Source organism: Pipistrellus kuhlii, unplaced genomic scaffold (assembly GCF_014108245.1).
Source record: "Pipistrellus kuhlii isolate mPipKuh1 unplaced genomic scaffold, mPipKuh1.p scaffold_m20_p_5, whole genome shotgun sequence".
Lineage (NCBI taxonomy): Eukaryota > Metazoa > Chordata > Mammalia > Chiroptera > Vespertilionidae > Pipistrellus > Pipistrellus kuhlii.
In genome coordinates this window covers 27,060,866-27,349,223 of record NW_023425551.1, presented here as the reverse complement: position 1 = coordinate 27,349,223, position 288,358 = coordinate 27,060,866, and the positions used below count along the sequence as shown (strand labels likewise).

General features: G+C 36.1%; 1 long non-coding RNA gene across 1 annotated transcript; it reads right to left on the bottom strand.

The window, feature by feature from the left end:
* Window positions 1-188,562: 188,562 nt before the first annotated feature.
* On the bottom strand, window positions 188,563-189,599 carry LOC123651396. Its single transcript, XR_006740077.1, has 2 exons — window positions 189,478-189,599; window positions 188,563-188,592 (listed from the first exon to the last, which is right to left on the bottom strand). It is a non-coding gene; the product is annotated as an uncharacterized LOC123651396 (long non-coding RNA).
* Window positions 189,600-288,358: the final 98,759 nt, after the last annotated feature.

Genomic DNA, 288,358 nt, shown 5'->3' with positions numbered 1-288,358 from the left:
TTTTGAAGAAGTGGCATTAGAAGAACTTTAAGTTTAAAAAAATTTGACTCTCAAAAGAAATTTCAATCATTGTACTGTTGACATTTGGCTCTGTTGACTAATGAGTTTGCTGACCACTGCCCTGAGCACATGAAAAGCCTGCTCCCTCCCCACTGGCCACAGACTCTTCATAAATATATTTTTTATGACACTGAGCCTTGAATCCGTTGTGTGTTACTCTGGTCCAACTCTGAACCTTTCGCAAGGGAGAATAAACTAAATTCTATTTGGAATGATCAGGAATGACAAACCAGTGAAAGATAAGACATTCTAAAATGAATAAGAATTTAATGGAGTTTAAGACATCACTTTCTAACTTGCCTCATTCTCATCTCCTCAAACTCTTTCTCTTTACTGTATTTAACTGAGTTTAATAATGCTTCATGTTCATCTGATTGATGACATTTTAAATTTATCTGGGTCCAGCTGGTTGAGCATTGATCTATAAACCAGGAGGTCCCCATTGGATTCCCAGTCAGGGCACTTGAGGGGTCGATCCCCAGTAGGGAGAGTGCAGGATGCAACTGATCAATGATTCTCTCTCACCTATAAAATGAGAGGGTGGGATAGATATACTCTGTGGTTCTTTCAGTCTTTAAACTTCTGTAAAACATTACATGCAGGGTGGAGCAAAAGTAGGTTTACAGTTGTAAGAGAAACACAGTTTATTCTTGTATTATTATTTATTATTAATAATTATTGTATTATTTTCATTATTGTATTATTTTCCATATGAATAACAGTAAATCTATTTTTGTTCTGCCGTGTATTAATGTTCTTGGAGGAGGTTACCTCAATTTGTTTTGTTTAATGTATTTGGATTTAAGTCTTCTCAAACTTAATATATAACTTGGTATATTTGCACATTATTCTGAGTTAAGAGCTTTGGAAATAGCCTCATCAGATAGTTGAACCTATGATCCTTGTTTTCCTGTTTATGTTATTGGTCTCATGGGTCCAGACATATTTTGTTTATTATCAATGATGACAGTACCATTTTTAATCATTTCTGTTTTCATGCAGTTACTTCAAGGATATACTCTGGAGCCAACCTGTCTTTGGCTTGCTGCTTTATACACCATCTGGAAACTTTAGCTGGTAAGAATTTTAACACTCACTATTTAGAAATAAGTGCTCATTTATGCTACACAATGACCACCAATAACAAGGAAATATTCTTATCACACATTCTCCTCTAAGAAGGAGAAAGGACACTTCTATACAGCCATATATGTTCTTTTATCCAAAGCCTTTTTTCTAGAGACAACACATTATATTTCTGATAATAATGAATAATGTTTTTTAATGATTCCTGCAATTTCACAGCTGAAAAGTTTATTTTGAATGTGGAAAAGTAATTCATTAGCAACAATGAAAAGTATAATTTTTTAACTTGGCTAGGTGATGACAGGAAAAGAAAAAAAGAATAAATTGCTACCATATATAAACCCTCTGATTAAAAATATTAAAGTGACATGTGCATGTAAAGTGATTAAAGGTTCTCTAATCAGTGCTTAAATTTGCTTTCAGAAACTGCCCCTTGCTAGCAGTGTAATGTTGAACAGTTAGCTTACCACCTATAAAATATGGGTGGCTAAAGGGACTCTCATGAGAATTGAGTTATTTGACTCCAAAGCCTTTAACACAATCCTAGCACTTTGGAGACTAAATATTACCTATTATTGTTGTAGCTGGGATGACTTATGCTGACAATAATTAATGAGGTTGCTACCAAGCCATATATTAATATACTAGTAGACTTGTGCACAAATCCCTGCGCCAGTAGGTTGCTGCTACTCTCCTGTAGCTCTCTGCCTTCTGCTTGCTTGCTGACCTGCCCCCTCCTATGGCTCTCTGCTGCCCACTTGTAGTTTGCTGCTCCACCCTCCTGCAGATCCGTGATCTGGCCATTATGCAGTCCCTCATTACTCCATCCTTAGGTGGTCGGTTGCTAAGCCTCATGGCATAACAAATAATTAGCATATTTCTCTCTTATTCTCATAGTGACTGTCACAGTGCTTGTGTTCAAGTAACCCTTATTCTACTTAACAAAGTGAAAGAGTACTGCTACTGGCAATTTGGAAATGCCAAAGAGAAAGCATCAAGTGTATGTAAAATGTCAGAAAAGCATAGGGGACATAGGTTTTGGCTTCAGAGGTTTCATGCATCTACTGGGAGTCTTGGAACATATACCCCTCTTTTCTGCACCCCACCCTCCCCCTGGTGGATAACAGGGCACTCCTTTCTCAAAACTCCTGATCAAACAAGGGGAAAGTGCACTTTCTAACTTCTTGTTATATCTGGACACTTCGTTATATTCCTACCTCACTGGCTCAGGACAGCCCTCAAGTGCACATACTGAGCCAGAGGTTCAACTTTTAAATCATGCCCTTCCTTGCTTAAATTGCTGGAATTGTGGTTCATGCCTGCTTTTCAGTTATATCAAAAGTCGAGCCTTTGCCTTTGAGATTTGATACTGTCTCCAGGGGCTTACTGTTGGGTAACAAGAAGACTGTGTTCATGCTTAGAAACTTCAGGGATCAATCCAGAGTGTTTATTGAGGTTTTTAGATGATTTCTACACAGTTCAATGTTTGCTTTATGCAGTTCAGGAGTGTGCTATTATAAAACACTCTACGAATTGCTGCTTAAATGTACATTATTATCCAAGGGTTTATTTCATTTGGTCATATTCTCAGATCTGCACTGGAGCGCAGTAAGAAGTAGTTAAGTCATTTCTCTTCAAATCACCAAGAAAAATATGAACTCTCAAGAAGATTTTCTGAAGGAACTCATTATCAGTGCTTGAGATTATACTTAAAGTTTTTTTGTTTCACTAACTTCACTTAAGCCGTAACTTTAAAATATATTCAAAATCATTTTGAAGTACTTCCTGATATGTCTATGAAAAAGAATCAAAACATGACAAAAATAACCAATAAGCAAACCACAAATATATTTGTGATAATTACATCTGAGAGAAGTATTCTAAAATGCGTGGCCCAGTTGGTTGGACGTTGTTTTGTGTAGGGAAGGGTTGCTAATTTGTTTCTGGTCAGGGCAAATGCCTAGGCCGTGGGCTTGAACCCTGGTAGGGGGTGTCTATGAGGCAGTCAACTGATATTTCTTGCTATCTCACTCTCTTTCTCTCTCTCTAAAAGGATCAATACAAATATATTTTTTATATCTCTCTCTCTAAAAGGATCAATACAAATATATTTTTTATAAAGTCTGATTGGCACTCTCAGTCTTTCTGTGTTACAAAGAACAAGGTGATAAATCCAAGAGTATACTATATGATTACTTGAAGTCATACATGTTAATTGGAAATAAATTAAATTCAAATAATATACACATAGCCAATGTATATGCAGAATGATTTCATTTTGGTAAATAATATTTAATATTTTTTCTTACTAACTTGTAAGCTCAATGAAGATAGAAATTTTTATCTAATGTATTAAATGATGTATCTTCAGTACACAGAGCAGTTCCTGGCACATAGTAGGTGCTCAATCAATGCCATGTTTTGTTTTGTTTTAAAGAAGAAATTATTGTATTCGAGGTCCATGACAGTTTGCTTCTTGCTGTTTCCTTTTTAAAAAAAAAAAAATACTCAGCCAAGGACATATTTTTATTGATTTTTAGAGACAGAAGAAGGTAGAGAGCACACACACACACACACACACACATCAATATGGGAAACATTTATCCATTGCCTCCCTTCATGCCCTGACACGGGGATTGAACTCGCAACCTAGATTATGTGCCCTGGCCAGGAATTAAACCCAACACCTTTTGGTGTACAGAACAATGCTCCAACCAATAAAAGATCCTGGCCAGGGCTTGCTGTTTCTTGATGTGTGTTTTCTGACAGTCTACAGCAGGTGCTCCATAAATGGCAGCCACTCCAGAGTCTACCCACAGGTATACACAGCACAATACAGGCTTCCAAATGGCAGTTGACTGGTTAAGGCTCATGAAACTTTGCCATATTTTATAGGGTTCATATTTTTTAAAAATCCATTTTTCTTTCCAAGGCGATAATGCATCTAACTGATAAAATAAGTTACTGTGACAAGAATAAGCCCAGGCTTACTGAAGAATCAAGTAAAATATTATTTGCCAATTCTCAGGCACTATTTCACCAGAATAGTATTGAAGAAAAATTGTTCTATCGTATAAGAATTTTCATTGTGTTTATCAATAGAACCTCTTTCTGAGAGATGTGTTAGAAGCCCTTCATTTTAATCTTTGGTCAGAGGTTACAGATTTTATTTCAGAATTTGAACAAATACATTTTTATATTGAGAAAGCAACTATTATTTTTATATATAAGTAAATATGTTGCTTCTGATATCCAATTAATGTAAAATGATAACTCCTGCCTTTAAATATTTAGAGAAAATATACCCAAAGTATATATTATGGGTCCTTAAATTTTTTTCTCTCTGAAAAAAATTATAAAAATATTTCACTTCATAACCTATATTTATTATTTTTATGTCAGACTGATATCTATGTTTTTAGATACACTGAAAGTCTTTGCCATGTGCATGCTGCTCGATTGTATCTCTCCATATATAAATGTTTTTATTTTTATATTTCTATTTCTGTAGAATCTCTCAAATTCATATTTTTAAAATCTATTCCACTTATTTTTTACCTAGTTCATACCATGCTTCCTTATTTTTTTTAGAAACCTCCTGCCTCATCTTCATTTTTATTCTCTGTCTAGAACTGTAGACATCATTTCTCACAGGGATTTTCATGCTTCAACACTCCACACACCCATTCTTCTTCTATGTTAATCTTTTCTACATTACAACCAGAGTGACCTTTTAAAACAGTAAATTACATCTTGTTAGTTCCTGGTTTATTTCTTTTCCGTGAATTCCCTTTGCATGGAGATTGAAATCCAGACTCCTCAGAAAGGCTTGGATGATTAGGAAGATGAGTCTCTGCCTACTTGGAATGTATGTCACTTCCCTGTGTTCCAGCTTAGACTTTACAACAAGCCTGGCAACACCTATTCTATATAATAAAAGCCCGGTGACTGAATGGCAGAATGACCAGAATGACCATTTAACCAGACACTCAATGCAGGAGCTGCCCCCTGGTGGTCAGTGCATGGTGCTCCCACAGCGGGAGCAGCTGCTCAGAGGGCAGGTCCACAGCCACTCAGTTGACTGGGATGAGTGGAGCTCCCACAGCAGTCTGATCCCCTCAGGCCATCCCCCAATAGTACTTGAACCACAGCACTAAAAGCTGGCAGTTACTAAGCAACCACTTGTGGCAGGCGAAGGCCACACACTCTCCATGGAATCTCAGATAATCCCAGAACCCACCTCATAGGGTTGATCTAAGGGTTTCTATGCACAGCTTTCAGAATGGAATGAGATTATCAGCTTTTAAATAGTTGAGGGAAAACACACACTGCTCTTTTTTTCATTCTCTTAATTCTTCCTTCTTGTGAGAAAAGGAACAACTGGCTCCCACGGCCCCACCCTGAGGGCTGTGCTGAGAGCTCCCAGTCCCTTAGCTCCAAGTGAATCTGCCTTCCAATGGCCTTTCTACCTAATTCCACTGCCTGAGCATTTAACCCGTATCACTGACTAGGCACCTGCTGTGTCCTAGGTGGTGCCCAGGTGCTCACAGAGCAGCAGGGAGCCAGCCATCCTGCACTATGGAGTGTGTGTTCTGCCAGGAAAAGATGGGGTACATGGAGGAAATGGCCTTAGACAGAGGTGAGGTATAGCCATTAGAGGGCATGGGCACCATGAAAACATGGGAATGAAGCCACATAAGGGCTCCGCGAGGGAGAGGCGAAGGGATGGCCTCGAGGGAAACTGGACAGATGGAGGAGAGCCAGGCAGACGTCTGGAGAAGGGCATTGGGCAGAGGAGACAGCCCACGGAGGAGCAGCAGGATAAGCAAGAGGCCAAGTGGAAGGGGGTCAAGGCTGATCAGAGGACACATCCTGCAGGGATTGAGGGCCTGTGAGAACCTGGAATCCCCTTAGTGTAGGTGGAGGCACCAGGGCTGTAGGTGAGGACCCGCTGGCTTCTGTGTCAGGAGCAGACTGAGGGGGAAGAGGAAGCAGGGAGATAGCAAGAGGCAACAGCACCCTCCCCTAGGGCGATGAGGAGACAGTGGAAACTGTGGCAGCCAAGGTAGCAGCTTTGGGGCGTGAATCCCGGTGGGCAACTAACAGGGCAGTTGGACATCCCTCAAGGGGTCCCAGATTGGAGAGGGTACAGGCTGGGCTGAGGGACACCCCACCCCTACCCCATGCACAAAGTTCTTGCATTAAGCCTCTAGTACTGTAATAATGCCCCTCTCATTTATTTATTACTAGAGGCCCAGTACATGAAAATTTTTGCACTTGGCAGGGGGTCCCTCAGCCTGTCCTGCACCCTTACACATTGCAGGACCCCTTGGGTAGAGTCCCTAGGCCTGGCCTGAGATCAGTTCCTATTGGGGCTTTCCTTCCTCTGGCTAAAGGCAATTGGCTCCACCCCTGCCACTGCCACTGCCACTGCTTGACACCTGTGCAGCATTTTCCCCCTTTAGATTTTGAAGAAAAAAATCTGATGTGAATTTATAAGAATAGTAGAGAAGAAATGGTCCTTTGTAATTAAAATAAATTATTTTTAGGTATAGTTTTGGTAACTGTTCAAGATTGACAGTTTACCTGCAAACTCAGTCAAATTGGAGCAGCTTATACCCTTACCTGCTCTTACCAGCACAGTGATAATAATGACAGTTGACATTTATTGAGCATTTACAATGTGTGACTACTCTGCCTGGTACTTTACATCAAGCCATCCTCACAGCACATGAGTGAATTATACTCCTGCTACTGGTGGACTCTCTCTGCATGTGACAGTTATGGGGTGTGATGGCTGGGCTGGCCTGAGGCTTCCGCTTTTTTGCTGTGTGGTGGCGCCAGCCTGGCAGGGGGCCATCTGCCTACCTGATCACCCTTAACTGCTGGTCTGCCTATCTAATCACCTCTAACCACTCTGCCTGCCTACCTGATAACCCTAACTGCTGGCCTGCCTACTGATTGCCCTACCCACTTGCATGCATGCATACCTGATCCCCCTAACTGCAGGTCTCCTACTGATCACTCCTACCTGCTTGCTTGGGGGTGGGACCAGCCTGGTGAGGAGTCATAGTGGTTCTGGTCTCTGCTCATCCTGGTGATTATGCTTATGGTGGCTGACCTTTTATTATATAGGATAATTGAGTAATTGTTTGGTTACATCAAGCATGTCAAACTCAAAGGCTAACACAGGCTAAATAAACAAGGTTTAATTTTATGTGGGCTACAAAAAAACAAAACAAAACACACACACACACACAAAAGCTTCAATTTTCATAGAAACATAGATTTAGTTCCATGGAAACGTTCTGAATATAAAGGGCTAAATAAATGAGTAATCCTATATAATAAAAGCCCAGCAAACAAAACTGTGGTAGTAGGGGTGATCAGGCAGGCAAGCAGTTAGGGGAGGTCAGGAGGCAGGCAAAGTGGTTAGGAGCAATCAGGCAGGCAGAGGCAGTTAGGGGCAATCATCAGGTAGGTAGAGTGCTTAAGGGCTATCAGGTAGGCAGAGGTGGCTAGAGGAGATCAGGCAGGCAGAGGCAGTTTGGGGCAATCAGGCAGGCAAGTGGTTATGGGCGATCAGGCAGGCAGGTGAGAAGTTAGGGGCCAGTGGCAGTCAGACATCCCCCAAGGGGCCCCAGATTTCGAGAGGGTGCAGGCTGGGCTGAGGAACCCTCCCACATGCATGAATTTTGGGCACCAGGCCTTTAGTTATTAACATAAAATAATAAAACATTTTAATACAAATTAATATTTTTCCTATACATTAATGTACCAGACACTGAATAACTGTACATGTTATTAAGTATAATGCAAACACACCTATTTTTCTTGTTCTCTGAAAGCAAAATATTTTCTGTTGTGCATACCAAACAAGTCAGACTAATGATGTGGCAATTGGCTGCTAAATATTTGCTGCTAGTATTAGTGAAGAGAAATAGTGCACCTGCACATAAGGAGGAGATATAATGCAATATGATTATAGTAATCGGTCATTAGCAAATGTTATAGTTCATTATTAATAATTATGTATAACAGGATACTGTAAAAATCAAGTTATGAAATTTTTATTAAAACATTTCTTTCATACCTTTAGGTTTGCTGGGCTGCAAAAATATCCGTTGTGGGCCACATGCAGCCCATGTGCTGTGAGTTTGACATGGTTGGTTATATTAGTGAAATGCTACCATTACCTAGACAACTGTATCGCATTGAGAATATTTTCTTATGTGTTATTTGGACTAAATTATTAAATTAGAAATGCAACATATTCATTCTCAGAGCCCTCACTTCTTCCATCTTTACTTTTATATCTATTTAATATTGCAGACTCTAACCAATGGATATTTACAAAATATGAATTAAGTGCTGAAATTTTAAAAAATGAGGTGGTAACATTTTTATAAATGGGCATTTACAAAATGTAAAGTACTGAAATTTTTGTGTCATCGAAATGTATGTTTTTCATGTTGATAAGAAAATAGGAAACATATAAAAGTGGAGGTAATGAACTGAACTGGTTGAATGCCTTGAAATTTACAAAAAATATAACTGCAAAGTAACTTAGAGGCATTTTAGTTTCAAATCTTTTTGTTTTCAGGTTTGGAAACAAACATAGAAAGATGAAGTGGTTAGTGAAATAGTTCAGTATGCTTTCTTCTCCTGTTGAATTAGTAACATTTATCTGGACAATAGCTGAAGTTTAACTAGGACCATATTGTACTCAGAAAACTTTGCTCTTACCAGTAACACTCGTTTTGAGAACACAGGAGTTATTCTTAGGGAGTGGCGTGCCCAGGGTTTTCTTTGTTTCTTTTCTTTATTTTCCTCTTTTTTGTTTTGTTTAAAAATATTGGTTTTCCAATGTGTGTCATATACAGGCTATCTATATCTTTACATAGCTGCAGTCTTATTTTGAGGTCTTTTTAAAATGCTTTCTTTCATGCACATGTCTGCTATAACTAGTACTTGAGGCTGTATCCATAGTATTTATCATCATAAATCTGAGAAATAAGGAAATCCAATGAAATCACAAATATTTGAGATGTATTTTAAAAAGGAGCCGTGAAGTGGTCACAGAAAGTTATGGTTCACATCCAGGAAACAAATTGTTTCAGACAGAAAACATTAGCAATGGAAAGCACTAGAGAACACAGATGGAAGCTATGGGCTCAGGGAATAGCACTGAATACCTGACTCCATTACTAACTAGAGACATAACATTACACACATCACGTCAAGTAACTGGGTCTCAGTTTTCTCACCTCCTCAAAGAACAGATTGAATGGGAAAGTCTCTACAGTCCCTCCTCTAAAATTCTGTTTTTCAGGTCCTAAGTTTTCTCTTTTGAAAATGTATATACTGGATAGAACTTGGATGTAAACTAATAGTTTTCAGGCTACTGGAGAGAGTTCCAAACAAGAGGAACCCAAAGAGGCCCACACCAAGACACATCATAATTAAAATGTCAAAGAGAGAATCTTAAAAGCAAGAAAAAGCAGTTAGTTACCTTCAAGGGAGTATCCATATGACTGTCAGCTGAATTCTCAACAGAAATTTTGCAGTCCAGAAGGAAATGGCAAGAAATATTCAGTGATGAATAGCAAGTATCTACAACCAAGATGATTCTTCCCAGCAAAGGTATCATTTAGAATTGAAAGTCAGATACAGAGCTTCACAGACAAGAAAAAAACTAAAGGATTTCATCACCACCAAACTATCGATAGTATACATGAAATGTTGAAGGTTATTCTTTAAGAAGAGGAAGAGGAAGAAGATGATGAACAATAAAATAGCAATAGATACATATCTATCAACAATTGAATCTAAAAATCAAAATAAATGAACAAAGAATTTAATTTAAAAAATCAACCAAAAAATAAAAACACCTGATGAATAAAATAGAACCAGAGGCATGGAAACTTGGAATAGACCAAGGAATCTTAGAGGAAAGGAGTTTAGGGGGGTAGGAAGAGATTAGCCAGATATCTTATATGCATATACTAGTATGTATTACCTATGGACAATAGGGTGGCAAAGGCCTGGGGCAGGTGGGAATCAGGTGGAGGGGAGCAATGGGAGGGAAAAAAGGTGACATTGATAATACTCTCAACAATAAAGATTTTAAAAATAAAATAAAACTTCCCAGAATCACTATACTCTCCAAATGCCTTCACTTACATTTATGGAAATGGACTGTCTTTTGAATTAAATTTATTCACAAACATGGAAGGGACTGATAGAGAAACCTAACTATATATTTGAGCATATGAAAAGTCACCAAACAAAGCAAGCCAGTATATGGACACCACAAGATATAGCAAGATATAGGATGTAAATCTCCTCTAAAGTATTGCCAATGCAGTCTTAGAAATAAGATAGTTTTTATTTTATATATATATATATATATATATATATATATATATATATATATATATATATCAATACTTATAGGTTGATATATGCCTACAGTTAAAAAATTATGTGATACTATACACACACCCACACACACGTGCATACACTAGAGGCGATACACAAAATTTGTGCAAGAGTTGACCTTCCTTCCCCTGGCTGCTGGCACCAGCTTCCCTCTGGCACCTGGGACCCAGGCTTCCCTTTAAGCCCCAGCTTGATCCAGAAGGTCATCCAGTCTAATTAGCACATTATGGTTTTAATATATATATATATATTTGAACCTGGTATTTGTTACCATTTTCCGTTAATTGAAAAGGTAGTAAAAAAGACTTAACACTCCAAAGAGAAATGATAAAAGAGAACACAGTGATAACCAAGTTATGAATAACTGAACTCTGATGACTATTAATTTTACTAAGAAACAAGAACTTAAGAAAATAACATTAAATTGAAGCAAATTAATGCAAGTGGCAAGAGAGACAATTTGTCCTGTAGACTTTTGCAAAACATTTGTGAAAACCTTCTGCAATGTTAGCTAACATTATTACATTGTATTGAATATTGATTATTTTAGAGAAAAATACCAGCCCAGAGTTATGGATGTAATATTCTACATGAAAATAAGGCTATACATTACAAAGCAATCTGTTTATGCTGCTGATTTAATGATCTCCATCGTTATTCATCCTCTTATACTAGAGGCAATGCAGACTCTTCTGAACCCTGAACCACATTCAATGTGAAGTTGAGTATTATATTTATGGCTGATTGGGAAAAATAACTCCAAATCTTACCTACACTAAATAGACTTTGAGTATTCTAAAAAAAAAAAAAAAAAAAAGGTCTGCAGTTTTTACACTCTTATCTTTTGTCAGTTTTTACCAGTACTGGGTATTGGAGAACAAAACAAATTGTTACAATAAGGCACTCAGAGACAACATGGGCAACTTTAATATGTTCCTATTGTGTATGGTTTACCAAGTGACTTCATTTAGACAAGTTAACACTAATAAAAGCACATCACGCATTATGACTCTAAGTTTATTCAATGAGTTAATATTTTGACTGATGTCATTTTATATATGTATAATTCAAGAAATTAAAGCAAAAATTGAGAGGATTATAAAATATTTAGTAATTAAGTGATTAATGAACAAAGTCCATAGGTGTTCCACAGACAAAAATGTTGGGAAAATATAGGTAGGGAAAATGTTGTGTTTATAACAACAGAAAACAGGTCAAGTGATCAGAAATAAAGGAAAACAGGTCAAGTGATCAGAAATAAAGGAAAATAAAAGATTGAGTGTGAGAGGAAAGTAGTATTTAAACCAGTGGGAAGACTGGCTGGGTGGTTAAGTTGGTTGAAGCATCCTCCCGAACACCAAAAAGAGATTTTGGGTTTGAGTCCTGGTCAGAGCACAAACCCAAGTTGTGCGTTTGATCCCATGTAGGGGCATATGTGAGAGGAAACCTATCAATGTTTCTCTCTCACATTAATATTCTTCTCTCTCTCTCTGTTTCTCTCTCTCTCTCTCTCTCTCTCTCTCTCTTTTCCTCCCTTCCCCATCCTCTGTCTCTAAAATCAATAAACATATCTTCTGGTGAGGATTAAAAACATAGTGGAGGAAAGGTGCAGCATTCAACAATTGGTCAAACTCTTTAGGGTGGGGCAAAACTCCATTTTTGGTTAAACACCAAAATTAAATAATAAGTAGAACAAAGACTAATGTTAAAAAATAAAGAACCATCTACAACTAGATGAAAATAATAAGTGAATTTTGTTTTAATAATATAAGGCAGCAAAGACCATTTAAGTAAGCTACTTTTAAAAAGCCATAAAGATTAATATGTTTGATCATTATATATTTTCTAAGGGGGAAAATATCACAAACAATGCCAAGAAACAAATATCAAAGGTGAAGAAATATGTTTACAAACATAGTATATTAGATCAATATATTTTGTAAATCTTATATTCATTAAGAAATATATGTATAGCTCAATATAAAAATGGGCTAAGGGCATACAGAATAAGTGTGCAGCATTTATTTATATGTTTGTTTTCAATAAATAATATTCCCAGGGATCAAAATCTAATGATACATAATGCAAAACATTGAATATTTATTCCTATCCTTGTGCCCATTTCCATATGATACCCCTAACCCCTGGTAGGTACGACTAGTATTAGTCTTTATTTTGTTTCTTTTTAAATATTTCTGTTGATTTCAGAGAGGAAAGGAGAGGGAGAGAGAGATAGAAACATCAATGATGAGAGAGAATCATTGATTGGCTGTCTCCTGCATGGTCCCCACTGGGGATTAAGCCCTCAACCCAGGCATATACTCTGACCTGGAATTGAGAAATCAAACCATGACCACCTGATTTATAGGTCAACATTTAACCACTGAGCCACACCAGCTGAGTCTCATACTTGTATTAGTCTTTAAAATGTATCTGTTCACTGTTTATTCATATAGACAGAGAAATGCAAATATATAGTTTTATTTCACTTCATCTTACACAAAATGTAGCAATTTCCATTTTACTCCACCACACTTTCTCTTTTTTCATGTAAAAATATAATGTGGAGCTTTCCCTTTTTTACATAGAGAGCCTCTCATTCTCTAGAAATCTGTACATATTCCACTATAATATAATTTACTCAATGACTTCCATATAGAAGGCCTTTTGACATATGTTCAATATTTTGCTATTATAAATAGGAATGCTATGAAGAATGATGTACATAGATCATTTTCTATGTTTATCTGTAAGACATATTCCCCAAAGTGAATTTCCTGAGTCAAAGAGTAAATGTAATTGCAATTTTGAAAGATACTGTCAAATTTTCCTTCATTAGAGGTTGAACTATTGCACACCCCTGCCAGTAATGTTTGAAAGTAGCACTTTTCTCAAAGCCCTGCAAATAGTGTTGTCAAATGATTAGTGTTTTGACAGTCTGGATAGATTATATGTATATATATTATATCTTGGTATAATTCTTTTTAGTGTGAATGAGATTAAATGTCTTTCAGTATCATTTTTTTTTTCTTTTGGGTATATATGAATAGTTTTGTATTTGTTGTGTTTGTTTTGCTTTTGCATTTTTCTTGGGCTTGCACATAATTTCAATTTCTCTGTGGTTAAAGATTCAAACTTTTTTTCTATGGCTTCTGGAAATTTTTAAATAGTTCCTGAGAGATGTTTAGAAAGCCACAAAATAATCCCCTTTTTATGCCCTGGAAGAGAGGAGGGGAGGAAGGGAGAGAGAGAGAGAGAAACATCCACGTGAAAGAGACACCAATCAGTTGCATCCCATAAGTACCCAAACCAAACCAGGGACAGGGACACAACCTGCAATCTAGGTATATGCCCTTTCTCTAACCACTATGCTCTAACCGCTTATAAACCCTGGCCAGGGCAATATAAATATACTAGAGGCCCAATACACAAAATTCATGCATGGAGGGGTGTGTGTCCCTCAGCCCAGCCTGCACCCTCTCCAATCTGGGACATCTTGAGAGATGTCCAGCTGCCCATTTAGGTCCAATCCTAGTAGGATCAGGCTTAAAACGGGTAGCCCGAAATCCCTCTCACAATCCAGGACGGCTGGCTCTCAAATGCTTGTTTTCCTGCCTTCCTGATTGAACCCTAACTATTACTTCTGCCTGCCAGCCTGATCACCACTAACTGCCCTCCTCTGCTGGCTTGGTCACCCCTAACTATTCACCCCTGCAGGCCTGGTCCTTCCCAACTGTTCTCCCTTGCAGACCTGGGTCTCCCCAAACTGCCTTTCCCTGCAGGTCTGGTCACTTCCCACTTTCCTCCTCTGACAGCTTGGTCACCCCTAACTTCCCTCCCTGCAGGCATCGTTCCTCCTAACTGCTCTCCCCTGCTGGCCATCTTGTGGCAGCCATCTGTGTCCACATGGGGGTAGCCATCTTTGACCATATGGGGGCAGCCATCTTGTGTGTTGGAGTGATGGTCATTTTGCATATTATTCTTTTATTGGATAGGTGGATAGTGCACGGGTGTGTGCCAGCTGGTTTGTCCTGAAGGGTGTCCTGGATCAGGGTGGAGGTTCCCTTGGGGCATGGGGTGGCCTGGACGAGGTGGGGCCTGTGGTGGTTTGCAGGCTGGCCACACCACTCCCCCCTGCCACCCAGTGATCCAAGTGGAGGCTTTGGGATCTGGGATTTATTTATCTTCTATAATTGAAACTTTGTAGCTTTGAGCAGAGGCCTGGGCCAGCTAGAGTGTGCAGGAAGCTTGGCGTCCTCCATTGCCAGGGAAACCCAAGCCTCCTTCTTACTCCATGGCCACAGGCATCTTAGTTGGGTTAATTTGCATAATTTCTCCTGATTGGATGGTGCATGTGGCTTGTGGGTGTAGCTGAGGTATGGTTAATTTGCATATTACTCTTTTATTAGAAAGGATATGCTTTTAAACATACAATGTATACAGTGTTATGAATATAAATGATTAATCATGTATCTGTCTAAACACATCCACCCTTTTATATACATATATGCATATATAATACATATTTGTTGCCATATATATTTTAAAGCAGGGGTCCTCAAACTTTTTAAAGTGGGGGCCAGATCACAGTCCCTCAGAGAGCTGGAGGGCCGGACTATATGAACTACTAATTCCTACTGTAACACCTCGGCTGCGCTCACTGCCCAAAAAACCTGGCTGGTCGGATCAGACTCCTCTGCGGGCCACATGTGGCCCGCGGGCCGTAGTTTGAAGACGCCTGTTTTAAAGTATATTATATATATGAAGTATCCTATATAATAAAAGCCTAATATGCAAATAGACCAAACTGCAGAATGACTGGCAGAACAACTGGTTGCTATGATGTGCACTGACCACCAGAGGGCAGAAGCTCAATGCAGGTGTTGCTCCCAGCCTGTAGGCCCCAGGCCAGCCAACCAAGGCAGGTGCCCAGATAAGTTGCTGGTTGCCCCACAGATTGGCCCTAATTGCCAGCCAGGCCCTGGGACTCTACACATGCACACATTTCATGCACTGGGCCTCTAGTTATATATTGCTGTAAATGTGAAGACACTATAACACATCAAAGAAACTGATGCTTACCTCTGAGAAGAGAATTGCAGAATTAGGCTTTGCATAGGACAGGAGTATACCTTTTTAAAATTAAACTTTTAATTTTAAAATTGCTTTATATTTACTGAAAAAATTGCTAAGCTAATATAAGAAGTCCCATATATTCTACAATCAGTATTTTTATTACTAACATATTTCATTAGTATAGCATATTATTCAAAATTAATGAACCAATATTGATGCATCATTATTAACTAGAGTCCATACTTCATTCTAAGCTATTTTTCCTTCCCAATGCTCTTTTTTTTGTCCTAAACTCCCATTCAGGATAACACAATACATTTAGTTGTCATGCCGCCTCAGGCTCCTCTGGACTGCAGGAATTTCTCAGCTTTTCCTCAACACTGACAACTTTGAGAAATAATGGTCTTGTAGGATAACTCTTTACTAGAGCTTGTCTGATGGTTGTCCTATGACTAGACTGGGATTTGGGCTTTTATTCTCATGCTATCATATCCTATTATGCCAAGGGTACATGCTATCAGCATGACTGTCACTATTGTATTAACCTTGATCACTTGGCAGAAATGATGTTTGTCATGTTTCTTTACTGTAAATTTATTATACCCACAACCCTTTATACTGAGGTTTTGGAAATGTTACTATTATATGTTCAGCCTACACATAAGGAATGGAGAGTTATGGTCCACTTCTTGAGAGTGGAGTAAACATATAAATTATTTGGGATGTTTGTGCACAGGAGATTTCCCTAACTCCCCAGTTATTTATTTATTCAGTCACTCACTTATGCCTGTATGGAATCACAGATATTTATACTTTGGATTATAATTTAATACTATTTAGTTTTTTCACTGCAAAAATTGTTTCAGCTTTGGACATTGGGAACTCATTTAGTTGGTTCCTGTGCCACATTAACATTATTAGTCAAAGTGGTTTAATTTATATTTCTTTTTTTTTTATTTTTTAGCTCTTGCTTGCTTTCTGTCTCTACACAGTGCAAAAGGCTAATCTTGTTTATTTTCCACCCTAGTACTAGAGTCAGCTATTTCTCCAAGGACTCCTGATTTCTTCTAATGGGGAATGGTGTAAAAAACAGTATCTGGTTATACTCCTAGGGCCTCTTATTAGACAAGACTATATATATATATATACTAATCCATGTATAAATACATACCTATACATAGTTCTATGTGTACACATTCAAATCTATATTAAGTTAAATTGAATTTTTAATTTTTATGGATGTCTCCAAATGTTAACTCATTATAACATAGTCTCCACCCCTTGCTTATCTGTAATTTGCCACTCCAGCAACGAGAAATCATATTATGATCACCCATTATGCATTTTCTTAATTATTCATTGAAGATATGCATGGATAGCACTCTTAGTATTGTTAATCCATAACCGCATGATAATCAACTATATCAATTAGAGTTCAGTTATTATGCAGCTGTTTTTCCTTTTATCTTATAGACTCAACTCATTTCCAAACTAAACAGGTGAGCACAGTTCCTTCTTCCATCATCTTAGTATTATGCTACTCTGACTTTTGCAGGTCCATATAAAATCTAGAATTAGTTTGTTGACTTTCACAAAATCACTTGATAGGATTTTGAACAGAAACATACTTTTAAGTGTATATAATTTTGCAATTTTATGTTTTTTCCTGAGCATATATTTCTCTAAATCAATTAACAACAAAAAAATCTATTCAAGGAGATCATGCCTTTGTGCCATTCTCAGTTTTAAAAAATTGGACACTATTTTATATTATATTTAATTAGCTAAATGTTCCTCTCTCGAAATAAAATAGATAACTTAGAAATAAAAAAGAAAAATAACTTCCATTAAATAATGTAATAACTTAAATTTAATTCAAATTCTAAATTAATATTTGCCTATTTGTGTATTGTGTCCTTGTCATAGGTATAGAAATATATAAGCATAAAATTCATAATCCCTAATCTATATAAAATGATAATCTAAAGAAGGAATAATAAAAACACAGGCCATGACAACCCAAATTTAAAAAGAATAGGGATCTCCATCTTTTTTATCTCTTGATTATCAGAATCTGTCTTTCCCCAGCACACATTTCCTGAATGGCATATGATATGAAAATTCCAGATTTTCCTTAAACATTTTTCTTCTAACAAGGTACAGCTTTGTATATTCCATTTTCTATTATTTTAAGAAAATAGCATTTCAACATGATTTTAAAAAATATATGCAGTCACTTCATAAATTTTAATTGCTATTTTCTATACCAAATGTGTCAAAACATGACTAGTTTTCATCACATAGTATGACATAAACGATATTGAAACAGAAAGGCCTTATATTCAAAACAGGTTTGAATAGCACTGATAAGCTTATTGATTAAAGAGGAAGGCGGTTTCTGATACGTGGGGTAAATTAGGAAATTCATGATTTGGATATTAGAAAGAAGGTCTTAGGTATATAAAGCATGGTAAATATTAGAAAACCCCAAGAGATATATAAAGAGAAAAGTGACTTCAATAGTAATATATAAGACCAACAATTGTTGCTTTTCAGCTTTGCATTGAAACACCATTCTGAATTTAAGGAGCTAACTCATTGTATAAGATGTGGCCAGAGGCATAATTTTCCATATTGAAAGCCCAAGGCACTGAATATTTTCTCTCAGGTGACTACTGAGATATAGGATACAGGTACATAAATCAAGTTTCTATGCTTCTATCTGGGGCTTTGAATCTGAGGAAATTAGCCAAAGACACAAGGCCATTAGACACACGAATTGAGATGACAGCAGTGGTGAGGATGCGGTGGAAGCATTGGATATAGAGGAGTGTTTGATATTGCTGTCATCAATACTGTATTAGACAGAATATTCTTGGCCATAACTTTTGGATACTTTCTCTGCTGACTAAACTCCTTTGTCCCTACCAGTTATGCAAGCTTGGTTCTCTAGTCTTCCTTAAAGTTTGTGAATCTTGAAATATCATTTCAACACTTTAATTTCTGCTTTTATAGTTGATTTCTATTTCTTCCAATTAGAAACTGAGTGGCACAAAGAGCAATGTTTAAATACTGAAAAGGGAGGATAAGAAAATCATTAAAAAATCACTTCTGAGGATGTACAACAATACTTGCTAGTCTCTCGATTAATAACTGTATATCTACCCAAAAGATCAAAGCGCACAGTTCATTGCTCCATCATTTGAAGTGTATCCTGCTCAATAGTATCTGTATTTGAAATATGAGGTTAGAGGAAAAGTCAAGTATGACAATAAGATTGACTTTAGGGAGAGGAAAGAACTTGAGTTTGCAATAAAGGAAGTTAGATAATTGACAGAAACAATGCTTTACAGAAAAATCAATATAGAATTTCAGTTGCAAGAATGGAAAAGTATAGATAGCTTCTACTGCTTTTGGAAAAGTTTCCAAATGCAATTAAAGGAGAAGCAGAAACATTTTTTGAAGCTTGTTGTTTTTGAAGTTAAAAGTGTAAGGAAATGAGGATTCTTATGTGATTAAGCACAAATGCATCCTAATATCTATGATAGAAAAAAGGCAATTCATTCCTTGTTTGACTTTCTTAATTGTGTGATTATGCGAAGTTGATGCCCATTCTTATTTTGTTCCTGTCTCCTTCTCTATCCTTATTAGGATCAGGCCTAAAAGGGCAGTAGGATATCTCTCTCACAATCCAGAACTGCTGGCTCCCAACTGCTCAGTTGCCTGACAGGCTTATCACCCCCTAACCACTATCCTGCCAGCCTGATAGACATCTAACTACTCCACTAGCAGGCCTGGTCCCTCCCAACTGCCCTTTTCTGCTGGCCCAGTCACCCCTAACTGCCCTAGCCTGCAAGCCTGATTGCCCTCAACTGCCCTCCATTGTAGACCTGGTCCCTCCCAACTCTCCTCCCCTGCTGACCTGATCGTTCCCAACTGCCCTCTCCTGCAGGCCTTGTCCCTCTAAACTGCCCTCCCTGCAGGCCTGGTAACCCCTAACTGCTCTCCACTGCAGGCTCGGTTGCACAACTGCCCAACCCCTCTGGCCCAGTAACCCCTAACTGTCCTCTGTGAAGGCCTGGTCACCCCCAACTGCCCTCCCTTTATGGCCTAAGTCCCCCCCACCTCCTCTCCCCTGCAGGCATGGGTCCCCCCCAACTGCCCCTCCCTGTAGGCCTGCTCACCCCTAACTGTCCTCCCTTGCAGTTCCAGTCACCCTGAACTTCCCTCCCCTGCTAGCCATCTTGTGGTGGCCATCTTGTGTCCACATGGGGGCAGCCATCTTGTGTGTTGGAGTGATGGTCTATTTGCATATTACTCTTTTATTAGATAGGATCCCAAGAGGCAAAGTAAGGGCGTGGTCAAGATGTTTACATCAATAACATACACCTGAACTCCAGTAAGCTTTGTTTTAGCAGCACTTGCTGCACCTCCTGCAGCCCACATCACACAGCCACCTGGGGCCACATGTTTGGAACATTAGATCAAGCTTACAACCATAGCCTTTGGCTATAATTGTGCTGGGAGGGCTTTGCTCTCCAAGCTGGGACCTGCATGTGGCTTTGCCACAAGAGGACCATGTCCTTTCATGAGTCAGGAGCTTGAACCTGTGCAAATGCTATAGCTGCTCTCCACAAAAAATATATTCTTGGATGAGGACTTATATATATATATATATATATATATATATATATATATATATATATATATATATTCTATAAAGTGTCTTAAATTCTTTGCTCTCTTTTTTTCTTTTTTTGGCTTGGATTGTTTATCTTCTTTTAGATTGGAAAGTATTTTCTAAAATCTTTGCTTTAATAGTAATTCAAAAAATTTCTTCCTGTTTGTGATTTATTAATTTTATTTCCTTGTGATGTATTTTGATTAACATACATACATACTGTACTTGTATGTATTAGTTCTATCCTTTATAATTTACAAATTTTGTTTCTGTTTAAAAAAGTTCTTCCTTCCATATCAAAAAATATTTTCACGTATTTTTTCTAAATATCTTACAATTTTTAAAATGAATTCAATCTATATGGAGTGGATTTCTTATGTGGTGTACTTAATTGTCCATGTTTAATTTTTAACATTAAAAAACGATCTTACCATCCTTAAAAACTCCCCATTTTTCTACTGACCTGCAATACTAGCTAAGTTAAAAATAAATTTGGCTTATGTGTGGTCTATTTCTAGGTTCAATGGTATGTTCAAATGAACTATTTTTCTATACTTATACTCATACCTTAACCGATTCAATAGAGCTTTATTTTTTATGTATATAAGGCAAATTGTACCACTTTTTCTCTTGAGATGTGCTTGGTTATTATTGGCCCAAACTCACTCAGATTAATTGTAGAAATAACTTTGATCAGGTTTCATAAAATGTAAAAACTACCTAGGGCCAGAGAGTAAATAGTTTAGTTTTCACAGGTCATATGGTCTCTTATCACTGCTTAACTCAGCTATTGTAGTGAAAAGCAGTAACACACAATGCATAAGTAAGTACTTATTTGTGTTCTTAGACATATTTAAAGCTTTATTTACAAACACAGGTGGAGGAATGAGTTTCATCTGACGGTTGTGGTTTGCCAACCTGTCCTACCTATGGCATTACCACATGGGCTTGAATCCCTAAACAACATGTTACCTAGTGTTGCCTTTTTCTTCTTTTTCACTTTATATAAATGTAATCTTAATATGTTTAATCTTCCGGGATTTATAGTTCTGAGCACTGGTTTTTTCCCCCCCAGCTTTATCATTATGCATTTTTTTCTAAACATGATTCTCAATATACTAAATGGAACACAAAATGCATTTTCCTAAGTATTGACCAGACTCCAAAGTTTTAGGGGATCCCAGTATACTGGATGGGATTCTTTTGGATAAAACAGAGAACTATGAATGAATTTCTTAGAAATCAAATGCCTTATGTAGAAAAACATATGGGAGGAATCAGATATGATTCCAGGGCACAGACATGACCCTTTCACATTGGTGAAACCACTAGGTGCTGCTTTGCAAGACACACTCAGAAGAAAGGATGCTTGCCTTCTGCCTAACAGACCATAAAATCCTTATTATATCCCTTAGCACAGATAGTTTCTCAAGTGACTGTGTCCTTGGGAGATTGCCAAATAAAAGACTAAGCCTCTATAGCGAAAGGCAGTCATCAGTATCAAGACTTATTTTATCCCCTTGAAACATGGTTCAGATGATGGTTGATCACCTCCTCTCACCTTTGAGTCAAGACCTTCTCCTACTAGTTCTATTTTATGTATTGTACTTACCCTGTCTCCATATCAGAACTTTCTCTTCACCAGCCTCATCTGCTTTTGGCTCATCTTGGTAAATGTTGTCAAATGTTTTCAATTTCCATGCCCATCTGACCAGGGTCCCAGAATATTTTTTTTTCTAATTTCATTTAGGTTGAATATGTACCACCATGAGCCAAAATTAGTGGTTGGAAAAAGAGTTATAAGTTTAAATCTGGAACCAGACAATGTATTTTGTGTGTTGGCAGCAACTCACTGCATCTTTATATTGACTCCTTCTGCATTTTTCCTTATGTGGTACAAACCAATATAACTTCAGTTTATTGTAGTTTATTTAATTTTACTCTACTCAACCTAAGACTTGAGTGATAATATTGTGCTAGTTACAAATTCTCTTTAAAGATGACATAATCCTATATAATTAAGAGCTAATATGCTAACAGCTGTCATGCCATCACAACCAATCAGCAGGAGGCTGTGTGTGCAGTGAGGGTGGCCACGCAAAGAGGTAGAAGGCAGGGTGCCTCCTCCAATGATTTCAATCACACGCTGGGCCTCTAATGTTACGTAACTGTCTCATTGATCAACTCCAAGTTTCAGTGAACATACAGAGACAAAAGTTAGCTCACAGTTGTTTGTTTGGAAAATATGCAGTGACTAATAAATAAAAATACTAGAATAAACTCTGTGTTTTGTATACTCACAACTGTAAACCTACTTCTGCACCACCCTATATTTGTTTGACTATCATTGAGCATTCTCTTCTGACAGAAGAACCTAAATTAAAAGATTATAGGACACCACCTTTGGAAATTGCTTCTCAGAAACGTTTGCATCTTCCTGTATCACCTTTCTCTGAACCCAATTATTTTTCACCACCACTCGACTCTGTGTGGCTTATTATGCTAATATGTTACAGTTATCATAATGCATGAAATTCTGATTGGGAATTATTTGTATTTCTTCCCTTTTCAATAAACTCTACTTTCCTCCTTTTCTGACAATACGTTTCTTACTTAAGAGTGACAACAAGGATAAACTACTTGAATTCTCATCTCAATGTAGTTGGAAAGCATTTTCAATTGCCAAGTAAAAGCAGAACTCTTATCTACACTAAATTGAATCTTGACTTCTTTTCACAATCCCTTTACCCTCTGTCATTGTGTGTAAGATCAAGTCTTTTCAATTTACGTAAAATGGCTGACTAGGCTAAATGCAGTGAGTATGAGTGGGTGCTCCCAAGGGACTTGTGCTGTCCAATGTATCTAAATGAATTGAATCTAGAAATGATCTACTGCCACATTTGGCACCCTTCTCTTTCAGATAGCAACAAAGTACACATTGGGGCATCCTGTAGCATGCACCATTAAAAAAATAAGCTTGCAGAAATAAGACATCTTTATAGATTGAGAAGTATTTAAAATATTAAGTTTTTTGCTTTCGTTTCTTAAATTGGCTGTAGTATGTGCTTTTGGACTTTCAAACACTTTTTAAAGATTTTAGAATTGATGTTCTCTATTTAATTTTGTGGCTATAGGTTTGTCTGCATCTATGTTTTCCCCTATTTCCCTGTCTTTGTCTCTCTCCCATACACACACACACACGCACACACACTACACAAATATTCATACATAATTGGAGTGATCATACTGAATCTTTTAAATATCATGTTTAAACCACTGTTACAAAGGTTTAAGTCAAGTTTCTTTTGGTTGGGGATTGCACTACTGCATACATTTAAAATAATACTATGTTCACAGATGAGATGAATGAAAATTGGCAAAAAGTTGCTAATCATCATAAGGCCTTTGTTCTTGACTATATTTAAGCTCCATTCAATTTCTTTAGCATTTTGCTAATCTCAGATAATGTTATTTAAGATCTGTATGTGTGTCTTAGATAGTTATTGAATAGAAAAGAGTTGGGAAAACTGTAATAAAGTGCTAATTATTAACAATGGCCTAACCAAGTCTTCCCTCTCACCCTATACCCATGCCTATGCATAGGACTCCCTGGGGTTTTCTATTGCTGTATGCTATTACAGCAGGTCCTTCGGTCAATTTGAAGTGCAATGATTGATCAAGAATACATGGATAGGTCTGAATCCCCTTAAATGGTATGTAAAATGCTGTCTTCATGCTTATATTAATGGCCCCAGGAACTACTTTTGTCAAATTCAGGAAACTATTTGTGATCCAAAGGAAGATAAAGAGCCAGTTTGGCAGAGAGGAAAACTGAAGCACCCAGCCCTCCATAGACCTATGCTTCCTTGAAAATGCCTGTTTTTCCTTAGAACTCATGAATTTTTTGCCTTCTAATTAATAATATCTCTGTCTTTATCTAACATAATTATGCTTTTAACTACAGCCTGAAAGTGCTGGGGCAAACCTTTGTTATTTATCTAAATTGAGTGAATAATTTCTATTAGCTTCTGAATCCTTTTAACGAATGGGCTGATGTTGGCCTCTTCCCGGCCTGTCACTGCCCTGCTGACCTGTGAGAGATCACTGAGTTTTTCATTGTGCTCCTGGACTCCTCAATGTATGGAATGAGTTTCTGGCTTTTTTAATGTCTATTTTTGTGAATATATTACTTTCTATTATTTCTTTTCCCCCACTCCCAGTTAATGTGATTAAGAAAATATCTAGCTAACTCACAGAAATAAAAAAGGAAGTAATTCCTTAGAAGTCTGGAGTCATTTTCTCTGACAAGGTTACCCTTTGAAGGATACTTAACAAATTATAGGCATGTCATGGAGAAAATAATAATCAGTATGTCATGCAGTTCACTTCCAAATCACTTTACATCATCATCTCATCTTAGACAATGACCACACATGTGTCAACACAGAGTTGCATAATACACTGTTTATGAACTGAAGGAACAGGCTGTCTAGAAAGACAAATGGGTATGAAACCAATGATGCTACTGTGCCATAGTTAACAGTCTATTCTTTTTTTAAGTCCTATATTTTTAATTTATTGGGGTGCTATTGATTAATATAGTTATGCAGGTTCCAAGTGTACAATTCTATGATATACCACCTAAATATTGCATTGTGTGCTCACCACCCAAAGTCAAATCTGTTCTGCGGTGTAATGGTGAGCACACTGTATGCCAACGGTCCACTCTTAGTTTTTCCTGGTTCTTACCTTAGCCTCAGTGGTAGTAGTTTTTTGTTTTATTTCATCTATTCAGAGTGACTCCCTTTTGAGATGACTTTTTCACTCCTCTATACCTACGGTGGAAGGACCCTAGCCAAAAAATGAAATATGGAATCTGTGATCTCTTCTTTCTACTTTGACAAGTTGGACCAAGGTTGGACGGCTTAGCTGAGTCAAGGAGATTTTTCTCTTGCAAGATGTTGTATCTACAAGATTCAGAAAGGGCTGCGAGTGGCTACTTATGACCGACATAGGATATATAAATTTGGAAACAATAGTACATATATTTTTGGTCCAATGAGTAGAGAAAGCCAGGCACAGAGAGAGACTGGAGCATATACATGACGTAGGAGAGCTGAGGAAGAAAGTTCTGATGGATTTTTTATCTGCACTGTTTATTTTCACTGCAAAACGCAGGAAAACCCTGGTATCATGTAACTCTGCCTCTGTCCTTGTGACAACAGGCAAGAAACTTAATTTTTTTTTGTGCCTCAGTCTCCTCATCTTTAAATAGAAATGATAGTAATAGTATATTACTCAATAGTAATAAACATATTACTATGAAATTATATCATGCCAATAGTAATTCTATGGGAGTATTGCAAAGATTAAATGAACTAATACACAGCCAATCTTGGCACCTACAATAAGCATTTGTGTCCTTGGATTTTATGAGATAACTTCATCTCTTATTTTCTTGAGTTAGATTCTGTTATATAAATCTCTAAAATGTCCCCTTATATAGAAATAAGTTGATCTTTATATTGGTGTTTTTACTTTAATAGGCTGCATGGGAGGTAACTGAGGCTGATGGAAAAATTAACCTTGACAAAATACTTTTCTGAGTTTCATTTTTTGTTGTTGTTACTTGTAGGGATAACTATGGTCTGAGGCTGTTTTAAATGATTTATAGCATCTGTCACCTAACATATTGTGAATAGCATTTATTATTATGATATTACATTTGTTATTTCTATAGATTTATTCTTAATTCATTTATTATTAGCTAGTTAATTTATTTGATGATCTAAATTGTGAGTTATTTCAATTAGAAATTGAGGCAGGGTTTTGTGTTTGGAGCTTTTGAGCTAGTAATTTTACATTTTAAAAGTAAGTACTACAATTAAAGAATTAAGCAATTTTATCCATTATAGTTATTAAATATCTCATTTTTCCACATTTTCCAAAATGACAGTTAAAGTAGGACTTAATATTAAGCATTCAATCATGTCCTCTCAGTCCCTAATCTTAATACATTTCTACTTCAATAATATTTGATTTGATAAGCTAGTAATTGTTCTTTAAAATCTAAAATTTTATACTTCTTTGAGAAGAGAATTAAGAAACTATAGTAATCAAATAGGCACTTAAAAAGTAGTTTCCATTTTCTCTACATTTCCTAGCTTTTTTACTTTCCACTTTTATTTTTCATACCACTGTTATACTTCTGGTTGCATACTATTTACATTCAGGATTGCATTGTTTTATTACATACTAAATCATCACCTTAATTAGCATATATTAAAGTATAATTTTAGCAATTATTAATAATATAATAAAATGATTCATGAAGTTTTTATGTACAATAAATCTAAATGGCCCAATTTTATAAAGGCCCTGATAGCCACAAGCAGAAATCAATGCTCCCAAGGACTTTTGCATAAAGTCCCAAAAGTAGATATGCTATAATGTTCAAGCATAAATGGCAACAAACAAAAGCTTCTTCAATATTACTAAATATACTGATTAAGTATAAATGAGGCATTTGAAAACCAAATGAAAATTGTTGTATATTTAGTAAAATAAAGAATAGGAAAGCCTATAGTCTGCTATTAAAACTGTACTCAAAGAAAATATATAATTTAAATTTATTATTTAAAACAAAGGCAAAAAGAAATTCTTATATTAATAAATTAGAAAATTAATTTATAGTAAAGAGAGAAGAAAAATAAGCCAAAATTAATTAATTTTAAAACACAATACAGTAAAAGATTTAAAAACATAATGCCTGTACTTTTAAAAGTCCAATACCAGTTAGAGAATTATTTATAGTAGTCTTTCTAAAAAAAAATAAATTAATTTTTAAAAATGAAATAATGAAAGTTGGAAAATGAATCCAGTCACCATAACTAAATGATCCTATCCTCATTGCGTAGAGCATATTTATTATACATAGAATTTAAAATTTTAATTTATGTAATGCTTCTGTTATTTTTAACTAGAGGCCCAGTGCATAAAATTCATGCACAGGATGGGGAGGAGGACGCAGTCTAGCCTTCACCCTCTTGCAATCTGGGACCCCTTGGGTTCAACTGCCAGTTTAGGCCCTGTGGGATCCCTGCAGGATTGGGCCTAAAATGACAGTTGGAAATCCCTCTCACAGTCCGGGACCACTGGCTCCTAACCATTCACCTACCTGCCTGCCTGATCGCCCCTAACTGCCTCTGCTTCAGCTCCTGCTTCCATGGCTTCATCTGAAAGGACATCTGGAATGATGTCCAGAAGGTCGTTTGGCTGTCTGGTCTAATTAGCATATTATGCTTTTATTATTATAGATGAGAAATCACAGTAATTTTTATCATTATTTACTCTGAGCACGGAGTCTTTTTTTCTGACTGTTGTGAATATTGGTACAGTATTATTTCTTTATCTTTTCAGCAGTTTAATTATGTTGTGATAGCTCTAGCTATTGTTTACTTTGAATTTATCTTGTTTGCAATTTCCTGATTTTTGTGAATTTGTAAGTTAATATTTATTACCAAATTTTTATAAATCTGGTCTTTGTTCTTTCACATGATTTTTTTTCTGCTTCATTTTTACTCTATTTTTAGGATATCTATTAACATATGTATTAGACCTGAGAAGACTTTCTCAATTGACAGAACAAGGAAATATATATGTGTGTACTTACCCATGTATATATTCATAGCTATAGTTGCTTCTATAAATAATAATCTGCATATTGTTGTGCTTTGAAGATAATGCATTTTAATCAACATCAAGGCAAGACTCTTCACCAGCAAAAACATTAAGACTCACTGAAGGCTCAGATAATGGTCAGCATTTCTTTAGCAATAACGTATTTTTAATGAAGGTATATACATTGTTTTTATAGACATGGTACTATTATACACTTAATAGACTACATTATAGTGTAAACATAATTTTATATCACTGAGATGTCAAAAATCTAGCTTTATTTTGATATTCACTTTATTGAATATCAAATATCAAATGTGGTCTGGAAACTAACCCACAATATCTCTAAATTATGACTTGATACACTGCAATTTGTTTACCCATTTATCCACTGGTGGGCATTTGGGCTGTTACAGTATCAACACTGTGCTTTCATTTTAAAAAATGTAACAGTTAAAATCTCACTGCAGAGACTCTATATCTTTTCCTCTCAGGTAACCATTAGAAACATGTGCCAGTAAATGAGCCAGATTTCTACGTAATAGCCAAACTTAATAAATCAGTGAGTTTTAATGGTGGTTTCAGGATTATTGCCCATTGATAACTTATTCTGATAAGCCAATGAGCATTTATTTAATTAGTCCTCACCTGAAGATATGTTTTTAATGTTGTTTAGAGAAAGAGAGAGAGAGAAACATTGATGTGAAAAAGATACATAGATAGGTTGCCTCCTGTACATGCCCGACTGGGGATGGAACCCAACCCAGGTATATACCCTGATGGGGAATCAATCTTGCAATATTTTGGTGCTTTGAAGATGATGCAGTCTACTGAGCCACCTGGCTGGGGCTAGATGAGCATTTTTAAAAACTACTTGTCTCCATTGACCACATATATCTTTTCCATTCTTTAATGTCATCAAACTATATTTCTTTTCCTCAGCTTATCATCCCTTTCCCTTGCCTTAGATAACAATCATTGATCAGATTTTGTGAGTCCCTCAATTGTGCCAGACATTACAAAGAAGCTTGAGAATCACTATTAAACCTGTAATTTTACAATCTATCTTTGAAAATGCAGGAAACTTTTACTTTTGCAGAAATAAATGTATCGATTTATCTGCTCAGAATTTAGTGTTGTTTTATAAAGCATTTTAGCTTGGGCAAGATGAGAACATAGCTTCAATGGTTTGTTGTCACTATATCAGCTTGAAGCCAGTATAAAACCACTATCTCCCTTTGATGTATATTTGTTCTATAGGAGTTAAATGGTAATAAAATAAAAGAGAGGGAGAGAAAAATGTTGTGAAAGTGGTAACATATTTTTGGGAGAAGGAATGGTTGTTTTTATTATATTCGGAGTATAATAGAGAAGCCATCTAATCTGTTTGTTTATTATGCCTGGTATACTTTAAGCTTGTGATGATAACACTGACATGAACAATGTTCAATAAAACTTTACAGATTTTACATTTTGTTCTCACCCTCAAATGTTTCAAATTTTGCAATAGCAAACTATATTTTTCTATTAAAATGTTTTTGCCAAAAAGTTTTTCTTTATTTTTTTTAATATATTTTATTGACTTTAGAGAAGAAGGGAGAGGGAAAAATAGAAACATCATTGATGACAGAGAATTATCAATGAGCAGCCTCCTTTAGGCCCTTTACTGGGGAGTAAGCCTGCAACACAGGCATGTGCCCTTGACCAGAATTGAACCCAGGACCCTTCAGTCTGCAGGCTGATGCTTTATCCACTGAGCCAAACCAGCTAGGGCCTAAAAAGTTTTGCTTTTGCTTTTCGTTTTCTTTCTTTCTTTTTTTTTTTTTTTTTTTTTTTTTGAACGTGAAATTTTCTTCTAAATATTTTGAAGATATGGCATCAAAGTAAATGATCTGGAACTTACTGAGGCAGTATATATAGTCCTTATCATTTATAGACTACAGTATCTTTCTAAAAGCCACACTTTTAACAATTAAGTTAAAACACTCTTTAACTATCCATTGTAGCAAACACATTTGAAGGTAATTGAAATGACATGCTGGTCAGATGGAAAGAAACGTATTTGACAAAAGGCAACACTTGTCATTCTAAATGTAAAATCATTTTCAATTCAGATTTTATAAGAAATTTAAAAGAGTCTTAGGTCACTTACTACTTTTTCTATAATATTTAGTATAATTTACATACAAATGGGTACCTAAAAGAGACATTTATTTATTTTCTATTAATTTAATAATCCTAATAAAATTGGGATTTACCAAGGGAAATGGCTTTTTTAGTAAGAGATATATTAACAATTGCTCGCAATTATCTTCTTAACATTCAAGGACTATTTTTGAAAGTGGTGTTTTTGTTTTTGTTTTTTTTGTTGTTTTTTTTTTGCAAAGACTTCTTCAAATTTCTGACTGAATAGCCTCTACTTTACAGACAAGATGAATGTCATCAGAAGGCTAAATGCCTAATGTTACCTCTACTGCTCTGTTAATCTCACCCACCATTTTCTCCTTTGCTGATAAAACAAAGGCACCTCTTTCCTAACTGTTTTGCAACCTGAGCCCTAGCACCTCTCTGAACTACTAATTATTTTTCTTATCTCATGTGGATATTCAACTCATTTATTTTTTAAAACATCTTTAAATATGATAAAATATTTCTTATTTGAGCATTTTTAAAGATAAAAGGAATAGTAAAAGCAATGAATACAACATCCTTCGAACCACTGCTTGATCTTACCCTATCTTTTCAGTCAACTTTTTGTATGAGATCTGCATTTAATTACTGCATTTTGCCATCTATCACTGAATCCATCTCTCATACCATTCTAAGCTGATCCATGACCAGATATTGTTAGGTCTAATAAACACTTTTTATCAGTCTTATGAAAAATTTCAAAAGCATTTGATATTGTTTCCTTGTCCTTTATATCTAACCCTCTATTAACCTGGTTTACTTGATATAATACTATCTTAACATTTCATTAATTCTTTCAAAAAATTATTGATTTAAGACAGGAAGGGAGAAGGAGAGAGAAACATCCATAATGAAAGGGAATCATGGATATGCTGCCTCCTGTATGATATTTCCTTAATTCTTTAGGTGTATCTTTTCTGTCTCTTCCATAGGCTCATCCTCCACCAAGTCATTAATGTGGAAGTTCTTTACACATTTTTCTTAGGGTTTCTCTCTTTTCACTCTATATGTTATTCCTATGTCATTGCACTTGTACCTATGGTTTAATTTTTTTACCTTCATAAAACAGTTCTTTATATGCAGACCATACCTCTCCTCTGAGCACCAGACCCAGGTATCCAATTGCCTATATGATAGTTCTAATGGATGTTTAACTCATTATTCTATCCTTAGATTAATTAAAATCAATTTTTTTAGAGTTGAACATTATGGTCTTTCCCCCTTGGTTCTGACTATGATCTCCCATCAAGGAATCATTCTCAATACCTCTCTCCCCACTTCCACCTCTGTGCATTATACAAAGTCCTATTGATGTCCTCCAGTGAATCCATCTATCTGCATCTGCAGAACCATAATTATGACTCAAATTAATTTGCTCTCACACAAAAGAAAGCAATAACCCTCTAACTTTATTCTCTGAACCATCTCATGCCACCCTCACTGGGATCTCCATAGCTAACCAGAGTATTTTTCCAAAATGTAAGGTTGGTCATATAATGCATATGCTTAAAAGAATTTTGAGAGTAAAAAGAGAACCAAATCCTTCACATGGTTTAAACCTCTTCATACTTCTACAGTGTTAACTTCACAACAGACTTTTGACTAGACTAGCTTACATCATAGTTTCCAGAATGCAGCTATATTCCTTTACAACACAAACTGATACCCCTGTTACTTCTCATAACCTTTGTTTTTACCTGGTTATTTCCAGCATTTCCCTGGAGCACAGCTCAGCTAGATCATCTTCAAATATCCTCACTTTTCCTATTCTCACCGACTAAGTCAATTTTCTTTATTGTAAGTATGGAGAATACTTATTAGCTCTTATTCAAAATGTTTATTACACCTATAGTTTTAAATGCAAATATTTGATTCTTTTATTAACATCTGTCTTCCCTCCTAGACTTTCAACTCCATAAGAACAGGTTCTGTGTCTCTTTGTGTTCATCATAGAAGCCCCAGTATTAGGATGATGCCCAGCCCTTAGTAGGCACTCAAGGAATAGTCACTAGATGACAACATTAATGAATGAATTATGGGTATTATACTAAGGAGAATAAAAACTATGGATATGGAGAAGTAATCTTTTTATACCTGTTGACAGAAAGTCAAAAATAACACTTAAAAACTCTAAAATTGTGATAGTGTATCACTATTTGATTTTGTTAAAACTAAATCTAAAACAATAGTACCATTTAACTGTAAGGTGTTAAAAAAGTGATATATGATGAAGACAGAGTGGGTAAACTTCCAAGAAAGACAATGAAAATGATGAATGTGTTAAAGGAATTGATTCATGTGGGAAGAATAATAATGACCAACTCCACATTGAATTTGAAATATTATAGTATTCCACATAGATTGTGGCAGTGCTTGTTTTCTGAATTCTAAGTCTTCACTCTTCCTATTTTAAATGTGATACTTTTAATCAAATTAGGTTGCTTTTTTCCAAATTAAGTAATTATAATTTACAAGCATGGCCCAGAGGTAGTTTAAAAGAAAAATGATAACTGTCTGTAATTATTGGAAGCATACAAGCATCAATTGAGGACAGAGTGTTAGATATAAGGCTTATTTTCTCCTAGGATTAATAAGATAAAATTAGGCTTGGGAAATTTCAATCAAGCATTAAATTCTTTTCCAAAATATTGGTTTTCTATGATGAGTAAATGCTCATAATATCCATTATGTGACAATTTAATAAAATCGTAGAACTGGAGTGGTGTTTTAGATGAGACCTCAAATCAGAAAATAATGAAAATTTAGAAATATAGTGCTGTTAATAATCTCTTACTTTCAACTATGAGTTTCATATAATTTTTAAACTTCTGTTAATTATAAATATTCACTGTATTTTAAGTTAAATTTGATTCTATCATTTTAACTTTTTTGCTATGAAAGTTAGTGACAAAAATAAAATTTACTTCATTTCATAGAACAAAACAAACAAAAAGCTGTGTTTATTAGGAGAGATGTATGATCTTGGGTGAAGACCCAAATGTTTCATTAATATTTTAACATTTTAATTTTTGTGTTCACATTCTTTTTCTCTCTGTCAGATTTAATTCACAGTCTCGTTGTTTTCCCTGCATAATGATAAGAATAGAATTACTCTGAAACCTATAGATGAATAAATATATAATGGAGAGAATTGACATTTTTTGCTTTCTTCTTGGACACTAGACTATATTTCTCACATTTGTAGCTCAGTGCAGTCATGTGACAGTCACACCCGAGGATTGTGACAGGAATATGTGCAGCTTCCACCTCACTTTGTAAGTGGAAATAGGGAGCTCTTTCCTTTCCCACAGGCAAGAATGACATGACTCCCGTGGCCTTGGAAGCGCTCAGTGAACATGGCAGAGCTGCCCTCCTGGACCTACACCATCCCATGGATCAGAGCTGTCCAACGACACTGAGCACTTATTTCCTAATGTTCTGTGATTGAGGAATGGACTGGGTATTTTGATAGAACAGTTAAATATTGTACCCTAATTAATACTTATATAGGTAGAACAAACAAAAAAAATATGTTTGAAATATTGATTGTATATCAATAGTTACTATTTAGCTCTCGTCGTTTTGGCTGAGTGGATAGAGCATGTGGACCAAAAGGTCCCGAGTTTGATTCCAGTCAAGGCCATGTACTTTGGTTGCAGGCTCCTCTCCAGCCAGAGCCCAGGTCCAGGCTCCTGTAGGAGGCAACCAATTGATGCATTTCTCTCACATCAGTGTTTCTCTCTCTCTGTCTCTCTCTTTTACACCCTCCCTGAAAATCAATGGAAAATTATACTTGAGGATTAACAACAACAAAAATTTGTTATTATTTGAAAAGAAAATGAAGTTATCCCAAAGCATAGTTACATTTGGGCTTGAGGTGAGCACCAGCAGGTTGTGACAAATTTACGAGAATTCTGGGATGGTCTCTGTTTTTGCTGACTTTCCAAACGTCACACCACTTCGGTGTGTGTCTTTGCTGCCTTTGGGAATTAAATAGCTGTAAATGAAATAAAGACGTCACTTGAAATTTGAAGTCTTTAAGCTGGATTTTGTGATAAGAACTCTCTAATCTTATGTAAATATAAATTAATTCTCCTGCAGCAGCAGCCTGTGCTTAAGATCAGGGATAGTACTCTTTTTGGAGCAAACATACTAAAAACAGTGAGTTATAAGATCATGTCTTATGCAGGGTTATTAAATGTGCTGACCTCAGTAGCTTCACCAGAGGTTTACTGTATCTATTTAACTCTCATTTACCTTGAAGGAGAGAGATGTTAAATGTTCTTTTGTCTGTGTTGAATGCTTCCTTGGTGCCATTTTGTGGTATTTGCAGGCCTCTCTGACATTATCAAACAGATTGACATTTTAAATATTTGCAGTGCTCAGTGGGTACTAATTCAGCAAGGGTGAACCACACGCTTCTTTCTCTGTGACACAGCAAGTGATGTGTGTCTGGTTAATCACAGCAGCTGCAAGGAGATCAAAAGGCTCTGTTGTTCAAGTCCTAAATCTGGTGTCACAGCAGAAACACCTGGAGGGTCCTTGGAGGAAAAAAGCTAAGTAGGGAAGAACCTTCGGAGGCCACTGGCTTACCTGAACCCATTAACCCAGCTCAGCGGGAAAGTTTCTCCTAGCATGTGATGTTTCCATATTTCTAGCACATTTTTTAAAATCAGTCATCTCAATAATTTGTGGGCTTTTCAGCAATTTTTGATTTTATTTTATACTCTAAATTGAAGTTTTAAATTCTATATTTTGTCAGAGTTGAGAATTCATATTTGAAAAAGATGAAAAAATATACATAATTTTACATTTTTACTTTCACAAATTCTGGGCACTTGATCGAAAAAAAAAAATTTTAGAGAGGAGGAAATACTACTACCATTAACTTTTTAGCTGTTGAGTTTTCATACCAATATATTATTTACATATCCTACATTGAAACATCAGAGAATAGAATGAGTCTTTACAATTTTATCTTAAGTCCTTTTTTAATACACAGCACAAACTTTATACATAACCCCCAGTATTTTTAAATGGTCCATTAAGTATCCATTTGTAATTTAGGTTAACTTGAATATTTTCAGCCCTCAGCTTCCTGAAAGCAAGGAAGTGTTTGCATTAAAATCTGTGCACAAATTCTTCTGGCTTACCCCAGTTACATATCTACCGCCTATAACTAAGCATTGCTACCTTCCATCCTAGTCTTCCAGAAGAGGTTTAGGGTATTGCATCAAATCAATGCAAATGCATTAGTATAGAAAACATTACAGGCCAGAGTCCTGTACTTTAACTTGCTGTATCTTTAAACTATCCAATATATTTAAGACATTAGTAGGACCTAAAGCTTAAAAATGTGTTTAAATATAAACTGAGAAAATCAATATGCATTTACAGTCCAGCTGTATAATAGAGTCATTGGATAATAGAGAAGACAATTCAGTCACTTTTGTTCTAGAACTGTAATAAGGATATATGTAGTGTCCCCAAAAAGGTATACAAACACGTTAACTAATTATGAAGACAGTGTTTATTAAAATACATATCATTTTCAAAATGGAGCTATGAGCTATTACAGTGTGTATACATTTTGGGGGGAGACACCATGTATATAAATTGACATCTATATAGTTGATTGCTTTCTGTATTCCTACCTAGAGTCCATCATGTTTGAGTACTTCAGAAAAGGGTAATTCTACATCTGAACCTGAACATCGTTAGATCTAAGGTTAGAAAACTATTTATATTAACATCAAAAACTACATCATTCCATTTATATTTTCAAAGTACCTAGTATATATTGAGTTCAACACATTTTGTTGAACAAATAAATATTTATTAAATGATAACTGTTTGAAAGAAACAGTTTGTTGAATGCTAGGTTTATATTGATACAACGTCTAAACAAAATAAATAGATAAAGACCACCTAAGGTGGATTAAAAACTCTCCACATTAACAGAAGTACCAAGGCAACTTTGAGTTTAAATAATTGCACATGATAAAATGTGTCATTCTCTGCTTGAGCATGGCCATTTGCAGCGTAATTCAAAGCAAGTCTGCTATCCCTCAGAGAAGACACAGCACTTGATCTACTTTTTCATGATATATTACCTTTCAGAAGCTTTTCTTTCATGTAAGTAATCACTTATAGGACAGAAAGAATATCTTATGCAGGAAGAAAAAAAGAAATTAGGTAAAAACTCATGCTATAGAAAGAAATAGAAACCTCCAGTGACAAAGAATTGATAAAATAAAATACCTATTGGAGGAGTAGAAAAAGATTATAAGAAAAAAAATGTTCTTTGTTTATTCTAAAATATTTTCTTAAGAAGACCATTAGAGAGAATATTGATCATTTTCCTACTGCTATACTATTTTTAAATTACAAAATGCAACAATTCTCTAGTGAAAATGATAAAAGAAATTTAAAAACATTTTTTCAGACAGTGTGGACATGTACTAAGTACTGAAAGTCCAATCATTTATGCATTTAGAAATAGAACAGTAAAAGGATGGTATGACTATATTCCATGCCAAATATAAAGTATTATACAGCATTATTTTCCTCACATTCGTACTACTGCCAATTTATATAAGGTTGAGAAAATGACATAGTATTAAGGTTAAGAAGTCTCCATACTAGTAAATTAAATTTCCCCATGGACCACGGAAAAATGGGATGGCATCATTTCAACACTTGTAATTTTTCAGAACTCAATGTTAACTTGAATTGGACTAAAATATCTGAAAACTGATGGTTGCTCTGATATTCAGAAAATTGTGTTCATTTTTCTGTATTTTTTATGTCTAGTGAAAGTCTTCACAGGTATCACATATTCTTTCATAGTTTCTAATCTTGTATAGATAAAAAGACAAGAGAGCAATCAAACATTAGAGGATATTGTATGGTGCAAATAATTTTCCAATGTTAGAATTGTGCTGAGGGGCTCTTAATAACTTAGGTACCTTTCTGAGCTGAGATTCATCAGCTGAGGTTTATTCTGTTCTCCATACCCTAACCTATAATTATTGTCCTTATCCTTAAGTTTCGTATCCACTATACACATTATATTACATATGTCATCTTGGGATACTCAGAGCATATTTCTTTCTACTGTAAATATAGTATGGCCCTTCAAACTACAATTTAGGACATGCAGAGTTTGTTTTAATTTCTTGAGATGAGATTTGTACTTTCCTGAGCTTCAATTAGTAAAAGGCTATTATTTTTATTATTTCAGTGTCTTGGTTCATGACAATACTTTACCTTTTTCACTACCTCCTCAAATTTTTAGAGCTAATAATTAATAATATTATAATTTAGGTGAAACTAAAGAAATTACTTCTCTGTTGCTCATATAGATGTCTACTCCTTAGAAACTTCTCAGAAATCATTGTTTTTCACTGATATAGAAACTGAACGTCAATTTGTAATATTTTAAGCTACCTTTTCTCAGAAAATCATACAGAATTTTTCTTTGTTATGTCTGCAAAAGAAACTCCAGTCAACAGATTTTTTCCCATCTTCTCCCAAATGGCTATAATATTTTCAGATGAATTTGCTGATTAATGATTATTAAAAAAATTCCATTACAACTCATTATGCATACTTATTCAACTTAAGTGCAAAATATTTCATTATATCTAACTTTGGGAAAATTGAAATATATTATATACTGTCACTTAGGAATCAGGCAATTCATTGCATCTCCCTGAAAATGTATAATATGTGGGCCAAAAGCAATTGAGGAAATAGCAACAAAATCATTTTTGTCAAACCAGAGGATGTGGGGAGAAATTTTTTGCTACCTTCTGCCCTTAGGTCCTTCAATAAGCAATAAAGACACAGGGGACCACTGAAAAGGTAGCAATTAACTTCATCTCAGGGAGTCTGTGAGTGCTATGCGGAAAGTAACGCAGTTCATCTAAATCTTGATGGATAAACAGAAACTTCTTGGGTAGAGAGGAAGGATGTGTAAAACAGAGAGAAAAACAGTTTCCAGCACTAAGAATCTTGGAACACCATTTGATCTTTTCATGATCAATAAGTGAGATAACAAATGAATAAACATAAAATTGTAAGATATTTGTGTGCTATGTTTCATACTTTACATTCATTTTTATGCATATTACACATTACTTAAAAAATCCTTGAAAAAAAGATACATGGGAGATAAAAGATCTGATGAGCACTATAAATGTGTAACAGCAGCAGCAGTGGCAAAGAGGGAGCAAGTGAAAATCAAGGGTACTGTTTAGAAAGAGATTCCACAAAACATATCAGTAGATATCCATGAAATTTACCTGCTCATTGATGACTGAATCAATATACCCATACACAAAAGCTTTTAAAATTAGGATCAGTATATTTATCTCATGAAATTGGTTTTTCATTTGAGAAATTCTAATACCTATTATAATTTATTTTAGTAAAATATGCATACACATATATATTTATATAAATCTTAGATAATATCGATGCCACAAAAAATATTTTAAACAAAATATATCTATAATATTGTGCTTTCACCATATTCCAGAGTCTTTAATTAAGCCTGCTAAAGTACTTAAGTGCAATATATTTTATAGAAATAATTACAGTGAAAAGATTATAAATTATTTATGCATTAAAGTTAACATAAATTGAGTATCAGTAATCAAGGAGACTGTATAGAGTATGGAATCAACTTTTGGAAGAATTTGAGAAAGATAGGTATCAAATTTTGAGTGTTTTGTAGAATTCACTAGTGAGGCCATCTAGTCTTGGACTTTTATATTTTGGAAGATTTTTGATAGTTGTTTCAATTTCCTCCACCAAAATAAGTGAGACAGAAAAAGTTAAGAACTACATGATTTCACTCATATGTGGGATATAAAATTGAAGATGACAAATAATAAAAAAGAAGAAAAACAAATAAATACACATTGACACAAACAACAGTATGATGGTTCCTGTGTGTGTGTGTGGGGGGGGGGGTAGTAAATGGTAGAGGGAGTCAAATATATGTTGACGGAAGAAGATTTGACTTTGAGATGGACACATAATGCAATATGACAGGTAATGTATCATACAGTTGTACACTTGAAACATATAATTGTATTCACCATTGTCACCCCAATAAGTTTAATTAAAATAAAATAAAATCTCAAAAAGGGAAACACACACAAATACAGACACACACCAGAATCATGCAAAACTTCCATTCAGAAACCTAATTATAAAGGGAATGAGAAAAAATGGTACCAAAGACTGGCAACAATAAATGAAAAAACCTCTCATTTTAGCTTTACTTATTCAAATTGCTCATGAAGTTATGCATAAGCTTTAAATAAAACAACACATTTTTCATTGACTCACTCTCGCATTCACTGTTATTGCAGGGCATAAAGACCTCTATAATGTGCTTTTATTAATTTCTGGATGGCCCAGGAATTGTACCTCCTGTACTTACACCTGAAACCTGTCATTTTATCCATCAAATTTATATATATATATATAATATATATATATATATATATATATATATATATATATTTTCTATTTAGTTTTACCATTTTTCTTTATGATAAGTGCCAATGAAATGCTACTGCTTAGTTGTAATATATCACACAACTTGTATTAAAAGATTTATTCATTTTCTATCCCAGACCTCATGGTCCTTCGCAGACTCATGGGCTGTGCCAGCATGGCCAAGGGTGACCCTGAGTGGGGGCAGTGAAGGATTGCGAAAAGACAGACAAGAGAATGAAAGCTGGTCTCAGTGGGTGGGACACTGCTTCTCTGTGAAACAGCAACTGTGACCACCAGCCGTGTCTTTATTTTATAGCCAGATTTCCACAAGGCAAAGTAAGGGCATGGTCGATATGTTTACAACATTCTCGTGGGTTTCAGTCCCACTCAATTACAAGCACCTGATCAAGCTTTGTTTACTTGCAGCCTATATCACTTAGGCACGTGGGACTACATGTTTGGACCATAGGTTCAAGCTTACAACTACAGCTGTTGGCTATAATTGTGCTTGGAAGGCTCTGCCCTCCAAGCTAGGACTTGCATGTAGCCACAAAAGGACTGTGCCCTCTCATTAGTCTGAGGCTTGGACCTGTCCAAACACTGTGGCCGCTCTCCACAGGCTCAGACAGAGCACCTGGTGAGGTGGGCTGGAGATTATTTTGATGCTCTTCTGCGCCTGCAATCATGCTGCCCCTCATGAAACTACCGCTTAGGTGAGCCTGAGAGAAGATAGTCTCGAGGGAATCCTGTCACTCACTCATATGCCAGCAGGAGGGAGCACGTCACCCGTTCACGGATGTGCTCCAGCTCTGAATCACAGCACAGGATGGCAACCAGAGTAGAAGCTCAGCAACATCAGCTTGGCACTTACAGATACTGTGCTAGATGTCTTTGCTCTTGGAATGAATCTCCTCCTTCACCACGTAACACTGCTTCCCCCTTAAATAAACTAAAGCTTAGAATAATCTTGCTCAAAGTCTCATAAAAATAAAGTGTGGAAGAGTAATTAGAGCCCAGATTTACGCCCCCCCCCCCCCCAAAAAAAGCCCATGTCTTTCAGTTATAATAGTTTCCTGATGCTCAAATCTTGGAATTATAGACCCCCACGGGAAAGCTTTATATGCAAAACAGTTAAATTTTACAAATTGGACTTCTTTAGGCAAAGAGAAATGTAAGTAATGTGTCCTTTGTTTCTAACAGAACTAGAGCAGCTAGATCTCTGAGCTGAACCTGATTTAAAGGTTGGTTTGGTGCTACTCAGGGAACAGGTGTGGTCTGGCACATAGCAGTCGCTTTCTGTTTGATAAAGTGATTGTGTTAAATGCATTAATGTACTGAGATGAATAGGTTAGGACATGAACAGTCAAAAGGAGAAAATGCTTTTTTGTTTGTTTTCCACATTTAATTTGGAAATTTCCTAGGTTTGTTGCATTGAATCAACATGAGGTGATACAGATATGCAAGTTTTATTTTTTCTAAGATTAGCCTTTATCATGCTCTGAAAAAAATCTCCCTTTCCTACCCCTAATGGCATCTTAGGGAGAACCATAACTTTGTAATCACTTTCAGGTAAAAAAGTATATATTCAGTTCTGTTAAGTTATACATTCTCATTTAATATCTTCCTTGCCCCGGAGACCATGCCTGATTCTGCATTTCAGGTTTCTCATCATAATTCAGGTTTCCTGGCTATCTCTTTATTAATATGTTTTCAGTTTGCTGATAGGAATGTCCTCTCCACAAGTAATTGTTATGTGCTAGGGTTGTTTTTACCCAATTAAATAAAGTAGTTTGGCTTCTCAAGGAGAGTATGCAGAAAATGTCGATCAATACATAGTTGTAGTTACCGAGAGAGAAGGTCAGAAAAATCAGATTTTCCATAAACATCCCTTTCATATTATCAGAGCTCTCTGTGCATCAGGAGGAAATTAGGCATGTTTTGTAATATAATTAGATACTTATACACAGACAATATTTTCTTTACTTTCCAATAAAAATATTTTTATCTTTAAAAATGTAAAATTTTCAAAGAAACCTATGACTATCAGGAGAAGTTGAAGCATACCCTCCCTCCCCCATCTCTGATTCCAGCTTTCATTTTAAAGGTCCTTGCTCAGCCAAGTAATTTCCATCAGTGTTTTGGCTTTTCATTGTATAAACTTAATTTCTACAATGTTCCCTAATAATAGGAGCAAATGAAGTTCCAAATATATCTATTATAGTTATGCATTTTATCAATGTATTGAGATATGAAAGGAGGTGGTTCCTCATCCAGTTTCAATGGAATTGTGTGTACAGATCTGGCCAGATACTTTTTTCGGCATGGAGAGCGCAGTGATTTCATTACTGTGGTCTCACATTCACTTTCTGTTCAAAAGTCTCAAAACAAGCAAGAGTCAACAAATAACACCCAGTAAATACAGTACCACCCAATAGCTAGTTAGACAGGCAGTGAGGACGAAACTGTTACACTCTACCTAATCTAGACTTTCATAAAGTAGCTAAGAGAAAAGAAAACAAAACTGTGTTCATTGTCCCACCTGATTCTCACCTCTAAGTTGCCCCATCTGCCCCCAAACATTCTACAGTAGTTGTTAGTTAAATACAAGACATTGACTCTATTCAAATAGTACTTAATCTCTATTCACAGAGGCTAGAAGTAAAAAACAAAACACCAACAACAATCATCCATATCAGTGATCAGGGCAGAAGATAGCTATTGAACCAGCAAGGCTGTTTAAAGGAGGAGAATGAGTTGCCAGCTACTTCACAAGTCACATACAACTGCAAAATCACACTACAATTCTTCTCTGCCTGAGGAAACACTGGGTCATAGAGGGTTTATGTTTGTTAATGTATTATATTTTAAGACAATATAAACCATTCAATATCAATTCTTTTCCTTTAGAAACATGATTTAAAGGTAGCAAAAATTATTGACTATCAATAAAAAGAAAGTAATAAAAGAATTCTCGCCAAAACCCGTTTAGATCAGTAAATAGAGCATCAGCCTGCGGACATGAAAGGTCCCAGGTTTGATTCTAGTCAAGGGCATGTACCTTTGCTGCGGCACATCCTCAGTAGGGGGTGTGCAGGAGGCAGCTGATCTATGTTTCTAGTTCTCTATTCCTCTCCCTTCCTCTCTGTAAAAAAAAAAAATCAATAAAATATATATTTCTTTTTAAAGAAAAGAATGCTCATAATTATTTGTGGGCAATTAATACTTTTAATGAAATTTGTCTCTGTTTAAGGACAAATTCATTATTTTTTTTGTTTCTAAGTTTGTAAATGGTGAATATTAATTTTTTTTATATAAAGCTAATTTGTGGGAATAAAATGTAGCTCAAATTCAAGATGAAACATACTAATTTTAAAAATCTTCCTTAAAGTTCTTTTGTGTCATGAAAATTTTTTATTATGCAAATAATCTTCCTTACATCTTATCCTTTTCAACTTTTCTTAAAGCAACATATTTATAATTCAGCAACTGTTTTTTTTTTAAACCAACACATTAGCTCATACATTTCCTTAACTCATTTCAACACAAAAAAAATACAGACAATACAATAACATAACGCAAACTGCTTTTTCTCCCTTAGTGTATTATTGCCTTTCTTTCTTGAATGCATGAGTGCTATTACAAAACTGGGGGCATTCTATTTCTGCGGCCCTGTGAACCTCTGAAAATCACCTGCAGGGCTATGGCTTTAGCACAGCCATTTCGTAATGGAACAGTTCAACCAGACAAACAAAGGAGAAGAAATTTGAAGAAAATGGGAGAAAGCCCTCCTGACAACATGGACCTGTGCCCATATGCAGAAATGATAGACAGTCACTCTGGCGCCTGGACAATTCAGACACTGCAGCCTTGCCTCCCTGGCTGCTTCTCTCTCAAGTCCACATATAACACAAGAAAGGAAGTCATTCAGGTGGCAAATCACTCTTCCTGGAAAGAAGGCTTCGGTTTGATCAGTATACAAATGATGTTTAAGGATTGACACATTTTTTTATAGGGAGGTTGTTTTTGTTTGTTTTTTATGTTTAACTGACAGAGACTGACTCCTGTGGTTGTAGGACATATGTTATTGTCTACATCTGACAGCTCAGGAATTATCTCTATTCCCTCAAGTTAGCTTAGTAGAAACTTCCCAGGGAAGTTATGAATTTTCCATAGACAGAATTTTCTATTGACTTTAGAAAATCCAATCATTTTAATTTTTTTTCCTGCAGAGATTGCTGAGGTCTCTCCATATGGTTTTTATAAAGAAGAGATCCATCAAGCACGAGTAATGGATATCCCCTAAGCCAGCTGCCAACAATAGACTTTCCTGACATGAAAATGTATAGTGAGTTATTGAGCTCAATAATTTTAAACATTCGCCCACAAGTTTAAAATTTTTTGAAAATATTCAAATAAACAATTTTTAAATTATATAATCTTACTTTCTAATGACGGTTATGAAATTCTTTTTTGTAGTTATGTATACAAACACATAAAAATATAGGTATTATTAATAATACTTTTTTTTTCATAAACTATAGGTGAGATTTCTGTATTCCTGAATGAGAAAAGCAATAAAGGATAAAATATTTCTAGGGACATAAAGACTGTTGTTTTTAAAACTGTCTCAACAGTTTAAATAAAAATTTGTGATCCGAGAAACATAATGATAGAACCATAATCATCTCAAACTCATTTTCGCAGTTCCCTCAACAGAGGGTTGCAATTTCATGTAGATATGGAAATTAGTGTTGGCCAGAGGCCTGGAAGGGCACACCAGAAAAGGTTACACTGAGAACTATTAAACGTGCTAATAAAATCTCATAGCCAATCTCCTAGAGCAAATAATCTTTTCCTAGTATTCTGTACTTGCTTACTTGAGTATTCACATAACCCATTCAGTATATTTAGGGGAATTTGTCCATTTCTGTGAAAAAAAATAAAATGTATTTAGAGCCTATTATAATGCATATAAATGTTCTTATGACTTCTTATAATTCAATCTACTTGCACATTGTTTAAATATTATACTTATAGGATAATCTCCCAGCATACTCAGGGAAAAATACAGCTGCATCTGTTCAGATCGTCGAAATAGCCTTTTGTAGCAACCTCTGATTCTCCGCATAGACTTTCTATCAGTGCTTCATTGGATTAGAACTCCCCATGAGTCTCCTATTGCTTTAGAATGAGATCCATGCTCCACAACACAGACTGAGATGGTAGGCATTCCAGACTCTGATTTAGTCTTCAGCTTCATTTCACGCCATAAACCACTCATTCTCTCATAATCTACATTTCTCCTGCTCCAGATTTGTTGAACTTTTTTCAGTTCCTATTCTTTTCTTTTCTAGACTTCGTGTCTAAATAAACAAGTGAAGACTGGATAAGATCCATAAAGGCAGTATGTGTGATGGTTAAAAACATGGTGCAAGCCCTAGCTGGTTTGGCTTAGTGGGTAGAGCACCGGGCCTGTGGACTGAAGGGTCCCAGGTTCAATTCCAGTCAAGGGCACAGGCCTGGGTTGCAGGCTGGATTCCCAGTAGGAAGTGTGCTAATCAATAATTCTCATCACTGATGTTTCTATCTCATTCTCCCTCTTTCACTGATGTTTCTCTTTCTCCCTCTCTCTTCCTGAGAGCAATATTAAAAAAAACAAAAACAAAAAAACCATGGTGCAAGAGCCAGAATGTCGGGGTCTTGTGTCCCCTCACTCTGCATTTCAATGTTACATAAACAAACTGCACTTTTCTTATGTGCAGATATGGAAACAATAACATAGTTCTACTGTTTTGTAAAGCACTGAGAATAGTGGTTAGTACACAGCAAGTGGTCAGTAATTGTGAGCTCTTGTTATAAAGAACATGTCTTGAAGGAGGACAAACAGAAGTTCTTGCTTGTACTTAGATGAGGCAGAAAGGAGTGTGTTATTGTCTAATGCAGCACTGATAGGATCAGCACACATTTGCAATGTTATGGGAAATGCTGGAGTTTCTCTCCTGCTTAATGCACTCATAGAAATTAGAGAAGAAATTAAAGTGATTCTAATCCCAAGGCTCATCAACTGGATCATTTGGAATAAACTGTTAATATCAATGTTCTGCAGTTGGTAGGGGAAGACCATTTTAAGATGAGCCTAAGGGTAATCAGATCTTTTGGAAAGGAAGAAATGTAAAGGTCAGTTGTACTTTTCCACTTCCCAGTGTTCTTTTCTGTCAAACATGCACATCCACAGTGCTGCCAATAGAACAACCTTCACAAGTACTAGCTGTTTAATACCTACTTTTATCTTTCTTATGTACACATTATTCCAAGCTCACGTCGGAGTCAGCCTTCACAGTAAGAGCTAATCTCATTTCCTCATACCTGTCATTGGATCATGTTAAATATCTCTCTAAGAATAATTACCTCACTGCTAAATTTCTTAGGCCTTCCTGGATACAAAAAAGGAATGAGTTTATCTTCTCAAAAAGTGTCTTCTAGAATAGATATTTTTATATTCTGTAGAAGAGTATCCATATTATTTTTATGTAACTTAATCATCAAATCATTTCCAATATAACATTTGTGATATTTAACTTGTTTGTGTCCAAGTTAACATCATGTGGACTTTGAAAATATGGTGTCATCTCAAAACTTCCTTCAAACTTTTATTATTTCACTCCTTCTATAACTACATATTTTAAAATTTTTAGTTTCCTCTCTCTCTCTGACAAGCTAACTTCAATATCCTGAGTTGCATGTGACTGACTTGATTAATGTGCTTGTGAATTCTTAATAAGGGATGTGTGCATATTCATAGTGCTGTTTATTAATTCATGAGGCAGCTGCGAAAAGGCAGTTCATGAGGAGAGGCATCGGCTCCTCCCACAGAAGCCTCTTGGCAGTGATCTGGCTTTTCCCTGCTGGGTCATAGATCCTGGCCCCAGCATCCCAAACCGAGGGCCCTTTATCTGTCCTGGGAAAGGAGCTCTTTTGCCAGCAGGAGGCCCGAGGGGTAGGAGGTTCAGATCAGAAACCCCCAATGTGTGGAGGATGAAATATAAAACTTAATGAGACTAGTAGAGTCCACAGCTCATTTCAATTATTTTTAATTGTTTTCAGATGCTGCCCTGCATGCTTCATTTAGTTCCGCAATAAACAGAGCATGCATGATGCTGGTGGATCTCATTGGAGAGCCTGAAGAAACATCCCACAGGAAATGAAAAATAATAAGAGGGTTGCATGTATTGGAGCACGTATTAGACAGATGATATGGGAAGCACAGGGGTGAGAAGAACCAGTGTCTGTGCCTCATCAACTTGGAGATTCACAGGAATCACACTTTTAAGTTCTTATCATCACTTCTGAAATTAAAAATACCTTAATAAAAAAGCCAGCAAGGGTTACAGTGGATTCTTCTGCTCAAGTAGATGGAAAGTTACCCATAACCTCTTCTGAGAAGGTAACTTTCTCTTCATACACACACTTCCTGACACAGTTTAGAGAATTGTGAGATGTTGAAATATGCAAAGTTGCAGAATCCCAGTTAATAATCTGAGAAATCTTATTATACCAAAAGTATCTTCTGACACCTTGATCTGAAATGTGAGTAGATATTTATAAATTTCTTAGAAATGTATGTTAATTGAAAACTCCTGAAAGTTTACTGAACATCATTAGAGAGTATGTCATTCAAGAAAATTAAAATATTTGATTTTAATTACTATAATATTTTATCATTTGGATTAGAAGATTGTAGGACTTAAATGGGGTTAAGGCTTACTTGGGTATTTACGGATGTATGTGAGAGTATATTATTTCTTTAAAATTTTTTAGATAATTTTGATGTTTTGCCATGTTTGACATCCTCTGACTCATGGATTTGTATATTTAAAAGATGTACAAATGTCCCCTCCTCATTCCCCACATACAGCAAAGCATGATATATGTGTGTGTGGGGGGGAATGGGTAAATTGAGAGCATACGAGAGAGTTAGAAGTAATATATTAAAGATAGTAAAAATATAAAATTGACCATGAACTCTGCTCTCCGAGGGCACTGCTGTTCTAATGTCCATACAAACCTGATGGCAGGTATAAATGGCAGCCTATGCAGATGCTCTAGGGGGGCAATGAATGGAAATCCCACTACCTGTCCCCTGAAGACTGTGGCTTGGGAGTGGGGATCTCCTTTGAAACCCACACTACCTTTATTTCCTGATATTTGTATTTTTTGTTACTTTATGTCATAATAATAAAAGTATTATATGGTAAGTAATGATTGAAAGTATAAATGTGAAAACAAATGACCTATAATCTCACATTTCAGAAGTGATTATCTATATTTGGCCTAGATTCTTCCATTTTGCCCTCTGGATATATATTATACTGTTTTGGGTAGATATTTCAAATTTTCTCATTAATATTATGTAGTTAACAATTACATGTCACTGATTACAATTCTAACATAATTTTAATATTTCATAATTTTTCATTCAAATTATGTTTCATGACATTTACTGAGGACCTATTGCGATTCTTAATAATACTTGCTTTTTATAATCATTTGATAAATGGCATTCTATAAGAAGGTCACATACACACCTATGATAATTCTCATTAGAAAAAAAACTACAAGAAAAAAATAACCAGGTTGAATGAGGACATTATTAAAGCTCTTAGGAGACTTTTCACTTTCTCTTCAGCCATATTTTTTATTATACATTTTAAATATTTTAATGAATTCTATATCAAAATGATTCCATTGTTGTCTTAATTTTCATCTATTTTATTACCAATGAGGATGAATAATCTGGAAATTGTAAATTCGTGGCCTTTTTGTTGGTTTATTAGTGCTTGCTCAGCTTTTAGAACGGCGGACAGCAAACTGCTGTTCACGAGCCACATGTGGCTCTTTTGCCCCTTGAGTGTGGCTTTTCCACAAAATACCATGGCCTGGGCGAGTCTATTTTGAAGAAGTGGCATTAGAAGAAGTTTAAGTTTAAAAAATTTGGCTCTCAAAAGAAATTTCAATTGTTGTACTGTTGATATTGAGTTTGCCAACCACTGTTTTAGAAGATCCTTTTATACATTATATTAACCAAGTATTTGTCATATTGGCAGCCCATATGTTCCTAGTTATTTTTAATTGCCTAAACTTATACTATTTTTTGCATTTAAATGATTTTATTTTATATTTCCAAGTTTAATGATGTGTACACATATAACTTCTATCATTCTTTGTAAGCTTACAAAAACATTTTTGAAATATAAGATCCATAAAAATTAACCTTTAATTTTTCTATTTTGTGTGATTACATTCTTTCTTTATTTAAGTGACCCCAATTTATTTTTGGTGTTGTATTAGCTGCAAACCAGCTAACTTCATTTTCCCCAAATATTTAATTTATGGGATAGTTCTTTAGTTTTTAGATTTCTTTAGTTACATACATTTATGAAGTACGTTTATACATAGGAAGTGTTTGACCTAATTCTTTACTTTTGTCAAGTTATCAAATTTTTAAAAGTAGTTCCGACTTACACATTTAAAAATAGCTTACAGAAAATTTATCCTCTAATTTGTCCTTTTTAAAATGAAGTTTTCTTCAAAATTCAAGTATACTTTTAATTTTCTGTAACATTTTATTCTTATTTTGTTTTCTTTCGCCACTGTGTTCTTGAATCATTCATTTTTTAAATGCTCCTAAGATATTTAGCCATTTAATAAATTTATTTAAATTTATTACTATCTGTGATATGCTTGAATTCTATCATTATGTTATAGGCAAATTTTCTAGTTATTTTTTAACTTCCTTGCTCACTATTTTGTTTTCTGATTTTCAGACTATATTTTGTTTATTATTATTATAGTCAAGATAACATAATATTTATTTTTTCACCATGGAAGGATAAAAGGCTTACTCAATATTTTTATGCTTCTTTCATTTCATCTACTATTATTTACTTTACTGCTGCATAATCATTACTTTAATGATCAGATTCTCTCTTTTTTAATAAGAACTTCTGGATTATTAACAAAGCATCAATACCCCAAAAGAAATAAGCATATTCTGCAGAAACATACAATTAATGAAAATAAATTGATACTAATTGTTCAAAAATATCAATTACAAATTCAATGTTTAAAAAACAGTATATAAATGTTGTCTGTTAAATTAAAAATAATTATTTTAAATTAAAAGAATTGCCTTCAAAAAGAAGAAGAATTCATTTTGACATATATTTTCATGTACTCTGCTAATGAGTGTTCTTATTAAAAGCCCTTAAAATATTCCTCTAGTTTGACCCAAAAATTTTACTTCTAGGAATTTCTCCAAATAAAAATAATGGCATCCATATTTGTAAAGAATATTGTTGTCATTATGCTATACACCTGAAAATAATACAAAATAACACTAAATGTAAACTGTAATTGAAAAAAGAAACATACCAAATGAATTAAAACAGAATATCTAACTATCTAACAATAATAGCTCTACTAATCAAGGACTAGTGTGTCATTCATCATAAATTTTCCTTAACTTGATTTTTAAATATTCCATTAAAATATTATTTAACTTGATTGCTTAATATTTTGACATCCCCTTAAATTATTTCCCTGAGACAAGTGCCCTGCTTCCTTTATTCTGGCCCAGCCTTAACAGATCAGTAAACAGATAACAGTAACAAATCAAGATGTCTGCTAATTGTATATCCAGCTGAAAAACTGAGTCTCAAATCTGAACCTGTGTCCTTCCATTGATAATATATTCCAAGATCCCATAAGTAGCTCACTTCCTCCAGAATTAGGTCTGTATCTGGAGATGACTCTCCCTGTGGCATGTCTCTCTGAAGCTGAGAGTGGCTCTCCTCCCTGAATCCCTACCATATGCCTGTTACATGAGCACCATTACCATGCTGACTGTGCTGTTGATGGGTTGCCTCTATAATGTCCACACTAAGACTCTCACTCACTGTTTCACTTTCTCTCTACTGTACACAAGCCCTCCTGATTTTGGATCTATCTGTCCTCAGAGCCTGCACCTACTTCACTGGCCATCTCTATGCTCTTTTTCAAAACTCTGAGGTGAGTTGATTTCCAAACGGTGAAGGTTTTCAGGGCAAGGAGAGGGAGGACTCAATGATATTAACAAGCAGATATATTTTGGAGTAATCTTCAGGGAATATGATAGGGAAGAGATGCATAAAATATTTGGCAAGAAGAATTGAGATCTTATTAATTCCAGGTGGCATCAATTTGTGATAGACCCATCACTCATTTTGTCCATCAATCCACAGCAGTGACATACTAAAAATAGTGTTTAGTTGAATACATCACTACCATCTCATTATTCCATGTTTAATAACTTTTACCTCAAACAAAATTTAAGTCACCTGAATACAGAAGTTATATAATCATAGTTATTGCTTTCAAGTGTTCTATGACACTTTGTAACTGCATATTGTATATATACAAATACTTCATTAATAGTGACTTTTCACAAAAGTCTAATGATGTTCTTCATTTTGAATCTTATCATGTTAGTCATCATGAAGAGATATGTGTTTAAATCTCTGGCACTAATGCATAATGTCTAATGATATTTCCAAAAGTTCAAGACAACCATTCCCCAAAATAATGTAGCAGTACTTTAAAGTGATACATTCCCAGTTAATAAAAAGAGTTTTGTATTTTAAAATAGTTACTAGCTATGTAGGAGAGAGAATGTAGCACTGCCTAAAAAGCTTATAAATTATTAATGTGGTATTTATAACAAAGAGCAATTATAACACACCAGGAGGCACTCAAGTTACTTTAAAGATTATGCATTATATTGTGAAATATCTGTTAAGTAATTACAGAACATTGGTATCTATGTGCAAATTTCTATTATTTGGATGGCTTGTGGAATAGTTACTAATGCTCCCCAATCACCTAAACACATTTACATTAAGCTGTACAGTTGTATATTTTGATTATGGAATGTTCACTAAAAGTAAATATAATACTTTAATATAATAGAAAATGCTTACAGTCTGACAAACACCTTGAAATCTGTGTGCTTTAAATGGCTTCTGAAGTACTGAAAGGGTAAATAAGCATTTTGAGGGTGGTGGATTTAAAACACACAATAGTCTTAGAATCCATTTTTATTTTAAAAATAAGTTATCGTTGTACCAATTATAAGGCAATGAAATAAAAGATTTTTGAAATACCTCTGCCCCTATTCCACCTTTGATATTTCCTGGAACCATTTTTCTAAGTGTATATAGACATCCCTGCTGTAATCAGGTAAGAGAAGAACCACTCCTGTGGGAGGGTTATCTCAGGCTGGAGTCCCATCCTTGAGCTCCGCCCAGCCCCTCCCCAGCCAGAGCATTTCTGGAGCTGATACCCTGGCCCAGGCTCCATGGAATACTGCTGGTTCCCCATGATGTCCTTTTGTTCAATGCCATTACAACATTGATCAGGTGCTTGGCAACCTAACTGCTCTTTATGTCAGTTACCTGATGGTAAAATTGGTTTTGTTATATTAATACATTGTGTATGCTGTATACATTTATTAGGCTCTCAATTCCAATAATTACAGGCTGTTGTTGTTCCTTGTGATTAAGCCCCCCGCTTAACGCCACAGACAACCTAACTGAAGATTTGCTATAACCTAGAATCCTCCATTTTGAATGATGTGCAATTTGTGAATTCTTATAACAACTTTGCATGGCCTTACTGGAGAGAACCCTGTCAAGAAAAGCATTGATTCTGAAATATGAAGATGTTGTTATCAAATAGTGGCTTATTTTTAAGGATTCCTTAGTAACAAAGTTTCCTTGGTAACATGATCACTAGTTTTAAAGTAATAGGACTTTTGCTGCCATACCTTCAGGATCCCATCTACCTTCACCATGAATTGGAAACTGAAATCTTATTTAAGGTCTGTGTCATTAACCTGGAGAGGACTCTTCACAAAAGAATAAATGTTTCTACCCTATAACTCTGAATTTTCTTATTCTTAGCAACCCAACAGTAGTTGCCATTTTCATAAGCTGTGCATCCTTAATGGGTCTCATTTTGGTTTATTGATGAGAAGTTGCTAAGAGCAGTGCATTTGCTTATCACCAGGGAGTTCCTATTCCACTGGTCTTGTGCTGCCTGCATTTGGGAGGGTGATATGCCTAAACTGTTAAAAGTAGAAGTTGAAATTAGCCAAATGTGTTAAGAGAAGTGTCAGGACAGCAGTTACTTTCCTTAGTTTTATTTTTAAGGAAGATGGTGCCAATTTTCATGGTCTGGATGTGACCAACTATTTTTAAATTATCATCATCATCATACATGCCCCACTTAATAAGAACAGCAAAATAATATTTTAGCTATGAGAATTTTCTTATGTATTATGTTGAAGACTGAATACCTGTGAATAAACTACCATATTTTTCGGACCATAAGACGCACTTTTTTCCCCCCAGAAGTGGGGGGAAAAAGTCCCTGCATCTTATGGTCCAAATATAGCCTACACATATACTTAAAAAAAAAAGTTTTTTTACTTGCCCGGCTCTGTGTGGTCTCTGTGTGCTTGCCCGGCTCTAAAATGGTTCTAAATGCTGCTGTTTACTTTACAGGGTTGATTACATGTGTTTATGACTGTGATGTTGGGTTTTAATGCACATAAAATATTTTAGGACACTATTTGTTTCAGAATCTTTTTTTCTTCATTTCCCTTCTCTAAAAACTGGTGCGTCTTATGGTCCGAAAAATACGGTATTATGTAACCTATTAAACATTGATATTTTTCCGTTCTAATTTAATATTCACATAAATTCATAGATACATAGGAATTTGTAATAATATATTGGAGGTTAGCAAAACACCTTTTAAATAAAATATCTAAGGTTCTGGGAGGAGAAGCTTTAAGAAACTTCCAATAAATTCCAAGTGTTTTTAAAAAGAAAAATCACTTTTAAACAAGAGATGTTTCTAGCCACAGAAATGCTTAGAGTTTAAATCTTAAGCCAAATGTAGCTTTCTTTGGAAGAAATAAAACACAGCCTAAAAGAAGAAATCTAGCTGGAGGAGCATGAGAAATGTTGAGGCAACAATAACCACAAGTGCTCTGGCATGTAACAAGCCCTTAATAGATCTCTGATCGAGTCATTGATTAAAGAGGTGCTGACCACCTGCATCAATTTTGAAGGCTGATTAGGCACCTGTTAATAAAGAGGTGTGGAGAGGAGGAGAAGGAGGTAGGGAATGGCAGGAGATGGCCCTTCCATGCAGTGAGCAGGATAAGCAAAGGCTCAGAGGTATGAGAGAAGCTGACATCTGGGGCAGGCATAACCCTCAGTGTGACGAGAATAGGTTTTCCAGAAGGAAGTGATGAGAAGTGACAAGCTTTCCTTCTCATGCCAGGGTTAGGTGTCTATCGTGAAGGCAATGCTTAGTTATTGAAAGATTATAGGCAGGGAAGTCATATATCAATTTTTATCTTAGGAAGATTATAATGATAAAAAGGATCGACAAGAAAGCAGAGATGGAGGAAAATAAAACATTAACAATCAAAATCTGATGCCAATTACTATTTTCCCAATCACTATGCCCAGCAAACAAAATTATCCTTCTTTAGAAACTGGAATAGATAAGACTTAATTACTTATGGTTTCTTATAATTTTATTTTCATGTTATTAGTTGATCTCCTTATGACACACTGAGCTTCATGATGAAGAAGATATCTATCTTACTTTTTCTCTTGAGCCAGTGCCCGAATCCCACAAAGTTATTGCCACTTGATGCTTCTTTGCTTGTGGTCTGGAACACTAAGGTTCTGGGGTAACTTAGAAGAACCAAGATAAGTCTGGCTCACAGTATCTTTGAAAATAATTATCATCCTTTAACACCAAATAAACTGCTAATTTATTTTATTTTTAAATATATTTTTATTTATTTCAGAGAAGAAGGAAAAGAGAGGAAAAAAAAACATCAATGCTGAGAGAGAATAATTGGTCAGCTGCCTCTAGCACACCCCACACTGGGGATTGAGCCCACAACCCAGGAAAGTGCCCTGATTGTGAATTGAACCTTGGCCTCCTGGTTCAGAGAACTAGATTCCACCAGTGGGCACACCAGGTAGGCCAAAGAAACTGTTCAATAAAGGGGTCCACCTAGTTCTAAAAATCATATTCTAACCTTGTTTACAAAGCCACTTTCATCTGGTAAACCTCTAGTATCTTGTGACATTCCAATGAGTACTTTAGGCTCTGTATCTCATCTCTTTGTTCCATATTAATAAAGGATTTCCAGAAGGCAAAGAATGCCTTACTTGTGTGTGCTTTTGTATCTATGCCCACACTCAACAGGAATATAACTGGCCCCTAGCAAAGAAGTATCCAGCTGAGAACAAAATGCACTCAGTGAGCAGAGACATTTCCCTTGAAGGCATATGGAAGGGAGTGGCTTTAGATCCTCAAACTGACCAACCAGGAAGCCCAGATGGTTCTTTCAATGATACTTTCATAACAGTGAAGCTCCCACTAAGGTATTTTAGGAAAATAATAACATAAATGAAAAAGTAAGCAGATAAAGTAAGATTTCTCTTTGAAATGCTTTAAAGGCATTCACTTATGGAGACACAGAAAGCACATACTGATAGTCAATAACAGAACTCAAATCAGTAAGGAAGAAAAAAGATTTATCCACTATGACATAGCCATGCTGCATCATTGTCATGAAGGCAATATAGATCACTTTTCCCTCAGCATTAACAATATTATTCAATAGATGAATTATGAAATTTTATATAAACTTTAAATATTACTTAGGTAAAATGTAAATGTTGTTTCCCTGCCCCTGCCCCTCACCTTCATATAATTATGAACTATATTTTTATGATAGGGGAGTTTAAAAATATTCCTGCAATAACAGATGAATATTCAATACAATTTGTGAATGTGTTACATTAATAGCAGTTAAAACAAGGACCTGATTAATGTGGCTTAGGAACCTCAGACAATATTGAGCTTCTTGCTGATTACAATCTGTGATACTTTCTTTCTGTGCAGATATCGATTTGATAGATAAAGTGGGGGTAATTTTTCTTTTGGAATGGTGACATTAATGGCCATTGAATGCTCACTGACAACAGTAGTCAACCATCTTTGTTGGAACTCCAGTAGTTATTTCAGTTATTTTCTTTCCTTCTCTCTTGTTACCTACTTCCCCCTCCTCTTCCTTATGCCTCCAGCCTTTCAAGAATGATGGAAAACCTATAGGAAGGTAAGCCAGGATTCCAGCTTTCTTTGAAAGGCAAGATTAATTTTAAGAACAACAGGGAGATAAGACACCTTTGTTGTGTCCTATCACATTAAAACCTTGGTTAAGTCTGCCTTTGCAGTTGTTTTCTCCATTGTTTGGAACTGTGTTCTTATTCAAATCATTTCTCTACTTTTCTCCAGGTCGCACACCAGGTTTCATGATGTCATCCTCAACAGTATTTAATATGAGTTTAGCTCTCAGTGTTTTCTTGGAAAAAGGATTCCCTAAAGACAAGGGTAAGCAGGATAGAGATGCATACCCCTCCTCCAGCTTCTTACTCTGCAGTGAGACATATCAGGGCATCTGTTAAATAAGGCATTTCAGTGAAGAGACTGTATTTCCCATGAGTTTCCCATCTTACAGGGAAAGTATAAGAAATCATTCCTGTCATTAGAAGAATAAACAATCTGCCAGGAAGCTTGGATAGGGGTTTCAGCCTTTTACAGGAAACATAGAAATGTTAGTTGCTCAGCCAGTTAGACATTTGAGTCCAAATATGCTGTGGCCATCCCCATCAGGAGAACATTCCAGTTCTTTGAAAACCTGAACCTTATCTCTCATTGAGAGGAGAGGTTACCAGGTAGCCCAATATATATTTTTAAAATGTATTTTTATTGATTTCACAGAGGAAGGGAGAGAGAATGAGAGATAGAAACATCAATGATGAGAGAGAATCATTGATTGACTACATCCTACATGCCCCCTACTGAGGATTGATTGAGCCAGCAATCTGGGCATGTGTCCTGACCAGGAATCAAACCTTGGTCTCATGGTTCATAGGTAGACACTCAACCACTGAGCCACATAGGCCAGGCCAGGTAGCCCAATATTTAAGCAATCCATAATGAGTACCTAAGGCTATTTTCAGACAATTTTACTCTAACATCCTTATATAAGAAAATAAGAACAGGAAATTTATGTATAATAAATCACAAGTATATAGATATTAGAGGCCTAATGCACAAAATATGTGCAAGAGTAGGTCTTCCTTCCCTTGGCTGCTGTCACCAGCTCCCTCTGGTACCCTGGACCTAGGCTTCCCTCTGGCCGCCAGCAGGAACCCTGGACCAGGCTTCTCTCACAGCCCAGGCATCATCTGGAAGGTCATCCAGAAGGATGGCTGGTCTAATTAGCATATTATGCTTTTATTATTATAGATGATATAGCTATAATACATATGTTTATCATGTATAATATGTGTATGTTATGTGTGTGCATATGGATATCATAAGGATAATGTGTGTGTAAATATTTCTGTATGCCTTGTGTGAATGTGCACTTGTGTGTATAACCTGCCAATGGGAAGTTTGCTGAAAAATTTTTTATCTGGGCAATTTATTAAAGGCCTTATGTGATAGTAGATGTGATGTCAACTCAGGAATCAAATGTGCCCAAATGCTCACACTGCCTCTAACGTTGAGACCTGGGGAGTTGTTTTTTTTTCCTGAGTCTCAATTTGATGACAAGTTAATGATAATCACAACTTCTGTGCAGAGTAGTTTGAAGTTTCAAGACAGAATCTGTAAAGCACTTAGTATAATATTTTGTACAGTAGACACTGACAGGCTAAGTTATTATTTAAACATATCTCAAGAGATTGTTAATTCAACAGACAATTAGTTTCACTCAGTCATTTAGTCAAAAATCATTTACTATAACCTATAGTATTGCATGTTTCTATAGGTTACAGAGGTTTCTGTAGGCTCTGTAGGTTTCACACAGGTATGAAAAGGCCACTGTGCTTACCCTCTAGGTAAGGTACCATGACAAAGCAAGGCATACCTTTATAACAGGTAAAAAGTGTGTAAGATACTGATGAAATCTATCAGTATCAGTGTTTTTTATTTTGTTTTCTTTTTCTTTTTTAATAGTGCAGAGAATCAAAGTGGAGATAGTCTTCCCTTGAATAGTCCAGGGCTAAGTTAGAAGTCCTTATTCTCAGCATAGAGTCTTTAGGAGGTGAACAGTGGCAAGAGTGGAATGCTAGTTTGGAGATCTGTACCTGGAAAAGCATGTGAATAAGAAGGGAGCTTGGGCTTTTGTGTGTGTGGAAACATATCATTTAGAAGAGAGGCCTTTTTCCCCCTCTTTATCAGACAGAGTTAGTGGCTCAACTGGCTTAGTGTTTTGAAGGTAAGAAAGGATCTTCCCAGGGAAGCACTGGTTAAATTTTGGGAGGCCTGTAAGAAGGGGAAAACAATATTTCATTTCCTAGTTGAAAATATGTTCAATCATTGTCTGCTTGGGGGTGGCACCACTTGAGTTTTGAGTTAACTGTTTTATGAAATCAGATTGAGAACATAATTTCAAAAATAGAGTGTACAACTCAGGGAGAAAAAGAAGGATTTGAAACAGCACAATATAAGCATGAATTAGAATAAGCATATATTTTAAAAAGTAAAACAACAGTATCTTGAAAGTCCAGTGAATTCAACCTGCTCAGTGTAACAGTTATATTTTCAGCACCCAGAAGTATAGAATGGAGACATAGGAAGTGTTGCCTTGGAATCATGCTGTTGAGGAAGGCCTTCTAGGGTAGTTAATACCAATCCTAAATTTTAAAACCACGAGCAGAAATTGTACAATCAAATCTGGCTTGGGAGAATTTTATAAATTGTTTTAAGGAAAGAATGACCTAAACACTGAGGCAAGAAACAGAATATGACAAATTGCATTGTGTATTTCACTATATTTATTATTCATGATATGTTTTCTGTTCATTCCAGTAAAGGCAGATAAGAAATATTAAGCTATTTCTCACCCACCCATAAACAAGACAGACTTATTTTCTCCCACATGGGATAAAGCACTTAGTAGTTATCTTTTCATTGCTGTTGAAGAAAAGTACAGTAATGTTACTCCAATCTTTTTTTATAATAGGAAGGCCATTGTATAGCTATCCAATTGGAATGGAGAGTTAGGACACTTGTCAAAGTGTTTTATTTATACTGCTTTTATTTAGATTGTATAATGATTTTTGTGGGGATTAGAGAGGTGTTCTTGTATAGGACACCAGTAGAAATAGGGAAGTAAATAACCCAGCAGCCATCTATTTGCTGCTGACATTGGGAATAAGTTCTATGTTTATCTTTATATTATTTTTTAAATATATTGTGTATGAGCCCAATGGGAGTCATTACTCTGTATCTGTAAATATGTGATTAGTTAAATGGAAAGAAGCAATGATAAATGAGTATGTTTGCTACAGAAAAAAAATCTACTTTGAAAAATTATTCTAGTTTTTCAGAAATGTTATTTAATAAAATATTGAAATGGAGAAAGAAAGAAGGGAGGAAATAAAACATTCAATGAAATTTCTCGATTCTAAGTCAAATTAAATTGAATTGGAATATTTCACAGTAACCTCTACCTTTGTTAAAGTAATATAGTAAAGCTGTTTTTTGAATGAGACATAAAAATATTTTATAATTTTGAATAAAGGTTCAGGGTAGGAAACCACATTATCCATACAGCTGCCATGTTCAAAACCAGTTATATTTCTCTAAAGAGGATGATTCCACCAAGAGTTCCTGCATTTTAAGTTGACAAATTTCTAATCATCAAGGTGCTCTCGAAAGGAACTACTTAAAAATAATAATAGTGTAAGAATCTGAAAAAATTTAGTTGCTTCTTTCCCAATTATATTAATGGTATGGAAATAGGTCTACACTTTTGAGAACAAAGATATTTATCTGCCCAACCAAGAGATTGCCAAAGAAAGGTAAAATAGTGTTTCTATTGCATTTTTATGAAAGAAAAGTAATTCTTCAATATATATTAGGATGTTCTTATTTCTGTTAAAAATTCAACCAGCTCAGAATGTTAAAAGTATTTCTAGGATTCTGCAATCACCTCCATTACTAAAGCAATTGGGGGGGAAAATATTTACCATTTCTCCTGCATGTGTATTTCTATTTTTCTGATTAAAATACAATGGTAAATTGTAATTTTACTATTTAGAATTATTTATTTAATTTGAGTACACTTACTTTCTTGTTTTCCTCTAACATAAACTGAACCTTAAATGCTAGTAATAGATACTGCAAATATTCCTTTTTACTAGTGAACAGATACACATATGACTCAGTAAATAATTGAGTTCATACATTATTTTTGGATACTTAAATTGAAAAATTAAAATAGAGAAATAGGTGATTGATATATTTCTATTGAATTTACTCTTTAGTATTTAACACAATATAAAAAGGACATTTAAACAGATAATTCATGATTTACTAAAAAATCTATACTAATGTGCTTGGGCTTTTTTTTTTTTTTTTTTTTTTTTAAAGAAAGGATTGAGAGAGAGAGAAAGAGAGAGAGAGAGAGAGAATATACCACTGGGTTCTTAGTCTTAAAGGCTTTTATCTGGAAGTCTCAGAAGAGGATTTCTATGAAATAGTCATTGACTTTTCAGGTGTGTCTCTTCAGGGTCATGGTCTCCACTGATTGGTCAGTGCCAGAGTGGGGGACCATTAGTCATAGAGCTGGTCCTGATGTCAGCCATGGTCTTGCCCCTCCTGGCATTGCTGCATTTCAGGGCTGGCCTGAAACACAGCTGAGGCCTAGATGTTATATCTCTCAGGCTTAATGCTTAAGGGAGTGGTTGTATGAGAGTCCTTTGAGGACTCTCCACCCCTTTGTTTCTCTCCTAAGGGAATCTACCACATGACTAGTGACATGCAGGGAAGGGGGCGTGGTGGAGGGAGGGGTCAGGGGAAGGTCTGAACTGAATGACCAGTGAAATAAAAGATCAGGGATTTAAACTCTATGCTATATGCTAGGGGAGGAAAGGTCACCATGGTACAAGATTCCATGCCAGTTTTGGCCATTTCTAGGCACCTGGTGCTTTCCACCCTAGTGACCTTCTGTAACCTGGCCTATCATCCCTACTCTGCTTGTGTTCGTCTACTATAGAGGGGACAGGGAGTGGATTCCAATTAAAGATGAGAGACCATCAGCAAGTTATTGCAATAGTTTGAAGTCAGGAGACTGCACTAGAATAAAAGCTGTGGGAATAATAATAAAGAATAGTGTAGAAACATGCAAAGATAAAACAACCATCATCAATAGGAGTTGAAGCTTGACTGTTGCATGGGTGTAAGTGACAGGGAGGAATGAAAGACTATGCTGAAGGTTTCCAGCTTGAGTGACTTGAAATGAGATATTCAGGGAGCATTCTTGGGAATGCTCATGGGAATTAGCACAGCTATTAGGAATACCCATGCTCATTCTCCAAGAATCATTATAGTCATTGGAACTATCCCTTTGAAGACACAGAAACAGGTTTAAAACTGGTAGATGAAGGCAGACCATGGTTTAAAAAAATAACTATGTACTTATTGAAGCATAATTAACTCCCAAGTAAAGCATAGGAAATCTGGTATTTGAGGTGGTAAGTTGTGAGAAAAAAAAAAAAAAAAAAAAGGAATAAACAGATACTATGAAAAGACTTTTCCTTTTGATAGGAAAAAAAAATCAAGTAAAATCCAAAAATGTGTTAAACTTTTATCTTTGGAAGGCTTCCACCAGCCTATGCACTTATATCTCACATGCAAATCAAGTTCAGAGCTTAGAGACCCCAATGAGATTTTTTTGAGAGGCTTCTGAATACTACTCCTAGTTTCTGTCCATTCACTGCTGCTTTACTATCAGAAATTCTGTATTTGATCAGTCAAGCATGGACAGAAGAAAAATCCAGCCTTCCTACAGTACCAGTTATTAAATGGGAAAAGTATTTGGAAGCTTAAGATGAGAAATGTAACACTTTAGTCATTTAAACTTCAACCTATTTTCACTGTTGTAAATGTGTTAACCTCATGCAGATGCAAATGATATTCTGAATTACATGGCATTGCAGTGTGCATTATTTCTAGCAAGGCATGTGGTCTTGATCCCTGCACGGATGTGCATTTGTGAAACGTAATGCGGGTACACCTGCTTTTAGTTTAGAATTCATGCCCGACTTACATGAAGAAAAAATTTGAGTAAGTGGAGGAACAAATAAAATAAGTGGGAAACAGAAGCACATTCACACATTCAAATAGATATCAGAGCCATAGAGATGTAACTATTGCCATTCATCCGATATGACTGAACCACCCCAAGAAGCAACATGAAGACACAACATGAGTACCAGAGGGTTTTGGGCTGTATCCTGAGGAGGAGTTTAGAAATGGCACTCCTTTTTCTGATCTTCTAGTAGAACTAATTCTGAGATAACCTAAGAAATAATCATCCTGGGAAGCAAAGATAACAAGTCAATTACAAGAGATTTCTGAGAACTTTGGAATACGCATTTAAGGTTTTGTTTATTATTGCTGTTCCTCATGAATAAAAGTAAAACAAATAATTCGTTAATTTTTATTTTTAAAAATATATTTTCATTGACTTCAGAGAGGAAGGGAGATGGATAGAGAGAGAGAAACATCAATGATGAGAGAGAATATCACCAATTGGTCCTGATGAGGAATCAAACTGTGACCTCCTGGTTCCTATGTTGATGCTCAACCACTGAGCTACGCCAGTTGGGCAAAGAAATCCATTTACATAATTCGTCCTTAACAATAGTTAGTTTTACCCTTTGCAACAACATGGTTGGACCCGGAGAACATTTAGCTAAGTGAAATAAGCCAGTCAGAAAAAGACAAATACCATATGATTTCACTCAAGTGAAATTTAATGAAGAAACTGAACTGCCACACAAAATAGAGACAGACTCATAGATAGAGATCGGGCAGACAGCTCTGGTAGGGGGAAGATCTGGGGGGCAGGTAGAAAGATTGAGAGAGAAAAAAGGGAAGAAAAAAAAAGAGAGAGAACCTATGGAGATGGATAATAATAGTGTGGTGATTGTGGGAGGGCAGGGGGAAGGTGAAAAGGGAATAGAGGGGATAAATGATGTGAAAAATAAAATAAAATCACTAATAATCTACAGTAATAAAAGGGTAATATGCAAATTGGTCAGGACGTCTTCACAGTAATGACCAAACAGCAGGCTGCATTGGGTGACCAGGTTGGTGGGGGGAAGGGGGGGGGCAGTGAGGGTGACCAGATCGGCAGGAGGGAGCATGAGGGGCTACTAGGCTGGCAGGGGGGTGGTTGGGGGTGACCAGGCCAGCAGAGGAGGCAGCTAGGGGTAATCAGGCAGGCAGGCAGGTCAGTAGGTAGGAGCCAGTGGTCCTGAATTGTGAGAGGGATGTCCCACTGCTGGTTTTAGCCTGATCCTGGATCAGGCCTAAATCAGCAGTTGGATATACCCTGAGGGGTTCTGGACTGGAGAAGAGGTAGGCTGGGGTGAGGAGCCTCCTCCCCCCCACACCTCATGCATGAATTTCATGCACCGGGCCTCTGGTAAAAGCATACTATGCTAATTAGACTGACCATCCTTCCAGATGACCTTCTGGATGAAGTCAGAGCTGTGAGGGATGCTCGGGTCCCAGGTGCCAGAGGAGAGCTGGTGTTAGCAGCTGGGGGAAAGAAGGCCTACTCTTGCACGAATTTTGTGCATCGGACCTCTAGTAAAATAATAAAGAATGGTTAGGAAAGTGTAATTTTAACAAGGTGGTTATAAGATTTTGGTTTGGAAGAGAGGTAAGTGATTCCATATTGAGGAGGTATGGAAGAATATGCTCTAACTAGAGAGATCCTTCTTGGTAATGATAAAGATCTAGTTACTAGATATTTGAACATCAGAAATATAAAACATTAGGAGACACAGTCAGAGAGTGATGTTTCAGAGTAGGCCATCCTTACAAAATTTCAAGTGATGATGAAAGTGACCTCAAATGGCTGGTACAGAGGTCAGGGTTACTGAAAAGTTGAAGATACTGAGGCCAGAGTAAAAGGAATAATCAAAGAGAGAAAGAATAGTCGAAGAAACTATACCAAATAATCAAAGAAAGAAAAACGTACATTGCGTATTTCTTATGAACAGCACCAAGAAATTTCTCATGTTATTTTTAGTGCTGAGAGACAAAAGTTATATAACTAATTTATTTTCCTAAACTTTTGATTAATTTCCTGACTGGAGGCTATCGGAAGGAAAATTGACAATTTTAGAATTAGAGGTAAAGGTCAACCATATATCAAATGTCACTTCTAAGACAAGAAATAGAGTCTTGACAGTACAATAGATTCAAAGATACCAACTTTTATCCTCTGCTTAACTATAGATTTCCACAAAAACCCCTCCACCCAAGAAAATAATTCTTAGCTACAATCATTATTTGAAATAAGCAAACAGAAATAGATCCTTCTGGAAAATGTTAAAGCTGTCCTACAATTCAATAGAAAGTGCATACACACACACACACACACACACACAACTTCAGGTATTTTTGGACTTACTTTAGATATCAAAAAACTAGTATACATTTCACACAGATAAATCTGAATAATTCATAGGAATATAAGATAATATTGATGCCTTTATCAAATTATAGTCTAAAGGGAGATGCCAGGGATATGTATACTTGCTATAAATAAATCTAACATTTACAAAATCCTTTATACAAATAATAAATTAAAACAAGGTTCATTATTTGTTTCATAAAATACTCATTATAGTGGTTCCTTAAATGTCAAGTTTCTTCATTAAGTTTTAATAATTGAATAACTTTTGCAGAGCTCAATTATTTTGTAAATCAAATATCAATGCATGTTAACAAAGCAAATTTAATGAAAATTAAATTGACAGAATAAAATAAAGTTTTTTCAAATAAATAAGAACTTAGTAACTAGAGAGGCAGAAATACTAAAAAAAAAAAAAAAAAAAAAAAAAAAAAAAAAAAAAAAAAAAAAAATTCCACACATTGAAAAAGTAATATAAGCTTGGGGATCTGGAACCAACATAAAGATTCTCAATATGAAAACTGGTAGTAGAAATATAATTGATAAAAAATATAAATAATTATTACTGAAATATATAATATATTCTGGGATATTAATATATATTCACTTAAAACATACTACTTACATTACATTTAATATGCATGTTAAATAATGAAATGCTGTGTTTAAAAGTGTATTTATAATGTTTTCTAAGGATAATACAGAGAAATAATAAAAGCAAGCAAATATGTTATTCTGAGTCTTCAGTATGTGTGAAAAAAGTTAGAGGGAAAGGAAAAATATGATGGTTAAAAAGAAAAACTTCCTCTTTTTTTTCAATTTGATATAGGCATTCTAAGACAATGTTTTATTATTTTTAAAAAAATGTATATTTTATTGATCTCTTACAGAGAGGAAGGGAGAGAGACAGAGAGTTAGAAACGTCAACGAGAGAGAAACATCGACCAGTTGCCTCCTGCATACCCCCCACCAGTGATGTGCCCGCAACCAAGGTACATGCCCTTGACCGGAATCGAACCCGGACCCTTCAGTCCGCAGACCAACGCTTTACCACTGAGCCAAAACCGGTTTCGGCACTAAGATGATGTTTTAGTTAGATGAAATTGTTAAAGTCTATTTAAGAGTGGAAGATGAGGGAGCCGTTAAACTCTCTCAAGGGTCTGCAGGTCCTACGAACACAGCTCTGACAGCCTCTGCTTTATTCAATGTAATGAAAAAAAATGTGTTCCTTCAGATCAGTTGTTGGAGATTGGAGGCATACAAAACACATTTGGTATGCAGATTAATTTTGCTGGGCCTACAGAGATTTTAACTTGTGTAAACATTTAAAAATAAGAACATTTTATATGACAACAACATTTCTGGTTTCCTTTGAAAAAGCAGAATGTTCAGCAACATCGAGAAGTGAGTAGCAACTGGCCCCTTTTCACCTGGGCCCTGTACTCATTTTTTTTTTTTTCAATCCTTTTCCTTATCTTCCTTACATATATACTTATACCTTCCATGCCAGTCACTATTTTGGCACCTGGAAGTATTTGATTTTGAGGTGCTCTGATCAGAATGTGGGTTCTGAATACCAAGCAATTTCTGCAAATCTTATCTTTTACCAATATGCATAACAAATATACCAACATGTAAAATAGAAGTGTAAGAAGTCATAAAGCCCAGAATATAAAAGTTTAAATGCTGTTTTGTTTGTGCCTGTGAGAATACAGAATACGGATAGAAAAATGTAAATGCATGTGCCTATATCAAACGAGTAGAAGTATATATGACAAAATTAAATAGTCAATAAGAAGAATGAGAGAATGTAAGGGGAAGAACTATATAAAATGATCAATTGATTGTGGAAATACATTTCATTCTCCTTTCATTATTTCACATTTCAACATCCAATTCAATTAATTCGGTAATGAGAATCTTTTTCATTTTCTTATTCTCTTGTCTTCAATTAATAAATACAGTAAATGAATGAGAAGTAAAATTCAAGATAAATTTTCTATAGAGAACAATTAAGTCCAAAGGAAAATTTATGGGTAGAATTTAAAAAGTATATTATATTTTCAAAAAAATGATGACCAAAATTATCCTATCTAATAAAAGGGTAATATGCTAATTGGCTGTCACTCTAACACACAACATGACCTCCCTCAGGTGGTCAGAGATGGCCATCCCCATGTAGACACAAGATGGCCACCACAAGATAACCAGCAGGGGAGGGCAGTTGGAAGGAACCAGGCTGCCAGGGGAGGGAAGTTAGAGGACCAGGCCTGCAGGGGAGGGCAGTTGTGGGTGACCATGCCTGCAGGGGAGGGCAATTAGGAGCAATTGGGCTGGCAAAGGAACAGTTAGGCATTGATCAGGCTGGCAGGAGAGTGGTTAGGGGGTGATTAGGCTGGCAGGCAGAAGCGGTTAGGGGCAATCATGCAGGCTGGCAGGCAAGCAGTTGGGAGCCAGCAGTCCTAGATTGTGAGAGGGATGTTCTACTGCCCATTTAGGCCTGATTCCAGTGGGCAGTCAGACATCCTTTGAGGGATCCCAGATTGGAGAGGGTGCACACTGAGCTGAGGGACACCTATACACCCTCCTATGCATGAATTTTGTGCACCAGGCCTCTAGTTGTATTATATTTTGTATAATTTATTTTATAATTGTGGGTAAGTATTATTCACTTACTATTGTTCAATGGGCACATAGTTTCAGTTTTGTAGGATGAAGAGTTCTGAAAATGGGTGTTACTGATAGTTAAATAATAATTTGAATGTATTTAAGATTGCTATACTAAGAACTGTATACTTTGAATGGTTAAAATAGTAAAGTTTATGTTGCATATATTTCACCATAAAAGAAGTAAAAATATATGTTAAACCCGGTTGGAGAATTCTATGGAATCACAAATAAAATAAAGTACTATCTTCTTATTTTTCCATTAAAATTATAAAAGCAAGACGAAAGAATGTGACAAAAATTCAGGACTTTCCTCACAAAGGTTAATTGAGAAAATGGAGGGGAAATAATTTAAAAGTACAAGGTTTATACAAAAATAAAGTCCTTTGTACTGACTGACACTAATTGATATGCTTGCTGTCTCTTAGGTCAACTTTCATGAAGTTATTTAATTGCTCTATCTCAGTTTCCTTCTACTGTCTGTCCAGGAGAGTTAGTAAGGACAGAAATGGTTGTCACTCTCAGGCTTGGAAATTTTCTCTCCACCAGTGAGGCCATGTTTTTTTGTTTATAACTATCAGACCAGTGTTGGTTAAGATGGGCCATGTGATTGACCATTCTGTCTGGTATTATGATATATCACTCTGAGCTACACATTTTATTTTTTAACTAGTGGCCCCGTGCACAAAATTCGTGCACATTAAAAGGGAATTAGAGGAAATATTTTAATATTGCTATTTGCTCTTTCTCCATAATAGAAGTGCCAGAGATGAAAGAAAATTGGTAAAATGTATATGAAAATCTTCCTCATGTCAGAGTCTAGGGCACATGTGTCAAACACAAGGCCCGCGGGCCAAATCCGTCCCGCCAGGCCTTGCAATGTGGCCCACACCGCACTGTCATCACTGCACTCCGCTGCGTTTCCATCACAATGACAGTTTATGACTGTTCAGTAAACCATTCGGCCCGCAATTTAGGCTGGATTTTAGATTTTGGCCCCTTCTCTGATTGAGTTCGACACCCCTAGTCTAGGGCATGCCACGGGACCCAGAGTCAATTTCCTGCCCACCCATATGCACCTCAAAATTATATAAGACCCAGACCCGGCCAGTCCCACCCTGTCAAGCCCTGCTGGGTAGGGGGAGCAGCTTCAGGTCCCCCGTCAAGCTCTGCTGAGTTGGGGATGCAGCCACGAGACCCCTGTTAAGCCCCACTGGGCGGGGGTGCACAGGCTCAGGTCCCCCAGTGTACCCTCAGGTCCCCTGGTCCAGCGCCAGGCTGGGGGCACACCCTGAAGTCCCCTGGCCCAGCACCAGGACAGGGGGCATGGCCTGAGGTCCTTGTCAAGCCCCACAAGGCAGGGGGGCGCAAACCTAGGTCCCCTGGCCGAATGCTACACAGCCTCAGTTCTCTGCTGAATGCTCATTATGGGAATGCTGCCTTTGCTATGGGCACAGCCATCTTGTGTTATGGGAACTCTCTGCTGTAGCGTAGCCATATTGTGAGGGATGAGGGTCAATTTGTATATTACCTCTTTATTATTTAGGATTATTATATAGGATGGAAATAAAACTAGAGTAACAGATTCTTGCCTTTATTTTGCCTCCAACTTTAGTGACCCCAGCTCATTTTATTTTTCATCGTCAGACATGATGTTGGAATTTCCCACATCTCGTCTATATTCAGGTCCTCTCAAAAATTGAGGAAAATAGTCTTACTATTAACTGTTCATAGCTGTTTTGGTGTGCTTACTATGGACTAGTCTTATTTTTCATATCTTTATGTTTTCTTCTTTAAAAATTTTTGGATGTTCCAGGAAGTAGGTAGAGCATGGTTTAATAAGTTTCTTCTTGTAAATCAACATTATTACTAAACTCAACTGGGTTTATTCTAAGTATGTTTGATCTGAAAAGCCCAGATGTTCAGGTAGGTGAGCTGAACTTCAGTTTACTGATAGGAACTTCGTTCTCCATGACTGTAGATCCAAACTGACTAACCTCCATTCTCAGGGTTTATCTGAACTGTCCTGTCTGCTCTCTGTAAGAAACTTTTGGTTATTGGCAAAAGGTGGTGGGATACCTAAATCCCCTATTTAATGCTTGAAATTTGAACATACGTTAAAATTCGGAATGTTCACTCTTAGGTGAAGAAGAGTTCCTTAAAACATAGATGCTCTCTTAATAAGAATTCTACACGATAGTCTTTGATTCACATTTTTATGAATGTTTTGGTCTCACTTGTAGCTTTGTTCAAATATTCAGATATTACTTCAATTCTTCATCAAAGCCTTGATCATTTGAATTTCTTATGAGTTCTGTAGAGACTTTCAAAGTCATCTCTGAAAATCTTGCAATGTATATCCTTACAATTCTAGTTTTCACATTTTGAACATAAAGATAGCAAGCATTGCAGTGTTGGAGGTGTAGAATACAAATATGAAATTGCCTGCTGCTAGATGACATAATTGCTAGATACAGTGAAAGGGCAATAATCACTTTTTAAGCCTGCATAGTTATTTCTTTATGTTACTACAACCTTAATTCACATGTAGTATTCTTCAGATGCATTATAGGTATCCCTTCCTTACTTCTATTCCTTACCAGCAGTTCATTTTGCAAATTTGCCACCATTGCCATGGCTTTCTAATTCTTATCTTCTTCACAGTTTAAGGATGATTTCCTGAGCTTATTGCAGGCAGTTTTCATTTTATGTATGAAATTATAAATTTATGCAATGTTTTTAAATATTGTTTTCCACACTGTTTGCGGTAACTCGGTTGGTTGGGCATTGACCCATGCCTTTAGGTGTTGTTAGTTCAATTCTAGGTCAGGGTGGTTGGATCAATCTGTGCAGAAGGCAGATCGATGCTCCTCTCACATCAGTGCTTTTCTCTCTTTCCCTTTCCCTTCCTCACTCCCTAAAACTCAGTTTTTAAAAAAAAATACCTTTTTCTCTTGCAGCCTGCATTTTGTGCCTCTGTTAGTCTTCTCTAAAATTCTTTCCATTTCTTAATTAGGATATTGGAATTTGCTGAGCCAACCATACTTGCTCCAGAGTGACATTCTGAAGAAATCCAGGTGCTACAGACCTGTTAGAAACTGTCACTCGTATCCGGCTAATCATGGTCTCAGTTTGATTAACTGTTTGCCTTTGTCTGCTGCCCCCAGTGATGTGCTGTCAGTTCTCTCATCTCAATGGCATCTGCAATCTCGTGGAAATGAAACTGCAGCGTAATTACTTCACACTGAACAGAGAAATAAAATCATCCTTTCAAAAGCTGTGTAGGTGTAAATGGGGTCCTGTATGTGAGGAAATGACTGCCAAGTTTTTATTCACTAAGTAGTTCTCATTTTCTTTCAGACCATAACAGTATATGAAAATAGCTGGAATTTATAAAGTATCTTTTATCTAAGTTTCACAGTGCACTTAGAGACTATTCTGTGTGCTATTAAGCTAACACATTTCCAGAACAAGTCTACCTAATTGTGCATATTTTAAGAAATAAATAAATAAGGTAAGCACGAGGACATTAACTTTCAGGATGAAGTTCTCAAACAATTAAATGTTAAAAAGTTGGTCAACTGAAATTGTGTAGTAGATTCAGGAATGATAGGATCTTACTATTATTTTTTTAATCTTAATTTGTCCAGAAACCCTATCTCTGAAATAACCGTAATATAGAGTGAATCCCTAGTATTGATAAATTTCCTGTCATGCTTCCAAATAATCTATTAATGAATTATTAGTCAGCTGCAAATAATTTAGTCCAAACTGCATTTAGTTTTGAATATTTGCATCTGTGATATATTCTTCCAACTTTGCTTAATTATAGTGATCATTCTAACAACAACAACAACAAAATGAACATGGAGCTATGAAATCCAAATGGCTTTTGGCAAATGATTGTTCTGTGCCAGATGTTGAATACTGCAGAATAAAATATACAAAAATGTTTAACATCAATTCTACAATAAGGTATATACGGAAATAAATTGGAATACCATTGGAACAAATATTATTTGTTTTCAAAGTTATTTTTCTGCAGAAAATCATTTTTAGGTAACAAAAGCTTCAAAAATTTATCTATCATTCATAATTCAGGATGGCCTAGTTAAAAAGAGTTATGGGCTTTGAAACTAACTTGCTTTGTATTTCAATTCAGTTCAAAGCATCTACTTCAAATAAGGTAAAATTTTAGCAACATGTCCCTTAGTCTCCAAAAAATGTTTGACATAACTAATGAAGAAATGTTGTTAAACTTATTTTTATCACATACAAGATAGAGCAAATTCACTGCTCACTCATTTGCAACCACACACACACACACACACACACATATATATGTGTATTTATATATATTTTGTTCTTAAAGACTACTGAAAATAGAGTAGAATAATTTCTCATGTATAATTCTGAAAATATTCTTAATAATAAATTTGAGTTCTAAATAGATTTTAAAATAAAAAGATATAAAAAACACTAAAAATAAGACATCTGTGGGCATATTTAGATTTATACTCACTTAAATTTTTTTGTCTTTTAATTTGTTCCTCATTTTTTATTTCATTATATCTACAATTCTCTTATATTTCTCAAAGGTGTAAAAATATCAAAAGACCCAATGGAGCATGATTTATTTTGAGTTATTTTCATCCTGTATTTTAAATTTTAAACCCTATGATCACATTTCTTCTTTTAAAAGATTTGAATAATCTCTGAGTATAACATGTACCAAACAATTTGGGTTGCCGCTATGAATCTTGAAAATCCTATATCCAGAGTTATTTCATCTGGCATAAAACTATGTTTGCATAGGTGAGTAACCAACTATGGCCTGATACAGCCAGTCATGTAATTTGGAATAGAATTTGAGTCCTCCGTTTTTATAAAAATAAAAACAATCTTATTTGAAAATGAAAATCACAGCTCATTTGTGTGACCATTTCACCATAAAATAAAATTGCATTTTCCCCCAGAAAGGCTAGGAAACCTGAGAAAGGGTTGTTGTTTCATCGAAGAATATCAATTGAATATTATAAAAGAAAATAGTAACTATTTCCTTAGGTAATATTAGCAAACCAATGAAACTAGAAAAATTGCTCTCCTGGTAAAATTAAAATTTAGTTATAATATTTTGAAGTTATAAATATATTAAATAAGGGTAAATATGCATTATATAGTTCACCTAAAAAATAAAATCTATAAATCATAAGAAGCACTTAACATAATCATTCATCATATAAAGTGTATAGCTATATTTTTTACAAAAATAAAGAAATAGCTTTATAAGATAAACATGTGAGTATCAAAGTGACAATAATTTATGATGGCTTCTTTCAATCAGTGTTTGTTGTTATGGTGTAGAAATGTTCATTATGGATAAATGACAAGTTTTCCCATAGGCTTTTATTTGGTCCTTTACACTGAGTGACCCACATGTGTTTCCAGAGATTGTCTTAGAGCTAGAGTTTGTGGCTATGGAACAGACTAAGTTAACTGGACCTGCATGGTTGCATGGTGAGGGACACTTGGGATTGCTAACTTTGCTCTTGTCAGCTGCCTGCTAAGACTGAAATAACAGACCACAGAGATCTAAGCCTCGGGCAAGCCCCTGGGGCAGGTTTGACTGCTTGTGACCAAAGCCACTGAGAGAACTCCAGATAAAATTGCAAAAAAAGACTTGTAAACTATATTTGTAGCTAGAAGGAGAAATGCTTTGGTTAAAAGTAGATGTTATAATGCTTCTAACTATTTGGGAAGAAGCTGGCTATACAATTCCTCTTTTGCTTGCTTTTATCATCTTTATTAAGGAAAATGATGATCTGCAGACCAGAAAGATAAGAACCAGCATACCAGCATGGCTCAGAGAAAATATACTGTATAAGGTGTGGCAATTGTACCAAAAGTCACTAACCCAGGGTCAGCGTTACCAGGTGGTGATGCTGCTTGACCTCGGACTCCCCAGCAGTCTTTCATGCCTAATGGGACGATCGTGAATTAATTTGGTCAGTCATTCATTTACTCATTCATTCCACAAATATTAAGCTTACCTTCTGTAGGTTGGAGGCAATTGTGTTAAGGAACAGCTGTATTAGTGATCCTCTCAGAAAATTATGGATGTTTTAGAAAGTTCCAAGAGGAAGGAATAATCAATCTAAGACCTGCAGAGGTCATTTTCTTGTTTTGATCACTTCACACTGTCCTCAAATATCCATCTAGCTCCTTTCTCATGCTTTCTTCAAATACTATTTTCTCTGCCTCAGATGCCCTTTCTGTCTTCTGCTTAGAAAACCCATAATTATATTTCAGGAACCAACAGAAATAACACATACCCTGTGAAGCTCTCTCTCCTCACTCAGTTGCTTGAAAAAGAAAGAACTTGAGGGATTACTGTGCTCTATCTAGCCTTTCTAGTCACATTTCATAAATGTCATTTTAATAGCATTTTTCATATTACTGATTTTATTTATTTTTCCTTCTCTTGCCCTGTATAATCTATGAGCTATATGAAGGAAGAAATTACATATAGATGTTTGTTACTATTTACCTTGTTTGGTAAAACTTTTCTGTAGATTGTAAGATATCCAAATATTTCCATATTGCAAATAATTTAGGCTTGGTAGGCCTTACAATCTTTGTTGCAACTACGACCTCTACCACTGAAGCATGAAAATAGGCATGAGATGTAGTTTGCTGACACCCATATTTACATGTTCTTTCCTAAATATGGGTAGCTAGAAACCATATGTTAGATATTGTATTCAAAACAAATGCTTATTATAATAATTTTAAGTTTTCTCAAAAGTACAATCTGCCTCCAGTGTTGAAACATTTAAATAGTTAATAAGAGATAATGCAACACTATTTTTGATCACTATAAAACATGTCATTCAGAATATGGTGTACAGACTGATAAAAGCAATCCATATTGGTTATCTTCTTCCTTTAGGTAGGCATTTATGCATAACACATGGACACAAATAATAATGTGGTAAAGCTCTAGGGGGATAATGTCAGTGCAGGGTAGAGGAGATCAATTGGGGGACGGGGGGGGGACATCTGTAATACTTTCAAAAATAAGATAAGTTCTAAAAAATGAAAAGAATGTTTGAAATGTTGGGTGAATGTCTTGGCTAAGAATCAAAACATTTGGGTCCTGGTGCTAGAATCGTTACTAATTATGAGAATCTGGGTCAATGTCTCTCATCTAGCCCTACTAAATACATCAACAGGTCAAGAAAATTCTAACTGGGAATGCACTAAGAATTCTTAGATGAGAGAGAAGACAACATTATCCTAATATATAAAAACCCAGGGTCCGTATCATCCAAAATGACCAAAGGGTCAACCAACCAGAACTCAGTTCTGCAGTTAGTGCTATGTTGCTGTGGTGACCCAGCACTAACTGCCAAGGGGGCTGTGGATCTGACCCAGAGAGAGGGCTGGACAGAGAGACAGGGTCTGATTGTATCTATTGATCAGCCATCGCCTCTCTCTTTCTCTCTGGGCTTTGCCAGCAACTGCGCCTCTCTTTCTCTCTGGGCCTCAGCAGGGGCTGCTGATCTGCCCCACTTCTCTAATTAGGCCTGGAAATAGGCCCAGAAACACTGACTGGCATAGAAACTGACTAATCAGAACCAAATTGGCTGGCATGGGAGGGAAGTTGGGGGTAAGATCAGGCTGGCAGGGAAGGACAGTTAGGGGTGATCAAGCAGGCAGCGGCAGTTAGAAGTGATCAGGCCGGCAGGGGAGAGCAGTTGGGACAAGATTAGGCTGACAGGGGAGAGCAATTGGAGGCAAGATCAGGACAGCAGGAGGGTGCCATTGAGGGTGAGATCAGGCCGGCAGAGAAGGGTAGTTGGGGATGATCAGTAAAGCAGAGGCAGTTGGGGGTGAGATCAGGCTGGCAGGGGCAGTTAAGGGTAATGAGGCAGGTAATGAGGGAGAGGGGTTAGGGGCAATCAGGCAGACATGCAGGTGAGTGGTTAGGAGCCAGCAGTCCCAGATTGTGAGAGGGATGTCCCACTGAAGAGTGTGCAGGCTGGGCTGAGGGAACACTCCCCTCTCTGTGCATGAATTTCTCTGTGCATGAATTTGGAATAAAAGCAACTGCATATGTTCTTGAAAGCAGTGTTCTCAACTTAGAGGCAACAGTCTTCAGAAGAAAAAAACAGAAAAACCTAACCAAACAATACCCAGAAAAATAAGATTGGAATTACTGTATTAGCAAAGAAGACTCCTCTGACCTTCCACAGGGAATACTAACTCATTCTCCATTGAGGGTTGGGAGGTCACAGTTAGCAAGTCCTGGAGCAACTGGCAGAAAACAAAAAATGAACTAACAGAAAACTGCTGGAAATAGAGATTGAATGAAATAGCAAGCATCTCAGCCACATCAGAAAATCTCACTGGTGAAAATGAAAATGCCTTTAGAATCAGATGGAGTTAAACAATGGTTTCCAAATTTTAAAACCATGGTTTTCTGTGGGCTAGGTATTTGTTTCCATGCAAAACTGTTTGTTTGGTTTTTTTTGTTTGTTTGTTTTGTTTTGTTTTGTGTGTGTGTGTGTGTGTGTTTTAAATAAATTTTATTGATTTTTTTACAGAGAGGAAGGGAGAGAGGGAGAGAGAGCTAGAAACATCAACCAGCTGCCTCCTGCACACCCCCCACTGGGGATGTGCTCACAACCAATGTACATGGCCTTGACTGGAATCGAACCTGGGACCTTTTAGTCTGCAGACCGACACTCTATCCACTGAGCCAAACCAGTTTCAGCCAAAACTGGTTATTTTTATCTCTGGGGGGAAAAAAGAAAAAGGATGTATTTCATTGTAGGAGAGTGTGGAGTTTGTAAGGAATCTCAAGTAAATAAACATAAAAATGGGTTTGAGGTTAATGAATTTGTGGTAGGAATAAAAGAACATTTGCAGCTGATATTAAAAGGCTGGGAGGTCACCTCTTGCTATAGAGTCCTTACCTTGTCACCTCATATAATGATTTAATGAGTGCCACACATCTGAGATTATTTGTACAATTTAGAAGAATGCTCATCCACAGTAGATGATAAAAATCCTACAATATCCTTAGTTCTTAGTTCTTCCCTCCTATAACTGATATTCTATAAAATAATGATATTTTTATTTTTATTTTTTTTAGAAAAATGGAAACTTGTCTGTTTTGCACAAGTTAGAATGAATACATTGTATAATATTTTTTAACTTTCCTGGGAGGTACAATAAATTTATTTATTTATTTATTTATTTTACATTTTTTTAAATTAAATTATTATCTGTGTACATATTAGGAATTATATTTTTAAATATTGTTTCCTATTTAGTTTTAAACCAGAAACAAGAAATGCTAGCTCCTGGTTTTTATTTTTTTTAATTATATTTAAAATTTTTGTTTATTTATTTATTTATTTTAATTAATTAAAAAGGAAACATACTGTTGAGTATTTAATTGCCTAGTTGCCAAAGTTGTTGCATTCTGGTAGTTCTATACTGTCAGCACAACAGTTTCATAACGTGTATCAATGTTATGTGACAAGATACCCTAATGTCCTAGTGCTAAACTTCAATTGTGTTTATCACCAGAAACTCATATAGTTATAATCATTTTTAAAATGATCCTTAAAGAAAATCACCCAGGCTGGCTCCATCCCCCAGTAGGGACTCCCCACTCTGATCCAGGGCCCTTTCAGGGCCGGCCAGCAGGCCCTCACCTTTGCACTAGGCCTCTATCCTGTATTCAAAATGACCCTAATGGCAGAACAACCAAAATGATCACTAGGCCCGTCACTATGAGGTGAACTGACCACTTCTTGATCCCTTCTCAAAGCCCTCAGGCACCGATCATCCTATGGTGAACGGGAAAATGGGGGTGGGTGGCGGCAGGGGTGGGGCCAACTGCAGGCATCTATGAAGATGGCCCTTATCACAGGCCAGACCTAGGGACTGTACCTGCGCAGGAATTTTTTGCGACAGGCCTCTAGTCTATATATATAAAAGCCTAAGTGACCAGAACAACTGGAATGAATGGTTGCTGTGATGTGCACTGGCCACCAGGGGGCAGAAGCTTCTCTCTGGTGGTCAGTGCACTCCCACCGCCAACCTCCCCTGGCTGACCAATCTCCCAAGGTCCAACTCTCTCCCCCCCCAATCTGGCCAGCCTCCCACACCCCCTCCCCCTGACCAGCAGGCCCTGATCACCCAATTGAGGCTGGCCCCCAGTCTGGGATGGGAAATCAGGGGTGGGTGGCAGTGGACATGGCTCCTTACCCAAGGGGCTGAGAGCTGGCTCCCTCCTTGGGATTGGTGGCCAACCTCCCATGCCCTGTCCCTCTTCCCGGCTGGCAGACCCCAATCAGCCCATCACCTGCTCACCATGGTGGCAGCCTGGCAGCAAGGGAAAGAGGAGGGAGAGGAGGCAGGGAACCGCACAATAGTAGGGCACCAAGGATGGTGGTGTTGACTTCAAGCATCTGTTCCTTCCGCACCCAGAGACCACTGCCTCCTCTCTGGCCTGGTCCTGATCAGCCTGACCCCAATTGGCCCTGATTGCCGGCCAGGCCTAGGGACCCCACCCATGAACAAATTTTGTGCACTAGACCTCTACTTCATTATATTTTTACAAGTGTACTCTGGGAGTTTTTAGACAACTTAAATGAAATATATACACTAGGCATCATAATAATTGGAATAAATCTGTGCCTTTAAAGATGGTACTTACAGGAAAGGATGCTATTTGCCATTGTAACAATAATACTATTTCTATATTTATAGTCTGGAACAAAAATGCTGTTTGTTTCTTTTAGTGTTCAAAATGTATAATAAAATAAAAAAATAATAAAAAAATTGGTCTTTCTTATATGTTACCTCTTAGCATATATTATACATATATTTATCTTAGAAAGGAATTTCTCCTTATTCTGTTCTAGAGTTAATGCTAATATGTATTCTTTTAGAAGGATATACAAAAACAAACATGGAGGTAGTAATACAAAAGCAATTCCAATAACCTGCAAGATAATATTGCAGAAAGAAAAAAAAAATCCTGATACTCTGAGAACTTATTAATACTCAAGTTTGCTCTTGAAGATGCTCAGGTAAGACATAGGTCTGGTCCTGTGTTCTGAGACCTAATATCCTCAGATTTCATAGAGATCTGCACATAATAATTCTTAGAGATGAAAGTCTTTCCATTGAAAGGTTCTTGCTGCTTATTTCCAATCTGACACACATTTAATTAACCTCAAAATTTGCTCAAAACATTTCATGACCCACCTCACAAACAAAACTCTATTGGTAGCTTATTCAGAAAATTTCTAAGTTAATGAAGAAGAGATGAGTGGTATTCATAGTATGTTTGTTGTTTTCTCTGGTACAATAGTATTATTTATTTTAACTAATAAATAAAAATTATTTCTGAGATCAGAAAATGACATTTTTATCTCACTGGTCTACTCTCCTTTCTCTAACTCATCAAAATAGCAACATGATAGTGAGAGGGCAGGGCGGGGTGAGGATGAGCTCCCGACTCCGCCCCACAGGGTGGAGTTATCCCTAGCCCTCACCCAACCAATCAGGGTTAGCCGAGGCAGTGACATCACCACCGACCAGAGTAAAACCCCTGGACTGGGAGAAGTTCGTGCTCTCTTCCGCCATGCTGCCGGCGTGGGTGGGAGGGGCCCATGCTAGCATGGAGAAGGCTCTTTTGTTTATTGCATCGGACTCGGCTCCCTGGTGGTCTTGGGGATCACGAAGTCTGGGCATAACAAAAGAAAAAAGGCGTTAACACCAATTAGAAACTATGAATGATACTCTGCCAGATGCTGGGAAATGTTGCCCTAACAAAGAATGGAGCTGCAAGATGACCAACAGCCTCCTCACACCTAATTGGAAGCAGTTTTTTCTAATATTACCAGTGGCAATTAGGAAAGAATTTCTCTATTGACCATTTGATTAAAGATAGAAGTGCGAGTTTGCCCTCCACTGACTCAGTGTGACAATTGAGAACAGTAATGGAAGTGGAGTTGAAAAATTAAATTGTGCTGTCAAACCATTTATTTCTCTATAATCTAGCCCCTTAGCCAAAGGAAGCTGCCAGGAGTAAATGTCACAGGAGAAGGCCAGGCAGGCAGAGAACATGATGAAGAGAAAGGAAGGAAATCACTTAGCCGTGAGCCATGCTGACACCTGAGTGCTGTACTTTGGAAGACACTTCCTCACTAGGTTAAAAAAAAAAAAAAAAAAAAAAAAAAAAAAAAAAAAAAAAAAAAAAAAAAGATAGATTTGGTAAGAGGCATCAGGTCGAAATCAACACTGCAGATTACTGGAGTTCTATCTCTCTTCTTTCCACCCCCTGTTTTTTCTCAAACATATATCTAGCACCTTTCACAGATGAGCAGCAATGTGAAAGAAATCAACAGAGAAGCTATGCTTAGAAATAGTTCCCCCCACCCCCCAAGTAAGACAAGAGGGAAGAACAAAGACACAGGAAATGCATACTTCACAAGAGGAATTACCTAAGGGTACCATGGAAAAAAGTAGATAATTATTTTGTCAGAGAATCAAAGAAGTTGGCAACAATATATTTCCAGAAACAGGCTCAAAGAAGAAATTTTAAGTCATAGAAGATAAATAGTACAATGCCAAAAATCAGAAAAGGAATATAAAAAGATAAATAAAGCCACTGTCAAAATGAAAGGCACATTAGAAGCAACAAAAAATACTGGGCATAGATGGCAAAGTGAGATGAAATACAAATGCATTAATTTCCTCATTTTCTCAAATAAGTAACTGATTATATGAGATGAAGAAGGAATACATGGTATAAAATAATTACTCCAACATTAAAATGCTTTTCACAATATTTTTCTTACCCTAATTAAGCTAATGAATTCCTTAATTCAACTTCTATTTTAATACCATTCAATTTAAGTAAATAATATTTCAAGCTTTTGATTAAAAATTTTATGCAGGGGCTTCAAGTTTCTTACATATAAAGACCTTGGAAATCACTGCTCCCATCTTTACAGTAAGAAACAACTTGCCCTGGCTAGTGGCTCAGTTGGTTGGATCATCATTCCCTACACCCAAAGGTTACAGGGTTACAGGTTCAATTCCCAGTAAGAACATATACCCAGGTTGCAGGTTCCATCCCTAATTACCTCACCTGCTGTAGAGGCAACCAATCTCTCTCTCTCTCTCTCTCTCTCTCTCTCTCTCTCTCTCTCTCTCTCTCTCTCTCTCTTATTCTCTCATTCTCAATCAATAAAAAAATTATTCTTGGGTGCTAAACACCTCCACAAATGAAAAATCAGTGACTTCCCTTGGTCCCTTTGTGAATCAGTCCTAGTCTCCTTAACAAAGGGCCACTTTGCCACAGCACAATTCAGAAACCTATCCAGCAGGTGGAAATAATTATTTCCCAGTCTAGCATTCCTTTCCAGTCTAGCTCTTTCAGCCTTTCTCACCTAAGAGGCTAGGAAATAGTCAATGGAGAACAGGCCTTCAGGGAAGTAGATTAGGAGGACCGAAGCCAAAGTAGGCAACAAAGAGGAAACATTACATCAATGGAGGTCAATCTGAAACACCTGTGAAGGCCACAGCCCCAATATACAGGCCAAATGAAAGACTTGACTGGAAGATCATAGAATGCCCCCTTCCTGCACCTCCACACTAAGGAAGCTCCAGGATAACAATAGGGAACCTGCCTGCAGGACTGTGAGCTATAAAGTACAATTTCTCCCTGAGCAGCAGGACCAGAGAAAGGAAGCCCTGCAGCTAACAGTGGAGAAATAAACAAGGACACTAGAGGGATTTTAATTCTTCACCCATAGTTACAGTAAACATTAAATACAGCACACTCTCAGCAACATAAATTGTCATAATAAAGGCTTATTTCCCTCAGTTCCTCTTTCCCAATACAGCAAGCCTTTTGACTTTCAACCAACTTTACAAAGCTTGGTGAAAGGCAACAGAAGACGCAGTCTGAGGAATAGGTGTAAGATGCACTCATGTTCTTTTAAGGAAAGGGCATCTTAATAAATGTCAGACAAGCACTGTTCCCAATATGCAGGCACAAATAAACCATCACCATATTTTATCTTTGTGGTTTTTATTAAATACCCAAATTTTATGTAAATAGAAGAAATCTGGATACTCATCATAAAGTTAGGATAGAGAAATATATATTTGAGTCATTAGAATATAGGAACTGAATACAACCTTGAAACAGATGAGATTACAGAGAGACAAAAGGCACTAGTAGAAATCATTAAGAAGTGAACAGAGTCTTGGGCTTTCGAGTAATAATAATTCACAAAGAAAACCAATATGATATAGAAAGAGAATGAGAAGAAGCTTAAAGGCCGAGGTGTATTGTTTTTGTTGTGGTTTTATTAAATAACTCACTTAACTTTTTACAGTTCAGTAGAGCTTACCAAGAATGCTGTAGTTAAATGTGCAACCTTCTACCTGGCTCCTATTTTATACAACTCCACCAAACCCCAGCAGAATAGCACTGAGGCGAAATGCAGTCATTCTACTCATCCAGGCACAGGGAACTTTTCATTCTCAATGACGTTTGCCCTGTGAGATCCCACTTACCAGTAATCACAGACAAGGACGTGTTAATGAAAATCAATATATTTTGCATTACTCATTTAGTTACTTATAACACCATGAGAATTATAATTAGTAAAAAAGATGAGGTTCTACATTCATCTCAGTAACATTCTATGAATATAAAAAACGTTACTATGGGAAATAGATGTCAGAATTAGAATTAACATTTCAGAAAGGACAAGTTCTTTAAGAGAGACTGAAGGGGATTAAATTGAAGCATCTTAAAGTTTATCAGGAAAAGCCATCCAAGGTAAAGGGCTAGAAAATGATAGGATGGTGATAAAAACCTGTGTATCTATTCCTTAGGACAAGATTAAACTAAAGATATGAAAATTGAGTGGGTAGTTCAATGTGAAAGATTCAATTTGTGGACAATCCTGAGAAGCCTACATACTGTCAATCGCACCTGCTGTAAACTAGTGAAAGCCCAGAAAATCAAGTTAAAATTAAGAAAGAAGGTGTTTTACCTTTATATCACACCATATCTGAAACTGGCATTCAAAAATGAGTCTTTCTCACATGTAGTAATAGAATGGGGCTAGTAATGACTAGGGAGCACCAATAAGTGGTCTAGCTATCTCATTTGACCAATAATGGGACACAGGGCAATCATTTTCCTCCTGTTGTCCAAGCCAGCCACCCCTCAACCACACCAGTCAACAACCTCCTTTTTCCTTTCCATGCCTGCACACGTGGGACTTCCACCCCCAGCAAAGTGATTGAGAATACTCTGTGCAAATTCACAATGGAAACTAAAGAAAGTTACACAAGGACTTGACATTTAAAGAAAAGAACATGTCATAATGAAATGGCTGCCTAGGAAGCAGCTGGTTATGTAGTGATTTCTATGATTATGAGTTTCAATAAACATAGTCTCATTTTTCAACATTAAATACCTGTGGATCTCAAGACTTGGCAATTATGTTGACAAGAAGTATGCCTTTGTACTTTCTTTGTGAACACTTCAATAGTACTTTATTTTCAGTAAGTACTTTTTCTTTGAATTTTTCTTTCTATTGATTCTATTAAAATAACTAACATATCACTGGTATCAATTTTTTGAGGCATAGCATGTGCACAAGAAAGTGCACAGATCTTAGGTGTACAAACTGATAATTATTTGTGCATGTATAATTATTTGTGCATGTATAAATATATATACTAAGTGGCCAGATTATTATAATCTCTGAACGCATATAATAATATGGCCACTCAGTGTGTGGTGTGTGTGTGTGTGTGTGTGTGTGTGTGTGTGAGTGTGAGTGTGTAAGTGTGTATATAACATGCTTGGTACATGAATTTGTGGATGGGTGGGGTCTGGCCAGCCTGACCAGGGGGAGGGGACATGGGCCTCCTGGTCAAACTCCTGGTTGAGGGGACACTTTGCATATTAGCCTTTTATTATATAGGATGTACACTGAGTGGCCAGATTATTATGCATTCAGAGATCATAATAATTTGGCCACTCAGATTATATAGATAGGCATACCTCATTTTTTATAAATTAAGATTTGTGGCACCCCTGAAACAAGCCAGTCTTTCTTCTTACAGCATTTGCTCACCTTGTGTCTCTCTGTCACATTTGCTAATTCTTGAAATATATCAAACTTTTTCATTATTACTATACTTGTTATAATAATCTGTGACCTTTGATGTCACTATTGTCATGAGAAGGGCATGAACTGTGTCTATACAAGACAGTGAACTTAATAAATATTGTATATGTTCTGACTGCTCCACCTGTGGGTCACTCCTCATCATTCTCTCTTTTCTCTTGAGCCTCCCTATTATCTGAGACACAACAATATTAAAATTCGGTCAATAAATAACTCTACAATAGCCAATAAGTGTTCAAGTGAACGGAAGAGTCATGGGCTTCTCACTTGAAATAAAAAGCTGAAAATGATTAACTTAGTGAGACTAGAAGGTGTTCGAGCTCAAAAGAAAGGCATAGAATATTTAGACATGATTCTATGATTCGTCAACCTGTGCTAAAGAGCCATTCCTAATATTGACATTAGTTTGGATATGCCTGGAATGTTGAAAATTCATATTGCTACCATATTAACCAAACCAAAGTAATCATTGGCTTTCTTCTCTCTAGTCTTCCAAATATTTATGACCATACTTTAATGAATGCTATTTTAACTTTGCTTAAAGTGTACTTCTTAAAGTATGGCATGAGTTATTTCACATAATGTTACACACGTAAAGCTGCTGAGAAATGCTTGAACAAATAAATAGTGGAATAAAAGCAATATTATTGATAATATTAAATTATAACATTCAGAATGATATAGTCTGGTTCCTTATAATAAACATGTAAGCAAACATTTTATAAGTAAAATATCTGACAGAGATTATGACAGTAAACAGGCAAGAATTTGCCAAGCACTTCCTAAATTGTAGTGTACTTCACACAAAACATAGAAACATATCTTTAAGACTGTACATTCTGTGCTCAAGTTGTCAAAAGTGAATAATACTTGTAATTTCAAGTGACACAATATGGATAAGAGACAGATGAAGTTAATGTAATATTTGAGTTTAAGTGATGATTTAAAAGTATCCTCCACTGGTCTGTTAAAAAAAAAAAAAGTACTGGGAATGAGGAATAAAATTGAGTGATTTGAAAGACTCTACATTTCTTTTCCTCTGGCTAGCATGTGATGGAGGTGCCTGATGACTGGCGAAATACCCACAAGGCAGGCAGCAGAGAATGGACCAAAAAGTAAAAGCTATATGCTATTAGCACACTGGGCAGTTGAGAGCTGATGATTCTTCGAGTATGAAAAATGCAAGGTAAATGCTAAAGATCACTATTTAATATCTCACTGTTTGTCCCAACTGATCCGTTTTGCTGGAGCTGATTCACAGTGACTTATTCAATTTATATCATTGTAAACTAAGCTATTCTGAAACTCTACCAAATTTTAACACATATCCTGCTTCATTAAAATTTTATTTTTGTAATCAAAAGTTTTCTTTTCTGTTTTTTTAATGTAAAGTCTTGCCAAGAAATGCCTCACATTTTTTAGAGCTGTTAATATACATATTATTTGGGAGAAATTGCTATTTTTTAAATAGCTTAAAAAGATATTTGTGCTGTGAAAGAGATGTTCATGGCTCTACTGAAACCTGCCTCTGGAGCAACCTTTGTATTACAAAAGGCAGGAGGAGAACTCCCCCAGATCATTACCCAAAGGAGCCTGGCCATTCTCTAAGATGTCAACAGATCACAACAGCCAGAGCTCTTTAGAGCTGTTTGCCCATTACCCCGTTACTCCATAGAGGGATGGTAACTGCATCATAGATTGCAGCTTAACTCTATTTTCCACAACATGATCGTTTATAAAATTACAGTCCATGCTATAGCATTCTGTTTGATGTATACCCAGCCCGAGGCATGAAACCTGCTTTCTTCCAGGAGAAAATTATGCTTTCTTGAATAGAAAGAGTGGATGACATCCATAAAATATATAACTCAGATTCCTTCCCCCTCCTCCACATTCTTTATTTCTTACAAAAACATGAAGAATGAGCAGATTGCTGCTTCTGGTTTTGGTAAATGTGAAAGGTTTACTCTCTCAGTTGATTTGTTGGATGCATATGCTTCTAAACTTCATGCGATAGCTGGTGTTTGTCTAAAAGTTGGTTACATTTAAAGCTAGAGGAGAAAATTAATAAATCCAAACTTTGTTAGTTGTTCTCCATTTGGTGTCCCTGCATCTTTTATGAAATACTTAATCATTTTTTATGAGTTCTACTTAGTGAATAATGATGTTTAAAACTGACCTTGGTAGATCACAGGTTAATTAAATTTCCATTTACCCAAATGTAAGAAATGTTCCCTCTGAACAAAATGAGGAGAAGGATGCAGATAAGCTATTTTTAAAAGTTTGTCAATAGATATTATGGGAACACAGTGAAACATTTCCTTCAAGCAGAACATTAGGAAAGTAACAATAAAATGGCATAAATTAGATAAGACCCGAGAGTACAGATTACCTCATATTTTAATAGTCAATTCCATTTCGATGTGATGGTTTTATGAAACAGTAAAATATTTTAGACATTCTTGTTTATTGTTAAAAGTCTAATTGTGGTGGAATAAAATGCAGTGGATGGAAGAGAATGACATATTTTCCTATATTAAGCCGGCCCATAGCTCATAGTTATTTTCCTCTAGATTGCCATTCTGCATAAGTACAGATAGCTATTTTAAAAAGAAATAAGAGATTTTCATGTGAATTACATCAATAAAGTGGTAGTGCCGCTCAAGTTTCTGAGAAGCTTTCATCTTTGTTCTTATATCTTCTGATTTTGGCTGCAATACTACAGGGGAGGCATCAATACAAGTAATAAGGTGACCCAGGTTTCCATTTGAATAAATGGGTTGAGACCTTGTTGGGTAGTGCCCATGATAATGCTTTCAGTGGGAAAAACAATCTGTCCTAAGCCCAGGCTATTCAGTTATAACTGTCACACTAGAACTTTTGCTTTGGGTATTATCCACACAATGGCAAAACAAATCTAGTGAGTATAATTCAAAAAGCCTAGCAAATATTCTGAATGTTTACCTACTCATTGCTACAAATAGGACTGATTACACTTTTGAGTGAACTGAATGGTGATGTTTGTGTCTTTAAAAAAAAAAAAAAAATATATATATATATATATATATATATATATATATATATATATAGATAGATAGATATAGATATAGATATATATAGATATATATAGTCTAATTGATTTCAGAGAGGAAGAATTAAGGTTAGGTTTAGGAAGGTGAGAGATATAGATACTACATCAATGACTCCCACTGGGGATAGAGCCCACAACCTGGGCATGTTCCCTGATTAGGAATTGAACCATGACCTCCTGGTTCATAGGTCAATGCTCAACCACTGAGCCACTGCAGCCAGGCCATGTTTGAGTCTTATAAGCTCAGCTTCCAGTGAACACTGAGCAAACATTCTGCCTGGGAAAAAAGCAGCCAGGCTGGAAGGGAAATGCATAGAAATGTTACCACTGGGAGTTGGTTGCAAGGAAGTATTCTGGGCTTACATTGTGAGAAGAAAGAAATATGTTGCAGACTAGGAATTATTATAAGATATATGAAACCTGCAGTAAATATCATAGAATTATCTTAATATATATTTTATTTGGTAGATTATAATCTTTTTTTTTTCCTTCTTAAAAATGATCATGTTGTATAAGGAGAATGGTGGAAGATCTACCTGTTTTTATTTCTCAAGAAATGCATCTTAAAGTTGTTCTGTTCTATTATCCTTTAACAGCAGAAATCACGCCATTTATTTAGTCATACAAAGGAAGATGGGTAAGCTTTAGGTGTCATTAGAACCTTATCTTCTGTGGTGAGACTTATTTTATGTTGATACTTAAAATTTTATATTTCCTTCTAAAGAAAATGATTCACATTTATGAAATAGAGTTTTTAACTATATTTTAAAATATATATTGGGTTTAAAATAATCTACACTAATAAAAGAGAAATATGGAAATTGACCATACCTCCACAACACCCATCAGCCAATCAGGAGTGTGTATGCAAATTAAACCAACAAATATGGTGGGGTAATTTGCGTACACAGGCACAGAGCATCTGTGTGGGGCTGGAAACCTGCTATGAGGGGAATGATTGGGGATGGAGGAATCTATAGGAGCAGTACTCTACTGGGAGGACTTGACGGCTCCCAGGTGGCCAGGAGCAAAGCTTGGGGCAGGGAGGCCTATTCTTACATGAATCTTCATGCTACAGACCTCTAGTAATATTAATAAAATAGTTACAAGTAACTGGCTGATTTAATCATTTGGGGTGATAAATGAAAATATAGTTAAGCATTTTATTTTTGTTATTTGTGTATTTTTTAAAATTAAAAGCTAGCAAAAGACATATAAAGCATCAGTATTTCCATTTCGCATATCTTATGCATGAATACATATTAGAAAATGACTTTGTTAGCCTATGTTGGAATTGTATTCCTGCAAAGGACAGTAACATGTTTCACTTAATTTTATATTAATCATTCTAGCATAAAGAGCACAAAACTATGAGCTAGCAAAGTAGTTTCATGACAATAACCAATAACTTAAGTAACCTGATCTAAAAATCCAATTTAAAAATCTGGGAGCATATTTATAAACTATGCAAACAGACAGTAGAATTTATTGAGACAGTCTTATACTTGGAGACCTGCCATGTTCCAAGTAGATGGGCTATATGACTGGAAATGGAAATATTGAACAAAGATCTTAAAGAGGCTAAATATTTTCATCAATATGGTACTTTACTAGACATTCAGCCTTTATAAAACAAATACCATTTCATGTACCAGTCATCATCAGGGGCCCAGGTTTGTCTGTTGTGCTGCTGCTGCTGCAATCCTTTCCATTCAAAAACCCCAGTTAAAGCACACATTTAAAAAAAGTGGATAGAAACAGGGGGATTCCTACCCCTGATTTCAAATCTGTTCTTTCTTGATGTGGCATGTGAATTATGTGGAAAGTTTGGCTGTTGTAAAACCAGGTGGTTCAATAAAACACATAAATTGGTGCAAGCCAGAGTGTATTTTGCTGATGCTATGCTTTTTAAAGCAAAGTTGGAATTATAGTCTTATAAACTAATAAAATCTGGGCTCAGAGCTGCTAATGTATTTCTGTGTGATTTCAGTAAAGACAGTTTTGTTTTTTTTTATGATATACCATAGCTGATAGCATTTTTCTCTAATAAAGAAAAACACTAGAGAAAACCATCATGGCAATTTAAGAAAAAAAAATATATATATATATATTTAAGTCTACCTATATAAGTTTTGTTCATAAGATTCTGATTTTTTTTTTAAAGAACAGTTATAGTTACTTAAGTTGAAGAGAAAATATTTTCCTTTGTGCCTCCTATAGTTGTTGAGGAAATCAATATCTTCTAAGCTAATGGGCACTACTTTAGCTGGCAAAAGCCTTAGCTCAATAAGAGAAAGAACCTACTAAGTTCGTCACAACATAGATGAGTAATATTTTACACATATTGTTTTCTAAAATAATCTATAATAATAAAAGTGTAATATGCAAATCAACTGAACCACTGAAAAGCAAAAGACCTTCTGGATGACCACAATACGACATGCACTGGCACCAGGCCAAGGCAGGTGTGATGTGATGGGTTTGGGGCCCAGCCATTGCCTCATGATACCCTGCAGAGGGAGGCCCAGGCCACCAATCAGCAGGATGTGGCGGGTGGGTGGGTCCCTATTTTTGCAGGGTGCTATTGATGGCCCCAAAGAGGAAGAACCAGGCTACCCTACAGCAGTGCTACAGTGGGTGGGCAGGGCCCACCTCTTTGGGGTGATCAATCATGGGGCCCCTGGACTGTGAGAGGGTGAAGGCAGGGCTGAGGGACACCCTCCCACTGACTGCACGCATTTTATGCACCAAGCCTCTACTATTTTATAAATATAAATATAAATATAAATATCTTAATTCTGATCAGTGTTTTATTTGTTGCATATTACAATTTCAGATATAACTATTTTTTTTAGTGAAAAAGCTATCAACTACAAAATAAATTTTATTTAAGGATAACAAAAAACCTTTAAATATTTTGAAGCTGAAGGTCCTAATAAAATATTTACATACGAGATATGGAAAGAGAGAGATGACTCTCTCCTACAGAAATGTACAGGACTTATTTTTCAAGAAGTACTTAGAAAGAGGCCCCTGACTGCCCCCTGTGGCTCAGTGATTGAGCACTGACTTATGATCCAGGAGGTCCTAGTTCCCAGTGAGGGCACATGCCAGGCTTGTAGACTCGATCTTTAGTAGGGCGCATGCAAAAAGTAGCTGATGAATGTTTTCTCATCATGGATGTTTCTATCTCCCTCTCCCTCTTCCTTCTTCTCTGAAATCAATACCTATATATTTTTAAAACACAGGTCCCTTACACAATAGATGCCATGAAGAGAATGAAATATACTGAAATGCAGTTATACTTGTAATTAGCAAGAGTTCTGCAAGGACAAAAAGCAGAAAGCTGATATTCCTCCAACAGGACTGGAATAGATTCTTTTTAGCAGCTTCTTGCATAAAGAATAAAAAGAATGCCTAAATATGAATATGAAAGTAGACTTAGATTGCAACATCTGTCTTTTCTACCTCCAGCACTGTCTCTCCAACTTATTATACTTTAATCCAGAGCTAGAAACCAGCAAGGGTGTGCACTACCTCGGTAATATTGTGATTAAACAAGAGAGGAAGGACTGAGAAAAAGTGAAAATCATATGCATATAAGAAATTACAAGAAAGGTTATAAAAACAAAATTAACTAATGAAGTCAAGGTTATACTAGTATTCAACAGAAGACTGTTTACAGGCTTTTATTTAATGAACAAGTATAAAAATTTGGTGCCTATAACTATGGAAGAAGGCACAGCTTAAATGTTCTATACATGTGACAAGCAAGCTCTGATAAAAACTTGCAGGTATGCAATATGTCTTTATATGAACTGAAACATATAGACTACAATAAAAATACTTTTTCAGTTTAAAACAAAATTGTAAACAATATAGCATTGTATTTATTATAGAGATTTCTTCTTTTCTAAAAGAAAAAGACAACACTATCTGAATGCTCTTTAGAATAACATTGTCATAGTTAACATTCTTTCTGATACGTCACCAAAAATGTTAATCACAAAAATAACCCTGTCTGGCTAAACCCACTACACAGTTGAACCATTGTCCCCTTATCCAGTAGAATCTTTTGTTAAAGGTGGACAGCTTCCAAGAAGTCCAACACACCATGATGGGGAGGGCAGAGAAATAAGAAATCAGGAAGTAAAATGCAACCATATTGGTATTGAGAGTTGTGAATGTCTGAGATTTTACTCTACTTGTAAACTAATAAATTAGCTTGCCATAGTCTTGTGGGTGCTGACAGAAAACATGAGATGCCTGGGTCAGAGGCCAAACAATTTTAATTACTACCCAAAGCAAAAGCAAGATCCAGGGTACCATTTTCTTTTGCCGGATCTCTGACTCCAATTCACACAGGAAGAAGTGAATAAGGCAGATGATGCCTATATATTCAACATGTTGGGCTACCAAAGAGGAATTGTTAGCTTAGTTTTGGGAACCTGAATCTTTTATAAAGGGCAGTAAGAATGTCTGACTTTGCTCTTAAGGGAGATATGTCCTGTATCTTCCAAGAATGTGTCCTATAGAAACATCTTTGAAAATAAAGTACAGAACAAAAAGTTTCTTTCTTTGCAAGATGTGCAGAAGAAACACATTGGGCAGACTTATGGAGAATTGTCTTTTAGCTGGAAGATACTGATAAATGTTATTTTAAAAAGTGTAAGCAATGAGTGTGGTCAGAGGAGAGTATTTTACATTTTAAAAAGAGTAGCCAGGAAAGGCCTCAATGACAACATTTCAGATGTGGCTTGAAGAGAATGAGGAGTGTAAAGAAACACAGGCTATTGTGGCAGGCTGGCACGGCCATGGCATACTCACACTCACATTGGGCATCTTATGTGCCGTGCCAGCTCAGCCAGGTTCGGTGAGCTTGAGTGGGGATGGTGAAGTATTGAGAAAAGACAGAGAAGAGAATGAAAGCTGGGTCTCTGCAGGACGCTGCTCTCTCTGATGGAGAGAGACAGCACCACAGACTACAAGCCGTGTCTTTATTTTATAGCCAGATACCAGAAGGCAAAGTAAGGGTGTGGTCAAGATGCTTACAACATTCTCTTGAGTTTTGATCCTATTCAATTACATCTACCTGAACTCTACCAAGCCCACCTCACTCAGGCATGTGGGACTAGTGTTCGGACCACAGGTTCAAGCTTTAAAATACAGCTGTTGGCTATAATTGTGCTGGGAGGGCTCTGCCCTCCAAGCTGGGACTTGCACGTGGCCACCAGAGGACTGTGCCCTCTCATTAGTCTGAGACTTGAACCTGTCCAAACACTGTGGCTGCTCTCCACAGAAAAAACAGGTTATAAAGACTTATCTTTAACTTATCTTCTTAGTCTAATAATCATATTAAGATGACCTTCCTTTTCTGTTTTACCAGAATATCTTTAACAGTTTTGTTTCAACTATTTTTAAATAAATTGTGATGTAAAAGTTTATACATGTGAAACTAAATAAATATTATTATTTTAAAAATACTAACATGGAAAACTAGAAAAACATGATTAAAATAATATAGAATTATTAAAAGGTAAATAGAAAAGGTCAAATTTTAAGCTGAATGCATGTACCCCTTTACCAAACTCTCTCCCTATTTTCCCACCCCTCATACCTGTGTTTCTTATTTCTATAAGTTTGAATTTTTTCTTCTTTTGTTTTTAGATTCCACACTTAAAACGATAATGTGCAGAATGTATGTATCTATTATTTCACTTGGTATAATGACATCAAACTTTATCCATATTGTTCCAAATGGCAGAACTTCCTTAGTTTTCACTATTAAATAATAAGCTATATATATATATATATATATATATATATATATATATATATATCTCCATTCATCCATTGTTCCTGTATCTTAGCTATAGTGCATAATGTGCAATAAACAAGGAGGAAAGATATAACTTTGAGATCTCTTTAGATTTTTTTCTTTGGATATATACCCAGAAGTTAGATTGTCCAATTGTATGGAAGTTCTGTATTAAATATTTTGAGATGCCTCCATATTATTTTCAATTGTCAATGCACCAATTTACATTTATATCAATAATGCAGAGGGATTCCTTTTACTCCACAGTCACCAGAATTGCTATCTCTTGTCTTTTTTATAACAGCCATTCTAACAGGTGTAAGGTGATATCTTACAGTGGTTTTCATTTGTGATTCCCTGAGAACTGGTGATGTTGAGCATATTTTTATGCACCTTCTGGCCACAAACATGTCTTCCTTGAGAAAATGTGCACTCAATTTCTCTGTCCATTTTTTAAAATGGATTGTTTATGTTTTGCTATTGAATTGTATGAGTTCTTTATACATCTTGGATACTAACCCCTGTCAGATATATGGTTCACAAATATTTTCTTCCACTCAGTAGGTTGCCTTTTCATTTTATTTATTATTTCCTTTGCTGTGCAGGATATTGTTAGTTTGATATAGTACCACCTGCTTATTTTTCCTTTTGTTGCCTTGCTTGTGGTGTCAAATTTAAAATATATTATTTTCAAAGCCAATGTCAAGGAACCTAGTTCTATGCTTTCTTCTAGAAGTTTTATATTTTCAGGTATTACATTCAAGACATTAATCCATTTGAGGGAATTTTTGTAAAACTGTATTTTGTAAATAGAAAGCACGGTCAATTTTTAAAATCTCCAACTAACTTTTGGAGTAATGTAAGCATTGCTATGATTTTTTTTTTTTTCAAAATCAGACATCGATATTAGAACTCAAGTTTAGGTAAACATTAGCAATGTTCTCCCCTAATTGGACATCTAAATATATAAAAGCCTAATATGCAAATAGACTGAACAATGGAACAAATAAGTAGTCACTATGATATGTGCACTGACCACCAGGGGACATGTACAGAAAATGGCAGACATCAGCAGCAGGCAGCAGAGCACAGAAACAAGGTGGGGATTGGTCGTGGTGGGATGGTGGAGATGAGCAGGGTGCCAGACCAAGGCAGGGCACTGGTCGCTGTTATTGGGGCAAGTCTCTGGTAGTCATGAAAATTCTTTGCTCCCATGCGCCATGGTCCCACTGGGTGCTTGTACTTGATGCTCGCACCAGCCCTGCTCGCACCCATTGCCAGAGCCAGAGCCACCACTTGCACTACTGCTGGTGCCAGGCACTGGCCCCGATCACTTGGTGCCAGCAGCTGGGGCAAGGGGTGGCTTCCAGCCCCACTAGTATCTGCTGCTGGTGCTAACCCCAATTGCTCCATGCTGTCAGCAGATGTGGCAGGGTCAGCACCATCAGCATGTGGGGGTGGCAGTGGTGGGAGTGGGACTGCCAGCAGAGAGGGGACCAGAGGAAATGGTGGGAGGGACCAGGAGGAGGCATGGAGGATGGGCAGAGACCTGCCCCTGTGCCCATAGCAATTCCTTTCCAAGTGCATGAATTTGTGCACTGGGCCCTCATATAATAATAGATGACTTTAAAATGACAAAATATCTAATTTAGGAAGTTATCCTATATAATAAAAGGATAATATGCAAATAGACTGAATGGCACAAAACAACCAATCAAAACATGATATGCTAATTATATGCTAAGGCTGCTCACTGTGATGTGCACTGACCACAAGGGGCAAACAGTAAACTAGTTGACCAGTGGGTATGATATACACTGACCATCAGGGGGAAGATGCATCAACTGGTAGGTTACCTTGCTGCTGGGGTCCAACCGGACACATCCTGGAACTCTGCTATGGTCCCTCCTCGGCCTGATCGTGCACCAGTAGAGTCCCTCAGCCTGGCCTGCACCCTCTTGTAATCTGGAACCCCTCAGGGATGTCTGAGAGCTGGTTTCAGCCCAATCCCACACACCACTCCCCTTGGGCAAGTGCCAAATGCAGGGCTCGTGGCTGTCAAGCACTCTCCTGATAGGGACTGATTGGGTGGGAGCCCATGGCAGGCACAGTGGGGCCAGGATGAGTGGAAGCAGCAAGTAGGAGCTGCAGGTAGTGTTGAAATGCAGGTTTTGGCCCAATTCCTATAGGCCATCCAGTGGGACCCAAACCATGCATGAATTTGTGCACTGGGCCTCTAGTAACATATAAAAGAGGACTAATGTTTTGAAGTCTTATTAACTTACCATAGGGTTATGCATTAAAAAATAAAAAAATAAAACTTTTAAAAATTAGAATTAGGAAATGTAAAATGAGATATTAGCAATTGAAATTCAGAAATATTTTCAAAGGTTGAGAGACACAGTTGAGTTGAACTCCCTCTAGGAATACAAAGATACCTCAACATAAGAAATTCTAAGCCATATTTCACTTCATTAATAATCCAAAGGGGAATTATCATAAGGTTATCATAATAGTTGCTGAAAAGTAATTAAACAGATTTTAAGATTTTTAAAAGCATGTGAAAATTAGTATTAGACCTGAAACTACTTATTTGGTGGAAAATCTGGACTTAAAAGTGCTATGAATCTATTTATAGTTTTTGTATATCTCTCAGCTTGAATATTCATACTTTTGGTGCACAGATTTGTGTTTTGATAATTATATGTGCCAAGGACCCAACTGGAATTAAATATGTATTGCATTTACTTTCTGAAATATGAATGTTTCTCTATTGCAAAACACATCTTAATTAGCAGATTTGTGGTTAAGAGGTTTTCGTCTTATCATGATGATGAAATTTAAAAATTGTTTTTGAAATTGCATCATAATGTACATTAAAATGAAAATGGAAAATCAATTAATTTTAACTAATTAGCATAGCATTGTAAACATGTACAAGTCAGAATATAATCATATCTACTATTCAAGAAGACTCTGTCATGGCTTCTCCAAATCACTACCTCTGTCCAATGCCAACATACCTTTGTGTTGTCAGTTTGGTAATTTATAACTGAAGACAGACTACGTACATGTAATATTTGGCAACTGGCTTATTTTTTTCAACATTACACTTGCAAAATTCATCATTGTTATTGTATATAGTTAGACTTCATTGTCTTTGCTGAATAATAGCTCTGTATGATTACATCACATGTATTTATTACAGTGGTGCCTCACACAACGAACTTAATTTGTTCCAGGAGCAAGTTTGTTATGCGAAAAGTTTGTTATGTGAAATGCGTTTTCCCATAACAATACATGTTAAAAAAAATAATTCGTTCTGTAGCATAAAATATGCTAAGATGACATAAAAAAAGATAAAATTTTTGTTATTATTTTTATTTAGATACATCTAAAAACATAATTTAAAAAAAAAACACACATTTTTTTAATTTTAAGACAGACTAAGTAGAGTCTACTGAATCTTGCACATCTTCATCCATTTTCTGCTTTTTGGCCGATGGTTTCATGAAAAACCTGTCCAAAGTCATTTGTTTTTCTCTTTTCTCCAACATCTGCCGGAAATAACGGACAAGAGTATCGGAGTAAAGATCGTTGATCCTGTTTGCTTCAGCTGAATCTGGATAGTGGGCATTGGTAAACTCCTGAACTGCTTTCCATTTGACCAGGATGTTCTTGATGTCAGCAGTTGGGATTGGTTGATTGTTTGATTGTTGCTCCTCGTTATCAGATGACGCTTCCCTTTGAGCATTGTCCTGTTGCTGGACCAGAAGTGCTTGGAGCTCTTCAGTTGTCAGCTCTTCTTCGTGTTCCTCAATAAGCTCCTCTACATCCTCTTCCTCTACCTCTAATTCCAACCTTTGGGCCACTGTGATGATGTCCTTCACCACTTCTGTGTCATCAACTACTGCTTCTTCCTGGGTCCACGAAAGCACAAGCATCTTCCAAGCAGAAATGAGGGTCCTTTGTGACACTTCTTCCCAGGCCTTCTGTATAAGTCGTATTGCCATAAGGACATCAAATTTCTCCTTCCAAAACTTTCGGACAGTCATATTGTCTCCACCAAACTCGCATTCTTCAAACACCTTATTAAAGAGGGCTCTAGTGTAGAGTTTTTTAAAGTTCGCAATAACTTGCTGATCCATTGGCTGAAGAATGGATGTGGTGTTTGGTGGCAAATACTGTACTGCACCTTGATAAAAGGATAATTTTCCTGCAATATTTCCTCTAGGTCTTTTGGGTGAGAAGGGGCATTGTCAAGTATCAGAAGGGCTTTGAGCGGCAGTTCTTTTTCCAGCAAGGATTTCTTCACGGCAGGAGCAAAGGTTTCCAGAATCCATTCGTTGAAGATACAGTAACTTGGGTCACCCAGGCTTTTTGATTGGACTTCCAATGGACGGGCAGTTTGGACTTAATAACGTTATTTTTCTTGAAAATTCTTGGATTTTCAGAGTGATAAACCAATAGAGGTTTGATCTTGAGGTCTCCGCTGGCATTAGATGAAAACATAAGGGTAAGTCTGTCCTTCATGGCTTTGTGTCCTGGCAATTTCTTCTCCTCTTTTGTAATGAAGGTTCTGCTCGGCATTCTTTTCCAGAAAAGACCCGTTTCATCGGCATTGAACACTTGTTGTGGGCAGTATCCTTCATCCTTAATACATTTTTGAAAGTTAATAGAGAACTTTTCTGCTTCTTTCTTGTCAGCACTGCCAGCCTCACCATGCATAGTATCGCTGTGGATTCCACACCTTTTCTTAAATCTAAAAAACCACCCCTGCTAGCTTTGAATTCTTCTTCATTATCTTGATTGCTGCTACTTCCAGGGACGTTTTTCTTTAGATCGTCATAAATTCTCTTGGCTTTGTGACAGATAATATCTTGGGTTGTTACGTCACCTTTCACCTGCCTGTCCTTAATCCAAATCGCTAATAGCCTCTCCATTTCCTCGTGGATTGAAGACCTATGTTTTTCATGAAATAATTTTGATACTCCTTTGGCTACTTTGGCTGATTTGATTGCATTCTTATTTGTCAAAGTGGTGAAAATGGTGGTCTTGCTGAGGCCAAACTCTTTGACGAGGTCACACTGTTTTACCCCACATTCACTCCTTCTAATTATTTCCTGTTTCATTTCAACAGAAATCACCTTCCTGCTTTTTTTAGAAGCCATGATATAAAAAAAATATTGAGTTTAACTTAAAAGGACGACTGCCGTGTACGTGCGTGATTTAATTCGTAATGAAGAACGATTGCCGCGATACGTGCTTAAGGTAAGCGCAGTGCCTGCGCGGAAGGATGCAATACATCGGCAGCGATCATGGAAGCTCGGGCGAAGCGGTCATGGAAGCTCGGGCGACTTCGTTGTGTGAAACGAAGTTCGTTGTATGAATCATGAAATGAAGTTCGTTGTGTGCAGCGTTCGCTGTGCGAGGCGTTCTTTATGCGAGGCACCACTGTATTCTGCTATGGGCTTTTGCTTTGTTTCCAGTGAAACTGGCAGATTTTATAAAATAAACATGTTTTGTTTAATAATAAGGAAAAAGTGTCAGGCTATTGTATTGACCTCATGGCAGATACTTTTAAGTAAAACAGAGTGTGGTGTTGATCTCCCCCAAGTGTCCATATAACACGTAACACCGGAATCAGGTCTTATTTATGATAAACTGTCATAAAAACCTTAGCTCTAAACACACAAATAAGCGAATTAAAATTTACTAACAATAGTTGCTATGCTTTTTCTTTGCTTATACCTGAGCAAACTAAAAGAATAAGGAAAGGGAAGGTTAAATTAGTTTAATCTTCTTTATTTCACAATTGCTGATAAAAATAATTCTATCTAGTAAAGAGGAAATATAGTAATTGACTGCCCCGCCATCAAAGATGGTGGCACCCACAGCCACAAGATGGCGGTGCCCAGTTCCCTCAGCCTGCCTACAGTGTCCTCTATTCCCCTCAGCCCCCCAGCTGCCCAGGGCCGCCTGAGGCTCAGGTAACCAGAGCTGGCCAAGGCTTGCGCTGCTGGAAGTGGCAGCAGCAGCAGTAGTATGATGGGTCATCACCTTCTGCTGACCACCTGGTTATCTCCTGCCTATGAGGGCTCCTGGACTGTGAGAGAGGGCAGGCTGGGCTGAAGGACACCCCCCTCCCCCGACTCCAGTGTATGAATTTTCATTTACCAAACCTCCATTAAATATTTGTATTTTGCATTGCATATGTATAATTCCAATATGTCAAGTCCACATATTTTATATTTTATTCCTTTTAATTCTTATGTGTTTTTACCCCTAGACTTAATCCCTATCTATGACAATATTCATGACCTCCCACCCTCATTCATTTCCCTCAGTACTCCCAACATGACAGTGGCCTTTGTTTCTAATACCCCTGGAAGAAATTTAGGGTCTAGAACCCAGCTCCCAATGGAGAAGGCAAAGAGGTGTAGAAGCCAAGTGCACACTGGGCCAGGAGCGGATGATTCACCCCTTTCTCTGAATTCCACATATACACTTGATCTTCTGCAGATAGATAATAGATAGATAGATAGATAGATAGATAGATAGATAAATGATAGACAGACAGATAGATGATAGAGAGATGATAGATGATAGGTAGACAGACAGGCAGATAATGAACTGAACTTTCTGAAAGCTTATGAATAACTTAGAATATTTTAGAGGGTGCTATTGTCTGTTTATTTCTATCTGAACTAAAGACAAAGGAACTATTGTCTATTTCAGGAACTATTTCTGATAAATAATTAAGAACTAACAAAGAAATAACTAATGATACAAGTAGATCATAAAGTAAAATATTTAATGGAATATGGACTTTGTTATATGTTCCTAAAACTATTAAGAAATATTTTCTTTTCCCATCTTAATAAGCAGTTTTTTTATTTTAACATATACACATTTCAGTTATTTCATGCAATTGTTATATTGACCAAGTAATTTGATTATATATGTATGAATGTGCTGTACAAATGCTACTTTTGTGTCATTAATGCTTTATGCTTGTTCTAATAGAAGGTATCATTTTCAGTCCTTCAATTTCCTTGTAAATTTTAGAAATGTATAATGCCAAGGCCTGCCCGATCTTGAAAAATAATTAAAATATATAATTATTAAACTAAGCACTAATGGAGCCTTTTATTTAAGCTATTCTTCGGTAATAACGAAAATATTCCGATTGGTAGGAAAGAAAACCTCATGCCATGCCATACTAATTTATGCTTAATTAACTATTTATGTAAAGTGTAGCCTGATACAAAGAATACTCAGCAAGCACGATCAAAGTAAATATCAATAAAAACAGCTGATGCCTGTTTTTAATGATTTTTCCATTTGCCCAGGAGATTCAAGCTTTTGAAGCTCATGAAAAGGACAGCTTTTCTCCTAGAAAGAAACTCAATGTTTTTTTATCTTCTTGTGAGTTGAACACATTTATTAAATTGAAGCATTTTCTTTCATTTTTCCTTAGATATGTTTTGATTGGTATTTATAAAGCACTGGAGGCCAGGTACATGAAAATTTGTACACTGGAGGGGGGTTCCTCAGCCTGGACTGTCCCTATAACAATCTGGGAGCCCTCAGGGGATGTCCTACTGATGGCTTAGGCCTGCTCCCCACAGCTGATCAGGGGAAGGCAATGTCCTCATCATGCCTCTGCTCCTGCCACTGCCAGCCATATGGCTGCCTGAGCCTTCACCCTCACAGACACTGTGGTTTGCCTGAATCTTGGGCCCACCATCAGAGGCTTTCCTGAGTTTCAGGCCAACTTTGAGCAGTGGCAGCCACCATCCACGGCTTGTCTTAGCCTCAGGCAGCTGCCGTGGCTTTGTCCAGAAGGGCACAGTGTCAAGTCCCTGTCCATCCGCGTGTGCCATTCTGAGCACACAGCCCCATCCAACCACGCGCACCTGCCATACATGTAGCCTCCTGCTGGTCGGTCATTATGGCGTGACTATAATTAGCATATTAGCTCTTTATTATTTAGGATAGATATAATGTATTAACAGGACATTTGAATTCTCAGAAAAGATGATGTTTCATATCTATAATTTGGAGAGAATTGGAATAAAATTTTCATATAGCAAAAATAAGCATTTTTACATTGCTAGGTATTCTTTCCAGGTTTATGTTTTGTTTTGTTTTTAATTAAAAAAATAGTCAATATCAGTTAATAGGCCTAAATTAGCATAAAAATACTATGATCCCAAAATAATTTTGATTAGGCAAAGTTAATGAGGTTCTTGTAATATTTGTTGTTTAAGACAAAAATTATATACTTATGTTAATTTCAGAAATTCTCAATGAGAATCTTTGTCAAGATGGAAATCTTCAAATAAAATAGGTAAGTTTAAATGAAGAAGTTGACTTTTACAATGCATCCACAAGAAGTATTCTAGTTATGGTTGGGACAATTTTTAGAAGAGTCATTTCACAATCCATTTGTTTAAACAGAACAGTATAAGAAGTATTCTATAAGTACTACCTGTGTTTCCTTTGCTTGTGTAGTGGAAGAAAGAACAAAGCAAATGTTGAGTTGATTTATCCAGGGTAGATGTTGTGAAATTTTTAAAAAATGCAAAAGACTTGACATGGGGTAGAAAACACACAATACAATATACAGATCATATGGAATTATGTACCTGAAATCTATATAATTTCTTTTTTTAAATATATTTTATTGATTTTCCACAGAGAGGAAGGGAGAGGGATAGAGAGCTATAATAGAAACATCGATGAGAGAGAAATATTGACCATCTGCCTTCTACACACCCATACTGGGGATGTGCCTGCAACCAATGTACATGCCCTTGACCATAATCGAACCTGGGACCTTTCAGTCCACAGACGGACACTCTATCCACTGAGCCAAGCCAGTTTTGGCATGAAATCTATATAATTTCATTAACCAATGTCACCCCCAATAAATTCAATAAAAATAAATTTGAAAAAACATGCAAACATGCAAAATACAAGGTAATATTTTTATTAATATCTCAGAGACAGAAGATCACATTTAATAAATAAAATATAAACAAACATGACATGTGGAAAAAAGAAAGAATAATGGTAACTGTGCAGGGTACTGAACTGGGTATCTTTCAGATTACTGAGCACAGATGGTGATAATGACTTTTTAAAAAATTAATTTACAGATATTGACTGTTATCTATGTGGAAGATTTTATATACTGAGAAGACAAGTGAATAAAATTTAAACATTCTCAAAGTGGAGAAAGATATTATGAAACCATACTTTCATATGAGAATACTGTACTTACAAAGTATGACTTTTACTACGCAAGAAAATCACAGGTAATTAAGAAAGCATAAGGTAAAAATAAAATAATTTAGGTTGGAGGTGTTGCATTGGGGTGGAGGAGGGGAAAAGGGCAACTGGAAACATTTATCCATCAGTAAAAACTACAATAGTAGAGGTTTGTGGCTTTTAAAAAAATACCTTTTGTAATTGATTTCAGGGAGGAAGGGGGAGGAAGAGAGAGATAGAAACATCAATGATGAGAAAGAATCATTGATTGGCTGCCTCCTGCACATCCTACTTTGAGATGGAGCCCGAAACCTGGGCATGTGCCCTGACAGGGAATTAAAACGTGACCTCCTGGTTCATAGGTCAATGCTCAACTACTGAGCCCCGCCAGCTGGGCAAGGGTACAGGTTTCCACAGAATCATTGGGCTTGAGTAAAAATGCTTTGAGGCAGGAAACATGGCCTATGCAAAGATCTGATGAAATCTCACCATAATGGTTTGCATTAATGAAGGGAAAGTGATTCTGAGTGAGGTCAGAGTGGTGGGAAAGAACCAATACAGATTTTGAATTTTATTCTGAGTGCAATTTCAGTATTTGAAGAGTCCTTTTTGATTCATTGTTCAGTTTTAAAGATCACTGGGCAGTATCTTGAGAACTGTCTGGGGAAGAAGTTAAGATATGCTTAAAATGCTCTTACAAACTTCATTGGCCCTAAAAAATAATTTCTAGAATATTCTTCTTCTGAAAATGAATCTATAATCAAATTGTATCCTTACAAAATTTCTATGGATTCCCCTGTGTATATCAATCCATCCTATCGTGTCATCCATTAAATATAATAATATATATTTTTATTTTATTATAATTATGTGTGTATGTAGGTATTATAGAATTCTGAACACATTCTTTATTTCTCCTTTTGTCACATTTGCACTAAGCTTAAATCTACTGAGTGCCTTATTGAGGCTATTCATTGATTTTGACATTGAGCAATAATTTGTACATTTGTCTCAATTGTATTTCTATTAATAAAAATGGGTGTTTTGTTGTTTTTTTAATAAAATAGACCAAAATGTACTATAACTAAAATATTGCAAAATCTAAACTGCATTACGGAGATGACAACCTGACAAAGGTGTGAAGGATATCATGAAAATGCTTGAAGTATTTGTTAACGGGATACAAAATACTAATATAGAAAAATATATGTAAATATAGAGAATATATATGTAGTTTAGGGTTGACTATGTTTACAATATACATTGTATAACAGTACAGCTAGGGCAGATAAGGAATGTCTTATCTCTGTACATATTCTTTATTTACCTGTTACCCCCATCCTTACCCCACACAAGGTTATCTATATCATATATTGAGCTCTTAATACATGTTTTACACTACTTATATGCATGTAGTTTTAAATTGTGTCACATTAGTTAATTTAAAAAAAATAGTTATTTAATGCCAAAATATTGGTCATGAATAAATATAATCACTGTAAATTGTGCTAATTCATCCTTTTTTTGGGGGGTTTATGAATTGAGGATTAAAGTTTTAAAGCATGATGTACAAATATATATAAACATGTAAATTAGCTATTTCATTTTCAACTAACACTTCAGAAAAAAACAACAACAGAGCTTAGACATATAACACTGTAAATAACACCACTAAAGGGTGTTAAATCACTCAAGATGTATGGAAAGGTTGCTGCTTTTAATTAACTTGATTTAATTTGGAGCTCTGTTGTCTATTTAAATTTCAAAAAAAAAATTAGCAATACAATTGTCCCTTGAACAACATGGGCTTGTGTGGGTCCACTAATGTGTGGATTGTTTTTCCATAAATGCTATAAATGTATTTTCTTTATCTAATGATTTTCTTAATAACATTTTCTAGCTTACTTTATTATAAGAATATGGTATATAATATCTGTGACATAAAAATATCAATTTACTGTTAACATTATCAGTAAGGCTTCTGATTAACAGTAAGCTATTAGTAGTTAGGTTTGGGGAGAGTCAAAGGTACTCATGGATTATTGACTGTGTCAGGGGTCAGCATCTCTAACCCCCAGGTTTTTCAAGATTCAACTGTGTCATTCCATTTAATTAAGCAAACTCATCTTTAAAGATGATTTGTACATTATCAGTCAATTTTCAGTGACTGAGTTATTATTAGCATAATCTCAATTGGTAGATACTTGCAAATAAATAGTGTGATTAATCTTGTTTCCATATCTAATTGAAGTTTTTGTTGAAAAGCAGTTCTCAAACTTTGTTTCAAGGATCTCTTAAGATGCTTAAAATGTATTGAGGACTCAAAAAAGTTTTGTTTATACAAGTTATATATATTGATATTTGGCACATTAGAGATAAAAAACTAAACACACACACATATATATGTATACATATATATATATATATATGTGTATATATGTATATATATAATCTCATTAATTCATTTAATATTTTAAAATGATAAGACTATAAATATACATAAACATAAATATACTAGTTTTAAAAAAATAACACTTTCAAAAATAGTGAGAAGAGAGACATTGTTTACATTTTTCAAATACTCTTTAATGTCTGAATTAATACAAGAGAAGCTGAATCTCCATTGGTCTATATGTCTGTTCATATAGAGAATCCAGAAATTGACCCAAACCACTATGCTCAATTAATATTTGATAAAGGAGGCAAGGACACAGAATGGAGTCAAGACAGTCTCTTCAATAAATGGTGTTGGGAAAATTGGTCATATACATGCAAAAAAGTGAAAGTAGACCACTAATTTACACCATACACAAAAATAAACTCAAAATGAATAAAGGAGTTAAACGTAAAATGAGAAACCATAAAAATATTAGAGGAATCCACAGACACAAAATCTCAGACATATACTAAGCATTGTTGAAAGTATTACATATGTCCCCCTTTTCCCCCCTTAACACTTCCTAGCCTTCACCAACCTTTCACCCAGGCCTTCTGTGTTACAAAAATATTCTTTTTTCCCCTTTATTGATTAAGGTATTACATATGTGTCCTTATCTCCTCACTGCTTCGATAGAGCTCCTAAGTCAATGGAAACTAAAGAGAAAATAAACAAATGGGACTACATCAAAATAAAAAGCTTTTTCACAACAAAAGAAACCATCAACAAAACAACAAGAAAGCTCAGTGCATGGGAGGACATAGTTGCCAATGTTGTCTCCAATAAGGGTTTAACCTCCAAAATGTACAGGAAATGCGGGCCAAGAGGCACATGAAAACATGCTCAGTCACTAATCATCTGAGAGATGCAAATCCAAATGACAATGAGGTACCATCTCCCACCTGTCAGAATGGCTATCATCTACAAATCAACAAATGACAAGTGCCAGCGAGAATGCGGAGAAAAAGGAACCCTCTTGCACTGCTGGTAGGAATGCAGACTGGTGCAGCTGCTGTGGAGAACAGTATGGAGTTTCCTCCAAAAACAAAAAATGGAACTCCCATTTGACCCAGCAATCCTACTTTTAGGACTGTATCGCAAGGAACTAGAAACACCAATCAGAAAGGATATATGCACCCTTATGTTCATAGCAGCACAATTTACCATAGCTAAGATTTGGAAACAGCCTAAGTGCCCATCAGTGGATTAGAAAAATGTGATTCATCTACACAATGGAATACTATGCTGCAGTAAAAAAGAAGGAATTCTTAACATTTGCAACAGCATGGATAGAACTGGAGAGCATTATGTTAAGCAAAATAAGCCAGTCAGAGAAAGATAAATCACATGATCTAACTCATTTGTGTAATATAATGAGCAACATAAGCTGATGAACAAAAACAGATCCAGACACAGAGAAGCATCCATCTGTCAAACCTTAGAGGGAAGGTATGGGAGGTTGGGGGTAACAGGGAAAGGTCAACCAAAGGTCTTGTATGCATGCATATAATCCTCAGCAATAGACACAGACACCATGGTGGTGAGGGCATGAGTTGGGGGTAGGGGAAATGGGAAGATAAAGACATATATGTAATACCTTAGTCAATAAAGGGAAAAAAAGGAATATTTTTGTAACACAGCAATAATGTGGTGAAAGCCTTGGGTGGAAGGTGGGTGCACGCTAGAAAGGGTTAATGGGGAAAAAGGGGGGGGGGCATATGCAGTACTTTCAACAATAAAGATTTTTCTTTAAAAAGAAAAAAAAGGGAAGCTGAGTCACGTATCAATTTTTGCAGTCACACATGTCGTTGTGAGATATTGTGTTGTGTGCAGAGGCAACCTAACCTCACACACATACATAGTTAGGAGGAAAAAGGAGTATGCCAATAGGTTTTTTAGATAATTGCTGATATTGTTCTTAGTTACTACACCAAAACTTGACAACTTATGTAGAAACTGAAACCACACAAAAAGATTTTTCCGCTCTTCACAATAAAATCCACTACTGTGCCATGCACTATGAAAGGACCATTTATCCATTCATGACTGCATAACACAGTCCAGTGATCATTTGGAAAATACCAGTTCACTTATTTATGCAAACCTTTTAAGTTTTGACACCTTTTATTATTCAATATCAATATCAACTTGAATCAATTTCGAGAAAATATTTGTCGAATGCTTTAATCTGAATAACCATTGTTTGTCAGTTGCTCTTTCAAGTAAACATAGTGGTTCAAGAGAAAGGCAAAGAGTTCAAAACTCCAATAATTGTACAAGTGCTTTTCTAGAGATAAAACCTTGGTCTTTGTCATGCAGCAGAAGTACTATTTGTGTACGACTTGTTTTCCCAAACTGATCTTTGTCTGTGAGACTTAGTAAAATTAAAGGTAGACATGTCATAAAAATGAATACTTAAAGAAAAAATACACACATACAAAAATAGTGAATACTTTTTACTACTTCACTAAGGACTCTCTTAAGTGTGACTAGCTTTTGTTTTTCTTGTGAGTGGCAGTGAGGAAGACTACAGTAATTATGTGTGTAGTGGGTACCAGGGTTATGGCATCAGCATTTTACTCAACATTGTTTTTGTACCATCAGCCAACACAGTGACAAAGGTAAATGATATTTTAGTATTCTTATTAAACTAGTCCTTAAATCTTAGATTTCTTGAAAGGATATCAAGGATCCTTATGTCCTTGCAAACTACACTTAAAGCATAGTAGATATAGAGGAAAAGGCAATGTCAATATTTTTGAAGAAAAAGGAACACCTCAAAAGCACATTGACTACTGAGAACTAAGATGAGGAATGTAGCCCAAAGAGGAAAACACATTGTTTAAGTGTAGAAAAATGAGATGTGCTGCCTTGTCAACACAGGGAGAGCTCCACAGTCATTCTCCCTGGTAAACCCTATGCCATCTCTACCATTCCTATAGTGCCGTGCTAGTTGTAATTCGTAGGAAGATTGCATCACCAATAAAACCATCCAGAGGCAGAGCAAAACATATGCTTTCTCTGGTAAATTCCTCCTATATTTAACTTTTTGTTTTTCTTTTTCATAAATAAGAGATTCTCTTAGTTGTCACACAGACATATTTCAAAGACTAAATAATGAAATACGTGTTCTCTAATGCTTATTGTGTTCCTGTCAAAATGCATTATCTTAGTGCCTATCATCCTATGACTCTGACTTAAGAAAACACATTTAGACAACTTGCAAATGCTTATTAGTTCAACCTTGATCTGACATCACTTTGCTCCAAGGAAAGGGTCTTCTAACATGCAAATGAGGCTGATTTAAATTGTAATGAACCCAAAACATATAAGCTGGAGTACCCTTAAGGAGCTTGGTTAAGGTAGGAAATTAATCTAGATTTAGCAATAAAGAGACTCAGACTTTACTATCACTTGAACTCACGTAAAGATGGTTTATTTCCTTCCAAAGGGTTCATTAGGTCCAAGCATTTGTCATTTGTGTTAGCATTTGTCCTCCTTGGGAGAAGGAAAAACAGTCACCTAATTATCCAACTCATACGCAGTGTTATTTAGTTCACTAAGCCCACATACAAACAGAAATGTGCCTCAAATGTTCCAGTTAACATTCATTTACCTCCTCATTTATTAATTTGAAGTTGGCAGTAGAGAAAATTAAGAAATTAATATGAAAATAAATAACAAATAAAATGGAGACAATGCTTCCATTTCCTTTTGAATTTTAATTTGACTTTTTGAATCAATAATACATTCACATAATTTAAAATTCAAAAGATGTGTAAGTATATTCAGACAAAATCTCCCATCCAATCCTGTCCTAAGCCATGTACTTCAACCAAGAAGCAAACACTATTGCAGTGGATTAGAGAAATGCATTTTTGACATTTCCCTGTTGGCGTTTTTAAAATGCCACATGTATGAGAAGAGAGATTTTGCTAATCTTCAAAATTACAAGTACCATATATTTTCCAAATTGATGAAATATTATACTCCAACAAATTGGGTGTTTAAAAACAGTGCTTTTTCTTAATATTTGTTTATAAAATAAAAGTTTAATTAATAAACTTTTTAAGAACATATTTATCAATTACAAATTCAAATTAAAAAAGAAATTGGAACGTCAATTGTGTAAGACTAAAAATATATTGCTGTGACTTATGGTTTATTAAAATACAAATATTTCTATAAAATATTTAGATTTCATTTTAGAAAATGGTAAAAGCAGCCAAATCACATGTAGCTTTGTAACATACTTCTTTATGGTTACATTTTCCTGTTTCACTGTCAGCTATTTGCAAATTTTACAAGAAAAAGCATTTCAAACTTTGTAGAAAGTAAAAATCAAATGCTACTGTGAAGAAATAAATGACTACTAGTGAACAAATACTTAATACTGTTTAACCTATTGACTGTGAAAAATGCATTGAAAATCATTTAAAGCCCTTTTTTAAATTTCATGCAAAAATTACGTTATACTAACCACAAAGCAAGAGAAATTAGACTCTCTAACTCTGATCTACCTGTTTGTGAGAGAAAATGCACACATATGTAGATTTTGAATTTTTTTTTCAAATTGAATAAGCATTTAACAACCAATAAATAATGTACTGTTTTTTTTGTGTGTGTATGTATGTGTGTGTATATATATATATATATATATATATATATATATATATATATATATATTTACTTAGGGAAACAGAATATTTATATTGTTCTTTTATAGATGCAGCAAGGAAATTGAAAGTGAAATCAGGAGAAACAACTTAAGTTGTAAATTCTATTCTATACTTTCTTGCTTCTTGCCTTAATGAAAAATAAGTTTATGTCATTTTCCTAGTTATGGATGCCTATATACATGACAACTATTAATCCAAATCCTCCCATCTTGTTATCATTCACCACACATGCCTTAGGAGAAGAAGCAGAAGAAGAAAGAAGGGAGAGGAGGGAGGAGAGGGTAGAAGAGAAAGGGTAGGGCAAAGTGAGAAGGGGAAGGGGAAAGGAAGAGGAGAAGAGAAAGGTTGAGAGAGTTAGTTAGGAGGAAGAGGAAGAGAAGAAGAAGAAAAAAAGCCAATTTATGGTCTGCACATATTTATTTGTAAAAAACAAAACAAAACAAAAAACCTAAATAAAAATTAGTCATATAATGAGAAAATACAGTTACTCAATGAATATTGCTTCTGAAGTTATGAGACCTTTACATTGAGCTATTATGCCAGTTTTTTTCCTCTTTTCATGAAAAAGCTTTGAAAAAATTATAAATAATTTAATAAAATTTTTGTCTCCTGTGACTATAAATTTTTATTTACACAGAAAATCAAATATTCTGAAAATGCACCCTGACTTTCCTACAACAGTGGAGGGGAGAGTTTTAAAACTAATTTTATAAACCGTTTTTTTCAAAGCAGCTTTTTTTCTGTTAAATAAAACAACCATCTTTGTACATGAAGACATTGGATTGAAATGATAACCATTTTATTTCTATATGCCAATGTACTTATGTAAATATCTTATTTCATTTGTTTTCTTGTTAATCCATTTACCTATTGGGTTAATGTTGTATCTGTAATTGTTTCCATTTAATACATCAGTTTTTCTGAATACTCCATTCCCTTTTTAAGTCATTCTAATTCAAGCTCATGATGAACATGATATTAAAGTGTTATTTTACATTTGTAAAAATATTTTCAAATTTCAGTATTTTTGGTTTGGTAAAATACACCAATTTTCAAAATAAAACTAATTTAATAATTATTGACCTCAACAATTTCTTTCACTATGGGCATCCGCAGACTGTGGAGTTTCTAACTGCTCTAAATAACAAGGCATCGTTCTAAGGGTGATTCAAAGATCTAGTTCAAATTATAAAAATTGAAGAGTTTAGACAGTAAAGAAGAATATATCTCTATGAATATAGATGCTTGTGCTGGCTGCCCCAGCCACAGAGTAGGAATCTTTGATTAAATACCAGTTATCTCTTTGTCCCCTAAACTGAGAGCAGACAATGGCCAGACTACATGCAAAGCGCTGGCATCATTGTGAATTTTGATGTGACCCACCCAATATTTCAGTTTTAACATAAAAGGTATCTGTGTATAATGTTTCACAAGGAGGCTAGCCACACAAATCTGGACAGAATCACTGAAACCATATATGTACCTTTGTTGCATTGAGTATTACCCTCCTTAGGAGTAAAATTGTGTTTGCTGTTCTGCAACAAAAACTGTTATTTTAAGAACAGTTATAACAGAGGCTGATTTTTGTTTTCACTTGAAATCTTATTCTCCTCTGTGCACTTGAGAAATACATGCAATAACAACAAACCTTTGCTATTTTGGCTGGATAACAACATCACTATTACTAGCCTTGCCATCAAAGTCAGCACCAAGATTGCCTAACATATGCCAAGCATTGAATTAGATAATGTAACTGTGAAATATAATTTTATCATCACAAAAAAAAAAATTAAAGGGTAATATTGTCCCAAGTTTACAGACAGAGTAATTGATTTTTTAGCTGACGTATCTGTCAGCCCCTACATAAGGACTATTCACAGAGCAGTGGGGAAGGGCTAGAGGAACTAATAAGGGATGAAGAAACGTCATATCCCATATCAAAGCGAAAAGGGAGGGAATAGTGTTTTCTGAACCCTGTGAGCTCTGGAACCTGTGAAGCAGAAACACCCACACCAGTAGGAGATGTGACTGATGGGAAAAAGCTCCTGCCGTGAGAGTAGGCAGGAGCAGAGGAAACAAATACCAATGTTGGCCTTCTTTTATTCTCCAGGCTCCATCTTGTCCCTCCCATTGGCCAACCCCAACTGGAGCCCAGAGAGCAGGCCTGGTGCTGCAGCCCAGGGAGCCTGACTCCAGGAGCACAGAGAGAGTGGGAAGGAGGCAAACAGAATTACCCTCAGAGCTGTGTCCATTACCTGGAAGGAAGTGGCAGAGCTGGTATGTAGGCAAAATTTCCTTCTTCCTCCAAAAGCAACACTCTTAACCACCATATACTACACTTAAAGGCTCATTGGATTAGAGACTGAGATAGGATGATCTAACAAGAAATTAAAAGTAACATGAGAAAACCAGAGCGAAAAGTACCTTTCTGTTTTCTCCTTCTACGAAGTAGGGGCATTTATTATATTTAAAATTCCTTTTATCGGCGAAAACTACAATGCCCACAGCAACGGTGATTAGATTGGTCAGTGTCTCCTATGCTATCCACTGTATGTTTCCTTATGCAGATTAACTTTAGATTTCTTAAATGAAGAAATCATCTCAGCTGCAAGGGCCTTACAAGAAAGACCTGTTAATTCACACTTGCTGAGTAGAACAGCTGATACCATATGGACCCTGGAGGGAAGTGTGCGATTCACGGGAATTCTGTGTGAACTGCCCACAATGCTTGACAGCTTAAATGCTTAGTTTTTATATATAAATTGGCCCCAATGTGTTTTTATATCTCTGAAGTTCTTTATTTTTCTTTATAAATCTCCATATAGTTATGTTTTATGTTTTACTAAATCTGAAACACAAACAATATCCCTTTATTCAAAATTCTTTCTATATATATTAAATACAAACTTCCAATTATATTATTCTCAACAAAATATATTCTTTATAAATTGAGCAAAATTTATTCATTCAATTAATGTTAATTGACCAACTACTGTGGGCCCAGTGGTCTTCTAAGCACACTAGCAATCTAGTAGTTAATAAATCAATCATAAATTGTTGTCCCCATTATAAGGGGAAATAGATAATAAGATGCATAAATAAAATATATAGTACATTACATTGTGATAAATGCTAAGAGACAAGACCAAAGGGACCCAAAGAAAGAAGAGGGGTTAAGAGTGTCAGGGGTAGGTTATTATCACCTTTTCTAACCCGCCCTTTTTTAAGTTAAATTTTATTTTTAAATTGCAGTTTACATTCAATGTTATTTTGTATTAGTTTCAAATGTACAGCACAGTGGTTAGACAATCATATACTACACGAAGTGTTCCGCTGATATTTCCAGCACCCACCTGGCACCATGTGTAGTCATTAGTCTTATTGACTACATTCCCTATGGCTGCCAGCTGAAAGCTTACAGCCAAATCTGCTCCACAGATGTGTTGCTTGGGCTACAAAGCACTTTGTTTTGTTTTGTATTCAGCCAACATTAAAAAAAAAAAACAAAAAAAAACTTGTACTTTGCATCCTCATGACTATTTTATAACTACCAATTGCACTTTCTAATCCCTTCACCTTTTTATGTCCTTTGTCAGATATTTAGAACTGAAGTCATGATGAATATAAAGCCATATGCTCACTTTTCTCCTGAGAAACTCTCTTGTTCTTTTACTTATTTTTTTTAGATAAGTCAATTTGGGAATATTTTTAATGCCACTATGATATTTTAAATGTGTATATTGTAGAAAGAATCCACAGAGTTAATTAGTAGAGAGGAGCTAACATTTTTTTTCTAATTAGAATATTATAAATGACATCTAGCATTGAGTTTAAAGTATCGTTTTTTAGAATTAGAGTTTAAAATTTTATTTTAGCATCAATGTTTGTATTGTATTTCTTATTTTATTTATTTTTGGCATAATTGATATACCCTCAAATATATCAGAGACAAATAATGAGTATGCTATTAATGAAATAAGTTAAAACTTTACTCAGGATTTATATGAATAATTTTAGATAATTGAAAATAAAAATGAAAGAATACTCCTCTTCCAAAACATATTGGCAAACCCATATCACATGTTTAAAACATAATATACTGCTTTTTAATAAAATATCTTGAAATATTATAAAACCAATGTCTCTAATGGATCTCGGTATAATGTCTAAGAGCAAATAATTATTTATAAAAAGATTAATGTTTGAACCTAACTTTTGATGCCACCTGAGTGACTCTGGGTAAACAAAATAATATTCCCAAGTCTATTTGGTCATAGTAAAATAAAAGTAACAGTACCTGACCAAAATGGGATTAAATTAGATGGGGCATGTACATTACTAAACACAAGTTTTGTTTTTATTAAGTATCCAATGAGGGTGAGTTCTCATTGTAATTCTTTGGATTGGTGAAGGATGTAGCAATTTACTAATACTTTTCACAATATTACCTGCAAAGAAGATGTAATTTTAAAATAAGCCTTCCCCTTTGCCCCACGCACAATATAAACTCTGTATCAGTCATATTTAGATTTATAGGCAGAAAGAAGACCTTTGAGAAATACATTTCTCAAGGGCTTTATGTAAAAGTGTATAAAATCTAAATTTTAAATAATTTTAGCATTTCTTCTCTGGGAGAAGAAATATAAATCTTATAAGAAAACAAACTTTTGTTTTTAGCCAGTGCTCAAAAAGAATCACATCCAAATAAAAGTGCCAAGTACAGTAGTTATGTGCAATTAAGTTTCAAGAAACCTAGAATAAAATGATTCATCTGAGTGCAATATAATCTCTGTGCCTCACATAGTACGCCTAAATAAATTCAGTGCCAGCCAGCCAAAGAGTGCATATATTGCAAAGGAGAATCAACATCTAAGAAAGAACTGGGAGAGAAAACACTGCATAGCTCTTGGCTTAGGGACAGGACCCAAGAAGGTAGCAACAGGGAGTCAGCCTATAATAGGGTATCAGGACCGTGGCATCTGTGAGTGTGTCCACAGGAGACTGAGCAGAGAACAGCTGGATTAGATGGTGAAGAAGGGGAGCTGGTGGCTCTGTGAGGTCATTAAGTGGGGTCTCTAGGACTGCCTGCAGAATGGAATCCTTTTTGGAATTTGAGTTCTAGGTGCTTTGGGTCCTTACCTAGAAATTTCTACTCCACTTCCCATCACCTTCTGCTCACATACCTCTGAAGAAGAATCAGACAGCAAAGATATAAGAGAGGCCAAACTGGTTTGGCTCAGTGGATCGAGCATTGGCCTGTGGACTGAAAGGTCCTAGGTTCAATTTCGGTAAAGGGCATGCACCTTGGTTGCAGGCACATCCTCAGTAGGGGGTGTGCAGGAGGCTGCTGATTGATGATTCTCTCTCATCCAGGTTTCTAACACTCTATCCTTCTCCCTTCCTTCTGTAAAAAAATCAATAAAATATATATTTTTAAAAAGATGTAAGAGAGCTGTTCAGAAGTACTATTGTACAAAGAATTTTATTTGTTTGTACTGCAATTGAAATCTTATAAAGGCCTCTGACACCTGTTTTAAGATAAATCTGCAGTTACTTCTATAACAACAATAACTAATATATGACCTTTTAATTAAGAAGTTTCAAAAAATTGGTAACATATACAGCATACGGTTGCTAGTAATGTGGAAAAAAAAGAGTTCTATGATTATTTTGAGGCAATGAAATATTTAACTAGAGGTAAGATTTCTGCTCTTGAGTTAGAGAGAAAAGGGACTTGGGGAATGCACAAGAAAAGCTGAACACATATCCTATATAATAAAAGATAATATGCAAATCACCCGAATGGTGAAGGACCAGTTACTATGATGCACACTGACCACCAGGGGGCAAACACTCAACACAGGGGCTAGCCCCTGGTGGTCAGTGCTCTCCCACGGGGGGAGCACCACTCAGCCAGAAGCCCTGGCGAGCGCAGTGGTGGTGGCAGGATCCTCTTCTGCCTCCATAGCAGCACTAAGGATGTCCAACTGCTCGCTTCCCCTGAGGGCTCCTGGACTGCGAGAGGGTGCAGGCGGGGTTGAGGGATTCCCCCTGAGTGCACAAATCTTGTGCACCAGGCCTCTAGTATGTGTATAATCCAAGTTATTGTATTACCCAAAATGCCAAAATTACTTCTCTGATGAACTTTCTATAAATACATGGACAATAATTTCAGGCTGTTCACGGATAAACAAAAAAATAATAATAAATATTTGTTATGGAAGAGCAAATCTAGACAGGATTTAATGTGTAGAAAAATTAGCATTCACTTTAGGTTAAAGATGAAATACATTAAATGCATCAGAAAGGGTATATTTTGAAACTTAGAATTTAGCGCTTAGTAATTATAAAAGTTTATTTACCATATCCTCTTTTTACTAGATATTGAGGGACATACATTTTTTTTTAATTCTTTATTGTTTAAAGTATTTCATAAGTCTCCTTTTCCCCCCATTGATCTCTCCCCATAGCCACTCCCACCATCCAGCAAATGCCCTCACCCCCCTCCTGTCTGTGTCCATTGCTTATGCTTATATGCATGTACACAAGTCCTTTGGTTGATCTCTTACTCCCCATTCCTACCACCACCCCTCCTTCTCTCTGACGTTGGATGATCTGTTTGATGCTTCTATGACTCTGGCTCTTTTTTTGTTCATCAGTTTATGTTGTTCATTATATTCCACAAATAAGCGAGATCATATGATATTTATGTTTCTCTGACTGGCTTATGTCACTTAGCATATGCTTTCTAGTTCCATCCATGCTGTTGCAAATTGTAAGGGTTCCTTCTTTTTTACAGCAGCATAGTATTCCATTGCGTAAATGTACCACAGTTTTCTAATCCACTCATCTGCTGATGGGCACTTAGGCTGTTTCCAAATCTTAGCTATTGTAAATTGTGCTGCTATGAACATAGGGGTGCATATATCCTTTCTGATTGGTATTTCTGATTTCTTTGGATATAGTCCTAGAAGTGGGATCACTGGGTCAAATGGGAGTTCCACTTTTAGTTTTTGGAGGAAACTCCATACTATTCTCCACAGTGGCTGCACCAGTCTGCATTCCCACCAGCAGTGCAAGAGGGTTCCTTTTTCTCAGCATTCTCGCTGGCACTTGTCTTTTGTTGATTTGTTGATGATAGCCATTCTGACAGGTGTGAGATGATATCTCATTGTTGTTTGGATTTGCATCTCTCAGATGATTAGTGACTTTGAGCATGTTTTCGTATGTCTCTTGGCCTTCTGTATGTCCTCTTTTGAAAAATGTCTATTTAGGCTCTTTGCCCATTTTTTGATTGGGTTGTTTATCTTCCTTTTATTAAGTTGTATGAGTTCCCTGTAAATTTTGGAGTTTAAACTCTAAGCATGGATTACATTGGCAACTATGTTCTCCCATGCAGTGGGCTTTCTTGTTTTGTTGATCATTCATTTTGCTGTGCAGAAACTTTCTATTTTGAGGTAGTGAGAGAGAGACTTTTTATTCAGTATGATACTTCTGCTCCCTAGCATAGCACAGTTGAGGAAATATTTGGCCTGTATTATAACTGGCTTGTCAGTAGATAGAAGCAATTTATACAATGCCACCAAGCTGCTAGTTATTTTCCTGGCTTATCCACTAGACAAAAAACTATTACAGTAGTTCCAGAGCAGACTCTCACCAGCCTCCACAATCTTGAGCTTTTCTCTTGGTGCTGAGTACCTCCTGCCTATGAATATGTTTCATCAAAACAAAACACACAAACAAACAACTAGAGAGAGGGTCAATGTAACAAGGGATTGATCAATCACCAAACCTTACCAATGGGTATGTTTTAGAAGAAACATAAACATCCATTTTATCATCCTCATCATTCAAGATGCAATATAACACCATGAGATTACAGACTAGGCTTTGGAGTCAAACCATTAGAGTTGAGATTTTGGTTCTGTCATTTACTAACCCTGTGACCTAAAGCAAATTACTTAACTACTCTATGCCTCAGTTTCCTTATTTGTAAAGTCGGTAAAACTATTGAACATATCTCAAGGTCTTGATATGGAAATGAAGTTAAAATTTTTAGAATAAGTTTAATACTTTAATTTGAAAGTTTCTTTTTAAATGGTATCTAAAAATCTGGAAAAATAATCCTGCATTATAAATGGAGACAGTGCATATATAATGGTTACTGTCTTTTTTTATGTTTAGCAGGAGTCAATTCATATATATTTTAGTTGAAGTTGGTTTAGACTGGCTTAAAAGAACTGATTGTTAAATTTTCAGTTTCATAAGCCAATTGATATTATATTGGTAGCAGCCTGTTATTGGACATGGTGGATTTTATACCACCAAAATCAGAAACTGGCCAATAAAAGCCACAGATCAGCCCCTTCTTCAGAGAACTGGTTATGTGAAAAATTACCAGCACATCACTGGCTATTTTGGTGTTTTATATTTCTTCCTTTCAACAAATATTTGATGAATACCTTGTATGTCCCACATGCTTCAGATGGATGGATGAACAAGACAAACATATGTAATGACTAAAGATAGCAAAAAATCCTTTGTTGTTTAAAATAGAGAACAGTTGGGGTGACCAGGCCTGCAGGGGAAGGTAATGGGGGGGGGGGCAAGGCCTGCAGGGGAGGGCTGTTGGTGGGGACCAGGGCTGGCAGGGTCGCAGTTAGGCATCAATCAGGCTGGCAGGGGAGTGGTTAGGTGGTGATCAGGATGGCAAGCAGAAACGGTTAGGGACAATTAGGCAGGCTGACATGTGAGCAATTGGGAGCCAGCAGTCCTGGATTGTGAGAGGGATATCTGACTGACCGTTTAAGCCTGATCCTACTGGGATTGGGCCTAAACAGGCAGTCGGCCATCCCTTGAGGGATCTCAAATTGGAGAAAGTGCATGTTGGGATGAGGGACAAATCATCCTCTCCCCCCACCGTATACAAATTTTGTGCACCGGGCCTCTAGTTATTAAAAATAGCTAAAGCTAAGGAGTATTGCCAGTCACAGTTCAAATAACAATCCTATTAGGATAGTGTTTTTAAAAATAATCAATGTTTATAAGAGATTATTGGTAATCCAAAGGTTAAATAATTTACTGAAAAGGTGTCACACCATGTCACATAAGACAAGTTAATAATTTCTAAATAGAATATGCAGTGTGGTATAATGCTTTTTACTTAAGGTACAAAGTTATAAGGCTTGAAAGTCACTAGTTTCAAACTTGGGGACTATATGTTGTGGCAGGAGGGAAGGAGGCAGGGAAGAAATGAATCAAGAATCATTAGCAAGCATTTATGATTGCCAATGGCCGCGTATGAATTTACCTTTTTGTAAAATATATATTTCTGTTGATTTTAGAGAGAGAAAGGGAGAGAGAGATAGGAACATCAATGATGAGAGAGAATTATTGATTGCCTTTCTCCTGTGCCCCCGGCTGGGGAAAAGCCCACAACCCCGGGCAGGTGCCCTTGACCAGAATCAAACCTGGGACCCTCAGTCAGCAGGCTGACACTCTATCCACTGAGCCAAACTGGCTAGGGCTGAATTTACTTTTTTAATACTATATATCTTCTCATGTGCTCTTCTGCTGCACAAGGCCATAAACTCTCATTTTTTCTTAAAGCAAACAAATAAGCAAAATAAAACATCCCATTTTTTTTTTTTATCTTTTAAGCCATATTTCCTTCATTTCAACTGGAATATTTTTTCTTTAAACAATACTTTTCAAATACTGGCCATTTTTTTCAAGGTCTTTATGGTGTGATAACCACTCCAGGTGGCCTCCTTTCCTTAGACGGAAGCTCTGTGAGCTGCATCCCTTCCTGTCCTATGGTGTCTGCTAAATAAGAGAGGATTCTTCTCACTGCCAGCTATCGCTGTTTCCCAAACCAAGCCCCTTGTTAACTTTAACATCTGCAAGAAGAAGAACATAATATATTGTATTTTTGTCTCTCAGAGCAGACTTTAGTAAATTAAAGCCAAAGATACATTTTCTAGCAATTAGAGCTGACCAGCAGTGAAAATGCTAAACTCCTTTGCACCCAAATTATATTAGAAAGAACGAGATTTCTATCTACCATTGACATTTTTTTAAAAAATGACTCCAGATGATCTCTGAAATCCCTTACAACTTCAAAATCATGTGACCACTTGACCTTTCATAGATATAGTTGAGGAAAGCAACTTTAAACTAGTTTGAAACTTCTATTAAAATGTGTGTATCATTTTTTTTTACATAAAACTGGAGCAAGGGTTAAGAGTTAGGCAATTTGGGAAACATTCATAAAGGCTCAATTAAAAGTAAACAGAAAGCTAAAAGACTATAAAAAGGGGGGGGGAGCCAATTAGATGCTTTAAAACTATTTTGACAGCAAACATATTATTTTTAAATTTACCATAATGTTTTATACTATTGAGTAATTGTAGTCCAAATGGCATTACAGGAATTCAGTAACAGAATACAAATACATGTGAGTACTAGTAAGTGGAAATATCTCATTTTGATTAGCCCATTTTGGATGCTGTATGTTTTTCTTCTTTAATTTTAATTTTTACAATTTAAAAACAAAAACATGTTTATTTTTGACACCTACTAAAATTGAATTAGTAACTCTTAATCATTGAAGACATTATTAGGAGAAAAGTAGAAATATATTCTGTAACATTCAACATGGGTTTAAAATACATATACAAGTAAATCTGTAGAAATACTAAATAAGGTGTTTCATTATGAAACTCCTGAATTTTTTAACTTTTGAAACATAATCATGTGAAGTGGAATTAATTTTAGAAATTAGAGAATTTAATTAACTATCAGATGTGTCAGAGACATCAGACATTGCCGTTCACTCCACAGCTGATGTCACTGAGACTCACAGCACTGGCTTACGCATTTTTCATATGGTGAGTTATTTCCCACTTGAACCTCAAGTCAAAGGAGCTTGGGCTTATCTATTTACATCCCCTTAATTAGAAATTACTATGTGCAGAGTAAATAATGAGTTGAATAAATATCAACCAATCGATGAATATGTGAAAGAATAAGAAATTATGTAATTTGACTGACAACCCACATTCTCTGCCCAGTGTTGGTGCTGCCATAGTTTTTTGTATCACTAAGATTATTGTTGTTATTTGTTTTTAGGAATGAATAAAATTAACACTGCGTGTTTTTTTTTTAATCTTTACAATTTACTAATGAATATAATCTTATGAATATTATAAACATGAAAAGATATGTCTTTTGACATGAAAATAGGCTGAAAATATTACTTAATAAAGAAAAGCAACAGCTGTTTCACATAAAACATTTTAACCTTTGGTAAAGAACAGAAATATTGATATTCACTTATATGCAAAGCATTTTATACATACTTTTTTCATAGTGGCATTATTTAACTTGAACAACTTCACTGTATTAAAACAATAAAAATGAATTTCACCTACCTAATTTTAATAGTTTTAAACAACCCAAAATCTAACAATTGGTCAATATAACTAACTTGGATATTGTAGTCAATCCATTATTAGAGGAACAAATTTCCCACCCTTCATTTATAAGTACTTTAGTGTTTAGTAGTCTAAATTGGCATTTTTTTACATACATTTAGTAATTTTCACTTACAGTTATTAAAGATGCAGAATTTTGCTTTGTATGTTTACAAGGTAGTCATAACATTTTGCCTTATAGAAAAGAAAGATTTATAATGTTTGCCTTTGCAGAACAATGATGAAATAAAATATGAAGGCCTAAAGTAGTAAGAGGCAAACTATGAAGTACATACAGATGGCCAAAGACAAGACACTATTGAACTGAATTATTAGTGCAGCAACTGTAAACGTGAACTGCTTGGCTTGCATTTTGCCAAGAACATGATTACAGATGCCATGGGGTTCTTTATAGCTCACTAGGTAATCTTAGCTGCCTTCTATTTGAAAAGTTGTATTCCTGTTAAGAGAAAGAAAAGTCCACTAGCCACTTACACCCTGTAAGAACTCTGTAACCAAACACCATTGCTAGCTGTCTTCTGCATCTCCTGGGGTCCCAAGAAAATACACACTAGCAATTGTGGGCACGTATTGGTTAGGCGCCTCTTCTGTCTGTGTGCCTGTGTGTCTTAGCTAGTCTTCCTCTTTGAGAGTGTTCATTACTTTCTTATAATGGCATTGCTTTTGTTGAATAGTCAGTCTATGACTGTGAGCAATCCATTTCTGCACGCCTTCTTGCTGAAAGCTTATGTTTCTTTTTGTGCCCCAAAATCTTTATCCCTATCATCTTCTTCATATCACTGACACTAGTGGATCTAAAATGCAAAAATAAATACCTTATAAATCAACTTTTAACCCATTGTCCTCTCCCAAATGAATTTTTATTTATTTTAGATAAACTTGAAGGGGGGAAAGAGGGAGATGAGAGAGAGAGGGAGAGGGAGGGAAGAAAGGAGGAAAAGAGAGAGAGCGAGAGAGCGAGAGAAAGAGAGAAAGAGAGAAAGAGAGAGAGAGAGAGGTTTTTCCACCCATCTATCTATGCATTCACTGGTTGATTTCTGTATATGCCCTGACCAGGAACCTTAGTGCATGAGAACAATACTCTAAACATGTGGCCAGGACCTGATTCAGTTTGAACTTATAATAACTAATACTTTTAGAGTTTCAGTAAGAACCCAAGAGGAGACTATATACTAAACATAGTCTACATTCAAATTTATATTTGCTACAACACATAATTATCATCTGTGTACATATTAAGCTCTTTATAAAGTTAACACTCCTGGAGATTTATACTGTAACTCACTAATGATGAAAAAGCAGATGATGTTTTGATCGTTGTCAAAGAAAAATATGTTAGTAAGAAAAAAAAAACATAAAAAATATTACAGTTCAGTTCAAAGCATTTTTAACAATAAAATCATGTTTTCCACCAGGTTCATTCTGTTTCAACATTTGGTATAACTTACACTGAAAATATCTCTGTTGAAGCTGTTCCCTCTAGAGCTATTTTAGTGCATTGATCTCCTAATTTTCTTTTCAGACTGAATGCTGATTAATGACAGGAAACCTGCCATTACAATGGATTGGAAAGAAATGCATTGTGGGAATCCAGTTCAGCTATTGAGGACATTTCACTGCTTTTAGGGCAGAGCTTGTCAAAGTGCAATCCATTCTAAAGCATCCAGGCTGGAAATATCTCTTCCTTGTTTATGGATCAGGCCACGTACTTTTACTGATTCATAATGGAGCTACAGCCCTTTTATTCTGACAGTTTTAAATACAGAAAAGAAAAAGAAAAATGCTGTATGAGAATCTCCATCATCCATCATAAACAGCTTCATGAAGATCTGCCATTTACAGGTTCTCATTAAGAGTCATCACAAGTCTGTCAGGAAAAGCATAACTTTCCCCTGGTCATAACAAAATGTGTTTCAAGGAAGAGGAAGCAAATGATACTTAGAAATAAAACCTTGGCAAGCTATTTTTAAGTAAAACTAAATTTTTATAAAACCCTCATCTTAATTCTCCAGAATGCACAAAGATGTCTTGATTTGCTTAGTTAAAAAAAAAATTAAACCAGGATCACCTATACATTTTCACATACTTTCTACAAAATTCCAACAGCACATTGATTAGAATGTATAAGATCTCTTGAGAGAACGAGTGTTTTTTTCATTACAGTCCATAAGCCCAACTCTAGTGAGAGACAACACACATTAATAGCTTTATCAAAAAAAGGAGAAATACCATTTAGAGATGCAAAACACCATTTTGAGGTTTTCCAGGTACCAGAATGGTAGTTTTTCTTACCACTGAATATTCATGACACCTCATAAAACTAATGATAAACATAAAAATTGATGTGAACGTTTGACTAATCTGCTCTTATTTGTTTGGAAGAGCTGTTGTAATTGCCTGGTTTGTAAATTAAACATCTGCTATGGGAATAAACAAAAACATAACTGAGCATATTCAAATAAATTGAATTCACTTTGGTTCTATAAATTTTATTATATGGGCTCATCAATTTTATTACACCTGAGCACAGCATTGCCACCAAAGTCAATGCATTTTTAGGTGTTCTATTGGTAAGAATAAATACTTCCCCCTGCCCCCTAATAAAATGCATATCGTATTAGTTCCTTTTTTTAAGGAGTGTTTTCAATAGCAGAACTCAAGGGATTGAAGCTACTCGCCATATTGAATATGAGCTGGAGTTCCACTATGAAGATCCTTAAGGGTGCAGCAGACCATTAAAAAAAATCTCTATATCACAGCAGCACATGTCAAACAAGATATTCACTTCACTTTAGTGAAATTAATCTGTCTGATGATGGGCACAGCCATGTTTTTCTAGTTTCTAAGCCATAAAGATGAAACATACAGCAGAACAACTCACCAGATCAAGGGCCACAATGAAAGAGAAAAGTGGGTTTGCTAAAATGTGGGTGCACACCTTTGATATAATTATATATAAGTAATTATACATATTTATGTAGTTAATTCCTTCATGCTACAGATCTATTACAATGATTCACATCAGTAATTCAATTTCCTATTGAGATTATCAAAGCAAAAAAAGAATTTCAAACAATAGACAAAGAATGGATGGAAATAATACTTTGCTGTTGCAGGTAATAAAGATAATATTAAGATGGCTGCCCGAGAAGGAAAGTGATGTAAGGTAGCATAAGACAAAATATGTAATGACTCAGAAAACCCTCACGTGTGATATGTGTAAGGCACATTCCACATTATTCTTACAAGTGTGAGATGTGAATGACAACAAAAGGCATATTGGGTGATGATCCACTTAAACTTCTGCATGATGATGATAGTAGTTGCTGACACAGATTTCATTTTTAAAACAAAAGCAAAATTTCTAGGTAGCCAGGGATCCCAGAACTCCACATTTCTTTTCTTTGTGCTGACTTAGAGGTTTGATACCAATGTCCCTGACAAGGTAGGTCTTTTTGGCCCTTCATTCTCCCCCACCTACCCTCGAGGAAGAAAGCATTCCATCATTGCTCAATCAGGAACTTTGTAGGTCTATGGTGGCCTATGGGAACTTGAAAGGGAGAGATGCTCAGGACTGGGATTTGTCAGGAACTTCAATCGCTAAGCATATTTCACTAAGGACTTCTCATTTCTAGGCCTCTCGTATAAATTGAGATTTTTAGACAAGTAGAAATAATAGGATTCTTTTAATCAAGGTGTCCCAGCCAGTGATTTAGGACTGACCGACCCAGTCATTTGAAACTTAGGTATGAGAGAGATCATCACCCAGATTTATGCAGAAAAACAAAATCAAAGACAATCTATGACTCATGCAAGGACAGTGTCTTATTAGATCAAGGTTGATTGTATAGTTAAGTGTTCTCTACTCAGACCACATTTTAAAATCCCTATCACACCCAGCTGGAGAGGACATGCAAGTAATACCAACTCCGACTTTCAAACTGCTCAAGAGGCTTTGATTTAAAAGCAACAATAACCTCAGAAAGGAAATTCATCTTGTTTTAGTCCACTAGACATGCTTTTAAAAGTATCTGAAATAGTTATTGCTTAATTTTATGCTTCATGGTGGTAGTAGCAATTAGGAGCAAGCAGTTTTCATTGTAATGGATGGGGGGAAAAATAAACTTTCAAATTCTTACAGTGTTTTTAGTAGACTTCAGCCTCCCAAACACAGTTAAGTGTCATTCTTACAAATGTATTTTGAGAGATAGAAAATATAAAAGTGTTACCTCCCATTGCCAAAAAAAAAAGTTGTTTGATGTCAATATCATAGGTAACAAATAAGACATATTAGAAGATGCATTGTCTTTTATACATTAACTAAAATCCATTTATTTTAAAATAAGTCATTTAATAATGCATTTATAGAATATTTTTTGAATTTTTAAAACTTGAATACATGTCAAAGTTTAGATTTGCATTTTGTATGGACTTGAATATAGCATAAGTTCCTATGTTTTTATAAGGTGCTGTAATAATTGCACTATTTTATTCTTTGGAGAAAATAGAATGCAGAGGAAAATGGATGAAATAGGAGGGTAGGACCAGGTTCTCTGAAGTGATAAATAAGGCACCAAGGCCTAAAGGAGTGGGAGGGGATAATGGGTAAATGGGCAGGGATGAAGACTATTTCATGAGAAGAAATAGCAAATGCAAAGTTGCTACTGGGATAGAAGCATGAGGCCAGCGTGGCTCTAACATAAAGTCAAGGAGAGAGAGTAAGGGTTGATGCAATGACACTGGTAGGTTCAAATCACTGAGGGGACAAGGGTGGGATGTGGAAGCATAGCATAAATCTGAAAGTAAAGGACTGGGAAAAGGTCTGAGAAAATGAGTTTTGAGGTCCCAGGTATATAATTATCTCACAAAGGTCCCACTCCCAAATAAAATCATACTGGAAGTTAAGGCTTCAAAATATAAATTTGGGGTCAGGAGGAATAAGCATTCAGCCCACAGCCCCATTCCTATATTAATCACAAATGGATATTCAATATTGGAATAAAGTTTCATAATTTATATTATCAATTCGTTTTCTTCGGATGTGACTATTTAAAGATAAAAAATATGTTTTCAATGGATCATTTTCTAGAATGATAACTCTAAACTATCAAGCTGATTATCAAGCATCATGGAAGCATGAAAGAAAAATCAACAATTTTATAATGGTGAAGTCTCTAATTATAAATAAAAGGTCATAATTTAATTATATCTCTTAGTTCTCTTATAGTTTGAAGACTAGGATACATGTTTAGGTCATGCTTAAGGCTCTTTTTCCAGCATAAACTAACTTCTCTGCGAACAAAAATGTATTGAGGAAGGAGCAGCACACCAGCCATGACCAGTTTGTCACTATACCAACATCGATTGCTGCTCAGTCACATCATTAATTAAATGGAGCAGTCTCCAGGAAGTCAATGAAAACTCTATTCTTTTCAACAAGGAAGACAGGTTCAAGTTCTAAGTGAAGAATCATTTTAATCCTTTAAATTAAAAACAAAAATACTCAAAACTTTCTTTGTCTTTGGGAAAATGGTGTTTCCATTGATTAGTGGCTGCTAACACTCCCCCCCCCCCCACCTTTTTAATACCTCTGGAGATGTATGAATAGCGGTCCTCTAAAAAGGTACCTTCCAAAAGGGGAACAAGGAAGGAACATGGTATGCAATTCTTCTCTAAGTGATTATAACAAAGAATGTTCAACACTTGCACACTAGCAGAAGCTTCCCCACCCCCTTGGATCATTGCATTTCAAGTTGAAAAATGTTGTGATCCCACATTAAACTGTAACCCCAAAGAAAGCAAAAGCAGTATTTTCACTGTGTTATTTTGGCTGGGAAAGACAGGTAGAGTTCTAATTATCAGGCCAATGAAAGTAAAATTCAGTATGCCATGTATTATACTTTGATAAAAAGATAGAAAGCATGCTAGTAGCCAACAAGTATTAGATGCAAAATAGAGAAATCAATCAAAACAAGCCATAAAAACATGGTGTGCTGAAAGTCTCTACCTCTAAAATTGAACTTTAAAATAGAATGTGCATGCGTTACACAATGATCAATTCAATTCATAGCAAATGCCATCACCTGAATGCACAATTATAAGTATCAGCTTCCATCAGGCCCGAGTTTTCTGGTTTTGGTGCTTTCTAAAAGTGCAGTAGAAATAGCTTTTTGTTTAAGTTGAAGGGATTTGTAGAAAACGTACCTTTTGCAATAGTATTAGCATTCTCTATCAAGCCATTAAAAAATGATTTAGGATTTCTGTTTCTTGGAAATATATAGAGTTGAGGGAAGATACCCCCCCACCACTTAACTCTTAGCTAGCCTCATAATGGATGCCTTAATCGTTAGAAAACCCATTTAAAATCTTTTACTTGCAAGTTCCTGAAAATAGCCATGGTTCTATACTGAAAACCTTCCTAGGAAGCCTTTACTTTATGTCAAGAAAATAATAAATAATGCCCTTATGCTATTTTGTATAGGTAAGCTAGAGGCTAAGATAGAATTAAGTTCAATTTTTTTTTTCTTTCCTGAGGTAAGAGTGTAGAAACTACATTGACATTATTATCTTGTACAATTTGCAACCCTATTCATTGCAGTCACTTGGAGAGTGTCTTAGCAAACTAAAGGTCATTTAGGTTTAAATGAAAGTAGACAAAATAAAAACTGAAATGAAAAATTACCTATTTTTTTTATAGTGACAATGTTTTTAAGGATATACTTTATTATCAACAATTGTGTTGCCCCCGGATAAAATGACTTTGCAAAAACAAGCGTTTCTGCCCTGTCCACACCCTCCAGGCCTCACTATTGCTGCCCATTTGTTGCTGTCACAGTTGTGTCTACCTTGTCCCATGTGGGCACAGCCTTTCCTAGCAGGGCCACTACTGTCACCCGTTGTCCTCTCACTTGGAGCTCTTGTGCATCCTTGGTCCTTCAATCCCAGACCTATTCTATGAGACGCCACTGCCATGAATTCTTTAGTAATAGCTGAAGAATTAACAAAAAATACATAATGACATAAAAAATCATCATCATTTATTTTTTCCATGAAATCCCCATGCCAATGTCCTTTAACCTTCACAAATTATGAAATATTTTATTTTACATGGTTTTGGCTAAACTTGAAAAATGGATTTCTGCTTACAAATGATTATTAACCAGCTGATAATCAACACTTTTTCAGACTATTCTTATTTTGATCATATGTGGGTCACCCTTAAGCCCGTTTGGGCAGTTTCCTTATCTAAATCCTCTGCTAGGGTTGCTGTGCTTAATTAATCCTACCCCCTTTACCCCAGCTATAGAAATACAGGTTCCATGCAGAATGGAACATCCTGAATGCAGGCTAGTTAAGTTGGTATCGTACCTCTGTCTCTTATTAACTGTATGAACAATCCATCTTCTCATGTGGAAAATGTGACTTAGATGACTCAACCTTTAGAGTTGTTTTGAGGATTCAGTGATTTAATACACTTAAAATATTAATAATTGAAGTAATGCCAGACCTATGTTAAATATGTCATACCAATTAGCACAAAAACTCTATTGTAAAATGAGGCCAAACACCGTACAAAGTAGGAGATAAGTCACAGTGCTAGCCCTGGGAAAGCAATGGTGATGTGGTACAGAGAAGGCTGACATGAGCTGGCAATATAAAAAGATGAAGCTAAGAATGTGGTCATAAGTGATAGTCTGAGAACACAGCTTATGAAACCCATGAGTGTGTCAATTAACATGGATTTCAGACTGCAGCAGGTTTAGGAATATATTTTTTTAATTCCCTATGAGAGTATCTAAACTAATTGCATTTGAGAACTAGCCTCATCAATAAAAGTGAGAAGAAATAAGAAAGGAGGCTCAGCAAGGCAAAGTTTGGTAGTGAGCTTTATTTAAAAATTTTTAAAGCTACAAGGGGATTCTAGACAGTGAACGAGAGCAGAGCAATGTGCAACAGATATATTGCAATAGGCAAGATCAAAGGCAGACAGGTAGTGAATGGGCCTTTTCTCAATACATTTTATCCTGGGGCAATGAGATGCCCTTATTTGGTTGGATTTTGAAGAATTATATTAGTCTGGTTTGACATGATAAAAGTATTAAAAGTAAGTAAATGTAAGTAAAATTACATGAAAAACATGACAACAGAATCCTATCCAAAGCTGAGAGAAGAAACCAGTAATAGCTGCCATGTAAGCAGACAAGCATGTTACCATGTGAGATGATGGAGCTGTCAGGGATGGATGAGGGCAGGTTTCCTGGCGAGGGAGAGGAAGAGAAAGCACACTCAGGAGAGATGGCAAGTGTTTCAAGGTGTACTGTGCAAAAAAAAAAATAAATAAATAAAAAAATTAGGAACAATGATTTTCCTGGCTAGAAATTTAGAAAGGTATCAAGTTCCAGTCAAGGGACCTGACCACAGCACAAACTGCCTGGCATCTATAGCCACAGGACTGGAGCCCTACAGTGGCTTGGCATCACACCCAGCACTCCATAGCTTCTGTGAGTTTTGTAATTGACTCAGGCTGATCTAACTGATCCATGGTTTTGCTTTTGCAGTGGGATAAGTGAGATGCTCCTATGCTGAAAGAAGTCTATATTTTAGTTTCTTACATATTAGGAGGAGGCAAGATTTGTGTAATTGTACTCAAACTGCTGCACACATTTTACAAGAAGTGGGTAGTGGAATAATTAAGCATGTATGGCAGGATTTTTAGAGCAACAATTAAAAATCAGTGTAAAAAGATACAGCCATAACAATGATTAGACATTTAATTTAGGATGTTCACATGATGAGTCTGTTAATGCTGTCCAGATGATGTTGAAGCAACAGCAAATAAATATTAATGCACTAATTTTAATTCAGAAGCTTCTGTACATGAGATCTTTTAAATGTTTAATGTTTCCCAGTGAAGAAAAATATGAACAAAACTTAAAATGAGAATCTATCAGCTAAAAGTTTTTGAGGTATTTCTTATTGCCTTAATTCTTGAAAATATTCAAAGTATAGGATACAATTCAAAATTATTTGGCATACAAGAAACAGAAAACTGACTCATTTTCAACAAAAAAATAAATACATAATGGAAACTATACTTAAGAAGATGTAATATTGTCCATTGTTACATGTGTATATATTATTGCATAAACACAAGATTATGATTTTTTAAAATATATTTTATTGATTTTTTTATAGAGAGGAAGAGAGAGGAATAGAGAGAAACATCAATGAGAGATAATCATCGATCAGCTGCCTCTTACACACCCCCTACTGGGGATATGCCCTTGACCGGAATCAAACCTGGGACCTTTCAGTCCAGAGGCCAATGCTCTATCCACTGAGCCGAACCGGTTTCGTCAAGATTATGATTTTTTTGGTAAACAATTTTGAAACATGTCTAAAAGTATTAATAGTTAATAGGAAGTCATTATACCACAAGCAGTTTAGAAAGTAGTCATTAAATTGAGATACATACTACTAATCAATTTTTATAGTGTCTGTCACCAAGAGTATAGCAGTAGTTGCCTGGTTGGGTGGAGGTGGGGTAACTGCAAAGTGGTGTGATAGATGTTTTGAGGGTAATGAAAGTGTTTTATGTTTGGATTGTGGGGGTAGTTAGATAAGCATATACATTTATCAATATTCATTTATCTGGGCACTTATTTTTGGCTTATTAAAAATGTGAAGCAAGTCCATTAACTTATTATATTCATACAAAATCAAGTAATCATAGTCCATAGTTCTTGGTCAAAATGCAACTTTATTTATATTTACATTAGAAGAAAAATACAAAAGAAATGGACTATTTTTCCAAATTAGGGAATTAATTTGGAAACAGGACTGTTCTGTAAGAACTTTGATGAGAACACTTTTTTCTTAAGAAGACAACTTAACAAGTGACACTCAGAAAAGAGAATAAAAGGACAAGGGATAAAATTACAGATATTTCCTGATAACGAACCACACCACAAATTGGGTATAAAATGTAGACTTCAGAAAGACAATACAGGTAGCTGAGAAAATGAAACAGAGTAATGATTCAGAGAGATCATAAAGAGTTGCAGGTTCAGCTTTGCATCTTGGCTTTCAGCAAACAGAGTGCCAAATAGATTGTAATGATTTCAACATCACTTTTCTGAGTTTTTCTCGGGTTAAATGTGATAGTGTGCTTTTAAATTAGTGAGCTAATTGGATGCTTCAGTGTTTTCACTTTTTTCCTCTTTTATTCCCAATTAAATAGCTATAGTTAAATTCATTTAAGATCTTTGCTTTTATAAAAAGTTTATTTGAACTTTTAAAATAAATAAAAATATCCAATTGAATTTATAGAGTTGGGCCCTGTAAATTGATTATGCTTATTATATTTATTTGATAAATATGTATGAACAATGCTCTATATGTGACTTTACTAGATACTGGAGAACATGGGAAATAAATACAGATATATTTACTGATTTTTCATATAGAAAAGTAGAGCTGGGAAAAAATACTAGTACCATAGTAGGATCAAGTAGAATTAATTATCAAATAAATTATCTAGTTGGTAAGAAGGTCAATGAAAGATAAGAATATCCTAATTTAAAGCTACCAAAACAAAATGAAGCTTGAGTTTGACTCAGAGATAGTATGGCAAATACAGAATAGAATTACATTGCAATTTCTGTTTTAACTTCCCCAAGGACAAACAAAAAATGTTCTGTAACATGTTTTTGCCATAACTACCAATTAAGGACTTAAACCAAGTTTGCATTTTATGACAATATTTATTTTTGTTTTTAAATTTGAAAAAGGACATTTTCAAAAGAAAATGCCCTCACAAAACCCCCCCCCCCCGCAAGAAAATACAAAAAACAAAAAAACCTCAAACTATTATATGTCCCCCCTAAAACTGCTCTCATGAAATATCAGATTCAATAAGCTACTGGGAAGAGAAACAGATTTGTATGCATGAGTTCACACTTCATTGGCTCCTTTCCCATAGAAAATACAACCCAAATGTATCCTATGACTATCAACATTATAAGTTAAATGCAAAATTATTTCTTTGCTACCATTTAATTACCTTATATTATCTATGTAAAGGGAGACTTAAAGTGAATCTAAAGGATTGTTAAAATACAATGTATTAGGTAATATGGAGTGTTAGGCTTGAGTGGACTAATCCACTTGGAAAGAAGTAGCACTATTGATACATTTAGAACAAGTAGCTTTGTAAGGTCTTACAGCCTTAATACCTAAATTTCTCTTAGCTTATTGGCAGCCTACCAACAAAATAATTGTAATAGGAATTTTAGTAATTATACATATATTTCCATTCAGAATTATTGGACTCATGATAATAAGCACTAGTCTATCTCATTGTCTTTAGGTATCATCCCAGAACAATTAGCAGGTATAGGCATTTCCCTTATAATGCCTTTAAAAGTATTCATTTACAAAAAATATTCTGCAAAATTATGCACTAAAAATGATAGGATTAATTAAAGAACAAAGATTAGAAGCAAATCACTTCATAAAAGACATAAAACTTTATAATCAAATCTTATGTACATATACATACATATATAAATACATACATATATTTATATATTTATATATATTAGAGGCCCACTCTTGTATATCTATGTGATATCCTATCTAATAAAAGAGTAATATGCAGATTGACTGTGTATATATTGTTCCAGAGAATAGTTAAGGTTGCTTTATAAATACTTCTAATACAATATGTTAAAATAATTTAAACCAGATGAATAGAGTAGATATAAAAAAAGAAAAGAAAAGAAAAAAGGCAAATTATGGTAAAGTCAAAAGTGAGACTGTTAGCATAAGCAGTTAATTAGTTATTCACAAAGGAAGGGAATGAATGGAATTAGAGATTAAGGCTGATTAACTAGGAAGGGGCAACTTCATAGACAGCCCAGGGAAAACCGTATCCTCCCACAAAGGGGCTTATCCCCAAGCAAGCAGGCAGGAAAAACTGGCTTCCAATATCCCCTGGGAACAACTGGCCCCTTCCCATGAATATCCAGGGGGAAGGAGGACTAGTAAAAGGGATATTCCTCTGCTGAGGCAAGTGCAGTAGAATCCAGATGACAAAGCAAACATATGAGACATGTGCTGTAGGAGCCAAAACAGCAGCCTTAAAGAAAGGAATCTAACCCAGGGAAATCTGGGGGAAAACCAGATAGAATGGGGTCACTGGAACCTCAGATGATCCAGAAAAAGGGTTGGATAGGGGGAGGACCGAGCACGTGCTCATGAAGACTTAGGGAGATTGGTTAGTTTGAACAAAGGCTTAGACTTCCTCAAAGCCAAGCTGATAAAGTCAAAGCCTAACAAAGGCCTGAGGCACTGGTGTGTCTTGTCTCCATAGCTGCCACTCAGGCTAGCCTAAGAGTAGCACCCACGGCAGGCCGGAGGGAATGGACACTGTGCCGGACTACCTGAGCCTTGGATGCCAGGCTACTGGCACAGCGGCTCTGGGTCCTGGCCCTCCTCCTGGGCTTGATGCTGTCCCAGAAGCTGGACTTCTTCCTTCAGGACACAGACCGGAGCCACCAGGTTGTGGATGACACCTGCAGCACCTGGGGGCAGTCTTTTGTTTTTGCTCCAGTAAATCTTGCTACTATATCTTATCCTCCTATGTATGAATTCTTGAAATGCATTTCCTGTGATACCATGGGAGAATTACTTTTCCCCTGGCAACAAGATTAGTATATCTACTCATTAAACTTTCTAAATGTGGGAGAAATATATACTCTTCGGCAAACCAGTCACCAAAGTAGATGAAAAGGTCAAATCACAAATCACATAATAAAAAATAAACTAGGTGCACAGAGGTAGCCTAACCATTCAGCACACTGAAGCTAGTGAAAATGTGCTATGTGTTTTCCCAAAGGGAATAGCACTCCATGGTACTTTAAACACATTCCTCATCACCATCCTCACAGTGAATAGAGCAATGAAATTTTAAAGGCACTTTTGGATAACATCCTTCCAAGTTGGCTGAAAGCATAATAAGCACAATCTTCTGCCCAATCAAAATGATGTACCCCAACTTCTGGGTCAGGTTAAGATAAATAAAATACACACTTTGTCTCTCACAAACTAAAACTAAAAACTCTAAACAGAAATGGGTGGTAGATATAAGCAGATAAATCTCCAAGAGAAACATTTTCTTTTAGGTCAGAGAACTTGGAAGTACCATTGCTGTATGTCAGTGAGGAAGTCTTTTTTGCTTGCTTTCTCTTTGTACTAGGGTACTCTGTGCATGGCCACAACGCAAGTCCTTTTTAGAGAGCTGCACTCCTATTACAGGGGGCAGCAGCAACGATGATGACAGTCACAGTAGACGTGGCAGCAACCTAGGCACCTAAAATATGAATAAAAAATATCTCCCTTTCTTGGCAAGAGAATCTGAGATAACAGGTCCTGTAGACAAAGCATATACTAGAGAGAATCTCCATTATTTGTTCTCTCTCTTTTCTCTCATCAATTTTCCTCAAAACAGACCTAATTGCAGAAAGCTTGCCACAATTCAGGAGGCATAAATTTCAGCTTTGTAGCCAGTCCCAAAATGAGTATGTGAGAGAACTGCAGAGAAAAGAGAGCTGAATAGAGATCCTTTAAAACACATATAAAATCCTGGATTTCCTTCTTATCTGAACAGTTGCAGAAATACTCCAAACAACAGAGCAAAGGCTTTTGGAATAAAAATACAACGTAGATGGCCAACAAGTTACCAAGTTGATTCCTGAGAAATGGACACATGAAATGGACCCGAATAGAACTGGTGTTACAGGGCAGGGTCTGGGCCCAGAGCCAGTCTGCTGAGGGCTTGCCTATAGTGTGTGGGCTCTTGACTTTGTGTAGGAAAAATTTTATAGAATGAGTCCAGGTGTTTTTGTGAGTATATTTATTAAAGCTGGGGACAGTGAAAAAAGAAAGGATTAAGGCAGAAGAAGCAACAAAAAATGTCAGAGAGAAGAGGGCCTTGGTAGGTTTAGGGGGTAAGCCCAGGATGAGCTGCTGCTGCCCACTGCTCTCTCTCCTGGTTGCAAGTCTCATGGAGTCCCTTAGAGTTCAGGAGAAAAGCAGCAAATATACAAGCCATGGGTGTGCTCTAGCAAGAGTGCACCATAGATCATTTGTCTTGAGTCTTTGTATCCTTTTTGGACAGGTGAGATCACTGGGGCGGTTTCTGGGGAGCAGAAATATTCACTAGCTTTCATGTACGTCCTTCAATATGTTGAATCATCAAAAAATGTGTAAAGAGGGCCCAGGGTTCTTTTCTAGTTTTATTTTTAAATAACATTATTGAAGGAGGACTGTGACTGAGACCATTTTGTCTCTGGATGGCCTGGAATGTGATAATTATTTTGTTATTAAGTATTTTTAAAATGAGTACGTAAACATAAGTGTATTCACTCTAATAAATATTCCTGGTATAATTTTAGTAAATTAGAAAATAGTTTGCAATAATGCATCCTTTTCCTTCCTCTACCCACCAACTCCCAACAGTTTGTCCACGCATAAAAGGATGTGGGAATAATTGATTGGGGATCTTTGATCTAGAAAATTGCTGAAATGTTTATTCTTAAGGCAAACGTCTGAAGCTTTTAAAATAGTTGGTCTCCGTGATTTTAACACAATGTTCTAATTTAAAAGGCTGTGAAACATACTAATTTGCAGTTGTAAAATAAGTGCAGTGCCAATATGTTTTTATTAAAAGCCAACCTAGGAATAATATTAATATCCACCTTAAAAACCAAAGGAGCTTGACTAGGATGTAGTGATTACTTCTCATTCATGTATTTATTGATTCAGCCATTCTTTAAAGTTTATTCAACAAATCTTTATTATTTAGTGGCTATTGGTGCTTAGCAATGAGGATGCATTTTGGAGTAAAATAGATGCTCCTTGATATAATGGTGTTTACAATCTAGTTTAAGAGATTATCATAAGTTAGTCTCCTAAATATATCAGTCCAAACTCTTATAAATACTCTACAAAAAATCATTGAAAAGCATAAAATTGGAATGCCTATTTAGCTTGGAGTATCAGGAGAGACCATACTACCTATCTAAGTGACACTTGAATTTACCTGTAAGTATCAATGTAAGATGGTGAAAAGAAAAAAATCCAGGAAAAATTCCTAAAAAATCATATGCAAAGACCACAAAAACAACTAAAATGTTGTGTCTCAGTACCCAAAACAAAGCCGGAGGAGAAAAGGTGAAGCCCAGAGAGAAATTGTAGAGTGGTATTCAATCAGTCTGCAGAGGTAGGACTGGTCTGGACTGTACTGGTCCCATAGGTCATGTAACAGGTTTATTTATTGATAATAAAAGCATTGGGAGCAATTCAAGACTTTTAACCAAATTAGTGATATGATCCAAAATTTTATTTTTGAAACAAATGGATTCAAATAGGGGGAAACTAAATTAGTAAAAAACCAGGAGACCAGTCAAGAGATAGCAAAATATCTTAGACTAAAAATGGGGAGTATTAGCTATGAAGAGAATATGGCAAATATGAAAAATGTTTAGAAAGTAGAACTACAGGGGTGATGGAGAGGGAAGGGTGAGGAGTGGCTTGCAGGATTCTGGATGAACAGCATGGTGTGTCAAATTTATTCTCTATTTACTTATTCAAGAAGAGAAGCAGATATGATTGGTTAGATCATGATTTCAATTTTAGACATAAAAAGTTCAAAGTACTTTTGAAACATTGTTTTGTAAGTCACTTATTTGTGAGTCTGGAGATTAGGGAAGAGTTGAGGTTTCTTGTAAAAAAAAGTACATTTAGAAGATAAAGATATATTGAAAATAAAGAGGTGTGTGTTTTTTAATAGTATAATTAATAGTATGAAATTTCTTTAAAAAATTCAAGTAGAAAAAAGCCAAATATATCAAGGTTTTTGTAATGGGTGATCACTGGTGAAATCTGGATTGTGTTTATTTCTCTGAAATAGGCAATGCAGATCAATGGGAGCACAGAAATCTGTCCAGGCAACATGAACAGCCTGGTATATTGATGATTATAATTAATTTGGATTGTTACTTGTCTACTCAATTGTTTTCAGTAATGATTAACTTTTATAGTAAAGTTTGAGGATGGAACAAACTATGTTTTGGTCCATTTCTATTCACTGATAACAAACCTTTCCTAAAGAGCAGAGCTCAGATCAGCAAGTGGATGGGCTCTATTTGCTCATGGACTGCTGATCTTTTCAAATTATTTCTAATTCCTGGGGACGGGGATTGCACCCATGGCCATGTTTCCCTGACCTGATACACAATTTTATGGGGGTTGGGAGGTAACAAATAGAATTACAAAGTAAAATTAGCTTCTTCATCATCTAAAAGAATACCAAGGAAAAGTTGGCAATATTTTTAGCACAAAAATGGTAACATCGGGGCATATATGAGTAGTAGCAACATGAAGGCAGCATTCAAATTTTTATATCCTGAAATTAGTATCAGGATGTAGTCAGAAGACAGACAAGCCTGGGGTTTTTCATTGCCAATAGAGAATATCAAGAAGTTATAGTTTTAAAGTACCCAATTGGGTTTTCCAATTGCCACTTTCCTATGCATCATAAGACTTTATAGTTTCTGAATGTGGCTCAGAAAACCACTTTCAACTTCTCAGTATAAAAAGATGGCAGGATTTTGTCACAAATATTATATACTGTGGTAAAATAAATGTTGTCAATATTGCTTTGTTTAGATGTCTTATGTTGCTTTTAATCAAATGTAAACTATTATTTATTCCTAACTGATTTTGAAACAATTTGTTCTTTATTTTGAAGAATCTTTAGCTTATGTAAATTTTATAAGAAGAACGAAGAATATGTTATGATTACATCTTTGATTGTAGTCTTTGCAATTAAAAATAGCTTTGAGTTATTAACTTGTTAGCTAAAAGGTAAATTATATATTTGTCTTATGCTGTACTTCTGTTAGATGTGCAGGGAAGAGAATGGGGTGGCTTAGAGCAAACCGCATGAATACCTTCCATTTCTATAAAGTAATAATTACTTTGGAGGGAAGAACCTTGGTGGTTGTTTTTTGAAATTTTATTTGTATTTAGTCAGTTTTATATCTCGAAATTTATATTTATATTAGACAGGTTTGTTGTGCTATCAACCCTGTTTCCCTATCTCAGTGGTGTATAATACCCAGCCTGAAGGAGCAGTCCGTAGGTGCGACATGTGGGACAATAGGGAAAAGCAGATATTGAGCTCAATCATGCAACAGTATTCAAAGCTTCCGCTCGGACGGGGCATGTGTCCTACTGTCTCATTCGCCCGTGCAGAGTAAGTCACACTGCCCAGTAGGGATGCTATGAGGTAGGAAAGGATTTTTTTTTTCCAAAGAAGGATGGTAAGTCACTTGGCAGTGGGCAAGAATGTATGTTACTGAGAAGGGGGAGCAAATACCTAGAAATGATAATAAAATCAAGCTCAGAATTGATTCTAAATGTTATCATAATATACGGTACATTCCATTGTAGGATGTCTTCCAGTGAAAATGCATTTTAAAAAGATCTCATTCATTCAATCAGGCACTATTACCTTCAGAGATTTGTACTTTTATAAAAAGAAGTTAATATCTCAAACCCTGTATCACAGATATCAAGGAGAATTCTGGCACAAACAATTGTTAAATAACGTACACCCAAGCACAATAGAGAAAGACAAATAACTCAGAAAATGAAAACATCGTTTTTAGGAAAAATTAGCAGACAAATAAATTTGAAAGGCAGAATGTGAATATTTACCAATTTTAAGTTAACTTAAAAGAACAATAAAATCTTGAAATAATTACATATATAACAATTCATTTATTTGATCATTTAACTTAAAAAACACACTAAAAAATAAATGCCAATTACTATGTCATGACCACTTTAAGGCTAACTAATTGGATGAACATTGCAGTCTTTAGAAGAATTCAGGGAACTATTATAAGTATACTTTAAAAATATGCTGTTAAATGTTAATTTTATTTTGAATTTTCAACACTATATAAAAAAACCTGTTTAAGTAGTGTATTCAACAACATTATATAAAAATTAGATCTCACATGTAAATTCATATTGAATTTGTTTTTATTAAAAAAAAAGTTTACTTCTTTAGCCAAACAAATATTTTTCTAAATTCACTCCTTTTAAAATATTTTCATCTTGTAATCTGCTATCCATTTCTAAAATGTTTTCAGAATAATAGCCTTTAATACTAATAAATGATGTGTGCATGTATATCTGTTTGAGTATAGTACCTATATTAACATACAACAAACTGGTTATTTTTGGTTATTTGAAAGTATCAATAGAATGGGTGGGAAGTAGTATGAAATATTTATTAATCCACACCAGAGGGTATTTTTTCCATTGTCTTTTTAGAAAGAGTAAAAGTTAGAGTGAGAGACGAGAGAGAGAGAAACATCAAAGTGAGAGAAACACATTGATTGGTTACCTCCTCATGTCTTGGTCAATCCTACAACCAAAGTATATGCCCTTGGCAGGACTTGAACCTGGACTTTTCAGTCCACTGGCCCATACTCTAGCTACTGAACCAAACTAGGACAGAATGAAATATTTAAAAATATGTTCCTATATTGATTTGAACAAGAGGAATATATTATTTATTTATAACTTGGTCTCTCAAAGATTTAAGAGGATCTTTTAATTAAAGGCCAATTATTTCACTTAATTAAAAAAAAACAACAACTGCATTATATAGAAAGTATTTTTCCTATTTTATAACATTTGGAAAAAAAAAAAAAAAACCTTTGGAGAGATTATCTTGCCTAAGCCAACATGTACAGCAGCAGGTACCCAGCTAAGATTTAAAAATATGTTTATCTCACTCATAAGCCCCCTTTATTTTAGAACCCCTGAGTAAAGACAGTCAGTTTCACTATAATCACATCTCAACTGTTGAAATGTAAGTTTCAGTAAGTAAAGAGGCTTTATTTAGAGTTCACACCATAACAAGTAGCAAAGCCAAAGCAAAACTGTTTTATTCCATAGCTGACATTACATCTCATTGGCTCCTGAAGTCATTCCCTATTTCCCCATTTGCTTAATGACAAAGAACCTCCGGAATATACTTCACACTTCATTTAAGATTATTTTTCTGTAGTCTTAGATTTTTGAAATTCAAGTTTCCTAAACACTGAGACATTGTTTATTGTCAGAAATGTATCACCAAGTATATATTTTAGGCTGAAGGAAAAAATCTTTTGGCCGACAATAGACCTCCACTGAAGTACTATAAGATGCTAAGAGTGCAACTTTATCACATACTCATTAATGTTGTGTGTGTGTGTGTGTGTGTGTGTGTGTGTGTGTGTGTTTATGCTCTTGAAGCAGAGAAAGAGAATTATTAGTTTTGTTGGGTTTGTGACAATGTATCTTCGAAGACTTCAAGTGATTTAGTTTATCAAAAGATTAATAAACCCTGAGTACAATTTGGGCTGAATTATTAAAGTGTCTAAAATAATTGATTTGGTTTAATATTTACCTTTGTTTATGAAACTACAGATTTAACAAAACAAAAAAATTAGGAACCTAGCAAAATGCTTTACACAGAAATGTTTGCAGGATTAAGGTTTTGTTAATGTGGAATTAATACCTATGGTCAAAATACTTTTAATCTTGACTGAAGGATTTTTAAGGAATGCTAATTAGTTTCAAGCTATAAACTATATTTATACTTACTATGGTATTAGAGCATGTGTTTTATTTAATTTTCTTAATTGACTAGTTTTTCCAAATAATAGTTTTTCAATCAATCTTTGTAAGAGTAAAGAAATCAATTATGAAGAATTTTTTAGAACATTTTGTGTGTGTGTGTTGCTGGTGTTAGTTCTCATTAGAAACTGTTTTTCTTACGTCCCAACATCTATTTTCCTAATTGTTTCACCAATTGCAAATCGTGATATTAATTTCTAGAAAGAATACCTTAATTCATGCTCTAGTTGGCAGCTAAATTTTTAGATAAGATCAAAGCACATTGTTTTAATTTTATAGCATTTATATGATGAAATCTATTTTGTTTGTACAAAATAAGACCTCAAAGTCACAGTAGAGTGCAGCCAGTTTAGTAGTATAATACAACTAATGCACTCAGTGTATCCTTTCAGCAAACATCAGGAAGACCTACTATGTACCAGGCATTGTACATGGCATTTGTGATATTAAAAAGGAATGGGATTTAATCCTATCTACACAAAGCACATAGCCTTTAAGAATTCGGGCATATGAATTAATAATTGCAAAATAAGATAGAAGTAGATGTGGTGGTTGAATTGTCAGACAGCAAATCAAGGTGTGCCTTGTGTACTAAGGAACTGGAACTTTATCTGTGGGAGGTATTACTTTTATTTGCTTTTAATCATTTGGGAACTTTTGGAAAGAATGACTTAACAGGACTGAAGACAGGGGATAACTATGGAAATTATCCCAACTGATCTGATCCAGGACACTGACAGCAGGGCTAAGAGATGTGACAGATTTTGAGTGGTATGGGGGAGAATAGATAAGCACTATTTAGAGATATAATGTACAAGAGGCCAAGTGCATGAAATTCATGCACAGGGTAGCGGTCTCCTAAGCCCAGCCTGTACCCTCTCTAATTTGGGACCCCTTCGGGGATGTCTGCTGCCAATTTAGGCCTGATCCTGGCAGTCAGACATCCCTCTCACAATCCTGGACCGCTGGCTCCTAACCGATCACATGCCTGCTGGCCTGATCAACCCTCACTGCCCCCCCCCCCCCCGCCAGCCTGGTCACCCCTTACTGCCCCACCTCTGGCCTAGTTGAACCCAACTGCCCCCCCTGCTAGCCTGGTCACTCCTAACTGCCTCTCATGCCAGCCTGGTTGCCCCTTACTGCCCCCTCTGACAGGGCATAGAAGCAGAAGGGAACTCTGAGCCCCAGGTTAGAAGGCTGGCTATGCCCCCAATTGGAGGAGATCCAGTAATCATCATGCCCTGGCTGGGGCCAGAGCTCCTTTCTGCTGTTGCGCTCCAGACACAAAAGCTCTGAGCCCCGGCTAGGGCATAGCGGTGACAGGGAGCTCTGGGCCCCGATCTGAAGGACGGCCTGGTCACCCCACACAGCCTCCTGTTCGGTAGTCTAGTCACAATTTTATAATTTTTTGAAAAATTAAGTTGTGGTTAGGTTTTATCACTTTTTTCTTCACATATTTTGTACCTCTGTTGTTTGTTGTAGACTCATTTATGATTTCTGTGTCTTCTTTACTTTTTTTGTTACATATCTTTCTTTGTCTCTGATAAGTTTATTTGCTCAGAACTTTATCTAATATGGCTATTCTTTCTTTCTTTGACTAATATTTTTATATATACACTAGAGGCCCAATGCACAAATTTGGGGAGGGGCTGTGGGCAGTGGGCCAGGTTGCCCCTCCCACAATGGGGTCAGGGAAGGGGGCCAACCCCACCCAATTGGTATATAAGATGGGGGTAGGGGGCGATCGGAGGCAGAGCTGGCTGGGGGGAGAACCCGTGGGGCAATTGGAGTGGTCAGAGCTGATCATGGTGAGGGACAGTGGGCAGTGGACCAGCTGACCCCATGCTAAATGGGGTCAGGGGGCTGATCAAGGGCTAGCAGCCTGGGGGAGAGACCATGGGTAGCTGGCCAACTGGCTTTGGCCCTGATAGAAGTGGGGGTGGGGGGGCAAATGGGGGTAGAGCTGGCTAGGGGAAAGAGCCGAGTGCCAATCAGGCTGGTGGGCCTGGCCAGAGGGCGGGGCCACAGGCAGTTGGCCAGTGGACATGCCCTTGATTGGGGTGATGGGGACCCTTGGGGGTTGGACCAGCTGGGGGAGAGGGGCTTCAGGATGTTGGCTGGCTGGTCCAGCCCCCTATTGGGGTAGGGAGGTGATTGGGGGTAGGGCCAGCTGGGGGAAGGGACCATAGGAGGTTGGCCAGCAGGCCACACCCCCCAATCAGGCTGGTTCGCTGACTTCAGTGGGCATCATAGCTACTGGTCATTCTCATTACAGAGTTCTTGTCACTGGGCTTTTATATATAATAGATATAAAATATATAGAATGTATAAAATCTCATAAGTTTCTAAATATATCATATATATTTATATATAACATATATTTTCCCTCCTTTTATATTTTCAACCAACCTATGTCATTATATTTGAAGTGAGTTTCTTATAGATATCATATAGTTTCATCATGAGAGACTATGGTATCATTGGCCTTAAAGTTATTTTAGCCTGAAGCCAGGAGTCGTGCTAAAACAACCCAAGTAGTACATTTCAATGAAGCAGTTTCAGACACTGGGATACTGGGTGAGGCTGTCCACATTCTTTCTCCTGTTTAATTCCAATTTTGTCCTTTCACAGTAAAATTTGATAAGTAGAGAGAGGTGTCATACCAACCCAAACTGTCACATTTGGGGCTTATGCAAACTTCAATCATCCCCATCTGTCCCCGTCATCACCAGTAGCTTGGCTGGCCTCTTTTTAGACCTGGGAAAGTGATTGTTTTTGGCATGTCTTTTTACCCATATGTATGAAAGACATGGAATTTGCTCCACTTGTGCTGTGAAAGGATTATAGGATCAGAAACCAGTTTATAGACTTTCTTCAACAAATAAAGTGAAGGTCCTCTGGGGTCTTTTACATCCTAATCATGAATGGTTATGTTCTTTCATTTTGCTTTATTTCTTTCACTCACATATTCGTTGGCTTGTTAGGAGGCAGTGTGTGAACAAAGATGTCGCGTTTGCTGTACCTGAGATTGTCAGGCAAAGAAACGCTCCACACAGGTGGATATGCCATTCTGTCCTGAAGCGAGTCATAGATACAGGAAGCTATGGGAAGGCTCATTTAGGGAGCTGGAAACAAGGACATGAATTATGGAATATCTTTTAAAGTTCTCTTCTTCATATGGTGCACTCTGTGACATTAACAAATGACCGTATATCATAGTACAACTTGGACTTTTTATAGTTTAGATAGTAGAAATAATATAAAACACTCTGCATCTATTTGAAAACACCTACAAACTTATCTTTGTAAAACATTTCTTCCCCCCACCCCCACCCCCACCCTTCTTCTTCCACTTGTGTCCTCTTGTCTAAGGCTCTTACATCTGTTTGTTAGATGTCTCATTATCTTTCTCCTTTAATGCCCAGGTTAATCTCTTCTGTATCACTAAAATGTTTTGTTATTTTTTATAATTCTTTAAATACCTTCATTTTAAAAACAAGTTTCTGCTTCTCATCAAAACAAAGTTCCTCTCAGACCAATCCTAAGTGTATAAATGAGAAAATCAGATTAAACAACTCCCTGAAGACACTAGAGGGTGAATAAAACTAGGTAAATGTTTTCATAAAAGAAAACAATTATAAATACAGATAGATCTTATTATCCTATTATTTTGGGGGGTAGGTTTTTTTTTTTTTCCTTCATTTTTATTGGTTTATCTTGAAATTTATCATTTTTTTTTCAAAAAGACAAATTTAGTTTTGCATCTCTCATTTTTTAATGTTATGTATTTCATTTATATCTACTCATCTTTATTAGTTACTTTTCACTTTGAACCTGACATAATTCTCTTGATAAATTGTACATTTTAAGTAAGAAATAAAGCAAATTTAGGCATACTCTTTCAGAAAATGAAGGTGGAAACACTTCTCAACTCTTTTAGTGAGACATGATACATTATAATAACAGAACCTGACACATGCATACCTTCCTCTTAAGAAAATATACATATTTATGAAATAAAATTATTATAAAAATATTAGCTAAATATTCATAACACATAAAAGAATTAATATATTCACACCAAGTGAAATTCATCACATGGATCCAGAGTTTTCTTACAGTTCAAAATCAATGTAATTCAACATAGTATTGATCATTTCAATAGATTAAAAAATAAAAGTCTTGCAAACTAGAAATCTGAGAAATTTTCTTAATATAACAAAGGTTACCTTTGAAAACCTTACAGCTAAAATCATATTGAGTGGTAAAATACTGCATAATTTTATCATAAGATTAGGAACAAGGCAAAATCACCCACTCTTGCCACTTCTACCCAACATTATATGAGAGTTCTACTAGAAATTGTATTAAGGCAATAAAAAGAAATTAAAATAAGAAATCTTGAAAAGGAAAAAGATAGTCTTTATTTGATCTTAATAAACTAAGATCAATACATATTTTTTCAACAAACATTTGGGAAGTGAAAATGTTAAGATACTCAACTTTAAAGTGTCAAAAAATTTTAATAAAAGATATTCAAGAAAACTGTAAACTGCAAAACATTACCTAGAGAAATTAAGGAAGACCTAAATGGGAAGATACAACCTATTTACGAATTGAAAGGCTATACATCGTTTTGATGTTAATTCTATGCCAGCTGATCTGGAAATTTAAAGCTTTGCAATTATAATCCCAGCAGGGTGTTTTTAAAATAAGCAAGCGGAATCTAATATCCATGTGGAAATGCAAAGAGCCTAGAATTTTAATGTTACCATAATAGCAATATTAAAAAAAAAAAAAAAAAAGTTTGAGGCCTCATGCTACCTGTCTTCAACACTTACTATAGAGTTTTGATAAGCAAGACAGTATGCTATTAGCAAAAAATAAACAAATATATCAATGGAACAAATCAAAAGAGAGCACTTAGAATTAGTCATACAGTCATTTGATTTTCAACAAAGCTGCACAGCAATTCAACAAAAGGGATGCCTTTTCACTGAATAATGCTGGAAAACAACCTGGCATTGATATATCAGCCCTGCTGACATCTTGATTATAACCCTGTGAGACCTGTGTCAGAATTCCGACCTGCAGAACTGGGATATGATAAATTTATGTTGTTTTAACTACAATGTAGTAATTTGTTACATCAGCAATTGCAAACAAATATACTCATCTTGAATTATAAAGTTCAGAGTTTCCATATTCTCCTATACTTTTGCCTCAAACATTTTTCATATACTCCTCTCTCTACCTGGAACACACTGCCCTCCTTTCTTCTTATCCCCAAATATTTTCTACTGATAATTAAAGTCCTATTTTTTTTATAACAAAGTTAGTTCATCTCCTATGAGCCCTTCTAATATTATACTTGGCCTTTCCCATTAAGCACTTGTCACGTATTATTGAATTGTTTCATATTCCCACCTATCTATATCTCGTGCATGGTGCATGAAGCTACTTGATGAAGAAATTGTGTATCATTTATTATTTTTACCTCCTTTATAATATTAATTCCTGCCATATGGTTGGTTCTCAGTGAATATTTTTTGAATGAATAAATAAAAGTTATTACAAAGTAAATAAATTTATACTAGCTTAGAATTTAGCATTTGATAAATTTCATACATGTCTTGAGATTATTAAAATCAATAACTTTATCTAACCAAATGGAAAATGATGGGGCTATTTGTTTATGGCATCTTCTGATTTTTCTATCTATCCAATTATCTAGGCAAAGATCTTCAATCCTGTTATCCCACTCTCAAGATAATTGTTGCTAGCAATGAACATGTTTTTAGTCTTTGGATTTTCTTGGACATCAGGTTGAGCTATTTAACTATCTCCATCATCATCATCATTACAAGTATTCATCAGCTTAGTAAATGTTTTGCCTTTCCAATACATAGTTATTCACGTTTATTTGTAAAAAGGATGCCCTACATTTTTATAATTTAATACTCCCAGCCTCTCAACCATAATTGCCTGTGTACAAGTGAAAGGCAAACTCCCATTTATGGGTATGCCATATTGGAAGACAGTTGTTTGGAATTACTCTGGATAGAAGGCTCTATGTTTTGGGATACTAATGTTCTGATGTTAGCGGCAATGGATTCTAACATCATAAAACCCTTTAACAATTTCAAAGAAACGGGCTGAAATGAGAGCAATTGGGGAAGTATGATGTTTGGCATTTTTTGGTTTGCTTTTTTTTTTTTTGTCCACTTTTAAATGACCTTTGAATTTAGTTTAATTAATTTTAGAAATAAGGAATAAGGACTAGAGTAAGGGACATTAATTGGTACAGTTGAAAAAGACAGTTGACCAGTCCCAAGCAGCATTCACCTGTTTTTTTCAACAACTGCTATAAAATAATATTGGGTCTATCAGAAACCATTATCAGGTATGATTCTCTCTCTCTCTCTCTCTCTCTTTTTTTTTTTTTCTTTCGAGAAGGGACGTTAGTGATTACATAGAATATGCTCAGATGTGTCCTACATACTCCAATGGTCAGAGATTTAGATGGTTCTGAGTCCCATGTCTATTGATAGGCAAAATTTTACATGTATGTGTAAGTTTTAGGGTCAGTAAATTCATAGCTTTTATTAGGTTCTCACATAAGTCAGTGGCTATAAAAAGTTAAGAACTACTGCATTAAATACCACTTTGTGAAATTATAGTTCTAAGTCTATTCAATGAAATAATAATACACTAGTATAAACAAGGTAGTGTCAAATATAGGTTTGTATACTGATTTTTAACATAATTATCTTAATTATTCCTTATAAATGCTCAACAAAACAAATACCAAGACCAATTTCCTGTTTCTCTTTTCACATTGTTTTCTTTACTCTGCAGTGAGATAGCTAATAACCTACTCTTATCTTAAAATATAAAATGATGCTCTCTTTCCACCTTTTGCCAAGTAATATATCTTTGCAGTGATTTTCAAAACTAAGGGAGGTTTTCAGAAAGTGATTTCTTTGTTACTGTGCTGAAATTTTCACTGATGCTTTGACCCCCAATTTAGGGACTGTGCCTTCAGGCATCATAAATCTTCATGAGAATGCCCTTCAGAGAACTAAACCTCATTTGCTGCTTCCACAGGCCATATGAAATAAAAGTTTCCTTGTCAGTGACAACCATATAAAAAACAGAGAATATGTTTAACCCTTTGAATGTGCTCTACTTCAATGTGCAACAAAATAAGACAAAATACATACTAAGGTAAAATGAATTATAAAAATAGGTTTTCAGATTTTAGCAATTTAGAATTGCAAAAAAAAAAAAAAAAAAAAAAAAAAGCTTAACAGAACCCTTGAATCATAATTATTAAATAAAGGCCATTTCTCAGTAATAATCAATAAGACAGTGTTATGATAAAAAAATAAAGTATAAGCACGATCTGTAAAGACAAAGAAATGTAGGGTTCAGAACACTCTTAAATAAATCTGATTGGGTAATACTGATTACTTGTTATGAACCCAAGCCAATCCTATGTAATAAAGTGCTAATATGCAAATTGACTGAACAGCAGAAGATCCGTTGCTGTGACATACACTGACCACCAGGAGGTAGACACTCAAAGCAGAGCTGGGCCTGGTATTCAGTAGGTTCCCACAGGGGGAGCACAGCTCAGCCAGAAGCTAGCACTAAGGATGTCCCATGGGGAATGGGCCTAAGCTGTCAGTTGGGCATCCCCTAAGGGCTCCTGGACTGGGAGAGGGCACAGGTTGGGCTGAGGAACCCCACCACCACTACCATCACCGTGTGCATGAATTTGCTGCACTGGGCCTCTAGTGATATATATAAATGGTAACAAGAAAGTTTTGATTAGAGATCTAGTGCTAAAACTGTTCATGTATGTAAATGAGTTAATACCTCAAATCCTTAGGTTAGTGTGTTTATTGGAAGTATCATGTCTACCTTATAATTATTTTTGGTGACATTAAATTGGGGAATTAATATTGCAATAAATTGTAAGGTATAAATATGTAAGATTTTATTAAAATTGCCTTTGTCCCTTTAGAGAAGACTCTCTTCTTTCATTCTTATGCTATGTCTACAGTTTTGCATTGTAATTTTACTCTTTACTTTGTCTCATCATATACTCTATAAACTACTTAGTGTTAGTTCCTTATTTATTGAATTCAACACGATGTTTAACACATAAGAGGTCTTTATTAATTTATAATGGCCCCATAAATACACTTAATAAACTATTACCTTTTTAACTTACCATTGACAATGGTAGTATTTCTTCTAGTTACACATGAGTAATGTTTTCCATTTCACCTTATTTGGAGGAAAGATGATTTTGTAACTTGAATGTATATAAACATTGAGAAAATGCATGCTTTCTTCTCTTTGACAACATAGTTCCCTATAAATATTTTAATTCTAAGAAAAGAGTGAACTTTTCTTTAGAAGGGGAAAGGAGAATGTGTAATTATACAAATACTATTCTCTTATTTCTTCCTCATGGACAGCATTATGATCATACTCAGAGTGGCTACTATTTCTCAAATTGCTTAGTATCTTCTAAGACCAGGACTGATCACTTTCATGCATTATATCATTGAGTCTTCATAACAAAAAAGGAGTAATGATACTGATTCTGATTTTCAAAGATGAGGAAACAGAGAACTTACAAATGTTAATTTGCTTATTAAATATTAAGTCAAGGGTTTGTGTCTAAACATGATTAGCAAACATGCTCACAACTTAAAGAGAAATTTAGACTTATATTACCAGAAATTTTTCAGTCTGTTAAATGAGAAATTCTAGACATTTCAAGAAATACTCCCTACACTGGCTTTCTAGCCACACTCAGATTCCTAAATGACTCAAAAAGCTGGTTCATTATCTATGTACATAACTAAGTAAGAGATGTACTAAAACATGACTTCTATAAATGATAAAAGTACATGCCTATAGAACCATGAAAGTTTTGCCCAAAGGTGTATATAAAGATAATGTTACTATGATGGGAAGTCAGTCTAACACTGTCATCTGCACTACCCTGGCCAATAGGACCAGCTTGAAGAGAAGAAAGTATAATTTACAAACATCAGTCAAGGAAGCTAAGTGTGTAGACAAGTTTCCCCAGACAGAAGAGGCTATAAAATATTGTGCTCTAGAATTGGGATGAAGTGGAGGAAATGAGTAATGATTCATGCTAAAGAAAAAATACAGTAAGGTATAAATATATATGACTTGAAAATGTGTCCACTATTTCTATTTGCTTTTAAATACTTTTCTTGGCTCCTAGGATAGATTCCAGAAAAATGGTGGCATATTGAGGATACATATGATTCACACCTACAGCTGAAAGAAATCACCTAGAAATGTACAGTTTATAGAATAGCACCTTCTATATTGGAAGACTGAGATGAGAGTAAGCCAGAATCTTTGAGGAATTTGGCAGTTTGAAGACAGATGACATCAGATGGAAGAGAACAAGATTCTGGCTCACAGGATACTTGTTATAAGTAAAATCAGACCTTGAAGGAAAATATATGGAACATCAGCCAAGAAAGCCCAGGAGAAGGTGAAGAAAGGAAGGCTAATGAGGTCTTGAAACATACAAAGAACTTTCCATTTCAGTCCTTTTATTTGCTGTGAGTCATCAGAACTTAAGAATGCTTGTGACTTCAAGGAGCAAGGCTGAAGTAACTCCAATGAATCAAGAGTTTATGGTAGACAGGGGTCAAAGCAAAACCTGCACCAAACAATATGAAATAGTCCAGGAAAAGTTTTTTGTTCACATCTACAATCTGGTAGAGAGCCCAGTCTGAGCTCCTGCTGAAGCAAAAGACAAGATAGTTTTTAAGAGCTGGGATAAGGGAATCAGAGGCCATCTGTGTTTGTTCATTGACTTTACCCAAGGAGAAAGCACATTTCCTCATATCTTCATGACAGAAGTTAACTTTACAACTTAGAGAAAGGCACTCACTGAAGTTGATTTCTATCCTATCACAGAAGACAGGAAACTAGAGATACTACCTTCCTTAATGATGACATTTCAAAGAAATGAGTCTCAGGTACAGAAAGTTATTTCTAGATTTTAAAAGTGGGAAGAGACTTTTTAAAAGATTTGCAAAACAAAACAACAAAAAATTTACAATTGTTTTCTAAAGTAAATGCTCCAAGAAAAAGACATATAGTCAAGATTAATGTTGGCTAAAGTTTATTCAAACTGGGGAAAACATTTAGGCCCATTTTAGTCAGATGTTAAGGAAAGAGAAAAAAATAATAAGATTTATGATATATGAGATCAAATCTCTTTTAGTCTAACATGTTAGGTTTTTCTCTTCTGAATTTTTTCCCCTTAAATGTTGTTTGACAGTATTTATCCCTAGGATCCCTTTCTTTTCTTCTTTATATAATTCTTAAACTGATATCATTAGCTCCCAACACATTTGTCATTCTTTATATATTGACAATTTCCAAACAAACAAACAAAAAATAAAGCAAATGAAAAGAAATAAAAATAAGAATTTAAAATAACAAAAGAACCAAAAGGGTTGCATTAGAAAACTGCTGATATCACAGTTGTAGAATATTAAAGTGACAATATCTCTTAAAAGAGATTTATTATAAAAAGGAATTTGAATAGAGTAAACTAGATATAGATTTTAAGTTCATTCTAGTTAAACTGGGTACAGAGAATAAATAAGCAAGAAAAAGGAAGCATGTCTAAATTGTAGTAAGTAGAATTGGTTTTATTACTAGAGCATCTTTTCAGAGAAAATAAATATTGAATTTCTGCATTCATACAAAAGAGTAGCATTCCATGTACATAGTTCTTCCTTTTGCTTTTTCTTAATCATATATTCTGAATATCTTTCTGTATCATTTTGAAGAGTGACTCCTTGTTTTGCATAATATTTTATTATGGAAATATATGGTAATTTACTTGAATGATTTTTATATTGACAGACCTTAGAGATTCTTTCTTAATTATTTTTCTATAATAACAATGCAATAATAAACAGTTCTGTACATGTATCATTCCTTATTCTCATAGCTGTATCTGTAGAAAAATTATAGCACCTAGTTCTGAAATATGTGATGATAAACATAGGAAAACAAGAGCATCATTTGAGGATTTAATAGTAAGTTTTCCTGATAGTAGATAGTTTTAAAATGTAGACCTACAGCATTTTTTCAATTACCAAATGTTGGAATCTGGCGTTGTTCAAACCCATGCTACCTACCACTCTACTATGGACCTCTCAGAAGGTGCCCCTGCCTGGGAACCTCCTCTCTACTTGAAACCAAGACTGTCTCCTTTAGAGCAGTGGTTCTCAAATCCTTACCTGCTTTGGAAAATTATCTGGGGATTTGTGAAAACATAGATCCTAGGCAGAACCCCTGAATTTCTGATTCAGCAAGTTTGGGGTGGGGTCCAAGACTGCATTTCTAAGTTCCCCATGATGCTGATGATGTTGCTGCCGGACTACACTTTTAGTAGGGGTGGCTTAGGGTAGCATTTCCTAAGTGTGGAGCCACATTTATTCAATATTAGAGAAATATTCCAAACCAAATCTAATTATATTTTCCCATAAAATATATATAAGTAGGTTTGACATAGCATTGATTACTAAAACAAGAAACTATCTTTGCAAAATGTTTCTCAATCATGAAAACCAGGGAACTAAAAATCACCACTTTCAAGTACTCATGATTTCAAATTCCCTGTTGAGAAGCAGCAATCCCTAACTGTCCTAACATTTTTGGCCCAAGGTTATGTCAGATTGTCCTCCATAAATATACATATTTACATATTTTTAATTTATGTTTGTTACAAAATAAGAAATTATGTGATTCAAGTTTTTGATTATTTCATCCCAATATCTCTGATGGCTTTTTCCTTTTCTCCTGCCCAGTTATTTCTAGTTCTCATTAGAGCACTGAAGTTCTGAGGGTTACTTCACCAGCACATTACAGATTACAAAATGCTTTGCATGCATATAAGTCTGTAAAAATCTACACAAAAGCATTTTACCTTATTCTACTCTCTAATATGGGGGTTGGGTGATTTGGTACACCTCATGGTAGGCAAATTGATACTTCATTATCTTTGTTCTCATAGTAAATTAATTTCCATTTACTAATAAGAACACTTTCTTTGAAAAGTGTACCTGATGAGGATATAATGCAATTATGCCTTCTTCATATGGATGCAGGGCATTTGCTTTTGACTCTAAGGTGTATTTTATTTTATATGGGCAATAAGAAGACCTCTGAGTCACTCTAAACCCAGATATGGCAATGTTTCAAAAGCTTTTAAAGTATTTCTCTACACTATTGGCAGAAAACTGTGGATTTTAGTGGTTTTATTATGATTCCTTGTTGCCTTTTTCTATCCCTCTTTTGTTTCCTTTCTTCTCATTGGAGGATACCCGACTTTGCAAACAATTCCAGGGCTTGCCTGAAGTTCTGGGAAGCCATTGGAGGTGACAGGGAACTCTATACTGTTTTAAAGGGAATTTCTGTGATGAAGTAATTTATACTTGAAGTAAGTTGGACCTGTATTTAGTAGGAGTGACATTTATCTCCCAGCAGCACATGGGCAGGACCCTGAAGCCAGGCTTGGGCTGATTGATGTAAACAAGTTGGCAAAGGCTGAACCTGAGTTAGTTGGAGGCCAGGTGACTGCTGCCAGGACACTTGGCTCAGGATAAGGTAGAAAAAGCAAATCTGTGCAGTTTGTCTTTTCGTCTTCTTTCAAGTGGTTTGCTTCCAAATCTTTACTCCCTATTTGACTTCCTGTATATGAGCACGTTCTATCAGTTTGTATGATTTGAAATTAGTTTAAGATTGTAACAATTTTCTGAGGTGAGCACAGTATTTTTTCAAACTAGCAGAGCAAGATTATCTGGCTAGAAGTGTTTAACATCTGGCTTCTCTTTGTTATCTCAGATTATGTGTTAAAAAAAATTTACCTTTTCCCCTTGTAAAATGGTCTCTCCTGTTATATGTTGATGTGATTATAACATAAACTGGCTCTGGAAAGCAATTACAGAGCCTGGGAGAGGGAAGAAGAAAGGAAGAAGCCAGTAGCCAAGAAGAAATGAGGAAGAAAAGAGAGAAGCAGATTTCTCTGGTGAGTGAAAAAGAACGAAGGCAATACAGATAGAGGAGGCTAGATCCAGAGAAGCACGAAAGCAAAAATTGCACTAGATGGAATGGAACAGACAAGGAAGGTTTTATTCAAGGCCATGGCAGTCGGGGAGAGGGAGCAGAACTAACCGGGAACTCCACTCCACTGGGATTAAAGTTCGGAGTATTTTTAAGGACTGGGTCAGCAAGTGAAAGGCACTGAGTGACATCAGAGGCAGGTTGATGGATGAAGTGTGATGGACACATTGAGTTATTCTCTGAGTTGGAAAGTAACGTTTTTCCTGTGTGAGTAGGCCAACTGTGTTTGGTAATTGGTGCCCATTAAAGTTGGGTTCCTACCTGCCCAGGTGACAGAGATGATTTTCCATGATGATTATATTTCAAAGGGGTGTCTTCCAGGTCCTTGAGAAAGGTACTCCTGGGTTATAAATCTGGCAAGAGGCTTTTAGAAATGTTTACATAGATCCAAAAGGAGGCAGAGAAATGATTTACAATTACAAGTTATCTGAAGAAAATGTCCCAGGAAAAGTGGAATCAAGGGACTTGAGCTCAATCAAGCAGAAGAAAATGTCAAAGCCATCAGAAAGGCGGTTTCTATCATTGGATACACACTGGGCATGGCTGTGTTCTGCTCTACAAAATGAGCTGAGAGCCAGGATGATCTTTACCCCAAAATAGCACCTAAGCAGAACTTTCTGTGAACATTCACTTTAAAATAGGAAGATGATGACAGGCAATAACAATAAAAGGTGCTTTCGTCCTGGAAGTCTAACTTCTGTGGCCTCTGTGTTTGCCCACAGTGTGGGTTTCGCCTTTTTATATCAAAATCATTTTGCCTTTATTGTACAGCCCAGGCCAGGAGTGCCATTCACACTCGTGCTACGTAGAGCTTTAGCTTCAATGCCTTCTCTAGTCTCAAAGCCTCTGAACCAAGCTAGATTTTTAGTGCTGCTTTAATTTAAGGCCTTAATTAGCAAAGGAATTAAGTGAGCCTCCTCTCCAACAGGCCCCAATTGGATTGCTGGGTCCTTAACAGTCAGATGACATGGAGAGAGAGAGCTGCCTCATGCAGTCTTACTTATATCTCTACTACTCCTACTTAAGAATCTATAAGATCTCTAAGGTCCCTTTTAAAGTCCACATTCTACATTCCACCTCTCCATCCCAGACCCTTGTTCTATATCAAACTGTTGTCTCCTAAGAATGGAAATTGGATTCTCCCTAGAGTTGGGGGTTACACATCAACCACCGGTGGGCAAGTCCATTCCCACTTGCTTTACATTTGGCATGTCTTGTTTTTAACTTGTTTTTCAGATGCATTGAGTACCTTTAAGTGCTCTAGCTTGTTGAAAGGATGCCACTCATTCTATTTCACTGGGCTGAATCCACACATTTAAGTCAGATCCCTGGGTCCTCTAAGCACTTTAAATAAGGTTTCCTATACTAGCAGTTGGAGGGGGGCCAAGTACACCTAATCTTTTTATGAAGAATGCATTCAACATAATAACCCCTGCAAAAGTTCCTCATAAACTGTGTCTGGAACACTTTATGGTCTAGAGTTAATATTAGTATTACTACTGGTTATCTTCCTCTTGTCTAGTAAGAACTGGACAAAAACTGGGAAGTGATGGGGATAGAACAGTGGTTTCGTTGCTACTTCATAACTGTAATTTTGCTACTGTTATGAATCATAATGTAAATACCTGTGTTTTCAGATGGTCCTAGGCAACCCTGCTAGCAATTCTCAACCTAAGGAACATGACCCACAGTTTGAGAACTGCTGTTGTAGAGCCTAAGACCATAGGAAAACACAGATGTTTACATTACGATTTATTAACAGTAGAAAAATTGCAGTTATAAAGTAGCAACAAAAATAATTTTATGGTTGGGTGTCACCACAACATGAGGAACTGTATTAAAGGGTTATGGCATTAGAAAGGTTGAGAACCACAGAGCTAGAGGATGGTGAGTGACATGTTATTAGGTAAAGGGCTAACAACAGTTCTTATTTTTTGGGGGGATAGCAAATGTAGAGCACTCAATGCACACAAATGTGTTTCTGACCACAATCATTCAAAGGTACTCAACCAAGTGTCACAGCAACGATAGAAAACTTTGTGAGGCATTTCTTAGTAGAGAAAGGCAATAAATAGAGGTGGCATCAGAGTTTATAGCTTTGCAGAAGAGAAACCACCCGAGTTATGTCTTTGTTCTTTAGTTAGCATTAAAATAATTGTTAAAATGGTGAGATAGCTCATACACCCACTCAAACACCCAAGGAGGTGTATGCACATATCCATTATAATTTTCTTCCTTTGATCTATTTTGAAAAGGATGCAAAAATTCATAGCAATATTCCTGAACACACACGTTCCTTCAGGAACATAGCAGTTTCTGTCATGAGGTGAAATATATCTACCCTTCTAGTGATCTTGTGAAGGCCTTTATGACTTTGTGATAAAGTGAATTACGCAGAAGAGGTATTGTATCTCTGAGTCCAAGTCTTAAGGTTACATATGTCTCTATGTTCTCTCTTACACACATACATATGCACCTTTGTATAAGTTTGTCCCTGCCTTTGAGTCTTACAGTTAACAACCCAGACCTCAGGAGCAGAGAGAAGACCATAGTTGTATTCAATTCAAGTACTTTACATACAAAATCTACAATCGTATTGAAGGTTGTTTTTTACACCACAAAGTCTGAGGGTTAATTTGTTTCTCAGTTATCAGAGCAAAGGCAATGGGAATTGTGGCTTGTATATATTTCAACTATTTCTGTTCTTTAAAAGCCTGGGCCTTTTTCATGCTGGAAAATGCAGAACTCTGTAAAGAAAGGCAATCGTCTAAATAAATGCTGCAGATGGTGACTCTATGGTTGAACACATGGCAGCCTAAGGATCTAAGAGACGACAGAAATCACTTAACCTAAAATCTTCCCAGCTCACACATTCTGGTTAACACTGTTTGTCTAGGCTCCAAGTAATGTCTGAGCTAAGCAATGTGCTCCAGTTGATTTTTAAGAAGCACTTGCTGTTAAAAATCTGAGTTCAGACAACACTTTATTCTATGGTGCAAGGGTTTATTTGAGACAGAACTTTTCAGCTAAATGCCATATCCCCAAACAAGGCTGCTCAATACCTTGCAGGGTAGATTAGTGGATTACAAGCCCATGAGCTAATTTTTCTAAGAAAATACTTGCCCCTGCTATGTCTTTCACTCAGGCGGGCCTAACCCCCTTGCACATCCTACTTTTACTCATTGTTCAAAGTCTAACTAAAATCTCAAATCAAGTAAGTGGACACATAGGGCAGGTACTATTCTAGATGTGTGAGAATTTATAACCCTATACTCACGCAATCTGAGAACACCCTTCATTTTTCAGTTCCTCAGTCATTGAAAAGAATGGAAAATATATGGTAAGGCCATTGTCCTTTAATTTCACAAGTAATCTCTACTGTATATTCATTCCTGGTCTGATGAGTTCACTTTATAAAATCCTACTCCTAGATTTCATTCTTAAATTGATGACCCAAAGATCTTATTTATTTGTTATATTTATTTATTATTTCCCTCCCCAATAGAAGAATTTTCACAATTTATTTTAGTCACTTTATTCTGGTAAAGAATATAACCTTGGTAAAGCAATCTTCACTAACTTAGGAGCATTTAAAAAATCCTATTGTTTCCTTCTATTAATTAGAATAAAATAACAAATTACAGTGTTTCAGAGTTGGGAAACTAGAAAAATAATATTACTCTAATATATAGGAAATTTGGAAATGAGAGCTGATTTTTTAAGTAAAATGTTGTAACTTAGATTTATATGCATTATGTTTGATATCTCTATAAAGCCATCCAGAAAAAAGAAACAAAACTAAAATTAAGGACAGAAGTCAAGGATAGAGTCATAGTTGTGAGACTTGTCTCTATAGAAATAATAGCTAAAGTCATTAAAATGAATTAGTTCTGAGTGAGTATAGAGCAATAAAATACCACTTATGTATTAGCTCATTTCCAATTATCTTTAATTGTTTTACAAATTTATTATTAATTCTATGCATGATTTTACTAGTTTATATGTATGAACCTGCTATTACTATTCGTACCACTCTAGAATGACTCAGCCATTTTAGCAATGAGTCACTCATTACAAGATAGTCATTATCAAACAAAATCCACTGAGAAGCTAAGAAAACTTTAATAAGTACCCTCAATCCTTCTTGCTATTTTGAATGTCTGCTTCAAGGCACTATCCTATGCATTGGGGAAACAATGGTGAATAAAATGGGTTGTTGTTTTTTTTTAAACTGGTCTTACTGCCTCAGTGGTTGAGTGTCGACCTATGAACCAGGAGGCCACAGTTCCATTCCTGGTCAATGCACATGCCCAGGTTGCAGGCAACATCTCCAGTTGGGGTATGCAGGAGGCAGACAATCAATAATTTTCTCTCATCATTGATGTTTCTATCTCTTCTCCCTCTTCCTTCCTCTCCAAAATCAATAATATATGTATATTTTTAAAACTGACCTTTCAAAACTCATTTTTTTAGTTTCTTGGGATATATTCCTAGAAGTTGGATAACTTGGGATATATTCCTAGAAGTGGGGTCAAATGGAAGTTCCATTTTTAGTTTTCTGTGGAAAAATCCCACTTTTAGAAATATATCCCAAGAAACTAGAAACACCAGTCAGAAAGGATATATGCACCCCTATGTTCATAGCTGCACAATTTACAATAGTTAATATTTGGAAACAGCCTAAATGTCCATCAGTAGATTGGATTATAAAACTGTGGTACATCTACATAATGGAATACCATGCTGCTATAAAAAGGAAGGAATTCTTATAATTTGCAACAGCATGGACAGACCAGGAGAGCAATATGCTAAGCGAAATAAGACAGTCAGAGAAATATAAATATCATATGATTGCACTCATTTGTGTTGTTCTTTATATTTCACAAATGAGTGCAAGGCCATGGCATGGAAGATGACTGGTTCTTGGGAAGACCAACAGAAGGGCAAAGGGCGGATTGGTAGAGAGAAGCGAGCAAGTTGTAGGTAACAAGGAATGTCAAAAGGGAGCTGAGAAGTCCATTGTAAGGACCTTGGATTTTCCTTTCTGTATTATGGGAAGCATTTAGAAGAATATGAGCAGAGTAGGAAAATGAGTTGTGTTATATTCTAAAGAGATCCTTCTGGCTGCTGTGTTATGACTAAATTTATGGGAGTACATGAGAGACAAGACAGGTAACCAGGGCTGGAGCATTTGTCAAGGGGTGCTAAATGGATAACTAGAGGGATGTAATGATAGATATTTGGAGGAGAGTTGATATGAGAAATTAATAAATAGAAATGAATATTAAAATTAGCATAAAAGTTGAATTGGTGACTAGAGTCAATATAAATTGGCAATGTCTCATGAGATTGGAGAAGAATATTATCTGTCCCAATGAGGTTATAAGCCTTAATTTTACAATTAAGTTTTTATAAATATTTAGTCACTTGACTGATTTTAAAGTTGCAACATATTAATATAGGAATACACCAGTACTGTTAGCCACTTGTTCATTCTATCACTGTCCTATAATAAGTCACTTTTTATTTAAAATTTTAAAATAATCTGTAATTAGAACTTCTCATGAAAATGTTATTTGAAATAAGCCCTCATTAATAAGTAGAATTTGTAGAGCTACAAATATTGAATCAACAACCAACTAGATATTGTTAGTATGACATAAACACAATGGATGAAGACTAATTCTTCCTTCTACCTTGAAATGATTATGGGTCAAACTGTTAGAAAAAATATTTGGAACTGAAACTTAAATAAAAGTCATTAGTATTAATCAAATATTTTAGCTATCACTTAGAAGATATGTTATAAAAGCTTATCTTAAGGAGTTACAATTATAGATATAGAAATGGAAAGGGAGAAAGAAAGAAGAGAGGGTAAAAGAAAAAGAGAAATTTTCCAGACTGAGCATGTTCCTATGTCCCTGGAACCAAATGATTTTTTTATTACCTACTATTTTAAATAATGTGTCTCATTCAAAGTCTCTGCTGATGTGAGCAATTATATGATTTTAGGTGTAGACTAATCTGAAACTTGAGCAATACATTGGAGGTGCATGTGACTTAGGAATTAACAACCTATCTCCCTGTTTACCTGCATACTACAGGAGTATGGGGAAAAGGGAACACAGTGGAAACAAAAGGCTCCAGATGAACCTCAGGTCAAAATCATCTCCCTCATGTAGTCCCACAACTAGATATGGGCTAGGAAATAAGTTACTTTTTAAATTTTTTTTCATGCTAATATCCCTGAGAAGATTAAACACTGGCTGTGGTGTTAAATATATGTGTGCTGGAATCCTGGCTCTGCCATTTACTACTCCTGTGACCTTGGGAAAGTGACTGTTATTTATCAATTGATTTTTATAGAGACTTGTTCCCTTCCATAGAGTGGAAAATACCTGCTGTTGTTGATTAACTGCAAATAGCTTCTCTCCCTCTAAACCATGCATTCTTTTTTGAAATACTGATACCTCCTCCTCCCTCTCCTCTCACCTCCTTCCTCGGCCCCCACATACACACATACACATACACACACAACAGTAACCTTTCCTAGGAGAATTATATCAGTTTGTTCACTTTATTTCCCAATAGATTTTTTATTAATTTATTTATTCATTTAATCAGCTAACATTAATTGATCATCTACCACCTGCCAGTCAATATAACACACCTTTAGGATACGCTAGTACACAAAAGAAAAAGTGGTCCCTGCCTTCATGGAACTTACCTTTTAGTGGGGGATGCAACTGATAAGTAATATACATAATAATTTCTATATAATGTTGGAAGATGATACATGCTTTGCAAAAGTAGAATAAATGGGATACTGTACTAAGGGAGTGTTAAATGTAAATTAATTGGTTATGAAATGTCTTCTTGAGAAAGTGACAATTGAGTACAGACTTGAAGGAGTGAAAGGAGTTTAGAGAACAGCCAAGATGCCAGTGTAGCTGGCGAGAGAAGAGGGAAAGGGATGGCGTTATGACTATGGTTGAGTTAAGTCCGACAGGGCCAGATTCACTGGACAGCTACACTGGGCCCTGAACGCAGAAGGGCCCTGAGCTTAGGGTTGAATGCTCCATGACTACCTTCTCAAAATTATTGGTAATCTTTATCTTTGAATCTGTGTTTTGTACATGTATGTTGATGGAACAATGTAAAGCTTGGAGGCCCAGTACATGTGCCCTCCAGCTCCTGTGGCCTCCTTTCTTTCCCACCTTGGGGGCAGAAAGGGCCTGGAGAGGGAGTAGAAAGGGTCAGACTTGAATGTGCACACTCTAAGGTGTCTCAAGGCAGAACACAGCAGTGGCATTCAGTCCAGGGGCTGCAGTGCCAGGAGCATATAGAGGCTCAGTGGTGGGAGACTTCTGCCCATTTCCTACCCAGCTACCCCAGGCACACAGGTACAGGGTTTGCAGTACCCTTGGCCACTGTTTATCAGTTGTGGGTTGGGGCAGTGAGGCTGTTGGGGGGGGAGGGAGCGGGGAGGGAAGATGCCAGGTTGGACTTCTCTGCTCCCAGCTTAGGCGTGGCCTTTGGGTCCTGTAGCTGGTGGGGAGGGGTGGGAGGGAACTAAGAAGTCAGGGAGCAGGCAGCACACTCAGTAGTGGGGCAGGGTTCTGGGCACATGTGAAGTCCTTTCCTTTGCCTTAGGGAAGGTCACTTTAAATGGCAATTTAAAACAAACCAGAAGACTGAGAGAGACCATGAGAAAAATAAATTTAGAGAGCCTAGAATGGATGAGGAGATCATTTTCCACCCAGGCAAGAGATGACGGAAGCTCAGGTCAGGGATCAGCGGAGCTAGTGAGATATTGTCAGATTCAGGGTGGCATTTGAAGGTGGGTCAGGAGGTCATTTACAATGGGTTGGGTAGGTCTGTGAGTTACCCAGGTTTATACAATTTTCAAAACTCAATGAGCTGCACACTTTTGATCTGTGTATTTTACCATGTGGAAATTATGCCTCAATAATAACAAAAGTAAAAACAAAAGCACTGTACAGAAAAAAAATTTTATAGTATGCCCCAATGTATGAAGAAAATAGAAGAGATTACCCAATAAACTGCTAAGTAAATATATTCTAAATGAGTATATGTGTTTGGTACATATCCTTTTACATTTATCTCTGTTGTTAAAAGTATTACAGATGTCCCCTTTATTTTCCCCCACTGACTCCTGCTCCCTCCACTATTTGGTACATAGTTAAAAAGTTTCCAACTTAGTGTTAAGACAATAAAATATCTCCAAGCATTTTCAATACCTATAAAGAATCTCGGGGCAGGGCTGGCACTGGTTATTTTCAATAATGTCTTCTGATATTCTGAACCCATGAAAATCATATATTCTACCAATAACAACAAGAAAAAAATATGCTTCCTTTCACATGCCACTTTTGAAAAAAGGGGGGAAGAGGCTTTAATCAAGTAGAAGTCAGGGGAATCAGAAAGTTGCATTCGGTCTTTGTCAAAATCCAAAGAGGAAAATTAGGAGTAATTTTCCAAAACTAATAAAAATGGACAGAAAGAAGTATAATAGGGAACAATTGCTACCCAAGGAAGAGAATATCGGACCTACGTTAACAAAGGCAAGCAGCATGTTCTAGGGCAGAGAGTAACAGCATTGTCCACTCTGCTTGGACCAAACCCTTGGTCTCTCACCTGGGCTATCTGCAATGGCCTTCCTACTGCTGTGCTCTAACTGTCCACCTCCATGCTAGAGTAACCTTTTAAAATATGAAGCAAATCACTTTTATTCTGTGGCTTAAATGTCTTCTAAAGTGTTAACGTGGTCACCCATGATCTCGCTATTATCTGTCTCTACATCCACGTCTGTAGTCAACTTTTTTTGGACCACCTTAATACATTGGCCCTATTCATCTTTTCCTTGCTCCAGGAACTAAGTCTGTTCCATTGACCTCTGCTTATTATCCAACACCTGGCTCAGCGCCTGCCATAAAGAAGCTCAGTTAATGGTCCTTGAATGAATTCTAACCCCATGTTTATTTCCCTTCAGAAATTCCCTCCATGTAGATCAGCATTGTCCAATGTGAGCCACATAGATAAACTCAACTGTTCTAGCAGTCACAATTTTAAAATGTACAAAACCACAGGTAAAATGTGTTTGTTTTAATAGTATCTATTATTTAACTCAATATATCTACATAGTGCTATTTTAACATGAAATTGATGACAACTGTTAAGATAATTTCCATTTTCATAGGAAGTCTGAAATTCTGTTGTCTATTTTACACTTTAAAGGCACTCCATTTAAACTAGCTATATTTTAAATGCTCAAAAACTTCATAGCTGGTGGCTACCTCATTGGAGGGAGCATCAGACCTAGAATCTTGGGAGTGAAGAAGAGTTATCCCCCATCTGCCCAGACACATTCACCTGCCAACTCCTTTCCTGACCACATGCTCCTCCCTACTGTTTCCAATTCCGTGAGTCACCTCACATTTGGTATTGGTCACTGGGTAGAATGTTAGAATATTGGTCCTTCACAAGATGCAGGCACTTCCTTTGAGCCACAGGAATAGGGAGAAAGTGGAACTAGACCCCTTTCTTCCTCTTTCCTGTCTTTCCCACAGACCTCTACATTAGCCTAGTCATATGCAGCCATCTTTAATGGAAAGGGAGAAAATTCAAATTAGTAGGCTATGAGTAGTTAATTCAAAGTTTGAGTTGACTAAAGAAAGTCACCACTACAAAGGATGAACTTAATATTTCCTAACTATGGCTGCCTGCCATCCCATTTTATTGCTAGATTTTAAGAGAAAAACAGACAATAGAAGCAAATCCTTGAAAATGATCCTCCTCTGGGTGCTTCAGCAAGACCCTAACTCCACTTCCCTGACTTTGTTTCTGAGAATATTTTATTCTCAAAGGCTACAGGCTACATCTCCACTCCCCATTAGGAAAATCACACCCCCACTTCAGAGTGTAGAACAGGAGTTCTCAATGGAGAAAACATTCACTAAGGGGTGTTTTGGATATTTGTGGGGGCAGTTTGGGTTGGCACAAGACTAGCATTTGGGTAGAAGCTCAGAATGCTGGAATTCCTGCAATGTAGAGTGTAACAAGAATTGCAAGGATTACCCCAATCTAGCAGGCTTTCTCATGACCAAATGGAAATTCTTGTGGACATGGAGGATCTGCAAATTGTGTAGAAAGAAGATATATTTTTAATTGAAGAAAGAAATACTATATTTAAAAAATTACTGAATCTTTATACTTGATTATATAAAAACAAAGAAAAATAGTCTCTTGGCAATGTTTTGGTTTAGAATCAAAATTACTTTTTAAATCAAGGATTTTTTAACTGTCCATTTAAAAATATTCTTTAGATTTCTCCTTCAGAAATGAAAAAAATGAATCAAGAACAAGATTTATTCAGTCAGACAGGTAGGGTGGTATAGAGGATTGGGAAGATCCAAGCTATGAATTTGAGTATATAACACACACACGATTTATGAATCAATCTTATTACTTTCCTGGTTTTCAACTAATTATTCTCTGGCACTAGGTGGATATAGATGAAATTTTTCTGTTGCCCTTATATTATTTGAATCAATAGTAAATAAATACAAGGTGGGGCAAAAGTAGGTTTATAATTGTGAGTACACAAAAACAGGGTGAATTCCTGTATTATTTTTTATTATCAATAGTTATTGTATCATTTTCCATATGAACAACTACAATTTGAATACAAACACATTGTATGCCCCACGCTGCATACAATGTATTTGGCACAAGCCTCCATCTTCCTAACAATAGCAATGGATGTGAATTACTTCTGTACATGTGAAATCTCAAGTGCTTTGGCAGACCTAAATTATCCTTTTCATCTTAGCTGATGCATTTAAGAGGAACACCAGACTCCCTTGCTAATTTAGTGAGAGTCAAGAGTTGGGCAAGGAAGGCAGCAAGAGGAAAAGAAGAGGCATGTGGGAACTCACTAAGTTATTTCTCTGATTTCACCCAGCAGGAAGAGGCAGGAGAGGAGCTTAATGCCCTGAATGTCATCACAGCCTATTCTGCTCCAGATCACTGTGACCTAGGCAAGCTAGAAAGTACATATCTGATAACAAATACAAGCTGGCTGGCTCCTTTCCTGGCTTTTCACAGGCAGGTGATCAGAGTGTGGATGTGAGGGCAAAGTCACCTGAGCATCTTGAGCTTCTGTTGCACACTGCGCTGCTGAGAGGGCAGGGACTGGAAATTAAAAAGAAGGACATAAAAGCAGCAGGACTTCAATGTTCTCACTCCACAGAGTCTGCCAGCCATATGGCTCTTCCACAGTCCTGGAGTGCACATATTCATGAACACACTAGCACATTTATTTCATGGGACCTCATTATTTCAGTTTCTTTTCTGCTTACATGTAGCAACACATCCTGAAGTTGTCTACAATCCTTCAAATTTATTAAATCTGTTCTGGGAAATATGAGAAATATTAATTGTTAAAAACAATGTTTTTTTTTAATGAATCTAAATTAGCAATGAAAAGATAGTAACCACTTATAAGCACTCAAGTGAACCAGAATAAAAGACAAGGGGGAGACTCTGGGGATCATGGAAGCTTTGATGGTTAGAGTTAGAAAGGAGCTAAATTTCTAACCAACGTTCTCATTTTTTGGCAAAAATCACAACCACACAACAAACAAACAAACAAAAAAATCCCCCAAAGTTCTAAGAAGTCAAAAGACTATCCCAAGACACTTGGGACCATGAGGAGAGATACCAGGAGGACTAGAATGTGGACCATGTTGGTCCCACTGCAAGCCCTTTCTAGGAATTAATTATATATCCATATAGCTAACATGATTTTTATCACAAAAATTGGGAGATAAACTACAAAAGGAAACTACATCTTCTTTGTAGCTGGATAAAGGAAGAGGGAAATGCTTACTCAAAATAAATTACTTTTTAATAAGATACAAAATAAAAAGACTTCCTTTATACCATCCAAATAGCTAGTCTCTCTGTGAAACTAAAATTTAGAACAGGGCTTTTTAAGCTGCATTCTTATAGTTAGAGTGCCATATTTACAATTTCCATAAATTATAAATTTATAGAAATTTACACTGAAGGGGATCTATTGCAGTTCCAGAGAAAGAAGCAAAAGACAAAATGACCGCAGAGGTGGGGCAGAGAGTGTACATTCCCTGTGCATGTGGTGTGGGGATGATATTTTAGTATGACAGATGAAGTGGACTTACAGTTTCTAGTATTAATGTTTAGCAATCCCATCTTCACTTTATTTGTTGTTGTTTTGTTTTTGTTAATCCTCACCTGAGGATATTTTTTCCATTGATTTTGAGACACAGAGAGAGAAACACATCAATTGCTTGCCCTGACATGTGGTCTGACCAGTGCTGAGGATGAGTCTGAAACCAAGGAATGCTCCTTGACTGAAATCAAATCCACAACCCTTCAATCCCTGGACTGAGGTTCTAAACATTGAGTCAAACCAGTGAGGGCCCCCCTTCATTTTAATAATCTAAAGTGATAGTAAAGTGTTTCAAGAATATGTAGAAAATTTTAGAAGAAATGACAATTATAAAAGAATAACTCATTTGTGTGGTTCTTAGTTCATTTAGACCATTGTGTTTGCAATTCTATTAATAAACAGGGTTCAATATTCTGAAAGTAATATATCCTTTATTATTTTTGCACATAATTCTTCCAATTAACTCTATTTACCTCATTGCTCTTTCTTAAAGAAATGGAAAATATTTAAGCCTATATAACGTGAGAATCTGAGGAGCCATTACATAAGTGTTATGAGAAATCCACTGTTTAATCTCTAATTTCACAGAACACCTAGAATAACAATGTTGTTATTAATAATAGTAATTTATCCCATCCTTTTTGCAAAAGAAAATCTCATATACTTTACCTGCCTCCATATAATCCATAACGTTCTAAAATTTTATTTGTAACACCAGAATGAGAGATATATCCACTTGAAATAAAGATACATTTTTAAATGTGTAAATATTTAACCTTTGTGATTTTAAAACTTTAGAACTTAGTATATAATATTTATTAAATTTCTGATGACCCTAGTGTTCAAAGTTTCTCATTATTGCATCTTCATAATTTAAAATAATAATGCAATTGGGAAGTGTCTAGGCCTTATATTTTTAAATAGTATTTCTTGTGAACTGCTAAACAACTGTCAGAATTTCATAGACTGGCAATAGTGTTTTTCTTATTTCCATTTCTATAAAAACTTGAGAACAAATCTCCATTACATTTACTACAAGGCTTACACCTTGTTCATCTGGGAGGCACAGGAGATCACAGAACATATGCTCAGCATTTCACAGGAGAAAGGAAATTGTAAATATGGCAATCTAACTATAAGAATGCAGCTTAAAAAGCCCTGTTCTAAATTTTAGTTTCACAGAGAGACTAGCTATTTGGATGGTATAAAGGAAGTCTTTTTATTTTGTATCTTTTAAAAAAGTAATTTGTTTATTCATTTCCCTCTTCCTTTATTCAGCCACAAAGAAGATGTAGAGTTTCCTTTTGTAGTTTATCTCCCAATTTTTGTGATAAAAATCATGTTTTATATATATATATATATATATATATATATATATATATATATATATATATATAAACTAATTCCTCCGTTAAACACACAGTAGTTTGATTTAGGAAAATAAATATTGGACTAAGAAAACAATAATCCAATTGACATGTTGCATTCAGACACAGCTTCTACCGGCTCCACCCCCACCAGCAGAGGTTTTCTGGGCCCTATTGGGGCATTAGAGAGTGCAGCCCTCCACTCCATATACCAGAACACACAAGTAACGTAGCGTGACCTTTCTTCCACCACGACATGACATTGTTGTCTCTGCTTAGTTTGGGCTAAATTTATTCTGTTTACTGTCACAATAAGTTGAAATGTTTAAACCTGAGTTCAAACCTCACATGTCTATTGTCCCTCCATCTGCCTCCATAAACTAGCAAAGTCTTCATATTCAGTCACTGATTCTTGTTGGTTTTATGTCATTACAATTTCCTCCTCTTTCCCCCTCCGCTACATACTTGCCACCAGCTCGGTGAAGACCATCACTGTTTCTCAGCTAGAGAAAGAGTAGAACTCAGCATCCTCTTGAGTGATTTACTTGCTTTCAGTCTGCATCCCATCCATTCTCCTAGAGTTCACATTCCTAAGATGCTAATTAAGGACAAAACTCTCTACATTGAAATTTCTCACTTTACCTGTTCTTTGTAAATCCCAAGGTTTTAGTGGCATTCAAGGTTTGTTTTTTTTTTCCCCCAGAAGTCTTCTCCCAACTTATTTCTCCTGCATTTTTATACTTTTCAACTTTATTCAATTCTTTAACCCAGTGATTTAAATAGAAGTCCTCATGTACCTAAAATTGTTATTACTGTATGTCAACTATACTTGAAAAAAACATTTAAAAAAATTTAAGTTGAATGTAAAAAAATTTTTTAAATTGAGTTTTCATGTATCATGCTCACCATTTTTGCCCTTTTGGCTTCCTCTGCTTGCCTTCCTTTTAGTCTGGTTACCTCAATCTAAATGGAGTCTTGACTCTATGTACCCCAATTTGAGTTAGAAGCCTTTGTTTTGTGTCCTAAAAGCACTCTGCAACTTACTCACATCTAATCACTCTCTAGGCATGAAGCAAATTATGTTTACTTATTGCTTTGTCTTTATAGACAACGATTCTTTGAATTCTGAAACAGAGACTTATTTTTTTACCTTTTAGTTTCTGAACTTTACTATTTAGCATAATACTTGGTGCATAGTATGTATTTAATAAGGGCTTTTTGAATGAACAAATGAAAACATTGTTCTCTTGAACTCCCTAAAATGTCACCAGAAAACCTGTTAATAAAGCAAAGCTACATTTGTCAAAACGCACTGCAATTAGAGAAAATATCACCTTTGCAGTCATGGCAATGTCTCAGAAGAGGAAAGGCAGTTGACAGTATGTACAGGGTTTTGAGATCAAGTGATTTAATGTAAATCTTTCATGATTGGAAACTGATTGAAATAAGGAAAAGTATGGGACATTATAGGCTAATAAAAAGAATAAGGCAAGGTCTTAAAGCAAATTATATTAAATGGATTATTGTTTGATGACTGAGCTGTTGTCCTGGTTAACTAGATGGTTGTTTCAAATAAACTGATTTGCAGAAATTAACTGAAACAAAAATGAGGTGTTTGTTGGTTTACAGAGTGGCCTAACTGTTAATTCTAATAGCTATGTCATGTTAATGCTATTCTTATATTCTTAGTTCTTACATATCATTCCCCCTAAAGCTGCATCCTCTCCTTTTAGAATCACCCTTAAAGTCCTGGAAGGTGGGATTAGAAATGCTACCACTGAATAACACCCCTCATGATGTGCAAATTTGGTTACCACCAGACATTTCTTAATACCCATGCTGGAGAGAAACAGCTTTTCCTCCAAAGAGCACACACAAATGTCAGCTAGAAAGATAAGAGTGCAAGACTTAAGCTGTTTTCATTTTTTTCTACATTTGAATTTTATTTTTAATCATTTCGTGCATGAGTTGACAAGAATTAAGTCTCAATCCATTTAGAACTTTATACAACTCTGCCACTACCTTGAGTATACATTTGTTCTAAGGTGCATAGTGAGTGCCATTGAATGTCTCTAGTCCTGTGGTCACTTGTACTCCCAGGCATCAAGTGAGATGTTTTTCCTGTCATCTGGTCTTCAGCCATCCATCCACATAAATGAATTTCCTCATCCTTTCTTTAAGGTCATTTCATGCTACTCATTCCCTGTAATATGGCATCCATAAGCTAGTTTTTCAAAAGATTTACTCCATTCTCTCCTTTCTAGAATGCCCAGGACTTAGGTGGAGTCATCTCTAACATATCCACCCTGACAAGCATACTGGTATTTCTTCAGCAACAGTGTATTTAGAAAGCTTACAGACTGCTTAAAAATAAATAAATAAATAAAACCTCACTGTGATGATTCTCATACTTCTACTGTTTCACCAGCCACACATTTTTGGAATATTTTGTTATATTGCATCATCCCTTCCTTGAGCCAGTATTCCTTGATGACCTAACTGATGCCTGACGTGTGAAAACTCACAGAAAAGTAAGATGTATTGAAGATAAAGAATCTTCAGCTTATATGTCAAAATATTACCCCACTGGTGCTCTCCAAGAATTGCCATCTGCAGCCAGGTGAGTTTCTCAGATCCCTCTCCTGCATTTCCCCTCCCTCCCAACCACTGAAATTTCAGCACACTTGCCAGTGAGCTGCAAGAGTTATAGCCCCATAAAGTCAAAATCCACTAATTTCTGTTTCACTGAGTTTAAGAATAAAACTTCTTGACTTTCAAAGGCTGCAAGAGCTCTTATGCCTAAAATAAATTACCTTTTTTATTATAGTTTATATCTTAGTGTCATTGCCAATGTTTATGTCTTCAACAGTCTTAAAGTTAGGGCAAAAAAAAAAATAGATATTGCTGTTTCTGACTTGAGATTTTGAAAAAAGGTGTATAGTAGTTCAAACACACACACACACACACACACACACACACACACACCAAAAAAAAAAAAAAAAAAAAAAACAACAACAACAAACAACCACACAGGCCAAAATAGATAAAGATCTGAAACAATACCTTTTTCTTAGTATAACTCAGTGGTTCTTCAAGTGTGGTCCCAGACCAGCATCATCAATATTAACTGGGAAATTTTGAGAAATGAAAGTTTTGGATACCATTCTAGATTATTGAATTAGAAATTTGAATTCAATTTACATTGTAGGAATCCTTCTAGATGATTCTACATGCTAAAATTTGTTTTAACTAAATACTCTTAAAATTAGGTTATGAGGATGAATAAAATAGAAACAAGCATGGGGTTGTTTTACTGAGGGTTCGTTGTTGCTTGTAGAACTTTCCGTCCCTGTATATTTCTTATCTGTCATTAATATGAAGAAAATATTATTTTTAAGATTTAGTTTAGCTTTTGCCTTTCTTTGTTTATGATACATTTTTATCCATCTTTTCTTCAGAAAGAATGGAAAGTTTGTCTAAACAAACTTGATCATATAAGAAAGTAATTTGGGTGCTTAAATTCTTTCATATTTGAGATTAAAGTTAGTAAGTGACTTTGTAAATCCAGGCTACACAAAGCTTCTCAAAGGACTAACTCAGACTTTTCAGGGCTGTTCTCAGTCAACACTCTAAACATCAAATCACTTGGGACAACTGGTAAAACTACTGATTTCCTATTTCCGTAGCAAATCCACTAAGCCAAAATTTGAGGGGGGCGGGGGGAACTACAGAATCTTTATTGTGAATAATCTTTTATTCTAATTCTTGTGTCCCCTAAAGTTGGAGAATGTGAGACCAGAGAGACAACTTGGAATTTGGCCAATTGTGCCAACTTACAAAGCAACTTTCTTGAGATCATTTGGTACAGAATTGACAAGTTAGTTTGTATGATTGCCTCATGCAGAAAATATTTGCACTTTGATGTAACTTAAAAATATTTTTTTCTTATCCTGAGATTTCACTTTGAAAAAAAATGGTATACAGTGTCTCATTAGAGTTAAATGTATAAAAGTGAAAAGAATGTCTCAAGATTATGAAGATGTGGGAGTTGAAACAACTGTTACTCAGAATTCTCATATTCACAGGTACATCACTCATACAGGTATATTAAAGACCTCAAACTACCCTAAATTTTTTTTTTATTTTCTCTGAAAATAAAACATCCTCCGAAAATAAGACCTACTTACAGGTTTCCTTCTGAGTGAAATATAAGGCATCCCCCCAAAAATAAGGACCCCCCTAGGCTCTGTCTCAGAATGCTATTGCTAAACATAAGAGATTTGGTCCACTGATTCTGAAAGAAATGGAGTCATAAGAAATTCACCAGGCAATTCAGGAATTGGATTGTTTTGATGATGTTCCAGAAGATGATGACATGATTGTCATTGAATAAATGAGTAGGATTCACAGTTTGTCTGGTTTGTGTTGACAACTACCGTACTACCGTACCGTATACAGGTAATAAATTTTCTTCATTTTCATTTAACAATAAATGTGTACCGTATACTTCTTCATGGAGAAATAAGACATCCCCTGAAAATAAGACCTAGCACATCTTTGGGAGCAAAAATTAATATAAGAGACTGTCTTATTTTCGGGGAAACAGGGTATGCCAGTTTTTTGTATGTTCAGTGACAAGTTTTTTATAGAGCTGTACTTGTGAAAGTTGTGATTAGGTGTTCAGAGTCTTAATTAAATACATGCAAGAAATTTAAGTAGGAGATAAAGGAAAAAATAAAAACGTGGTATTTGGAGATCTTGAAAACAATGCCTCAGTGTTGGAGACAAAAATCAATGCCTACTTGAGAATCTTCTATATAAATAAACAGATGTATTTTTCTCTGATAACACCAACAAATTCTTGGCCAACAAGTCCATTCAAAACATGTTATTCTAGGTACCACAGTTTTATAAATATCTCTTAAAATAAACATTAAAAAATAAAATGTAAATATCATATTTCCAAAGTTTATCGAACAGACAATTGTGAATGTAAATATGTAGACACACTTTTCAAATATATGTTGTTGTTTATTTTTTTTTTTTCATTGAGGAAGGGAGAGGAAGAGAGAGATAGAGAAACAAAAATGATGAGAGAGAATTATTGATTGGCTGCCTCCTGCACAACTCCTACTGGGGAATCAAACCAGAAACCTGGGCATGTCCCCTGACTGGGAATTGAACTGTGACCTCCAGGTTCATAGGTTGATGCTCAGCTGCTGAGCCACAGCAGATGAGCTATAGATACACTTCTGCTTTTGCTTAATGACTTAACAATGATCATGGGTATAAGGATATATAGAGAGGGACAGAGTGATCCACTCAGGATCTAAGGAATCAAGCACTATCTGTCCCTATACCACATAGTTCCATTCTGCCAAGGTTTTTGTCCTCCCTGCAAGTGTGTAATATAATTCAATATGTATAAACTCAGGTAATGTGGTCTTGTGTATTTTAGTAATAAAACTGCTGACAATCCTGGAATTAAACCTACCATTTTTATTCTTTCGTTCTGTGAGTATATATACAGCTGCATGAGTGTGTGTGTGTGTGTGTGTGTGTGTGTGTGTGTGTGGTAATAGTAGTAGTTATCTCTTCAGCCTTATGGATCAGCATTTCTGCTAGCAGCAGCCATATCTTACTACAGAAACTCTAATTTAAAAAACCAATTAGAATAACATGTTATGTAGAACAATGGTTCTCTCTTTAGTCCTGGCATTATGACTTTAAAAAAAAAAAAAAAAAGTAATGAATATCAATAGCTAACACTTACGTAGAGTTTTCTATGTTCCTGACATAGTTTTATGGTCTTTACTGATAGCGTTGCTTTTAAACCATGCACAGGTTTTGTTAACCCCTTTATACACTTGAAGAAATCAAAGCTAAGAGCTAAATTGGGAGAGAGTCAGAACCAGGCCCTGGGCTTGTCCTTACTGGCTGCCTTCCCTCCATCATAGGTCTGGGGTTTGGATAATAGAAATTCACATGTAAGTGATTATGATGTTCAACAAGTCTTGAAAACAAAAGCAATTTTAAGTAGGTCTTAAAAAGGTATCCTCTGACCCATGTATATGTAGCCGATTTTAAAAAATCAACATGTTTTGTTTATGTTCCTTCTTGTGCCCAAATAGATGCTTTCTGAAATAGCAGCAACTCTCAGTCTATAAACATGATCACAAGTCCGAAAAATTGGAATTAGAGAATATGAGGAGACCATAGGCAAGTCTGGTTCTGCTTCCTGCAGGAGCAGTCCCCACAAAAGCACTTACACAATTTGGTTATTCTTTCAGAACATAAATGACAGAACAAAATAGAACCTCCATACTGAAGAACTGACCAGAAAGAAAAAGAATTAACATATTGTACACTTACAATGGGTCAGGAAATGTTGTTTTACTGCTCACATATATATTATGTAAAACTCTCTCAACCTCAGTTTCATCATTTATAAACTGAGAATAACCATTTTCTACCTAGAATTGTCAATAGTAAACCTACCTTGAGGTACTATTACACTCTAGGTGAGTTATTCATGAGTATTATAGATTTTTTAAAAAAGATGTCTTTTATATTTATAATGTTTTCATGGGCTATTGATACTCATGCCACATTGTTCCAAAGGGGAAAAAAGGTATAGAATGATTTGAAATTGGACTAACTTCAAAATAAATTTATTTGGGCATATTTCATGAATTTTGTATCAATCAGATAAAGCAAGAACAAGGCAGAACAGTCCCTTCATTCCAATTTTCTTCATTTTGGCATTTGGTAAGGTAACTGTTAACATTATAAAAAGCAATTGTAATTCAAAAGGGCAGCTAGTGACGATCCATTGTACCTCTTCCTCTAACTCACAGTGGGCCATTTATCTTGATGATTAACAGTTCCAGGTAGTACTTTCAAGAACTTGTCTAAGTCTCCATTCAAGTTTGAGTTCATTTCCACCATCTAATACCACTAAATGTCACTGAATAAAAGGAAACATTATGTCCAGCTATTTCAAGAAAAATGATAACTGTTTCCATAGCTACAAGTTTCAGAGAAACAGAACATGCTGAGATGTAAACCAGTGAAAGTGGCAGACAAGTACCCTGGGAATACTAATTTCTTTTCCGGACAGCAAATAGGTTAGAGTAAAAATGGCTACCAGGTAGTCAGGACACCATTCTCTTAATCAATGGATTCAAGAAAGTGTATAAGAGGCAGGCACAGGGTCAAGAGGGGTGAAATACTACACCTGCGCACACACACACACACACACACACACACACACACACACCTGTTAAAGTCATTTTTGTACCAAAAAATTATCAGAAAATTATTGCCAAAGAATACCTTGACAAAAAAAGAGAGATCACCAAAGGGAGGAGTTAGAGCTTTGCCCACTTTATCTTGATTCCTGGTGTTTTGAGTTCTCTAGCAGTACAGAGACATAATTAACATGAGTAGGACCTGGGAAATGGCCTGAGTATATCTCTATGCAATAAGTGTAATTTGGCTTACTAATTGACTTTTGAAGTATACCAGTCAACGCAAACGATAAAACCTAAACAATGCACTTGTGATATTATCTACTATAACCTGAAAGACTACCTGATATTTGAACAAAATATATCTATTTCCTTTAGTATAAGCAAAACAGCAAGGAAAGGGTAGGTTGCTTAATGACATCAGTATTCCAAACATGACAGTTCTCTATGTCTCTTTTTGCTCACAGCTACACAGCTGAATTTCAACCAAGGTTCTTTTAAGTATTCTCTTACCAAGGAATACATTTAGTTTCTTTTCAAGACACAAAAAGGTAAAGGAAATGTGAACTCAGATTTTAGGGAACAGATCCCAGCTGATTACTATTCATCTCAATTTAGGGAAAAGATCCCATCTCATTACTATTCATCAGCACTTGACCTCCAACTATTATTGATACAAACATTGGTTATAAAAATCTCAAAGACTAACAAGTGTCATTTTAAATTTAGAAATCTTTATTAGAACTAACAGTTGTTCAGACATTACCACTGATATCTGATTGAATCCCTCATGGATAAAGAATAAATAAGGGATGCTTCTTACATGTGAAAAACATGTAGAGTCAAACAAACACACTGGGGATGGGAGTTAAGAGGAAATGATAGAGAAGGATGTGGCTGTATAGTAGTTTTTAAGTTATACCCCCAAAATAAACCATATATCACTTCTTCTTACATTATCGTGGTCTAAGTAAGTCACATGATCGAGCTTGGTTTCAAGAATATGGCAGATTAAAGTCTTAACCATGTGTTTATAGCAATAGAACTGACATTTATGAATAGTCCTGACCAGTACCACCCTCCTCTTCCTAGCCCCATAACCCATGGAGATAACTGCCAGAAATGCAGAGCACAGTCACCAGAGAAAATACTGTTCCATACATATTTGCTAAACAAATAATATGCACCAGGTGTTGAGGATAAAAATGCACAGAAGCAGGGGGGATATCAAGCAGAAGGTATGGTATGTATAAAAGCATTGGGATCCTTAATTTTTTACAGCTATTAGTATTCCACTGAGTACTGGTAAATGTACCACATCTTATTTTTTATTCACTCATCTACTGATGGGCTCTTGGGCTGTTTCCAGAGCTTAGTTATTGTAAATGGAGCTGCTATCCTTTGAGGCAGCATGGAGAGCCAATACTATGTTAAGTGAAATAAGCCAGTCAGATAAGATCAAGTATCACATGATCTCATTTATATGTGGAATCTAATGAACAAAATGATGAACAAAATAGATCCAGATACTTGGAAGCATACAAAAGACTGACAAATCTCAGCAGATAGGTAGAAATTAACCAAAGAACTTACATACATATATGCATAACCGACAGACACAGACAATAGTTTGGTAAAGGCCTGGGGAGGGGGTGGAGGGAGTCCATGGGGAAAAAAGGGGACATCTGTAATACTTTGAACAAGAAAGATTAAAAAAAAAAAAAGACTTATGAGGTGTATATTGAGGAGCAGCTGTATTCACAAAACAACCTAAGTGCCCATTGATGGGTGAATGGTAAAGAAGATGTGGTATATGATACAATGGGATACTACTCAGTCATTAAAAGAAAAAAATCTTGCCATTTCTGACATGAACCTTAAAAATAGTATGCTCAGTTAAATAAATCAGATGGAGAAAGACAAATAATTATGATTTAACTTATATGTGAAATCTTTAAAAAAAAAATTAACAACAAACAAAAAAACAGGGGAAAAAAATAAATACAGAGAACAGCGGTTGCCAGGAGGAGAAGAAGATGGGGGAAACATGAAATTGGGAAGTGGTTCAATTATGTGGTGATGGAAGGTAATTAGATCCACAGTGGTGAACAATATGCAGTGTATACGAATATCAAATTATAATGTTGTACACTTGAAATATGCATAATCTCATATAATAATGTTACCGCAGTTGAAAAACCAAAAGCAAAATTCTTTTCTTGGGTGAGTATCCAGCTGTCTCAGGGCAGAGTATTCTGATTGGCTTCTTTGCTAGCTACCTGATAATCAGCACCTTCCCCTAAAAAGAAAACTGTTGTTTTCAAGATGTCTGCAGCTTTTCACTCTCCTCTTTCCTCCTCTCATATAAATTCTTTTAGTGTCTTTGATAAACAAAATCAACTTAATATGGTTTTCCAAGTATACAAGTAAAAGTGTGCTGATTGTTAAGTATAAAAATATATATTAAACAAAATTGATCGATTATTTCTCTCTTAATGGATTATCATTGCCTAGGAGCAGGGTATAAAATTTTTCTTCTAATTCTATTACCATGTGTTATTTTCATAGACCTTTAAATATATGATAGTAAGTGCCAGATGCATGGACAGATGAGTATTTTTTGAGTAATAAAGTAGTTTCAATAGTAAGGCTCATTCACAGTTGGATTTTTTTTTTTAAAGCAGGGAGAAAGCTTCTTTTCTTTTGAATATTTTATTTTATACTTGCACAAAAACTGCACTCGGGGGGGGGGGGCGGGATTCTCAGCCTGGCTCGCAGTCCAGGAGCCCCACGATTGATCACCCCACAGAGGGCGGCCCCACCCACTAACACCAGCCTGGTAGCCTGGGCCTCCCTTTACAGTGCGATGGTGGACCTCCTAGACCAGTCACGTTGCACCTACGTTGGCGGTGGCAGTCAGTGCTGGGTTTCCCTGGTGCCCATGAACCAGGAGGGTCCAAGACATCAGCAGTTCAGTCCACTCACCAGTCCTCACCTACCCGAGGCAGATGCGCATGCACCCTGGGGTTCAGTCATCCATTTAGTCGCCTATTCAGTCGTTTTGGATGTTATGGACCATGGCTCTTTATATATTAGGATAGACACAAACTTATTATATTATTCTGGGCTTTTTCTGCATCTGGCAGTCAGTTGAGTCATCTGGCTTCTCCCTATTCATAAAGGGTAGTGAAAAGGCTACTCCCTGAGAATATGTCATGTTCTCTATCCTATTTTCTCTCTTTTTGGTTCCATCTTGTTGGCTTTGTTAGCCTGGAAAATGTAATACAGTTATGACTATGGGTATGTCTTTTTCCCTGGAAAACGCAAACATACAACTGGGAAAACAAAGTTCACACTTTCTACTTTTCTTTCAACTAATAACTACATTTTGAACTGACAGATAACTAATAAAACAATAAAACATAATAGCTCAGTTGAATTGGTTGCAATTAAAAGCTTATCAATGCCCACTTACATTATTCTGTGGTGCTCTAAATCTTGTAGCATGTAATTAATATTTCATATAATTTACAGTTTCTAAATGAATTTTTGCATTACATCAATGGGCAAAAATTAATTAACAATCAACAGACTGTATAGGAATGACTTGTTTACACAAAGATTATTGTCCAACTCAACTTTAGAAAAATAATTACTTGCTACACACTAGGGATAACTTTACATTGTTATAGAGAGCTCCACATGGATAACTTTTTGAGTGAATTATTGTTAAACAAACTGTTTGAGAGTGGAAAACCCTTGTCCTACATGTAATAGCAATTAGAAAAGTTAATAGATATTCTGTGTAGAATCCTGGAGGGAAATACAGTACACATGGTATTCCCATTGCAGGGAAGGATATGCACAAGTCTCACTAGAATAGCCCAGCATGGTGTTATCACTCTTCTTAAATATAATAAAAACTAGAGGCCCAATGCATGAAATTCATGCATGGGGGGTGTCCCTCGGGCCAGCCTGCACCCTCTCTAATCTGGAACCACTCAAGAGATGTTCGACTGCCTGTTTAAGCCCCATACAAGTTGGATTGGGCCTAAACGGGCAGTTATAATAGATACCATGTTTCCCCAAAAAGCAAACATCCTCCGAAAATAAGACTTACTTACAAGTTTCCTTCTGAGTAAAATATAAGGCATCCCTCCGAAAATGAGCCCTCCCCCGCCAGGCTAAACATGAGAGATTTGGTCCACTGATTCTAAAGGAAATGGAGTCACAAGAAATTCACCAGGAAATTTAGGAATTGGATTGTTATTCCAGAAGATGATGACATGATTGTCATTGAATAAATGAGTAAATTCTTGATACTGTAGGATTCACAGTTTGTCTGGTTTGTGTTGACAACTACCGTACTGTATACAGGTAATAAATTTCCTTTATTTTCATTTAACAATAAATGTGTACCGCATTCTTCTTCATGGAGAAATAAGACATCCCCTGAAAATAAGACCTAGCACATCTTTGGGAGCAAAAGTTAATATAAGACACTGTCTTATTTTCAGGGAAACAGGGTATCCCTCTCACAATCCAGGAATGCTGGCTCCCAACAATTCACCTGCCTGCCTGCCTGATTGGCCCTAACCACTTCTGCCTGCCATCCTGATCACCACTAACCACTCTCCTGACAGCCTGATTAATACCTAACTGATTCCCTGCCAGCCAGATTGCCCCTAACTGCCATCCCTGCTAGCCTGCTCACCCCTAACTTCCCTCCCTGCTGGCCTGGTTACCCTTAACTGCCCTCCTCTGCCAGCCTGGTTGCCCCCAACTATTCTCCCCTGTGGCCTGGTCACCCTGAACTGCTATCCTCTGCTGACCCAGTAACCCCTAACTGCCCTCCTTTGCCAGTCCAGTTGCTCTAACTGCCCTCCCCTGCCAGCCTGGTTGCCCCCAACTGCCCTCCCCTGCCGACCCGGTAACCCCTAACTGCCCTCCCCTGCTGGCCTGGTTTCCCACAACTGCCCTCTCCTGCTGGTCATCTTGTGGTGGCCATAGTGTGTCCACATGGGGATGACTATTTTGTGTGTTGGAGTGATGGTCAGTTTGAATATTACTCTTTTATTAGATAAGATGTTATTAGTTATTCCCCTTAAATCTCCTAGTTACTCAATATTATTTAATCTATTCTTTTTTTCAAAAAATAATAGCTTCTTCAAGGTGGAACTATTTTTTTAAGTATATTTTATTGATTTTTTTTCACAAAGAGGAAGGGAGAGAGATAGTTAGAAATGTCGATGAGAGAGAAACATTGATCAGCTGCCTCCTGCACACCCCTTAATGGGGATGTGCCTGCAACCAAGATACATGCCCTTGACAGGAATCAAACCTGGGACCTTTCAGTACACAGCCTGATGCTCTATCCACTGAGCCAAACCAGTTTTAACAAGGTGGAACTATTTTTATGATAGGCCAATAGAACCCAATTCAAATTACAGACTGCTAAATTGAATCAAAGAATGACACTGTCTTTTCTGGATTACAGGAGGGAGTAAATAGTTGGACAGACAGGCAGACAGGTAGTAAGATAGACAGATAAATTGCCAGAAAGTACAAAGATGCTATATAACCAGAATGCTAATTGTTTCCAGACTTCAAGATAGCACCCTAGCCTAAGAAGCAGAAATGGTGATGCAATCATAGGAATAATCGTAGGTTTCTAATTACACAACTGCATAATTTCCTTCTCCTGCTATACCCAAAGAAATAAAACACATTAAGCTCTGTATCACTGACATGCATGAAAAAAATTACACTATCTGCAAGAAATTCTCCACTACTGCTAATATTTTTAATCTGGTTCTTAAACATTTGCCAATTGAATCTCTCTTTTTAAATTTATGAACTTAATGTGCTATGGCTTATGTCTCCAGTAGGAACTTTTAAACTGAAAAACAGTATCTATATTTTTTTAAACATTGATCTTTAAAGTAGTTGGGTGTAAATCTGATTCCCCTGTGAATTTACTGTATTCCACTCTGGGTACTTACATTATTTCAAAAGAGTAGTTACTCTTTTTTGAACATTATTATGAGATCCTCTAAGACTTTACCTTTGAACTTGCACTATATTGTGTTTCATGTGCATCTCATAAATGACTCATAGAGTTCTAGTCAGGTTTGGTAAAGTCTGCCTCCTGAGCCTTGGCATGTGTGGAAATAATTGTATAGTGCTCACAGCACTATTCAGGCTCTGTTTAGACTCTGTGGTGAATCATTAGAAAATAATTTTGACCATGAGTCCCACAAATCAGGAATAAATAATTTGCATGACAGTGTTTCAATGACAACAACCTGTAGAATCACAAAGGTTGACTAGTTTGATCAAAAGATACAGAGAAAAAATATTGAAAGTTCTGCCTCCAAGACTCAGCTTCAGTCATTTAAGTATCCCTTTTTTTGCTTTGTACCAAATTCTCTTACTTAATTTATAATTCTGCCATAGATTATAGCATCAAACCTTTGTTAAAACCAAGTTTCACTATAGCTGGCACTTCTCTGAATCTACAAGGCTTATTACTCTGTCACTGGAGTTTTATTTAAATGAATCTGATTCACTGTGTTCTTTAAAAGTCAATCAGATTTTCACAGGAACTCTTTAATCTTCAAGTTATGGGTAAGTGGATTTTTATAATCTCTAGAGGCCCTGTGCATGAAATTCATGCACTGTGGGGTAGGGTGTCCCTCAGCCCAGCCTGCACTCTCTCCAATCTGGGACCCCTCAGGGGATGTCCAGCTCTAGTTTAGGCCCGATCCCATAGATGGCCAGCAGGGGAGGGCAGTTGGGGTTGACCAAGCCAGCAAGGGAGGGCAATTAGGGTCAACCAGGCCAGCAAAGGAGGGCAGTTGTGGGGGTGGGGGAGGGGCAGGCCTGCATGGGAGGGCAGTTGGGGGTTACCAGGACAGCAGTGGAGGGTAGTTGGGGGCAAGATCAGGCTGGCAGGGGAGGGCAGTTAAGGGTGATCAGATAGGCAGACAAAGAGGTTAGGTGTGATCAGGTAGGCATGATCAGACTGACAGGCAGAGAAGTTAGGGATGATCAGGCAAGCAGGCAGAGGGATTAGGGACTTATCAGGCAGGTAAGCAGAGGCAGTTAGGAGGTGCCATATTGCAAGAGGGATGTCTGACTGCTGGTTTAGGCCCAATCCTTGTGGACATCACCCAAGGGGTCCCCGATTGGAGAGGGAGCAAGCTGGGCTGAGGGAACCCCCCATCCTCATGCATGAATTTCATGGACCAGGCCACTAGTGCTATCTATAAAACTCATCTGCCTCATTGCTCATTATAAAGTGATAGAGTTCCTGTGTTGTAAATCCTTTGACCTGGTCAAGCTCATTTCCTGCATTCTAAATTCTGTGCTTAAGAATTACTAACCTCCATAAATCTTCTAATCATAATAATTATACTAGTAAACTGACAGAATTAGATATGCTTTATCAAATCAGAGAAAATTAGTCAATATAATATTGCAATCTTAATAAGAGCAAATGAAACAACATAACTGGTATTTCTCTACAAGTTCTTGATTAGAAAGATTGGTGTAGTCTTAAAGCATTTTTAAGGTAGTCAGATTAAAGTGGAATTTTGTTTAAGTAAAAACTTGAATGTATGAAAATTAGCATAGGATGAGTTTTCTCCATTTTTTTTAGAAAAGCTAGATGTGCAACATCTAACAGAACACAATATTTTTAAATTAATTGTTTACAATAAAATTATTTCTTGTGTTATTCAAATATTAAAAAAAATATTTCATGGGATGCACATTTATTTCTGTTGTGGGATATGTGTGGATGTATAATATATATAGATTTCTCAACTATCCAGGTACCTATTTTAGTCTTTTAAAACCATATATCTACCCTAAACATGCAAACACATATAGTACATATGCAAAAAATATAAAGAACATTTTGAGATTTTGCTGCAAGATAGTCTTTTCTTTCTGTAATCTTGCTTGCTCTTTTTTATCTAGCTTCTTATATGTTCTCTTTTTCTCATTCTATCTTTGGATCTTCCCTCCCTCCCTCTGCTCTCTCAAAAAAATTAATGGGAAAAATATCCTCAACTGAGGATTAATAAAAAACAAAAACAAAAATTCATTAATCTGTTCACTTAAAACATTTTCTATTTCAAAAAGATTCAAAATACAGGGCATTGGAAGAGAGGTCAAGTCTCATCATTGAAAGGAGGGCAAATCAACTGTCTTAGGAGAGGTCTGGTTCCCATCTGTTCCAGCCTCCTTCAGTTCTTGCCACTGGCTATGGTTGTTTTCTGATGAAGTTAAGTCTGAGGTTCAACATGTCCTCCTTGGTTCTTGCCATGAGTTCTGGATCTGTCACTTGGCTTCTTAGCTTCTATATGTCCTACTTACCAGATCACTGAGTGAAACTCTGTGAAACTAAGGGTCACTCCACCCCACAAGCTTGCATCTCACTCTGGTCTTCTATGGATTTGTTACTCTTCACATGGAAAGTTGTCCCTTTTTGTCTTCTTCATTTATCCACAATCTGTTATTTTCTAGAGTCCTCTAAAATGTCACTGTTAACAGAGTACTCTTACATGTCTAATATGTTTTGCATTTCATTCATATTGCATAATGAATACTTTATTTGAATATTCAGACATCCATTGCCTTTCTATTTTACCTTATTCAGAATTTATGTTCAGATGTTTTGGTTCTTCCCAAAAACCTTACTTACAATTGCAATACTTCAACTTGAACTCTGCCCTGATAGTACTTTATTTTTTACCCCAGAAGTGTTTTGTATTACTTATCTGTTTTTTTATGTCTCCATTTTTTTGGAAAATATACTTAGTTTGTTTTGCTAAGTGCCTACTTGATTATATATTTACTGCTTAAAGCCATTTAAATAATGCTCTTTTTAAGATAATTAAAAGTCTTATTTTTCAATGAAAAGCAAATTAAACTCTGAAAATTCCAAATAATCAGTATGGTTTAAACAACTCAGGATTAGCTTAGTCATAAAGAAGTTGGAACAAATTAGTTCAGAATCGAGAGGAACTGCTTAGTTTCTTAAAAAATATCCAAATCTTAATATATATGAACAGTGTGATGTTAAAACAAAAAGAGTAAAAAATATTATCAGCACGACCACCAGAATTTCTATAGACTTCTTAAAAAAGAAAAAGGGCCAAAACCGGTTTGGCTCAGTGGATAAAGCATTGGCCTGCAGACTAAAGGGTCCCAGGTTCCATTTTGGTCAAGGGCATGTACCTTGGTTGTGGGCACATCCCCAGTAGGGGTGTGCAGGAGGCAGCTGATAGATGTTTCTCTCTCATTGATGTTTCTCACTCTCTATCCCTCTCCCTTACTCTCTGTAAAGAAATCAATAAAATATATTTTAATAAAAAGAAAAAAAAAAGGGTACCCTGATATATGCTATTGTAGCAAATGTTTTTAGCAGCACTGGTATATTTAAATTGTACTGATAGTTTTAATTTAAATGAAACTCATTGTTATCAGTCCCTGCAGATATGTGAAAAGTTTACTGTCTAAATGGTACCATAAAGTAAAATAAAATAATACAATAAAAATGAAGGCAGGTTAATTAAAATGAAACCCATGAAGACTTCTCTAGAAGATACATCCTATTTCATATTGTAAGTCAGAACCTTACTTCTCTCTTTCCCCATATATGCAAGTTCTAAAGCTTATAATTTGAAATAAAAATATAATAAATTTGAGTGAAGAATTGCATGTCAAAACATACCAATGTATGTGGGCTTTTATAAAAATTCCATTTATCTCTCCCCACCACCCCCGTTTTAAGGAAATGCATTTAAATCATTCTAAAAAGTACATTATGAAGGCGAGCAATCAATACAGCCAAACTGAAAAGGGGAATGAATTTGCCCAAGAAATAAAAGGAGAACAACTGAAAATGAAATATTTTGGGTTATTTAAATTGCAAATATACTTATTTTTTACCAATGTCTCCTATAATATAGTTTTGGCAGCTTTGAATAAATGATGGAAGAAACATATTTTTCTTACCACTGACAATCAATAATTATAATTAATTTCTTAGGTACATGAGGATTTTTTTTCCTCTTCAAAATTTTGGCAGTTTTTTATTTATTTATTTATTTATTTATTTATTTATGTTCAAAGTTTCCATCTACTTTGTGGTACATCTAATAATTTCATTAAAAAATAGTGTACTTCGTGGTGTGGGAGAAGCAAGATTAGTGCCTAAACAATAATGACTTTCTGTAGAGAATTCATAAACATGACATTTTCTACCATTTCCTTCATTTTATACTAAACGTTTGAGCTCATATTCAATACAGTTTTTTTTTTGAAAAGATGATTTACAAATATTATAATTTTTAGAAGAGATTTTTAAGATAAACTATATGTATGTGTCTTGTGACATTTTCTCAGTTATGTATTAACTGTTATCTATTTTGAAATTATAATTTTCCTTGTGTTTTAGTTCACATCTATACCTTCACATAGATAAGAAAAACATGCCTCTATTTAAAATGAACAGAAATACAAAACATAAGAGTTGGATGAAATATAAATTTTGTAGTCTTTAGGCCCTTCTCATTTCCCCACTCAAAGCAATTGGTGGGAGACCAGGTCTTTGGTTCTCTTCAATTTACATTGAATTCCCAGGAAATAGTTTTATTGTGTTATCCTACTGGGACAGGTGGTTAGTAAATGAATTTAAAGAAGAAAGTTTTCCCTGCAAAGGCCTTTAACAAGATTTGCCGAGTACTCCATCAGTAATAGATTCAAGAAGGTCAACAAAACTATTTTTATTGTGTACTTTATAGTATTTTATTTCACCAATTATTTGGCCTCCATGTGGTAACCTTTCAAAAACTTTTTAGAGCAATTTCTTAAAACCACATATTGAATTTAGATATAATAGAACCTCACAAAGCTATGTTTTATTTATTTTATGGTAAAAATCCAAGATATTCTCTGATTAGCATGGTTTTCCAAAGCATGGAAAGGTTAGAGTATTTGACATTGCAGTATGGCTTATTCTTCTATTTCCAGTCATTTATCAAAAAGTATTTTCAACTTGAATTATAATAAAACATGGTAGTTAAAAACACTTGTTAATTTCTCAGGCACTATTATCTGTCAATTGAGTATGAGGGAAATGGAGTTTTCCAACTCCCCTTTATCACAGGAAAATAACCTAAAACATGCACTGTTATAAATTCATTAAATATACTTTATTATTTTATTGTGAATTCTGTAATGTAGATAAGGTAGCATTACCAGAAGGATGCTTTTTTTCAGCATCTCTCTTGAGTATTGAATTCTAAATCTTTTTAAATTAAAGTGGAGCCTATAAAGTATCAAAGTTAAAAAACAAACCAAGCTGAAATCGGTTTGGCTCAATGGATGGAGTGTCGGCTTGGGGACTGAAAGGTCCCAGGTTCGATTCCGGTCAAGGGCATGTACCTTGGTTGTGGGCATATCCCCAGTAGGGGGTGTGCAAGAGGCAGCTGATCAATGACTCTCTCTCATCGATGTTTCTAACTCTCTATCTCTCTCCCTTCCTCTCTGTACAAAATCAATAAAATATATTAAAAAAAAAAAAAAAAAAAAAAAAAAAAAAAAAAAAAACAAGACCGAGGAAAAGAGATTCCTTCATTTCTAATTCTAAATGGGAAGGCTTTAAAAAATTGCAACTGTGGGCAAGGCATGTGTGTTCTTACTCTATAAAGGAAACAAAATCACGAGGGTCATTTAAAACATTATTTTAAAAATGTATTAATGTCGCCGAGACTGGTTTGGCTCAATGGCTTGGGGACTGAAAGGTCCCGGGTTCGATTCCTGTCAAGGGCATGTGACTTGGTTGCTGGCATATCCCCAGTAGGGGGTGTGCAAGAGGCAGCTGGTCAATGACTCTCTTCAATGTTTCTAGCTCTCTATCTCTCTCTCTTCCTCTCTGTACAAAATCAATAAAATATATATTTTTTAAAATTAAAAAAAAATGTATTAATGTCTTTGTAAGTGAAATGTATCCAAGTGAAAAATTGGCTGCAAATTCAGATAAAATTTACTTTTAAAAGATGCCTCTTCTGAGTTGATCAAAGTTAAATCAAATGTAGTTAAAAGTCACAGTTATGATGGAGTTCCAGATTTCTATTTTAGAATTTATTCTCAGCTGTCTAAAATTGTTTTATGATTGTTGTTTCTGTTGATATCATTGAAATTCTGTTTCATATTTTATCTTCACTTTGAGTTAAGAAACAATACCTGGATTTATTTTAAGCTGTTTAACTTCCTACTTCTCAACTCAAGACTTTGAGGGCAGCTGGCAGTTTCAGTAAAAAAAAAAAACACCAAAAAACAAACAAACAAAAAAACCCAACAGCATAGTCTGACTCATTTTTTTTTTTTTCCAACTGAGATGAATTTATCAGTCTGGCAGAATATACATTTTTAAAACAAACACCAGTATGTGCACAAAGTTAAGAAAGTAGCTTATTACCTGAGAGTAAGATTACTCTCAAGCACCTTTACATTTTAAATATCTCCACTACCATCTCCCTCTTTCACCTCCCCCCTCCTTCAACCACACCTGATTTTTCATTTATAAACAAATGCCTAAATCTTTAAGAAAATAGAGGCTGTCTTTTGTTCATAGTTTTTGTTATTTTAACCTATTACTTAACTGTATAACCTATTAATTCCAAGACTCGGTGATTTTACTCTGCCTTTAACCCTTTGCTAATTTCTTAACCAATTTTGTGCCTGCTCCTTCAATTTTTGCATGATTGGTGACTAGAGACATTGACATCTCATTTGTCAAACTTTACCTACAGTATTTAAATTACAGAGCTAGAAAAAGAATTGTAGTTTTTCATCAACATTTGATCAATTATTTTAATTTTTAATTATAATACTAAAATTGCAAGAACATTATGTATGCATTGGCCTGCGGATTGAAGGGTCCCGGGTTCGATTCTGGTCAAGGGCATATACCTTGGTTGTGGGCACATTTCCAGTAGGGGGAGTGCAAGAGGCAGCTGATCCATGATTCTCACTCATCAATGTTTCTAACTCTCTCTCTCTCTCTCTTCCTCTCTGTAAAAAAAGCAATAAAATATATTTTAAAAAAATGAACATTATGTATGCAACATGAAGAAAATATGTGATAGCTTCAAAGAGGACATTTCAAAGTCAAGCCACATCTTTAATTCCCCTTTAGTATATCTTTCATAAAATTATAGAAATGTTCCCCTTTCCTATTAAGATCACTGATTTAGACTATTGCTATTGTTATTGGGAAAAGCTTATTAGATACATGGGATATCTTATATGCACATCTAGTCGGAACTCAGAAATATCTCACTAGTGAAGCATTATAAACATGGATATATTGTAAAATGAATTAATTTGCTGACATTTTGTGTGTTAAGCTGACAAATTAATTTCATAGAGCTAATAACATTTATGGTTTACACCAGAGTTTTGCACAAACACAAATTGATTACTTTTTTATCTTTAAAATACATATTTAAAATACTTTAACTGAATTTAGTTATAATGATGAAGCATTAAAATACATTTAAATATTGTTAATTTCCTGACATAAACTTTACTATTTTTAAATTTAGAGGACAAAAATATCTCAGCATTAAACTTCACAATGATGTTGCAGTAAATTTAAATTTACATAGTTATAAATAATGTGTATGGAAAAATATTATCATCAAATACAATTTATAACATTTTTTTTCTGATCCCCTATTACTCTATAATTAAAAAAAAAGACTTGATTTGGTCTCTAAAAATGTATAAATGTTATCCAAAGTGAGGAATACAATAATCAACTGTCCAAATAAAAATTAATAAGATATATAATTTATACACTTGATTTTACAAACTTAAATAAAAATGTTTCTTCTAATGGTTAGGCTTACATTCTCAGAAATTTTATATGAACAACAATGATAACTGGCCAACAGTCATGTTAATTACATCACACTGGGTTAGTATCATGTTCTCAAGCGAAAGTAATGTTAAAAAACCAAATAATGTGAAGTCAGATCTTCAAAGACAAGCAATTATGGAGCTATTCAAATTATAGAGAATGTGCAGTGTCGATATGAATTAGCAAATTGAAGTGGGTGTCTCTTTCCGAATATCTGTTAATGCTAATAAGCAAAGAAGCACAGAGTACTGGAGTTCCACTAATCAGGATGGTCAATGGTGGGTCAAAAAACTAAGTGATGGAGGCAAAATTGTATGCTCTTAGTAATAAGTAGGAAATTATTATGTATGATTTTATCTTAATTGGTTTTGAGAATTAATTGGGTGGTAACAAAAGCTGGCATAAAGCTTTTTATTTGAACAGAACAATTAAAAACCCCAAGGATTGGAATTGATGATAACCATTCTACTGAATTAACTCCTAGCTATAGAATCAAGAGAATTAGTGTTTACCTGAAAATTTAGTTAATTTTAATGACTAATGCCTATTACCTAGCTGGGTACATTTCTACTTTTCAAAGCATGTTTCTTTGGCAAAGGTCAAGTTTATATAAAACCAATGACTTCCATGAGTACATTTCCCACTTTTACATCAAATTTGTAAAATATATAATGAAAGTAGCAGTATATAGCATTTATTACCTTATACCATATAAACTTAACTTTCTTTTTTGGGGGTGGGACTCTCTGTAATATATGCCATGCTAAGAATAATAAGAAATAAAACTATCACTTCTAAATTTACCTGTCCTGTTAAGGTTGAAATTATTTTTCCAAAGTTTAATTTCTGAAAATTTCAAATTCTCTTTTATTTTAGTTAAAACAGAAATGTGAATTCCAGCCTTCATATTTGTGACACATAAAATATTTGGGAATGATCAAATTTGTCAGCAATGGAGGCATAAATGTCATTCTCAGTCATGTTAACATTAATCACTGATCATTTATTTAAATATTTATGGCTGTAGAATAATATTCAGTCACAATTGACATACATATATTTACAGTACTGATGCCATGATATGTGTTTCTATAGTTACGCTTAATTGATTAATATTCAACAGAAACCATTAACTCCTTTCTCAGCTCTTATCAAATAAATTCTTATCACAAACTCACTTTGCCACATTTTATATTTTAAGTAGTTAAAAGAGCTGGCATTGTTTTTGTATGTCACCAGACAGTTAAGCAGCTTACTTAGAAAAAAGCACCACATGTTTTGGGTACTTACATAAATGCAAGAATTAATTTCAATTATATTTTGTTTTAATACACATTAAAGATTCTATTTCCTCTCAAAATATGTAATGAAAAAAACAAGATATTTTAAATTGAAAATATTTGTTTTAAATTGAGTGTAGATCATCATTCCCTTTAAAATAAGTTTGCAAAAACTTGTTTTACATATCATTAATCTTTCTTAATTACATTTGTAATTAATTAGTTATTCAGGTAAGTAAATTTTATTTTATACTCACCCTAAGAAAATATTGGGATCTAATGGAAATTTTCAGTTTACCTAAGCAAATGGAAATAATAAATAAAGCAAGAGAATGAGAGAACAGAATGAAACAGCAGGAATATATTACCTCAACAAGAAATGCTGAGTTTTGTCTTTTGAAACCTGTTCCAAATTGGTGAGCTTTTTCATTCACCAGGGGTGTTTGTTTCCACATTTTCATAGCTGTTCAGCAGTCTTTGACAAGTTCTTTGCGGCTAAGAAAATTTAAAACTGCTTTTAAATTCTTTGAGCAACTCATAGATAGCATCAAAATATATTGCTATAGTATCAAGAAATGTTGAAGAAATATACTTTTAAAGTTGTGCCAAGAAACCTAGTGAGCATCTTCCCCTCCTTCATGATAAAGCAGACTTCTATACTGCCTGCCTTTGGGCTAGGCAATTCCACAGATATTTCTCATACAACTGCTTACTACAAAGTTTTAGTCCAGAAAAGTCTTACTTCTCTCACCCTGGGGAAGTAACTTGGTGTAAGCAGGAAAAAAAATAGTTGCAGAAACAGAACTTTCTCTGCCATTAACCAACAAATCATGGGAACTCCTCAGCATTTGGTCTTTATATCCAAAAAATAATGAAAGCACATTGTGGGATCTATGGCATCCCTCTTAGCACTCAAAATATGAGTCTGTCACCTTTCCAGTCAATTAAATGTCCAGTTCTTACAAGGAGTGTGACCTAAATTTAACTCTATCACACCACAGAGCCTTGCTGAAAGCTGCATGGTCTGTTAAAAGAACGAGTTGTGAGATGGCTGAGAAGTATGAAAGTAAGGTTTAGTATATCCTGTTGCTTCTTGACTTCTTGGATTGCCCAGGACCTTTGCACAAAGCATCCCCTGTATAGATCAGACCCTATTCTACTGTCCCTCCTGTCAATGAATGAAACCATCATCAAAAAACTGTGAAAGCCAAAAATGTCTCCTTCAATTCCTAAATTTTACTTATCACTAATTCTTGTCTATTTTCGCTTCTAAATTCATGCAATCTGTCCACTTTTCTCATCTGCATCTATTGTAACTTTTTTCTTAGTTTTACAATAGCATTTTAAGTGGCCTACCTAACTGCAATATGATTTTTTTCCCCAGCCAAATTCGTCCCCATTCTATCACCATTAAGTTCTTCTCAAAATGGTTCTTCTGATCACGTCACTCCATACTGCAAAGTTGAAGAAAATCCTTCTGTGACTTCCTGTCACTCCTGAAATAAAGCTAATTTCCAAGACTGCAATACAGTAGAACTTTCTGCATAAATGGAAATGTTCTCTGAACTTTCCAATACAGTAACTAATAGCCACAGTGGCAAGTGAGCACTTGAAATATGGCCATTCAACTGAGGAAATAAATTCTTAATTTAATTTCAATCACTTTATATTCATATTAAACAAGCACATTACTTAGTGGCAACCACGTTGGGTAGTCTAAATAAAAAATATGACCATGGCATTGTCTGGTCTCTACCTACTCTCTAGTCTCTTTCTGTACTAAGCTCTCTACTCTGCTCCCTGCTGTTTCACAAAACCTTTGCACATATCATGCCCCGCAGTGGGTAAACTTTTTCTCTTAGTTAACACTAACTCACCCTTCAGGAGATCCAAGAAGGAAAACTGTCATTAAGGACACCTTCCCTAATCACCTGATAAGATCAATTTAAAATGGTCCCATAAGCACTCTCTCTTTTTCACTGTCCTTACCATAGTCACAGTCTTCCATTTATGTATGTGGTTATTTGAAAAACTAGACTCTAAGATCAACAAGGGCATGAATTATTATTGCCTAGCAATTACTCTAGTGCTTAGTAGATAATCAGTACTCCATAAATATTAATTGCACTTAAAAAGGTGTGATTTTTTAACTTTTATTGTTCTTCTGCTGGATAGCTTTGATTTGAGAGATTATTTCCTTGTGATATTTTGGGCAAATCTCTGAATAAATATTAAACATGCACATGCCACCTAAAGAAAGCTTAACCAATTGCCAACCTCTTTGCAGAACACCAAGGGGATGAAACTTGAGAGCCTCCAGGGTATTTACTGATACAGAAGTCATTCACTAACATCTGAGCTACCACTCTAAAGAACAGTGATTATTAGTATCCATTTTGCCTGAAACAGCTTAAGCTTAAGCTACATTTAGGCTGACACATTACTGAAGGAAACGTTCACCACTTCCAACAACCTGAGCAGCACCGATTCCTCCGCTTTTTATGTCTTAACTTAATCCCTTTTGAAGTCATTTGTTTCTGTAACCGGCATTTCAATCTCCTTGTGTACACCTGGTTGTCCTCCTTTCACGTTTGCAGTCAGCATACTCTTCTGCAGCTTAATGCCTTCAAAGAACCAGGCATAGTTTTACTATAATGTAAGTTCTTAAGCTCCTTTTTAAGGATCCATAGGTTTTCATCTTTTTCTTCAGAGTGACAGGTTCAATCCTAATTTCATGAATACATATTGCAGTTTTGAGAAGACAGGTTAAAGGGCAATCTGTGCATTCATCCAGTATGCCTCCCACCTCGATGACAAAGAAGTCCTCCCTCTGAATTCACTGAAAGGTATGTGATACAGACTATTATGATCTGCATCTAGATGACTGTCCATACACAGGGTTCACTAATCCACTCATTATAATTCCATAAAGCACTACAGACTCTCTAATAAATGTACAGCCAATCTCTGTAGTCAAATGACATTATGTAAAAGTATGTTGAGAACATTCACCTTTGGCCTTTCTCAATATATGAGCTGTGGATGCTTCGTGGTATGGGTCCAAGTATGTCTTTCAAAATCATGACATGCTGAGCTGTAAATATTAGTTATGCCCCTACCTAACGTCCTGAATCTCATCATCACATCCATTATAATATGAAAACAACAATAATGAAATGTATCCTGCATTCACCAATCATCATAATAAATGGCCAAGAGGCATTATGACCAAAATGACCAAACGACTGATGACCATGAGGTGGCACTGACGACTTCTCGGTCCCCTCCCCATCCTCCTGCCCGCAAGTCGGGGAGGGACTGGAGACTAGCAACTGGTAAGCAGATTGAACTGTTGACCTTTCGGTACCTTCCCCTCCTGGCCCGCAGGCTTCAATGGTAAATGGGAGAATTGGGATGAGTGGCAGGAGAACTGGGCTGGCTGTAAGCACATTGGGATCAACAGCTCATCCCCAGCTGCTTGGGGGCTCAGGCTTGTGGGCAACCTCACCTTCATGTACGTGTGCCAGTCTGGCCACATGCTGCCCGCTCGGGGCCACTCATGCCAGATGGGCAGGACGTACCCCGTAGCCTCCGTCAGCACATCAAGCCCCAGCAGCAGTGGCAGCAGCGGTGGCAGTGCCTGCTGAGTGGTCCTGAGCATGCAGAGTGTTCAATCAGCGGCTGGCCTCAAGTGCATGGAGGTGAAGTCTCCAGCGCCTGCTTTCCCCCAGGCCTGAGCCCCGCAGCAGCCAGGGATGAGTTGGTAATCCCAATGGCACCCAGCAGTAGAGGTGGCATAGGGCCTGGGAACTGGAGAACGGGCAGAAAATGGCCCTGATTGCAGGAGGCTAGGCCTAGGGACTCTATCTGCACGATTTAATCGTGTGCTGGACCTCTAGTACTAAATAAAACTAATGTAGTTCAAGTCTCTTATTACGCTACCTTTGCAAATGTGAAATCTTTCCCCTGCTATTTCCTCTTACTATTAACATTTGCCAAGGCTTTCCCTCCAGGAATTCTGAGTCAATCTACATATGCTCAGACATATCATCTCCAGCAGAAAGCAATGACTTAGTCCATTAGCTTCTTCAGCCCACCAGCTGTTATTATCTAGCATTATTTTTGTTGATTAAATCCAAGTACTAAGAGTAATTGGACCACAGACAACAGCAAGCCTATAGGTTAACTATGTAGTCTTCAAGGTTTTTATGCCAGTTTAACTCTAACTATCCTACATTACTTTGCCTATCACTAGTTTTATTTTGAATGTATAGTTTAGCTGGAACATATTCCTGCCCTCCATTGAATTTCAAGTCTTGGCTATCATTTTGACTTCTTCCAATATATTACATCTTGTGGGATAACAATGCCAGCTGAACTACAGCTAAATTTGCCACTATGCACTAGATTTTCTGGCTGCCACCGCAAAGACCAGCCACCATGGCTAATTAATCTGCAGATTTCAGTCCTTTTTTTTTTCTTCTCTTTAATTGCAAGGGCTCACACTTCTGATGTTCAGTGCCCATCTCTCCAGTCTAATAAAGGAAATCATGATAGATATTTCTGTTGATCTCAGAGGTTTACAATAGCCGAGGTTCATTTCTTGTTCATACCACATGTCTATTCAGGATTAGCTGAATCTGTTCTGGATATTTTTACTCTGGAATATCTCAGATTTCAGTCTCAGAAAAAAGAAACAGAGGTGGCTTCTAGAATGCTTTCTGTGCCTATATTTTACTCTCTAAATCCAGAAAGTATGGGATTTTGTAATCTTCCTGCAGAAAAGGTACAATGTAATGCAAGGTACAAGTCTACAATAAGTCAACTTTTAAAAAAATTGAATTAATTCCCAAGAATTATCCCATTGCACTTTTGATTTATATGTTCTTAAATTCATAAATCAGCAGAAACTGGTATATTTAAAATATTCTACATACATCTTTCTCTTCATTTATTCAAGTCTCAAAATTCTCAGCTAAGTTTTAATAGTTCTAAGAGAATTATTTTATTTAGTTTATAATATATAAGTTTTTACTATCTTAATGAAATAAATGGAAAAAGTTAAAATTAGAATTTCAATTGCTTAATGATGGTGTATGAAAAAAGTCATTTAGCAAATATTGATATTATATCTGCTATTTGGCTGGGTGTTCCTTTTAAACCTAAGCAATTTTAATTAATTCCCTAGGACTTTGCTTTTCAATATAGTGGCCACTATCCACACAGTATTTAAATTAATTAACATTAAATTAGATTTTCAACCATTGGTCACACATGCTTAAGTCATATGTGGTTAATAGCTAGTGCTTTGGGCAGCCACTAGCTGAACTCAAACACTGCCTTATGAATGGATTTGAATGTCCATCATTGCCAATGTTCTATGATGATACTGCTGTACGGCTTTCTATTACCCTATTATCTGCTGACAATGCTAAACTTTTCTTTTCCAATAGGTTTGATTTTTGTTCTATTACTTCAATGACAGCTTTAAGCAAAAATGTTAATTCATGATGTTTATAAGTTTTTATTAGATTGATAATATTACATTCTCAGGCTTTTCCTTTACTCAACTTTTTTTTGTAGATAAATAGGTTTGTGGACTTAATTATGCTTCTGACATAAGTCTAAGTTAACATTGTTATGTGGGCAAGGCACTTTTTTCAGCTTTTAAGTTATACTTCTGGTAGTTTAAATATCATAATAATATCATTAGATATAAAGCCATTTTAATTTGAGGAAAGTAAGGTTCAAAGAGATTTAGTAACATCCCCATGGTCATAGTGTAGTATCTGAAGAAGCAGGTATTTGAATTTAAATCTATTAACTTCAAATAGATTATTTTTATTGATAAAAAGCATAGACACTATATATATATATATATATATATATATATATATATATATATTTTATATTTATGCTTTTAAGATGGAATTGATATTGTATATACAGTTTAATTGGAATATATTTAAAGGAAATATTCTTAATTTTTACTAGAGAAATAACAATAGAAAGGTTTTCTAATTAAAATACAAAAATAAAGTCCTTGGTTCTCTTGTGAAACATGTGTACATTTAAAAACTGAGATTAAATTTTCCTATATTAGAGACAGAGATCATTTTAAGGGACTTGTGATTTTTGTCACTATCTTGGGAATATAAAAGGGAATATTGAGAAATGTGTGCATAAATCACTTTTTATTCCCTGAATCATATACCTGGTTGCTTTGTAATTGAGCAACTGTGATAATCAAAGCTTCTAATGCCAATAAAACTCTCCATAAGCAAATGTTTTTGTGTTACATATTGATCATGTTTCTCATTATGCTGCCTTATTTAAAGTAAATATTTTCTCCCTCACTGTTTACATTAATGGCTTCCATAAATATCAACAACCATGAACTACAACTGTGTAAATGTCCTATGGGATAGTAAAGTAAATTTACACTAATATCTTATTTTGTTAATGTAAAATACCTTTTACTTAAATCACATGCATGAAAATCCTTGTTACCTTCATAGTAAACCATACTAAAACTTATTTGTGAAATCTTTATATAGAACTTTCTCAAAGAAAATATGAAAACATTTTTTTTAATTTTGTCAAAAGAGAACTTTCCACTTTGATATTTAATAAAAATATGAATAAACATATTTATTTTAATGAATATTCTTAAATGAGATTGGTGCAGCCATTGTGGAGAACACTATGGAGTTTCCTCAAAGAACTAAAAATGGAATTCCCATTTGACCCAGTGATCCCACTTGGGAATATATCCCAAGAAACTAGAAAAACAAATCAGAAAGGATATATGCACCCCTATATTCATAGCAGCACAATCCACCATAGCTAAGATTTGGAAACAGCCTAAATGCCCATCAGCAGATGAGTGGGTTAGAAAACTGTGGTACATCTACACAATGGAATACTATACTGTGGTAAGAAAGGAATTCTTATAATTTGCAACAGCATAGATGGAACTGGAGAGCATTATGCTAAGTGAAATAAGCCAGTCAGAGAAAGACAAATATCACATGATCTCACTTGCTTGTGGAATATAATGAACAACATAAGCTGAGGAACAAAAACAGATCTAGAGTCAGAGAAACAGTAATCAGATCAAACCTCAGAAGGAAGGAAGGGGAGGATGGGGGTAAGAGGAAGAAATCAACCAAAGGACTTGTATGCCTGCATATTAGCATAACCAATGGTCACAGACACCTGGAGGGAAGGGTGAGGGCATGAGTGGGGGGGAAGCAATGAGGGGATAAGGACACATATGTAATACCTTAATCAATAAAAAAAAAAAGCAATACTCCAGTTTCTAATACATATATATGTGTTGCATATTTAGATAAATATTGAATTATACCAAAATGTTAATAGGACTTATTATCAGTGATATCATACTGAATGGATTTAATATTTTTCAAAAAAATATTCTTACTGAATTTTAGAGAGACAGGAGGGAGAGGGAGTGAGAGAGAGAAACATCAATGTTAGAGTGGAACATGGTTCAGCTGCCTCCTACATGCCCTTCACTGGGAATCCAGTCTGCAACCCAGGCATGTGTCCTGACTGGGAATTGAACCAGCAACTTTTGGTGCACAGGATGGCATTCAACCAACTGAACCACACTGGCCAGGACAATATTTTTTTCATTTTGAATGTTTCTATTTTTCTTATTTCAAATGCATATGAAGCTATACTCAATAGCATAAAGTTAATTGCTAATATCAGACACTGAACATAGGAAATTTACTTTAATAAAAAAAATTACTACTACACATATAGAATTTTTCTTTTGCCCTCTCTAACCTGGGCAAAGCAGAATAAAGGGCCTGAGGAGAGATATGGGTGCTTCAGGATTGTGCACTAAGGAGTCCCACTCTCATGACCTGTAAGCTTCATGAAAGCAGAGGCTATGACTCCCCAGATTGTAAGTTTTATGAACATTAAGTAACTGTTAAATGAAAAGTATAAATATTACACTTCCTTCTGAGCAAATCTGCTAAATTCGGATATGGATTTTGTTTGTTTTTTAAATGTATTCATCCTGGGAATAGAAAAATATTTTTTTTTAAAAAGGAAAAATCTAAAGGTAGGTCCGAGAGTCATTCTTCTGTATTGCTTGAAACATCACTCTAGGATGGGTGTTTTTATTTCTGTGTCTCTCAGACATATTGATGTGAGGAAACTGGAGCTTAGAGAGCTTAAGCAGCTTACCAGATAACATCTGTAGTAAGCAGCAGGCCAATATCCAAAAACAAGTCTGACTGGCTTCAAAGCCCATGCTATTAAACTATCATATAAATGTCATCGGGGATCAGATATCCTTTCTTGAGGTCTCAAATCTACACATTAGTAATTAAGGGGACTTGATTTAAGTTCTAGTTTTGCTATTCATTGATTTCATAATTCTCAATAGTCATTTCAAAACACTGTGGTGATTTACTCACTGAGAAAATAAGGACTTAGAGGTAATGGTATCTAAAATCCATGCTTGATCTAATGGATCATTAATCTGAAATATACTAGCTCATTTTTACAATTGTAGTTTATTCCAATGGCATTATCTTTAGTTTAGAAATGTGCATATACTACCTGTATAAAAATAACAACTATTGGCCTGACTGCACATTCTCATTAAACCAAAAGAGATGCTGATTCCTTGAGAAAGTTATCAGCTATCACAGCTCACCTGGGCATACAATGCAACATCCATATTTGTTTGATGTTCATGACCCAACCTTGAAAAACAACCACAATTATTCTAGCTTAATGAACTTTGTGGTATTAGTTTTTCTGATACAGAACTTATTTTATATGTTTAAACTAATGCTATGTCTTCTGTTCTTTAGAACCCAATCTCTCAATGACACTGGCTAAGAATTGAGGAATGGTCCAGTAAAAAATTATGTGGTATTTAACTTTTATGGAGAGATGACATTTCAGGTTTAGGATGATTTATCACATGGTTGGTATTGTAAAAAATATAATGGAGCTATTATAGTATATCTGGAGTTGTGTTTGAGTCTACCTGCTACTCTGGAGTGGCTACGTGAAAGGATTGGCATATGTCCAAAACACCGATTGGGCAAAATCTAAATTTTCCCACATCCTGATCCAATCCATGTGCAGAGTCAGTGCTCCACTGATAGCACAGACAACATTACCACCCTGATAACTAAGGAAAGCATAAGATGGTCTTAATAATCAACACACCACACTCTTGGGTATTCCCAAAACTGGTGCTCAACCCCTGTCAACATTAGTTAGAGTTAATTTCCTACTATTTAGGATTACAACCTTCACAGGATAATTGGTTTCTCTTGTATGCCCATCCATTTAGCTCTTTGAGAAGTTAATAAGGAAGAGAAATGATATCTGCACACTTTAGGGTTGTCTGTGCACATAGGGATCCATCTACTTGGAGAAGGATCACACACAGGAGACCCCTGGCACTAAACCAAGATGACAGGCAATGGCCATTCCTCAGAAAGAGGATTGATTCAGTATTTGTTATTATTATTAGGTGCTCACCACAGCCAGCTAGAGATAATCAAATTAAGGAATTATAAAATACTTTAAAAAAGAGTAAAGACAAGATGCTAAATCCTGGCTATGATCCACAAATGGTGCTAATTTCTTGTAGAAACTGGTTTAATATCACATAAAAATTGTCCTCTCTTTGTGAAGCAGAATCTAGGTTTTACAGAAATCTTCAGAGAGGAGATTGTCCAGGAGGAGTTAGGCTCTTGCCAAAATGGCCTCAACTTTCCCTTGAGTTTCAGTCCCCCTTAGGACTAGCTCTCTCCCTTCCCCACAGCCTGGACAGGCCAGATGCTGGAAGGGTGTGCATTCACCAAGCCAATGTTAAGCTCAATGTGACTTAGCACAGCTGAAACAGGCAGAATGTGTTAAATATAATGTCAATAAGAAATGGGAGAAAATAGAATTTAAATTAAGAAAATGGCATAAAACAGTCCAGCTAATAAAAAACATGTTTTCTTTTTATACCATAACTATCTCATACCACTTAATAACATTGAAACCAAGTACTTGGTTGCTTCCAATGATCCCAATTGCCTCTCAAAATGTGAGTCCAATAATAAGCAATAATGAGTTCTTTTGAGAAGACATTTATTTTTATATACAATTACTTAATATAGCTTTGATTATAATGTTTTCATTGCTATCTCATGTGTGTATTTTTATCTATCTGATCATTCTATTGATAAATAGAGTAGCTAGAAGGCTGAGCAATAAACTGGAAAAATGATCCTAATCAAATACATCTCTATCATTGGCAACTTAGAATGCCTAAAATTTCTCAACTTTTTATTTTACACACTGGAAAGTCTTCAAAAAATAAAATACACCATTTGTTCTTGCTCACTGAGATTTAGTGAGAAAAACATTAAATATAAGAAGGGAGATAAATTTTCAAGCCATTGGAAAACGCACTGACTGTGTCAAATAAAAAGCCTCTCATTTCAATAGTAGCATGACTAAAAAACACAAAACTAAATTTTAAAAATTCTTGAAACACTGGGAAAATCAAGAAAATGCATTTGGTATGAATTTATATTTCAAAATTAATTATGCAACTTTAGCAAAAAGGAGACATGAATTGTTAGTAATTGCATGATAGCCAGCTCTAAGATAATTACAGGTTCAGCATAAGTCAATAATGTGAAGGGATTCTAAGGAAGGTAATATGACCTTGGACTGAATAAATAATACCAGTCTCAATTCGGGCAGAATAAGGATCACCTCACTCAATTCTTGGACAGGCTACAAATGAATGTTTGATTCTGCAAGCCACATTATTATCAGATGAGAAGTGGTAGGTATCACCCAGGAAACAGGAGCAATAATCATGAAGATCCAGAAACTCTTCATAATTATAGAAGTGGACTCAGCAATATTAGGTTTGAACCCCTGTTGTTTTCTTTTTGTGAGCATTGAGCAGGTTTGGGCAGGTCATTTTACTCCTTTAAAGCCCAATTTCTTTACTTATAAAACTGGTAAAATAAATGCCATCGCCTTCCTGAGATCCTTGTGCAGGTCCAATAAGAGCTTTTATGTTGAATCATTGTATAAGTTGTAATATGCTATGCATATATATGAGATTTAGGTGATCTGGCTCTGAATATATACACTGAGTGGCCAGATTATTATGATCTCTGAACGCATAATAATCTAGCCACACAGTGTGTACAGCGTGTATGTGTGTGTGTATGTGTGCATATGTGTGTGTGTGTGTGTGTGTGTGTGTGTGTATTTGTGCATGGATGGGGTCCAGCCAGCCTCGCCAGGGGAAAGGGGACATAGGTGGTTGGCTGGCCTACCTGCCAGTCGAACTCCTGGTCAAGGGGACAATTTGCATATTAGCCTTTTATTATATAGGATATACACTGAGTGGCCAGATTATAATGTATTCAGAGATCATAATAATCTGGCCACTCAGTGTAGTAACACAGAGTGAAAAGGGAGAAGCTTGTTGCTTACTATTTCATAAGGTGAGAGGCTGGTGTAGAAGTAAAAGTGAGGTAAATTTGGCTCAATGTATCAAAGAACTAGTAATGACTGATACATGTCCACAACTTCATTAGTTGCCTCAAAAAGTAATAGGCTTTCTTTTTTATGACAAATTCAGGGAGAAACTGTGTAAAAAAAAAAACTGGAAGTAGTGAGTGTGAAAGAATTTACTGAATGGTGTATAAATAACTTTCCCGGTGAAAGAGTTTGCTGGTCTGGTGAGGTTTTGCTAGAATCCCAAGTCCCTCAAAGAGCATTACACATTTAATACCAACTACAACACCCATAGAATACACTAGCACTTACTAACACCAACCATATTCCAGTGGCCCCTGACTATTTGTATAGTTCTATATGATTTTCAAAGCCAATATACATAATTTTTATGTTAAAACATGGATTGAGAGGGAATAATTTCCGTTTAAGACCCATCTCTCCTACCCCCAATATAATATAGCTGATAATAGGATAAAATGTATAAAGTATTTTGTGCAAAATGTTGCTCCACCTTTCTTGTGCCTACACAACCCTTTTTAATTTGGCCCCAAAGAGAGCGGATCATACTGTAAGAGCAAAGTTGGTCAACAGATGCAACAACAAGCAGACCAGGTAGGAAAACAGGGCTATACCACTCAGAAAGTAATTCCCCTGTGAAAATCAGTTTTAAAAATCTTGCCTGACTCTTTAAACAGAAAAAGAGCTCAACTTCAAATCTCATGCTTTAAAAGATATACTCAACTCTGCAAGGTCAGGAAGGTATTTTGTCCTTTGTAACCCTGCAGCACTTGACAAGTATCTCACAGCAGAGATGTGGCACTTGGGGCTTCTTTGCTTCCTTTTGATGCATCAGCACTGGTTTGGCTAATGGCCTTGAAGGGCGAGGACTCAAAAGGGGAAGGACAAATGCCAGCTTCCTTCATCTGAGGACATTTCACTCTCCTTGTTGATTGGGGTTCTCATTTGTAGAATGTGTGAGGACAAACGGCTACATTCTCTGCATTTTCTAGAATCCAGAATCTAGATAATAAATAGGTGATCATGTGAAGCAAATAAGATGATTTACGTATGTGCACGCACGCACACACACACACACACACACACACAAACACACACACTCAACATACTTGTTTATGTTACTCATCCGGGTTTCTCTTTCTTATGACTCATTTCTGGCTTAGTTGGGAGAAATGAGAAAAATGCTATTGAGGATAAATCTTTAATCATCTCTGGGTCTATTTAGAAGCCTCCTTGTGAGACCTCTAATGCAGGTTGAAAATCGTTGAGGAGAGCACCTGTCCATACCCTCACCCAGTGATGACTTACAGCAGGTAAATGTGCCAAAGGGGAAATCCATGATCCTTGTGAGTTACAGTTTCATTTTTAATGGGACAGGACAAAGAAATAGCAATAGACATTCATTGTAAATCTTTCTGTTTTTCAGACTCAGCTTTCAAAGGGTGAAAAAAAAATCACATAATTTAAAGTTGTTTGGGTCCCAATGAGAGAGGCAGCAAGGTGAGTGTTTTTACACTCAGCCTTTATTATAGAAGAAAAAGGTGACCCATTAGAATGTCCTGGTGAGTAGGCACAACTAAATAGGACTGTTAGAGGTGAGAGATAATTTTTTTAAATTTGCTGGAACAGATCTGCAAGGCCATGTATGCTAGTGTGTTTGTTGAAGAAAGAAAGAGGGTACACGGACATGTCTTCATAAATGCATTAAGGAGGGTTAGGGGGACAGGGAAGGTGAGACAGAAAAACTTAAAAACCCCTTTGCTGCCACATGGCCACATACGATGTGGACATACATTGTCATCAAGACTCACATGAGCACAGGTTCAAGTGTTCCTGGAAAATAGAGGAGCTATTATATTTATCTTTCTACTTGCGGCTTTTTCTTATAAAATACTGTAAATGATGGCTGACTTCCTGCCTGCATAAAAAAGGGGAAAGCATTTAGGAAACATTTCTATACTCTGAGTTATTTAAAAGAATAAACAGTTATTATACTAGATAGGAGAAATGTTCCAAGAAGATGGGTAAGAGAGAAAAACAAATTCTGAGGAAGCAAGCAAGGAGTTTTTGTCTGTCTGTTTTTGTTTTAAGTAACATTAAAAGTTTGACAAGTGGCAGAAGCCGGTTTGGCTCAGTGGATAGAGCGTCGGCTTGGGGACTAAAAGGTCCCAGGTTCAATTCTGGTCAAGGGCATGTACCTTGGTTGCAGGCATATCCCTAGTAGGGGGTGTGCAAGAGGCAGCTGATCGATGATTCTCTCTCATCGATGATTCTAACTCTCTATCTCTCTCCCTTCCTCTCTGTAAAAAATCAATAAAATATTTTTTTAAAAAGTTTGACAAGTGAAAGAAGATAATGAAGTAGATAAATAAAAATAGACACAATGTCCAATATAAATAATATGTATGAGGATATTCTCTTAGGGGTTAATTAGGTCATTCTTTAATAACAAAACACTAAATCCAATGACAGATGCATGCGCACTGCTATAATCCCAGGAAAAAGTAATGGTGTGTTTGTAGCTGGTACTTTCTGCATAGGGTGACAGCCATATGCAGAGATGGCATGGCTAACTGGCTCTTACATTGCCTTTCGGGAGTGTGAATCCAAGATCTGACAGAAAGTCTGCCCAGAGTCATCAACTTTACTCCTCTCTAATTCTAATGGTCCATGTGAGGATGAGGGAAAGGGTCACACAAAAAACAAACTACCCCCCCCCCCCACACACACACACATTAATCCTTTTAACATATTTTTGAGTGATACTGTGCTAGTTGAGCATCAGCAAATACAGCAAGTCTTTCTTTCTGTTCTCCTGGGCTCTACAAGTTTTTATCAGACAAGCATTTTAATAATAACAACCGAGTTGTGATTATTGCTGGAATAAAGAAACATAGAGTGCAATGAGGTAATTTTTCACTGAATAAAGAATATAATTTTCCTATCTGGTTTGGCTCAGTGGATAGAGCATATGCCTAGGTTGCAGGCTTGATCCCCAGTGGAGGTGTTTGCAGGAGGCAGCCGGTCAATGATTCTCTCTCATCACTGATGTTTCTAACTCTCTCTTTCCTTTTCCCTTTCTCTCTGCAATCAATAAAAATATTTTTAATGTCATTTACCAGGCCCTGGAGACAAGAGAAGTAAAAATGGTCAACTGAAAGTGATGCATCTCATAATTTTGACAATCTTGATTTTAAAATTATTCCAAAATTTCGAGGAAAACAAGAAACTGGAAAACCAACTCAATCTTCAAAATGGATAAATGTTTGTAAATCCAAATATAATATATGATTAGAGAAAAAATATTAAATAAAATATAAATAAAATTATTTATTGAAGATAGCAACCATTTTACTAATAGAAATTTCAGAGAGAGAGAGCACAAAGGAGATTGGCATGCTGATGATATCACTGAGAAAAGGAAATTTTGCCTAGCCTCAGGTAGAAGTTTCCTGATTGAATGGACTTGCTGAAAGCCCTGGAGGATGAACAGAAAATAACCCACACCTAATCACATCTTACTGAAATGATATAATCTTCATTCTAGATGGGTTAAACATGGTTTATTTTATCATTTGATTTATTAGTGTGGGAAAATTTATAACAAAAGATTGGAACTTAAGTCTGTTAAGAATCTACAAAATATTGATATCCTGACTTGTGTAGCTAGAATTGTGCCCTGACCATTTTTGCTCAGTGGATAGAGCATAGGCCTGCAGGCTGAAGGGTCCCAGGTTCAGTTCCAGTCAATGGCATGTTCCTTGCTTATTTTTTTATTATTTTTTAAATATATTTTAATATATTTTATTGATTTTCCACAGAGGGGAAGGAAGAGGGATAGAGAACTAGAAACGTTGATGAGAGAGAAACATCAATCAACCGCCTCCTGCACACCCCCCGCTGGGGATTTGCCCGCAACCAATATACATGCCCTTGACAGGAATCAAACCTGGGACCCTTCAGACATTCTATCCACTGAGCCAAATTGGTTTCAGCAAATTTCAGAAATTTAGACAGACACAAAAATCACCTAGAAAGTTTCCCTTTCATTTTTTGTTTTGTTTTGTTATCTATATATGTATTTTACTGATCTGTTATATACATGTTCATTAAAGTCTTATTTTGCCATTTTTCAAGAATATTAACCAAAATAGAATAGAGACAAGAACGTAAAAGCTTCCAGATTGAAAGCCAGAATATAATTCTGGACATTGGCAAACATATATCTCAAATACGATTTCGAAGGTAACCTGGAAAACAGAGATGGTTATCTCTAGAATGAATTACTCTTTAAATAATGAGGTTAAAAGCATATGAGAAAGACAATAAAAGAATTTTCCAAAAAAAGGTGAAATTCAAGCCAACATACTCATTGATCCAAACATCTGAAGCTGTCTGTATACATATATCAAATGTTTATACAGAAGTGTAATAGTACTCATTCTGTATTGGGGAAAAATGTTCTTTAAAGGTGGTTGTACAAAAGCCTGAATATGGTTCTCATATTTTTATCCAGAAATTATTCTAATAAATATTTTAGGCATAGAAATGTATATGCAAGGTTGTTCATTAGAGTGTTAAACAAGGAAAGTGGAGAAAAACTGTAATTGTACAAGTTTATATGATTGGATTTTATAACCAAACAATTTAGTACCATAATTCTATACAATAATTATATATCATGCTGGAGAATAATACTAATGACGACAGGAAATGTTCATGATGTTAAAGGAAAAAACAAAAATGATATGTATAATGTGATCTCATATAAATGCAATCATACACTCACACAAAAAAAACAACAGGAGGTCTATGCATAAATATGGTAGTTATTTTAATTTTAGGAATATAATATTTTGTAATTATAATTGTTTACAATGAGCAGATATTACTTTTATAACTAAAAAAAAAACTAATATGACATAGGTACTAACAAATCTTCAGCAACATTTGGAAAAGAGTTATCTTACATTTGCCACATAAGGAATCAGTTGCACAAGTTGGAATAACATTGACAGAAATGATAAACCTGAGTAGAGACCTCAAAGGCAGTTAGTAGAGAGATATTATTCACCTAACTTAAAAGGGCTGGATCACTTTTATCACAAAATTCCAAGGGAGATTTAATTTTAGATTAAGGCTATATGGTTCCTACCTTAGAGATTTATGCTTATCAATTGTAGGATAACTGGAAATTTGAATTCAAACCTCCATGTCAAGAGAAAAAGGGAAGGAGAGTATGGAAGAAAACACAGGAGAATAACACTATTTTCATCACCTTATGAAACCAGAATATCACAATTTTAAGAATGAAATTACAAAAACAAAGCCAAGTTTGATTATTTTGCCATATCACTTTTTCACAAGTAACCAAATAATGAAGATCATCTGTCACTCAACTCAATTGTGATTTAAGGTGCAGAAACAAGATAACTGCAACAAGTTCATTTCATTCTCAGCCTAGGGGCATATGCTTCGGTACAGTCAGTAGATAAAAAGTTATTTAAAAAAGATGAAGTATTTTTTAGAAATTTTCTATATGTGCTTTCCTCTACAATTCAGGCGTCTTTAAACTGCGGCCCGCGGGCCACATGCGGCCTGCAGAGGAGTCTGATCCGGCCCGCCAGGTTTTTTGGGCAGTGAGCGCAGCCGAGGTGTTACAGTAGGAATTAGTAGTTCATATAGTCCGGCCCTCCAGCTCTCTGAGGGACCGTGATGTGGCCCCCACTTTAAAAAGTTTGAGGACCCCTGCGACTTCAAAGTATTCATTCATTTATTCACAAACACTATCCAACAGTGATGTTCCTATGTAAATCGCAAAGGGTAATAATATATTTAGTTTGCAGAATTTCTCTATTATATGAGAATCGACATGTGACTTTATTACTACTGGGTGGGATCAATAGTGAAAGCTAAATAAATGTTATCTATTAGTTCTACTACTACTAAAACCTAACTTATTATTCTTGTAAAGGATAAAAGGCCCAATAAAGCATGTTTTCTCCCAAAAGCCAGCAGGTGTATGGTGCTTCTTAAAACAATGTGGATTCAAACAGCCTGATGATGTAATAATTGCAAGAATAAAATAACCCTCCAGACATGTTGTCCAAATGATATAAAAATGTTAAACCGTCAAATACAAATTAAAAATGCCCCAAACAAAATCCATAATCAACATTATTTTTTTGTCTTCAAACATTAAATCATCAAATTTCACCTATTAATGTGTTGACAGCCCATAAGATAACACATTTGATAAGGAAGATAGAGAAAAGAGTGTTATTTCTAAGTCACAAAGCTCAAACATGATTAACGTGCCATGCTAGTCCTTTGGTTCCTCTGTAAGGGGTGCATTTTCAGGAGACATTACCAAGTCGTAGACTGAACTTTCATGAGTCTATGCTGAGAGGCAAAACTCCTGGCATTTGAATGTACTGGTGTGAGAACACAGGACATATTTTCTAAGCCATAAACTTAATAAAACCTTGGAAGCTTCATGCTAGATTATGTAGTATTATTCAGAACACACTGCTTTGCCCATAGAGATTTCTTCTCCACATTTCATTTTACATGTTTTATAAGATCTCATTTTAAATAATTCATTGAAAAGTTTTTGAGGGGCCTCCCTTGGTTTCTTCAGCCTACTAAACATACCTGATAGAAAAATGTTTCTCAAACTAACTTGTTTAATCTACTCTAATACATTTAGAAGATGATCTATAAATAATTAACTACTTCAAAATGATCCCAAGATTTTCTAGATCATTTATTGACTGCCTATAAAGCAATATATATTAAGAAAATAACCAAACATGCACAAAAGTATTATTTTATAAATACTGGAGAGTATTATGCTAAGCTAAATAAGCCAGTCAGAGAAAGACAAGTATCCTATGATATCACTCATATGTGGAATCTAATGAACAAAATGTCTGAAAAGCATGGAACAGACTGTGAAATATCAGAATGAAGGGGTGGAAAAGTTGGTGGGCAAGATGAAATCAGCCAATTATAATGTCCATATTACCCAAAGCAATCTACAGATTCAATTATTCAATAAATCCCCATTAAAATACCAACAGCATACTTCAAAGATCTAGAACAGACACTCCAAAAATTCACCTGGAATAAAAAAAAGACCCCAAATAGCCTCATTAATCCTGAAAAAGAAGAAAGTTGGAGAAGGAATCACAATACCAGATATCAAGCTATATTACCAAGCCACAGTTCTCAAAAATGCCTGGTACTGGCATAAGAACAGAGAACCCAGAAATCAACTCAAGCCATTATGTTCAATTAATATTGTATTTGACAAAGGAGGCAAGAGCATACAATGGAGTCAAGACAGTCTCTTCAATAAATGGTGTTGAGAAATTTGGTCAGATACATGCAAAAAAAAACAATGAAACTAGGTCACCAACTTATATCATTCTCAAAAACAAACTTAAAATGACTAAGGGACTTAAATGTAAAAAGGGAAACCATAAAAAGCTTACAAGATTCCATAGGCTGCAAAACAGCAGATATATGTTGTTGCAATATCTTTACAGATACAGCTTTTAGGGCAATGGAGTCTAAGGAGAAAATAAACAAATGGGACTACCTCAAAATAAAAAGCTTCTGCACAGCAAAAAAAAGCCATCAACAAAATAATAAGAAAGCCCACTGCATGGGAGAACATATTTGCCAATGATATTTTTTATAAGGGTTTAATCTCCAACATTTACAGAGAACTCATACAACTTAACAAAAGGAAGATAAACAATCCAATAAAAAAAATGGACAAAGGACCTAAATATTAATAGATACTTTTTCAAAGAGGATATACAGAAGGCCGAGAGACATATGAAAACATGCTCAAAGTCACTAATTACCCAAGAGATGCAAATCAAAACAACAGTGAGATACCATCTCACAACTGTCAGAATGGCTATCATCAACAAATGACAAGTGCTTGTGAGGATACAGAGGAAAAGGAACCCTCATGCACTGCTGGTGGGAATGCAGACTGGTGCAGCCACTGTGGAGAACAGTATGGCGCTTCCTCAAAAAACTAAAAATGGAACTCCCATTTGACCCAGTAATCTCACTTCTAGGAATATATCCCAAGAAATCAGAAACACCAATCAGAAAGGATATACGAACCCTATGTTCATAACAGCACAATTCACCATAGCTAAGATTTGGAAACAGCCTCAGTACCCCTCAGCAGATGAGTAGATTAAAAAAACTGTGGCACATCTACACAGTGGAATATTATACCACTATAAAAAAGAAGGAACTCTTGCCATTTGCAACAGCATGGATGAAACTGGAGAGCATTATGCTAAGCGAAATAAGCTAGTTGGAGAAAGATAAATACCACATGATCTCACATATAATGGAGAACATAATGATCAACATAATTTGATGAACAAGGATAGATCCAGAGACAAATGGCAGGGGAGGGGGGTTAGAGAGCAACCAAAGGACTGATATGCATGCCTATTAGCATAACCAATGGACACAGACACTGGGGTGGTGGGGGCTTGCCTGTGGAGGAAATGATTGGGGAGGTTGAAGCAAGGGAAAAGGAGACATATGTAAAATTTTAGACAATAAATAAATAAATAAAATTAAATTTTTTAAAAAAGAAGAGATCAACCAAAGAACTTCTATGCATATATGCATAATCCATGGACACAAACAATATGGTGGAAAAAAGAGGGACATATGTAATACTTTGAACAATAAAAATTAAAAAAAAATAGTGGTGGGGAATAGGTAAAACAAGTATAGCCAAATGTTGGCAGTTTTTGAAGCTAGATGAAAGGGGTATTTTTCTATTCTTGCTTAATCTAGCCTCAACTCATATTTTAAAACTATATTTTTGAAATTGTTTTACTGGACTATTTCAAAGCAAAATTAATACACAGTGTCAACTCACCCATAAATATTTTATTATGTATCTCAAAAACACTATTTTTCTTGAGTAATCCAATACCACTGTCACACTTAATAAAATTAATAATGGTCCTATCTAATCATCAATTTTCAATCATGATTGGCAAGGTTTCATTATATCCAGACATAAAATAATTCACCCATGCTTTCTTCTAGTACTTATATAACTTTGCTCTCTTATATTTATATATCCAATTCATTCTGAACTTGACTTCTTATATAATGTAAGATGAGTTTAATTCTATCTTTTTTCCTGAATGGAAATGTTACTCCTAATCCAAGAATTAAAAATATTAACTTATCCTTACTAATATTCTATATAAACTTTTCACAATTTATCAAATTCACATTAGTTTATGTCTGAAATTTCCTATGTTTCATTAGTCTATCTGTTCATTCCCTACTTTAGCCATAAAAGCCTTATCATATGTATATCTATTAATATTACATTTTTATAAATTTCTTAGCTATATATCACTATTTTTTCCAGATTTATTGAAGTATAATTGACAAATGACAATTATATATTTAAATGTGCAACAAGACATTTTCACATGCATTTACATTGTGAAATATTTACCACAATCTAATCAATCCATTTATCACCTCACATCATTACTTTTTGTGTTTGTGATAAAAATGCTTAAAATCTATTCTTATCACAAATTTCAGGTATACAATACAGTGTTATTGACAAGAGTTACCATGTTCTGTATTAGATTCTCAGAATTGACTCAACTTATAACTGAAAATTTATATAGTTTGAACAAGATCTCTCATTTTCTTCATCCCCAGCCCTGGCAACCACTCTTTACTTCTAGGAATATAAAACTTTTTGTTTTCTTTTGTTTTAGGTTCCACATATAAGTGAAACCACAGAGTACCGTCTTTGTCTGGCTTATTTTAATAGCATAATGTCTCCCAGGTTCATCCTTGTTATCACAAATGGTTGAATTTTCTTAATTTTTTTATGACTGAGCAATATTACAGTATACATATATATCCATACCAATGAATATATTTATACATTTATCTGATAATGGATACTTAGATTGTTTCAAGGATCAAGTTGGCTATTGTAAATAATGCCTGACTAAACATGAGGATACATATATCCTTCAAGATAGTGATTTTATTTTCTTCAAATATATACCAGAACTGGAATTGTTGGACCCTATGGTAATTCTGGTATTGATTTTTCAAGGAAACCCTACATTGTTTTTCATAATGACGGAACCAATTTACATTTTCACCAACAGTACACAAGGATTCTCTTTTCTATACATTCCTGCCAATGGTTATTTTTTCTTTTTTATGATGGGCAAAATAATATCTTTTTTTTTTTAATATCCCTGACAATTAGTGATGCTGAGCAACTTTTCATGTTCCTGTTGCCATTTGTTATGCCTTCTTTGAAAAATGTCTATTCAGGTTCTTTGCCAATTTTTAAATCCAAGTATTCTTTCTTGCTATTTAATTTTATGGTTCTTTATATATTTTGAATATTAACCCCTTTTTAGGGAAATTGTTTGCAAATATTTCCAACCTATAGGTTGATTTTTTAAAATGTTGTTTCTTTTGCTGTGTAGCATTTAAATAATAAAGAAATAGAAAGTCTGAATAGACATATAATTAATATAAAGATTGAATCAGTAATTAAAAATATACTAAAAAAAAATATTTCAGAACCAGATGGCTTCACTGGCGAATTCTACCAACAATTTAGAGAAAAGTTACACCAACCCTTCTCAAACTCTTTCCAAAAAAATTGAAGAGGAAGGAACAATTCCAAACTAATTTTAAAAAGGTCAACACTACCCTGATAACAAAGCCAAAGAAGGAAATTACAAGAAAAGAAAATTACAGGCCACTATCTCTGATGAACATAGATGCAGAAATTTTCAACAAAATATTAGCAAGTAAAATTTAGCAGAACAAGTGGGATTTATCGCTGAGATGCAAGATGGTTCAACATAATCCAATCAATGAATGAGATACAGCACTTTAAGAGAATGAAGGACAAAAATCATATGGTCATCTCTGTAAATGCAGGAAAGGCCTGTCTCAGCATGACTTTCACTTCCATCTTGAGTTAACCAAGGGTTTATGGGCTACATCTCAGATTATTGAACTTTATAAGGTTGGAGCCATATTATGAGCACAACAAAGTGACTTAAACCTTCAACTTATTCCTATAGTTAGTTTGTATTTCATCTTTTGGCCCTTGTAACTGTTGTCACTTCTAGATTCAGGATCAATCCTAGAAGTGACTCCTCTTAAGCCCTCGCCATTTAAGGTGTATTAATAACCTATTACAAGGAACATTTCTGAAGATCTCAGAGTTGCTCCCTACCCCACCCATGTGCAGCCACTAAATACTCTTCCACATTTGCATCATCTAAGGCAAGTTACATACAAACCACTTTTTAAAAAGATGTGAGTAAACAGCAGGGGAACTGTTTAATGCAGTGGTTCTCAACCTTCCTAATGCTGCGACCCTTTCATAGAGTTTCTCATGTTGTGGTGACCCCCAACCATAAAATTATTTTCGTTGCTACTTCATAACTGTAATTTTGCTACTGTTAATGAATTGTAATATAAATATCTGTGTTTTCTGATGGTCTTAAGTGACCCACAGGTTGAGAACCGCAGCTGTATAGCCTAAGACCATCAAAAAAGCACATATATCTACATTATGATTCGTTAACAGTAGCAAAGTTACAGTTATGAAGTAGCAAGGAAAATAATTTTATGGTTGGGGGTCACCACAAGATGAGGAACTGTATTAAATGGTCACAGCATTAGAAAAGTTGAGAACCAATGGACTTCAATACAATGACCATTAACTGTGGAACTGTGCCTGTCCCAATATTTAAGCATGTCTTTACATGTGACAAAGTCTAATAAATGTTCATATTTTTATCCACAAGTCAGCATATCCTACTGACCTTATTATTTTCTTTTCTTACCAATACTGATAAATATAGGACCTGGTTTTTATATTTTTCAAGTATTAGCACTTTTCTGTGAGTTCAGGAGCAAGATGTTAGAGAATCTGCTTGGTTTTTAAAAACCTCATTTCTTGGCAAATCTAGAGGTGCGTGACTAATAGGGATAAGATGTTCATTTGTTCATTTCTCCAGTTGCTGCACATCTGGTGTCCTTGTTATTCCACTTCAATGAGATTCTTCCTCATCTAATTTGATTACAGCTTATACAGGATGCTATGATCTATAAGCATGCCTGATGAAGTGCAGAAGTTGCCACTTGTTGAGAAATAAAAAAATAGGATTTCCTATCCTTTCCAATTTTTTGAGCTCTGGCAAACTTTGTTATATATATTCAGGGGGGGGGAAAAAGATTTCATCTAGTCATTTACTAAAGTCTAAAAAGCAAAAATTTGGGAGGGGTGCCATCAAGATTTGAATCCTGGCTCTAAAAGTCAATAAGCTGTGTGGCCTTGGAAGTGACTTAATGTCTCTATTTCCTTCTCTGAAAAACCCAGTATAATGATAACTATGTTGCAGAGTAGTTCTATTAAATGAGATTTATAGTACAGTTCCCAGTTTCTAGTATTACTGAATACATGTTTATTTCATGTCAATTACTTTTCGTCACCTTCTTAGGTTAATAATGTTGTGTGGATTGAGATGGTTCTCATCTACTTCGGCTTCAGAAACCTGTGGGCCATAAGTTTCAATGACTCTTTTATGTAATGACACAGGATGAGGAGTATGGAAATGTAAGATGGGGATGAGGATAGTTGATTTACTGACCAAAATAGTTTATTGATCAGCTTCTTGTTCTGTGTATCCCTTATGAATTATTGTTTGGCTGCTAGTAACAAAAACCTGAACAATCTATGTTAAGTTGGAGTATATTCTAGAAGAAGTCCAGATTTAGAGAGGTCTAAGCTCATACAGAAATTGTGAAAAGCCATCAGGGACCTAGTTCCCTCTCTTTTCACCTCTGCTATCCTTAGTGCATTGCTTCCTTCCTCAAAGTTGCACAAAATCTTCCTTCTAGAGCCCTATCAATCAGGTTTAATGTTTTTAAAAGAAAATGGGAAGAGCAAAAGATAAACGCACTTTCTGAAGCCCCACTCAATACTTTGCCCCTCCATATCTCACTATGAGAAAGACTGTGTAAAATAGTTTTTGAGTCCAGGGTATTACCACCATTCTATTATGTTAAAGTTCTGTTAATAAGAAAAAAGAGAGAAATAAGTAATAAGTAAGAAACTAGTAATCTCTATAACACCCTGTTTCTGCTCAATCTTAGCCTCAGTCCAGGTGTCCCTTCATACCTCCTCCTTTTCTACATCCTAAGTACTGATGTGCCTCTAATCAAGCAGTTGGTTCAAAACACAAAGTCAAATAAAAGGTAAAATGCTATTAGGAAAAAACTATGGGTGTATGAAAAGCATTGAGAAATGTAGATAAGAGTGGTAGGAATTTAAATCAGTCCCACTAAAGAGAAAGTAAAACCTCTATTAGAAACACTGACAGTAAAGTTACATGAAAATTCAATGTTTTGTGAGTGGAAAAATACACTTTCTTTAAAAATCAATTGATGATTTAGTAGGAAATTATAACAAAACTAGAGGCCCGGTGCATGGATTTTTACACTGGTGGGTTCCCTCGGCCTGGCCTCTGGGGATTGGGCTGAAACTGGCTCTCCAACATCCCCTAAGGGGTCCCGGATTGTAAGAGTGTAGTTCTTGGGTGATGCACCCTGGAATTGAGACCCATCCTTTGGTTCCAGGTGTGTCACCCAAGAAGTACGGCTGCCAAGTCACCACAGCTTGGCAGCTACTGCATTGAGAGTCTGCTCCAGGAGGTGGTCAATGTGTATCATAGCTACCATCAGTGGTTGGCTGGTGGCTTAGGCTTTTCTATATATAGATATTATTATAGTAGTCAGTTATAAACATTTTGAAGTGATCAAAAACATATTTTTAACCTTTCAAAGACTCATGGTCAAGTTTTCACAGATTCTATTGATAATACTACACCCAAATGCCAGGTAGTAAAATTCTGTCTCATTCAATACACACTCAGGTGTTAACTCCATTGGTAGTTTATGGACAGGCTTTCAGAGCAGGAAAGAGACTGTTTTCCATTTCTAATAGCTATCAAACAATACATGAGGCATTTGAAGTCTAAAGAAATAACAGAGAATCAACATATAATTTCTTAAAAAATAAATGGTAATAGGTTTGCCAAGTACAACTCAAATGTCTCTTTTATTGCTACATGTTTTGTCAGTTTTGACCCTGGCAAGCTTCCCTCTATTTGTTAAGAACATTTAACAATGTGCTTCAATCATTTTCAGTTAATTGTAGCACTAACATTAAATCATGGCTTAAAAATTGATGCCAAATTACAGATTGGAAAGGGAATTGTGGGAGCACATGCTGAAATATTGAGTGTTAACAAGTATAGCCATCCTGAACATAACATCTGGATAGGGAGAAACTACTGTAAGGGTGCGAGCTTGTACACAGAGAGAATTGTCACTCATTTTCTAAATATGGAAGTTTTACTAGAGACCAGGTTTAAACCAAAGAGAAATAAAATTAAAGTGTATCACTCAGAAGTTAAAGGTCACACATTTTTTAACTTTTTGAACTTAGGGCCTTTGCATAGATTGTTTCCACTCCCTCAACACTTCTCACCTTAGCTTGCTACCTCTTCTTACAGGTAATCAGGGGGATATCCATTATTTGTATAACCATAGCATCTACTATAGTCTTTATCACATTATAATCATGCTATCTATGTATTTATATTTATTTACATGTCTTTTCTAATATCCAATAGTCCCTTGGGAGTAGTTGTACTGCCTTGGCTGTTGTGGCTCAGTTGGTTGGGCATCATTACCTGCACTGAAAGGTTGCTGGTTCGATTCCTGGACAGGGCACACAGGCCCAAAGTACAAGCTTGATCCCCCAGCAGGAGGTAGCTAATACATGTTTAACTCTCAAATTGAGGTTTCTCTCCTTCACCCTCCCCTTTCCTCTCTCTCTAAAATCAATTTAAAAATTTTAAGAAAATAAAAAGAATAGTGGTACTACATTAGTTGTTACTCTAGCTCCGTACCTACTTTTAAGTGCCTGATAACACTTAAGAAATACTTGCTTAACAAATAAATGAAAATAAGGCCTATTAGAGACAGTTAAATATTTGTTAATGATTATAAAGCTAAATTCACGTTTTCTTGCCTTCCCACACTTTCATAGCCTTTTCTGGGAAAAACTATACCAAATAGGACTGTTACTTGGAAATCACTTCCCCTTATCACAAAAGATACATTAAGAGAAATCTACTTATGAAAATCACAAGTTTCTACATTTCTCTTGCCTCAACAAAAATTCAAAATGGTTTCTTCCGGTTACCAATTTTCCTCATGGGGTAAAATTCTGCCAAATCTTGCACCTATCCCACCAGGATTTTGATGTATCTGATGGCTGAGAAATTTGCAAATAGAAGGTCTAATATGTTGGGCTTCTATTTTATAGCAAACCCATTAGTGGCATAGGGCAGAGTCTGTTTGCCTGGGTAATGTGACCATTAGTATCAGAACTTTTATAGGCTACAAGAAGTGAGAGTGATTAATAAAACAACCTGTATAATATTTGATTACATAGAATTCTAAAGGTGGAAGAAAGAAAGAGAACATGTATATTGATTATGTCACTGTGTTGAACACGTTTGATGATATAGTATATAAGAATATAGGTCTGGACTCAGACTGCCAAGATTGGAATTATTTATCTTTGATACTTAGTAAATGTGCGACTTTGGAAATATATATATATATATTTCTCCTCTTCTAAAATCAAATACATATATTTGATTTTAGAAGAGAAGAGGGTGGAGGAAAGGGAGAGAGAGAAACACTGATGTGAGAGAGAAACATTAATTTGTTTCTTTTCCCTATATACACACCCTCACCTGGGACTAAACATGTGTGCTGACCAGGAATCAAACAGGCAACCGTTTGGAACGCAGGATGATGCTCAACCAATTGAGACTGAAAATGCCTTTTAATTGCCACTGTATATACAGTCCTGAGCCTCAATGTCTTCACCTAAAAAATGGAGAAAGATAAGCTTATACTTCATAGGATTTGGGGGAGTATTAACGATATGTTGATGTAAGTAAAATCATAGACTAGTGCCAAGCACATGGAAAGTGCTATATGTGTAATTGCTTTAATTATTATCATAATTTAACCCAGATCAGCTATTTTTTTAAAAAATTTCTACAATTAGAAGTTTGGATTTCCTGTCCAGTAGCATAAGTAAAATGGCAAAGAGATATTTTTCTTTAAGAAATCAGGAAAATCCAAAAGTCCCATGGCTGACTTGAAGAAAGTAACTGAAGTTTTTATTACTGTTAAAAAAAAAAAAACAAAAAAAAACAAGGCAATTTGTGTAAGCAATCATTATTGACAAAAAGGCCTGTGGGCACTCTCTGCCCCTTAGCATAGTCATGTGTATAAACTGAACAGCAGTAACTATTTTTTGAGTGAAGTTTCTTATCCAAATTGAGTTTCGAAAAATATTGAGTAGGAAATAAAGGTGATGATGATTGAGGAGTCAGAATATAATCAATCAACAGTCAGGTAGGAGGACACATAACCGAATATGACTTTTGTGAAAACTGTAATCAAAGAAACATTATTCTGTCATCTAAATTTATCCATCCAAGTGTAGAGTGCATTTGGCAGTGATGAAAATAAGAATTAGTGTCTGAACTACATCTATTTAAGCAGCTATAAAGAATATCAAGACAGGAAGGCAGTTTCTGATGCAATCAAAACAAATTTACTATTGGTGATTGGCAAGAATAATTGAAAAGGCTGCTATTTTCATGATATTTTAAGCTTAAAGAAGTTTGATATCTATACATCCTAATACCTTTTATATAGGAAATAAATCTGAATACTCCACTTTGTCCCTATCACTATATAATTTTACAAGACGTGCTATAAATAAAGATACTCAAACATTTATTATTATTTCCTGGTCCGAGTTTTAAAAGTAGATCAACAATTTTTTATAGCCACAGAGATTAAAGTTTGAGATCCCAAATAAAAATCATTTTTACAGATTATTAATATATGAATTAAGTAAATTAAAATATAAAGTTTATAAAAAATATTTACTGATGGAAATGATCAGATTCTGGCCAAAAGGAACAAATCTTCTGGTTGATCAATAGGTGTTAATAACCTTTCATTTACTTTTGAAAATTCAATTTAAAAAAAATCAGTTTGGGGGGGGGGAGTGAACTGAGAGACTAACCTCATAAAACTAGTTGGAGTCTACCTTAAGATATAAAATGGCATTAGAATAATAATATTCATATTAGAATCTATTAAAACTTTGGCAAATTTTATGAGGATTAACACTCCACAGCAGATTGGGCCTGGCTGAGCTCTAATGGTAAATAATAGAAATGATTTAGTGTTTGCTCTAGGTTCTATCAATGGAATAGACAGGATGATGCATCTTAAAATACATGGTATAGTGCTAGCACTTAAAAAACACTAATGATGTTTTACTTCTGAATATTTCATGACCTCTGATTAAGATATATATATAATATAATATATGTAAATAATATATATAAATCCTATATTCACAATCTATGCTAATTCATACTTAGAGCATTTCTTTGAGCAAATGTAAAAAATAATTATTTAGGTCTTAAACTTACTGAGGAAAAAGCTTGACTATACATTGGTATCAACAAAATTTTTTTTCTAATGTTTATAGATGAAGGTTAAATTTTTATTGACACAATGTTTATACCTCCTCTGATCTACTGAAGGCTAAGAATCTTAGTGCATTCCTTTTGATTTAAGTATGTGTCATTGGAATTTCTAATTCAATGAAAAGTCAATATATTATTATAATTATACACTATTGAATTTACAAGGAAAATATATTTGCCTGAAATAAATATTAAAATCATTTTGCCCTATCATTTATGATTATCCTTGGACTGCAGATATGAAATACCTATCATTTCTGGGGAGAACCTTGCTATGAGTACAGCTGGTTTTATTAAATGAGAAATTTATAATCTTTCTTGAGCAAATTTTTCCATCATTAGGTACCAAAATAATAGCAGATAGGATAAATAATACATATATAAATGACAAAAATGAGATAATTATTTCATACAAAATTTGTGCTTTTAAAAAGACTAAAAGATCCTTCTCTATGCTCATTTAAAATGGAATAAGAAAATAAAAAATAATTTTGCCTTCCTTGGTGCCAAAAAATAATCACTAGGTATTTAAATGAGTGTTTGTTTGAAAATATTTAAGTTTAGTGAAATAATCTGTACCTAATATCGTTTTATAAAACTATTTTATAATGAATTTAAGCATTTAACATATAGTAAGCTGTTTATTTATTTAGGTTAGTTAACTAAATAATTCACATACAGGTATAAAATAGCACCCAATTCAAATGAGTCTATTATGTGGTGGTTTAGAATGTATTGTAGCTGTTTACTCTTTTTAGCAACTGGCCACTAAGAAGTCATTAAATGATAAAGTTGGTTAATGTTCTGTCCTCCTCAATAATATGCTCTTTGTCTTATCAATCTCATAAGATTTGCATCCTCACAATCCAATCATTGTGAAATGACTTCTAAAATTAACTCTCAAATCAGTTATAAGAAATATCCATGAATATTTGGAAAGTGATGTGTACTTTGTGCAATTTGATGTTGATAATGTACAATAGAACAGTGAAGCATTTTCTAAGAGCTTCATGTATGTAATTTCTTCAGAAAAGTACCGTATTTATTTTCCGGCATATAAGACGACTTTTGAAACAAACAAAAAAGTCAACCAAAATCAGGGGTCGTCTTATATGCCGAGTATGTCCCAAGAAACATCTTGATATGCAGCTAAATGAATTTTCCAACTCGATCCCACACCAATCACTGCAAGGCTGCTCGGACCGCCTCTCTAACTCAGCCAATCCAAGCTGGCTTTTTATGCATGCAAATTATACATGTTTTGTACCCGAAGCTACACTGTGTTCTAGTAAAAAGCCTGCTCAGATTGGCCAGAGTCAGAGAGGCGGTCTATTATAACCTTGACTCACCGTGGTACATACAGTTGCAGCACAGGAATGTTCTGTGTAGCCAAAGCTGCTGTATCAGGACACATACAGTGAGTTAAAAGGTACTGTAATAGAACATTCTGTATGTAGCTGAAGCTACAGTACTGTATAACCCTGGCCTAAAAGATTAGTGGGTGTACAACAAATGGCTGGTAGAAAAGAACCCATCATGGCTCCAGCAAGAAGAAGGAAATTTGAAGCCAGTTTCAAACTGAAAGTTGTAAACTTTGCCAAGGAACACAATAACTGTGCTGCGGCAAGACAATATGGAGTAACAGAAAAGATGGTCCGAGACTGGAAAGCAAATGAAGATGCATTAAAGAGTATGCCAAGGAGTAAGTGTGCATTAAGAAGAGGCACCCCTTATTGGCCAGAACTCGAAAAGCATGTAGCAGACATGATTCTTGAGCATCGTCAAAATGGTTATGTAGTGACACGAAACAAAATATGTATGTTTGCACTTCAGTGGGCCAAATCTAACCCAGATAACAGAAAAGGATTTAAGGCCACTGTATCTTGGAGTACTAGGTTCTTGGAAAGGTACAATCTGGTACTGAGGCAAAAGATCAAAATTGAACAAAAATTACCTGCAGATCTTGAAGGCAAAGTAAGTCTTTTCCATCAATATGTAATACAACAGCGCAAGAAACATGGCTATGCATTAAGTCAGATCAGAAATATGGATGAAACTCCTATGAATTTTTATATGGTTGGAAATAAAACTATTAATCCAAAAGGTGCAAAAACTGTGTTAATTAAAACAACAGGACATGAGAAGTCCAGATTTACAGTGGTACTAGCATGGACAGCTGATGGTGCCAAACTAAGACCAATGATTATTTTTAAAAGAAAAACAATGCCGAAAATCAAGTTCCCTGTTGGAGTTTTTGTACATGCGAATGAAAAAGGATGGATGGATGAAGAAGGGGTAAAGCTATGGCTTGATAATGGATGGAGTAGGCAACCAGGTGGACTTCATCAAGAACGTAGCCTACTGGTGTGGGATATGTTCAGGGCTCATTTAACTACCAGCACAAAGAACAGGCTGGCAAGAATAAACACAGATGCGGCAGTTATTCTTGGAGGATTGACATCATTGGTACAGCCACTGGATGTGTGCCTAAACAGGCCATTTAAAGATTGCATTAGAGAACAGTGGAATGAGTGGATGGTTAGTGGCGAAAAGTTATTCACAAAAGGAGGAAGCATGCGTGCACCACAATTGGATGTTTTGTGTAACTTTGTCATAAAAGCCTGGAATGATATTACGGAAGAAACAGTAATCAGGTCTTTCAAGAAGTGTGGCATATCAAATTCTTTGGACGGTATGGAGGATGACTTCTTGTGGCAAGATGAAGGGGAAGCCAAAGCTGAAGCCATACCATCTGATTCGGAATTTGGTCCATATGATGACTGTCTTACAAATGTACCACAAGAGGTCATTGATGAACTTATGATGTCAGAAGAAGAACATGATGAGGATTTTGAAGGATTTTAAGCTCACAATGCTCCTCTGCCTAGAAAAACCTCTTATCATCCCAGTCAGTCACAAACAAGCGTTTTCTGCAAGTTCTTCATGTAATTTTCTTTCCAGATGATGCCATCATTGTTAACCTTCTCTTTTGGATTTCATGTTTCTTGGTCAAGTTCATGGCATTGCCATTTGTGAAGAGACCTTCCATTTATCGTATCAATGTATGGAATATTATGGTATGTTCAAAAATGTCATTCATTAAAAATTTAATTAAAAAAAGAACTGGTGTTGCCTTGGAAGTGGGGGGTAGTCTTATACAGTGAATATAGGCCTAAACCTATGTTTTAACTGTAAAATTAGGGGGTAGTCTTATACGCTGGAAAACACGGCATACAGTATTTACCTTTACTTGCTGAAATGAATATCTCATATGAAACAAATTTATTATTTACAAACTCCAAAAGACATTGGACCGAAAGGTGTTTCTCCCCCCTACTGCCCCATATAAGTATAAAATCATTATTAAAAAATGAACCCTAATAGAATGACAGTATGAAAAACACAAACAAGTTAACATATATTACAACAGTCATTTTCCCTTTCATATCATCAGATATAGAGCTATGCATTCATTTGCTGAATTTAAACATGATACATTGTCTTAAAGTTATATGTACTCTCAATCTCAAACAAGTGAACAAGAAAATATGGATATTTTTAATCCTGGAGAAACATAAAGCTAACATTACTGTGGTATTGAACCACTGGACTCTCCCCAATGGCAGGTTCTGTTGGTGTGTTTAAACACATCAAATCCAGCACCTGAATAAATCAATATGACAATCTTTATCCAAGCATGCTTATTGATTCTGGAATTTCAAAGCCTGTTTTAATACCTTCAAATTTAATATAAGAAGGGTCAGTTTTCATTTTTAACCTAATGCTGATGCTTGTTGAAATACTATGCTCCAAAAGTCTATCACCAACTTTGTTACAAATTCTTCTCCAAATCGGACTTGTTTCATCAAATCTCTCAAATTTCATTTAAATCTTTCAACAGAGAAGAATGCACAAGTTGACTAAGTGGGAAGATTTCAAAGAACCAGTGATTCTTGACTTTCAAACACTTAAGCTGACATTCCTGTTAAGCAAATGTATTATCATTCTTTTTATTGAATTTATTGGGGTTATATTAGCTAATAAAATTGTATAGGTTGAAAGTGTAAAATTCTATAACAGATCATCTGTATATTGTATGGTGTGCTCACCATCCAAGTTTCTTTCCATCACCATTCACCTCCCTTTTCTTCTTGTAATTACCATTCTATCGTCTGTGTCTATGATTTTTTTTTTCTTAATCCCTTCATCTTTTTCACCCAGCCTCCATACCACCCTCCCTCTGACAACTGTCAGCCCGTTCTCTGTGTCTAGGAGTCCTACCTAATAATAAATGGCAATAGTTGAATAATAAGAGAGATATCTAAAGATATTCTCAAATTAGAAACTCTAGTAGGTCACTGAGTATCTTTTAAATTAATTTTTAAAAGTATGCACTGGATTATTTTCAATTGATTTTCTAACTGCTGAATTTTAATATTATTTTATAATTTTCTATTCTGTTTGTGTGCTTATGCTTATATTTGTTTCTCTTAGAGATTGCCATGTTTACACAGAGGATTAGTTTTATATAAATCTTACTCTTTATAAAAACATTTTTTAAAAAATATAAACTTGAACAAATAATGTTTAGACCTTATTTATCTCAGACATAATTTTCATTCTACATACTTTATGGTATATTTTTGCATGCCATGTCAGATAAAATATAAGAAAGTTTTTAAATAAAATATATAAGGTATAACACACACAAAAAAAATAATTGACTTCGTTCTAAACTTATTTCATTGTATCACAAACCTAAGAAGGAGAGCAGATAATGTAAAATTTAAAATTATTTTATAATGAATTAATGATATACTATCAATGCCAAAATAATAGACTATATCTGAAAATTTATATAAATAAAAATACATTTTAAATGAAGTTTGCAACTAATAGCATCTCAAATTTACTTCAATATATGAACATTTGCTAATTGAAAAAATCCTCAGAGACCACATAACCAAGTTCCTTAATTTCATAGATTGCATTCTGAAGATCAGGAAGCATGAACTAGCATAGCCCACATCTAGTGTCCTCGCTAGAACCCACTTGATCCTTTCATATTGGTGCTCTTCCAGCTCTATGAACTGGTCCTTTGATCGAAAGCTTTTGTATGTTTCTGGTATCCCAGGATATATGAACAATTAGGTCAGATTAAAATATTTGAGCTAATTTGATATTATACTACAAATAATAACATTAGTTCTATACACCTTTGTGCTAAATACTTTTTGTCATAGAATGCATTTTATGCTAGAACCAGTAATTTAGACATTAAAAAAAATGATGTGCTAGTAAAAGTTTTCTGGGTAATGAAATTTTTTAAATTATATCCATAACATTCACCCTGAAACTACAGATTTCTTCTGAAAAACTTTTATAATTTTATAAAGTTTTTTAAAGTTTTCTTGATTATGTTTAAATTTTTAGCCCATAAGACTATGCTGTTCTACCATTTCAAGACACCTCCACCCTCCAAGCACCCTCCTGGAGATTTATTAATCTGAAGCCTGGTTTTCTGACATAATGAAGATAAGAAAACCACTACAAAAATCATGCTACCATTATTGATCTTAGGCTTTTGGGGATAACAATCAATGCTCAGAGGTAGATAATATTGCAGACACTTCTCCCCATGACAGCACACCAAGTTCCAGACCAGAATTTTTATCAGTAAAGAATGCTGACCTGAAAGTATATGGAGGGGGACATGCACCATTTAAAATATCAAGGGCCCACTTACCCTTTATTCTAGCAGTGGCTGCACTAATAAAAGTCAAGGGTTATTGAAAATATATCTTTCTATCACCAGCATTTTTCTGTAGCAGTTATCACCACTGGGCCTGAGGGCTTTGACAAAGGAGATTTTTAACATGAAAGCAGCAAGAAGAAAGTCCCAGAGCTGAACTGGTTGGAGGCCCAAATGGTGCTTTTAAAAAATAAGCTTGCAGAGCATTAAGCACCTATGAGCACACACCTCATTCTTCTTAGGATCCTAGATGCTACTTTTAGACTTTTTTCTCTTAAAGATCTGCAGGAAATGGGGCCAAATGAGGTGGCTCTTGCAAAGATCCATTTCTGTGTCTCTCTAGAGTCCCACTTCTTGTCGCTGGTGAGGGCAGCTCTCAGAAGAAATGGAAGGGGAGAAGTAAATAGACTCAGAAAAAGGAAATAAATAATGTAATAACCAATAAAACTGGAATAGTAATGGAAAAAATGGAGACTAAATCATCCATTTAAATACTAGTAATATTTAATGTATTTTTCAAACATTCTATTAGCAACTATGCAATAAGAACAATCATGTTATCAATACTTCCATTTGTTTATACATTTCATCATGACTTTAAAAGATGGAGAGCTGTTAGTGCAAGGTAATCAGACTCAACAAACCAGTGAGGCCACAGTCAGCAGAGATAACTGTGGGCCTGCCAATAATTAACCCTTTGCACTCCGAACCATTCTGGACATTGGCTACCAGCTACTCGACGCTACTTTGCGGCGGAAACGTGCGTTGAATTAACTCAATTCCCCGTAATCACTAATAAACTGCAATGTCCCCTGAGAGGGGACATCCGAGTGATATGCTAGAATTCCGATGTCCCCTAAGAGGGGACAGCGGAGTGCAAATTAATAAGGTCAGAAGAAAGCATGTCTTTCTGTAAGAGGTGCTGACATCCTTATAGAGTGAGAGTTCCTGTTGTTTTGTTTATTTGTTTGTTTTTTGTTTTGTTTTGTTTTTTTAATGAATAGATTAGGGTTTCTTTGGGAAAATTCACATGCTTTACACTAATCTTGGGAACAGATGACCAATTCACGGACCCCACAGAATGACAACAGCCATGTTTACCTATTCAATATCATTCTTAAAAAAACACTTATTAAATACCTACTATATGCCAGGTCTGTGTTCACATGTCCCAAAATCTGGTACTCATAGAAAAGGAACAATAGTTGTATACAAAGAACATTAACAAGAGAATGAAAAGGTGACCCACCGAAGTGAAGAAAATTTCTGCAAATCATGTATTTCATAAAGATTTACTTTTTGGAATACCTAAAGAGCTACTGGGACTCAATATAAAAAAGATAAACAACCCAAGTCAAAATAGCAAAGGACTAGAATAGACATTTTTCAAAAGAAATTCAAATGGCTAGTAAATACATGTAAAGCTTCTCAACATCCTCAGTCATTAAGAAAATGCAAATCAAAACCATAATAAAATATTAACTCACATGTACTAGAAATGCTAAATTTTAAAAAAGAAAAGTAGTGTTGAAGAGGATATGAAGAAATTAAAACCTTTGTGCATTGCTGGTAGGAATGTAATATGGTGCAGCCATTGTGAGAACAGTTTCTCAAAAAGTTAAACAGAATTACCATGTGACCCAGCAAGTCCACTACTATGTATATACCACTCAAAAATTGAAAACAAGGATACAAGCATATACTTGCACACAAATATTCAGGGCAGCATTATTCACAATAGCCAAAAATAGGGAAACACCAAAGGTCCATCGGCAGATGAAAAAATATAATGTACATATACACAAGGAAATAGTATTCAGCCATAAAAAGAATGAAGTGAGGTTTTTAAAAAATCCTCACCCAAAAATATCTTTTTTTTTAATTGATTTTAGAGATAGGAAGGGGAAGTGGCGAGAGAAAAGAAAGAAAGAAATGATAAAACCACATATATAATGGTAAAAACAAATGCTAATAAATAGAAAGATGAGCAAAATTGTAAAATTAAAATTTAATTTTATTAACCAATGTAACCCTAATATATTAAAATGTTTTAGAAAAGAAGTAGATGTAATAGAAGGAAAAAATAACACCAAAGCCAGCTTATTGATTTTGACTTATGTTATCGAAAAAAATATTTCAGCATTCTAAGACACAGAGAAGGAACCAGGCAAGACCAAATCTTTCATTTGCATCTCCTTCCCTTCTACTTAGTGCTTTCCCCTTGACCTTTCCTCTGAGACATTTGCGGCAAAGATTTCTGTCCAAGAGGCCTAAGAGCCATTCATGTCATAAATTATGAAATTTTTATAAAGAAATTCCATTTCCGCATAATTACACTTATATTTTTTCAGTTTATATGTGTTCAATACATAAGTGTAACCAGTGACTTATTGGAATAGTTAAAAAATGTTATTGTGATGTGTGCTGGTCATTAAGCACTCATTGAAATATTTCCATTTTCCACATTAGCACATGGCAGGATTACAGTTATTTGGCTGTGGGGAGTTAATGTGACCAGGCAATTTGCCTTCGCCAATAAGATATGAATAGAAGAGCCATGTGTCACTTCCAACAAGAACCTTTAGAGTCAGCCTACTAATTGTCATGTTTGCCTTTCATGCTTTGACAATAGGCTAAGCATTGAGATGGAGCCTCCCCAGCCTGGGTACCTGAGAGAGAACAAATATAGATCAAAGCCCCCACTTGATCTATGACCTACAGGTAGCATGAGTGAAAATTTGATCTTTCCTGTTTAATGTGCAAAGACTTGGGAATTTCTTGTTACTGAAATATAACCCCACTTATCTAGAAAGATAGATGGACAAAGAGCATTTCTAAGATCTCAACTTCAGAGCTATAAGAAGAAATTCACTCAGTATATATTTCCTGAGCACCTGCCTTGTGTGAGTCATGGTCCCAGCTAGGTGATAAATGTGGGAAACAGACAACAAACAGTAAACATAATACATATCAATCTTAAGTTCTTCCAGAAGATGATAATGCTACAGAAAAATCGTTTAAGCAATAAGAGGAATCAGGACAGGAAGTCTGGTGGTTTTAACTTTGAGATAGGGTGTTTATAGCAGCCTTCATTGAGAAATGACATTTGTTTAAAGACTTAAAGGAGAAAACTACCTTCAACTGCAGAGACAGTAACCTGGTTATCATGTATACTCAGAATGGGGGAAAATATTGAGAATGTTCTTGGAAAAAATCTCAATAGATACTGGGTTTTTATGTGAATTTTTGCACAGACACAGTCTCGTTTTCTTTTGTAACATATAGCTATTAATTCTAAGTTCTAACCAAACTAAAAGTAAAATACATATACTTATATTTAAGAAGTATGACCTAATACATTTTCATTTTATTTATCATTGCTTCCTCTGTGCCATAAATTGAAGCAGATTGTAGAAATCACAGAGGGTTCAAATGACTCACTTTAAATATTTGAAAATATCATTCACAGTGAAATGATGAGGGTATTAAAATTCATTTGCAATGCTATACTTGTATGAGTGTGTATTTTGTATACAATGCATATATATAGACCATTAATGTACTTATTTGTGCATATATATATATATATATATATATATATATCCTTAGATAGTTTAATTCTTTTTGCCATATAATTTCTTAGCCATATCTCAGTTGAGAGTCAAGTTGGCAGTAGGCATGTCTATAGGTAACTGAAGTTTCCACTAGTATTTCTAAACTTAAATTACATCATGGTCATTTCTCTGAAGAAAAACTAAATTGCACCAGCCTGTCTGATCTTATGAATATTCTGGAGGAATGGTCCAAGAGATATGTGAACCATTTGTTCCTCTAGATTCAAACTCTGTAACAAGTTAAAACCGCACACTGATCTATGAAAATTGGAGATGTGACCTCATAGAAATCTACTCTTGGAAAAAGTAGCTCTGTTCCCTGTGAAATAGTGAGACATTTCGGTAATTTTGTAATCACTATCATTTCCAACTTTAGGACTTGAATTTCTAAACATCTCCCTTCATCAGCAAAGAGTCAGAAAATATAAAGTGAAAGCATACAAATGGAAAGGCGGCACTTGAACAGACTATGCTTTTTCTCATTCATATAAATTCCCATTCAATGCAGACAACAATGCCTGCCCTGACTCAGACATACATCCAGCTAAAGAGAGTTGGAGCTCAACTAAGGATATTCAGTAAAATTTCATTTAATTTATATTATACTGTGCTGATGAATGCCTGCTCTCAGGGACTAAACTCTAGGAGTCACAATGCCTAATATTTGGGTTAATAGTGCTACCCTATTAGAATTTCAAGCAAAAGGATATTTTTACTACAAACTGTGGATACCATCAAACCTCTTTTGAGTAACTTGGTTAACCTGTTTTTCTTTTCAGATGTATTCCTGTTGATAAACTGAAAAGGGTAATTTGAAGGGGAAAAGAACCATTGAACTGAAGCTTTGTCCTTGGCTTTTCATTGCTCAATTGGGAGAAAATAGCTACCAGAGAGGTCTGCAACCTGGCTCTGCCATATCGTTCAGAATGTCAGCCATAGATCACCTGTGACAAGTATTTAATTCTTTGTCTCACCAGGGATGATATGCAACATTCTGCTGGAAGCAAGGTGTTTCATTTCATTTTGAATCTGCCAACAATAGCTATCTCTTTGGCCTTGCAGTAGGCTCTCTTTCGATTTAGTATTCCCAACTTCTTCCTTCAAAGTAGTGAAAATCATTCTCTTTCTAGTGAATTCCACTCTAAATCCTTTCAAAACTCTCTGACATACATGATTCTTTTCTCCATAACAGTGCCTTTTCTTGTTTTTCCACAGAAGGCCACATAGAGCATTTTGCCTTTGTTTTTGCCAGCTGAATAGAATAAAATATTAGGATGCAGTAACTCAAGAGACAGATCAATTGCATTTTAGTTATTGGGCTTCTGCAGAGAAGGAAATATGAGGGTGAATGTAAGCAAGCAATTTTTTATAGTTGATGCACTGAAAAACATAAACGACATCCTGGTAATAGCTGATACGCACCGTAATTAGAATATTCATTCTACCACAATATATGCAGAGTCATATTGCCTAATGCCATTTTCCAGATCATTGACAACTCAGGATGCCTCATGGACCTGGACCATGACATAGTAATGTAATAGTATGGATTAAGCCTTCAATTCCTCCAAATGCTGACCATCTTGATTAAATTTGAATCATAACCATAATGCTTATCAAAAATTGGTAACATCTAAACTATCTTCAGTTTTATTTCAATTTTAAAATATTAGCAAATAAGTGAATAATGCGCTGAGTGCTCTTATTCAAAATGTTTTAAAGATATTATTTTTTTAATTTGTGAATATTTAATACTGTATATCTATATGCTTCATTGTGATATGAATTTAGCCCTTTTGAGACTTAGAAAAATAAATTGCAATATTCTCTCTTCTAACCAGTTTCTCATTGCTGCAGATACAGTGAGTAATGAAAAAAGCTTTTGTTATTTCTAAATAGAAAATAATGTTTTTATGTGAAGAGTAAGTGAATTAAAAGATAGTTTGATCTTGGAAGTTGTAGAATCTGGGTGAAACAACAAATTAAGAATAGAAAACTATTTCTTTTTATGCTATAGATGCAAGCTATCTTCACAAGGGCAAAATAACAATGCATATAAAATAATAAATCGTTTCCAGGTCATTGCAGCAATTCAAATGATTGGTCAATTTATTCAAATTGTTTAAACATTCTAAGTTACCACCATCAGTTTAAATAAGAGGTTCACATCAGATATGTTTATTTGTATATAAATGTATACATGTATTTATGATCTATCTTGATTTTTATAGCATAATATTTTAAAGGTTAAATGGATTTCAGAAAATGTTTAAAATAAACATGGAAAAAAATTTTGAACTTTAATATCCATCCTTATAGGTTTAGAAGTAGTGTTTCTTTAATTTCATGTATACTTTATTATCTTTGTATACATTTATTCCTTACATACTGAATTGCTTGTGGGCATATGGAAAGCTTCAGACACTGGATATAATAAGTTAGTTGAAAATTTGTCATAACGCCAGTGACAGTCATTTTCAAATGTGCTTTCTCTGTTAAAAATGTTGCAAGAAGTGTGAAGAGACATTATTTTCTATTGGTCAGGCTCTGACTGCATTCCTGACCCAACCATGCTAGTAAGATATATGCTAGAAAATATTATGGCATTTGTAATAATGTTTTCAAGTGGAACATAGCCCTGTGGGACATATTTTATGTGTGTGCTGTAGATATTGGGAAGAAAAGCATTCAGGAGGCATGTTACTCAAAGTGAGGCTGTCACCAGGTAATAGAGCACTCCAGCACTTGGGTGAAATGATACAGATAGACATATTTCATTTTCCAGAGGAACATTTTAAACTGGCTCCCTCTTAAGAGTCTGTAAATTGTCTAAGTAGAGGAAAAAGGCAGCAAGGCTGATAAAATCATAAATAGCTTTTCCATCATTGCTGAAACTCTAATTTTCTTGCTTATTGCTTGAGTTGATAAAACAAATAAAGGAAGGAATCTCAGAGCGAGATTTCTTTAATATGCAAAATGAATTCCAATGTACTCTCCTGCTGGTATTTTTATGGAAAACCTGACTACATGGTACACATGGAATGTAGAAATCTGCATTTAGATGGAAATATTATAAAATGCATGGTATGGTACAAAGTCGGTCTTTTAATAGGGAAGGCAAAGTGCTGCATTATACGGTTGAGTGGAAAGACAGCATGCATATAGTTTTTCACATCTTTGATAACCAAGTGTCTGGGTTGCCCAAGAGAGTATTTCATTATTTTGAATCTTTGACAAATATTGATGAGAAAATATATATGCCAGATGAGTAGGCCTTCTCGCAGTGAAATGTTTTTGCTATCCGTAATGTGTAAATTTTCTTAATTTTTCTTCAAATACTTCTGGGCAATAGTGAAGATTGATTATGTTGGAAGGTGTTTATTGTACTTAGATGAATTTAACTATGAAGAACTGAATGATATCTCATGGTTATATTAAAATAGAGGTCAGCCCTGGCTGTTGGCTCAATTGCTTGGAGCATCTTCCTGTACACAAAAAGTTATAGGTTGGATTCCTGGTCAGGGCACATAACTAGATTGGGGATTGGATCCCAAGTTGAGATACATACAGTGTCAACCAATTGATGTTTTTTTTCTCTCTCTCACTTCCTCTCTCTCTAAAATCAATTAAAATATACATTGGGTGAGGATTAAAAGAATAGAGGTCAAAAGTACTCTATTCCATTACCAAAACTGATTTCTGCTTAGGTCTCAAGAATTTCATAGTCCCTCAGTGGCTCAGACATTCTATCTGTACATATAACTATAAGGTTGCCTATGGCCAACTATTTCACAAGGCTAGAGGGAGGACTAATGCATGGACATTTGCATAGACATTTAAAAACATAAAATGATCATTCTATGTGATTAATAGAGTTCAGTGGTATTACTGATCATGAGTAAGATTAATACAATATAATATATACTAATAAAAGGGTAATATGCTAATTAGACTGGATATCTTTCTGGACAAAGCCACAGTGGCAGGGTCTGAGACAGAGATGGTTAGGGGTAATCAGGCCAGCAGGGCAGTGAGGGGTGATCAGGCTGGCAGGGCGGAGCTGTTGGGGACAACCAGGCCAGCAGGGAAGAGCAGTTGGCAGGGGAGAGCAGTTACAGGCAATCAGGAAGGTAGGCAGAATAGTTAGGGGCAATCAGGCAGGTAGACAGGTGAGCAGTTAGGAACCACTGGCCCCAGATTGTGAGAGGGATGTCTGCTGGTTTAGGCCTGATCACAAAGTTTATAGATCATGGGAGGGTTTTATTGAAAACTGGGTAAATGTAAGTCTACAAATGGTAAAGTATTTATAGAATTACATTTTTCATATTGAGAATCCTATAACTTAAATGGAAAGATTAATCAACTTATTATAAGCCTATTTGGAAGTATATAGACAAGTATCAGGAAAAAAATTAAAAACTCATTAAAATAGCTAAAAGAGGTAAGAGCCTATGGTATATAAGAATTTCAGGGAGGGAGAAATTGCTCTATTTCTTCATAAGTTTGCAGAATTATTTGACATTTAACACTACCCTCATGCATAATTTTAAGAAGTAAAAAATTAAGATGGAAAACTGAGGACAATATTGTAAAAAGAATAGTGTGCACACTAAACCAAGTACACATAAAAGAACAGCACATTGATATATTCAGCAAGAGCACTGTTTTCTTAAACACAGAATCTAAATGCTCTGGCAAAATATTTTCCTAATTAAGATGCAAATGAATCATTTTGTGGTTAGGAAGAATATTTTTCTTGCTAACTATTCTTCTCTCCCACTTTTCTCTTGAGAGTTTATTTATGTATTTTTAAAATGCCTATTTCTAGCCCATTTTTATAATGAGACATATTCTGAGTGATTTAATTTACTTCTTAAGTTTGACACTTTTACTCAGCTTTAAAACAATTTACCGTATTTTTCCGGACCATAAGACGCTCCGGACCATAAGACGCACCAGTTTTTAGAGAAGGGAAATGAAGAAAAAAGATTCTGAAACAAATAGTGTCCTAAAATATTTTATGTGCATTAAAACCCAACATCATAGTCATAAACACATGTAATCAACCCTGTAAAGTAAACAGCAGCATTTAGAACCATTTTAGAGCCGGGCAAGCACACAGAGACCACACAGAGCCGGGCAAGTAAAAAAACTTTTTTTTTTAAGTATATGTGTAGGCTATATTTGGACCATAAGACGCAGGGACTTTTCCCCCCCACTTCTGGGGGGAAAAAAGTGCGTCTTATGATCCAAAAAATACAGAAAAATCATGACAAGAATGGCAATTTGGGGGCAAATACAATACATGGTTTGGTTCACAAGCCCCATATAAATAAAAACATTGCTTTAACAATACAATATATTGAAATTAAACACTTAAAAATGTATCTAAAGATTTGCAGAATTAATTTAAGGGGTAAAGTTTGATTGCACTGAAAGCTTAAAATAAGTAGGATAAAATAATAAGGTTAAAGACAAGACTAATATTCCAAATTTTCATCTCTTTGGAAATACAGCATGGTCTTTAATCAATCATTTTTACCAAAAAGGTCAGTACTACAGAATTACTGCAAAGGTTCTGAATATATCATAGAAATGTTTTTCATAAGTATCCAAATGCAGTTACTTCATCTTGTCTTTTTTATATATTTTAATTCATATTTAGTTAACTATTAAGTGTCTTTGACTATTCCGAAGATATCTTCCTGCAAAGAATACCAGAAGTGCTTCAGGACGTATTCCTATTCACTGTTATACAGTGTCCGGCCACTGAAAGCAATAGAGACTTTGTGTGAAGCGTGTTTTGGGCTTGCCATGGAGTGCTGACTCTCCAGAGATTATAGATGACCATACTCTATTGATTTGTCATACATAAGATCCCCCCAAACATGCCAATGACTGGGAAGGGACATCTAAGCTCTCAGGGCTAATGGTCATTACTTCCCATTTTATAAAAGAAAATTTGGAATAATCACTAATATTAAAGATGCAATATAAAAACTATTCAATAGGTGGTTCAGTTTATAGTCATATAATGTATTAAAAATATAAAATACTCCACAAAGATGTCATAGTAATTTGAACTAAAAATAAGGTAAAGATTGGTAAAGACTTCAGAGCACACTATGAAATTAATTGGTGAAGCATCCTCATGCATATTTAACTCTGCACATATTCTACAGGCATATTTCAAGGAGTCAACCAACATCATCCCTATTTCTACCCCGAAATGATGAAAAGGTAACAATGACAGATGGACCAGCTTTAATGTCACAGACATTTGCTATTGAACAGCCTGGCTTCCTGGTTAAACTACTCAAGCTTCACTCTCAGAATTCTTTACATCATCGGAACTTTTCAACTAAACTGCCGTTCATGCTAATGCCAAATTATCTTAATTGATTATAAGATCCTCCCCCCCTCATTGTCACTGGGTCTTACTTGATTAAAGAAAACCAAATAGCATCCATTCCTCTATTGTTAATATTTAATAACATAAAACACTCCAGAATTTTCTTCGTTGCTTTAAATATGAATAAATATTAGAATAACAAGATACCTGCTTTTAGGGAATGTGTGGATTTTAGAATGTTTCATTTCTTCTACAACATCACTTCTTTCCTAACTTGCCACAGTATTCCTTTTCAATATCTAGGTTCATTTGTATTAGGATGGGTCTTTAGATGTAATCTAATAAGATGCTTTTTAAACCAAAGCTTTTTAACCTATTTCATTAAATTTCCTTTCCTGTTAATGCAGTTCAGTAATAATTGGGACTGAGATGGATTAATGATTGGTAATTTTTCAAGTTAATATTGGCAAGCTGCAATCAGAGAGGGGCATTATTGCTATTCATCCCTGCTCCCTGGCATATTGGATGTGGGCACACTTGCTTTCCTTCCCTCTGTTTAATGGGCTGGAAGGTATTGACCTGGCCCTGCTGCCTGCTCATTTCTGTGATTGATGTATTTCCACTTAAACAGTGTGAACTCTTTTTTTCAGTTTGTATTGCCAGTGAGACTAGATTTAAAGGAAACCTGACATATCATTAATCCTTGAGCTCATATTTTAGATTATATGAACATAGCAAAAATCACTATAATGGAGAGAAATAATATTTGTTTACTCAGTACAACTCTATAGTCAAGACAAATTCTAAACAGGTTAGCCTCTTTTAAATAGATCTCCATCATTTTACTCTAAATATGAAAATCAATAACAGAGTTCAGGCATCTATGAGTCATCTATGGAAATGAAAGATTTTAACCATAAGTATTAACCAAATATTAAGAATCTCCATCTTATTATAGGTTGGATTTTGTCTTGTAAGAAACAGGGAACAATAAATATTTTATTTTAAGCATGGCAGATATACCACTAACTATTTTTTTTTAAATTATGAAGCTGCTTGCTCTGTGGATGACGGATTGGGATATAAGAGACTCTGAAGGTAGAAAACCAGCTGCTAGGAGGTTATTACAGTGTTCTAGGCAAGAGGTGGAGCGAGGTGCTGAAATATGGCAAGTGCTGAACTACAGGAGCAGCTGTGAAGAAGCAGAGAACTTGGATGAAAGGAAGTTTGGAATGATATAAACAGTCCTAAGAAACCAAATGGTTATTTGTCCATGAGTATATGTGGACAGATCAAGGCCAGAGGTTGGCAAGGAAAGCTCGAGGAGGGGGAAGGAAAAATGTTCAGGATGACTCAGATCAGACTATTTAGGGCAGGTAAAGGAATGATGATATCCAACAGTGGTCACACCAAATGTTATTCATGTCTATATGTTCTGTTCTTTTAAGAAAAGATATGTATGAGTTTTTTTGGTTGGTTCTTTTTTCTCTCTCCAAATGTAAACATAGTGCATAAAATAAATCAACATTTATGACATACAAATTTGTCCTAGAAACGGTGCAGATTTAAAAATACAAAATTGTTTATGGCATGTTTTCTTTCCCCACTCCCACTCTCCAAAAAGCCCATAATGCAATCAAGGAGACAGATGTCCATGAAAGGTCATTTCAAAATAACTGCTCTGTGATATATACCATAGTTACTAGTTGCAAATAGAAGTTATTAGTTGCAAACAGGAGATGAAATCCACTTAATCTAAATGAGTACTGAAAATATAAGGTTATTTTTAAGCCCTCTACCTCTTAACATGTACTACATTAATATTTGACATAGTACATCTTACCAGAACTTTCTCTGCCTAAATTGATTCTTTAAAAAGGAGGAGAAATTATGAGGCTAAGTAGTAATGACCTACCCAGAAACTTTTCTAACTCACAACTCCACTTAAGTTTCCAAGTAGTCATTTTGTTAGGACCCGTTTGAATAAGATTATATTACCAATCTCTTCTAGTAAGTAAAAACCTACATTTTTATATTATAAGATTATCAAAGCAGGATATTTTCCATGCTTCCTAACCATCTTTAGGCACCAGCAATAGATTTTATTTTATTACTAGTACATTCTGCCCAACCAAAACTCAAGTATGATCACCAAGGTCTCTAAGGATATCTATTTGTGGACCTTCGTCAATTAGGTTAATGCATCAATGTATTTTAATAGAAGGCAGCATCAGGTCCTCTACCTTGAGTAATATAAACAGTATAAAAATTTTGTGTGCAACTTAATCTTTAAAATGTTTACCTTCCCCATTGTACTTTTCAGGGAAAAAAATCACTATATATTTGAGGCTTAACACACTTCAATAATTTAAAACATCAAAACCAATGTAATCATGTTTTTAAAGGTTAATTTTTAATATGAAGAAAAGAGAATGTCTTGAATTTAAATACTGTATATATTTTATGGAGAACTTTTTTCTTACAGAACTGCAAACATCATAAAAAGTGATTCATAAAACAGATGCTATTTTTTGTTTGTTTAAATATATTTTTATTGATTTCAAAGAGGAAGGGAGAGAGAGAGAGAGATAGAAACATCAATGATGAGAGAGAATCATTGGTCAGCTGCCTCTCACATGCCCCCACTGGGGATCGAGCCCAACCCAGGCATATGCCCTTGACTGGAATCGAATCCAGATCCCTTCAGTCCATGCTCTATACATGAAGCGAAACAGGCTAGGGTCAGATCCTAGTTTTATGCAAGCCTCTAAGTACTTATATGGCTACTAAAGGTACATGGTTAACTTTTCTAAAGAGTTGATCTCCCAAGCATTGCTAGGTGTTTGCAATATTCAACTTTAATACTGAATTTCAAGAAATCCAAAGGACCCGCAACAGAAATATCAAAGGCAGAGGAGGGTCCCTGGCCCTGAGGGTTAGGGAGCCCTGATGGGGTGGAGCCTGAGCTAGTCCTGGAGGTCCAGGATGAAGGAAGGAGGAAGCAGAGGCTCTGAGGCATCACAGAGCTGCAAAAGGTGTGGACCTGGAGCTAAGGTAGGGGGTGAGAGTGAAGGGGTGTTTGGAGGGGACAGGAATGGCAGAAGAAGAAGCTGGAGAGGTTGGGAGTGCTCCCACAGGAAAGGCCTTGTTTCCAAAATCAACATCTAGACCTCCAATACTGAAGCCTGCCAAAGCCAGGGGAATTCTAGCAGTCCTCGGACCTCGGCCTGGGTCCTAGGAAAGGTCCCCAAGAAGCAAGCTCCCCTTGCTCTAGCTCCTGGGCCCTGCCACACTCACAGGCTGCCATACCTGGGACACTGGTCCCAGCTCACTAGGATATCTGCCATCATCAATGATGCCCCCACACCCCACACAAACATAACCCAGGAAGCACTGCCCCCTCCTCCAGAAAGCAAAGACCAGCTCTCCCAAGTCATTCAAGTCACAGGGGGGCACTGCAGGTCTTGTGACTCCCTCATCACATGCTACTTCCTCCCCCTACACTCCATCCTGAGCTTCCTTTCCATCAAACAACAAGCTCAGCACTTTCCCCAACTCCATGCTCTGCCTGTCTCCCCTACACACACACACACACAGCTAACTTCCTGTGTTATTTGTTACATATTCCTATCCCCCAATAGATTATAAGATCTCTATTAAATGTTTAAAAGGTCATGGCACTTTGGAAACTTCAAAGCATTATACAAATATAAAAGTAGGCATTCTTCAAGAATAGCGGCGTGTTACATGCATTGTTTCATCTGATCACCCCTGACATAGGCCACAGCCTGGAGTTCAGTGGGTCTGGATCATGTGCTCTCCAAATCCTCTGGGAGCATTCAGATAAACCGCCTGGAGCCCACCTCATGGGTTCTGAACTAATCTATCTGGGGTGTGGCCAGGACTGGGGATTTTCTTAAAGTTCCTCCAGGTGATTCTAACTTGCAGGTCAGATGGAGATTACTGCTGTTAGGGTGGAAGTTTGTTTTACCCCCTCAAACACATCCTGAGTATTTACTAGGTACTGAAGTCTCTGTGAGAGGGGGAGAGGTTGGCTGAAGAGGGAACACCAGGGGGTCCCACCCTGAGCTCCTGACCAAACTAAACTGAATGGAGGAGCACCACCACAGGATCCTCCCTCCTCACAGAGCCAGGCAGGGTCAGAGGTGGACACATGGTGTTGTGGAAGGAAAGGTGAACGAGCCATTAGTCCTGAGTGCCCAGAAGAGGAAGCCCAGGAACCTGGAATGGTTAGAAGGTTCATGGGAAAACCACAAAGAAAAAGAAGAGAATATTGATTTCCATTCTTTTCTGTGTTGCCAATGGCTTCTCCTGTTAACATATTGAAAACAACTGTTTCCAATAATAATTACAAAAGACAAATAGAGTCTCCAAATAAAGTTTATAAAAGATAAAAATAATAAATAACTATGGGAAGAAACATTCTATGGTATTGCAGTCTATCCAATATCTTATACCCGCCCCCCCAAAAAAACGCATTTAAAATCTACAATTATAACTTTTTCTATTCTGTTGTGCCATGTTATTCTTTCATTAAAATTTGTTTCTTGATCTCCTAAAAGTATTACTATATTGTGGAGAAAAATATATATTCTCTCTTGTTAAAACATTCAAATCTAAGCATGCATCTGAAATAAATTTCATAAAAAACTATGTGATTAATGTTATAAAAATTGTTTTAATCAGAAGGGACTTTAAACAGCACCTTATCATCCTATCAGCCTATCATTTTGATGGGGTTGCCTATTCTATCCATTTTTAAATATAGAGTGGAGCAAAAGTAGGTTTATAGTCATTTGAATGGAAAATAATACAGTAATTAATGAAAAATAATAATACAAGAATAAAATTTGTTTGGAATACCATCAACTATAAACCTAATTTTCTTTACCCTGTATTTCAGGTTTGCATTTTAAATATTTCTATAAATCAGTAGAATTAAAGTATGAAAATTCTATTTTTTAAATAAAAAGTAAGAAAATAGATTGAAGGTATTTCTAATGCAATAGTTCTCAAAAATACCTCATTAAATGCTTTCAAAATTATCTCATGATTACAGCTAATTATAGTACTATATTTTTCTTCTTCATTAAAAGTCTGCCACATTCATGTGCTATTGATGTTTTTATTAAAATAAATTATTGTTCTCTTGTTTCTAACACATTTTCTTTCACTTTCCTTTCAGACATTCCTATGACTAATAACTGGTTCAATAATTTTATTAAATAAAAAGACTGGATTTTACTCATGAGAAAATGCTTATAATACAGGTCTATGCAAACAGGTATTAAAGACAATGACTATGTTGAAAAAGCAATTATAGAAAAGCAGACATGGATGTAAATGTTTAAACATAAGACAGGCAATGTTTTCCTCTAAGCTAAAATAGCCACAGTTCCATAACAGCAAAAGGAGAGAATAACAGCCTACAGAAATGCAACTTGCGTTCATCAACCCAACAATCACTGGGCGTCTCCTGATGTGTCCAGCTTCAAGGATCTTTGGGCCAGTCACAAACCATATCGCTTAGAGTGAATTTTTTTCAAATGCATATTCTACATATTATACAAAAATGCATATATACTTAATATATAGTTCTATGGATTTAAAAATCACATATGCTCATGTAATCTACATTGCTATTGAGATAAACAATATCTCCACCAGAACAGAAAGAGCCATCATAATAATTAACATATTTTTAAATTATTAAATTTAAAAATCAAATTGTACAAGAGATAACCATATGCTTCATGCAAAAGCTGGATCAGTATAATCTAAAAATCTGAAATAAACTAGCTGGCAAAGATGTATCAGTTAATTGAACAAAACAAACAAGGCATTTAATATTAATATTAGTTAACTTTGTGGACGAAAGAAGCCATGTAGTAATTTGACAAGCTCAGGGGAGGCCTACATGGCAGTCTTGCAAACTCAGAGACCTAAAATAACCACAAAGGGTGTTCTGAAATTAAACTTTAACTAAAAGCAGTTATGGTGGGCAGTTAAGTCCTAGGCTGGTATCTTCGATGACAAGGTTAACCTTTACTTTAACTGAGCCTATCTGTCTTTTTGCATCTATGATAATATACCCTTGAAGTATCTGGGTAACTTGTAACTTCCCATTTTCTGGACCCCCTGGGGCACAACCAAATATGCTGAGCTCCAGGACAGATACAACAAATTCCTTCATTATCATGTTAATTGTTCCTGCACCCACCTAAGTATATGTCCATCATTTTATTTTTTATACAATCCCAGGGGTTCCCCCAACCCCTTTGCTTTCTCCAGCCTCTCAAATCTATCATCAATGGATTTCATGTACCTACATCCCTTTCTTTGATAGCAATGTATAAATACAAATATAACTTAGCATTCTCAGGAGCATTATCTCAATTCCTTGAGGTTCTGCTTCCTGACATATGTCGACAGTTTGGCTCAAATAAACTCCCAAAAATTCTCTACAGGTTTCAATGGTTTTTTACATTAACAACTTTAAACAGCAGGTGATACCCAAACAGCAAGCCGAAGTTCTTCCTGGGATCCTGTCTTATTAAGTTGAAAAACAAATTCGCAGACCAGAGCTTTAAGCAAAAGCGTGGAAATTTATTCTAAGCAGATACATACTCCCATCACAGAGAGGAGGCCCAAGAATGTGTTGCCACCAAAGTTCACTATTCTAGGGGTTTTTTCCTCCTGAGGCTGCTCTGTCTAGCTGTGTTACTTTCTGATTAGCTCCTTCTACCTTCCTCACCTAACAACAATTTCAAAACCCAACTGGGATTTCCCCTCCCCCCTTTTCCCATTTCTCCCCATCCCTTGTAACCTTCTGCAGGTGCAAGGTAAGTATTCTTGTTTTGTGGCACCTATTTTTCTGCAAGACCAGCATTTCTGTGGTTTTAGTTGGCTCGAATGGTCACATCCACATTTCCTTCTTCTTTTCACCCCTTACCCTGTCTGCCTAACCGTGTTTCGAACTTCTCTCACTGGGATCTAGTGAGTAGAGACCAGGAATGTTAAACATCCTTCAATGTATTTCAATACAAGACAGTCCTCATTTTCCATAAGTAAAGGATCATCTTGCCCAAAATATCAACAGTACCAAGTTAAGATGACTTTATCTATATATCAAACTCCATACTCCATAAGAGAAAAAATACTGCATCTCATTACATTCTCAACCTTAATTTCTTCTTAGGAATTATTTAAATGATAATATAATCAACAGTGTCCTAGCAAACAAAGCAAGTTTCAATAACATTGTAAACCTTAGCATATATGTCATATTCTCTAAATAAAGTACAGTTTCAAACTCTCTAAATTTAATCTATCTTTTATAAATAATTATCCTAAGAAGAATCAAGACAAAAACTGTAAAATAATTAGAAAAAAGAATTTAAGAAAAACTTTATGCTAGCAGAAGAAATCAGAACTTAAATGCTCAGACAATAAAGAATGAAGAAAAATTAATTAAGTACCAAATAAAAAAACTTGAACAGGAATAATTACTACATCTCAGACTATTGAAAGAAATTGAACTCAAAAAGATAAAAGTAAAAATTAATGATTTGAAAAACAGAAAACAAAACCAAACTACAAATCCAAGAGCAGACTCTTTGAAAAAAGGAAACAGGACAAAATATAAAAATGCTAGCTTGTATAATTTCTTTAAAATACAGGCAACGCAAACCCACACAGTTGTTAAAATGATGTATTTGCAAATTGTCTTCACTTGGGTTGACATAACAAAATCTAAACAGGCTGGATTATAAAAACAGAAATATATTTCTTACAGTTCTGAAGGCTGGAAGCCCGGGCAGATCTGGCGTCCTTCAGACTGCAGGTTGCTGACTTCTAGTATCCTCACCTGGTCACCTGGTAAAGAGCAAACAGGAAGCACGTTCTCCTGGGATTTGAATAAGGAGACTAACACCCATATATTAGGTTCCACTCTCTTGAAGTCAATTAATCCTAATTACCTCCCAGAGGCCCAACTTTCTGAAACCATCACATTGAGAGAGATAGGGCTTCAACCTGTGATTTGGGAGGGATACAAACATTCAGTTCATAACACAAAGAATTATAAATTTTAAGAAAAGACAACGAGAGAATCATTTTCTTACTCTATGTAAATAGGTGTGGAAACTATTTGGAATGATTGGTTAACCATGTATATTCAGAAACCAACATTACTTCTTGATTTAATAAAATAGTATTATGATTGATAAAAAACAAAACAAAACAAAAGTAGCATTTTTATTAAAGTCAGAAAAAAAGACAAGATGTCAAATATAACAATACCAGAGGACATCTTCCAGACATCCAGCTTCCTTCTGGACAAAGCCATGGTGGTTGGGGCCAAGGCAGAGGCAGTTAGGGGAAATCAGGCCAGCAAGGGAGGGCAGTTGGGGACAAGATCAGTTCTGCAGGGGAGGGCAGTTGGGGACAAGATCAGGCTGGCAGTATAGGGCAGTTAGGGGTAACCAGGCCATCAGGGGACGGCAGTTAGGGGCGATGAGGCAGGCAGAGGCAGTTAGGGACAATCAGTCAGGCAAGCAGAATGGTTAGGGGCAAGCAGTTAGGAGCCAGCAGTCCCAGATTACAAAAGGGATGTCTGACTACCAAAGTTTAGGCCCAATGATCAGGCCTAAACTTTGGCAGTGGGACATCCCCTGAAGGGTCCCAGATTGAAAAAGGGTGCAGGCTGGGCTGAGGCCCTCCTCGCCCCCCGTGCATAAATTTGGTGCACTCGGCCTCTAGTTGAGAATAAATGCACTAAAGATACATGAAAACCTGTGGACAGGAACCTTGGAATTACACAACCTAATTCAGCATCTGACCACTCCAATTACTCTAGTTTTAGTTTTCTGTCCATGCACTAAGCTGTGTAATTGATTTCTAAACTGAGGGTTCGAACAGGGGAATTAGCCAGGAAGACGTCCGAGGACAGAGTGCTGGTAATAACAGTTTTTATAAAGCAGGAACTCTGAGTCCCCAAAGTAGAACTCAGTGACTGCAAGATCAGAAAGACCCTCCAAGGTTCAGGAGGATGTGCTGAATGATGTAATTTCATTGAATGTTTTTAAATAGCAGATAAGTAGATTTAAAATTTCACAATACTCTACATATGAGATGAACAGGCAACTGTTTAACTGTCTGCCAACAAGTCTCACTTTCTCTAAAACACTGTCTTGACAATGAAATTATCAGAGTATATATTACAGTATTCACATTTTAATTAATGCTTAATGGAATGCCTCCCAGAGGAATAATAATAGGTCCATCCATCATTCATAAAACTAAGGTATAATATTTCAACAGATAGTAAAAAATATTTTCTAAAACAAAGAAGGAAGTTTCTTCCAAATTTGAATTAATTTAGATTTAGAAAGTTTACTTTTTAATCCACTATTACTTTAAAATTCATGTTGTATAGTTTTTCTGGAAGGAAAAAAAAAAAAAAAACATGTTTTCCTCTCATCATGTGTGAGAAATAAACCAAATCAAGATGGAAAGATATAAAAACAAAATAACAAAAATTGTGAGCTCCAAATTTTTTGGAAGCTGTTAGGCTAAGGAAAAAATAAAGGGTGTTTTGAACTATTGAGAAAGCATACATTTCTAGGAGCATATCTCAGTTCTGCAAACGAAACCACTTGCTTAGAACTCTTATTCTGCTTTTAAACAGGCAGTATAACCATCAGGTCTAGCAAATGTAGAACACTTGCTATCTAGAAATAGTGACCTCCTTAATGAATAGAAAGTTAATGTACTTTGTGTAAAAGGCATAAGTTATTACTTTTCCACATTTTTATATTTATCATCTTTATTCATATTGAGAAATATGAGTTTTATAAATAGGATGGGCAACTTCATTGCCTTGGTCATTTAAGGCCCTTTTAACCCATCTTATATGCTAAAGAAATCCCATCTATTTTCTAATTTTTAAATAACTTTTTTGTTATTATTTTAATGGTATGCTTTTTGTTTTTGTTTTTAGTAAAAGGGTGTATAACAGAATTTAATATAATGTTAACTCTTAAGGAAAGCTCCTTAGAGTATGCATGGAAAAGATAAATGGTGAATAAAGCAGACATTTCCAACAATAATATTAATTTGGAAATACACATTTTAAACACAAATAATAGTAAAAAACATTGAGATTTTTTTTTTAATCAATGATTTTTTTCCCCATTTGAAAGTATCATTCATCGTTCATCTTTTCTATCCATATTCTAAGGAACTTTTTCTTTAATATTATAGAATTTCATTTTTATATCATAACTAAACTCATCTCAATAAAATCTGCTGAGAATGGCCTTCATTTTTATTGGTGATTTAAGAGAAAAATTCAGTACTTTATTCGGAACACTATTGAAGTTAAAGCGTTTCTTTTCACAACAAATTTCAGTCCGGTAAGGGTGTTGAGTCTAATTTGCTTTCATTATATGGCGGTCAGGTCTTCAGGAGTATATCATTCTTTTGAGGAAAATCATTGCAAGACTGTTTTAGAATTATCAGGCAGCCAGGAGTTGTGGGGCCTAACAATGGCTCCATCGGCACTCTTGATATTGTGGCCCCTGCAGTGCTGATCTTAAACATGAGTGCTGATAGAGGAAGAAAGGAACTTTGCAGATAAAGTTTAAGAAACAAAGGGCTTTTTCCTATATTTTATCTTTAAATTATTTAAGCCAAAATCATTTTAATATGCTTAATATTTTCAATAGAGGAAATGCTCTTTATCAAATGCTAGATGGATATTTGAATTTATATGTTGACTAGAGGTCCAGTGCAGGAAAATTTGTGCACTCGGGAAGGGGTCCCTCAGCCCAGCCTGTGCCCTCTCACAGTCTAGGAGCCCTCAGGGGATGTCCGTGGGGAGCAGTCCTAAGCCAAAGTCTGGTCTCCCTCTGTGGGAGGTGACTAGTGGGCCAATCAGGAGACAGTGCTGCAGGCAATGGGGCAGACCAATCAGGGGACAGTATTAGCCATTGAGCAGCCAGCCCTGCCTCCCCTGCCTTCACTGGCGGGCCCCAACCCCAATCACCCCTCTACCACTGTTGGTCGCCTCCATCCCTCCCTCCTTGGCTGTCCCCTCCCTCTGCTTGCTGGCACACACCTTGGCTGGCCTGGTGCCAACTGCTTGCTGGCCCCATCTTCTGCCAACTGGTAATTCCACTGTTTGGTCAATTTGCATATTACGCTTTAATTATATAGGATGAGTCATAGCTGGCCTCCAACCTTGAACCAGTATGATTATTGCCAATAGCAGTAAGTGAGTTTTTCCATAGTAAGCAGCCTGAAATTGTTTGCTCAGTTGTTATTATAAAAGTTATTTTATTAATTGGTATCAACGAGTCTAGGATAATTTAGCATTCATTTGAACCAATTGTAAGTAGGATTTTAACATTAGTTATACACCTGGGTCTTTTAAAATTAACATTAAATCCTACTTGTTATCATCTCATAGATCCAACCATTAACCATTTATGACAATTTTTTTAAATATAACTCAAATATGTACTTTATTCTCTACTGCTACTATGACAATCCTAAACAGACTGTCATGAGCAACTGATGATTATCTCTTGTATGTCATGTTTCCCTCATTATTCATTTGATGCTCAGAATCATTCATCAAAGCATTTTGTAAATAATAGCACATACTCAATAGGGTTTTGTAGATGTTAAGTAAGATTATCTATAAAAAGCACTAAGCTGAGTATCCAGAAATAGCACTCCACAAATGGTATCCTCATCACCAATGGTTGCCATCCTCATTACCATATTACACATAGAGAAACTAATGTTCTAAGGGACTAAGTTTTCCCACGTCAAACAGCTTTAAAGTAACAAGAGTCAGAAATTAAACCCAGCCTTTCCCATGTGGCTCAGTGGTTGAGTGTAGACTCAGGAACTAGGAGGTTACTGGTTCCATTCCCAGTCAGGGCATATGCTTAGGTTTGGGCTTATTTCCCAGTAGGAGGTGTACAGGAGACATCTGATTCATGATGTTCCTCTTTCATCAGTGTTTCCATCTCTCTATCCCTCTCCCTTCCTCTCTCTCTAAAAATCAATAAAAACATATATTTTTAAAAAAAATTAAATCCAGATTTGCATTATAGAAAAGTTTCTGTTCCAAATGCCTATCATACCATGTTACTTTGTTTTAAATTTCCCTTAATAATAAAAAAAATACAACTAATGCAACTGACATTTGCAAGAAATTATAAAAATATGCAATAGCAATATTCCTTACTTCAAGGAGTTTATAGTCTACTGGAGCTATAACACATAAACATGCATAGACTAAAGCATACTACAGACTAATATGGTAAGCCAGAGCCTTTTAAATACAGAAAAAATAATTACATTTAAACATTTAAATATGTATAATGTAAAACAGCAAGTAAAACTATTCATAAGAGAGTAAGCATAGATGTAGGAGCTCCAAGAAGGAAGATATGACTTCCATCAGGGGAAAACAAGGAAGTCTTCATGCAGGAGGCAGCTTGCTTTGGGGAGAGACATTTTTCTCTGCAGAAACCCCTAGGCAGTTAGTTATTCAGTTTCCATAGCAACACGGTTTCAAGATCAATGTCTTCCCACATTCATCATTTCACTTTGCTTTTCAGATTCCTACCTTGGGCATGGTATAGTATATCAGAGGGCATAGTAACAAGAGTAAAAAAATACTCTGCCACTTCCAGCAAGCAAGTACCCTATATGAATTTCTGTTACCATCTCTGTAAAGTGAGAAAAGAAATGCTATAAATATACACTTTCATGACATCAGTATTCGCATTAGTCAGGAATCTTAACCCTTTCTCTAACTCTAATATGGCTTCGGGAAGCATTTGGCCCAGTTAAGGTAGCAAATACAGAATTGAGCTTAATGCAAGAAAAATTAGGAAATGCACATGGGAGTTAAGGCAAGTTTCCTGATTCTACTTTCAACTATGATGATTTATCGAACACAGTCCAAATCATGGAGTTTTTCCTCAGTCAGAATGTGGCTCTATTTTTTCTCTCTCAATTATTTTATTTATGTTTCCCCCTTCATAAGCATTCACTTTATTTTTTTTTATTATCTTAAATGTATCACATTTTCATTTTTGTAGCCAGCCTGTTACATCTCCAAGAGTCATGATCATTACCATTGCCAGAACTTTATTGGAAAGTAATGCTCATTTTTCTCTTCTACCAAACCAAGTATTGTTGATAGATAGATTATGACCTTCCATCATCAAGCTTTCACAACTTCTGCAAAAATGGATCACATGCACTTCAAAATTCTTATAATTATTATTGTTTAAACCACATATATAGATACACTCTTAGTTTCTAATTATTTTTTTGTGTTTTTTTTTCTAATTATTTTTTTCTCACAAGACTTTTTTATTATTTTTTTAAAGTTAGAATCTTTACTGTTTAAAGTAGGGGTGTCGAACTCAATCAGAGAAGGGGCCAAAATCTAAAATCCAGCCTAAATCACGGGCCGAATGGTTTACTGAACAGTCATAAACTGTCATTGTGATGGAAACGCAGCGGAGTGCAGTGATGACAGCGCGGTGCGGGCCACATTGCAAGGCCTGGCGGGATGGATTTGGCCCGCGGGCATTGTGTTTGACACATGTGGTAAAGTATTACATATGTCTCCTTTTTTCCCCCATTGACCATCCCCGGCTTTCCCCAACCCCCAGATCATGCCCTCACCCCCCTACTGTCTTTGTCCATAGATAATGCTTATATGCATGCATAAAAGTCCTTTGGTTCCCCACTATCCCTCTGAGATTGGACAGTCTATTATATTTGTTCATCAGTTTATGTTATTCATTATTTATTTCTTCATTAAAAAAGAGAGGTCATGCCAAGTCAGTGTGTCTCAGTGGTTGAGCATTAACCTATAAACCAGGAGGTTACGGTTCCATTCCTGGTCAGGGCACATGCCCGGGTTGTGGGCTCAATCCTCAGTAGGGGGTGTGCAGGAAGCAGCTAATCAATAATTCTCTCACCATTGATGTTTATATAGCTCTCTCACTCTCCCTTCCTCTCTGAAATCAATGAAAATATATTTAAAAAAATAAAAAAGAGAGGTCACTTAATCCCTCTTTTTCTTTGGTAATCATAAATAAGAATAAATCACTATACGTTACTACCATATAAAATGAATAAACATATACTTATGCATTTGTACTATATTTGTTTGTTTATATGTTTCTTTCCTACTTGGTTATGAGCTGTGAATGCAGGAAGGGAAAAACCATGACGGACTATACTGCATTTTCTAACTACAGCTAGCAATTGGCACAAAGCATGCCATGCAATGAATTTTTTTCACTGTCAGACAAACTGCTATGTATGGAATGATGTGGCTCATTTGCCAATCAAAAATAAACAGGCTCGTTTCAGAGTCCTGTGACTGTTTTCTTATCCACAGCCTGGATAAGAAAAAATTCTATGAAAATACATTTAAGAAACTATAATTAACAGCATTACAAGCATACCTGGACCTGAGGGTAACATTGCATTTTATTTTTTCAATAGAATTGTCTGAAGAGCAGTAGTATTACCATCATAACTAGTTATTAATAATAGAAAGAGAGCAAATGGGGACGTCAGACACTATAAGCATGATCATCTGGGCAGCTTCACCAGGATCTGCAACTTCAGGTTTCCCAGTGAACCACCAGACCATTCCCTGCAAATCCCTGTGGAAAGGGGACCCACAAAGGCGAGACAGGTGCATGCACAGTAAGTTGGGGTACCACAGGGAAGGTCCTTGTCTGTCAGTCTAACCTGAAAACAAAAGATAATTGGCTGAAGGGATAGAGCCATGGCAAGTGGGCGAAATCTTGAAAGTTTAATTGGTTAAACGCAGGTTATAATCGCCGGATAAAGGACTCTCTCTCTCCTTTCCCTTTGCCCACTGTTGTGCTACCATTTCTCACTTGCTTGGTGACCAATTTTCATTTGTATGCTAGCTTGCCATGTGGCCTTAGAAGCCTCATGGCCCATGGCCATGTGTACCCCACATGCAATGGGCTGCAGCTGGGAACACAAGCCAAGTTAGCCAGATTCTGGGCTGCAGTATACCATGTCCATATGGAACGGAGACTTGGGGCAGTTACCTTCATCCTGGCCCTGCTGAAGACACGAATTAACATGTTTTCCATGAAATATGGGACTTTGGAAGGGAACCCCCTAATTTTACAAAATCAATAAAACTTTTCATGATACCTCATCTTCCTACTGGGGCCTCAGGAAATTATTTTCCCAACAGCACACCAAGAACTCCATTTCCACAAGTATACACAAAAGCATAGGTCATTTTTAATTCTTAGTTTTTAGCTTAATAATTTGTGTAATAAGTGTGCATTTCTATACCTCAAACAGAGGTATTGGCCATAAAAGTCCCTATTCTGAATGCCAGTAATCCAAGATGGCACAGGAGTAAGTGATGAGAAGAGGAATGAGTTGTCTTAATATAATTTACGTCAAATTTATATCAGAGTTGTATCAAAATTGTAGATGAATAATTAATTTATTACTTATTTATTTTGAAATAAAAGGAATTCTTATGTGCTCCTTTCCAGTTCCTTTGAGTAGATTAATTTCACAAAGTCCAGAATGTATTTTGAAATATTCACAGGGGGCCTAGTGTGTATTCACGTTATTGTGATTTAAATGTAAAAAAAAAATTGCTCCACAAATCATAAAGTTATGGAAGATAACAGGTTTCAAAGCTATTATACTAGTATATATTATGAAAAATTCTACAATTGTCTACTTGAAGCTAGAGAAAGACTGCTGGTTTCACAACTAAGGCTGAGGAGTCTAATGAGTTTGTTTATTCTTTTCCTACCTTTTGCCATATCTATAAGCTGACTTCAGAGACTGCGTGACTACAAATGTGTTTACGGTACCAGCTCTCTCAGGACAACTGTGAAAGTCAAATTCACCATCCTCACTGTGACTCAGGGCAACAATAGTACCTCTGTCCTTGAAGAGAAAAAAGTTCTTTGTAGAAATGAAAAGCAGTAAGGTCCTTTAACACCTGGACCTTGAAAATTCTGAAAGAAATACTGAAAGCCATGTGCTCTACTATTCTCTAACAAAAATAGATAAAAATTTACCACACTGTACTTATTCTACATCTACAGCCAACCTTTATTGAATTAATGAAAATAAAGTTTCTATGAATTATGTCTCTTAGGTTATTGTTTGGAAGTTTAAGAAAAGTTAGGAAGTGTACCCTTGACTGTGAACCTAAGACACAACAATGAAATATTTTCAAAGCCATGAATATAAGAATTTTATGTTAAAGTCATTTGATATAGAATCATATGAAATTTAGAGGATCACATACTTTATAAGCCAAGGATTCTTCTTTTTAATTATAAGACACAGTGCAGTTGCCTCCCAATTGTCCTAGTTTATTTACAATAATAAAAAACTGAAACACAAAAACAAATGTATATCAACTAGTGAATGGATATACAGATAGTTATACATCCATACAATGGAATACTACTCAACAATAGAATAAATGAACTACTGATAGATGCAACAGCATAGGTAAAGGACTATGAAATAGAAAAGTGTATTTGAAGAAATAGTGACTTCAACCTATGCATTCTAAAATTCAGTTTATTTTAAGCAGGATAATATAAAGAAAGTCATACTTTAACACATCAGAGACAAATTCCTTAATATAAAGATAAAGAAAAAAAACGTAGAACTGTTCAGATTAAAATGACATGCCTGGCTGGAGTGACTCAGTGGTAGAGTGTTGACCTATGAACCAGGAGGTTATGGTTTGATTCTGGTTTGAACCAGGAGGTTATGGTTTGATGCTGGTCAGAGCATATGCCTGGATTGTGGGCTCCATCCCCTGTGTGGGGCTGTCAATCAATGATTCTTTCTCATCATTGATGTTTCTATATCTCTCTCTCCCTTTCTCTCTGAAACCAATAAAAATATATATATTTTAAAAATGATACATTGCACGAATGGTTGTCTGTTAGAAGACCAATATAAACCTAAACAAACTTCTCAACATAAACAATGCAGTTATGAAGGCAATAGTTTAACAACTTGAAGATGTTGAAATAAAAAAAAGTTTTCCTTGCCCAAAATTTTATATTCAGCAAAATTATCCTCCAAATAATGAAGAGAACTTAGATTACATTAAAAATCCAAAAACTGACAGAATTTATAATCAGCTGATCTGAAGTAAAAGAAATGTTAACAGAAGTTTTTCAGACTAAGGAAAATGATACCAAATAAAAGTTCAAAGCTAATGCAAGCAATAAACGTATTAGAAATTGTAAGTGGATCAATTTTAAATACTATCTATAGCTATAAAATTTTTAACAAGGCAAGAAAGAAGTATTACATCTATGTACCCAATCCATATGGCCCTATATCCATATCTTTTCCTGAGTGTTTTTCTTTAGTCCAACACATTCACTTGGAGTTAAACCTTGAAACTTAATTCAATAAGCCATTACCAATTTCTTCCAATACTCCCAGGTTATTCTAATTACTAACTTCCTTGAATAAATACAACTTACTTTAATATATACATACACATATATATAATATAGTACATATAATATTATATAATATATTAGAAAATTACCAAAAAAATGTTTTTATTACCCTTTTTAGGATAACCTGCACTAATTTAAGATAAAAATATTGGAAGGCCCAAATTATAATTATAAAAATCCTAGTGAAATTTCAAATCTCTATAAGAAATCTTTCTTTGTTAGGATTCAATCTAGCCTAAATCAAATATAGAAAGTATAAAAGTGCAAGACACACAAGAATACACTCTTCATAGTTACATAAATATATATAATTATATATAATATATTGTTATGCAATTATAATAATCATTTTATTTAGTTAGAAAATTTCTACAAGTATTTCTGAAGAAGACTATGACTTAGAGACTGTCTCACATCTATGCTCACTCCAAGCAGAAGTAAAGAGTGACTCTTGAATGTGAATCTGATTGTGAAGCTGATTGTGAAGAACTGGCCTAAATTCTCACATCAAGCATCAAATGGTTCTATATTTAGACTAGAAATAATCATTTTCATCTCTGCTATTTTTCATCTTTCTCCTCATTCCTAAGTCTCTTTTTTAAAAGTTCAAATAAGTTTTTTAATTTTTTTACATAGACATGATGATATTAACAGTAATTTTTATAATCTCATTTTTCTTTAAGTGCATAAAAGTTTAATGTAGTCTAGCAATGGCAATTCTAGCAAAAACATAATCTGCATTAAACATGAGGCAGCATGAAGCAGAGTTATTCAGAAGGGATTCAGGCTTCTGGGTTAACACTCACAATTGAATTCTATGCCATGAAAACACACGTGCAAGTTTACAATTCAGAATTAATGAAAATTTCCTTGTTGCAGTGGTATATCAGTCACAGGTCTTTCATCTACTTAGATGCTTCCAACTGTTCAGATGTCAGTGTATATATTGTAGATGTGCCAAATCTGACAGAGCTCAGGCATGTCAGCTAGCATCTGCATGTATCTCAAACTATAATATACTCTTCATATTTTTTATATTAAAGGTACCCTACCAGTATTATAAATCTCATATAATTAAACATAGCTCTAATTAGTTTAGACATATAATTTCACTCATATCTATATAATAAAATCTTAATTAACCTTTATGGCAGAACTACCAGTCACTACAATGCACACTGACCACCAGGGGGAGATGCTCAATGCAGGAGCTGCCTCCTAGTGGTCAGTGCTCTCCCACAGGTAGGGTGGCGCTCAGCCAGAAGCTGGGTTCACAGCTGGCAAGTGCAGCAGTTGTGGCAGGAGTCTCTCCCACCTCCAAGTCGGCATTACGGAGCAGCAAGCCAAGTGCTAAGGAGTAATGAGCAGGGGGGGGGGGGGGGGGGTATGTGTGTGTAAAAAGTGAGGGATCCCAGACTGTGAGAGGGTGCAGACTGGGCTGAGGGACTCCTCAACCCCCAAGTGCACAAATTTCATGCACTGGGCCTCCAGTATGTAATGTAGTTTATTATATGGATGGGCAAAAGTATGTTTACAGTTGTGAGTATAGGAAACATAGTTTATTCTTGAGTTATTATTCATTAATTATTGTATTTCCATATAAACAACTGTGTATATATACAAATACACACATGGACATAGATAATTTGCAATTGCTATATTAATATAATTATGATCAGCCACCAGCTGCATCCTGTAAGAGAGGTTGCTGAGTTCAAATTTTTGCTTTTAGGGCCTGGGATCTGAAAAACAAAACGAGTGAAAAGCAGGACAGGACAAGCCATTTCTTCCAAATAAGAGAACTTCCGTTTCCTGCTGGGGTCTAATGAGTTATATAGTCACATAAATGGAACAAGCCTGTCTAATACCTACAGCAAAAGAACAGGTAGAAGTGAGCTGCTTCTTCCCTTATAGATTAAGACAGCAATCAAAGAGCTTGTATGCATATATGCATAACCCAACCCATGGACAAAGACAATGGGGAGGTGAGGGCCTGGAGCGAGATTGGGAGCAGGCTGGAAGAGGTCAATAGGGATAAAAATGGGACTTATGTAATACTTTCAACAATAAAGATTAAAAATAAAAGAATAGCAAACATAAACTCAAACTCTTACTAAGCTTCCCGAGCTATTTTATTTTATTTACTCTTTTATTGTTTGATTGGTTTGATAGTTGGAATGGTAAATAGGTTGGTGTTTATGAAAGATGAAACAGAGGGGCCGGAGACTGGGACCAGGATACAGGCTTTATTGAAGAGAAGAGTACCACTGCGGGCTGCCTTCCAGAGGAGAAAGAGAGAGAGGACCAGGGTGCAGGCACCTTTTAAGGGGAGAAAAAAGAGGGGACAGGGCTTAGGGCACTCAGCACACGTTGATTGGTGGTTTAATGTAAGGCATATGATTAGGGACCTAGAGACTTAGGAATCGGGGGCTTAGGGTATTTGGCAGGTGCTGATTGGTGGTTCAGTGCTCAGGAATGTCTGACTACAGGTGGAATTTACATCATTCTCCGTCCATCAGTTGGAGGAAGGGAAGATCTATCAGTTTATTAATTATTTTTAAATAAACTATAATCCACATTGGAAATCAGTCACTTTCACAAATACAATTTTGCTTTATTCCCATACAAGTCACCTATATCTATCATAAACCTAATTCTGGGTTATTATGGAATGGAATGAATCAGTAGCAAAGTTTTGCTTACATCACTCCTTTTACTCTCAAGGGTTAGCTTCTGAAATTTAGAAATATAGGGGAGAAAAAGTAATTCTGTAAAAATCTTTTTGGTTCTCCCAACTCAATACTACTTCAGAACCAATCCCATTGCATTGTTCAGGAGTTAACTATTGTACACAGCAGGCAGTCCTCATAGACATGCACCCAAAAATTCAGTAGAACTCCTGGTAGACATATTCAACATTTTGGATAGGTTATTTAATTGAGAGGGTGACTTGTTTTTGTTTTTTGTTTTTTCCAGTTTTGAATACATTTTTCTCCTGATTCATCTTGGTTATCCTTGAGCAAGGCTAGAGGAAAATATTTTTACTTGCCCAAAAGTAAAGAGCACATTTAGGAAGTTTCCGTATTTCTATAAAATTCACTACCATTAACTGTGTAGGAATAGATCACTTCTTCTTCCATACAAAGCCAATAGTTAAAATTTGCATAAGAAAGCATTGTAACATCAAAGTGGAGTCTCAGTTAGAAATGAATGAAGGCACCCTTGGGATTGACAGAAGGGATCCTTTCATTTACAAGTCTCCAGAGGACTTCCTTAGAGAGAACCCACACTGATATCCTGCATCAGCTCACCTAATACCAGTGGATAAGCACTGAACACAAAGCGGAAGCGAATTTCATTGTAAATCTATTCACTGCTGAGACTGACTCACAAGAGGCTCGTTTTCTAGTGGGTCCCAAAGGATGGCATTCAAGCAGCATTGTTTAAGCAAACTCATTACTGTGCAGGCAGTGCCTTGTAAACCTTCCAACTGAAACAATAGACTCCACAGCATAAACATGCTGCTTTCAACAATCACTGAAAACCAAAGAAAAGCCGTAGTTACAACAGGAATCAAGACATTTCTCATAAAGACTATTACCATAGTCACCAAGGCAAACTTCTTTGTATCTACATATTTTTTTAATGATTGCTGTGTGCTAAGTGATTTAAATTGGCACCAGAACAGAATCGATACACTGAGTCATTCTGACTCTAAGTCCTGAGCCCTTTTCAAAGACACTATAATCTCTTTAGCCCTAAGAGTTGTTATCCCAATATCAAGATTTCCCAGACTCCTATTTCCATTTTGTCTGGACATTTCACCCCATTCCAAACTCTAGAGTTCATCTTGCTTCTAGCTGCTGGAAATGGAGGAAGTTTAGTAACAATTCGTATTGTGAGATTTAGAGTGACGTTAGGCCCTGATGGGCATCATAGCATGGGATCAATGATGCCTGGTGCCTGGATACAGTATGTTTCTTAATGATGCTAAACAGCTGTATATGGATAAAATGGAGAATATCAAAGAAACAATACATTAATGAAGTTCAACAAGCAAAGATTTTATTCAAAATTATTTTAAGGGGCTCAAAACTATAGCAATAGGAGAGAGAGACTGAACTCAACTCCTCTGGAACAAAAGGCAGGAGATTTCCGAACTCATTTGCTCTGTGGGCCCATAAGTGTCTCAATGTTCTTTTGTGTGTATGTGTTTTTCCCACAAGCAAACTTAAGCCAAATGAAATGCCTAACAGTTCTAGGCACATCAGAATTCTGATGAGAAAAACTGGTTCATGATGGACGTCACTACACTCATATTGAGGAATTTCTCACATATCTATGAATAAAAATTTCTATGATTCGGTGAAAAGGGGGAACTAACCACCTAGCCACTGTTAAGGTTATACTATCCCTGGCCTCTTCTGTTTCCACATATTCTCTGAAATATATTGTTGTAAGTTTTTTGCTTGAAGCAAATGGCCTGCACCTGCACTCCACAACCGACAGCGATGCCCCTCTCTGCCTGAATTGTGTGCCCACAGACATCCTGCTATCTTCCAAGATGTCCTGTTGTTCAGGCAGCTCCCCCAGCAGGCTGGTGCTACCCTGACCCAGTCCCTGTATAAGAGAACACAAACACTCCCTCGGTGCTGACACTGACACACTGGTCTCAGCCCACTGAGAGAGAATGTAATAAAGTTTCTTAAACTCTTACAATGTCTCTTGGCCTGGCTTCTGTTGGCATGGACCTAACAGTCACAAAATCTGAAGCTGCCTATAGCAATACTCCATACTCCCTTCCACTCTGTAAAAAATCAATAAAAATATATTTTTACAAATTTTAGTGATATTTCACTGTTTTAAAATTTCAACAAAAAATTTTAACTGCATTTAAATAACATTGACTTTAATTTGTATTTATTAATTATAATAGGACTCTGCATTCATTAGATAATTTTAAATATCCTAGAAGAAATTTTGAATAGAAAATAAGTTTGTTTTCAAATTTTATATTATCCATACTTTCATCTTTATAAAAATATATTCAAAGTTTGTTCACTTTTAAAATAACTACTTTTTAATCTTTTAGATCATGACCATCAATAAAACACAAATTATTTCAAATCTTTATTTAAAAATACACTGAGTGAGTTGGCTAAAATGAAGGAAAAAAATCTATGGAATAACTAAATAATACTTTATCAGTCATGTGCTTCCATTTAATTATTTAGCCAAAATTCTCTAATTCATCAATAGAAAAATAACACGTAATGAGGAGTGGAAAATAACTGACCTTGCCTGGAGGGTAGAAAGTTGCTACTCCCTCCCCCTCCTGGAGCTGAAGGCCAAATCAACAGTCTGGGTTAGTCAAGGCTGAAGATAGCAGAACAAACCTAGAAGGGAGATTAGGCCATCTGGCCGAGACACGAGACACTAATCAGCTTCAGCCCCGTGGACCTCCACCCCCCTATCCCCCCTTGTTTGGAATGTGCTTGTTTGAAGAGTGCTTTAAAAAGGAGACCTCTTTATACCAGCTGCTGCTTCTGGCCGCGCCATTGCCGCGGCGGCAGCCCAGATTCGAATCTGCAATAAAGTTTGTTATTTGACTCTGCAATTGGCTAGTTGGAGTTATTTCCCGGGTAGGGGTCTCTGCCTCTTGGGTGGTCTCGTCTCCATTCAACACGTAAGAGATGTGTATAATAAAAATTAAATTCAGGCTTTATTTTGTCCAAACTTGTAGTCATGTAAAAACCATAGTATTTCCATTTTTTTTGTTTCATCATTATAAAGGAAAAAGGTGTAACATTTTACTTGACATATTGTTAGTTCCTTTTTAACTTTTAAATATTTGACATGTAATATATGGACTTCCATTTGACCATTGTCCTGGGCCTCATAACAGTGTAGGTCAGACCAGAAAGTACTAAGCCATAAGTAAAACTACATTTAAATAAGGATAAAATTGCAGGTAAATATTAGCGATGTGAAGAAAATTAAAGTCAGTCATGTGATATGATGTGATGTGATGTGATGTGATGTGATGTGATAATGTTAAGTGATAGGCTGCTTTGACACAAAGACTGGTGGAGGCAGGCCATAATTTAGACAGAAAACTCTTTCCTCAAGAGAAGTAAAGCATAGACAAAACTGAATAAGCAAAAGGACCCACAGGAAGAAGATTCAGTCAATATCAACCCTGGTAATTATTTGTTATTTGTGTTTTTCCATAGATTTCTCTTTTTGAGATTTTTACCTTTTTTTTGTGGCAAAACAGCAGCAGGTTTCAAATCCTGGCACACAGTAAGAAACCTCCTTTCCCTTATCTATTTCTGGGCCCATGTCTTCTCATGTGTTATAACAGCATAAAAGTATGTATGTATGCCTAACGTGTGATAGTGTGATAAAATGTAAGAGAACAAATACAACTCAACTCATATAAGATTTAGTTTCATATAAGAGAAAAATCTAGAAATACTCAAAGCCAGAGCCCATTCATAATGCTTTTCGCTAATCAAATATGTGATATACATACGAGTTTGCACACTGTTTAAAATTTTTGCCCAAAATTTATCTTAAAAAATAATTTAGAAAAAAATAAAAAGGGGACAATATTTTAGGTATAAGATAGAGTTATGTAGAAATTTTCAATAGGTTGCAAAGCCTGCGAATTGGAGAGTCTGAAGGACTTAGTGGTTAGTTGTGGCATACACTTTGGAGTCACAGGGGTATGGATTCAAGCCCTGGCTATACAAATTACATGCCACATTACCTTTATAAAAGGTATAACCTCTCTTTACCCTCTTCCCATTATCTGTAAAATGGGTCTAGTAAGACCTACCTCCAATTTTTGTCTGAAAGAGGTAGTGTTCAGAAAAGTGCTTGGTGCTTAGGAAAAGTAAGCATGGAGTAATAATATGTATATGTTGTTTTTAAAATGTATCTCTAGGAAAATATTAGAGAAATAAACGTTCATTTTTATAAGAATGAATCAGTTTCCATTTTAAAAAGCAGGTGATTTTAAATCTCATTTCCTAAGAAAAAAAACCCGCAGTCATGGACAACAGCGTGGTAATGGCCAGGGGGATGTTGTGGGGATGGAGGGAGATAGAGGATTTGGGGTGGTAAAAATACAATACAGGCCGAAACCGGTTTGGCTCAGTGGTAGAGCGTAGGCCTGCGGACTGAAGGGTCCCAGGTTCGATTCCTGTCAAGGGCATGTACATTGGTTGCTGGCACATCCCCGGTAGGGGGTGTGCAAGAGGCAGCTGGTCAATGTTCATCTCTCATTGACGTTTCTAACTCTCTATCCCTCTCTCCTCCTCTCTGTAAAAAAATCAATAAAATATATTTTTAAAAAAATACAATACAGCACAGATGATGTGTTGTAGAATGGTGTACCTGAAACCTATATAATTTTTCTAGCCAGTGTCACCCTAATAAGTTCAATAAAAAGGAAAAAATTGTGACAGAAAATTTTGATCACTGACTGAAGAACATATGGAACATGTAAAACCATATATCAATAAATAAATATAATTTTTAAAAAAATAACATTTGATAACAGTGGCAAAACTATCATTTTTGTTGAATTAATTAAATTAGCACCTTAAGAGCAAGATTTTCTTTTAAAATACATAAGAAAATCACCAATTCCTTCAATCACCACTTATTTATTTAATCAGTGAAAAATTACCTTTGCTTAATTTGTTTCAGCAAACTAATCAAAATATTATGTCTTGCACTGGCCAGTGTGGCTCAGTAGGTTGGGCATGTCCTATTCACTGAAAGGTTGACGGTTCCATTCCTTGTCAGTGCACATACCCAGATTGAAATTGCAATACACAGTAATAGATATTGCGTTTTTAGTTTTGTATAAATTAAATATTTTTAGGCACATAATAAAAAATGCTTTTGCTTATCAAAGAGAATGGTAGTTATCTTTTCCTCATTACTGTCCCGAATCTATTGAAGACTTCATTCATATTTCAATAATCTATAGTTTCTGATCTTTAGACTCCCTCACTTATGTCCAATGATATTAGCTACAAAGCAGGAGACAAAGTAAATTTTGGAAAAAGAAAAATCATAATAACCGAGGAAAGTATTTTGAGGGAATTTACATTATAAAATTTGGCTGAATACATTACACCTCTATAAAATTTCTCAGGTAGTCTAAGCATTGGAATAAATAGTCAGAGGAGAGTCAGAAAGGAGAAAGAAATATACAAGACTCTGCTTGCAAAATACTACGCATATTGAGGCAGAACTTCTGAAAGGTCGCCAGGCCTCTTTGCTGAAGATAAGTCTCCCCTGGGCATCCATTGTCTCTATCCTGTCACTGGCTCTCTTCATTAACGCATGGGGCTTTGCTTTCTTCTTTTTCTTTCCACTTTTGTTGACTAAGGAATTCCAGGTATTTAGGAAAGAAAGATGCAACAATATTTGTATATAACCTGGATGGTTTACAAATTAGTTTTGATGATAAAAGGAAAATCTTTGGTTAGTTTTATTAGTAACTCTACTACTTCTATTTGCATCTAGACTTTTTTCTATTATTTAATAAGGCTGAGAAATTAATTTTGATAACATTTTAATGTATAAAAAGCCAGGGGTCATCATGACTGAAACAAACAAACAGACAACTGAACACAGGCTGCAGGGAAAGACAAGGCTGGTAGGGGGGCTAGTGAGGGATGACCAAACGACTGAACAGCAGGTTTTATAGGGAGACCAGGCTGGTTGCAGGGAGATTAGTTGGGGGCAACCAGGCCATTAGGTGGGGAGCAGTTGGGGGTGATCAGGCAGGTAGGCAGATGAGCAGTTAGAAGTTAGAGGTCCCGGGTTGTGTGAGGGATGTTTTGGATTGGAGAGGGTGCAGGCTGGGCTGAGTGGAAGCCCCCCTCTTATGCAAGAATTTCATGCACTGGGCCTCTAATATATATTACGGTATAAATTGCAAAGAAGAAGAATCACACCAAAAAAGGAGAGTTTTTCTTCTCTGGCCTCCTATTTCTTGTTTATTTAAAAATCAAAGAAATTATGCTTTATTTCTATCCTTTCATTATTTTTAATTGTAGCATTTATACCAATTCCTGTCACCTTCTAAGTTTAGAAGCACACTGCATGAGACTGAAAGATAATTGAGGTCTACCTTATAAAACACTACTACTCTCTTAGCAGATGGGGCTGCAATGAAGTCATTCATAGAGAAGAATGTCTCACTCAGATCGCCATCAAACAAACATACAAGGCTGCCGGCTTGAGGACAGGAAGTGCAGAGGAGGCCAGCAGGAGAAAACCATACATTTGTCAGGATTGACAGTTTGCTTTCTAGTGAGCCCACCACCTCTTCAAATTAATCCCTATTCGGTTTATGGTAGATTGGTATACAATGAGGGCAGGCACAACAAATCAATTCCGATATGATTGCATTTTAGCCGCAGTCATATTTCTCCTAGAAATCTTGCCAGAATCAGCTACTCATTTCATAGGAACATCGATTTCCCTACCTTTACTCTCTTACTCTATTCCATCTTCCAGTCAGCAGGGCTCCTCCTTGAAGAAAAATCCTATAGGCTCCAAAAATCTCCCCAAGGAGTGGCTACAGCCCAGTAAATCCTTTTCATCAAGTGCAAGCACAGGTAGAATTCCATTTCGGCCAAAGCTATTTTAAAAGGTTTCTAATAAAGTGGTTTTGTATGCCAGTAAATTGTCCGTAGTGGTAATATGTATTTCCCATCTTTATCATAACAGTATCATTACCATAAAAAATGCTTTCTAACAGTTGAAACTGTTTAGCATTGTTTTCCTGAGCCCTCTTCCATATTGACCAGTGTGGCCCTTTCTTGATAGCATTTGATGGCAGACTATTTTCCACAAAGAAATGTAGAGAGAGCCTTATGATGAGACCTTCTTTTTCAATGGAGACCTCTGGCAAGGGAAGATTCAGATCACCACCTGCATCCATTGCTCTCACTGGATTTAAAGGTTTCCTATCCTCACCTTTGTCACCATGATAGTAAGGCATAGCTTCCTGGGCTCTTCATTTATTAACCTCTATTAAGTATGCAAGTCTCAAAATCTACTGTGACTCTGGATATTAATTCCTGCTGGCTTCTGACTTCCATAGTTCTCAAACGGTCAGGAGATCTCAGGCACCTTTGAATTAAACATACTCTTCAGTTCATAGTATATTAAAAATCAATTGGTGCCAGGTTCTTGTTTTACTTATTTCCTTTTCTAGCTAAGCCCCAGTCTTAATCTTCCCCATTTCCTAAAATGCATTTAAGATATATTCCTGAATCCTTGAAACACACACACACACACACACACACACCTTTATTTAACTGCACTTTGAGCACTGCATAGTATTATTTAGTAGTTGATCATCCTAAGGTATAGTTAATTTTGTCCTATGCCATGTTGATAGTAGCCTGTGGAACTAATGCTGTGATGAATGTTGTTTTCCCCTCCCATGTGAAGGAATGGGCAGGAAGAAAGAAAAAAAAGGACATCTAACATCTCACCCTGTTCACTCTCCCTTTCTTAGTATTCTGCTCCCTTTTACTCTGAGCTGCCAGTTTTTCTTTTTTCCCCCCTCCCATTGAAACACCAGTATTCAACTAATCTCCTCCTGTTATTCTTAAAAGGTATTAACTGTCTTTTTCTTTTTTTAGGTTGAAACATTCATCAGTTTCCCACAAAAATCTGAGGCCTCAAAGTTAGGTTATACAGAAAGAGACAGAAGTCCATGCTTATTCCCCTTCCTGGCAGGATTTGTAATCACTGTGTTCTTACGCTTCCCCTTGAGTTGGTAGATTGGATTATTGCTTAGCAAATATTCGCTCATTCCCTTCAAACCTTGGTCTCCATGGAAAGAAAACCCTCCCTGCCCCACTAATGTTAGTTGTGGCCATGTGACTTACTTGGTACAATGGTATGTTTGTGTACATGACAAGACTTATAATAACCCTGTAGGCACACCTTCTGGGGTCTGGTATTCTGCTGGTGAGAAGAGCTTCCACAGGATTGCTTCTGCTGCTTCCTGTCTTAGCTCCAGGATGAACCTGCTTGAGCAGACATGTGCTCAAACACTGGCTCTGGAACCAAAGCAACCATCTCCACAGTCTAAAGCAGAGCTGCTCTAGCTGAATCACTGGTGTATGAATAAGAAGTGAGTTCTTATTTCTGTGGGCCGCTGAGATTTGTGATTGTCTGTTATGCAACAAAACCCAATTAACACAGAATTGGTCATAAAAGTACGGTTCTGCCATAATTAAAACTTAAACTATATGGCAGTAATTTGGGAACTGGCAAGTATGATAAGGAAATTGTTACATGCACTTGATAATAATGGTCTATGTAAAGTAGTGGCAAAATACTTGGTAAAACCAAATTTAGTAGTAATAAAGGACAAAATGTATGTACTGAATTGGCAGTGCTGAGCTGGGCAATTTTAAGACAGTTTCTTAAACATATATGCTGGTTGTTTTTAAGTATATATACTAATGTGATGTTAATTTTATATGTTAACTTGAGAGGGCTAAAGGATGCCCAGGTACCTGGTAAACATTTTTTTTTTTTTTTTTTTTTTTTTTTTTTGCCTGTGTCTGTGAGGGTGTCTCTGGAAGAGATTAGCATTTGAATAGGGAGACTGAATAAAGAAACCAACCCTCACTAATATGGGTGGCATGATCCAATCAACTGGGGCCTAAACTGAAATACAAAGGTGGATGAAGGGAGAGTTTTCTCTTCTTGAGATGAGAAGTCCATCTTTTTTTCCTGCTCTTGGATTAGACCTCTAGCTTCTTAGACCTTTGTACTCTGGAACTTAACATCATCAACTTCCATGGTCTTTAGGTCTTTGAACAGAGACTGAATTGTATCACCACCTTTCCTGGTTATCTAGCTTGCAGATGACAGATTGTGGGACTTCTTTGCCTCTTCCTATAATAAATAATGTGAGCCAATTCCTATAATACATCTCTTTTCTTGATCTATGTATGTCCTGTTACTTTGGAGAATCCCAAATAATAAAATTAAATAAGACTATAAGAAAAAAGATGCTTAAAAAGGAATTGATCTATTGTTCATCACAGTTTAGAGGTAATAGACACAGCCCAGAATTTACAAAGTTTAAAAAAAGAAAACCTGTTTCTGTGTCAAAGATGAAATTAAGAGTGTGTTTGTAACACTTCTCATAGACCTCTGAAAGAATTAAGATTATTCTAGTAGATTCCTTTGGCTGCATAAAGGTGATTTTAGAAGAAAATTTGATGGCAGGGTTCAATAAAATCAAATATATCTAAATTACTGGTGAGTAAATCTAGAAAGAAAGACAAGTTCATAAAAGAGCTTTGGGTATAGTTTTGAGCAACTAAATTTCACTAGAAACAAATGCATAGAACACAACATTTTTGTGCGAGTTATATTGACAAAAGTGCAAGCAGCCATATTAAAACAGATTGTATGAGGTATAAAAATATTTTTAGATGCAGAAAGTGGTTGAAAAGCAAATGAATGACGTATTTTTCAATGCTTTCTTTATAAATGATCAAGGAAAATGATGAAAATTCAAGCACTCCCCAGAAGGTGAATTCAAGAACTATGGAAAACTATAGATGGTAAGCCACTGCTAGGAATGAACTGGAGCCTGATCAAAGATTCTTATCTAACACTATAAGAAGAGGCCCTTGTAACATTTAACCAGGCAAATTTTAGAATTTTTTATGGGTCAGTGAATGCTATATTCATTTTTTTTTTTTTATGGAATTGTTAATATTGTTATCTCACCCAAGTTCCATTCTTTTATGCTGGGTATATAGGGAGCAAATAGTTTGGTTTCTTAATTCATATATATATATTTTTTTTTTTGGTTTAAAAGGAAGTAAATTTAGGCCCAATGTAAATGATAAGATTCTAGACTCTGAGTTTGATACCATGGTTGAATTAAACATTTGTTATATTTTCTTTAAGGAGGAAGTAATTGCTCATGAAGTGAATACTTGCAAAGAAGAGGACACACTGAAAATTATATTACTTTTCATTGTATATTCATTCCTCTTCCTCCCGAGCCATGAAAGGACTGCATTTGTTTGCCTAACTGATGTTGGCTTAGATATGCTCAATTGCTTTGGCCAATGGGATACTAATGGATGTGACAAAACAAGGTTTGACATGTATGCTGATGATTACATTATAGAGATCACTCTGAGAAGAGCTTCCTCTTCTGGGCATTCTTTCATCTGGGCCCCAAGAATGAAGACACATAGATGAACACTGAATATCCTTCATAACCAAGCTAAATTTTATGCACAGTCTGAAACACAGCCACCCTGGCTGAATCATATATCCACATCTAAAAGCAAATCCACCCAAATAAATAGCAGATGCATGAAGAAGTAAATGTTCATTATTGTATGTCACTGAAATTTCGTGACTATTTATAACAAAGAAACATAACTGATATGCCATGTCTAGCCAGATTCCAGACTTGCCTAGCTTTTCTAGTTCAAATATTTCTCTGATAGGTGCTTGTGCTAACAACACAGTATTTCTTTGCAATGAAATATCGAATACATCTGATCTATGGCAGTTTATTAGTACCTGTCTACTCAGGTATTATGTTATTCTCACTATATATGATAACATAAAAGAGTTCATTTATTTATGGAACCTTTATATAGGTGTTCTGATAACACAATTAACCTTTAACTCTCTAAACGTGATAGATAGCTCTAGCTGTTCAGCTCAGTGGATAGAGCATCAGCCTACACAGGGGTCCTGGATTCAATTCCAACCAAGGGCACATACCTGGATTGCAGGCTCAAACTCCAGTAGGGGGTGTGCAGGAGGCAACCAATCAGTGATTCTCTCTCATCATTGATGTTTCTATCTCTGGCTCTCTACCTTCCTCTCTGATATCAATATAAATATATTTTTTAAAATCCTATATAATAAAGAGGTAATATGCAAATGAACCACCATGCCCTCACAAGATGGTTGCCTATAACCAGGCCAGCAGGGGGGTTAGTGAGGGATGACCAAACAACTGAATAGCAAGCTGCATGGGGCAACCAGGCTGGCAGTGGGGTTAGTGAGGGATGATTAGACCGGCAGGGGGATTAGTTGGGGGCAACCAGGCCAGCAGGAGGGGGACAATTGGAGGTTACCAGGCTGGCAAGGGGGGCAGTTAGGGGTAACCAAGTTGGTAGAGTGGGGCAGTTGGGGGCCACTAGGCTGGCAGGGGGATCAGTAAGAGGTGACAAGACCAGTGGGGGATTGCAGTTAGGGGTGACTAGACCAGCAGGTGGGTGCAGTTGGGGGCAATTAGGCTGAAAGGGGAGGAAGTTGGGGGCAACCAGGCTGGCAGAGGGAGGCAGTTGGAGGTGATCAGGCCAGCGGGAATCGGGGAAAGTTAAGGGTGACCTGACTGTTAAGAAGGGGGCAGTTGGGGGGTGACCTGGCCAGCAAGGGGTGGGGGTCATTAGGGGTGACCAGGCAAGTAGGCAGATGAATGATTAGGAGCCAGTGGTCTAGGATATGAGAGGGATGTCAAACTGCCAGTTTAGGCCCGATCCCTGGCAGTCAGACATCCTCCATGGGGGTCCCAGATTAGAGAGGGTGCAGGCTGGGCTGAGGGGACTCCTCCCGAATGAATTTTGTACAACAGACCTCTAGTAAAAAATAAATTTAGTAGACAAATGATACCAAGAAAATCACAAATTTTCTACACAAAATACATTTATTCAAATATATACTATGTGCAATATATAAAGAAATATCCTCCAACTTCATTCATGGCTTTTTATATAGAACATATTAAAAATGTATTTGAATAAATACTGAATGACTCATATGAATTAATATGCTTGTGTTGTATAACTATAAACAAATATAAAAGGGTGTGGGTTGTTTTCAGTGAATGTGTGCTTCAATATATTCACTATATATTTTCTCTATTGAAAATTTATCAGTTATAAGGTCTCTATCATACATACATACAAAATTGAGTCAGTGATTTATTAAACATCTTTTAAAAAAAAAATATATGATTTTATTGATTTCAGAGAAGAAGGGAGAGGGCAAAAGGAATAGAAACATCAATGATGAGAGAATCATTGATCGGCCATCTTCTGCACTACCACCTCTCTCCTCTTCCCTCCCACCCACTGGGGATTGAGCCTGCAATCTGGGAATATGCCCTAACCAGGAATCAAACAATGACTTTCTGGTTCATGGGTTGACACTCAACCACTGAGCCACACCAGCCCAGGTAGAAGATGACTCTTTTTTAAGAAAACCATATTTTTTTAAAAAATTATGAGTATATTTTCTGTATAAAAAGTTCTTAGTTCCCATTAAGGAACATGACCTTTTCATGCCAAATCCTGTCTCTATACACACCAGTAAACAAGAAAGAGTAGAGTCAACCACCTATAGATTCTCAACTTTATAAATGCCAAACTGAAGTTTTTATAACTTTCTCAAGAGCATGGATTAGATTCATGTATATACTGCCACAGAGATTTATCAGTTAACAGACCTTTCCTCTTGACTCTTTGATTGATGTATGGTAAATTGTGACTGTGCATTCATCCAGCAAAGTCAGAAACTCTGAAAGTACTACTTTTTAAGATAAAAATTATTTTTATTCATTTATCTATATGCTATAGACTGAATTGTGTCTACCCAATGTTTACACATAGGAGCCCTAAACTCTCAATGTGATTAATTTGGAAATAGGCCTTTTAGATGACAATTAAGGTTAAATGAGGTCATTAGGTAGGGTCTTCATCTGATAGGATTGATGAGCATATAAGAAGAGGTAGATAGAGAGATCTCTCTCTGTGCATATACACCAAGGAAATAAAACAGGTCCAGGCCACCTGTCACTACTTGAGTCAAGTTAAGCAGAGACAAGTTTGAATCATATGAGTTTTTATTTCAATAATTCTGGCAGTATGGAGAGAGCAGTGGTCATCCTGTAAATTCTCCTCTGACCTGCCTACTAGCTGGCTAATTATATATGTACTAGAGGCCCGGTACACAAAATTCATGCCCTGGGGGTGGAGGGGTCTCCCAGCCTGGCCTGTGCCCTCTCACAGTGCAAGAGCCCTGTGATTGATCACACCAAAGATGTAGGCCATGCCCACCCATCTGGGACTCCTCAATGGATTGCCCTAAAGTGGTAGGCCAGAGTCAGGATCCCACCTTCATGCCATATGGAGCCGCAAGCCCCTCCTCTGCATAGCACACCCGTGTGCACATGCAGTCTCCCTAACCCATGCGTGCCTGCCGCCCAGGCAGCCTCCTGGTAATTGTTCATTGTGGTATGAAGGTATTATGGCATGGGGGTGTCACGACCACATAGGCTTTTATTAATAAGGTGAGGATACAGGCTACATGTTGCAAGGTGGGGGTGGGGGGGTAAGAGGGCAGCATAAGGGCTACCGAAACTGTGGTCTGTGTGCCTCCTTCCAGGACCTTGCAGTCTGATAACAAAGTAGCTATGATAGGGACAGAAATAGAATATTGGGTTCCAGCTATAATTGTAAGATATATTAGTTATGCTCTGTTAACCATGATTGTTTTCTTCTGATTAAAGAAGGCACATTCTAACCTGGCTGGGAGTTGCATGTGGGAACTGAGAGCTCACCTGGAAATGCAGACATCCCTCCCATCAAGGAGCTGCCTATCAGGGGATCTACTCCAAGAGATACCACTTAGGAAAAGTAAAGTTAAAAATCTACTGTTCTAAGAGATAACAGTTGCCTTGGACTATGTATATAATTATTAATAAATATTTAGAATTGTAAAAATCTAAAAAAAAAACAAAAAACAAGCTTGATAATGTTTGCCTTATAAAAAAGTTCCATGTCCAGATTAGAAGTACCGTGACCCCATACTTGTATTCATATTAGAGGGAGAGAACAACATCTTTTTCCAATGTTTCAAGTTACTTTTAACAGACAAAATATGCATGTGAAGTAGGGTTGGATGACTAACATTTTCTTGCCCATCCATTTGGTTAACTCAGTCAGTCAAGAAGTATTTACTACGTGTTTACTGTGTGCCAGTGTGACTCTAAGCACTAGAATTCAGCAGAGAATATGAGAGGAAAGGTCTCTGCTCACCTGGTACTCATATTGTAGGTTGACATCTCCCTGGCCTCCTCCCTGCAGCCCACTCCAAATCACCAGTATCTTCCTGAAAGAGCTGTACACTTGACCACATCTCAACTTTTGCAGCTGCTGCAGGACAGGACACCAGATTGTCTGGCTCCCATAGCCAATGGGGCTTCCATTCTCAAGCCCCACAGGACATTAGCACACAAAGAAGCAATTCTCAATCAGCTATCCCTCCAAGGCTCAGTACAGAGGAGGCAAACACACAGATCTCCCAGTCTCTCAGAAAGAGATTTATCTGCATATTTTAAAAGCAGCTGCCTGAGGGTCAAGCTTCAAATTTAACAGGCAGGAGGGAATGACTACAATCCTCCCCAGAGATGGAGAAGTGGGTTTTTGGAATTGACTCAAAAGCAAATAAAACTAAAGCAAAAAATAAAGAAATGGACTACATCAAACTAAAATATTTCTGCGCGGGCAAAGAACATCATCAATAAAATGAAAAAGGCAGCCTATGGAATGGGAGAAAATATTTGCAAAACACTTAAGCCCTAGGAGTAAGCATAAAAATATACAAAGGAACTCATACAATTCACCCCATTAAAATCACAAAATCATCCAATTAAACACTGGACAAAGGACCTGTATAGAAATTGTTTCCCATTAATGGCTGACAAGTACATGAAAATGTATCAAGATCGCTAATTAACAATAAAATTCAAATCAACACCATGAGATATCACCTCAGGCCTTTTAGAATGGTTGTCATAAAAAAGATAGGAGATAATAAACCCTGGCAAGGATGTGGAGGAAAGCAAACCCTTGTACACTGTTGCTTCAAATGCAAACTGGTGCAGCCATGAGGAAAACATCATAAAGGTTTCTCAAGAAACTGAAAATAGAACTACCCTCCTGTCTACAATCCCACTTATAGGTATACCTCCAAAGGCAATGAAATCACTATCTTGAAGAGATATTTGGACTTCCCTGTTTACTGCAGTGGTATTCACAATAGCTAAGCTGAGGAAATGTAGCATTCTGCAAGCCAGAGTAGGTGAGTTATTACTTAGAAGATGTTGGCCATACAAGTGATTTTTGAAAATGAGCTTGCATAGGAGGGACAGTTTCTAAAAACTATAGGATCAAAAGTTTGAACCAGAGAATCGGACTAACTATAGGTGAGAAGATTGAAAACTGAAAACATCTTCATTTTATCTTCTTTTAAAAATATATTTTATTGATTTTTTACAGAGAGGAAGAGAGAGGGATAGAGTTAGAAACATCGATCAGCTGCCTCTTGCACACCACCTACCGGGATGTGTCTGGAATCGAACCCAGGACCTTTCAGTCCGCAGGCTGATGCTCTATCCATTGAGCCGAACCGGTTTCAGCTCTTCATTTTATCTTATGTGCAATGTTATAACTCAAATAATATTAATACTTATTGAAATAAGGACCACCTCTAAAGAAAATAGCTTGTTAATTTTTAACAATGCTAGCCTGTAGATAATGCACTACTAAGCACGATCTGAAATCAAAACAGAACAAAAACAGAATATTAACAATATTGGGAAACCAGACACTAAAGCAAATACTATATCATTGTATTTTTAAATTTGATGGATACTCATGCGATTCTATGAATAGGAAATAGAGTGCTGAGGGGAGGAGAGATTGAGCAAAAGAGAGAGATAGAGAACTCATGGACATGGATATCAGTGCTGTGATTGTGGTGAGGAGGGTAGAGGTGGAAGAGGGCATAGAGGGGATACATGATGATGGAAAAAATAAAATTAAATTAAAAAATTTTAAAAAGAAATAGAATGTAATGTAAAAAGTAAAATATTGGGAAGAAATACATTATTGTTTAATTCTTGGTTTTGTATATACAATGAGATATTTTGTTTTACACATATAGTAGAATATTAAAAATAAAAATAGTGATGAATATAAGCTTGAGGTTCCAGTTATTAGAGCCAAAAGACAACTATCCTACAAAAATCTGCTCATTAAATTTACCAACAAGGGATGATAACCACTATGTGAATTCGGGATATATTATATAAAGTGCTATTTCATGTATTATCTTTTGAGAGTCTAAATAAGTAATTTGATGCACTATGAAGTGATTCAAATATCACCGTTGATAATTAGAGAATAAGTAAGTATAGTAAAGTTTAATAAATGTATGACAGAAATCTATGAAAGTTTATAATGGTAATTTCTTGGTTGCAGATTATGAACAATCATTGTTTCCTTCTCTATATTTCTCTTCACTTTTTTATGGAGTGTGTATTTATAGTGAGCATTTTCTTATAAATCAAAATTTCTTATAAATATAAAAATAATAAAATATTTATACAAATTTCTGACTCAAACATACATGATCTTGTGATTTTTCCCATGTGGTTGAATTGAGTATTTCAATTTGTGTGAGAGAAAAAAAAAAAAAAGCCAAACAAATAGAATTATTTGGATATACTGCTTCAATTAGTCAATGGAATATTTTGTTGTTGTTATGTAATAAGTCTAGAGGACAAGGGATTCAAAACACTTTAATGTTAAACTTTGCCCTCGATGTTTTGGTATATGAAGATAGAACTGGGTATGTTTATGTGTGTGTTTTCCTTTCCAGATGCTATATGATTGTTACTAAACTCAGAATTATGATAGAAACATAGGTACAGAGTGGTTTCAACTAATGTTTTCTATGTTTATTGTTTCCAACTAGAACCCATTTGCCCTGGCTTAGCATCTTTTACCTTAAACTAAAGCTTATTTAACTTCATTGTTAGCTGATGATATTGTAGGTTTGCCATTAATTTTTTTGAATATCAAAATGCAATGGTACATTTAGTGGTCAATAGGAGTTTAATTGAAAAAGACACATATATTTAAAGATATTGGAACTAATTTTGCCAGAATTTTAAAATATCCATTGATTTAATAAGCTTTGCATTTTACTTAAAGACTGAGTTGCATTTTTTAAAATTATTTAATTGGCCATTCTCCAAAAAATATAAAAATTGAACAAAACTCTATTGTCTAAATGATTTCCTAGTTATTTTATTCACGTTCTTTTTACATATTCTTCTAACTACTAATGCTTTGTTAAGAACAATAGCATTTTCTTATTTTTAAAGCTTTCTCTAGCTACAGATTCACATGCTGCAATTGTTAAAGGATTATACAATTTTAAAATTAAAAATTTTTCTTGAATATAAAATATTTACTATCATGTAAACAATATTATTTTGTTAATTATGAGTTACTATTGATAATTTAGGTAGAAAATTGAGTGTGTGATCAACCTAGAGAATATTATGCTAAGCAAAATAAGCCACTTCAGAGATGGACAAATACCATATGATCTCACTAATACATGGAATCTAATGAACAAAATTTACTGATGAACAAAATAGAACCAGATGCATGGATACATGCAACATATTGACAGGGGGGTGGGGTGCCTGGATAAAGAAGGTGAAGGGTTTAACTAAAGAACATATATGTCTACCCTATGGACACAGATAACAGTGTGGTAAAGGCCAAGGGAGCGGGATGAAAGGGTGGGTGAAGGTAGGCAAAAGTGGGTGGGAGGAGGGGCAATGGGGAACATCTGCAATGGTGTCAATATTAACATTTTTAATAAAATAAAACAGTATGCTACTCTTTTGAGTCATATTATATTTTGTATAAAAACATCAAGTATAAAAAAATACCACTTTATTATAGCTTTTATTGTATATCTTCAAGTTTTTAATGATATTAAAATCTATAATTAACAATTAAGGAAGAAAAATGGTATGTGACAACCTAGAGAGAAAAAGTTTCCATAAAAGTTTAGAGTGTAATAAGAATATTCCTCTCTGTATATCCCACTTTTGCTCACTTTCACATATATTCCACAACATAAATCTTCAGTTGAAATTCACCAGAGGAAAGCTAGAAATCAGGCATTAGAGAATACATCAGGGAGGACTTGGAAGTTAATTATCTTCAAATATGAGAAGGTCATCATACAACAAGGGGATATATATATTACTTCAAAGGGTAAATGTTACCTGAAGGAAAGATATCCAAACACGAACAGAAAACAATCTAACAAGACAATAGTGTAATTTCACTGCCTGTAGGGGCTATGTTTGGATTAAAACCTTATCAAGCTTTAAAACCCTAGCAGTAACATTTATAACAAAGCCTACAGGTCGCTGTACAATTTGTCTCCTAACTCCCACCTCACCTGGCCATTTAGCTCCCTTTCTACAGTCCCCAGCACTGGCTTGCTCTCCTATTATTTGCCTCAGGAACTTTGTGATACTATGATGCCTTTAACAGATGAGCTTCCCCCTACTCATTCACCTTTACCAAATTAACTGCTCTGATGATCCAGAGCTAGGACACACCAAAGTTACTGTAAGATGTGGGTCATATATAATTTCTCCCTTTGGTCCACAGCTGATTATTTTGAGGTAAGATAATCCTAATGGCTTCCAAATTTACCATGCAACTGTACACATGATCTGTTAATTCAAAAGTTTAGCTGTGGAAAGGACAATTGGAAAAATAATCAATCCCAGGAAGAGTGACACAAAGAAAATACCAAAACTTTCCTCATATGCTTGAATCCCTCCAGAATTTGAAAAGCAATCTGAACCACAAAGAAGTTTGCTATATTAAATAATAATCGCTATCGCAATGTATTTAAGTGACTGTAGATTGCGTAATTGGGATGACACTAAAATGTAGCCATATTAACAATAAGTAGCATATGTATGAAGATACTCTAATGAGGACCAAGAGAGACATTATGGAAATCCAAAGACAAAATTTCAGAATGGATGAATATTAATGTGAAATTTAAATAATAATGGCCTAATAATGGAACCAACGTATAATGGTAGTCATATTTGTATCTATGCTCATTTAAATACTTCAAAGGTACAATGATTTTTATTGGAATGAGGTGTAGCATTTTAGGTGTAGCATTTTTTTTTAAACATTCAGCCATCATGAGAGGCCTTGTTAAACAAAGGATGGTTTGCACAGGAAATTTTCTTATTGTTATCCTTTTGTTTCCTTTATTAACATTTAACTCTGCTTTCTCATAAATATCTTCTTGGGTTCTTTTTCAGATTTATCTCTAAATATCATATTTAATTATCACAAATCACAGACCAAAGGAAAAAAAAATCAGCACCTCTACTTTGTTTATAAAAGTAACTACATTTCATAATAGCAAAGCAGCAGGCAATTCAAATGCAAAAAAGGCAAACATCATTTTTTATAATTTAGCTTATATAAAAGTTAACTCTTTCCACATTAACAAAGAATCTTTTTGAAGTAACACAAGAAAAACTGACTTCCAATTAAGCCTAAAGCATATACAAATCAAGTCTAATTAGCCCAGTCCTCTAAATATGATCTGCAATTATGAGATAAATCTACCCACAGAGATTTATTAAACCTTATTATTTTTTAACTGAAACTTCAATGAGCCTGCCTTTAGCTGCACCCTGTAGTGACTGGCAAGGTTTTCCTAATCCTTCTGGTTCCTCAGGTACACTTTCCAAACAAATCCTGTGGGGGGAGGGGAGGAGAAAAAAACAAAACTATTTTATGCCATTATTGCTGCTGGAACTAGATTTGGTTAGCCCCTTTTTGTTTTCCTGTCTTCTATTAGTTTTGCTCGTCCATTTTCCTAACCACTGCCAACTAGAAATAAACAGCGGTGGCTCTATATTCATTTATTTACTGCTTTTGAAATATCTAATACAATCACAAAGGCTGAGGTTGTGCAGCAACACAAAATGGTCACCTAAGTGCAGAAATGGGTGGCAAAAGTATGGTTCTTAGCAAACCCACTGTACTGCATCAATGATGACATTGGTCCGAGGACAGCTCAGATTGTAGGTAAAAGAAGCATCAACTTGAAGTAATGTGCTACCCAGAAAAAGAAACATAAGAAAGAGAGTCACGTGCATAGGACAGAAACAAGAGCTTGTTAGTTAGTTCATCTTGTCTCCACAGCACAATCTTCTTAAAACATTGCCAAATGCTTTGCTCAGATTTGGTTTACTTAACCAGGGAATGAGTTTTTCCTTAGTTTTTAACAACATGACCAAGAAAAAGTACCTTTTCATTTGTTTAATGCTCAGATTTTTCTGTTAATAAAGTCATTGAGTTGTATCAGCTAAATATCACAAATGACCCTTTTCCTTCTTAGCAGATAAAACATTATCCTCCTGGTTAATTTTTAACAAGAGGCGTGTTTTGCTTATTTGGTTGGCTGCTGTGCTGAGAATGTTTTGGTGCATCCTTTCTCTGCTGTGAAATACCTGCCTGCTTTCCAGTAGAAGTTAGGGGCAGAGCAAGTTGAAGCAGTGCATGTGCAGGTTATGTGGCAACCCTGGTTTCAGTCATAATGAAAGACCCCCAGAGGGAGACCCTCACTCTGTCCCACGGACAGACGGCGACCCCAATCAACCGCAGGAGGCGTCACTTGATGCAAACAGCAAGAGGCTTTATTCCAGCGCGCTGGGGCTCAACTCGTAACTCACGCAGGAGCAGAGGAGTCGAGCCCCGAGCAGAAAATCTTACAAGTATATATAGGCAAAAACTATATGTCGGGAGGGGTTACACACGGAGGGGGAAGAGGGGAACAAAGGAATTCTAAAAGGGGAGACTGGGTTTGTTAATAACATATTTTATGACAGGGCTTGCGCTAAGTCAACAGTCCTGTCCGGTAATCTCGCACTCTATTTCACTTTGAACTGTCAAAGCAAGGTTTACTCTGTTATCCTGTTTCTCTTATCTTGTCGGAGTAGACCTTGCTCTGTTTACTCCCTGCTCGGGGCTATTTCCTGAGACAACTTTAAGGGTCCTGTTCCCATCACTGGCGGGGGCCTTGGATAGTTGAGATAACACAGACAGCTTTTAAACATTTTTATTCTTTCATTCCCCCATTTGCTTTTTGGTAAGTTCTAATCATGGAACTTCTGTCTCTACATATCCTTCTCTGAGGCTATCTCCCTGGCTGAGGGACTGGTAGTGCTGTCTGAGTATTAATACCTGTACAGCACTTATTCTCTCCCTGATGAAGGTGACTAGGTGATTTAAGATACAGGGCCCAAAAGTGAGAATTAAAAGCAGTATAATAAGGGGACCCATCAGGGTGGATATGAGGGTGGTGAACCAAGGGGACCGGCTGTACCAACTCTCAAATCACCTTTGATGCGCCTCCCGATCTCGTTGCTTTGTTTTTAATTTTTCTCTAAGTTGGCTGAAGCTCCCTTTTATGACTCCAGCGTAAAAAAAAAATAGGTCTAAACCCCGTCTATTCTGGAGAATAATTTTAGCTAGGGAGCTCAGTGACCCTTCTAACTTGCTGATTGTACTTTCAATAGTGCTAAGGTCAGTATCTATCTGTTGGCTCAATTCTTTTTAGTCCTGGTTCCCCTTAACAAGGGCTGATGTTCCTACAGCTGTTGATCCTGCAATTTTAATTCCCAGTAAAAGGGGAATAAGGACTGGAGCCCTCTTAACTGCTATAGCTATTACTAAGGTCATTAACCAGAGGGGCCAGGAAAATAAGTTTTTATACCAATTTCTTTCTTGTTTTCTCTATTTCTCTCTTTCTGCTCTCCTATTCCCTTGCATATGTAACTTTACTTAGCCCCGGACTTTCTCACTGGCTAGCAAAAATGTTCTTACAGTTACCAAAACCTCCAGTACCACAGTTCCCATTAGTACTGTCTTCACTGAAGTCCAGTTCCCCTCCTGCAGGCATCAAGTCTCCTCCTGGCCTGTGTGGAGCCCAGGCTAGGGATCTCGCGGGTGAGGCTGCTGGTTGCCAGGATCCAGGTTGTTTTCTGTGCAGGAGCTGGGAGTGGTGTAGCCAGGTCTGGGTGCCATCTATTTCAACAGCCGTGGGCGTGCTCAGGACAGCAGTGTAGCATCCCTTTCAGGTTGGGGTGAGTCCTTGGACAGTGAACTTCTTTCCGGGCTGGAAGGGGTGTACAGGGTCCACGGTGGCACTGGCAGTGCATCCGGAACAAGCAAACTGCAGAGCCTGTAAGGACTTGAGCAAGGAAATGGTTACCATACATGATCCCCTCCCAAAAAGGGGAAATTTGTCCCAGTAAGGGGTACACTTGGCCCTCAAGAGGGCAAAGGACAGGGGGTTGGTCCAATTTTCACCGATTCTAAGACACATTTAGCTAAACCCCCTTCCTCCCGAGTCGCACCTACCTGTCCTAAGGCTAGAGCTATACTCTGAGATACCTTAGCTACCAAAGTGGGGCTGTTATCTGATAGTGGGGTATACCTCAACCTAGTCTGAAGTGTCTATAAAAACTAGACCTTAATGCTGGTGGTTTAATCTCTGAAATCCACCTACCAATGCTCTCCTGGGGAGATTCCCTGGGACCCGAATTCCCAGGGGGGATCCCCTTACCTTGCTTAGCATTTACCTGTGCACAGACAGTACTTCTAGCAACTCTGCCTCACAGAAGTTCAGAAGTCTTGGTGACACTTAACCTGGTGTCACCGGGCAACTCTGACCTAGAGCCTCTGGGACCAACAGTCTTGTCATCTGGAGGGTACATCAACCATCTGGTCCTTCAGTGGCTTGCTTCTGTTCAGCCAATTCCTTCTGGCTGCAGTTAGTAACCCTCTTTCCTCTGTGGATGGCACAGTGTCTCCATCAAAGGGCCTGGATTAAGGCCAAAAGTTCTGGAGCTGTGCCCAAATGGTGTGGTCCAGGGTGACTACCGCTGCCCCTGCATATCAGGTCCCATCCTGAACGTAACTGCTCCCATCCGTGAACAGTACCTTGTCATCTGTTACCTCTGTACAGTCATGAATGGGTTTCTTATCATCATCTGGAAGCAGGCCGGCAGGGTTGTTGGCCAGTGTCTTATGGAACCGGACGCATGGCTGGTCCAGGAGAAGAGCGTGGCACTGGGTGATATTTGACATCCATCTCTCTGGAGCACCTCAAAGGAGGGCCTCAACAGCATGGGGTGTTGTCAGGGCTAGCTCCTGGCCCAGAGTCTGCTTATCTGCCCCCTTCATAGTCTCTTAGACAGATAGGCAATAGGTCTCTTCCAGGAACCTAGAGACTGAGTGAGAATCCCTTTGTCAATGCCCCTTACCTCACTCATATAAAGGTGGAAGGGCTTCGTAACATCTGGCAAGGCTAGGGCAGGTGCTGAGATGAGAGCCTTCTTTAGCTCCTCAAAGGCCTGTTGTTCTACTTCAGTCCAGTTCAGCGGCTGCGTTCCTCCAGTACGTGTTCTTTCTTAGGTCTACAGTCCTTCTTGATGTCCAAGGAAAACAGTCAGTTTGTCTGGTGACTCCCTGGACTGATATCTTCCTAGAGGTCCCATCGGCTCTGTCAAGACTGAATAAACTGCCCAGTGCTCACCAGGAAATTAATAGCTTTGCCTCTCACTTGTGAGGTTACCCTTGGGGGCTTAATTGAAAGGAACCCTGGTCCTGTCAGTCTTCTTCCTTGAGGTTAAAAAAACCCTTGGAATCTAAGTCTCCCTTTCTTTCAGATCTTCTCTGTCTCTTCTGGCCTCACCTTCTGTCTCTCTCCCTCTCTAATCTCTGTCCTTTCCTGTCTTTTGTTCATGTCTTTCTCCCTCACTCTCTCACATATATACTTATATTTATACACCCATATTATTTTCTCTTTCAATCTTTGTTTCTGCTTCTGTCTAAATCCTTCCCTCTCAGACTCCCAGAGTCTCTTTCTTAAGTCTCTGTTTTGTTCTTTCCCTCTCTCCCAGTTTCTCCTTTTCATTATATATATAATTTTTATAAAAATTTTTACTATTTTACATTAGCTTTTAAATCTTCTTTCTATGTCCTTCAAAAATCTATAACAGTACCTCAAATCTTCTATTATTTTAGAATATTTAGAAAAGGCAGAGGGAAGAGAGAGCAGGTCTAGCACTCTGTTCCCAGTAGCCGCTTGAATTTTAAACTGCCACATTCTTCCTACAGATAAAGATCTCAGATTCTGATAAGACTGAAAAGGGGAACAGGAGAACTTTAACTGTGCCTTTAAGTCCCCTAATAGAACACGGTGAAAAGTGTCCAAGCAGTCACGGGGGGTTAAACCATGTTTTTACATTGTTTTAATACAATTCTAAATAAATTATAAACCCTTGTGATGAAGTTTACTTAAATCTATAAAGTAGATACACATGACTGAAACCAAAAATGATTCCTATAGTTTAAACAAAATACAAGATGCAGGTACAAGCTCAATTCAAGCTTATAATGCAATTAGAAATGATAACAACAATGGCATATGAGAAAAGCAAAACAAAACAAATTAATATGGCTATCATTTTTTTTACATTAAGAGAAAAATATATGACTTGGCCTACTTTTTCACAAGAGGCACACTATAAATTCCCAACAAATTTACTTAGGTCTGTATGAAACAATCTGGATAGGGCTCAAGCATCATATAGATTCCTCATCTGACAAATGAGAATAAATTAATCCTTGAGATCTTTGATCATTACTGCTTATTCTTAACACATGTAATACAGTTTAGCCTGCCATATTCTAGGCATTTAGTTACTGCAATTAACTTTTTCTAATTTAATTTTTACTTAAGTAGCTATGACTCTGCTTAGCTGATATCAATGACAAAAACTAAACATTGTAAGCAAGGCCATGGAATTACCTGCCACTCCCTGCAGATCACATTAGCATTCAAATGCAAATGAACACATTCTTTAGCTGAAGACTTTTAGCCTTTACCATTATCAACTAGGTAGTTTCCACCTCATGGTGGGGAATTTCAAAAGCTGCTTACAATGACTTGGGAAATTAGTTTTAATTTATCTGCTGCCTCCAGCTACTCAACTCCTGGAGGTGAATGGAGGCAGGGAGCAACCAGGTCCCAGGTGGCAAAGGCGGTGCTGCCACCAGGGTGTTTAATAGTTGCTGGCAGTCATCCCAGGTGGGCTGGTGAGTGTAGAATACAGACTCCAGTAAAGTTATCAGCCTCTGGGGGTTCTGCGAAAAAAGAGGGATTCTGATTCTTCCAATTGTACAAACCAGAGGAGGTGAAAAGAACATAAGTCCTTAGGCTCAGCCCATGGGAGTCCATCTCCCCCACCTCCCTAAGCGGTCACAGGGCGGCCGTTCGGCTTTCACTAAACTGAGCTCCCGAACGAGTGTGGGGAGGGCTGAGGGGGAGCTCGTCAAGGGTGGTCCCTTTCCTATCCCCCTCACCAGAGCTGGAAGAGTCAGGTGACACAGGGGGCTCCTTCTCCATGGCTCCTTCTCGGGGCAAAGGGAGATACTCCACTCTCATCTGGGATCTCACTGGGGGGTCAGGCCCCTTCTTGCTTGGCGAGGTAGTGGAGGCAGCTGCGGCCACATAAGGGGGTGGGCAAGGGAATTTCAGGCCCGACATTGAGTCTTCCTCAGGAGCCTCTAAAACAGGGGGTGCTGAGGGCGCCTGACTTGGCTTCTCTCTGCTCGCCTGTGGCCGGGTGAGTAAGACGGACCTGGGAGGTCTCTTTCCCAATTTTCCTTTGTCAGGGAGACAACCACACTCCTTCAGCCATCTGGGATTATCAAAAAGAACATCAATCCAGATATCAATGTATGGAATTTGGTCCGGATGCCCAGGGCTCCTATAGACTATCCGCCGGACTCCCGTGCAGGGCCCCATGTCTAGGGTCCCTGTTGAAGGCCAATCAACCCCAAATGTCGGCCACTCCAATTCACAGTCTCCGGAGAGTGAAGGCATCTACCGAAACACCATAGCCTTCACCTCGTTTTTAAGTCCGGAAAATTTTTAACCATGCATTCAAGGGGACTTAGGTGACTCTCCTTTGAGTTTCCTTGTCCCATTTTTCTCTTTCTTCCCATTTATAAACAGTTAGGCAATAAATAATTCCAAAACAAACCCAAAAGAGTAAAAACAAAAACACTTTTACCAATTCCCACACACTCGATTGCGGCCGCACTCTCTCAAAACTCACAACAATACTCATTCAGACCAGAACAACACCTGATTGCCGGGACTCGAACCCGACACCTGATTGCCAGGACTCGAACCCGACACCCAATCTGAAGCACAATTAACAGAAATGCCACAGACATGAGGACCCACCTTGTCCACCTTGTCTGCCACAAACACACAACAGAATCAGACGGGCGCGATCTTGGCAATCTCTGACCCAACAGTTGAACTCGATCAGCGCCCTTACAGTAGGAGACTGCCAGGCGTCCCTGGCTCTCCTCCTCCCTTGGGGCGTCCCCCAGGGTTGCAACCTGTGGCCCTTCGGGCACGTCTACCGACCACTGTTCGGCGACTCGCCGAACGGCTGCGAACTCAGAACCAGATCAGATAACAGAAGTGCGCACACAGAACCAGATCAGATAGCAGAACACAAGACAAAGACAGACAACTTCGGGGTACCCCTTCTTACCTCCAAGGTCAGCTCCGCAGATGAGGGGTGGTCGTCAAATCCCGGACGAGCCCCCAAGATGAAAGACCCCCAGAGGGAGACCCTCACTCTGTCCCACGGACAGACGGCGACCCCAATCAACCGCAGGAGGCGTCACTTGATGCAAACAGCAAGAGGCTTTATTCCAGCGCGCTGGGGCTCAACTCGTAACTCACGCAGGAGCAGAGGAGTCGAGCCCCGAGCAGAAAATCTTACAAGTATATATAGGCAAAAACTATATGTCGGGAGGGGTTACACACGGAGGGGGAAGAGGGGAACAAAGGAATTCTAAAAGGGGAGACTGGGTTTGTTAATAACATATTTTATGACAGGGCTTGCGCTAAGTCAACAGTCCTGTCCGGTAATCTCGCACTCTATTTCACTTTGAACTGTCAAAGCAAGGTTTACTCTGTTATCCTGTTTCTCTTATCTTGTCGGAGTAGACCTTGCTCTGTTTACTCCCTGCTCGGGGCTATTTCCTGAGACAACTTTAAGGGTCCTGTTCCCATCACTGGCGGGGGCCTTGGATAGTTGAGATAACACAGACAGCTTTTAAACATTTTTATTCTTTCAATAACACACACTTAAAAACTGGCCACACATAGGTAAATTAATCATTAGGTTGAGAACATGAGTGTCAATAAAAACACTAACTTCTATAAGGGATATCTCAGTTGATAAGGATCAGTTTCTTAACTTCAGCATTGACTCCAACATTTATGTTTATATGTGTATTTCTCTTTTATAAAAAAAATTAATAGAGGCCTGGTGCATGAAATTTGTACATGAGGGATCCTCTCAGCCCAGCCTGCATCCCTGGTCCCCCCTGCTGGCCTGATGACCCCAACTGCTGTTTCCTGCCAGCCTGATTGCCCCCAAAAGGCCCTCCTTGCTGGCCTGCTTCCTCCCAACTGCCCCCTCCAGCCAGCCTGGTCGCCCCTTTCTGCATGGTCCTCCCCAACTGCCCCCTCTGCTGACCTGGTTGCCCCATGTATTCTGCTGTTCAGTCATTTGGTCATCTCCCACTAACCCCTCTGGCAGTCTGGTTGTCCCATGCAGCCTGCTGTTAAGTCATTTGATCATCCCTCACTAATCCCCCTGCTGGCCTTGTCACTATACTCAGCCTGTTCGGTCACTCATCCAGTTGTTTTAATTGAGACATCCCCTAGCTTTTTATATATTGGGATAGTTATATGCAATATTATATTAGTTGTAAGTACACAACATAATGATTTGATACTTCCATGTATGGATGTTATTTACTAAACTAAGGTTAGTAACCATCTGTCAGCTTGCAAAGTTATTGGGCTATTAACTATATTCCCTATGCTATGTATTCATCTTTTGACTTATTTATTTTATAACTGGAAGTATTTACCTATTCTATGTGCAAGTATTTTTGTCAGCATCAATGGAATGAACTTTTCAACCCCTCTATCAAAAGTTTTATCTGGGTATGAATCTGGAATTTGATTCTTACATCAGTAATATAATATTAATACATAATGCACACAGAATAGCTATTCATCCAAAACTAGTTCTTGGCAGAAATGATAGTGTTGACAAAGATAATATGCAGCCTTGAAAGCTAATATTTTTATTTCTCTTATTATCTGGCCAAATGATCCTGCCTTTTTTTCTAATACACTTAGGTTGTTTTAACCTAGGCGATGAGGTGTAAATTCTGTTCACATTGTGTCCTCCTCTGCCAACGTTGTATTAGTTTAAAAATTGGAATATGTAATAGATGTTGTAGTTGCTGAAGAGTTTGATGTCTGCTATTACCAGTATATATTGATTGATTCCCTTGGGTTACCTCACTAGCATTTTAAGTCTGACAGCACACAAAAAATTTAGTAGAGAAAAAAATGCTTCAAGAGCATTCACTTCATAAATGACTGTATTAGAAAAAAAAAAAGTCACCTAAATATCTAGTATTTGTGGTTAAGAGGGGTTTTGTGCATGTTTACCAATGCCATACAAAAATCACTGTACAGGCACTGTGCTGAGCAATGGAGATAATGAAGATAGCAAATGGGAAATAGATATTTGCACAAAAGCAAACTATTGTAAAACCTCTATGAAGGGAATGACCTAGTTTGTTGTATTCACTATTGTATCTTTGGTAGATATAGACATGAAAATATTTGCGGAATGAACTAATGTGTCAGGTATTTTCTTTGATCATGCTAATTTAGTCACCACTCATTCTGTTTATGACAGCTATCTTCATTCTCACTCATCAGGAATCAAAGTCTCTCCAATACTCTTCTCTGATGCCATCCCAGAACCAACTCTCTCCTTTGGAATAGTTACTCACTCCTTTCCCCACCCTCCTATGTAGCACCTGGCTGAAAGTGAAGGAACCTGATTTGACTTACCATGTATGAAGCTCCCAAAGCCCATCTTCTTACACTATTGCACTTATGATATTTGTATCGATAGAAAAAAATACACACTCACAATATTAAAATGACACATAGTCATTGTACTAGTGGTATATACTTTAAGATGCTATGTGAGTAGGAAAATCACAGTATTTGATTCTGTCTGAGAAAGAAGACTTCCCAGGGACAGTGAGCTGCTGAATCTAGAAAATATGTATAATCTGGCAGTTTTGCTGGATTATAGCTCAGAATACATGGGGGTAATGTTAAAAAATGAGGTTAGAAGTGAGTAGATAACCAGGTCATTACAGCTTTCTCATGCCCTGTAAATTCCTTCTAGTCTTTGGGAAGGAATTGAGAAGTTATGATCAGATGAGCAATATGAGAGGAATTTCATTTTCTGAAGAACATCTCAGCAATATTGGGGTGGGAGAATCACATGGATAGGATGTGGAAATACAGAGATGAGTTTTACTACTCTCACTGCGGTACAGAAGAGAGGTAATGGGAAACTGAATCACAGGAGTGACAAAAAGGATGGAAAATCAGGAAATGAACTATTTGGTAGTGTGAGATAGACTTGGGAAGATGCAACAAATGACAAGCTGCAGAGGATCAAGGACAGAGAAGAATCTGTGTCACTAAGGTTTCTGATTAAAGCAATGAGTGAACAGCAGTTCCCCTTACTGCCATAAAAAAATCAGAAGAAAGAGTTAATAATGAGTCCTTGTACTAAAAAGTGTTTCTGAGCATGATATTTACAAATAAATATATCTAATAAAAATCATAGGACGCCCCTTCTTCCTTTGGATTTTATCACTTGCTGATTAGATGCTGCTTACTAAAGACCAATACTTCACTGCTTTCAGATTCTAGCTAATATCTGAAAGTCTCTGCCATTATCCCCAACCACCAAGGACTGCAATTCAAATATAGGCTCTTGCTTTACAGTTGTCTTTTTAAAACCATGTTATTGAGGGGGGAAAATATGAACAGATGTTAACAACTCCTAACAGGCAAACCAACTTAACCAATTTAATTTGTTTTGCCTTGATTTATCCTCTTCCAAAGACTTAAAATGGGGACATAGAAGGGAGTATTGCCGAAGGAATTACCGTAAAGAGATGACAGCAGGTGGTGCTGACTGAAATAAAACCAATCAGAAAAGCAAAGAAATTTGGTATCTGTACTGGATTGAACAGTGCCCCCTTAAAATTCATGTCTATTCAGGCCCTCAGGAGGTGGCTTTATTTGGAAATAGGGTCTTTGCAGATGTAACTAAGTAAGTTTAGAAGAGGCCATATTCAATTAGAGTAGGCCCTATTGAATGACTAGTCTTTATAAGAAGAGAAAACACACACACAGAGTGACACACAGGGAGATGTGTATGATGGAGGCTGAAAGTGATGTGTCTACAAGCCAAGAAATGCTAAGGATCACCGGCAGTCACCAGAAGCCAGAAAGAGACAAGGAAGGATCCTCTCCTAGAGTCTCCGAAGTGAACTTGGTCCTGCTCACACCTTAACTTCACGCTTCAAGTCTCCAGAGATTTTATATCAATAGAATAAAATTTTGTTGTTTATAGCCAACCACTTTGTTAAAATTTGTTTTGGCATTTTTAGAAAACTAATGCTATTGTCTATTATACATATATATATATATATATATATATATATATATATACTATTCATCTACTGTATATGTGTGTGTGTGTGTGTGTGTGTGTGTATATATATACACACAATTCATCTCATTTAATTCTAAAAGAGGTTTGAAGGAAGTGACAATAAAATAACATCTATAATATCTATAATAATAAAAGCATAATATGCTAATTAGACAGGACAGCCAGACGTCCTTCTGGATGACCTTCCAGATGAAGCTGGGGCTGGGAGGGCCAAGCCACTTGCACAGATTTTGTGCATTAGGCCTCTAGTATAATATAACTATTGAATAAAAAATCAATTAAGTGTTAGAATTTTAATTTTGTAATCAGATGGAAGATTGGAGATCATCACATTTAGGAGAAGTTATATTCTGATTATAAATACATTGGCTATTGACATTAGACCATAGGTCTCTTCTTACTCTTTCCCATAACAAGGAACAAACAAGCATAAAAAGCAAACAAAAAAGAAAATCACTGAAGTGCAAGTGAAGGAGGTAGAGGGAGTACATTTGCATAACATATGGGCAATGTAGATATGCTTCATTGTCAGACAACAGGACCTACCCAGTTTTGTCTGAAGAGTCCATCTTTTTTCCTGACAATAAATTTTAATAGAAATCCATTTAGCATAAGGACAAGCAACCTATATACTTCAATAGTTCTTTTAACTGGGTAGGACAGAACAATAATTGGTGTTCATGGACATGACCCTGAATGTATTCTGTTTCATAAAGCAGAGGCTGACTGATACATTTATAAAGTGAATATAAGTGGGTCTGTAGGAGATGACTGACAGTTTTAGTCATGCCTCGTGTCAGTGGGAGAAGAATTGGCAATATGACAGAGGATGTTCAATGGGGTAAGGGAGGGGCACTGTGACAGCTGGGTGGAGGAGAGATGGTTGGGGGCTGCAGATTGAGGGAAAAGGAGAGTGCCAAAGGACAGAGATCAGAAAGTGACTCTTTGCCAGAAAAAAAAATGTAGAGAAGAGAACGATGCCAATCTTGGGCTGGAGGATGGGAGCAGTGGAAGATGGAGGGTGGCAGAACAGAAAGGTTTCATTCATTTCCTAGTCACCTCAGCATCTACCATTTACCGAGTACATCCTATGTATCAGCCACTGATGCTGAGGATTTAGATACATTATCTCCTTTAACCTTCAAAAATCAAGCCAGGTAAGTAAACACCATTTGCACATTTGATGGGAGGTCAGGAAACATGTTAAAAAATACCCAACTAATGAATGTCAGGGCTTTACTGAGCCCAAAGGAATATACTCTTCACCATATTAAAGGTCAGGCTTTACTGAGCCCAAAGGAATATACTCTTCACCATTTTCTTTTAAAGATGGTGAATTTCAGAGTAATTCAGGGAGTCGAGCAAACATCTGTGAGTGCCAGAGAGAAAATATGTGCTTACCTATGGATTATACCTACAACCAAATCGCTAGAGAAGACTATAGAGGTAGAGGGTAGAGAAAGGACTCCTAATAAAACTGAACCAGAAAAACATCCTGCTTATTCCCCATTGAAAAAAGGTGACAGATATACTAACAAATAAAATTTTAATAAGTAATCACTATTTCCAGATACCATTTATTAAATTCTTTTAACATTACATCAATTTAATGTTGTTTTCTATTAACGATTTTCCCCAAAACTCTGCTGATTACCTACTTTTTAAAAGTTGGCCACATCTGATTTTTATTTCAGATTATTTTTATTCTTGGATCTGAGCTCTAAGAATTTCAGTTATCCTAAACATCTGTTAGGTGTTCTGAGAAGTTGAACACTGTTTGTTAGGTCATACAAACTTCAAAATGATGCCTACAGTTACAAGTATCAGCCATCCTAGAAGATGGGGTATGTTTATAACGTTTGGGGAATGAGTGTTCTGACAGGAGTATTGCACATTTTAGATAAATTTATACTAAAAATGACTTAAATATGGCTTAGTGGTTATAACTACAGCTTCCTTTCAGAACATTTGCTCTCTAATGATGGCAAATAAATAAGGCATTATTAAGTAAGCTGAGTCAAATTACATTGTCATTGAACTATTTATGTATCTATATTCATTTTTATGTATAACAGTTTAAATAATAAAGCCGATGTTTTGTTTAAAAGAAAAAAGTGCTAAAATAATGAAATGCAAATGATTCTAGTAGATACATTTAAGAACTGAAAAGATTACTTAAAATGTGCAGCTCTGATTCTAAAACATTATAACTAGAGGCCCAGTGCATAAAATTTGTGCACTGTGGGGGAGGGTCCCTCAGCCCTACCTGCATTCTCTAGCAGTCCAGGAACCCTCGGGGGATGTCCTAAGCTGGCAGTCAGACATTCTTAGTGCTATTGCAGAGGCAGGAGAAGCTCCTACCACCACCACTGCACTTGCCAGCTGTGAGTCTGGCTTCTGGCTGAGCAGTGCTCCTCCTGTGGAAGCACACTGACCACCAGGGGGAAGCTCCTGCATTAAGTGTCTGCTCCTGGTGGTCAGTGCATGCCATAGCAACTGGTCATTTTGCTGTTGGGATGAAACTGGCTCTCCAACATCCCAAGGGGTCCCAGATTGTGAGAGGGCACAGGCCAGGCCCAAGGACCCCACCAGTGCACAATTGGGACTGAGGAGGGACGCAGGAGGGACTGCAGAAGGGCTCCAGAATGTGTCGGGCCCATCTCGCTCAGTCTCAATCAAACAGACCCCAGGAGTAAGGTAACCTACCAGTCAGAGCATCTGCCCTCTGGTGGTCAGTGCATGTCATAGCGAGCGGTTGAGAAGCCTTAGCATATCATTAGCATATTATGCTTTGATTGGTTGAATGGCACACTGGATGTCTGGACACTTAGCATATTAGATGCTTTTATTATATAGGATGGTCTCCATGTCCTTCCAATGTGAAGTTGTTTGATATATTTCCCATGTGGTTTAACATGTTAGGACTCAGGGAGCAAACTTGTGGTGCCCTGTACTTATTTAGAGGACTAATGCATTTGTAAATCC